The following is a 262,640-nucleotide window of genomic DNA, read 5'->3' as shown; positions in this document are numbered from 1 at the left end:
GCAGACCTACAAGCTTCAACATTACGAGCAACCGTGTTCAATTTGTTGCGTTTGTCTGTAGTATCCAGCTAAGACTCTACACCCTCATGTGAAGTGCAGTCTAGTCCTGTCTGCTTATCATAACATCTCGCCCCGCTCAGTTTGGTAATGTAACCCGGTCGCTGGGAGCAAAGTGAAGCACTGTGCTGCATTTCCTTTGACTCCGCAGATGGGATTCCAAACCGGCAGGTTCAAGGCCACCCCCGGGCGATACACACAAAGCACATGTTCTAGCTGTGTGTCAGGCTCATGTCAGGGGGAGAGGCTTGGGTGTCAGCATCGACCATGCAATATTGTTCCAATTAAATCTATAAGAGAAAGGTCTCTATTGTGCCTGCCTTTTTTTTAACTGTCATTTCATTAGTGCAATTTATTTAATAACCTCATCTCCATGAACCAAAGAATGGGCAATTCTATATTCTGCGTATTCTCACTTACTAATTTATTCATACATTCTTGGGCAGTATTTTATGATCTGTATTATTCTTTTTGAGGGCAACATAGATATACTGTATACCCTACAGTAACCCAGGGAAGATCCAATTCTAAATTGTATATTGATGCCGTTGGGCGAAACCTCATCTGCATATTCTAACCTTTAGTATATTGTTTTCTTCTTGATCATATACTACAGTCACACAAAATAATTAAAAGTATGAATCGTATGAAAAAGTTTGAATCGTGAAAAGTAACGGTTTTGTACATTATGAGGTTTCCACCCAACACAGGCAATCAATATATGATTCATATCCTAGTGTGGTCTCGTGGATAGTCCATATTTGCAATATTCTATGTCAGTAATAATTATACATTTGTTATTCGACTGCTGATTTTGTGTGGAGACACATTGTCTAGTCAGAGCTTGGTCTGAGGGTCTTCCTTCACTAGAGGTTCTCAGCCAAGTATACCCTGTAGAGAATTCCATTGTTCTAACACTTTGAAGGTCGCTCAGGCGTGAACCCAAAAACAGTGGAGACAGCAATCTGCTATCTCTGTGCCATTATGTTGATTAAGTATATGTAAAATCTTAACTCCATGTTTCGTGCTGAAAAACCTAGGATAATGCAATGTGAAACTAGTCGGGCTGGCTGGCTGGCCACACGGTCGGGCAGTCTGCGCTCTCATGGGCCGGCATGGCCGCGGGGATCTCTCTTTGTCTTTGTTTTCAATAAATACAACTCCGATGGGACCGTCGGCTCATCTCTCTGCCTGCGTTTCTTCATCTGATCATCTGATGCTTTGATGCAAGGTTTTCACTACTCTAGTTTACAGTCTGCAGTTTGCTTTAGTTTAGAGAACAATATTCTTCTCTATTGTTTAGGTAGTTAGTTAGTGTGAAAATACACGACACTAGTACAGTATGGCCATTCACTATACCATTACAATTTAGGCATTTAGCAGACGCTCTTAATCCAGAGCGATTTACAATAAGCAAAAACTAAAAGCATGGCAATACATCACATACATAAAAAGTAGTTATCATGAAACATGCGTAATGAATAGTTATTGCAGAATAATTTGTTGTTTTCCCTTTAATACTTTATTACTCATTAATACTACTGCGTCCCAAAACGCAGTATGTAGTTATGGGATGCAATATACCAACAACCTCTGCATCCACGGGACGCACAACTGTACTCATGTACAGTAATAATAATCGCAGAAAAGAAATGTGCTAAAACAATAATCCACGGACACGGATCACGTAGGAATCGTTGTAGAACCACTAGTTTGTAAATGATAACAACACAGTGCGCCGCCATCTTGCTCAGAGACAAGCGCTGACCGCTGAGCGGAGCGCAGCCTCTATACTAGAGCTGTTAGAGAGAGAGCTGACCGATGAGCGGAGCGCAGCCTCTATACTAGAGCTGTTAGAGACAACGGAGCATCAGTGACTCATGCAGCGTCACTGCATGCGTCAGAAAGATTTAGGGGAACATGTTTGAGCATAACGAGCAGACCCGATTCAATGGGAAACTGCACATCATGTAACACACGCACCCGATGTTGTTGTATGTTCCTGTTGCGTGCGCTGTGGTGAATGAATGTGGTGAATCAATGAAGCACGACACTCAGAGACTTTATTCTTTTTTCAGTTTTCAAACCAGATCATGGATTGAACAATGGAGTCCCAAATGCACTATCTACAAACCACTTATTTTTGACAATGAGTCATTTTAATTGAGCTGTGCTGCAGTGCATTATAAATGCATCGTACTTAACACTTTGTGTGCCCACTCAAAACTTTCAAAAAAAATCACTTTCACCTAGAAACTCCATTCACACTTTTTATATCGTCGGCCGGACATAACGCGTGGAAGGAACACGTTATTCCGACCAGTTCCTTTCCCCTCCATCAGGCGGTAGTTTAGAGACCAGGATTACTGCATGTTTTTTGTGAAGGTACCTACCTACCCTAGGGGACACAGGGAGAACCTGCAAACTCCACACAGAAAGGCCCTTTCGCCAACCCCGCCTCGGGTATGGGCACTGATGACGCGGAGGAGAGAACACGCCCCCCACAGCGTCCCCAGCGGGAATCGAACCCAGGACCTTCCAGCTGTGAGGCGACAGCACTACCGACTGTGCCACCGTGAAGTCTTTCAATCGTGGAGCTCTATCTATAAAATGACGATGATGTACGACGCGTAAGAAAAGACAACTGTATGCAACAATAGATCCCGTGGCTGCTGTGACTAATTGAATCTCCTGCAAGGTGTGAAACATGATCGGCTCTGTGTGGTGCCTTTACTATTGATTAGTGGGAGTATGCGTAATGGACACAGCTGCATCGACGCAACGCAGCGATCGCATGCATCATAATCCACTGCACCTTTCAAAAAACAAATAGCTTCTGTTTATGCGAGTCAGAATGGTTTCTGAGCAGCATTTTTCTTTGTAATAATAGGAATGGATCCGTTGGAGAGAGGAGGGGGCAGTCAATAGGAAACCAAACCGAAAGAGATGTTTGCACCTGGCTAATGTGAATTCATCGCCGCACTTACACGTCGTTGGGTTTTTCATGGATCCAATGAAGCCTTTCACTTACTGCACATGATTGTCGCGTTCGCGTCGGGGACGCTTCTCTGTTTATTTAAATAAATGGTGTCAGTGCAGCCGTCTGTGACAAGAGAGCACAATTGGAGTGTTATTGTGATGAACAGGTTACTTCTCACACTGCCTTTGTTATTATTATAAATGCAAAGTCCAAGAAAAGGCAAAATGGCAAATGTCTTCATTTTGGTAGAGAGGGGTAGAATGAAGTCTGTTTGCAACGTGTCACCGAAGGGGCATGCCGTCTGGAGGAGCATCCATCCGTATCATATGAAGGGTTCAAATTTGTAAGAAAACTGAATTTTCTTTTCTTAACCACTTTCTTCTTTGCAAATCAAATAGCCAAAATAGCCTGCCGAGGTGACGTGACACAATGTGTCGCTTTTAGATCGACATTCGGTGTATACTACAGCTATTGGGCTACATTTTGGGCTGGGGCCCACTGGTGGCAAAAACACAACAATTGTATTGATAATATACTACAATTACATTAGTTCCATTGATCCAAACCAGAACAATTGATTGAATGATCATTAAAATAAACCACTCTGACCACTTAACAAGCATCCAAATTAATAGCTCTGCCGTGCTAAGAGGAGAGATGGGTGGGCCGCGAACGCTTTCATGATTTCGAAGTTGGCCCTGACTCAGACAGCTCAGTGGCCTTGTGGTTAGAGTGTCCGCCCTGAGACTGGGAGGTCGGGGTTCAATACCCGGCCGGGTCATACCAAAGACTCAAAAAATTATAGTGCCTCCCTGTTTGACACTCAGCACCAAGGGTTGTATTGGGGGGTAAGTCCCTGCGACATACTAGCGTCATGTCCAGGGGGTGTACTTGTACATCAAGCTGCCTCACGCTACAGAAACAGGAGATGGGCTCCTGCCCTGTGGGCCTCATGGCTCTGCAAGGCACCAACCACTCATATACAGATGTGCCGTTTGAGAACTTCAAATGTCCTGCCATTGGCAATTCAGTAGATTGTCAGTGAGAAAGGGGGGCACTTATTTTCAGTAGCAAAGCAGTAAAACCTGTAAAGGAAAACATGCATTTTCAGAAAACCTTCAGGAAAAGATCAGGAAAGCGTCAAGAGTTGGAATGGCACATCTTTCTGTATGGGGTTTAAGTCGTTAAAGGAATAGCCTGCTGACTGAGCTGTTCTTACATCAACTCTTCCTTCAGCCTTAAAGTGTAATTGCCACAACAATTCCAAAGACAAATACAGTTCGTGCAGGGATTTAATGGCAGAGCAAAATGACATCTCAGGGAACAGACATTATCATCCCCCGAGGACGAAGACGCTATTACAAACTGATTAGGTGGAGAGGAGAGCTGCACGTAAATCACTCTTGGAATCTTTTTTTAAAAACCATCAATTAGTGCTTCTGTCAAGTGAGCTTGGTTCTACCGGGATGACTAATACATGCAGCTCTCCCACCGCTCTCTTCCCTGCACGACCAGTCGGTACGGGGCTGTCACATTTGCATATGAAACTCTGAAAAAGAAAAGAGGACAAAAAAAATCCCCATTCCCCATTAAGTAGCCAGGCTGGAGCGCGCTGTGTGTGTGTGTGTGTGTGTGTGTCTGTCTGTGTGTGCGCGCGCGCGCGGTCTCCGTTACGGTTCAGCCTGCTGAAATCTGACGACATGAAAGCAACACGAGAGCCGCCTTCCTTTTCCGCCAGTAATTGGGTGACTAAGACGACATGAGCTAAGTAGTGCAGGCATCAGGAATGGTACTGGTGGCGACTTACGTGTGAGATTACCATTTTGTACTGCCTACACATCTCTTTCATTTTCTTTTGTATTGTACCACGCACTGCTGAGATCTTATTTTTAGGCTGGCGGTCCGATGCGTTTCCAGGATGGCTTTTTTCCCACAAGTAACCCCAATCAGCACCCCAGATGTGAAAAAGAGTCATCATTCGAGAGTCGTTACAGTCGACTGCTTCCAGTTTTTGGGGACGAAGGAAGTACACGTGGCCTACTGTTTTAGACTGATGATAGGGTATTGGTTTACCTATTTCTTTTTTTTTAATAATATTTGTTTTATTTGGAAAAAGCAGTACAGTATAGACAGCATTTCAATATATACACATAGGACACAAGTGCATTTCCCAAGATTTCGGTTTACCTATTTCTATAGGTATTTGATGTATTACCTCGTGTTCACCGCGCTTACTGTAAGTCACTCTGGACTAATGCCTACATTGTGAGATTTAACTTGTGACGGCTGAGCTGAGACAGAAATCCTGTTTTAGGCAGGGGAGATATTATGCTTTGAGGTTCATGCAACACCTCTAACCAGCATAGTGCATGGCTCTACCCGACCACTGCAGGACGTACATTTCTCAACAGAAGAGCTAGGGAGACCAAACACAACCGCCGCAGTTGTGTTGGTTATCGTATTAACATTCTCTGCCATGCCAGACTGATGAAAATGAGCAACGGACTGCAGCTTTAAATTACCTCAAGAGTATACAAATGGATTATAAATGGAACACTCTAGAATTTCACCTTGTGCCACAATGTCCTATTAACAATATATCCAATTAATTACCTTTACGCTTCGGGTGTTTGGACGTTGAGACTGGCCCTGGAGTTAATCGGGCAGGCGAAGGAAAGGGCAGCTGAGGGCAGACAGATTGCAGGGACTAGTGCCCTCTCCCTGATCCTGGCGTCGTCAGAACAGACCGTCGCGGTTCGGTTGCGGGCGCCGCATGCTGAGCAGCTCCGACCGACTGACCGCCACCCCTCTGACCCGCCGACGTCAGTCGCGGTGGTTCTGATTCAACCGGCTCATCGCGGCGGCAGCAGCAGCTGTAGCTCAACAGGCATATATAGGCAGGCATCCTCCCCGGGCCCCAATTAGACTCCCCGAGTCCCAGCCGGCCCAGATTCCAACCAGCCAGCCATCCATCCCCCCCCCTCCCCTCCCCCCTCCAGGGATCGCGGTGCTCTGACACTGATGTGGCTGTACAGCAGCTGAAGGGGAGGGCAGCAGGAGGGTTGCAACCTTTGAGGCAATGCCAATAAGCGCTTTAAAAATGTATGGCACTCCTTGTCAAAACTTCCCCCGTTTCAGCACACCATGGCAGCAGCCGAGCCGCGGCTTGTGGCATGCGGTTCGAAGCAACAAAAACCAGGGGTTGCATTTGTGTCTGGCCTCCCACCAAGTCTGTCTGTCTGTCTGTGTGTCTGTCTGTCTGCCTCTCGCGTGTCTTTCTCAGTCTGCCTGCAAAAAGCAAGGGCATGGGGTTCTATCTTTGTATACCTATCTATCCATGTGCAGTGTAATTTAATGCCATAATGTACTGCTGTGTGCTTCTCAAAGTGCGGCCCGGGGACCCACCGCGCTGCTCTAGAGGGTTGGAGAAGGTCCAAAGCTAAATAAGAAACGGCTTGATGTCAATATTACTTCACTGCTTGTAGATCTTCTATTTTCAAAATATTTGTATACATTTTGTACATTTGAAAAACTTGTGAAATGGGACATTCTGCATAATGAGTTTTACTTATTGGTACTTTAAATACGTTTTGATACCAATACCTTTGTGCTTTTACTTACTTTACTATTTTGAGTATTTCTACATTGCACTATTGATACTTTTGTGAAAAATGTGACGAAAAGGAAATTCCACCACTGAAAAGGATGACTATTCAGATGATAGTTTAGTTTCCACTCTCCACGCCTAAAGTACTAAAGGTCTGATCTCTTGCCCCCTCCAGCTTTTACGCCAGAACGTCTGGGGGAACTCAGATTAGGTCTGCTCTAACAAGGTGGCCAACGTGGGGTCCTTGCTATGGACACCGGATGTCATATTTACAATTTTTAACCATTTTAACCATTTTAACGATGCATAAAGTTGTAACCTTACTTGACAGTTGCCCATTTTAGGATGTTGTAGATTAGAAGACAGACAGACACTAGACAGCTAGTTGTAATGCAGTGGATGAGAGGTAGTGAAAGTCCCACTGTTACAGGCGACTGTACTGTTACAGCAGGTACTGTTGCCAGATCTGGAGATAAATAAGCAGACAGGTCTATGAAAACAAGCCCAAACTACAGTACATGAGCACTTTATATTGCATTGGATATTTGACAATAAACGATAATAAAAAGATACAAGCTCACAACACGTCACAAGGTTTGTGGAGAACATGTAGGATGCTGGGGTCCTTGACATGAAACCGTTTGAGAACCACTGGTGTTTTAAACAGCATTTAGGAAACAAGTAAACAATACATTTTTAACATATGGTACGCCAATATAAAATGAGAAAATTATTCTCACAGGAGAACACATCCTAACCTATGCCGCCCCCGTACACAAAATGCTGGGCGACGGCACGCTAAATACGAGGGAGAGGAAATCTGTGCTCTCGTCGTTCCACTAAAACACTCCTCAGTGTTGGCTTAAAAGGACCACTTCACCTATTGCCAACATCTATATACCGTATCTATAATAATAGAAGCTGTTGTCCTTGCATATATTTTTTTTAAATAACCAAATGCCTACAGATGATAACACTCATAAAGCAGTTCACAGCCTTCTTCTGAGACGCAGGCGGGGTAGACAAAAATAGTACCATAACATAATGTGCATTAGTGAGGACTAATTATTATGCAGATATGGTCCTTTAACCACTTAAACCCCTGCATTCATATTTAGTGGGGAACATTAGCCTAAACTAGTCCAATCTACAAGCTCACAGATTGGAGCTCGTAGATCGGCTTTTTAAGTTAGAGATTCGATGTAGACAGAAAGAAATCACACTCGTGTGAAGTGAGGGGGCGCCCACTGTATTTATATTGTCCATATGGTGTCTCTTACGTCATAATTGAGTGCCCTAAACAAACATTAAAGTACATAGACTTGGCTGACAAACGATTTATGTCATGTGTGTTCTAAACAAACTTAAAAATCTAATATTAAAAATCACACCCGTGTGAATGGCCCTTTAGGCTGCTCAACAGTGCCACTTTAGGTCACCCAGCGCTATTGCAGCTGTTGAGCCCTCATACTCAGACCATAGACTGTAGAAAAACATCAGACCCGTCTGAAGTGAGTGGTACTGTACTGTACCGTCAGTCTTACCCAATACCCAATCTTTCTGTTGTATGAACACAAGGCCGCTGTACTTTATACTTCATACTTTAAATGCTAGTATGAGCATGTACTGTATGACTGCCCCCCTGACATATATACAGGCATACACACTCGGTCACTCATTGGAGCGGTTTGGCACCGCTCAAAAATCACATATTCTTGGCTGCCAGTGATTCGTGTACAGGGCCACCTCAGGTCCAGTTCACCAAGTCTAGAGGGTTTAAAGTGGTTCTAAGACTGAGTGTAAAAATCCATGTTTTACACTTAAACTATAGCACTGATATAGCACAGCAGCATGTTGGTGTGCACATGCATATACTAGGGTGTTGGGGCCGAACAGCTGGTGTCCTTATCACTACATACAACACATACAGCCGTGTGCCGCACACTGCATCAATTAACATTGAAATTCCCTGTGAAGTGCCATGATGAAACCGGGACACGGTATTGTTTCCCAACCTCACAGAATTTTTAATTAGTAAGATTTTAATTTGTGAAGGGAGACCGAGAAGAACTGGAGGCTTTAGTTTAGTGGATCCGACGGCAAGAGGGATTCGTTCATTGTGTTTTTGCCACATACTCTCTTCTCCGTGCATTAAGCATGGTTTGGTGTGCGTGGCTTTTGAAGATTACGTCACATGGCAGTCAAGTTTATGGGATTTTTAATTTTTTTGTTTAGAACACAGTAACACTTGTGACATAAATTGTTTGCCATCCAATTAAGTCTAGATCACACTTATGCCATGTGAATCATTTGCCAGCCAAGTCTGTCAAGGACTTTAATGTTTGTTTAGGGCACTAAATGACAACATAAGACGTAATGTGGCCGATAAAAATACAGTGGGCGCCCTTCACTTCACATGATTGTGATTTTTGAGGGGTGCTAGCCCGTCTCATGTCTAGCTTTGAGGGTTTGTGTAAACACAAACACAAACATTGAATGCAATTGACAATGAATGGCCAGTTTTGACACACATTGAAGACAAAAGTGAGGACGCAAATTGTGATTGGCCGGAATGAGATGATGCTGATGATAAGAGCACCCCTCACTGCACACGGGTGTGATTTTTGAGGGGCGCTATAGCCCCTCCTACATCCAGCTTTTAGTTACCATTCAGAAACTTCGTCTTAAACAAATATTAAATTCCCATTGACATTGAATGGAGAATTTTACATCATAGTGTTTGAGCAAATAGTCTATTTTACGATCATGATGATGTAAGATCATGACAGGACTGATTCACACAGTGCTATTTTCCTCTGTTGAGGTGGAGTATCGCCACACATGTAACTATGACTCAGTCATTGATAATTAAATGCTACAAGAACTGTATTTGATATTAATATTCGTTATTTGACCACTTTTATTTTATTATATTCAATATTAGAGCTGTGATTGTTGGTCATGATTATTATTATTATATAATAATTATTATTATTTCCATTATTGTTACAGTGGAGAGTGAGGCAAAGACGACCGAATTATCGTGGGCCCAGCTGAAGAAAACTGCTCAAAACGGAGTCCGATGGCGGGGTGTGATTGCGACCCTATGCTCCACCTAGGAGCCTACAGGAATAAGTCAAGTAAGTCAAGTATTGCTACATGAGTGGATGTATGCACTATGCATGCACTTGGATATTTACATGAACCTAAATGCATTTAGATTTTGGAGTTTAGTCTTCATGGTGCATTCGGCTTGGCCGGGCGCTCCAACGAACACAATTGGCCGTTGATCACGGGTGGGAAGCCGAATGGGGAGGGCTTATTTTTGTTGCTGCATTGATGATCCCCACAAATGGCCAGGGTGCCTGTTCAGGGGGTGAGGGACGACTGGGGGGATAGTGTGTACCTCCACATGCATTACGCCCCCCCCCCCCCAGTGAGAAAAGAAGATGGTGGTTTGACAGCCCGGGTATCGGAGGAGACCCGAGGCTATCGTCACCCTCCCAATGACTTATTGTGGGGGTTAGCATGAGATGGAGTACTCGTGGAGAGGCTGGGGAATTGGGAATTGGCTTTACTAAATCGGGACTTGAAGGGGAGAAAATGTTTTTTCCCCTCTTTTGTCTGGGAGGGGCATGTGTTGCTCAACAACATAGTCTTTTCATTATTTGTCTGCCCTGAGATCTGAGATTTGCAATTGAAAATCGCAATACAAAGATTTTGGAAAATAAAAGAAAGATATACAAGGTTTCTACCCGACGCGCACCAACAACAGATCTGTCGTTTTGTGAGCTTGTAGATCAGCTATGTTTGGCGCAATGCACCAGAGTGCAACTAATTATAAATCAGGCTATACTGAGCCAGACAAGTCTTTTCAGAGGATAGAGAGGATAGTCATGCTAGCAGCTATCAACGTCTTCCAGACTTGACGGAAGCTATTCAGCCTGTTTGCAAAACTCTGTGGAGCAACTCCCCTGTGAGGGGGGGGTGGTGCTGGCGTTCATGCAGCCATCACCAGTAATTCCCACACGTTCATTTGCAATTTTTGGTATTTGTTTTGGGCACATTTAATTATGTTTGAGGAAAGTTAATTGTTTCTCGGGCATTAATGTCACCGCATGCCGCTGCTCAGAGAATCCCCAAGTTAGGAATTATGGGCGCCATCCTAAGACATTTCCAACGTTCCTCCAAGACGTGGAAGAAATAAATGGATGAGACAAACACGACACTTGGCAACATGCCTGCTCCGCTGAATTCTAATTTCCGTAGCGAAGGCTTATGCATTCATATTTTTGACAATCTATTATTCTGTAGGTTAACTACAGAATAGTGTCAACAATACAAAACAGCAAAACATGCCATTATTTTTGCACACCCAAAAAAAGAAGAAAGCGGAGGGGGAACAAACACACCTCAGGACTGACTTGTCAAGAGAAGTAATAATGTAGAGTGTAGCTGTTGAGTAACTGAACTCATTTGAGGAAGCCCAGATTTGTTCCTGGTAAACTGCTTGGATAAAGACAAGAAATGCTAATTTCCCAGTCTCAGTCACTTGTAAGGAAGTGGCCGCGCTGGAGCTGCAGGGGAGGATTTCTTGTCAGCGGTACCCCCCGGGGGGTGTGATATTTTTCCCTCAGTGATTTATTAAACGGGGCTGACTGTATATGAGGAGGGATGGTCGGAGGAAGGGCGCGGTATCATCGTCCCCGGGGACGTGTGTGCACACAGCAATGTGACAAATTAACATCAAAAAGTGCCTCTGGTTTACGGGGAGCAACTGAGGAAAACTTGCCTGGTACACTTGATTTATGTTGTTCCATCCCTCCCGGAAGACTCCCGCCAGCCCACCTACCCACCCGGGCCCAATCACGCCGCTCTCATGCGCGTATAATGGAGCAATTTAATTAAATCAAAAAAAGGAAATGACCCTATTACGGCGGCCCTAAATATGACCTGCAATAACATTCAATGATCTCCCTTGTAAAAACCACGCTAGAGCTTTCAGCGGCTGCATGCAGGAGCTTAGTGGACATTAAGGTGAAAGAAACATCAAATATAGTGGGATGCAGTCAATCTTCTGAAAATCATTTTCTTTTAATTGGGCAATAAAACGAGACATGGCTGTGGTTTCATCATGAAAGGAAACAAATAGCTTAAGATAAAAATTAAAAAGAAACTTGTCGGAGACAGAATCTGAACACAATCTGTAAAGTTTGCGGTTCAAACTTTAGGGTTTTGACAAAAAGGAACATTGAGCCACGTTCCGAAATAGCAGCATGTCACTTTCAGCGCGTCACCGTACATCTGCTAGGCCTATTTCTGTCACTCAAGCCCATGCAGGTCCCTACAGTGGTGCGTGCGTGCGTGCGTGCATAAAGTGGAAGAAGGAAAATTATACTTCCCTCCTAGCCTCCCCTCTTCTACTTAGAGAAAAGGAGGAGCCAGATGCAATGACCTTAAAGAATTTACAGAACACTGGTTAAGCTATCTATTTCATCTCAGTGCTCACGAATGCCAAACGCAGGTGAGCTTTTATCATATAAATCTCTAAGTGGGAATGGGTTTTCTGGAAGCACTTCAACATGTCCTCATTCCAGCGTGCTAAACCGTGTTTTAACCCCCCGGAAGATTATTGGGGGGCAGGGTGGAGGTGGCGGGTGAAGGGTGTACTTGAGAGGAAGATAAAAATGGAAAACTTTATTTTACTCCTACGCCTATATGTTAAATGATAAAATCATTGACCAAATATACGGTAATCAAAAACCTCAGTAGCACACGACTATTTTAGTACTTGCACTTATAAATTAGGGAAAGGGGTCACTGAAGCAAAAGAAAGGTATGAGAACCATTGCATTTTATAATATTACACACAGCATTTGTGCAGTTGTACACTTTCTATTGACAATAGGTTTGTATTGTAGACTGTGTTGTTATACCTCCCTGTCGAGTGCATAATGTAATAGAGAGATATTTGTTAGGGGCTGCCTTAGATACTGTAGATATTTCCCATAGTGCAGTAAATAATAAATGTGCCTTGAATGTAAGAGGAAACATATTGATTGCTGTGCCTAGAGTTATTGTATGTGGAAGGCTGGGAGTTTGGTGTTGAGGTGTATTGGCATTGTAAAAGTATTTGAAATGCCACTCAAGTTTAACTTAAGAGGAGCCAAGCGTCGTTGAGAAGGTCAGTGCTCCAGAGGTGAAACAAGTCCAGGGCAATCTTATAGCCTTGCTTACAGTGTGTGTTGTTATTTTTGAGTGGTGCAACCACTCCAAGGAACAGCAATGTCCGTGACGTTAACCCATGCACCTATGTGACTATGAGCACGAGTATGACAATTAGTACCAGTAGGGGCGCTGTTGTGCCCCTACTATCGCTCTCTCTGTGAGAGAGAGATAGTTCTGCACTTTGGCTGCTAATGAGAGAGAGGGGGGGGGGGAGAGGGGAGTTGCACCACTCAGTTCACATGGGTGTGATTTTTCCTTATCGTCTGCTGGGTCGTAACCACATATCCAAGACATGTCCAAGAAGATTGCTGTTTTTGTCTTTACAAAAAAAAGCTTAATGTTTTTTGAAATATGATATATAAAACATAAATATCAAATATAATATCAGACGGTCTACATTTCCTCAAAGCATCGCCTGCAGCAAATACAACCCTGTGCGAGTGTCTTGTCTTGTCTGTCTGTGTTTGTTTGTTTGTCTCTGGCTAATCTTGCAAACCGCTGGATGGATCAAATTGCTTGTACTGTACATGCTGCCAGTATGCCAACATAGTTGTACACCCATGCCACCCACACACACAGGCCTATTTGAAAGATTTGTTAACTTTCAATTTAATTTAAAAGGACATTTAGGAGTCCCACATCATACTGTATATTGTAGTCTACCATAATATGCCATGACAATATCATCAGTGGTGTGAAGGAACTATCCACAAGTACTGAACTTAAATAAGATTTTGAGGTATTTTTTTAAAACTTTCTTCAGTGTTTCCAATTTTCAATACATCTACTCCACTACATATCAGGCACATACTCGTACTCAGGTACTTTTTACTCGTATAGCAGTATCATCTGCATGCATAGCTTAGCTTTTCATTCAGAGTTTGTGTAGTTCTCCTAGATCTGTTAAGGTTGAAGTTGTTGAATGAATGAGAATCACGGAAGACTTTTGTAATGTAACATTTTAGTTTTATTTATGTTTTGCACTTATTCTTGGTATAATAGGGATAATGCACTGTGGGCATGTAAAATACATTCAAATCCCCATCAAGCGCTATTATCTTTTTTCCTCTTAACTAACGTGCTCACAGGGCATTATCTCTTCAATATTTATACTCCCCTTGTGAAATAAAATGACCAACAGCTGTCCAGCAAGTCTCACCGTTATGTGGCTTGAATAGAATATTTATACCGTGGGTTTATTTTATCCCTCTGCTACAAAGCCTGGCAGTATGTCAGACAGACCTCCTGACTCCTGCAACCATTCTTTCTGGCGGAGACCTGCAGTTAATGGTAAAGTGATTGTGTCAAATCAAACAGTTTGGGTGTGTGACAACCTTCAGGAAAAAATAAATCCAAACAATGTCACATAAATGTCCCCCAAAGATGATTTCTTAAAAAAAAAAAAAAAAAACTCATAGCCAAAATTGTACAGTGCTGTAACTTGAGTAAATGTACTCAAATGTACTACTTTCCACCACTGCGAATGAGAGAGGTATTTTGGTATTCAGGGTGGTCAGTGTCACTGGCAATCAATGGCCGGTGATTGTTTCGATGTCAAATCATAACAGAATAGTTCATAATTTAAGAAACTAAATGAACTGAATTTCAATTAAATGAACTTTCCGTCAGTTTCAATTAGACTAGGAGACTATCAAACTGCACGTACAACTTGTAGATCTATGTTTTATTTTAGCTAAAACAGTAGGAGACACGGACTGAACAAATGAACAGAGAACCTATTACACACACACACACACACACACACACACACACACACACACACACACACACACACACACACACACACACACACACACACACACACACACACACACACACACACAGTGCCATTTGATAGGCAGACAGACAGACACACACACAGAGACATGAACACATGGGATATGGACGTGTTAATGTCAAATGTAATACTGCAGAGATAAAAACTAAAATGGCACACATCAAAGAGATCTATATAGGACGAACACAGGAAAGGAATAAAGATGTGTAGCTGTATCTCAGACAGTAAGAGCCTAGGGGGGAACATAAAATATGTTATATGTATAAGGGCTGCACCGGTCTTCCTACCTATGTACACAGCTACTTATTTGATCTTCCAGGGTGGTTTCAAGGGCATAACAAGGTAAATAATACACAGATTCAATGTTTTTTCTTTTCTTTTTTTAAGATGAAAACACTCCTCCCCCCCCCTCCCCACACACACACGCACACACACAATTTGAAAGCGGTGAAAATATCATTTAGCGGAAAGGACATCAGGAAGTATCAATCCAACTTCTGTCAAGGTCCTGACAGCGTATTTATTTCCTAGATGAAAAGCCATGATTTGAGACGCAACACAGTGGGGAAAAAAAGTCCTGTTTTCATTTAACCTGTGAGGGTTTTGCAGTCTCTCGGAGTCAACAGCCCCCGTAAGGGATCATTTGGTAAACAGTGTGTACACTTAACCCGTTTAGGCCTGACGTCGAAATGAAAAAAAAAATGTCTTCTGAAATACCTATGTTTCTATATCAGTGGTGCTCAATATTTCATGTCAATCACTCTTTTCTACCCTACACAAAAACGACTTTATTGCAATTAGAAAAATCACACCTGTGTGAAGTGAGGGGCGCTCTTATCATCGTACATCATCTCATACCGGCCAATCACAATTTGCGTCCTCACCTCAATGTTGGTGTTTACACAAACACTCGTCATTGTCCATTCATTGTCAGAATGGCATTTTAACAGTTTGTGAAGGACAAAGTTTGTGCACATACACCAAAGGCTGGACCTCAAAAAAAGAGATCAAACAAATCAGTTTCAGATTATCCATACATTTACTCTTGGCATTGGCAATGTAAAATGCTTACAGCAAAATAGTAAAAATAAACAAACATAGTATGCAATATACTGTACATAATATATAAAGTAGCCATTACATTAGCAAATAAATATTGCATTGTGTGTAACATCCATTTTTCAACAGAAAAATGAACAGACAACATTAAAGTTTAAAGAAAGCATCAACAGACAACATGAGCGACATGATGAGATACAGGGCAACAGCTCCAACTCAGATGGAATGTTTCCATCAGAGAATTCCAATAATGTAATTTTAGAACATTACTTATTTCACTTTTCAACGGAAAAGTGAAATAAGTAATGTTCTAAAATTACATTATTGGACGATGTAGTTATTTGGTGCCAAGCTGGGCTCGAAAACCCTGTCTCCCATTCTGCAAACTGACGCACAACCTATACCGTGCCAATAGAGCCGAGCCCAATAAGGGCCTTTTCTCGGCCCCACCCCTCTCCAATTGTTTATATTGTGTTTAGTTTCCAAGATGGCCGCAGCACCAGGAGGTGCGGGTGGGGTTGACATAATGCCCTTACTGGGCTGTGTTCACACATTCAAGACACCTGTCTTGTGTCTGTCTTGTGTCTGTGTTTAATGGCCGCTCCAATGCATTTCCAATGGAAGCCCCATATGGTTTGACCAAACATTGGGAGAGGGGTGGGGCCGAGAAAGGCCCTTATAACTTTTAGAGCATACCCACAGTCATTATCTATAGATGTTAATGTTAATATAAATGTATTCTTATGTCAAAAGTCCCTAAATGTCAAATTTGAATTACTTCATGTGAACGCAAACTGTACTGTGTGATGACATAGACACTCTGAATATAAATGAATCTTCTCATAGCTCACACATATCCGTGTGCCATACTGCATGCGCCGTAGTAGCCATTTTCTTAATAATAATAATAATAAATAAATAAAGCTCCATCTAAAATAGCATGTCTGCTTATAGTAGACAGACAGACAGTGACCCATGGTCACATTAGTGCTTTCCCCTGGCTGCCTTCCAAAGATAGAACAGGCCCCACTTCAAAATTGATCACAGTGTTTTAATCTCGGCAAGATTAAGAGTCCTGAAGTTAATTACAGAACAAAAAGAAGGCAGGAAGGGGACCGCCCAGGCCCTTGAACCTGATTAAAGGGAATACAGATCTATAGTACTCCTGGAATCAAAACATGACTTTCCTCAGACAAAGCAGAAAGAGAAAACAAGCATTTAGTGTGTCAACACGTTAGATCAGTGATTCTCAGAGTGCGTTCTGGGGACATCCAGGAGTCCTTTGAAATTAGTTCATATTATTTCAAGGGACTATTTTTTTTAAATATTTTGAGAAATCTTGAAAGTTTTCGGAAAAAAAAAACGATGAATAATCTGAAAACATTTTTACAACACAAATCTCTTATGGCGTTCCTATATATATATATATATATATATATATATATATATATATATATATATATAGCACAAGAGCGTCATTCCATTAACTGACTTCTCCACTCGAACCTCCGTTGTCCGGGCTTCCCCGGAACGACACAAGAATAAATCCGATTCAGAGCCATGCGCGGTTCGCCGACAGGCAAAAAGAACCCTGTGAATAGACTTGTCTCCCGGTGACAGGATCAGTGCCTCGCCGCCTCCCTATGTGTGCATTCTTAATCAAATAAGCAGCTCTCTCTTTATTAACTCGGACAGGCTTACTTCAGATAAGCCCTGCCGTTTTTAAGCCACTCCGGAGTGGAAGCAAGCCCCCGGAGGTGATGAGAGCTGACTGCGGGACTCAGAGATGCAAGCTTTAAGGCTGACTGTGTTATTGTCTGGGACCAGCCCGCGACTCAGGAGAGAATCACTTCCTCTAATGGAAAACTATTGTCTGCCCGCTGAGGACACAGCGCTGTGGGGCATTCGCCCCCATTGGTCTGCGTGGACTTATGCGCGAGCGAGAATGAAACACTATCCGATGGAAAGCTATTTTCGAATTGTAATATCCACTGAAGTCAATTCTGATTACTGGGTACATACACTGAGATGGGGGTTGTGTTCTTGTCGTATGCTTGGGCGCGTATTCAGGATGCATGGTGATTCATACTGAAACTAGAAAAAGTGCCCTTCTGGGCACAGGTCTCCACCAGGAGGATAGGACTGTGTGAGATGTTTGGCAAAATGTTTATTTAAACATGGTTTTTAGTTTTAGTTTTTTGCAACAATTTTCTTCATTTTGTTCAGGAAATGCAGAGGCAGATCACTCATAGCACCTCTGAGGATAGAATTCTGGATTAGCAGGACAGCTGCAGCTTTTTGAACGAAACGGGCCACACTTTTGGAGGCAATCTTAGCCAATCAGTGTAGAATCTGAGAAATCCAACAGATTCGTCTTGATCACATGACTACAGAGATCATGAGATCAATTTGTGGCATGGCGTCCTCGGCCTAGTGGAAATGTGTGTGTATAACTTCACGGAAATTGCACACTGTGTTTGATTTGTGGCATTTTTTTTAAACGGATCCATCGTGTGAGCTTTGATCTTAGCCAATCAGGATGGAAGATGGGAAATGGTGCCGCTCCGTGTTGATCACATGACTATGGAGATAGTGTATACCGAATTGTGTGATGTATGGATAAAATGTGTACGAGTAATCTACAGAAATGTGCAAAACATACTCTCTCCCCATGCCTTCGGCCTGGTGGAGACAATAGCATTTTGTTTTATAAAAAGATAGCCTATAAGAAAGAAGAAAAAATAGATAGGATTGCTTTTGTTCAGCTCTTTTCAGTTCAGTTTTACCTTCAACTCTTGAACGCTGCTTTCTATACCCATCTCTGCAAACAATGAGGCACTTTGAGCATCATTTATTCATTCGAGTGCATAGGATATAGGTTAAGGAACAAAACAGAATGCAATTAGAAGACCGTCTTTGCTAGAAATGTGCTGCCTTGCCGGCAGCAAATGAGCATTACTAATTTACTCCTTCTTTCTGTGTAGTCTCTAGTTAATGTCTAATGTAAAAGGATGACACATTAACACGCCTTTTATTTTTACAGTGTGACACAATGAATAGGGTCAGCGGCAGTTCAGCATACTGTGATGTAAAGTGTAAATTGATATAAACGGTGTGTCTGTGACTCCGAAGGAAGTGTTCACGACAGTCTCCTGGAGGACGAGGGGACTCCATTTGCCTGGCGGGGGCTCCTCTCCCACTGGAGACGGAGCCAGTGTGACGCACACATTATCCTCCTCTCTTTTCTGATTCTCAACAGGACGCATGTTCCCGCTCGAATTCACCTCCGTTCAGAACCCCCACATTGAATGTCTTGTTCGCTCATGAAGAGTTCCAGTGTGAACTTGCTTTGCCTTTTACTTTACTTATTTGTTTGTAAAAGGCAAACCCCCCCCCCCCCCCCCCCATAGTTCACATTTCTGGCTTAAGTTTGACATTCTGACTCACTGGAAGCTTGGAAAGCAGCTTGAGTGTCTGTCTGGGTCCGTCCTGAAATCACACCAGACGAGGACAATAACAGAAAAGAAAGACAAACTGCAGAAAACGCAACAGTGACAGAAAGAAAGAGAGAAACTCTTCACTCGTTTTAAGGCGATTATTTCTGTCAGCACGGTTTTCTGTTCCATTTTGACAGATTTTTCTCTAGTTCAATTAAATGAACACCAATCGCATATAATAAACTTTTCCTCTTTCCGTTTTATCCTAATATTAGCGCAGCAGGGTATTCTCAAGTGACAAATATGCTTCTCACAATCCCTATTCTCAGATGGCTCATGATAAAGCTGCCCGTGAATTAAAGTGTTTCTATGTAGCCGGAGGAGGTCCGTTGTGGTTTGCATGGCAGGAGGCCGCGTCTGCTCTCTGCAGAGCACTCTAACGGACTAATTGCTCAGGCAGAAAGGGTGCTGTTCATTCTGCCAGGCATGGGACCGCCTGGGGACGGACTGTGGACTAAAACAGGAGAATCTACACACAGAATGTGTGTCCTGGAAGCTTACAGACTGGACTTTATACTAGAAGACTAATGCTTAACCACTTTCAACTTGGTGTCCCCATTTCGGCCATGTCCCCGCCCCACCCAAAATTGTAATTAAAAAAAAGAAAAACATACATGTTTTTTTTAATAGCAAGGAATTGCGGATCTACAGGCTCACATGGCATCACGTGGTGAGATTGCAGATCTGCTATTTTTTGCTTTTTTTAAAAAAGTTGCTATTTTCACAATTTCTTACTGGGGTTTAGTGGTTGAACATCCACCAAGGAAACACAGCCGAATTTAGCCTCAAACACTTTTCCCTAACCCATATACAATATTTAATGTATTAACAATAATAATAAACTGTATTTGTATAGCATACTTGTAATGATATCCTCCTATTGCGGTTATACTTACCCATAATACTCTTGGTAAGATTTAAGAAAGGCAAATCTCCCGGTACAGTGACGCGTGCAGGCTCCAACCTAGAATGCAATACAAAAAGAACAGCATGACTATACAAATGAGATTAATTCAGTTACAAGAAAACATTAATTGCATTGATAATACTGTATCTAAACAATGACACAATACAATTTTTATGGTGAAATATGTTTTTATCAATGTCTTAGTATGGAGTTATTTCATTATACAACTTTCTAATATATTACTGCTATTTATCATGTTTTTTTTACCCCTTTCTTCTGTATTTTTTCTTACATTTTTAAAGACATCTAATTATTCCCAGCTTTGCATCTAATTATGGAAAGACTTAAAAGCAACAGGAACATGTGTTACATTGGAGTTTTTTTTCTTTTTTTAGAGGGTTTATGTGCAGCTATGTTAGGGGTTAGAGGTTAATACGGGGTTAGTTTGATTACCTTGTGGGGCGGAGGTCTGTTTAAACTGCCATCCTCGCTGTGCCGAGGGTCAGCTGGGGGTCATTATGAGTCTCGTTAATGGACAAGGCAAAAGGCAGGCTCTTTAAAAATGACTGGGCGATGCATGGCTCACACGACCGGAGGAGATAGGCAGAAAGAGCAAGACAACAAAGAGAGAAAAGAAGTCCCCCCCCCCATATATACTGTACTCTTTAGAGGCTCATGGAGAACGGCGTTAATGCATGGATTTATACTCTGCCGTAAGACCGAGTCGAGTGCCGAGAATAGAGTCTACTGTGCATTAAGAATAGAGTCTACTGTGCATTAAGAATAGAGTCTACTGTGCATTAAGAATAGAGTCTACTGTGCATTAAGAATAGAGTCTACTGTGCATTAAGAATAGAGTCTACTGTGCATTAAGAATAGAGTCTACTGTGCATTAAGAATAGAGTCTACTGTGCATTAAGAATAGAGTCTACTGTGCATTAAGCGCTCTTGGCTATTTCCGACGCGCAACTCCTGTCGTACGACTAGGCATAAAACAGGGTTTCCAACCAGTGCTAAGTGCTGCTTCTTAGAGTGTCCAAATTAAAGCAACGTGAATTTGGGGATAATCTTTAAAATGGCCACTGTTTATTGGTTTTCATTTATTTATTTCCCCGTTTGATATAGCATCCTGAACGGACAGGAAAAGAGAATTAGAAGATAGAGAATCAAATGTGACGTCTTCCTTTTGTTGTTCATTAGCGACAAAATGGATCGTCAGTGAGAGAAATGTACCAAACTCTAACAAATATGTGCTCCGTCGCATGACAGGGTCGCGCTCCGAAGACTAATGATTTACAAGCACACATCGTATCGTGAATGGTGACACCTTCGTACGGCAATTCATGAATCCGGCTTTAGGCACAACTTTCAAATACAAGTTATATATTGTCATATAAGCCTAGAATAGTCACAAAGAACAGCACTGCTTAAGTTTTTGCTGTGTCATCCCGTTAACAGTACTGTACTTTGACATTTAGCTTTTATGCTGGAGCGAATATTTGATTTTGTTTTGCATCAGCGTTTGTCACCAGTCTGTTTTAGTTCACTCAACAATGGGCTTCAAAATTACCATCAGTCAAAATGATCATTATCAATCTTTATGTTAGTTTAGATTATGGTTACTTTTTTATGTATAATGCATTGTGAATTATTCTCTTGAAGACAAATTCTTTCTTTCAAAATGTTTATTGAGCATCAACCAAGAATAAAATATTAAAGGGCTTACATAAGCTCAGTTTAATGTAGTCAAACAAAGTTTCTAAACGGGAACACTTACCAATTCTACGGTATATGATTTAGGAAATAAAAAACTGAATATTAGGCCTACAAAGTTGGAGAGCATATTGATTTTTTACATTTTCATTTTAATTATAAATTTGAAGTGCTTCGTTTTAGAGCTTCTAAATAAAAGGGGAGGGGGTCACAAAAATCAAAAGTTCCCGGGACGTTTTGCAGCTATGGATATTTGGTTTACAGAAACTCTGTACACCTATTTAAGATGTATTAAAGGGAAGGTGTTGGGGGGGGGGACAGAAACACTACTACAGCCTTTAAGAATGAAACCGCTGACAATACCCACAAATCCACACCATGCTTTCATAAGCCCTTTAACACTGAAGAACCATTATCTTACAAAAGGAGAAAAAACAACAATACAATATGTTTGCAGTATGACTTTTCTCTTCTCATTAATTGTAAAGGTATAATTTACAAGGGACACAATTCACCACCCCCTCCCCTCCCCTCCGCTCCCCTTGGGAAAAGAATATCTACATTACCGCACTTTTGCTAGACCTAAACTACTACGTACATGTCTTTCTTGTTTTAAGTGATCACTTCCTGGTTTAACGTATAAAGGGCGGGAAATTAAGTTGCTCTGAAAGCCATGTAGAAACATTGTATCAACGTCTTAGAGGTTAAACCAAACAAACTAGGCAGATAGATACAATGTGACTCTTTACAATCGCATAGCTAAGAGAGGAACTTAATGTACTTTTTAATCTCCAGTAAAGCTCTGTTTTAGAGGACAGGATACAATTATGTATTAACATTTTTCATCCAGTGTAAGTTTTTTTTTCTTCTTTTTTTTTAATCAGGGGCGGACGTTTTGTTTTTGGAAACCAGGTTTCACCAATTCATTGTCATTTCTGTCCCCGCGGTTTTTTTCCCCTTCGTCGTTTATTAGCTGGTTTGTTTCATTTCAATTGTAAAAAGTGAGGGAGCGTCCATACAAAATCCATTACTTGGGTTGAAACAGCCATGAGGACTCTGATGCGGGGCAGCAACAAACAGTTCAATATCTGGTGTACGGCTGCTCTCTGTACACGCCCTTGGATGTCCGCGATACCGGTGCTTTCCTGCCATTGTGTGCCCACTCCTCCTGACCTGATTGAGAGCAAAATAACAGAAATATTGTTATTAGACAGACAGACAGACAGTAGTTCACCCTTTTTTGGGTGAACTACTCCTTTAACACAATCAGCACCGGGATTTCATTCAAAATAAGAGCTCGGGGTGCCGCGCAGATATTTCCGCTTTTACTCTGTAATATGTCAAGAGACATATTTTTGCTTGCTTACCTCGCTATCATAACGATAAAGTCGCTGAATAATCCCTTGTGTTCATATTTTGAACGAGAGGCTTGTTGAAGTCAGAAATGAAGAGCTTAGTATATCCATCTGGTCGAAACCACAGACGGCTCCTTAGATTAGGAGATACGAGACATTCTTTCTGACAGGGAAGTGAACGACAACGCGCATGCGCCAAGAGCAAGGAGTATGGTGCAGAAGGAGAGGCCAACTAAAAAAAATGAAAGAAAATCTGAATATTTTCTCTCAATCAATGAAAATGTCCTAGCAATCCGTCGGTTGGATTAGTTATGACGTTTCCACATGTCGTACGGACTAAATGGGTTAAAGATACAATAGGCAACCTTTATGTCCTACTCGGGAATCTGAACCAGAGTCTCCCACACCACGCGTATCAAGAGGGCTTTATTTGAGTATTGTAGGGAGACACCTCCAACGCAGATGTGCTACTGTACATGTATTGTGTATATGAGTGCTTTGTAGGTCTGCTATTTTGAAATTATCATGAAAATCAAGTGCAAATCTTTGTACATGAATATTCTTTCACAGCAAACATTCTAACTCAAATCTTTGCTTCTGAGGGGTTCCTGGAATAACATATTTTCAGATGGGGGGTCGGCGGCCAAATACGTATCATTTTTGGGGTCCTTGACATGAAATATTGAGCACCACTGATTTAGAAGATTTTTTTTTAAATGTCAACGTCGTCAGGCCTTAAATAAACGGGTCAATGAACACTGAGGATGTTATTGTGTGTACCCCCACTATACTGTATGTACGTCTGTATGGGCCCTTTGTAACCACGGAGTCATGACCTCCTCTGTGAACACGATGCATCACAACGTGACTGATAAGAGCTATCCCATGACAAAAGGCAAACAGAGAGCCCCGGACAGGAGCGGCAATAAAGGCTCGCCTTCTCAGGTGGACGGATGCACGGCAGATAATTGAATCTCGGGGATCAAGTACAGCTACTTGAAAAGAGACCCGTTTAGTGGCTCCCCGGTAAAAAAAAAAAAAAAAAAGGTCACAATTACCATTAACCCACCTCAGCCGTCGTTCAGCGCTCGCGGCTTGTCAATGTTCAAGTACCTCCTCTATCGATGGACGTCTTTTGTCCGATCTTTAGCCACTATAGCGGCCTCTTCTTCCCCAGAGCCGAGGGCTCAACAAAAGGCTTGTTTTATTTTTTCTTCTTCTTTTCTACAAGGCGGAGCTCTCTTGTTGGCAGCCCATAACCAATAGTCCTTAATTAAAGCTGTCAGCTCCTTTTCACCTGACAGTCACTTTGAGAGAAATGAACCACGGTTAACCTTGTGCGTTCCGAGAATAAGGGAAGGTACATCATTCTCTGTTTATCTGAGGTGGCGTGCCTTTGAATTGTCGAGAGGCGCCCTTTTGTTTTCTCGCCGTGGCGCATGCCGCATGGCGGGGCCCTGATTGTTCGGCGGGTCCTACTTGTGTGGTCAGCAGTGTCGGGGAAGTTACTTAGAAAGTTTATTAACCCATTCTGAACGGGAACCCATTTTGGTGTTTAGCATCATGTTATGCTTTAGCTATTGAAAAATAGCAGATCTACAAGCTCATAGCGCGCCACCGAGTGGCGCGCTACGAGCTTGTAGGTCTGCTATTTTTTTTAAATCGAAGAAAGACTGACATTTTTAGAATCTGATCTCAGGTCAGAATGGGTTCATCAGACCAGTGTGTGTCCAGTGGAAACCTCGTTATGAATCTGATCTCAGGTCAGAATGGGTTAAACGTCGTTTCGATCTTTTTTATTGACCAGGGTCCACCAAGGGTCTGTACTGAGGACGCCCTCCTTTTTAATCTTTGCAGGAAAAAATCCAATCGACAAGCTCAAGGCGTCCCAAACGTGACGCCTTGAGCGTGTAGATTTCTGACCTTGTAGAATGGGTATGTTTTGCAGGATGTTCACCTATTTTTGCTGAATGTTTACCTATTATGACATGAGCAGAATAGGTTGCATGTGGTTGGCCGTTTTGATCCTTGTATATATGCTTATCCTTCAGGGTTATGAAAGCTTTTTGTTTTTAAATACTATTGAGAAATATTTTGGATATTGGGGATAGACTGAAAATTATATCTAGTCAATTAGTTGTTAATTTGTGTGTACATATTGCACATGCATAGACGTCACTTCATGAAGAATATTCAAAAGGATTTAAACATTAATTAGGTTGCAAGACTTACTTTTTAATTACATTAAAAAAGCACGTTCTAATCATTTGCTCTTTCAAATTAGCCTACGTATACAGTTTTCTTCAAAAAAAATTCATGTTTCCATACATCCTTTAGGTAGTGTACTGTACATTAATTTCTCAACAACAATAGAGTGCAGTGTCATCACTTCTGCCGTCATTGATTTAACTTTTCTGTTAAACACACAATTGCCTAAAGAAGTCACTTGGGATACTGTACTATGCAAATTAACTGAAATAATGACTTGTTTTTCTTAGTTTTGTACAGTCAGTATTTAGTGATAGTTGATAGTCTCTGTCTGTCACAAGAGAATCCACTACACCTGTGGTACACCGTTTTGCAGCTTGTGGAAACAGTGCATGTGCTGATTGTAGAACAGCCCTGCCAATCGGGCTCAGCTCTGCATTGGCACTGTAGGTTGCGCATTGGTCTGGCGAGTGGGAGCCCCGGGTTCAATCCCTGCTTCCGCGTAATGCTACAATCTGGCGTAGTCGGCAGGACGTGGAGCGTGATATCCTTGCGTGAGGGACATGAGGGACATAGTGTGTGGCGGTCCGCGGTGTGAAGTGAGAAGAGTGAGGACGCGCTTCAAAGACTGGGGGGGGGGGGGGGGCTGTAGTCCCCAACCAAGACCCAGCCCGCAACAGCCCTGCTCAGCCCTATTGGCACGGTAGTTTGCGTGGTGCGAGTGGGAGCCCCGGGTTCAACCCCCGCTTCCGCGTAATGCTACACTCAGCAGTGGTGGAAGAAATATGTTTAATATAATCTAATGTAAAAGGCCTGTATTAAAAATCGTACCTAACCACTTGAACTCCAGCATCCACATAATGGTACAGTATATACTCATTATTTTACCAATTAAATTTGGGTAAGACCTAATATGGTTTACATAATCATAAAATAAAAACGGCACGCATTATACCAGATATGTCCAACTCACCATAGGATTCTTCGTAAGATTCCGCACTGCCGTATTCATAGTAGTCGTCCGAGCTGTGGAGGCAGAGACAGACAGACAGTCGGTGGTAAACATGACATGAGAGCAAAAAAACCCTGAAGACTATCCATCAAACTTAGTTGAAGGTATCGGCAGATAATTGGCATGTAAACAAAATAATTGAATAATCCTCCTATCAAATAACATCAAAGTCACGTATGGTAAATAATAAGCAGTCACAGGCACTGGTCACTAATGGCGTAACCAGTTGTCTTTCAAAACCGTGCTCCGAGCGGAACGTAAGCGTGGGAAGCAAAAAGATCAGACGGCGTACAACAATCACTCAAAAAGTTTGCGTCGCACATCTGGCGGCCATCACAAGCAATTTCCCTTTCCATATTTCCCCTCACAAACCTACAGTTCCATATCAACGGCCACGGAGATCCATAAGAGATGGCAACTTTAATGAAAAATAAAAAGGCACGTGAGTTTGCGTGCGCGCGCGTGTGTGTGTTGGGGGGGGGGGGGGTGTGGCATCTTGCAGAGTGGTTCATTTCTTGCTTTATTCTTCATTTATTTATCCTCCCGGTCCCCGGTGAGTTGCTGACAGAACAATCCTGCTCCCAGTATCATTCAGTAACGGTGCCATCATTCAGCAGAGGCAATTCATCATAAGGCTGCCACTGAGGCGACGTACGTCAGCCAGGCCGTCACCCAGCTGAGGCCTCGCTCCTTGCCTGTCAGTCTGGCCCCGCTGACAGGAGTGCCTCATCCGCTCCCTGGATTAGAGGGGGCTGAGGGCGCCATCCGAGGCTTCTATAGCCTGGGCATAGACCGTGGCAACAGCAGAGGACATCCCAGGGTGAACTCGGGGGCGAAGCGATCAACGAGTGGCCACATCTAAAGGCTACAGATAGATAGGGGAAAGAAATCATAACGAGGCAAACGTTGGATGGAGGACAGAGATAAGAATTCCACATGTATTGTAGGATCGCTATAGTAGGTAATAGATAAAAATTGCATGCTTTCCCGGTCAAATATATAGCCTATTTTAGAGCTAACATTTTTAGCTCAGATCTTCACTTCTGGGGGTCCCTGCTGGAAGTTGGAACAACATATTTTGAAACGGGGGCCGCGGGCCAAATGCATACATCGTTTTGCGGGTCCTTGACATGAAAAAGTTTGAGAACCACTGACATAGAAACATACGATTTTTCAGAAAACTATTGTCTTAATGGGTTAATTAAAGCCACGCGCCAAAACTACTACCGCACGGTCAAGCGTATACTACAGACACTTTCCTCTAACTTTTTGCTGTGCTGGCTGATTCAGCCGTACAGTATAGCGCCGGTGCAAACGATGCAACAGTGGCAGAAACAAACAAAAGCATTTCCCTCGTACTATAACGTTTCCCCTTCACAAAGCGAGGCCAGCTGTTGTTGTTCAGAGTGTGAGCTTTTCCAATCAGCGCTCTCTGCAAGCAGTGCCACCATGCATCTGCCATGCATGCATGTCACGACACCGTAATATCCTTGACATCGCTCGTCTGGGAGAGAGCCGGCCAGGACGAGGAGCGCAGAGAGAGAGAGAGAGAGAGAGAGAGAGAGAGAGAGAGATAGTCACAGACACGTACCACACGCTGGATGCATGCTTTGGCCTGTCATGTTGTGTACCCCATGACAAGACCTGACAGGTTGCTAAATAATTAGATTTCACACCATGCTAAAATGCCAAGGTACTGTATATATTCCACAATGTGCTACGGCTACATCGTTCCAAATAAACATCCACTTTTGAGTGGAATGTCACGAAATCAATTTGCCACAATTGACATTGGCCACGTAGGCGAATAAAGACGTGCAGACGTAATTCCTAATGAAAACAAATCTAAAAATCACTCTCAACACATCGTATAAAGCATCACTGAAACCACTGAGAGGCGACCAGTACCGAGCACTATTTTCGTCTCTTTTTCAAATATAGATCAGAGTAGCCAATTATTTTTCCCTGCCCTTTTCCCCCCACTGCTTTGCCACTGCTATAGTGTGTCCTTCTGGCTCACCTCGCCAGTGAGGAGCCCCCACCGGGAAGCCAATAAGCACCTCGGTCCTGCACCTCCTGTTCAATGTTCCCTGCTGATATCCATAGGAGTACAGTAGCCTATGTCCAGTTACAGAGACCCCCAACACGGCCACAGGCACTTTACCCCTGTGCCACGCGAGTGCCTCATATACAGTTTGAATCACTTAATCTCTATATACTTTTGTCAGATGATGAATAATGAAAATATAGCCGATCCACAAGCTCACAACATGCGGCACTGCTACACACTTTGAGCTGGTAGAGCTGCATTTTTGTTTTGCTTCTTTTGAAGAATTGTTTGGATAGGAGAGGGGTGGCCTGCATGCAGGCTGAAAGCGGTTAACCGTTTTCTTTTGGCTGTCCCAAAGCTGGGAAATCATTGGACTCAGAAAATGTCTCTTTGATTTATCCCTACATTCTACCCCTTTAACCTGTGACAACAACAGATCCCTGGTTGTTGTCCTGACATGTCTCCCGGCTGCCTAACGACTCCAAAAGCCACTAGGCACTTCTAATTTCTGGGGTGACATTTGATCAATATCTCCTTTCACTACCTCTCCCACAGCAGCCTCCACCATGTCTTTCCCCACTCGGTTACCCAGGCTTGATGGGCCCTGTGTTGGAAATTACTGGCATGCGTGGCCCAAAGTCAAGCAAAGTCAAAGGCATGTTTTTTTTACATCCTTTGGGCAGCCTGTAAAACGAGCAACGCACGTTAAAAAAATATATATATAAACAAAATCCTGATTCACTAAGCTGTTCATAAATAGCTCGTAAATACAGTGACTAAAGGGGTGCGTATACCCTACTGGTCTGAATATAAATGGAAATATCCTAAAAACTGTGTCGTAATATAATCGGGGACTAGACTATTTGACATCCAATGTTCTTTTCCACAAATGAGTCTTGAAAAATGGGGATAGTCTTATAACCAGAGTCGTCTTATATTCGGCACAATACGGTAATTGTTGCAGAGTAGGATTTTGTTTACAGCCTGGTGACCTAAAAGTCTAATATCTCCCAGTCCCCATCAGCTTGCAAAACAACAAAAACATTTAAAAAAAAACAACACTCCAAAACTGTACAGTATACTCAAATAAGTGTACTTATAGTTACTGTCCACCACTGTTAATATTATGTCAATAGAGACATTGCCCTGGGCTGTCTCTTTCTAAATAGATAGATAGCCTTTAAGTTGACATTTAAGACGGAAGGCGTCCGTCCAAACACGGCTCCGTGTCTCCCGGGCAGCCAAGACACGGAGAAAAGCCATCCGTCTTGGAAGCAGTGCACGGACGGACAGGGGGTAAAGGGGTCACAGCCAGGTCTCCCAGGTAAAAACACACGCGTCTATCGGGGGAATCCCATTCCGGGGGTTCAAACACCGCGTCTCTCCCACAGGTATACGGAGAATGTCGCCATCATCCTCCGTGAATGGCTCATCTTAAACACTGATGTTGCCATTCCCGGGCGCCACATAACAGATGGCGGTGTTAAATCTGAATGATGTAGTACACGTCCCTCGTGGACTTTGTTTTCCTCCGTCGTCATTACTCTTCCGTTTCCTCTGTGATAAATTTGAAAAGAGTCCGGTAGGGCATTAGCGGGGGCACAGAGGAGACCGAGGCTGGTTCGGGGACAGATTCTCTCTCTCTCTGTTCAGGGTAACAAGCTACGGGTATGTCGTCCACATGTGACATTCTCCACACCAATCAGGACAGAAAGGACGGCGTATCCTTGACCGACAATGCTGCCTTGATCCCCACCATCGCCGTGTAATCTTTCAAAGTGGGTCTACGTTTTGTTCTCGCCACAAGGCTTAACAATATTCGATTTAATTTAGCAGAAGAAGGGAAAAAAAGAACACAGAACAGTCTGATTGTACAGAATGGAACAAGACAGACAACAATAGGCCCGAATGGAAATAGTTGGAAGAAGAAAAGCAGCATTGCTGTATTTTTTTCCCCATTGCAAGATAAAGTTTGCGTGATTTTCAAAAGGAAACTGTATTTGCGGTGTAGACCAGTGATTTTCAAAAGGAAACTGTATTTGCGGTGTAGACCAGTGATTTTCAAAAGGAAACTGTATTTGCGGTGTAGACCAGTGATTTTCAAAAGGAAACTGTATTTGCGGTGTAGACCAGTGATTTTCAAAAGGAAACTGTATTTGCGGTGTAGACCAGTGATTGCTCAGCATGAGGGCTGAAGGTCCTGCTATTGTGTCACAAAGAGACCCACGTCAGTTCACAGCTTTACAATTCCAAATCCTTTATGGTGTGGCCGACCGTCCATGTGGCTTTAAACTTTACAAACCTACAGTAACAGGTGCATTGAAAACAAATATCACTGTCCCAAAATGAAGGATTTCCCTAAAGTATTTGCAACGGTTGGGCAATGCAGATTTTTTTACATTCAGTCAGTTATCAGGTTTTCTCTGCTCAGATGGTATACGCCTAGTGTGTGTGTGTGTGTGTGTGTGTGTGCGCGCACACGCAGGCACGCACTCACTCTCTACTTGTGAGGGCCAAACGTTCCCACAATTAGTAGAGTTTGAGAAATAGACATTTCTATTTCTATACTTGCTCTGTTCTTCTCTCCCCTGCGGTAACACAGTTCTGTTCTTGTACAGAGATTTACTCTTGCACCTGCGGGGATGTGTCTGCCCTTTTAAAAACACTGTCACACAGTGCTTGCCGCCCCTGGGGGATCTGGGCGACGAGGGCTCGGTGGCCCAATGGAGGTGGAAGGATATTGTGGCGCACGGCACCGGCAGGCCCAGCGGTCTCGCAGGTGTCAAATATGAAATATAAAGCTCTGATCACAACAGAGCTGCGAGTGCCGGGCCTCGGCGCGACCCAGAGCCACAGAGTAGGACAGAATTACGCAAACTCCGTTCACTTCATGGGGCTTCAGTCCAACGGCGGCTCTCCTGCATAGACTTCTATTGAGAACGGGGACAACTAATGGGGACAAGTCCTGGACCTGGAAGTAGGCAGAAATGCATTGGACGCTTAGAGAAGTTATTTTGTCAATCTAGCTGAGTTTGACTCAGACAAACACGACATCGGTTCTGGTATTCCACAGGGCTCTATTCATATATACTCTAGGATTGTACCCAGGCAACAGCCCAGCTTTAATGATCTTAAATCCCTTTATTTTAGATTGTTTTGTAGTAATAGTACAACATAAACATTACAGAGACTTTTTCTGTGCAATACTTTAAAACAGTTGTCATGTTGCACACATGCCTAAAATGTCTCTTATTTGAAAACAATGCATTTCCAACTCCAGCTCGTCTCAGTTCAGGCTGCATGACTCTGGCCCGACTCTGGCTCTGGCCCCGGGGTCCGGGGCCAGAGCCAGGAACGCACCAGTCATCGTTTCCCCATAGCAGGCTAGAGGGGTTCCCAAAATGTATACCAAAAGACAAATCTTTGTGTCTTGTTGGGATCCTATATTACAAAAATGCATTATGAATTAACAACTTTGGTCTCATTAAAAAAATTAGCAAAAGCATTATTTCTCCAGCTTGTACATGCCATTTTTGATCATTTGCAAATGTGAGAACTACTGATTTTGCGTATGGCATTTGTAGAATGGGTCTCGGGTCTTAATGTGTTAAGAAAGCTATCCGAGCTCCATCATAGACCCTCTCTCCAGTCTCCATGGCCAACTGGTCAACAGAAGGAGCACGTTCAGTGGGAGACTCATTATGCCAAAGGGTCATCCCTACCTGTGTCCATTAAACTTTACAAGGCTTGGGTGGAGGGGGGGGGGGGGGCATTTCATCGATTGGACTGACGTACGAGTATCGGCTTACAGATGTGCAACTTTGACATGTTTTTATTGTTGATTATGCTTTCATATTTATTGCCTCGGATGTGATTTGCTGATGAGAGCAGCCAGCTGTGCTCCTTAATTTAACTTCAGGGATTAATAAAGTATATTTCTATTCCGTTCTCAGCCCCGACGACGGAGACAAATTAAAGAGGCTCTCCACGTCGTCTCCTCCAGTCTCCTTGACCTTACGCCCGATTAATACACATCGGCATGCACCTTCACTGGTCCCCCCTGGGACCAGCAGGCTGAGCAGGGCCCTAGTATACACACAGCTTCTAACTAGACGATAAAGTTGCTTTTATTGTGTGAACGCTCAAAGCCAGGGAAGCCATGCAGGAGGGCTGTGATCACGAGCGTACTGATCTCTGCTCCACATGCCGTCACAGGGTACACACTGTACACACTGCACGAGTGTCTCAGAGTTCATTTAACACTCTCTCCGTCATGCTGAGGTGATCCTTAAAAAGGAGTCGTTCACCCAAGAATGACTTATTTTCTACCAATTACACACCCTGTGAAACCTTGAATTCATGGAGATTTTCTTTTTGTTTTTGCATTCCTGGGCCAATAATTGGCTGGTCAGTAGGAGACTGCGCACGCAGCTCATCATATTATTCATCTCTCAAGAACAGATTCATATTCATATTGGCTCATGAATGCGGCAAAAACAAATTTCCATGAATTCAAGGCCTCATGGGGTGTGTAATTGATAGAGAACCTTGCACAAATAATATCTCGAATTATACCACAGGTCGTTTCGAGGAAGCAATCCGATGGTTGAAACAGCCTTCTAGCCGTGGATCAAACGAGCACCACTCCACACCTAATCAAAACAAAGAATTCAGCTGCTCTGTTTTCCCAGAGCGCAGCAAACTCGGTGGCTAGGCTAGCTAGTTTCTTGGGACATTTGTGGTCGTAGCGACTACATCTGTCATTAAAAAAATATGTTTTTTCAGCGATTTTCTTAGTTTTAAGGGTAACTGTTGTATAATTGCAATATTACACTTGATGGTGTGGTTTAACGTGATTATTGCCACTTGTGGAACTCGACTACGTCTCGTTCCTGACCGCATCACTGTCGTGGCAATAATCACGTTAAACCACACCCTCTTGTGTAATATTGCTTAAATTAATTTTGGGATGCCTATGCGTAATTTTCACTCAACTGTCAGATTCAGTAATAGCATAATGCCTATGCGTAATTTTCACTCAACTGTCCGATTCAGTAATAGCATAATGCCTATGCGTAATTTTCACTCAACTGTCAGATTCAGTAATAGCATAAACGAATGTCTTTGACATGTATCGTAGTCTAGCTGTATGTGCAACATAATCAAACATTTTATTATTCTATTATGCAATGATTATTGTCAGCCAGAAACAATATCTCTATAGGCTACATCTCTCCATACGGTATGTCTAAAACATTACCAATTTATCATTAGTTCGTCGGTTTTATCTTCCATCTATACTGTTATGTGTATGCATTGTGTATCAATTGGGTGTGTGTGCGTGTGCGTGACTGAGAAACCTACAGGTACTTGTCAGGCCCCGATAGAATGGAATTATTAAAAAAAAGTGAGTGGTACTGTACTGTACTGTAATAGCCCTCCTCCCTGGCCTGTGTGTGTCTGTGTGTTAGGCTCTGCAACAGTGAAACTTGGTGGTGAACAAACGCTATAACGCTATTTTCGTGCTCGGACAGACGCAGGGACAGACCCACGTCAACTGTGCACGTGAATTGCGTTTGATTTAGAACCTGTCTTCCTTCCTTCACCCCCCTCATATGCGGAAAAAGTCGTTTTTTTGGATTTATTGGTGATGAAGCCCAGCTAAGCATGCAGCTCCACAACACTGTAGGGCAGGCGCATGATTACCAAACTTCCTCGCAGGAGGTCTAAAGTTAAATCCCATTATGCTATATTTATCCCACTCTAACCCGCCTCGCCAATAAAGTTAACTTAAGATACTGTATGCTGCATCATACAGCGGTGTTGTGCCCCGAATGTGGCATGCTTCTGATGTTCAGAACGGTTGGGCGATGCGCCGTGAGCTTGTGGATCGTCTGTTTTCGGCACACGAGTCGACACCGTTGTACCACAAAGTAAATCTGGCAGAACGTGCACACGCAGCACACATCAATGCCTGCCAGGCTGCCAAGTCTCAACAATATCATCACTGGTTGGCTTGTTATTGTGTTTTCAGAACGTCGTCGTTTAATGGTTGTGAGTGACTCAACACTCATCTCACGCTGATAGTAAGCAGCGTGCCATGTGGGTTGTGAAAGTGGCACCACCAGGGTCCTCCGTATGGAAGAACAACTATTAAAACAGCTACCTCTAATGTTCTCATTGTTAAAATAAAATGCTAGTATTTACATGACTTGTAACTTAAACAAAAACATAGTTTTCAACTGGGAAAGGAAACATCTCAAGCATGCAAGCAGAAAGTAAAAGAATCACACCCATGTGAAATGAGGGGCGCTCTTATTGTACATCATCATGAATGGCCATTTACTGCTTTTTATATAGAAATAATTATGCATAATTAAGTTCAGCCTTTTGGCCCGGCCCTCCAACATATTTTCCGTTTCTAATTCGGCCCCTTGGGAAAAATAATTGCCCACCCCTGACTTAGCCCCTCATCCAAACGAACTCATTTACAGGGCGACTTTGGAAACCAATCGTGTATTTCAAAATGAAAGAATAAATAAAATGTGGAACCACAAACGGCAGCTGAGTTTCTGCTACTTAGACTAACAGCATGACAAAATGTAAGTACAGTATGGTAAACGTTGTGCTTGTTATACACACTTGAAGCTCAGATATACTGGTCTGGGGGTTCCTTAGGCGTTGCAAGGCATTGTTAATAAAACGTGCGTGCGTGCGTGTGGCCTCCCTCTGTTCAGGGCTTATACAGTTCTCCAGCTGGGACCGGTGCCGCCATCACTCCCCTCAGGCTGAAGGCAAAGAGGCCAGACCTTTGTCCACCAGAAATGTGATGAATGGAAGGGCTGGGAATATGAACCCCAGCGTCTCTATTCTGGGCATGTCGTAATAGGTGAACATTTGTTGGAAAATAGCCTATCTACAAGCTCAAAATGCGATGCAAGGTGACCTGTGGTCAGCTTGTAGCCGGCTATTTTGGGCTAAGAAATTTGGTGTTGGGGAGGGGGCAAGTACAGACCCCCGGGGGAACCCCAGTCAACGATGCACTGTACATAGGGTTTAAGTGGTTAATTTATGCGGTTGGTGGGATAGGATAACCTTGCTCTGTTCAGTACAGCTACGTTAAAATCGCCCCCCCCCCCCCCTTTTTTCTATTTGCCCTAGTAATGTCTGTCAGTGAAATATGAATTCAGGAAATCTCAAGCCCTTTACCTGACAATCCCACTCAGCGTGCCATTTGTTATTCCCGTCCAAACTCTAATTAATGCCAAATATATCGTAGCGTTTACGGGACAAAACGGAAACACTGTGCCGCACACAAAGTGTGCTCACAGATGCCGGTAGGACAGAGTGCTATGCTGCTATTCATTATAATACGTGTTCACCGTGTCAGCTCGCGATACTGCAAACTCGTTAGACAAAACGCGGGCCGTATGGGGGAAACACACACAATAAAAAGAGGAAAAACAAAGCAGTGAAAACCAGAGCTGTCTCTGGAGGAGACACAGCGGTCTCCTGTGTTGGTGGCCCATTAGTTGGGCTTGTCTCTGTACAGATAATGTAGGAAAATCTCAGAGTTTTCAGAGGTCTCCGGCTTTTTTTGTGACGGAGACCATTTGTCTTCTGCCCCAAGCATCACACGACTATTCACATCAAGACGGCTTTTAAACAAACGGCCGCTATATATGCTGGAAGACCAGTCTGCCTTCAGACCCACAATGAGGATCTCTATTTCTAACAGACACTTCAATATGGAAGAATAAGAAGACAGAGTGGAAGCAGAGAAAGAGACACAGACAAGGGGGGAGAGAAAATCTGGTCCAAAAAGAGAGAGAATAAAACATGGACAGGGTCGGTCTGGGTGACACAAGCACAAAAGAAGCCATTGAACATCCCTCTGACAAAAACAAAAATAACAAGGGGCAGAATAATATGTTTTGTGTGTGTGTGTGTGTGTGTGTGTGTGTGTGTGTGTGTGTGTGTGTGTGTGTGTGTCGCCTATAAAAAAAAACATAAAACACCTTCAAAGCAATCTTTGGCACTCCAAGTATTAGTACAAGCACTCCTTCTTTTCTGTTTACTGTAGAGTGGCCCCATACCAATTATTTTCTTTACCCATTTTTCTTTACCCCCCCCCCTAAAGTGACGGCACTTGACAGGTGCAAAGAAATAATTCTGCAATTACAATCATTCCCTTGTTGACTACAGTACTCGAGTACATACAGTACTGTAGATACTGTGTAATAATAATGAAGTAATACTTAAGACTGAGGGGCTCATGAGGGTTTAAACATGAAAGTGTTCCTATTGCGTCCGTCCACCGTGCGATCCCGGCTAATTCATTTCAGATAATTAGCCAGCCTAATCGATTAGCTTCATTTTAAAACCGCTCTTTCAATCCAAAAAAGTGTGTTAGCTCTCCACTGTGTTTACCGCTGTCCGGTGTCAATGCAAAACAAACTGTCTAGGTAGCAGGTTGGTCCCATTTAACAGTGCCTCCAGCACGGCTAAATGCAGTGTATTGATTTTCTTATATCCAGGGAGCTATCACCCTCGCGGCGTCACATAAGGTCAAAAAGCCCCCTTGCTTCGTGCCGCTATAGGGCGTCGCCCCGTTTTCTCCATCTTGTAGCTGTGTGTAACATGATGTCCTTTACATCCCCGGCCCTCGCGCTTTAACCTTTTGTTGTGCTCCTCAACTCGCCTTAACCCGTTCGTAGCGCAGCACAGAGTGCCGCACTATACGAGCTTGTAGGTCTGCCATTTTTGAAAAATCATGAAAATGTATAGTGCAAAATGTATAGTGCAAATCTTTGAATATATAATCTTTCAGAGCGAACGTTTTTAACTCAAATCATTGCTTCTTGGGGGTCCCTGGAACAACATATTTTCAGATGGTGGTCGGTGGCCAATTACATATAGTTTCTGGGGGTCCTTGACATGAAAAATTGAGCACCAACGAAAATGACGTCAGGTCTAAATGGGTTAACTCGTGATACGGATGATGTACAGCAGGAGTCTTCAACGAGACACTAAGCACATATTGTATTCAAATTGTGTTGCAGTTTAAACTTTTTCATAGATTACATAGACAGCTTCATAGACTTCCTTGCCAGCACTGTCATAATTCATGTTTTTTTGCTTTGCTTTGATTTACAGTACAAGCTCACCAGTTGTGATTAATTGGCAACGCGTTGGGATTAATTGGCATAATGACATCCCATACCTTTACAGATTTAGATTATCAATACAAATATAGCCTATATTTTATAGATTTGAAAACGGCTGATCTAATAAGCTCACAATGTATGACATGAGATTGTAGATGTGCTACTAAAGAAGTTTGCCAAAAATATCTGAGTAAGTCTTCCACCACTGACATTACATATTTTTTAAGTTATTTTTATGACATTTCTGCTTTATTTCAGAGAGAGAGAGAGAGAGATAGGTTGGAAAGAGAGGGGATGCAGCAAAAAGCCTCTAGTCGGATTCAAACCGGTGGCCTCTATGGGTGAAAAAACTAGTTACAAAAATCGTGGGATATAAAAAATAAAATAAATAACATTCACGACCGGCACACTTTGCATAATACGCGTTGTGTCTGCAAAAGCACATGGTCTGGAAATCCTGTCGACAGCGGCAGGCATTACATTCTCATTCGTATTCACCTTACACACAGGCTGGCATTTCAAGACCTCAACACGGCATTTTATCTTTAATGAAAAGATAAAAATGAGAAGATGAAATGATCTTTTATTTGATCTTTTTTTTTTTTTTAGGGTTATCAAGTCACGACTGATTGTGGTTGGTCTGTGTGTGTACAGAAGCAGGTATAGCCCAACATCAACGGGAAGGTTTTTGGAGGAGGTACAGTACTTACTTCTGTCCTTGAGTACTGTAACTGGTGCATGTCGTAGGATTCATAGGAAGGTTTTTGGAGGAGGTACAGTACTTACTTCTGTCCTTGAGTACTGTAACTGGTGTCGTAGGATTCATAGGAAGGTTTTTGGAGGAGGTACAGTACTTACTTCTGTCCTTGAGTACTGTAACTGGTGTCGTAGGATTCATAGGAAGGTTTTTGGAGGAGGTACAGTACTTACTTCTGTCCTTGAGTACTGTAACTGGTGTCGTAGGATTCGTAGCCCTGGTCGTCATAGGTTGTTCCATATCCGTCTTCGTAGTCCTAAAAAAAAGAAGAAGGCAAATATTGTATTTTTACTCCACTACAATTATTTGAAAACTTTAGTTACTAGTAACTTTTTTGTAAATTTTGATTATTATCACAAAACATACATTACCCACTTCAGCCCTACTGTTTATATACATTTTGGCCATTTGAAAATAGCCAATCTACAAGTTCACAATGTGTCTCGATGCGACACATTGTTAGCTTGTAGATCAGATTTTCATACTTGGATACATACAAAATGGATTATGGGACATTCTGTAGTACTTTTCTACTTTTGGTACTTGAAGTACATTTTTATACATATACCTTTGTAATTTAGAATTACTACTTACAACAGAGTATTTCTACATCACAGTATTGCTTTTACTTAAGTAAAAAAACACAAAAGGAGAGGTATATGTGTGCACTAGCGTACACTGTACAGTACGTAGGCATTCTATTCCTGGCACCGGTGACTGACTGTCAGCAGCATGGCATGCAGCGCCCAGGCACACACACACACACACACACACACACACACACACACACACACACCGGCACCACAGTCACCGCGAAGCCGCCCTCGTCTCTGCCCTTCTCTTAGTGTCAAGTGAGTTGACGGCCAAAATGTCAAGACCCAGGCATCCTGGCTGCGTTTCATAGCCGGCTCAAAGGATGAGCCTTGAACATCTGTCTGCGCTCTGGCAGTCTGCAACCCCCCGCCACCCCACAGTCCTCCCATCCCAATCCCCGACACCACCACACCCCCGCCCGTCCCCCCCCCGACCCCGAGCGCCATCCGAGAGGCACATCAAACGGTAACAGAGCCGCACCCGGCCTAATTTGGGATAAATGAGACTTATGTTCCACAAAAGACATCGACCCCCAGTGACACGTCTCTTGTCCCCCCGTGCGCTTCTTCTTGCTAATTCCATCTGCCAAACGATTTGCACGCTCGGAATGGGAACGTGGCCCCATCCAGCAAGCACACCAGAAAAGTACTCATCATCGCGTCCCTGTATTCTTATTAAAGGCCCTAATGCCTGATTAGAAACATGCATTTGCCAAAATGACACTGTTTGAATTTTAGTCTTTTATCTTTAATCCGCCAGAACACAAATTGGGTATGAGGGAAGTTTGTTAAGTAACAGGTAACGCTATGGTACACTAACTATACTTGTTAAGTAACAGGTAACGCTATGGTACACTAACTATACTTGTTAACAGGAGCGCTATGGTACACTAACTATACTTGTTAAGTAACAGGAGCGCTATGGTACACTAACTATACTTGTTAACAGGAGCGCTATGGTACACTAACTATACTTGTTAAGTAACAGGAGCGCTATGGTACACTAACTATACTTGTTAACAGGAGCGCTATGGTACACTAACTATACTTGTTAAGTAACAGGAGCGCTATGATACACTAACTATACTTGTTAACAGGAGCGCTATGATACACTAACTATACTTGTTAACAGGAGCGCTATGGTACACTAACTATACTTGTTAAGTAACAGGAGCGCTATGATACACTAACTATACTTGTTAACAGGAGCGCTATGGTACACTAACTATACTTGTTAACAGGAGCGCTATGGTACACTAACTATACTTGTTAACAGGAGCGCTATGGTACACTAACTATACTTGTTAAGTAACAGGAGCGCTATGATACACTAACTATACTTGTTAACAGGAGCGCTATGATACACTAACTATACTTGTTAAGTAACAGGAGCGCTATGGTACACTAACTATACTTGTTAAGTAACAGGAGCGCTATGGTACACTAACTATACTTGTTAAGTAACAGGAGCGCTATGGTACACTAACTATACTTGTTAACAGGAGCGCTATGGTACACTAACTATACTTGTTAAGTAACAGGAGCGCTATGGTACACTAACTATACTTGTTAAGTAACAGGAGCGCTATGGTACACTAACTATACTTGTTAACAGGAGCGCTATGGTACACTAACTATACTTGTTAACAGGAGCGCTATGGTACACTAACTATACTTGTTAACAGGAGCGCTATGGTACACTAACTATACTTGTTAACAGGAGCGCTATGGTACACTAACTATACTTGTTAACAGGAGCGCTATGGTACACTAACTATACTTGTTAAGTAACAGGAGCGCTATGGTACACTAACTATACTTGTTAAGTAACAGGAGCGCTATGGTACACTAACTATACTTGTTAAGTAACAGGAGCGCTATGGTACACTAACTATACTTGTTAAGTAACAGGAGCGCTATGATACACTAACTATACTTGTTAACAGGAGCGCTATGGTACACTAACTATACTTGTTAAGTAACAGGAGCGCTATGGTACACTAACTATACTTGTTAACAGGAGCGCTATGGTACACTAACTATACTTGTTAAGTAACAGGAGCGCTATGGTACACTAACTATACTTGTTAAGTAACAGGAGCGCTATGGTACACTAACTATACTTGTTAAGTAACAGGAGCGCTATGGTACACTAACTATACTTGTTAACAGGAGCGCTATGGTACACTAACTATACTTGTTAACAGGAGCGCTATGGTACACTAACTATACTTGTTAACAGGAGCGCTATGGTACACTAACTATACTTGTTTGTTACTGAGTGGCTCCGTTGTAAAAGTATGTCTTTTGGGACTCCAGTCCGTTGTCATTTTGGTTCAAGCTCAAGCATTCGGTTATTTTTCTCACCAGTTTTTTTTTCTCCATTTTGGTGTTTCCTTTTTAAAACAGATTGTTAGTCAGAATGTGTGTTTCACTTGTGCCCACACCAGCAGGCAATTACAGACATGTTTTTTTTTGGCTCAGCTCAGCTTTTTTGGCTCTTGTGAATGCTGTCAAGTCTCTCTTGTTAACTCATTTCACTTGCAAACTATCTAGTTTGTTGTTTATGAATAAAGTTAAGAGGAAAAAACTAAAAAAGTGATATTATGTTTGTTTTGGAGGATAAAGACCTTCTGGGAAGAGGAAAATATTTTGGACTTGGCGGCTTGGCACACATCTGTTCATCTGTGCACATAATGTGTACATAAACTTTTTTTATGCAGTCCACTTTAGCTATTGAAAAATAGCAGATCTACAAGCTCGTGGCGCGCTACTAAAAATCGTGAAGATGTGGCACAAATCTTTGAATATATATTATTTCAGAAGACTTTTTATTAATTTAGACGTCAGGCCTAATGATAATCATTAGTATTTATCATCATACAGTATTTATGAAAATAGTAGATTTTGCTTATGGACCTGACTGACGGATGGTCCAGTTTTGCAGTATTTCATAGTAATCTGCGCAATAGTAATAATAATAATAATAATAATAATAATAATAATACAAGTATTGGTAAGTTTTCCTGCTCCATTCATGTTATATTTCATTCATGTATTTCTTGTGAAAGACAAATGCTCTCAAAGACTGAGGAGTGGATTCTTCTTTTCCAGACATTTAAATATGGCTCTGTGTATCAATGTCTTTTGCGAGATAAACAAGCCTGCTATGATGATAGCAATCTCACCAAGATGAAGGGTGAAGGTAATACAAATACAAAATATTCCTAGAATAACAATCGAGAGATGGAGCCACAGCTTTGTCACGGATCAACTTAGTGCCAGACAAACAACAAATAGTCACATAAGTAAGTGCAGAGAGAACAGCAGTGTAGTGCCTAAAATAAAAGAGTAGGATAACAAGTTTACAATGGTAGCATCTGTCTAAATAACATCTAGCAACACCTGATGCAATTAGTGTTTACGGAATCCCGCTCTCTGGACTGTTCCTCTCGTTCGGTGCTGTCCACTCCCATTGGTCAGCATGGTGATGTGTTAAGGACCACAATAAACTTTAACAGCGACATGTTATTTCTGTTTATTAGCCTAGACAACACGTTGTAATTGAGTTTGTAAAAGAGAACCCAGAGAGGGAGGAGAGACGTGCTCGTTTTGTGAATCTCGTCAGCGAGGCTAAAAATGACAATCGGGTTCTTTACTTTGTGTTACTCTCTGCTCTCAGAGAGTACTGCCTACTCTCAGAGAGTACTGCGGCTACTGCCTACTCTCAGAGAGTACTGCCTACTCTCAGAGAGTACTGCGGCTACTGCCTACTCTCAGAGAGTACTGCCTACTCAGAGAGTACTGCCTACTCTCAGGCAATACTCTCTACTCTCAGAGAGTACTGCCTACTCTCAGAGAGTACTGCGGCTACTGCCTACTCTAAGAGAGTACAATTTACAATTTACAATTTAGGCATTTAGCAGACGCTCTTAATCCAGAGCGACTTACATTAAGCAAGAACAAAAGCATGGGAATACATCACATAAAAACATTCATCATGAAACATGCGTAAGCTAAGAAAGTAACAGTGGAATATCTATATAATGAAACTTATACGTATAAACTATACATATATACTACTATGCTATACATATGTACTGCCTACTCTCAGAGAGTACTGCCTACTCTCAGGCAATACTCTCTACTCTCAGAGAGTACTGCCTACTCTCAGAGAGTACTGCGGCTACTGCCTACTCTAAGAGAGTACTGCCTACTCTCAGAGAGTACTGCCTACTCTCAGGCAATACTCTCTACTCTCAGAGAGTATACTGCCTACTCTCAGAGAGTACTGCATACTCTCAGAGAGTACTGCCTACTCTCAGAGTACTGCCTACTCTCAGAGTACTGCCTACTCTCAGAGAGTACTGCATACTCCCAGGCAATACGCTGTAGGCACACTTCTTCACAGTGTCGGGGTGGAAGGCAGCAGACGACAGCGCTAACGGCGTTCAAGTCATTCATACTGGTTATAGCGTTAGCTTGAAGGAAAAAAACTGCTGTAGAGAGCACAATAGAGACAAGGGTGCAGTGCTGTTAACGTATCCAATTCTAAAACCGGATTAGTGTGACAGTGAGGAGGGGAGGGAGGGAGGGGGGAGGGTGTTTAAAAAATGGAGACCGGGAGAGAGGAGGGCAGCCTCCCCCTCCCTAAGTGAGCCTTTCATTTGTATGCCAGTGGATATGGCTGAAAGGCGTGTTGTTAAAAGATAAGGACTGCCCTCTGAGGCCACTGAAGACTTACAGAGGGCCTGGCACGGCGTGTTAGAACAACAGTATCACAGCCGTGCCACGGCAGTTTACAATGCCGCTGTAACAGATAGGGGGGAGTCAAAGACTCGGTGTTCATTGAACTATGAGTGTGTACATAGATAGATAGAGTTTTTATTAAAGTGTCCTACATCATAATATGCCCAGCCTGCACGGGCTTACAAGACACTCACAAAATTGTACAATAATACATATACAAATGGAACCAAATGGACCAGCACAGATACACAAGGTGGTGCCAGAGCACCTGCCCTTTTGCCCTCTGAACAGCAATGTGCCCTTTTGAAAGTTATTTGTTTGTACAGTTTTGTTAATTTCATTTTTTTTGTACAGTACAGTATGTGACCCATGGTGACATCGACCAATTCTGGATTAAAAGCTTCTAATATATATTATTTATGCCCCAAGATCAAACGCTATTAAGGCCGGTTGCTTGTGTCCGGGTAGCTCAGTCGGTAGAGCTCTTGCCTTTGGACCACAAGGTCATGGGTTCGATCCCGGGCACCGGCAACTCAGCAAATGAGTAGCACGGCTTGGGTGCGGCAAGTCGTGTGGGAAGTATTGGGAGCTGATGGTAGGTGTGGCACTCCACCTCAGCAATCCATCTCCCAGGGGTCTATAGCGCATTGTAACGGGGACAGACTCCATCTCCCAGGGGTCTATAGCGCATTGTAACCGGGACAGACTCCATCTCCCAGGGGTCTATAGCGCATTGTAACGGGGACAGACTCCATCTCCCAGGGGTCTATAGCGCATTATAACGGGGACAGACTCCATCTCCCAGGGGTCTATAGCGCATTGTAACGGGGACAGACTCCATCTCCCAGGGGTCTATAGCGCATTGTAACGGGGACAGACTCCATCTCCCAGGGGTCTATAGCGCATTGTAACGGGGACAGACTCCATCTCCCAGGGGTCTATAGCGCATTGTAACGGGGACAGACACCCGCGTGTTACCGGCTGATACCGACAATATGCCACTCCCAAACTAACCATTTGCATTCTCTTCGAGTTAAATTAACATTGTGGACTTTGCCGTGTGACATGAGGAGAAAAGGCTGGAGGCAGCGGACTTGTTCGCAGCACATTACATGACGGTTATTTCAGAATCACTCAATTCGCAGGCATTGCACGTGTTGTTGCCCACGCACTGATTTTTAGGTCTTATTCCAAGTATTACATAAATGACTCCCAACACAGAGAGGAAAAATATATAAGAAAATTGAAGAAAAGCATCTATTAATTAATATGCCTCCTGTCTGTCACCAGGGAAATTATTCTTCGGCGCCCTGCTGCCTCTAGTCCACCACTCCGCAATTCATACATGATCACTATCTAAATACTTTGTGTACAACTTCAACGTGTCGCCATAATAATATGCCTACTGCTGTGACACAGCGTCGTCACACCCATGCCAGCTTCTCACAAGGTGACAATGATTACTATGATTAGGTCCCGTGTTGTTTTTTCACTTGCACTCCCACAGGCACTCATCAGGGCACAGTCAGCATGTGTCATCATGGTGTTATCATCAGCTGATGGCACTCGGCAACAATGGACATGTACCGTACATGCTCGTTTCTTGTACTCATTGGTTTATGTAGGTGGTTGAACAGTTCTCTCTCACTCCCCCTCGAGGGCTGCCCTGTAGAACAGGTGGAGGCGTTTACAGACGTTCTGTAAAACTGTCCTTGACACTTAAACCCTATACAGTAGTAAACTAATACTTGGTCTCTGTAGTTGGCCTGCTCTGGCCTGCAACTCAGGGTCACTTTGCCATCTCAGACTCTAAGAATCTACGCATCAAATGTATTTAAATAGGGCCATTAAATGGCCATATTTGTCTTTATTTTTTCAACGTGATCTCCTATAATTGGCTGCCAGCCCAGTATACGCGTCAGCAGTTTTGACGAGGCCTTTCCTCTACAGGAGTAAAATTACTGTAGATGTTACAAGTCCAATTTATATACTTTGTCATACGATGCTAGCCGATCTACAAGCTCACAAGGCGGTGCAATGCGACGCGTTGTGAGCTTGTGGATTCGCTATTTAAATATAAAGTATAAATTAACCACTTACACTCCAGCATCTGAATTCTGGAGAAAACGTGCAGAAAATAACTGATCTAGCTGAACGAAAAATAAATTGAATGTAGAGAGCAAACAGAAAAGGCTCCTGGGGACACCACTCAACAATGTATGGGGCTAAAGTGGTAAGCAATACTTCTATGAAACCTTTCCGCCAGATTCAGACTGGAGACAATAGGCTTGTTTATCTAGTTGCAACATTGTCTGATCCATTTTATTATTTTTAGGAGTCTAGTGGCTAGACTGACCAGACACACACACAGCTGTGTGTGTGTGTGTGTGTGTGTGTGTGTGTGTGTGTGTGTGTGTGTGTGTGTGTGTGTGTGTGTGCGTGTGAGGTGGTCATTGTCGGGAGGTTAAAAAATAAGGTTAAAAATAACCGAGGCGAAGTATTCCTTAAGTGTCCATTATCCAGAAAGAACAGACCGCCGAATTCAGCGATTGACCAATCAAGCATTTAACCAAGCCATGTAAGAACTGTCATTAAGTTACAAAATAGGCTGCAAAACCGATCCCGACGACCTTTCCTGCGTGTCACTCCCCATCTCCTGTAAGTCTACTGTCAATCTGGGAACCCATCAGCAAAAGAAGAAACAGCACCCTCTGCTGTTTGTTTCCCCTGGGGGGGGGGGGGGGGGGCGGGGCCCCAGTAGAAGTGTGTATAACAGGATGTTGGCCCGTTTGGCTGGGCCTCAGCCCTCCACTTCCTGTGGTGCGCCTGTGTTTTCATTCCCACTATCAACAGTGTATACACATTCCGGAATGGCCTTGCTGACAGATTCGGTAGCGCAGCACAACCACATAATCTGTTCTTGAGAGATTAGTCAAATTAAGGCAAAACTCCCCCCCCAAAAAAATATCATAAAAAATATATATATCAGCGTTGGCCCCTGGACTAAATATGCCCAAGGAGGAAGGCTATATACACACAGTTTCAAAACAACCTTTCAAACCGTGCAAGAATCATTATTGCTCACGGGACAAATCACACTTCAGAGGAGTCAATTCCAGCACCCTTGGCTGTCCTTGTCATGTTGTATAGGGGGGGAGGCGCAGGTCATTCATTCATGATGCCACCGCTGTCAACTAGAATGATATGACTCATTACGCTCAGACTGGATTACTGTATTGAGACGACTTGAAAGTCAACAATACTGACCCACTTGCATTACTCATGGCGCGCCCGCCCCCCATCCCAAGGGATTAGACCCTTTCATCTGGCATGAATTCAAACAGATGTGGTAGTTGCTTTTGGGTGGAAAAGTGAAACATCATATACGTCCAAAACTGTTGCAAAACGCATCACATTTGAGACACGTTTTGAGCTTGTAGGTCTGCCTGTTTTAGCTACTTTTTGGTGACACTGGAGTATGATGGAGTATGATGGCATTAAATTACAAAAAATGCTGTCCGCTGTCTGGCTGCAGGCTGTCTGGCTGGCAGACAGGCATACTGTATGGATATAAGAGGTATCTGCCCGGCTCACCAGAACCATTAACCAACCAATTTATTCTAAATGTTGCCTCCTGTTACTGTACTGTATGTGTGCAATGTGCAAAATACTACTTTCTTAGTCTCTGTTGAAGGAGCCTTCCTTAATAGTTTATGCATCGAGGGAGTCTTTTTCTGTCAGTTAACATTAACATATACAGCTTGGTTAAAATAAATGCTTTTCAAGTCCCAACCATTTGAGTGCATGTCTCTGTGGCTTGGTGAAATGGCATCAAATAAAATAAAACATAGGCTACAGACTACATTTCTGAATCACAGAATTACATTATGACTAATTCTCCTCCAATGGGATTAGCGGCAGGTATAAGACAGGATCCCAAAGCGACTAATGAATTACATGAAATGCGATTTGGCTGCAATCACGCTCCCCTCTCAGGTCTGACTAAAGGGCTCCCAAGACTGAAATAATGTCATTTCGCCGTGATTTTGTTTGGCAACAATTGGATTCAGGACAATTTGATACTGATATACAAAACAAACAATGGACTTTGATGGAGGCAGAGTATGTAAAGCTAACCAGATGAGAACGTATTATGACATGACGACATCGTCCGGGATGAAAATGGCAGTAATGGCCGCCCAACCGTGTGCCCAGGCAGGAGACCTAACTAATCCCAGCCTCCCAGGGCAGGCTACATGCTTCCAGCAAAGTAATGTGTTGGCTCACGGCCATGCCACACAGCAAGAGAAGACTTACCGGTAAGTCCAACAGGCACGGTGGAAAATGTTCAACCCAAATAAATATAATGTATACAAAACATACAAAAATATCATCGCTGACAGGTGGAAACCATTTATTCATTTATTTGGTCAATTGATGCCCTACTCTGCATCGTACAATAATGTGGAAATCTACAAGCTCACATCACAGTGCAACGTGTTGTGAGCTTGTAGATCTGATATTTTTGCTATACATTTATAAACTCCTGTTGCTGTCATTCAACAACTGTCCCACGGTCTATTTCTATACTACAATATCCTCCTTCCCTATTTCACAAATCGTTATTCTCTTATGGACAACCATTGATGGTGTCCATAAGTGTAACAAGCCTGCACTTGTCAGTATGGACGCTCTTATTATCTTACCCAGTCAGCATTTTTGTCCCGACACTTGTAATGGTACTTAGTATAGCAATGACCATTTAGGTGAACATCTCAATGTACTGTATGAGATGGGTTAGACATCGGTGCTCTGGGTCTCTTTGCCCTGCCGGGGTCCTAGAGGGCCTCCTGTTATGTTTCTATCCTCCTCTTTAAATTCACAAACACTTCAACCTAGCTCGATATTAATATCTTCTATAATAGTTGTTGCTGGGCTTTAAAAGTATTAACCCATTTAGGTCTGACGTCGAAATTAAAAAAAATGTCTTCGAAATCCTAACAGTTTTCTGAAAAACCTTATGTTTCTGTATCAGTGGTTCTCAAAAAAGGCACAATTTCACGAAATAGCAGACCTACAAGCTCATAGCGCGGCACAGAGTGCCGCGCTATGAGCTTGTAGATCTGCTATTTTTCAATAGCCAAAGTATAACATAATGCTTAAACACGAAAAGGGGTTCCCGACTTCCCGTAAAGAATGGGTTAACAAGAGCTTGTGACTAAATAATTGGAAAACAGGATATTTCTTACAAGGTTTCCACGTGACAGCGGCGTATATCCGCGTCATTTCGCTGATGAATACAAGACCCCATTTGTTAGCACTAAATGAAGAAAACAATTCGGGAGGGTAGGGGGTATGGGGGATGCATTCAGGACCACGGAGAGCAACTCATTCAGCCTCTAATTCGCCGCGATGTGGTTAGATTTATCATGTGGCAGATGTTTGCGGGGGGACTTTTTTTTTCTCCTTTCCCCTCCGACTCAGACACACAGGTGCAGATGCCTTGAGGGGCGGGGGATGGAGGGGGGGGGGGGGCACGCAGGTTTAACAACGGTGGCAATGATGGCAAACAGCTGGTCCAGGAGTCATTCGGTGTGACCTCCGACGCATTTGAATTGCGACCCCTGAATAAACCTGTCAGATGTTGTTAGGTATGGGCTGCCGGGGCAATTCTCCAGCAGCGGGGCCACCTCCCCTCACCCTCTCTCTGTTAAATATGCTACGTCGGTGCCAGTGTCCTGGGGGAACCGGCTTTGACAGTGTGCAGCGGGAGTCTCCTGGCAAGTGCACAAAGGGCCTGACTCCAAGCCTAATGTATTCATTTCTGGCAGCTGTTGATATTTTTACGCACGGTTCCCTTAAGAATGGGAAAGAAGGCACAAAAGCCCTCGCAACGCCAAAAGAAAGATGTAATACCGGCAGCCGACACTTGGGCACCCCTCTTCACGCCAAGGCCATGTGTTGAAAGGGGGGGGGGGGGGGGGGGGGGGAGGCTTTGCAGTGTGCACTTTACCGCATTACAGAAACACACGAGTGTGTGTGTTTATTTCTATTCCCCTCAAGCATACAGTAGTAGATTTCAAGAGATAGTTTATTTTGAGAAACAGACATTGTGAGGACGATGTTTTAGTTAAACTCAGGTTAGGGATATCATTTATACTCGTCATCATGTGTGCGTGTGTGTCTCTGTGTCTCTGTGTGCATGCATTGCATATACTTACGTATTCGCCGTACGCGTCCTGTACGACGGGCGGTGGCGGTCTGTATCCGGCCGGCGGGGGTGCGCCCCGGGCTCTCTGGGCGGGCACACCCCTCCCTCTGGTGGAGGGTACCCGGCTGGGCGGGGCGCCTCTGGGCGCCACGCCACGGGGCACAGCGGCGTGGAGGGGAGGGACTCCTCCTCGACTCCTGGAACCAAACGAGACAAACGGCCACGGGCTTTTAGATCAAAGACCCGTTTAGCATTTCATCGACTGTGCGGTTATATGCACTAGGAAACCAGTGTTTGCCAAACAACGAGTCGGCTCCCCATTTTTTTGATCACGGCGACTATTTTTATTGGTCACGACTCGTTTTTAGATGAAAGAACATTACAGTACAGGGCAGAACAGAGCTGTTATAGAGCAGTTTTATAGCATTTCATTGAGCAGTACAGTACAGTAAGTACTCTCAGAGTTTTACAATATATACATTGGGGGTCCCAGAGATAGAAATGTCATAAATAGGGTCCCCGTAGCCTAATTCAGGTCAAACCGGGGGCCCTTGAAATGAAAACGGTTGAAAATCACTGCTAGAGCCATACAAATCTTCCCTTATTTACAAGTAAAAGTACGGAATTGAAAATGTACAAAAGTATTGGCATCAAAATGTACTTCTCTTTGTTGTATTATATTTCAGCTATGAAAGCCATTTATATGTTAGAAGGGTATGGTACAATAAGCTTAGGCTTCAGCTAAGTTCAAAATGTGTAGCAAATCTATTGAAAATAGCCGATTTACAAGCTCACAATGCGTCACGTTGCAACGCATTGTGAGCTTGTAGATCGGCTATTTTCAAATGGCCAAAATGTATAGGGTTGAAGTGGTTAATGTATGTTTTCTAATCAAAATTAAAATCTCCAAAGTAACAGTATAACTAAAGTTTTCAAATAAATGTAGTGGAGTAAAAGTACAAAGTTTGTCTCTGAGATGTAGTAGAAGTAAAAGTACTGGAAATTGGAAAGTACAAATACCTCAAAATTGTACTTGGTTACTTTCCACCACTGGATATGTCAGAAAGATAATGTTTGAGTGGGTTTTTGTTTCCGTTGGGTTTTGGTTGTGTCACACTTAATAATCTGGACTCAGACTACAATGTAATCAAGATAATCAATAAGATTTTGGGAGTATGGGGTGGGGGTTGACACACCACGTACAATGGTGTAATACAATAATAGACTACATGTTCAGAGCAGAAACGTAGCCTACACTTTAATTGGGTGTGTGGGGGGAAGCTGGCCCCAAACATTTTGAGAAACACTGTGCTAGTGTAAGCGGTTTAAAGATCCAGTCTTAAGCCTGCCGATTTGCTCACAGACGCTCAGGGCTGCCCTGATAATTTTCAGACATGTTTGATATTATTCTGGATCACTGCTGTCTGAGTGGAATGACACAGGAGTGAGCCTGTTTTTGTCTTAACACTGAAAACAGACCATCTACTATTCACTGAAAACAGCCCATCTACAATTCACACTATATATGGACTGTTAGTCCGAACATGCATTAAGGTTGGCGAACATGCACTGCTCCCGTGCTTGCGGTTATGTTTAGGTTAGGGATAGTAATTTCGGAATAATTAACCTTCTGACTAATGACACGGCACCCTATATATACTGTGTGTGTGTGTGTGTGTGTGTGTGTGTGTGTGTGTGTGTGTGTGTGTGTGTGTGTGTGTGTGTGTGTGTGTGTGTGTGTGTGTGTGTGTGTGTGTGTGTGTGTGTGTGTGTGTGTGTGTGTGTGTGTGTGTGTGTGTGTGTGTACATTTATTTTGTGGAAAAAGAGACCCCTTGGTTCCCTCTCCCCTTTCTTGTGGTTACACGATGGAAACTACTTTACTTAAACTGTGACCATGAAGTTGATTCTATTCAAATATATTCTATGTTCTGACAAAAAATATTTTTACGCTCCAAAAGTAAAGGGTAGGGAGACCACCTACAACCACAGCAGATGTAAGTGATATTTTGTGAAATAATTGTATTATATTTGTAATTGTATTATGAGCCATTCTGATTGTGGACCGCAAGGCTGGCAGAGATAAGAGCACACACCTATTGGGTCCCTGAAGCTCTTTAGTAAACAAAATAAATACAGTTTCAGGTCAAGCTCACCATTAACTGCTTTACCCCGAAAGCAACAGCCAGACGAATTTTCCGGAAGTGCATTATTTGTCAACGGGACCCGGCAACTACTGGCGATAGAGGCGATAGCAGGCGAAGGTCGAAAAGTGGGCGGGGGAATGTTGGCCGAAATAATTCATCTTTTGGGCGACGTCGCCCGGCGATAGTGGGCGATAGCCAATGAAATTCAAGAGACACTCGCCGTTGGTCTCTAAGGTCTCCCGCTGTTAAAGCGTAGTGTTAGGATCTCGATAAGCTCACTGTGTTGCCTGATGTGATTGGCAATCACTGTAAGTGTTGAATTCTTGCTTTGGAAGAGTGAGAGGTGGCATTGTTCACACCTTATTGTATGAGTTATTCCAACACGGTTGAAAATAACCTTTTTTTTTAGGGTACCTTTAAATAAATACAGTAAGTAAGGAAAGGAGAAAAACTACACACTTCCTGGGGTAAGTTTAATTATCATCGGTGAATCGGTGATTGAGAAGTCGTGAAAACACAGCGTTCTGATCTGCGAACGTTGTCAAGTTGCCAGTGAATTCAAAACCGTTCCACCGATGATGACAGCTATAGACAGGTGGTCTCGTAGAACTTAATTTTTTTGCACCCAAATGAGTTTTCTTTTTCTTTTTTTAAAGGCAGCCAGCGCACTGATCTATCTCCAGCACTAACTTTATTCATGCACTGAAACCCCCCCAGAGGGACCTCTATCAGGTCACTGTTTCACTACTTTCCATTTCATCTTTAATGGAGCTGTAGATTACAGATCTGGGGCACGCCGTAAATCTTCTCTCTCGCATTTTCATGGCTAAAGGGGGACATCATCATAAAATAGACACTGATGTAAAAAATGTCCATTCATTGTCAATGGGATCCTAATATTTGTGTTGGGACAAAGTTTGTGCACACACACCAAAAGCTGGACATAAGGGGGGGGGGGGGGGCTATAGCGCCCCACAAAAATCACACTTGTGTGAAGTGAGGGGCGCTCACTGTATTTATATCGGCCACATGACATCTTACGTCGTCCCTCAGTGCCCTAAACAAACATTACCATCCATTATAGACTCTCGGTTAGAATATTAACCCAGAACTAACCCCCAGTTTTAAGCATTATGTTATGCTTTAGCTATTGAAAAATAGCAGATCTACAAGCTCATAGTGCCGCGCTACGAGCTTGTAGATGTGCTATTTTTTTTTAATCGTGAAAATGTGGCGCAAATCTTTGAATATAATCTTTCAGAGCGAACGTTTTAAACTCAAATCTTTGCTTCTGGGAGGTCCCTGGAACAACATATTTTCAGATGGGGGTCGGTGGCCAATTGCATATATTTTTGGGGGTCCTTGCCATGAAAATGTTTGAGAATGACTGACTTAGAAACATGGCTTTTTCAGAAGACTGTCAGAAGACATTTTGTAGAATCGTCATCAGGTCTAAATGGGTTAACGCTCCTAACGAGAGATCAGTTTTACGACGACGAAATAACTAAAGGAACATTTCACCTCCCGGTTTTGGGGGCACATGAAAGGGGTTTTCAGAGTAAAATCTCCCTTATCTGCTTGGCACTCTAGCGCCATTATTCTGAAAAGTTCCCCCGGCACCCAAAGTGCTCTAAACAAACATTGAAGAATCATATTTAATCATAGTTTTTCTATTGTGAATGTTCTAGTTATTATTCCTGTGCAGCACTTTGTGGCTCATGCCAATAGAAAGGTGCTATATAAATAAAGTTATTATAAAATAAAGTTATTATAGACTTGGCTGCCACATGCATGCTGCAATCTCCAAAAGCCATGCGGAAAAGGATGGCCTCTATAAACTCATAACTTGTCGCATCATCGCATGGCTGTAATTACAATGTAATTCAAACGGCAGCCATTTACATTCTGTCACCGAGCAATGCAACACGCTCTACTGTATATGACCTTGTTTATCTTTCTCTTTTTTTAATACGTTTGCCTATGATGACATGCAAAAGAACAGGGACGCCGGGTTGGAAGTAGCCTGGGGTCCACCTATGCTTTCTATGGCAGGATCCGCCGGGAGAATCTACCAGACTAAATAATAGAGAGAGAGGAGTTTGTGTCCGTGTGTGTGTGTGTGTGTGGGTGTGTGCGTCAATTTAACAAAGGTGCAGACGATCAGAAATCAGCAGAGAGTGATCGACGTTTGCGCTACTCTATGCCGTATTGAAGTGGAGTCGGCCCCAGAACTTAGAAATAAAAAAACGTCTGGGTTTCCGAGGCTAGGTTGGAAGTGGTTAAAAGTAACAGAACACTGGTTACAGCATGCAGAGTGTATAGCACATATATGTTGCTGTTCCAAGGTCCTGCGGGGCATTGTTTCTTATCAGCACTAATAAAGAGACCGTATTAGACATGGTAAATGCTAATTAAACTATAATTCCAACCACAGCCAATTAAATTCTGTCCCCGAGCAATACAAACACCTTCTGTGTGACCTTGTTTATCTTTACAATCCAATGAAAAGATTGTTTGTTTGCTTTTACAAACACAAAAAGGCAAACAGTGCGGCGGTCGATTTGTTTTCCTCCAGTCAAGTTTTTAAAGCCCGGCGTCGGTGCAGACAATTGCGAAGGCCTTGAGGATTTGTGCTTTTGTTCTCGCGGACTCTCTGAGGATTGTAGACTCAGTAGGACAGTCGATAAACGGCTGTAAAATGCAGATCAGTTGCATCTCAGGGCTTTTATGCAAATTGACATCGTTTGTGCTACCAGACATTGCATCAGTGTACAATCTCGCACATCATATGATACAGTTTTTGTTACAATGAAACAAAAAACGTTCAGTCTGATGGGCTCACCAACTGGTCTAATGGATTTCAGATACGTTAGTCCTAACTTAAAGCTATACTTTTTTTTGCTTAAACCTACTCGTTGACGGTATCAAGAAAGTTATTCGAAGCAGACGGCACACCATACTGGACAGCAGATGTGCCTCCATCTTTATAAATACCCATCGACGGCATAAACCGATACGTCTCGCGGCATTCTGCACTGCAGCGCGTTGTGAGGTTTTTGTACAGGTTAAAAACGACAGAAGGATACAAAATATGGAAGGTTGACCTTTAGTCGGTGATGTACGCAACACAGCTGCAGCTAATAAAGAATAATAATTTAGGTGTGCCACTGTGTTAAGGGTGCAAGCAGCTGTTGACTGTACGGTCTATGCTTGTGTAACGCCTGTGGATTTGTGTCTGCCGGGTCTCACATGTGGAAAGCCAACATCTTAACCACTAGGCCGGGGGAGATATTAGACTTTTAGGTCATCAGGCTGAGGCTGTGAATGTGAGCCAACACTTGCACATGGACACACCTCAATCTAACACACCTGCTATTTATATGTACTAAATAAGTAAATATCAGCCTGCCATGTTTTTTTCTGTAGTTTTTATCCTGTACAGTACAGGAACACAAATGACAGAACTCAGCCATGTGTCATTGCCCATAGACATTGGGCTACAGTATATGCACAGTACAGGATGCATTTACGTGGGCACCATGTGTTAGCGCCTGGTGCAACGCACCCTGAGTTAGTCATGCGTGTGTTTTAGGCATTTACATTAATCAAACCAATCAGAGTGTCAGCTGCCATCACCTTTTAAGAACGACCTGCGTCCGCCGTGAGGCGCAAGTCCTATATTTAAGTGGCAGAGATCAGAAGACGCACACAACGCTTCGTAACTCACTCCCAAATGTCCCAGCAATCTGATGAAGACTCACCTCAATATAATTCAGATAGCATGCCGTTTTTTATTTTGATAGTGTTTTGTTTAGCCCATTTTGGGCAGGAACCCCTTTAGGTGTTTTACAATTTACAATTTAGGCATTTAGCAGACGCTCTTAATCCAGAGCGACTTACATTAAGCAAGAACAAAAGCATGGGAATACATCACATAAAAGCATTTATCATGAAACATGCGTAAGCTAAGAAAGTAACAGTGGAATATCTATATAATGAAACTATACAGGCTGAGGCTGTTGTTATAATTTAGCTATTGAAAAATAGCAGATCTACAAGCTTGTAGCGCGCCACTCAGTGGCGCGCTACAAGGAGGAGGTCAGGTCTAAATGAGTTAGACTGCTGCTTTGTTCTTGGTTTTACCTGTGATCCTTGAGGCACTTTACCTGTTTACCGAGGCACTGCACTCGCCCTGCGCTTCTGTTTACCTTGCTTATTGGACGTCTCTCTGGAGTCTGGACAGACGAGCGTCTGCTATCTACACGCCAAAACTGTCAATTATTGTCGCATAACAACTTTGACTGAAGCGAGTCTTAGATATAGGAAGACGGAACGAACAGGCACGATTCCACAGCGTGTACACATGATACAAAGTCGGTGCGGTTTCGGAAGCAGCTCGTCTTACCTGGGAGCCCCAGGAGCAGGTGGTGTTCCTCTGCTGCGCGTCGGGGGCGCAGACTTGCCCCGCACCGCCGGCACCTTGGCGTCCTCCGAGCCGCCATTTAAGTACGTGAGCTCCTGCAGCTGGGCCTGTCTGATCTCATCATTGTAGTCCTGCGCGCGCACGCACAACGCACCACACACACGCACACGCACACACACACACAGTTACTATACTTGTGAGGACAGCTTGTAGAAGATTGTAATCTTAACCACTTGAAATCCAGCATCTATATGTAAATAATTAATAATCATTTCCTCCCGACACAGGCCAGGAAGGAGGGCTTGTACAGCACAGTACAGTACAGCACAGTACAGCACAGCACAGCACCACTCACTTCAGACGCGTCAGATTTTTCAATTTTGTTCCCAGTTTTGATTTACAGTAGTTATGAGCAGTCCTCCCCTCCTGGAGAGTTTGTAACCCCCTGCCCTGAAGAAGAGAATCAAGACAATATTGAAAAGTAAACCGTTTGGACGGCTGTTCTTGGGAGCTGGGAAGGTCGGAAGGTTTCCACACCTGTATACAACAGGCTCACAACATGTCGCGACGCAATGCTTGTGGATCGGCTACTTTTGGTTGCTCAACACAGTCCCGTATAACTCAACACCTGCACGTATAACTCCAACCCCAAGCCATAAACATGACCTCCAAGTACCTCGTCTTAACCCTAACCAGCATCTTGTCCTAAATGGGAACACCTTTCAAACCTCTGTCAGGACCAGGACAGTATCCTCACAATGTCTATATCTCTCACACACACACGCACGCACGCACGCACGCACGCGCACAGCGTGCGCTCGCTCGCTTTCAATTACACTGTATTAAATTACGTCCTTTATCTCCAGGGTTACAGCCCCGGGAATATCTAATTAATGTACTTTACCAGTGCCGGCGTGACCGCTACCCCCGAGGCTGTGAAACATTTCAGATACCCCGCTGATAAACCCCGCGGGCGGGACCCCGTTTGGCTTTATCGCCGCACAGTTGTTTCCATCGGCGGAATTAAAAAAGCCCGCAATTAATATGGAAATAGGTCTTTATTCACGCAGTGATTGATTTGATTGTCGTGTGGGGAACCGTATCGACATGTGACGTTAACTACAGCAGGTACTGTATTGGAGGGGGGGTGGGGGTGGGGAGGGGAAACATTACAGTTCATTTATAATGGATGGAGCGCGAGAGTGACTGGGTTTCCGCCGGGACTGGGAGTGCCACAGTGGCCCACTCTGAGGGACTACTATTACCTTCCGAGTGTGTTAAGCCATTCTTGTTGTACCCACCTCCACGACTAATTAAGAGTTCCCATGGGGCCGGCCCGACTAATTAGCATAGGTTTTTAGGCCCGACCCGGCCCTAAAGCGCCGGGTCGGGCCTGGCCGGGGTTGGGGCAGAATTTGAGAACTCTACACAGAGTAAAAGTGTGAAACGCCAGTCAGCACCATCTTCATAATAGATAAATACACAAACGGACAGGACAGAACTCTTATTTTTATTATTAAAAAGTGTCAGGCTTATGTGGACTCGCAGCGTGGCGCATTGTGTACTTAGGTTGTTTATTTTCGGTGAAGAGTTGCAACACAATTTTATAAATGATGTTATGGGGGTCCCTGCTTCATCTCTTTCTCAGCTAAGGGGTCCTTGGACTGAAAGACATTGAAGACGCCTGCTCTACACCAAATCTCCTATTCCAGGAATGTATAGTGACTTTAGTGTATAGACAAACTAAAAAGTGAGGGGGATGAGTCTGACACACTGCCAAAAAACAGATTGGCTGAGATCAAATAATATACGTTTAACCACGTGAACCCTATCGTCCCTTTTCTGGTGCAAATGTTAGGCGTAAATATAGCAGATCTACAAGTTTGTATAGAGCTGGCGGGTCAGGATGCAAGTGGTTAATGGCCTTTAATAAATATTGTGCACCGAAAATTATATTCAACATAATCACAGCAATCAGAAGCAAAATGGCAAAACGGCGGAACAACAAATACAGCATCTCACTCCGTCTCTCTCTCTCTCTCTCTCTCTCTCTCTCTCTCTCTCGCTGTTATCAGTCGCTACGCAGGTGTGCAGATAACAATGTTCGCACCCATATCCCCATGACCCAATTATGTGTAATCACCGTGATTGTGCAGTAACAAAACAAACAACCAAAAAACAACCAAGATATATGTGAGAGAGAGGGAGGGGGAGGGGGGAGGGAGAGATGCAGGCAGGCAGGCAGACACAGACAGACAGACAGACAGAGGGGGCATAGAGATGCAGAGAGAGAAACAGACGGGAGAGGTCTATATCATTTTAAAATAGAAATTTAGTATAGACGTTTTGATTTGTTCAGAAGTTATATATTTCTTCATCACTTAAGCCCTGTAAACTTCTAGACAGACAGACAGACAGACAGAACATACTGGTATGAGGAACTTCTTGATCTCCTCCAGAGCGTGACCCATCCTGGCGTAGGCCTCTGCCGGCGGCGCAAACACCTCGATGAGAACGTGCAGGTCTTCGTTGAGGTGATGATATTTGGCCTCTCCGCCCTTTCGTAGCTCCTCTTCCTGTCGGAACAACACACACACACACACACACACACACACACACACACACACACACAGAGAGAACCACTACATTTTATATCCCATACGTATCAACATACGTTTGTCAGAAAACTGTAACATTTTAGAAGGATGGGTAAGGCACTGGTTCTCAAACTGTAACATTTCCAAGAACCCTCATAACACTAGACTACTATAGAGTGTACAAATGCTTGACCACATTTGGAGCCATACATCATAGATGATGTCATAGATGTCTGCTGTCATAGATGATGTCACAGGCTGCAACATGTCGGAGATCCACATTGGAGGCACATGTACCGTTCCTTCCTACACGTTGACATGTTTGATGTCTGCTGCTAAGTGATGTCTCATCTGCACATGAGACTACGGCTATATATATTACAGCACAAGTGATAAAAACGTGGCGAGGATCTCCCGGTTTGGGGCCGTGGGCTGGACCCACGGGGTTGGAGCCTTGGGTGGACGGGTTAAAAATGGAAGCGAGCGGGGGGCCAGCGTGGTAATTGCCGATGTCAGCCGATGACACACATTACCCTGGAGGCCAGGGGGCCCGGCCTCAAAGGGACCCGACCCGCCCACGGCCTCCCGCGCTGGGAAAACGGGCTCCCCCGTTCGGTTTTTCCTCACTTGTTAATGGTTTCCTCACATTATCTTGTCACTATTGTAATACAGGAACCAGTGGAGAAACAGATCCTAAGGAGAAAGTGGGGATGGATTGGCCACACCCTGAGGAAACCGGCAGCTAGCACAACGCGCCAGGCACTGACTTGGAACCCCCAGGGGAAGCGGAAGAGAGGGCGGCCTAGGAACACCTGGAGGCGGGACACTGAGGCGGAGCTGAAGAGACAGGGAATCAGCTGGGGAGAGGCGGAAAGGAAAGCCCAAAACCGTGTTGGATGGAGAAGAGTCGTTGATGGCCTATGCTCCACTGGGAGCGACGGGCCTAAGTAAGTAAGTAAATTGTAATACTGCACCTCATCTGTTACTAGAACTCCTGCCATTTCAACTGTTAAAACACCAAAACGGGTTCCCGTCCAGAATGGGCTTATACATAATTGTCACCGTCGGTGTCATAATTATATGTCCAAAACAGTTTTCAGGAAATGGAACAAAAATATTCAGAAATAGTGACAATAAGAGCGCCCGCATGGCCAAGTGGTCCAGACTCCAGGCGCACGCCACATACTGTATATAGGCTCATGCATCGCGTGTTCGAGTCCCGTTCATGACGACCTTTGCTGCAGGTCTCTCCCCTTCTCTCTCTCTCCCTCTTTCCTGTCAGTCTTCACAAGAAACTATCAATGAAACCAAAAACGAATCTTTGTGACAATTGCAGATGTGCAAACTCTGAGCTATTTGCACTACTTTTGCTTGACACTCTTGTACAACGAAGTAGGGCATCAAGTGATAAAAACAAAACTTAAAAAGTCGAAATATGGAGCAACGATGAATATTTGACATACGTGACCTGTTTTCCTTGGTCCCCCCCCCCCCCCCCCCCTCCTTTACATTCTTCTTCCCTTTCTTCAAAACTAATGATAGGAACGCTGAGCTTGTAAAGAAAATGGTTTCACTCGCTTTTTTCTACCTGTGAACCTGTGATGTGACGATAAACAAGTCAATGTTTTTCCAAGTTGAAACTTTAGCAACAAAAGTCGAGAGATTGTCCTCAGCCTCCAGATGAGCAAAGCATTTAGAGTCTTTATCGAACGAGACGTCTAATGAATGAGTCTGATCAAGTTCCAAGGCCAACAAACTTTTCATGGATTTTCATCTTGGTTGATACTTAACCGACGTAAATACAGTACCACAGCTAAAAGGATCTATCTCAGTTTGTCTTTGTTGTTGTTGTCTGCAACTCCGTAACAAAATGAGGCTTGATAACTTTGGAGGCATAAGATGCAATCCGATAGTTACACGAAGACAAACGCAAAAGTCATTCCGGCTGTCATCAACTCTCTCTCTCTCTCCGTCTCTCTGCTAACAGAATGTTGCCCGCGGTCCTCATCAATTGTTGATGATGTGACACTTAACTGATCGCTGCGAGTCCCCTCACAGCTGCCTGTCCTCATAACAAATGTACTAAATGAAGCCAGCTGAAAACAACACATGGCTGTGAGCACTCGCATGTACTCCATCATGGTGTCACTCCTGCATCCTCGCGTTTCATCTCATCTGCACTGAAGACTATGTAACCGTTAAATTAGGCTCCGATGTGCGATGGAAATGTCACGTCTGCGAGCTCACAGCCTATGCGTTTTTTTCCGACGTGGGACACCGCCGTATGACAATGTATAAATCGACAGACAAAGGCAGTCTGGTGTAATTTTGCGTATTGAGTCATACTTGATAGGGCGCAATATTGATTGGAAATCTAATACTAGATTGCGATCAAGGGGCTTTTGAATTATTTCAGGACCTTGGTATTTGCACTCATGATGATCGATCTTTTCAAGTCGTCCTTAATGCTGAGATAAGAGAATAATAGCGTTTCTTTCCCCGAAATGGAGGGTATTGGTATTGTGACACTGCTACGGGGAATTGATTAATTAAAACCTCTGCATTATCGCTCATGTCTTTACAATTACGCACAATGGATTCGCGGAGGCTTGTTGAATTTGTATACTTACGGTAAGTGCTGAAAAGACTCCTGAGACATATAAGTGACTAAAGTTTTACGAGTGAAGTTTTGACCGAGGATTATTAAGACATTTCTGTCGTGTCCCATACAGTAATTCTGATTATATAAGGTTTAATAACCTTCAGTTTGGTGGGAGTTATCGTTAGAATTAATTTGATGAGTCATTATCTGCCAAAGGTTAGGGGTGGTTCATTTTTAATTGTACCATCAAAGCTGGCATGAGTAATGAGAGGTGAACTCAACTCGCCGCCGTTTCGCCGCATATGACACGTCTCATTAGTCCCGGGTGTTTACTTACTTAAAGAATATTAATATTTTAACCATTTTCAGTCTGGCGCATCCCTATTGTGTGCATGTCATTATACGTATAGGTGAACATTTACCCCCCAAAAAAGCTAGCTTGTATAACAGTTATTTTTCAGGATAGTTGGCACTATGGAAGGAAGAAATGCTTTTTGTGCAGTTTGAAAACACATGAAAGTATCATTTGCATTATTAAAGTGACAAAATAGCAGCAGGAATGTAAGTCGCTCTGGATCAAGAGCGTCTGCTAAATGCCTAAATTTTAAATTGAATGAGCTCACGGTTTCATGTGCGTGGTCACAGTGGCATGGTTAGAGGAACAAACTTAGAGTAATAATTATTACAATACAATATTGGGTATTCGGAGGTATTGAATAGGCATATAGGCTATAGGGCATACTGTAGGTTAAAACAATTACGCGAGTAGGAGAAAAAAAAAGCTCTGGCTTAACAGAAAACACCTCCAAAAAGAAACCTCAAACACAGTAGTGAGTGGTACAGCAGTTGTAGTTCCTCACCACAAGTTGCCAACAATAGACTGCAGCACTCCAACATAGGTCGGACCAGAGACTATGTAAACAGTTAGCGCGGTCTGTGCCAGTGCGAGACTTCTCACACACAGGGCAGACAGAAGCAGGCCAGCGTCCTGTTATTGATGGTTAGAAATAGCACAGCCCCCCTCCCGCAAAAAAAACCCAACTACCACAGCGTCAGACGAACAGGTTTTAGCCCAGTTTCAGTATTTCGAAAGGGGGGGGAGGGTGGGGGGGGGGGGGGGGGGAGAGAAAACTCCAGGCTTCTCCGGGGCATTCCGATGGCGGCGAAGCAAGTTACTTCCCCCCTCCCTCTCCGCTGCATGCAAGGCAGTGTCTCTGATGTCACCTAATTATAAATAACCTTCTTTTAAGAGTGCCTGTGGTATGTTAATGATATGGTAATTCCCCCATAAATCTGTGCTTTACGAGGAGAGGGCCTCCTTTGTGGATAGCACCATCACTGATTGAACCGCCAGTGTTGGGCTGTGTGTGTGTGTGTGTGTGTGTGTGCGCGCGCGCGCGCGCGCGCGTGCGCGCGTGCGTGCGTGCGTGCGTGCGTGCGTGCGTGCGTGCGTGCGTGCGTGCGTGCGTGTGTGTGTGCGTGTGTGCGTGTGTGCGTGTGTGTGTGTGTGTGTGTGTGCGCGCAGTGTTTCCATTGCAAATACGAGACACGCTCGTGAATGTCTGTCCTCTCTCCTCTCCCTCGTGTGATTCCCTCTCCGCTCCGTGTATCTCTTGATACACGTACAGTAGATGCATGTCACATTCATATCCCTATATAATCATTTTGGAATGATTTATTCCAGTATAGCCTAATCTGCATGTTCCCAATTCGTCATTCAAGCAAAGGCCTTTTAAAAAAAAACGTGCCATAATTTGCTGTAAAATGTTCCTATCAATCTTTCTTTTTTTCCTCTTTCTGTTCGTTTTACTTTCCATTGGTGAATATCTCAATACAGAAAAGGGAGCTGTGTGGGGCGATCGTGTGTCCTTGTGTTATTGTGTTTGTGTGTGCGTGTGTGTGTTTGTTATTGTGGTGCCAGCCATGCGACCATGTGTTCATCATACGTGGCTCAACCTCTCCCGGCACTGATAAGCTGCACCAACGACTCGCCGCGTCTCAGCCCAGCGGCTCGTTTAGCAGCGGGAGATTACAGCTGTCTCCGGTATTCTTCTGCCAACACATGCGCCAACGCGTGACGTTTCATTCGTTATTTTCATTAAACCGTTTTATCGTCGACTTTTCAGTTTTTTTAAATGTCAGCTGAGTACTTTGAAGGGCTTGCGCCAAGCACGTTAGCTCGGTATAAACAAAAGTTGGCGACATAACGTCCATACACACTCCTCGGAGATACCCTCTCCGGTTCCTTCTGTGGCTGGGGAACAAGGAAAAAGTCCATTTGTATTTGCTGCTATGATGCTGTTTTTGCAGTTCCCGACACTACAATACATGACTATAGTGTGGCTTGTAGGCAGGCCAACTTATCCGTTGGGCCAGTGGGGTTGGGCCACGCTATGGGGGGCCACCAAAAACTACTGGCCCCGGGGCCCTCATGGGGGTTATTCCGTCCCGAAGAAAAAACATAACAACATGCATGTTCCTTAATGCAATTCCAATAGTCTATAGCCCTAAACAACAATGTTGGATTTGGCCGCACCGTATGTGTGTCTCAAAGAATTGGCACCACCTTCTGCATGTACGTTAAGCCCGGTTTGTAGCTTCGTCGTGCGGCGGTGATGCACAAGCCCTCAAAGCTGTGGGCCGGTAGAACGGCTATATTTCGGCAGCATAAATGAAGTGTTTGCATTTCCCACTCGTCTCCTGAAAGGCCATTGAAAGCGGGAGTCAGTCAAAGTGCCCGGCAGAGCCCTGCAGTGTCTGCTGACAGGGCTTAGGCAGTAAAGAATACTCTCACTGCTAGCTCTGAGCTTTACCCTGTTCAGATGAAATATTTAAAGGACTAGGACAGGGCGCTGGATGTTGTGGTTCTATTACCTGCACCTGGATGACAGACAGGGGAGGACAACAAATCATTGATGCCACGGCCAATTGGGGGGGAAATGTTTTTTTTTTATCTGCCTTTCTGACACTGAAAGTGAGTCACCATTCAAACACACATGATGAATCTATTCATGAAATAGTTTCTTTATAACTTTGTGAGAAAAAGCTTCCTTCGACAAAATACACCATATTTTGTTCAGGCGTATGTGAATTGTGAAGCCCCATTATGTTTCCCGCAACAATGTCGGAACCAGTGCTGATATTTTGGGTAATTTATCAAGTAAGGATCCGGAAACTTGCAGAGAATATTATGTGTTTCTTGTTAAATATATATATACTGCTACAGCACAAAAACTAAATGATGTGTAGCTTCGCTTGTGAGCTTGTTCAGATCGAGACACACACTGGAGAGGTTTACACACACACGTCGTGCACGCAGAGAGGTTTATGTGCATGTGCACGTGGGCTGGGCGATTTGGCGGTTGATTTAAGCTCACCTTAAGCATTGTTCTTCCTCTTGCTGCGTCTGAGCCACTGATGGACGGTTGCACAGCTAGTATATGTGCTTGTTTGCTCCCACTATCACCCCACTTCCCAGCACCACCACTAAGCACCAGTAGGGGTTCTGTTTTCCCCTGGGTGAATTTATATACAATATATATAATTTATATATATGTACAGATCTCCCTGTGATTAAGTGGTTGTCCTCTAATGTGCTGAGTAATATATAACGTAGAATGAACACCAAGATCAAACGTTATGTGTCATAAAGACACTTATATTTAAATGTTATTAATACAATGTTTTCCAATCTATTCAGGAGTTATCTGACTGACTGACTGACACAGCAAACCTCGCTTTGGATTGGATAACAAATATTAATGTTCCTTATGTTGGTTATTTCAGCGTGAATAAGATCAGATCAGCGTTTCATAAATTGATAGAATAAAAAGCAGAGTCAAAGACAACTGTTTCTGTCGAGCATCATAGGAGTTAACCCATTTTGGGCGGGAATCCATTTTTGTGTTTTAAGCATTATGTTATACTTTAGCTATTGAAAAATAGCAGATCTACAAGCTCACGAGCTTGTAGCTCTGCTATTTTTGAAAAATCGTGAAAATGTAGTTCAAATCTTTGAATATATATTCTTTCAGAGCCAACGTTTTTTAACTCAAATCTTTGCTTCTCGGAGGGTCCATGGAACTACATGATGAGTTAATTATGGCGTTAACAGGGGAAAAGTGAGAAGCTCGGGTGCCTTGGCATCAACACGCTGTGACAGCGCCGGGGACATGCAGTCACATCCAGACGTTATACCAACGCAGAGAGAGGAGACGGAGTGGCTCTGAAAAGCGACAGCGTCTCAGCTCTCCTCCTCAGTTTTACACTCCTTCCCCTGTCAACACATTTAGATCACCCCCCCTCCCCCTCCCCCCGGCAGCAAATATTTGAGGAATTATGAGAGAGTTGTTCTGCAGGCGTCTATAACACTGAGCTCTTCGCGTGTGTGAGAGATGATTATGGGAGCGTATTACCATGCGTGGAAAACGTTGTACAGCTTTCATTGATTGTCCGACACCTCCATTACCCCCCCCCCCCCCCCACACACACACACACACACACACACACAGGCAGGATTACATATTAAATTTACATTTCCAGATTATCCTCGGCGACGTACAAATGATACATTGTGTGCCCTTGTCAGCGCCCCACTAAAGAATGATGGTGTTTTCATACAGGTGCGGCTGAATAATGGAGACACATCATGCTGCTGCTGTTGTACCTTGTTGATGCTTACATACAGGCCGCATATCTATATTCTATGCACTGGCTGGATTTGCCCATTCCATCCCCCCATTCTGGTCATTTATATTTATCCACCTTTTTCCTGCAACCCATAAGTCTTTGCGTTTGTGTGTGCACAAGTTGCTCTCTCTCTTGCTGTGTTGCCAGTTTTGTGCAAGAGAAACAAGTGGCCTGGTCTATGAAAACAACACTGCCTGAAGGAAGCAAAGCACACACACACAAGGAGCCCCAGTACCTTGGCAGGGAAAAAGGTGGATACTGGAAATGTTATGCCTGCTTCTGGTCAGGCTGAATTAAATGCATTTGGGAAATGTAGACTACAAATTTGGAGAGAATGTGTGACATGTCTCTCCGTCCCTCCTCCTCCTCCTCCTCTCCTCTCTCCTTCTCTCTTTCCAGACAAAGAAGGGCTCTGTTCCACAGCGGTCCAGCTAAAACCTGAGCCAACACACTAGCAACTAGAAAAACACAATGACATATAGATGGAAGTGCCAAGAGAGAAAAGAATCCACTCTTCTTTTTTTCCCATTAATATTTGAATTAGAAGTTATAGGCATCTCAACAAAGTGTCATTTCAATCACATCATACCTCATTCTTAGCCAGTACACATAGAATTACTTTCTGGTAACAATTCACATTGATTTGTCTTGCCCACTCCCTTAAAAAAATTTAACCTTCAGATAGTAAAAGAAAGAGAATATTTTCTCCCCGTTTGATATTAAGCCAATTCCCAGTCCCCCTGCTTCTCCGAGTGGTCTATCCCTGCTAATCCCCACAGTAGGTCATTGGGAGGGTGAAGATGCTCACGAGTCTCCTCCGATTATACCCGAGCCGTCAAGCCACCATGGCTTCTTTTCACCCGACAGTTCAGAGCTTCACTAGGGGGGGGGGGGGGGTATATAGGCGTAACGCATATGGAGGAACACGCTATCCTCCCCCCTAAACAGGCGCCCTGACCGTTTGCATGCACGGATCATCAATGCAGCGACAGAATTCAACTCTCTCCCCAATCGGCTTCCCACCCACGAACACGGCCAATTAGGGCCTTTCTCGGCCCCACCCCTCTCCCACTGTTTATATTGTGTTTAGTTTCCAAGATGGCCGCAGCACCAGGAGGGTGTGGGGCGAAGGTGAGCGGGCGGGCGGGGTCGACATATGCCCTCACTGAGCTGCATTCAAGACACTTGCCTTGTGTCATGACACCGGACTTGTGTCATCCATCAAACACAGCTTTGACGGATGTGTTCTGCCCCCCTCCCCCCCATCAAACAAAATGTTTGGTCAAACCATATGGGCTTCCATTGGAAATGCATTGGAGCGGCCATTAAAATTGAATGTGTGAACGCAGCCCAGTAAGTAGGGGCATATGTCAACCCCACCCGCTCACCTCCGCCCCACCCCCTCCTGGTGCTGCGGCCATCTTGGAAACTAAACACAACGGAGAGGGGTGGGGCCGAGAAAGGCCCTGCTCGTTGGAGCGCCTGGCCAAGCCCATTGCACCATGGAGTCTATGCTCCATGGTGGAGGGCATGGAGTTTATCCTGCACCATGGAGTCTATGCTCCATGGTGGAGGGCAGGGAGTTTATCCTGCACCATGGAGTCTATGCTCCATGGTGGAGGGCAGGGAGTTTATCCTGCACCATGGAGTCTATGCTCCATGGTGGAGGGCAGGGAGTTTATCCTGCACCATGGAGTCTATGCTCCATGGTGGAGGGCAGGGAGTTTATCCTGCACCATGGAGTCTATGCTCCATGGTGGAGTCTATGCTCCATGGTGGAGTCTATGCTCCATGGTGGAGTCTATGCTCCATGGTGGAGGGCAGGGAGTTTATCCTGCACCATGGAGTCTATGCTCCATGGTGGAGGGCATGGAGTTTATCCTGCACCATGGAGTCTATGCTCCATGGTGGAGGGCAGGGAGTTTATCCTGCACCATGGAGTCTATGCTCCATGGTGGTGGGCATGGAGTTTATCCTGCACCATGGAGTCTATGCTCCATGGTGGAGGGCAGGGAGTTTATCCTGCACCATGGAGTCTATGCTCCATGGTGGAGGGCAGGGAGTTTATCCTGCACCATGGAGTCTATGCTCCATGGTGGAGGGCAGGGAGTTTATCCTGCACCATGGAGTCTATGCTCCATGGTGGAGGGCAGGGAGTTTATCCTGCACCATGGAGTCTATGCTCCATGGTGGAGTCTATGCTCCATGGTGGAGTCTATGCTCCATGGTGGAGGGCAGGGAGTTTATCCTGCACCATGGAGTCTATGCTCCATGGTGGAGGGCATGGAGTTTATCCTGCACCATGGAGTCTATGCTCCATGGTGGAGGGCAGGGAGTTTATCCTGCACCATGGAGTCCATGCTCCAACAGCGCCCCCAAATCCACTCTTAAGACAACGTGCCGTAAATGGCTTTCCTGTGCTGCCGAGGGCATTTTCTTCTTCCCTCCCCAAACAAAGAAGGGAGCTCAGGCAGCCTATAACTACTGCATCCAGGAGAGAGAGAGAGAGAGAGAGAGAGAGAGAGAGAGAGCTGTCAGTCATAAATCCTCCAGTGGTTTTGTGGAGGCAGGTGAGGGCTGCCTAGGTCAGCACATCTCCCTGACAGATCTTTTCACCCTGCTGCTCGCAGAGAGACTCTGCCATCAAAAGGCTTATTGATCGCGGCGATCAAAATGAATGTACAATATGATGGTAAGGTATCATCGCTGCCACAAATCGCTCCCCCCCTCCCGACAAACACGCAGAAACAGCAGTACAACATGCACAAGCAGAGAGAATGCTGTCTGTCGTTTGACATCCAAATCAGCAGTCATTTTCCTTTTTTTTTTACCTTCCTTCATTTTACCGACACCAAGATGAAATACAGTAGATGCAGTGAACTTCAGTGTTTATGTTATTATTATTGTTAGGCATGCATAATTAATCTGTCATCATATCGGTATTGGCACCTTGTGTATAGACAATATTTTATTTTATAATAATTTATGTTTGAAGCTGAAAAAGCCTTTTGTGATGATGGTTGAAGCGTCTGGGGAAGCTCTCCATATGGTCAGCAAGTTGGAACAATGTTAAGAAAAGTACTACATGTACATTGTTTATACTAATATGTACATCAATAGGCCTAACATATTAGGTAAACAATGCTTGTTGTTTAGGTCTAACCTAAACCCTACTGGAAACATGTACTGCAATACCATATTGGTATCTGTCGATCGAACCATGCAAATAATCGATAATCGGCTTTGGGCCTTATAATTACAATACACGTTATATTTAGACTTAAATTCTCTTTTGGTTTTAAAATATGTCCACATTTGTGCCTATAACAAAGACAAAACATACTGTAATCTCTACTATGCATATTTTCTTTGATGAATGCAACTTGTGGGACAGAGGACATATGGTATATGCATTATCCAATCTTTTTCCCCCTGGATTTGTCTTTTCCGAATTGATCTATCAATAACAATACTTATTTTGAGGATTGTGATCATTTATTTCCAGATGGCTGTTAAACTACATATCTTATCAACCAGAAGCAAAAGTGTATGTCAGTTTACCTCTGAGAGACTAAAAATGGACCCACTCTGGGGATTTAGCTGTGTTGCAAACGGATGTCGAGACAATGTGGAAAATGGAAATGAGCAAAAAGACAGAAGCAGAGGGAAGGGTGGGTAAAGGGAGAGAATGGATCGCGGTGGTGTTACCTTTTCTTTGTCTCGCATGGATCCCTTTCCAAGAATTGACATCTTTGTTAGAGTGTCCTCCTGTAGCCTCTTTAACGAGTTCCCACGTGGCCCCAGAAGTTTGCCGACAAAGTTAAACTGCAACGCAAGAAACAAGTTGAGGATCAATGACAATCTGCCCGTTCAGGGATGAGCATTCCATACAGTATCCATCTGTCCATACAGTACATCACACTTCAACTTACAGTATCCATCTGTCCATACATCACACTTCAACCAGTGTGCTTTTCATTGAAAGCAAAAACAAAGAGCAAGCCTTTCCCCGTCTATATAGTTTGTCATGGCAGTGCGGCTTCTTGTAAGAAACACTTTTCAAAAAGTTTCCCCATTGAAGCCGTTGCCACAACCTTCATTAATTACTATATATATATATATATATATATATATATATATATATTTATTTTTTTTATCCCACGATTTTGTAACCCATTTTTCACCCCTGTGTCAATTATCTAATGTGATCCTGGACTCTACACACCCTCCGCCAACCTAGTCCCCATATATGGGGAACAAGGGGAGAGCAACGGACTTGAACTCATGCTTCCTTCATGCATGAGTGTCCAAGTTGCTCCTTTACACCTTGACAGAGGGGAGTTTCCCTGGTTGGACGTAGCGCGTGGAGGGAACACGTTATTCCAACCAGTTCCTTCCCCCTCCATCAGGCTGGCCGGGGGGAGGCAGTTTAGAGACCCGGATTACTGCATGTTTTTTGTTAACACCTTGAGGGCGTTTTAAAATAATTAAAAAGAAAGAGCGGATTTTTCCCGGACCTGGTGACAAGGCGTTATGATGATGAAACCGGAAATCAAGCCATACTCTGCATGGGCTGCTAAAGCTTCTGGGGAAATGAGCCCAATGCAAGTGGACGGGCCGTTTGTTTGGACTACAACATGCTGTGGAGGCTGTTGCCGTTTTGCATTGCATTTCTATTTTTCATGGTTCAAAGCTGCAAATACATCGCCGTATGCTCCAAAGGTAATAAGACAATCTAGGCAGCGTAGAATATTGGATTAAATAGCAGGGGAACGCGGGTTACGCAGTAGAACTGTTAAAACTGTGCAGACAGAGGTGGGGTTTTTTTGGGGTGGTGGGGGTGGAGCGTACACCCTGTCAATGTCATGCAATACCAACACAGGCCAGGCACAGTTACCCCTGCCCCTGTAACATGCTCGGGGAGCACCGCAGTCTCCCTTTAACAGTGACTTATAAAGCTGTCTGCCTCCACTATCTAGGTCATCAATTAACAAGCGGGAGGTAAGACCAAAAAAGAGAAAAAGAAATAGGAAGGAGGCGGAGGGCGGAGCATCACAGTTCTGTTCCAACACCTCACCTACTTCTCTGTTCTGTTCTGTTCCTTTGTTCAGAAAGCCAGTGCTCATTAGGAGCCTTTAGTGAAGTGTGTTCCGTGTAGGGTGAACTCTCCAGCACCGTTACACTGTGTTCTCTCCACTTCTGTGAGTTACATGATTCTTACCAAGAAAAGGGGGGGAGAGAACAGACCTGTGCCTGACTTATAGTAGTCCCGTGCAGGTGTCGCGCCACCCTGCTATAGCAGATCTATATGGTACACTCTCAAGACTTTAGAAACCGCCTTAAGCCCAACACACGCCGGGTGCGCAGTCAACGCGGCACAGGGCGGCAACGCCTGGAAAATAGAACAGTGGCGTATCGGGCGAGGCGTGAAACGTGTGTCGGACGCCGCCAGTGTGGGATAGGTTAATTGAAAATAACGGAGGCGGCTGTTTTGACGCGCGACGTTCGCAGACGTGTGCGAGGCTTTATTGAGACAAGATACTGCATAGCCTGAAAACTTGTCTAACATTCTTGGCTTTAATGTTGATTTTAGACATTTGACCTATAGGCCCATCATGTGTGTTATTCATCCACAATGGTGGAAGAAGTACTCACATTTTGCACTTCAGCAAAAGCAGCAATAACACTCATCAAGTCCACTATATTCAAAATGTACTAGAATAAATGGTGTGGCACGATCGGCTGTTTTTGTTGAAAAATCTAGTGTTTCATTTTTTGGGGGGAAAATCATATAAAAACGAATAGAATACGCGCATCGCTTAGTAGAGGTGCTGGGTTCGAAAGTGACAAAGAAGAAAGAACCCACGCACTCATCTGCTGCAAAATGTTACTTTATTGACGACGTTTCGAGCCAAGGCTCTTCATGGTCAAACTGGCATTTTGGGGGTCCTTGACATAAGAATAAGTTTTGGGCCAATAATGGATGCTAGGATTCAAGTGGTTAAGTCCACCACTGCTAATGGATGTGATCACAGGTTGTTGTTGTTGTTGTTTGTGCCTCAGCTGAAGTGATACTGAGATACGGGAAGGTTCTACCACGTCTCTCTCTCCATCACCCCCCCCCCCCCCCCCCTCCCCTCTCTCTGTGATCATGAAGCCAAGGAAACACAAGGACAAATAAGAACCGCAGCTAAATTTGAACAGCTCTTCTTCGTGTCATCGTCATCACCTCTCCCACGCCGGTGAGCCCGACAGAGGAGGAGGAGAAGGAGGAGTAGTACGATTGCGTCTTGGGGATGATTAAAAAGTCAGTGGACACAAAGTGTAGAGGAAGGAGATCTGTGATTAATCACGTTTAACCGAAGGGAGGGAGGGGGGCGGGGCCGGGATGGGATGGGAGGAGGAGGAGGGGGGGGGCACATCTGAGATCCTTTCATCATTCATCTGAATACATTATATACCGTATAGAGCTATATATACCCCCCCCCCCCCCCCCATCTCTTTCCTCGTTTCCTGTCTACCTACTGTAGCTATCGATAAAGGCATAAAACGCCCCAAAAATATCTTAAAAAAAACTAAATAATTGGACCATTAATGAAAACTGTTAAAATGTTGATGTCGGCGAAGCATAGTAATACATGCGTGCGTGCGCGAAGGTGTGTGCGCGCGTGTGCGTGTGTGTGTGTGTGTGTGTGTGTGTGTGTGTGTGTTGAGAGAAGTAGAGGCAGTGCAGATAGTGCTGAGGACAGCAGCAGCAGCATACAGCGACAGTGGAAGGATAAATGGCTCTTCCCCACCGCAGAGAAAAGCCACAGTCTGAACTGAGAGCCGACCAGAGGGAGCCCGTCCTTCCTTCACATCACACAACACCCCGGCCAACGCCTGCTCTGCTTTGTACCCAGAGAGCAATGCTATGTCTGAAGGAAGGGAGGTGAATGTATGCTCTATACATTGTGGTTCTAAAAGTGGTGCCCTGGGACCCTAACCTCCCAGGGGTCCTTGGAAGGTCCTTGGAAAGAATATGCCATGGTATGTTTTCCTTCAAAACCTTAAAGGAGAATTCCGTACTAAAAGGCTGTCTTACCTTTCTTTGTAGTTGTTACGTCCCCATCAAAGAGGTCCAGGTGTTATTTTGTGCAAAAGCTCCTTATTGGCTATTTCCCCTACCATAAGCCCTAAATGAATTGCATTGAATTGAATGGGATGTATGGGGTGTTGTGCTAATTCGCTTATTTCCATCGAAATAAGTAGTAAAGTGTGCCGCTTGGGTTATTATTTACATTATGAAGAGAGGATATATACAAAAAATATATAATTTTGAGCGATGGAAATAAGCGAATTAGCACAACACCCCATACATCCCATTCAATTCAATGCAATTCATTTAGGGCTTATGGTAGGGGAAATAGCCAATAAGGAGCTTTTGCACAAAATAACACCTGGACCTCTTTGATGGCTTTCTTACCTTTCTTTGTAGTTGTTACGTCCATAACAACTACAAAGAAAGGTATAAGAAAGCCTTTAAGTATGGAATTCTCCTTTAACGTCGAGAACCGTTGGTATAGAGAAATCCTGTTAATGTATCTGGCATATGAAATAAACGGATAAAATAAAATAAATCCCCATTTGTACTAAAATGTCGTGAACTGTCCTACTGACTAATGCTTTAGAGAGCTGCATGTACAGTATATGTACCATTATGGAGAGGTTTTAAGGTCAGCTTTAACCTCGTAAAAGCCGTTAGTTGGTGCACGCATTAAGAATGCATACCCGACTGAATTCATAAATGGTACATTTATGTGGCGCCTTTATCCCAATCGTTTCACAATGTGCATTCCATTAACGTGCACATTCATACACCGACGGCAGAGGAAGCCACGCAGCCTGCTCATAGAGAGCCGTTTCAGAGCCTAGCACAAAAACACTTGTCTTGGACATAAAGCCAGGGGGAACCTCTCTCTCTCTCTCTCGCTCTCATTAGCAGGCAACAGTGCAGCACTCTCTGTTTCTGGCACAACAGCACCCCCTACTGGTACTAATAGTCATACTCGTGCTCATTAACCAACACATAGGTGAACACATAGGTGAACGCGGAGATTACTGTTCCTTGGAGTGGCTGCACCACTAAAGAAATGTAATTTAAAAAAAAAGAATACCAAAAAAAAAAGGTCAGTTATTTGCACTAACGTAGAGTAGACAAATCCAATTCATTCATGTTCGGTATCAAAACTAATAAGTGAGGAATAATTCCCGTTTTGCCCCAGGAAACCACACAACGTGCCGGTATAGATGGTGCCTAGATGGTGTCATGTCCCCATTCGTTTGTTGAAATGAAAACCCAGTGTTTGTAGCGGCTTGGTGCTTCGACCTCAATGCTAAGTGGTGGAAGAAGTAATATTACAAAATGAATGTACTCTGTTAAGTCTGTACTAAAATAAGAGCATAAGTAGAGCAAAAGTAAAACATTTGCATTAGTACCGATCAGTACCAAAGTAAAAGTTAAAAACATTGTCACAATGTTTAAGAAATAATCAAGTTTAACCCATTTTGGGGCGGGAACCCCTTTTGGTGTTAGCATTATGTCATGCTTTAGCTATTGAAAAATAGCAGATCTACAAGCTCAAGCTTGTAGGTCTGCTATTTTTGAAAAATCGAAGAACGACTGACATAGAAACAGCTTTTTCAGAAAACTGTCATTTTCAAACAGACGTTTTTATAATCTGATCTCAGGTCAAAATGGGTTAATGTACATTTTATACCTCGAAACTCGAGCGCAGTACCCGAGTGCATGCATTTAGTTACTTTTACCACCACTGCTAAAGAGCCATTTGGAAAAATGCGAGTGCCACTTCAACAATGGCAAAAGTCAAGAGGTGACTATTGCAGTTCACGAGAAAACCCATTGAAGTCAAAGCGATCACTCCTGCCATTGCTACCTGTCAGACAGAACAAATTGAATTTGTCTTCCTTCAGTGGGCTTGTTGGAACTCTAAACAGCGTATTAGCGGCTCCACTTATCAAAGCTGTCAAAGTAAATCTGTTTAGCTGTGAACCTATGAGACACAGATAGGCCTCCAGGTGACATTTCATGCTCGGCGCTCGGTACCAACACATGTAATACTTCAGGGACAGACTAGCAAGTTTACTTTTGAAGCGCATTACCCTTTGGGAGCTCATGCACCCTGTGTAAAAGTTCAGCTGAGAGACCCAAAACAATAAATAATGCGAGTCTCCCCATGGCATCCAAATTTACAATCAATCTTAATTTTTGAGCAGTGCCTCCGCTTTATTACGCAGCACGGAAAGCTGCATCACTGTAACTCTTATCGACCGTTTCGGACTCGGTAAAGCGTTATTCATAGTCTAGATTTTCGGTGGTGAGGTGACCACCGAACTACAACATGACATCACTGAGCCGTGGTGACTTCCGTGGGCACTTCTCTCTGTTTTTACTCACCACCGCTCAATGTTATTTCAGCTCCGGTGGTCACCTCACCACCGGATCGGTGGTCACCTCACCACCGAAAATCCAGACTATGAATGAGCCTTAATGCTCGCCGGAACCGGGGCCGCCCCCCTGGGCACGTTCCTGGGGCTCTCGATGTTGCAGGGACCTTCCCCCCCCCCCCCCCCCCCCCCCCCCCGCGCGGAACCCCACACGGTACAGTTGCACCGCTCACTTCACAAAGGTGTCATTTTATAGTGGAAATAGTCATCTGACAGCTCACAGCAAAGACGCGATGCAACGTGTTGCGATACTGGATACTAGGGTGGGGGGGGAACTCACGGTGGCACTTTAGCATGCAGTGATGGGTCAAACACATCTCATAGGGGTTATCGGTTATATCAGCCCAAGGGGATTCTCAGATATTTTATCACTTCCCTCGCCCATCAAGTTTCAGTATGTGATCATGGCAATTCCACTCAAACTGAAATCCCACCATATGCATACAGTACGTGTGTGTGGGTGTGCGCGTGTGTGTGAGAGATATATATATAAACTACGTCTATTTCATTCGTGCAAGGCGGTTACATTTCTGCCTGGGTTCACGAGCATTTGGTTTTTAGCACGAAACCCTTTCATTTTGCCCATGTCCTCACAGACCCATTGGTCTCTGAATATCGCCGGGCTGCGTGTTTCTTTTCCCCTTGGAGGGCCGAGGTGAAAACTTGAGTGATGTCTGCCAAAAACACCTTCTCACTTTTACACACACGACTCTCCCCCACCACCCACCCACCCTCACCACCGTCCACCACCCACACCCACATCCACACCACCACTCTCCCAATGGGCTATCCCTGTCAGGCAGCCGAGTGTATAGCCTCACAGCTCCATTAACCTATTCTGGACGGGAACCACTTATAGTGTTTTATAAGAATTATGTTGTACTTTTAGCCGTGGAAAAATAGCAGATCTACAAGCTCATAGCGCCGCACTACGAGCAAATCTTTGAATCTTCTACGAGCAAATCTTTGAATATATTATTCTTTCAGAGCGAACGTTTTGAACTAAAAATCTTTGCTTCTGAGGAGGGGTTCCTGGAACAACATATTTTCAGATGGGGGGGGCCCCGCCGGGGCCAAATACAGATAATTCTGGGGGTCCCTGACATGAAAAAGGTTGAGCACCACTGACATAGAAACACATAGGATTTTCAGAAAACAGTCAGGATTTAGAAGACGTTTTTGTAGAATCTATATAGTGTCTAAATGGGTTAAACGCCTGCGACATCTGAATGGACTGAAGTGCTCTCATCACACGACCAACAACGCCATCACTCCAAAGTGGCACGCCACTTATGTCCATTTGACAAAGAGGTTGTCATGAGGCTCACCTCTCCGTCCAGAATGAGAGGATGACTTAATCCATTTAGACCAGACATCGAAATTTAAAAAAATGTCTTCTAAATCATTACAATTTTCAGTGGTGCTCAATATTTCATGTCAAGGACCCCAAAAATTCTATGTAATTGGCGGCCGACCCCCATCTGAAAATATGTTGTTCCAGGGACCCCCCCAGAAGCAAAGATTTTAGTTAAAATGTTCACTCTGTAATAATATATATATATTAAAAGATTTGAGGCACATTTTCACGATTTTTCAAAAAAATATGAGCTATTTTCCAATAGCTAAAGCATAATGCTTAAAACACCAAAAGGGGTTCCCGCCCAAAATGGGTTAAGTGAGCAGACTCTGTCAGCCAACAGCCATTGTATTATCCCCCCCGCATGTTTCTTCAATATATTGACCATGTCTAAAATAATAACTTTTCCTGGGCACTTCATGTATTGTCTTGGTGTTATGTTGTTTGGTGCTATAGGGCACAGCAGTGGCGGCGGAGACAGGATAAGAAAGATAGAAAAAAACATTCATTTTATTCCCCATAGAGATTTCTGAAAATATGTATATAAATTATTTGAAGCCTGGGACCAGGCCATCCAGGCGCGATAAATATTTGAAAGCCAGAAAAGGGGTATTTATGACATAATATAATTAGATATTCATATATCTTTTGACACAGAATCAAATGTTTTATGCGGTCATGATTCACCAGGAGCCTGGCTTAGACTAATTATATAAATATTTTCGGAAATCTCTATGGGGAAAAAGGAACGTGTGTGTGGAGAGATATACGCCCTATATAGTTATGCGTTTTCTGTGGAACAGACTGTGAAGCTGAATATCCCTGTGGGACAATAAAGACTATTATTGAGTTATTATTTTGTGGATTCATATATTGAGCGCAAACCATTGTAAACAAATGAAGGGTCATACTTTCAAAATGAATATAATTATTAATTCGTATTTGTAGCCAATGTATAGTATGTGTAAAAAGTGAAATCCACTCAAGTATATAAAAAAAACCCATTGCTCATTCAAACCAATTAATTACATTTTGTTATGCATCTTACATAATGCATAATAATTGTTATACATGGGAAATAACTGTACGCGTCTTTGACCAAGGTCAGCGTAATTGGTGGGGTAAAAAGAGCAGCCAATTACATCTGTGGCATTTCAAAAGCTTAAATCAGTGATTCAGCGTGGAATTATTATTCTGAATGTTAATTCCACGTGATCATTTCCAGTGGACAGTGGCTGATTCAGTTTATTAATTTAACCACATGACCCACGGGCGGCCCATAGGGGAGGCGGGGAATGCAGCCGCTTCCAGCGCCACCTCTTAGGGCCGCCATTTAAGCCCGTACTGATAGTGCCGCACCGATAGTGGTTTCTGCTATAAGTGGGGGGATATCGGTCGGGCAACTGGCAACCCACACATTCACATTGGGTGAGGTGACAAATGTTAGGGGGGGGGGGGGGTAGTCGCCACCGTCTAAAAATGAATCCTCTACGCTGCGCGTTGCCTAGGAGACAGGCTCAACAGCCGACCCTTCCGGCCCGGGTTCAACCGGAAGGAAAACAATAAATCAACATACATGGATTGGATTAGCCTCCATGAGTCCCAAATTAAGGCTCCTTTTTTCCCATCGTCCGTCAAAACAAGTTTTTTTTCAACTGAAAAGTTATCATGATCGCGTTTTACACAAAGTATTTTCCAGATGCTGGGTGGAATTAATTAAATTAGTCCGGCGGCTATTAGTCTGGCTTTTACATTTTAATTCTGCAGACAGTGCATACGTATATATTTATTTACCAACTCCAAGCGTCACTCAACAAAAAAATGGTAAGTTAGTAAAAAACCCTCGAGGATAGATGGGTATAGAAAGACCAGAACCGTGCCAGTGATGTCTTAGAACTAGACTATTATAACCGTAGATACCCGAACAAAATTGCGCGCTCTACAGATCTCGCTTGTAGCGCCACCTAGCGCCCAACCGGCCCTGACATGACCCTATATTCTTCATTGACTGCATGGGGTCCCTCAGGGCTCCATCTTAGTAACCCTTTTCCTCACACACCAAATCTCTAAATCTCAGAAATTGCTGATCTTGTTTGTAGATCATACCCAAAGTAGCCTAAGAAAAAAGTAGCAATACTGCAAAAGTAAAAGTCTGGTAATCTGCGTTAAAGTACAAAAGTATTGACTTTGAATATTATATTATACTTTTAAGTACCAAAAGTTAAAAAGAAAATACTCGTTATGCAGAATGTCCCAGTTATCATTATGTATTAAAATCTTTAGAAAATAGCAAACGCATTGTGGAATTGTAGAATAGGGTTGTGGTGGTCAAAAGGGAAAAGCCAATACACATAATTTATAGATAGATAATTTATTATTTATAGCATCATCTCGATAACCTTCTGTCTCCCATGCTTCTGAGCGTTATCTACTTTTAGGACACATCATACAAGATTACTTACTTTAGGAAACTGCTTGACTGGTATTAAGATTTTCTGTCCCAGTTTCATGTTCTTATTGATGACGACGTCGATGAACTTCTCGTCTTCCTTCCCTTCATCTTTCTGGATTTTCTCGATTTCTACAGAAACGGGAGGAAGAAAGAGGGGAACACATGAAGCGTGCAAAAGGGTCAGTGTCTGGAAGTGGCAGATGAAAGATTCTGTCTGATAAACTTGGGATGAAACGTGATGTTCTTTCTGAGGAAAAGAGAAGGAAACTGCATGCAGCAGCAGCCTACAAGTTTGTAAATTTCACCCCCTTATCTCAAGCCAGACAACTCCATGGCACAATATTCTAAAAGTCTATCATCTGTATGTCAAAGATATATTTTAAAATGATCTTTGAGATATATATTTTTTTAGAATTTTAGTAGAATTCACCTGTAAGACTGTTACCACATAAAAAAGACATCACAGCACAATACACCACATAGCCTACACGACATTTGGTCAACAACCTGCTTCAAACTAACTGGCTGCCTTTTATAGGCCCCCTAGCTGCAGGAACTTACCTGGATGATACCATGTATTGTGTTTAAACACCTGTAACCAAGCTGTTTGTTGTCATCTTCAATTAACCAAACTAAAAACCACATGATGTGAGAGGGTAGACCTAATCTAGCCAGCTAGCTTGCAGTGCAAATAATTAACAGCAGCTGTAAACGGTTGTCTTTGATTGTGTGTGTGTGTGTGTGTGTGTGTGTGTGTGTGTGTGTGTGTGTGTGTGTGTGTGTGTGCGTGTGTGCGCGTGCGTGCGTGCGTGCGTGCCAGCCAACTGAATGTTTTCTAAAAGGACAACCTTTTGCATTTTGACTATGTGCAATAACTAACTGCAAGCCAATGAAGAATGAACCAATCAGTAACATTGTCAGTATTTCAGTGGTGGAGTAAAAACAAGATGGTCGCATGGATTTGGAGAGTTTATAGAGTTATAGGTCAACTAATATAACAAAAAATAAACTACACGTACATGGTTGTATATCCAGACTGAGAATTCTTTCGCTTTTCATTTTGGGGAAATTGTCGCAGTCAGGCAGGCACCATTTATCTGGCTAGATGAGGCTCCATCAACATAATATTTTATGTCTGTGGCAATTCAGACTTTACTTGTATCGACTTGTATCAGGGTGGGGTGCTCGAGTTCCCTTTCATGTGTTTCACAGAGAAAACGTTTGCGAGAGGGAGAGAGAGGAGGGACACGGGCTGCCGTATACCTCCAGGCTACCGAAAATATTGGCCGTCACGCTCTTTCTCTTTGATGTATTTGGAGATGTAACCTTGAAGGTTTAATGAGTTGGATAACATCTGTGTGTGTTCCAGTGCCAGTTAAGTGGTTTTGCGGAGAGAGGGGCTAGCAATGGCATGGCTAGAAACGAGTGGGAGAACAAGACAAAAGACTCTGGGCTACAACCTGCCAGGGTAAACAACCAACAGAAAGGTGAAGAGGAGGGTAAATACACACAGAAATGGAGGAATGGAGTCTTGACTAGAATGATACGGAGGGAAAAATGAACAAAATATAAATAAAATTAAAACGAGAACAAAACAGATCTTTAGGAGCTATCACAGTGCTTAATGACTGCTGGTCAGTTTGGCTGCTCAGCGATCACAATCTGTCACAGTGCTTTCAGGCAAGGAGGGTCACCCAAAATAGCATAATACAACTCAAATATAATGCAAAGCGTACCATATTGTCGCCGTTGGGCAGTTAAACCTATATCTTCATATTTTTTGCTTCTATTAGACTTTGTTGTGTGTGTGTGTGTGTGTGTGAACATCAGTTTTCAGCTTCACCCAGCTGAGCGCTGCCCACAGAGGAGCACCGAGCAGTCGGGGGTTAAGTGTCTTGCTCAGGGACACTTGGACACATTGCTGAGTCCTGGAACCATAATGGGACCTCCGGAAACTATAAACCATTGAGCCATGACCGCCCCAAAGGTGATGTGTTGTGAACTTTTAATGCTCTTTTAATGCAGTGGTCCACTAGGTACCACTTGAAGAAGACCCGCAAGGTCAAAACATTGTTGTTTTTGCTGCTGTGAATACAGTTTCGGAGAATTAAAACTGAGTTGCGAGCCTCATTGCCGAGATACATACTTAATTCAAAAAACTGAGTTTCTCTAGAACAGTCTGCACAGACTTTTTGAGCATTCTTCAAATACTAATCTTTAAATACCCACAGAATATGTCTTTCTACAACTATGCAAACACCAACTATCTCAAAAGAAAGTCTCTACTTTCATCAGGGGGAAAAGTGTGTTTCTGCCATGTTATTTTGGCAGTTGAATATAGCTTGTTTTCACCCAAAACAAAAATGCATTTTGTGAAACTCGATCCATCCTATAACCTTTGCGACTTGCAGTTTTGTTTTGATCTCGTTTTTTCTGGTTGTCCTCTGATCCGGAAGCCCCAGATGAACTCACAGGTTGCGGAAGAGCGCCCTATATCCACTGAAACCACAGATTGACGTGTCTATAGCTTAAATAGCGGTGAAGCATCAATGAGTTAAACACTGAAAAGTACACGCCTGTGAATTAATAATAATAACTGCATTTGAATCCGTTCATTTCCGTTCTGCAACGATATGCAATATACAGTACACTACACTGACAGTGTGGAGACTCAGCTGTCAGATTGACAGCTGCAGTTCGGTTAGAATGAGAGTCCATTCAATTTGACTGAATGGAAGGCAAATATATTTGGTAGTCTAGTTGACATTCTAAAATAGCCATTACACTCCGTCTCATGCACGCACACGAATGCAGAGTGTTTGTTTACAAGGTCGCAGAGAGAGACGGGCAGCAAAGCTCACTGCTTATTTCTAACCTATAATGTTTTCAGATACAGTACATATTTTAGAGTGAAACGAGTTGACACTGTCTGGATGTCATCTTGAATGAGATTAAAAACAGAGTAGTTCTGTAATCAAAACCAGCTTTGTTTGGAGGACAACGCAGCAATGGGAATCAAATGGGAATGGGAATCATTCATTTGTATTCATGCAGGACTCGACACGTCATCAGTGTCACGCATCAAATTCAATTTGTATTTTATGGACTTTATGGACAACAAATGAGGGATTTGTTCTCGCAACAAACACAAATCGATCTGCGGCTTTGGGAAACACTAGGGTCTACGCGACATGTAGCCTGACAATAAAGACCACTTTTAACCTTGCTTGAACTGAGTGTTTGCAGTGGACTTATCCACAGCTAAGGAAATGCACTGTGCGGTTTCTTTATTCCATCAAAAGTTGTTTAATCAAATCACCAGCCAATATTTCACTCGTACTGGTTGCAGTGGTGGAATCTGAGAGAGGAATTGCCTTGATTTTTACCTGTCATTTACTCTTTTTGTTATCCTTCAGACATGTTCTCCATCAATTCAGTCATATTTTTTTGCAGCTACCTGAATGTTGAGGAAAGGAATTTTGTCAGCTTGTTGTGCCAGAATTGTGTTTCAAATTGCCACTCTTCGCCAGCTCTGTCTCTTGGCATTTGAGACACAGGCTGGTGCTCGTTGGAAGGTAAATGGAGGATGAATGCATTTTCAGTCCATTCCTCTTAGAATTCACTGTTGACTTTTAACTCATAAAGCGGCACTCCAAAATAAAAGATGCAAGACTGGCTCAGATGCAATTTATTGAGAAGAGAACACTTTCCATTATATATATAGGCCTATTGCTATATCTTACCCAGAGTCCAGGGATGGTTGTCGTTCGGTCAAGGTTATTATTTTGAATTTGTCTTTATTTTTTATTTTTATTTCATTTTGACTCAGGATCCATGCAGACCAGAACCCAGACATTGAGGATCACTGATGTAGGCTGATGAAGTCCTTCAGTTAGTCAAATACCGTAAGCACCAAAGTGTTTCTATGAATCAGTGCATTCCTCATATTAACAGTACTGTTGCAAGAAGTCCTTTTCTGTACTGGGATTAGTTTATGGGTCAAACTGCCTCCTGCATATTCAACAATGCCGCGCTAAAGTGAACACAGAGATCTTACTGATCTGATCTGATTTGTTTATACTGTAGGCATTGCCTCAATGTAGGTAATGTTGTGTACAGTATGTACAGTATATGGGTAATGTTGTGTTGGCACTCCTGTTAAAGCTGCACTGCAGGTAACTACCCCGGATTTGAACCCAGTTTCCTGAGCAAGGGTGTTCCCCGACCCGGGACTCTAGGGGCCCGGCCTTCCAGTTGTCAGATGATCACACTCACAGACCTTTATTTGGTCGCTGTCAAAGGGCAGCCCGTGCCCTATAGACAATTGTAGAGACATTTCTCCATTGCACACAACTTACATTTGATGATCATCATGCCAGTCGGCTTGGACGTGTCTGTTTGGGTGTAGCTGTTTGCAATATTATTTTAAAGTGTATTTGGTATATTATGTATATTATTGCTATCTAAAGTCTAAAATATGATGTATACTGCATGTGTTGTGTGGCTCACCCGTTATAAAAGGGAGGCTTCAGGTGATGGCATACGATATCGGCCAAAATGTCTCATCGGTACATTCCTATACCCTATATGATGCTTAAGTTGACTGGGGTCCCACAAAGCTCTATAATAGGTCTGATCCCTTTACCCTCATACCCAAACATAGCTGGTCTGTGTGTTGCATTGTGACGCTTTAATTGGGAGCGACAATGAGAGATGCTACTGTAGGTTTCATGTGAGTTAAGAGCATCATCTGAGCATGGTGTAACGTAAACAATGGCTAAATTAAACATGCAGGTTATCTCTGAGGACAGCTTGAATGTTGTAACAAAGGCCATTAACCTTTTACCCTCTTAAACTCTACATTCTCAGTAAGACAGACAACAGTACTTGCACCCTTATGGGTCCATTTGGTTCCATCGTCAATGTTGCAGATCTCAATGCTCAACGGTGTGTTCCGTTTGGAGACTCTGAGAGTTACAAATGGATACATTGGCATTGAAAAATGTAGGCCTACTATGTATCCTATTAACGTTGACTAATAGGAGGGCGGGCAGACCTCTAAAGTCACTCTGATACAAGCAATAACCCATAACCATATAAGGAGTCCCAATGCAGCTACGCCCAAATTTGGACTGTGTTGTTTAACCTCAATGTGTCGCTGTGGCATCTGTTGCATAAAAAAAGTCAGTCAGCTCAAAAAGGGACGCATGCAGACAGATGGGTACAATTCAATTCAATGTGTACTCAAGGCATAGCGGCCGAACCTCTGTCTATGGTCTATACGGTAATATGCACTTTGTGAAAAACAGTTTGACCTTTCAGGGGTCGCTCGATGTCAAAGGTGTGACGTGAATTGAACAATTTTTGAAAAGCTGGTTTTCTCAGAACCTTTGTGACCAAATCAATCAGGTTTATCTAGGGCAGCTTCTCAAAGTGGGGTCCGATTCTACCCTCTGCAACTCTGACGGCCAGGCTACTACCGACTATAGTAGCGCTGCCACTATAGTCTATAGTCACTATAGTCTGCGCGTAAATCTTTTTTTTAGAGGACAAAATCGGTACATACGGAACTCCCCGTGGGACAGACGAAATCCACCTAGCTGCTTCCGTTCCACTCCGCCCACAGTGCGATTCTGTTCCGTCCCACTCCCCAGTGTATAGCCCCTTGAGAATGGAAGAATTTCAGACAGACCGGCGCGGCCAGATACTATACAACTTCTGCTTCTCGCCGGGTAGAAAAGAGAACATTCTTTGGGATACAATAATGGTCCTCAAATTGATGTGTCATTACAGAACCTTTTCATAAAATGCCACATTCAAAACACTGTTGCAAAGCGATTACCTGGGCCTCGCTTTCTTCAACGCGTTTTACATCAAGCTCAATGTATTCCCATGTAAGTTCAGACTTTCCCTATTTGCATTACAATCAGCGCTAGCTACTGTACAATGCACTATTGCGGAGCGCGGCGCCGGGCACTTATGCTACAGGATGACAACGTACCGATTCATCTGTAATGAATCTGCCTTTTGTCGTGTCCAGTAATGAATGGTTGGGGCTGCAGGTGGGGTGTGGGGGACCAGGTTTAATATTGTTTCTGTCAGCACAAAACCTTGTATGTCCAAAATGGTTACTTATCAGGAAGGAAAAGAAAATAACCTGTATTCCAAAGGATCCAATATAGTTATTATTTAGCTACAGGCTCTTATTAATACACACTTTCACCTTCAACATGTTTCACAATGAACAAAAACAGCCTTTCTACAGGCTTATTTAAAAAAGAAAAAAAATTGAAATATGGTAGTGTATATACTAGGTTTCTTCCCGACAGTGACACACGTGCATCTCCTCCTCGACATGAAATTGTTAAACTTAATGGCCCTGCAGGCTTCCCCACCCCCCCCCCCAGCTCAACTCTCCAGCACTCTGCAGAAGTCATGCATAATCCCCGCAAAATCTACCCGGCTTATGAATTTTAAATGGAGGGGGCCTAAATCACGGTGGTCTCACTTTTGAAATGATTCCCGTTCCTAATAGAAAAACAGACAGCTGGGTTGGCACCCTGCCGCGTGTTGCCGTCACTCACGGCCATGTATCTCACAGGCTGTAAATAGAATTTTAATGTGCGGAGGGGCTCTCATGGATGACACTGTTTCATGCAAAAGGAACCATAAAAAACCTTAATGCAACACACCAGTGGTGTAAAGTAAAGTACTTTTTTTTTTCAAGTACTATTACATACATGATTTTGATGTACTTTTACTTTACTATATTTATATTTGAGAGCTCAAAATGTGGAACGCCTACCCACCACCAGCCATCAAACCTTGCAACAGGACCTAGATACGTCGCTAGCTTGCCACCAGAGAGTACCGTCAGCAAGATGATCGAGGACTTTTTCACAGTTAAGTCGAATATACGAGTAATTCCAGCACTGCTCACGGCGATGCATCTCACACGCTGCAAATACAATACATTTTTAATGCACAGAGCACTCACAGGCATGACACTGTTTCACGCAAAAGAACCCATAAAAAAAGAAAACCTGAAAATATGACAACACCTTTTATGAGTCGGACCAAATACAGCCATGTCTGCTTATTATAAGTGACTTTGGGCTTCTCTTTCTGTCGCTTGTAATAATGGTAGTTGCAGGTTGTGTTTTTATCGGGGGCTTGTTTCGAAAGTGTACCTTGCTTATTTGGGCTTGCTTCCTAAATGTTGTTTAAAACAGTGGTTCTCAAGCATTTTCATATCAAGGACCCCCAAATCAATATGCATTTGTCTGCAGACCCCTGTCTGAAAATATTTTGTACCAGGGACCCCTATACCCCCATACAAGATCTGTGTAGTTAATGTTTAATTTTTTTTTAAATATATTCCAAAGATTTTTTTTTTGTTGAAATAGCAGATCTAAGAACACATTGCAACGTGTTGTGAACATGTAGATTTTTGCTTGGGCCGTATAGTGTAGCCTGGCGGGGCGATCGAGGATTCACTGACTGTCTGGCCCTGCCAGGCTAGTATAGTTGCTTCTTTTGGGCTTGTTTTCGTAGACCTGGCCGCTTGTTTGCCTCAAAAAAATCTGGCAACACTGAATGCAGCCAGCCAGCACTGCCTGGATTTGGTTCCAAATGAAAATATGTAACATCATTGCTCCATGTTGGACATGTTTATGTTTCTTTTGCGTAATCATTTGAAAGTTTCATTGATAGCTGAGTGGTTTGAACAAAAGCACCATTCATTACACCCCAGGGGGAAACAATGGCTGTTTGGTGATATTTTTCAATAAAATCATGGAGCTCTATGTTCTGTTTCACAAAATGCCTGGCCTAAGAACCACAGCCAAACGTGAATAGAACGAGCCAGACCAGACTGGTGTGCTATATTCAGTATCCTCATGTCCTGTCAGTTGCAGGAGCCAGCTAGAGCTGGCTGTATAACAACAAACAAATAAATAAATAAGCCGGCCATATTGCATGTATAATTCCTGATTTCTGAGTCCATAACTAGTGGTCCATGGACAAAGTACTTGATACTTCTACGCCACTATATCTCAGAGTCAGAGGCAAACTACGGTTTATTCATATTGATTATTTACATGCAATTATCACTCAAGCTCTATTTTTGATGTTGTGAACTTGTAGCTGCTACATAGGAAATAACAATAATACTTTGGTACTGTGAGTATATTTTGATGCCGATACTTTTGTACCTTTTAGTCAAGTCATATTTTGAATACAGGCCTTTTACTTAACCCTGTAAGTAAGGGATATATTTCTACTTGCATTGATTTCAACCTTACTACTACTTTGTACTACTAGGACTTTGCAGAGGAAATTATGTTAAAAAAAATACAGTTTTATGAATAATTTTATGAATAATTATTAAAATAAGAATAATAAATTAAATTTAGTATTATTTTGTTTGTATTGCTAAAACAACCCTACAATGTTCTGTGGCCCCTCAGTGAATCCTCATCATCATTAGTGAGGACCGATTATATGAAGATATGTTGAAAATGGTCGTCCATTATAGTATTCCTTCCATCACAGGACAAAAATAGCGCAAAGAAAATGTGAATAATAAATATAAATACTCCTATGGGCTTCCTTAATGTAGCGTTGCAGAGCAGAGTATAAACCGAGGTGAAAGTAAAACAAAGACACACATTTCAATCCTAATGGCCCCTGACATTTTCATCTATATTTGAACGTGTAGGCATACAGCTCTCCTGAAGCTAGAAAACCAGGTAACCGTGACTGGAGATTAAACCTGCTGTTCAATCCACCATAAATTGGACAGATATTCATCCCAATTATTACATTTCTTATTAAATGTAATGGGGTTTTTAATGGGATTTAAACTACAGTCACATTTTCTTTTATTTTTAAGATATTTGCTGGTCTTTTTTTGCCTTTTATTAATAGTACTAATAGATAGTGGAGACCAGTAAACGAGGAGAGAGCGACGGGGAGTGACATGAAGCAAAGCTCGTCATTAGAGCGCCTGGACCGCTAGGCCAGCGGGAGCCCGTATACAAGCTCATTTTCAGGTGGTCTGAACCTGAACCTCTGACCTGGAGTCTGGGTTCAACCCATTTTGGGTGGGAACCTCTGTTGGTGTTTTAAGCATTATGTTATGCTTTATCTATTGAAAAATAGCAGTCCCTGGGACAACATATTTTCAGATGGGGGACCTTGACATGAAAATGTTTGAGAACCTTCAACCACTGACATGGAAACATGGGGTTTTTTCAGATAACTGTCAGCATTTAGAAGGCATTTGTAGAATCGCCATTAGTCCAAACTGGGTTAATTCTCAGACAGACTTGTTGATGTGACACACGGTGATGAGGCGTTTTACGCGGCCACTGCTTCCTGTCTGGTGGCGGGAAGCTGGCATATAGGACATCAATCTGACACCACTTCAAAACGCCATTAGTTTGAGATTGTCAGTCTGGCACTGATGTTTGTTTCTAATTTTACATCACACGTCCTGCCACTCTGAGTCAAATTACTCACTGGCACACTTAAGCAGCCCATAAAACCACTGATATTAGAAGCTTCTTATATGAGGCTAAAATACAGGAAATGACAGGAAACGAGTGGAAGCTTACTGGCATACAGGCTGTGGTAGAACGTAAGTGCATTTATTACAAGTACTGTACAGTATACTTGTTTTGTACAATTTCAAGGTACTCATACTTTACTTTTTACTCCACTACAAATGATATGACAGCTTCAGTTACTAGTTAAATTGCAGATTTGGACTATTAATACAAAACATACTTTAACCACTTAGTACCTGTTATATTTTGGCAAGCCGATCTATAAGCTGACACAACCTGTTGTATAGTACAATGTTTCTTGACATGAGGGTTAATTAGTTCATCGAAAAGAACTGCTGCATCATAGTAAGTGCCCCTGTCACGGGGCAGCCGTGCCCTATACACACATACACTGATGGAGAACATTGCACACACCTAAACGTCAGTTTCACCCATTTAACTAACTTTGCTGGCCGACTTGGAAAACTGTTGAAATGGACATGAGTGCATATTTTTATTGTTGTAACTCACAGTGAATTGTAAAAGAGAACAAGTATTGTATTGTAGGTATTGTCACAGCAAATTATGTTTGTTGTCATGTGGGTTTGATTGTGATTGTTTGGCACCTGGCTCTCCTGCAGTACTGGTGGTGATCCTCTTGACTGAGTGGAGGTACCAAGTGCTGAGCAGGAGGGGTGTCTGTCTGTCTGTGTTACAAGAGCTCTTGTGTTATGTTTTCTATTTATCTTGATGTTGGGTAATGTATCTGAAAGGTATTTGAATTGGTTTAGTTAAACTTAGTAATTGTGTAAGTTAACTCATGGGCCATAGTTTGCCTTATTTGAGATAAGTGGTTACCAATTAGTTCTGTGTCTTGGTATGGTCTCACCCAGTATAAAAGGGAGGCTGCAGGTTGCCGAGGTTCAGTAGTGGCTTGGGCAACAAGCAGGTAACATCCAGGGAGAGCTGCTAGTGTGCCCCTTTTTGGAAGGGTTAATAGAGTTTCTCAAGTTCTGGGTTTGGTTTCCTATTTGCTTTCAAGTAATTTTCTGTCTTTTGTAAGATTAGTCTTCAGTGTTTCTTTTGTTTGTCAGGCCTGTGTTTCCACTGTGAACAACCTGCATCGGGGAGAAATAAAACACCCTAAAAGTTATTGCTGGAATCTGTCACTTTTCGGAGCCTTGGCCACTCGGTCAACTTTACAGCCCCCCTTATACATACTGTGTTATAGAGCATGGAAGTCTGATGTCAATATCGGTAGAGGGCGCAAATCCACAGGTTCATGTACTTTTTATTTGCATTGTAATGCCCATAGGGGGATTTTAGATCGCCTCAAATAAAAACTGTGTTTGAAAAATAAACATCATCCAGGCCGCTTCACTCATATGGATATGAAGAATCAACTGACTGAGAGAAAACACTATTGTTACTGCTGCTGAATTAGTTACATTTTCGCTAGAAATAGACTGTATCATACTGACTGTCGCAAACGATACAGAGACACCTCCCTGACAATAACGCAGAGACAGCTTGTTCATTTTTGGACCACAATGCTTATAGTAGACTATATTAATTTGAATCACCCCATGTTATTCTCCATAGAGAAATTACTTCCGTGAATGAATCGAGGGGACGAGCGAGTGACGTCAGGACTTCGGCGCTCTATTGACTCTCATTCAGATGGGAGATATAACCCCAAACAGCCCATGTCCAAACACTATAAAGCTGCACTATTTCACTGAAAATAATGACCTTCAAGGCAATCCAACCCACATTCGTGAGAAGCGGAAATAGACTTTTCAAATGTCTTTTTTCCAAAGAGCAAGATTCTGGATAATGACCATTACATCTACCAGCACTTTCCCCGGTCTGAATGACGATATTGACTTCTCTCTCGCAGGTAATATTTCATTTTGGTATGCGATGACTCTTTCATTTTAATTCATATGTTGTGGGCATGCATGTGTGGTGTGGTTACTGAAAGTGGTTATAAGCAGCTCAATAATTCAACTGCTTCAGAATGTTAACCACTTGACAAAGCGCTAGATACTTTACTTTGTTGTAAGGTGCATACAAAATGAGCAGATCTACAATATCACATGTCATAATTCTGCACATGCGTATGATTACAAAAGTGTAAGTGTAGGAGTGACAGGAACAGATAAAATTAAATTAAATTAATTTCCAACACCGTCAACATTGACAGCAAACTACACACTATTGAAGAAGTCAAAAAATGAATGATTTGACTACAAATTAAAGCTTTATCTAGGGTGTAGAGCTGGTGTTAGACCAGCTCTACACCCTAGATAAAGCTTTAATACGCTTTTATACACTATAAAATGTTAGACTCTAGGCCTACACTGTACATTACTATGCTATCTCATGTATTTTATTTTATTTGATTTGATCTTGCTATACATGCATGTCACCTGAATTTCCCTCCGGGGATCATTAAACGTTATCTTATCTCATCTTATATGCTACGTTGATAAAGGCTGCAGCCTCTATATCTGTAGTGGTATTTTGTTGAAATTAATAATGCATGAGCTAAAGAGAAATCCTGTTTGCTGCGTGTGCACCTGATCTTCCAGTCCACTACTTAGTGGTTCTCCTGGGTCAGCAGAGTGTGGTGACTGTATGACGAGCTGACAGATAAAAGGTACCAAGTTTGTGCTTCAGTTGCTGTAACAGTCAACAACAAGAGAAAGTGCCTTGTACATGATGGTATCCTACTGTTTTAAAGGCTTCTTTTCTATCATTTATAGTAGTCAATTATTTTTTTCCCCCAGATTTGGATGTTATGCCAATTGATTCTTCACATTTCTCACAGGCACCACAGTCCTTGTAGAAATCGGAGTTGCCAATACAACGGCAAGGATCAACCTCTCCGTGGCCCTCGCCCTCCCCGTACACATGGCCCAGTTGAGTCGGATGCACCACTGTGAATTAATGGTGATGGACAGGTACTTCACCATCCACCCAAGTGCCTTTTTTTGTTTTGTTTGAAAGGCTTCTGAACATAGGGGGACACTCAAAGTCATGATTATCGAGCGCGAGTATGCTCAAGTAAAAGCTTATATGTCCCAAGATGGGCAATTTGTGCTGCGGAAAGTATAAACACACTCTGTATACTGTGTATGTAATAATAATCATTTGGTCCCCTGCACTCCTTCACGGGGCGTTTTTGTCACTGTTTATTTGCACAGACCTGACATTTGTCTCATCCAGGAGCAGTGAATGACATGCTATGGCGTTTGAGGGAGCAGCTATAGGGTTAAGCGTCTCGCTCAGGGAGTCACTTCAGCACATTGCAGAGGCCTCGAATCGAATCTGGGACCTTTGACTTCCCAGGCGGGCTCTCTAGCTACGGCATGCCCACTGTGTTTACGTAACGTTACAGTATGTCCTTCACATATCTCCACAACTGTTCATCCAATCGACTTCACACTTGGTGGGTGGGTGTTGTGCTGATGGGACCCATGGTAGTGCAGCAGCCAAGAATACCAAACAACTCGCCCCGGGCGTACATGCCGGCGGAACTTTATTCCTAAAGTAACCTAATCGAGGGGCGAGATGGTTTAGGGGCGACCGTACCTGATACCGCAGCCAGCAGGGGGTGTGAAGTTCATCAGATAGGTGGATCTCTATAGAACCAGCCCACTCAGAACTGCACACAGCTATGGGCACAGCACTAGTCCACTAAAGTAAAATGTCATATGTGCATATAGGCTACAATTAATGAACGTAATATGTGCTCAGGTAAATGTTATGTGTCTGACGTTTGGATCGGTTTTTAGCACAAGAGGAGGCAAGGAAGTCTTATCTGGCCGTGTCTATTAAAAAGCATATTATTGAAATATCAAGAGGAAATGGATTTCCATCTTCCTCCCTATCTGCATGCATTAAGAGGCAACCTGTGCTATGGATATTATTTTCTTTTCTTTTTTTAAGTGGGTGAATTATATCACGTATGTACATATATAGATGTATATCACGTACAATGTGCAGCCTATTAATTACAGTGGAATGGTGGTCGCTTCAATGAACAGCATGCAGTGGGCGCCAATGTCAACTAAATTGTCATTCCGTCGAGTGTTCCATATTTAAGGTACATGATTGGTTGCAGAGGAAATCTTGAAAAAACAAGAAGGTGGCCGAGTGCCAATATTTTATTACGACAGCAGGTAAGACAAAATTAATCAAACGTTTCGGCGGTTAAGCCTTCATCAGGGAATCATTGGCCACACATGTTTGCAAGTCCTGTGAGAAGGCATGACGGTGTCATCGGCACCCAATGTGCTCGTCTGCAGAGCCAGGGTTCAAATTATAGACATACTCATCCATTCCTACAGTATATAAAACATGGGAACGTGTGAAATGTGCTAAATGAAAACTTCAGAAATAGTGCCACTACAGTCAGTGAGATAAATGGACGTAGAGGACCTGATATATAGCCGAACCAAACCCAGAGACGGAAAACGAGAGCCTTCTTTATTAATCTGATAAGGTGTAGCTATAAGCCTACAGTACTGTCATGTCTGAAGCCCTGACAGACACCTTGGTATGTTGGATGAATGATAGCCAGGAGTCCCAGGACTAAATCTGAGTGGTAAAAGTTGGAATAAGAAACAAAAGTGCAGGTTTTCAAACTTTTTGTGCCCGAGGCACAACAAAGGCCAAGTCAAAATCTCAATGCACTCCTGTGTTCATCGTCTCTGTGAAAGCATAACCTCTATAACATGTGTTATCACTTTACTAATGACATGATAAAAGGTGTTACCACTTAAGCCCTATTACATATTATCACACACTTTATTGGGCAAAAAACATCGCTAACATAACGGCTCTACAAGCTGTGTGTTTGTAGAAGGGACAACTTTGATATTTTTGAACATTTGTGTGAATTTTATCATAATTATAATTTTAATGATCATTTAAATAAATAAAAAATCCACCTATATTGTCATGACAAGAATATAGGGACACCAGCTGGGTTTAAAGTGGTTAAAATATACTTTTTAAGGGTAGTACAGTATATAACTATTACTATAAAGTAATGCATGACTTTTTCCATGGTTGCATATTGCAATAATGTGTGGTTGACACAAAATCCCGAGGCACATCTGGAATCGTCTCGCGGCACACCAGTGGTTCCATAGCACACCGTATAGAGTACTGTCAGTGTCAGGGAGGCCCTGCCCCGCACTGCAAGTCTTCCACTGTGTTCTACACGGTGTGACCGCCCGCGTCCTGCACGCATTCACCACGAATCACAGCTCCGGGGCCGCTGTAACCCTCCAAAGAGCAAAATGCCAAAAAACCTTTGCCTTGGATCCCCCGTTCCTGAAATCTCAATTTCACCCTGGCTCCTCCGTTGCCTTGACAAGGTCAGGCTCGCGGCAGGAATTTGTCTCGCCCCCCTAATCTGGAGATTACATTCTCCGCGGCCTGGTGCCTGGCCCTCCCCTCGCTTCCCTCTCCCCTCGCTCCCCTCTACAACCCTGCCAGGCCCGCTCTCTGCTGCGAGGTAACGAGCCAAGACCCGCTTACAGTGTGGAGATAATGTCCACGGATTAAGACTGAGAGCCCCTCGAGTGGGGCCTCTTTCGTTTCAGCATCCGGTCTGTGAAGCTAGTCGTAAAGATACAGTGCATCCAGCTAGGCCAGGCTCTCAATTCCCTGGGATCGTCTCCCGTGTCAGGCTCTACTGTGTGCGCTGTCAGAACGCAAGGCATATACAGTAGTCGGTACAGTAGCATAGGATTTTAAAATGGTACGAGGATTTGTCATTGTGACAACACACGACGACAAGGCAACAGAAATAAATACATTCTCAAGGTCCCCCGAGGCTCCGTTTGAGACGCTCTTTAAGATCGTCTGTATGAAAAAATAACAACAAAAAACAATCTATCAAATGCAAGTTTGGTCGTGTCTGTAAAAACCCTTGAAGATCGCATCGGTACACATGAAGAAAAAACTTTGAAGATTGTGTCTGTATAAAAGATCTCTCAAAGACTGTGTGAAAATAAAACATTTGAATGCAACTGTATAATAACACTCTTGAAAATTGTGAGAGAGAAACCCTGATCGCATGAAAAAATCATGAGGATGAATTTTAAAAAAAAGAATATAAAAAACAAAACTCTTGATTGCATCTGCATGGAAAAAAAGAAAACCCTTTGCCAGGGGCGGTCCGTCAGGGGGAGCTGGACTCCTGCCTTCCAGCTGTCAGATGATTACGATCACACAGTCACAGACCTTTACTTGGTCGCACTTTGCAAGCCCTGCCTCTTGCTACGAGCATTCAAAGCATTATCTCAGGGTGCTAAAAAATACCTATCTACGTCCTATAAATAGTCTAACCAAGTAGTAAACAAGGACCCATGTGGATTAAACGCAAACATTTAGCCAAAGTTGCGGTTTGGGGTGTCCGATCGTGCGCTCTGCCGCCAGTGTCCGGTTCGCAGTACAAAAAATGTGCACAATGCACCGTCAGAGTAAACTCCACACAGAATATCTTTGTGTAGATTGGAGAACCCAAATATACAACTTTATTTGTATTACTCTCAGAGTTACAGACCCAAGGGTCATGTTGAGATACACGTGGCTTATACACAGTAGCCTTCTGGGATCCTATAAGTAATAAGGTCTTGTTATGGCTAGGGCAGATGAGGCTGTATTTGTGTTGAGTATCATAGAATAATATCAATTTCCATGCAGTGAATGTCCTTTAGACCCCAGGTCAGTTCTCGTGTGTGATTTTCGCTGTATTTTACTATTTATATTATTAAATGCTAGATGAAAAGGAGCCAAAATGGTGTCATTTTCACGCAGTGTGGTGGCTCAGTGGACTCAATTCATCACAAAGGCATGCAGTTGTTTTCTCTGGCAGTGTAACTCTCAAGGTTATATTAACTATAAGGATTTTGCTGTGTAGTATTACAATATTTATCTGGCAGAAACCATGTATAATATTAATCTCCATATATCTTTATTATTTAATTGTATAAATCAATGCTATTGCTCACCCTTTTTCATTTGCCTGTGGGGAAACCTCATCATAACTCCATTTTTGAGGTTTTAGATTTTTCTTTTCATAAATCAGAGCTATTGAACACCCTTTACGTCTGTGTGTTGTTTCGAAAATATTGAACCAATGGAAAGTAGACAAAACCTCTTAACTCCATTGGACCCTCAAACTGTCTGCTAAAACAACTAACTCCACCACGTCTCTCCTTCTCATGCAAGTAATTGACAATATCTAATGTCACGACAACACCAACTTTGATGAGACAGTATTGCATCGTTTAAAAAATATGGTGCTGAGCAGGTTTTATTCATTTCCTTAAAAATGTATATTTTTGCATTTTGGAGTTATGAGGTTTCCTCCACATATGTCATAGAGGACAGGTCACATGACATGACTTTCAAGACCCACATGAGAGCCGTGCCGTTTCCGAGAGCCACGTGATTTGATTCGGAAGGCTTTGCTGCTCTATAGAGCCAGATAGACATATATATATAATCTATTAGGTTGGTTATACACCAACATTGCTCTTGTGAAGCACATTTTGCTCTTGTTGGTGAAGTATTTATTTATTTTACTCACACTTTCCCTTTGTCAAATGAGGCGTAGAGCGTCACCACATGTCGTACAGCAGTCAGCCCGCGGCCTCACCACTGAACAATGCACTGTTAACAGTACCGTAGGCGTACATGATGGATGTTCATCTGCTATATCGTTTCCTTCAAGCACTACATTGTTCTTTTTGCACTCTTAAATGTGTAAGTATACTGTAAGTCACTCTGGATAACACTGCTAGATGGTTCAATTGTAAATTGCAAACTGCAGGTGTCTGTAGTTACTTTGTATATAGTTCGAGATTGGACAGGGAGGCCACTCAGGCCAGCCACATAATTATTAGCAATAATAAGTATAGCCTAATATACTAACAATATGCAAATGAAATTTATATAGCGTTTCAAACTTGTTAAGCTACAATGATCTTTAATGAATACAAATTAGTGTGCGTGCGTCACGTGCGTGCGTAGCAGTAACCTCTCTCTCACTCTCATCATTTTAAACGTATAGTATGTTAATACAATATAAAGGTGGCATCACTACTCTTCCATTGAGAAACTTGGACCCCTGGACTGGTGTCACATAATGTCACCGGTTGACAATGTCAATAAGGTTATTTGAAGCAGACAACGCACCAGAAAAGGAGCAGCAATTCTCCGGCAGCAGCAATCAGACGCGGCGCTGCTGGGGGAAAGGGTGTTGTCGGTCCGTTTCATGGCTGATGCCGCAACTGCAGAGACATGCGGTATAGGGTGTCAGCGTCGCTGGTTAAAACACACCCGTGGCTCCTGACATGCGCTGCCAGTTATAAATCAGCCGTGGCTTCCCTGTGAGATTAGGGTTATAGGGTTTGGGGTATAGGGTGTCGGACTGACGCCACCGAGAAACACTGCCGCGGCCGTTGTCGGCAAATTGGCGGAGACTGATGTCGCTGCCAGAAAATGCACTCGCTCTCCCTCGAGGTGGCCGCGTCTTTGTTGTATTTGTGACATTGCCACGATGATGTCTCTCCTGGGGGAGACAACGGACATAAAACCTATACGGATTGAAGCTTTGAGGAATATCTGAGGACTATTTATATTTGGGAGTGGGTGATTTGGTACCCTGCCAAGATCCCCATCAATACATAAGGGCCGCAACGTAACTTTATAGTGTAAACATGTTCATAGTTTTTATATTTTATCATGAATACTCTAACCACATGAACCCTATATAACATCCATATCATGGGCATGTTAGGCGAACATTCGTCAAAAAATAGGTGAACATGCTGTGAAAAGAGCAGATCTGGAAGCTCAAAATGCACCACTCGGGGACACGTTATGAGCTTGTAGATCTGTTATTTTTTTGGCAAAGAGACTTGTGTAGAGGGGAGGGGAAGGAGGGGGCCAACTAAGAACCCTGGGTTCAACTAAGTATACATGCAAAAAGTGTTTCAAAATGTTTAAATAAGTTTGAGGCTTTTCTCTGCCTTCCAAGGCAACAGACAGCTCGGGGGTTAGTTTCTTAGCTGTTGGCGCAGGCGTCGTATGAACCGCATTTGCATTTATATTTCCGTCCGGCAGTCCAGGGAGAGAGACGGTGCCCAGCGAGGTTCAGAAAATAGGCAGACAACATGAAAGGATGTGCCTGGATGTGCGTGGGCATCCTTTCTCACTCCGAGACCCTTCTCTAACTCTGTTGAATTATACAATGAAAGTCCTATGAAAAGTAAAAATTCGTTTTTTAGAATTGGCTGAAGATACTCCATGGCGAATTGAAATAGTTACATCCATTCAAGTACTTATAACCACTTTAAGCCCTGTACACTTCAGCGTACCACACAGAAAATAAGCGCTCTACAATGTGTCGCATCAATGTGTTGTGAGCTTGAAGATAGTTTTTTATATTTTGAATGTGGTTATCACCTTCCCATTCAAATGCTTGGGTATAATAAACAAACGAATTTGCTAGATTGTCTGTTGACAGCAGGAGAGTGCATTGTCGGCTTCTTTACAATAAATCAAAGACAAAGCATATTTTCTTTTGTTTTGCACTATAAATAACTACTATTTCAGCTGTGTTGTTTTGAGCCACTGTGCATTTCCAGTAGGCAAATTAATAATGCAATTCCCCTGATTTATTATAAAACTATTATGCCCGGTTATGTGGTCTTTTGTCTCATTTTATTATATATTAAATAGCTAGTCGTTTCTAGGTATAGGTGGGCAGCCAATTTACAGCTAATTAAGCAACTGTGCAGTATGCCAACCACCTCATAGTATACTGGTCATGAACGAACCAATCCAATGAACCGGTTCTTCTTGGTGAACCAAATGAACCCGTTCACTTCCGTGAACGATCCGCTCATGGCCGTGGCGTTCAGTTGCAGGAATGTTGCGAGGTGGGTATAGTTGCGAGGTGGGTATAGTTCACTAACTGTGCTAGCCTACTAGTAGAGATAAACAATCCCATCCCTCCCAGGGACAATCCCCATAGCATGAAGTGGCGGTCGACCTGGCTCGGCCAATATATTTCACTCAAGGTAGGACAAGTGTGTTCCGCTGTTGAGTATGGAACGTGAACTATTGAAAAACTGACTGGAGTGACTCTGCGGACTATGGGTTTGTGCAGGGGGAGATCCTATAGCTTCTGGACCTACCGAACGACATGAAATGAACAAGATGAATCTGAATGTGTCTTTTTACTGAACGACCTTGAATGATCCGGTTCACTGAAATTAAATGATAGTTCCCATCACTATACCACCTCAGCAAGAGGGGGTCCGAAATAAAACATTTGGGGGTCCCCAGATGATTTGCTTAATATTATTTTCTCACTTAAACAGTAAACAAACCAGTAAGTTTGTACAAGGTATCTGCACATTTCTAAAGTTGCGATTTAAGGACTTTCAAGAGCTTTTTAAAGGGCAGGAGGCAAGCACATAGGTTGGTGAACTAGTGTCGGTTTCCAGTGCTAGTTTGAATCCGCCTCAACTCATACAGTACTGTGACTCTGACGAGTGTACAAACATTACTACAACTTTTACTCTGGTGTTATAAAAAACACCTTGAACCTTGAATGTATAACCAAATAATGTGTACACTTGCAGAAATGGACACTATATACAGTAGATATATCTACCATGCGTGTTTTGTCAGTCAGTGACCCGATAGCAAGATTTGGGCCCAAAATGCCATTCCTCGGCCAGCCGGGCCATTTGCTCTCTCTCTCTCTCTCTCTCTCTCTCTCTCTCTCTCTCTCTCTCTCTCTCTCTCTCTCTCTCTCCATTTCCTGTCTCTCTCCCTCATCACTATCAAACAAAGCCTTACAAAATAAATACATACAGTAGGCTGTATGTTGTGTTATAGTATAGTACAGCATCTTTATTTTTTTAAGAAAAGCTGATTATTAAAAAACGAATCCCTCTGATACTCATAGCTGAGGAACTAGTTCGTTTGTAAGATGTCTTATGTAGGTTAATGATATTCCCCCCCATACATAATTTACAAGTATAAATATTCAGCTATTTCTTTCCCAAAACAATAGCAAATAGCAAACAAAGAACCGCTCTGAAGTATCAGAGGCCTGACCTTGTATTGAAATTACTTCATGTATTTATCATTTTGGGATTAAAAGATACCGTTAACAGAGATACTGTGCGCCAGAGAAAGATTCTGTGGGACTACTAGATGCGTGCTTCTCAAATTCAGGTCTGATGGCTCCCTGCGGTCCTTGGGGGGGGTTCCAGGGGGTCCACAACTAAACCACTCAATAGTATCAAAATAATCAACCCCTTTAATCCTATATTGTCCACATGGAATAATAATAAGAATAAGAATAATGAATACATTTCAACAACACAAATTGTCCCTGGCACACCATCTTTTCAGTTCCGCAGCCAAATACATATTCATTCGGGGGTCTTTGACATGAAAATGCTGGGAACCGACAGGGCTAGAAGACTCCTCCTCCATGCATCTCTCTCTCAATCCCATGACAAATGACAGTATCGCTAGTTTGATGTCTCCATCAACATCTGCTTAGCCCTCCCTCTCACACACCCACGACCCACGTTCACACATTCCCTCAGCACCTTGACTGCACCTCAGACAACCTGCACTTTGAAGGTTGTCTGATTCAAATTCTGTTTAATATACAGTTGGACAAGTGCCACGCCGACAAAAGAGACCCCCGTGCTGCTCTATGTTCTATCTACATCTCAAATGAAGGAGTGGTTTCCGTGTGTATCTCTACAAATCCATTGTACTGTACGTTATCCGCAGTTAAAGGCATAATATGTAACTTAACCCTGTGTTCTACATAACAAAACTATGCTATAACATATGGTGTTTTCACTGTTCATTTTGGTACCCCAAAAGCGCCTCGGTCTACCATAACAAACAGTGAAAACACCAAAATACAGCGAAATGGGTTTGTGTTTTTGTTTTGTTTATTCTCAAAAGACATGGCCACCTCAGGAACCAAATGGACCCACACAAAAGGGACCATTTTGTTGCTTAGACTTCAGACCTGACAAACACTGACGATGGGCGCACTTTACGGAGATGACCAATAAGCCCACACAACGCATTGCATCAAATCTCGCTCATTTGAGAGAAATTGAGACACGGAACACTTTGACACCACTGAGAGATTCCCAAATGGGCCCTGATCCCCGAAAAGGTTGAGAACCACTTGCTGTATCCAAATGAAGAGGCTGCGAAAGCAAAACAACCGCTAGATTCAAGCGTTTTCTTTTAGCTTTCGCAGCCTGTTTCATTCGGTGAAGATGAATCATGTGAACCGTGAGCCTTATTAATTAGCAATAAATCACTGGCCTGGACGCTGCCCTCCCACCTCCACACCTCCACAATAATAAACCCTGTGAGTGGCCCCTGTATGGAAGCACTATTTTGGCCCGCCGCAATTAACATAAGCTGATGTTTATCGGCCCAACATCCCTTCGCCTAATGAAGTTTCCCATAAAACTGTCGTTAGGTTCCGAGAGGGCGGGGGTGATGTGCTGGATGGGGCGGGGGTGTTGGAAGTCGTGGCTGTCAGGTGGAAACCTAATATGTCCGAAGCGGTTTGTTTTCAGGAAATGGGGGGGGGGAAAGGGAAACTGTGCCAATGAATTGTTAATGCTTTTCATTGGTTCAACAGTTTTTAAACCAACATACACGCTTAAACACTTTAAAAGCAATCTTCATGAATAGGGAAAATAGCAGCTCTACAAACTCACAACACAGCGGCTATGTCGCTATGCGGCCACACGACGAAGTAGGGTATTAACCGCACTATTTTGGGCTAATGCTAAAGTAGTTTATTTATGGAATAAAGTTGCTATATTGGAGATACGAGGTTTCATCCCTGGACAGCGAGGGAGTGAAAAGTGTGTGCGACTGCCGGCTAAATGTGCATCATTATCTGCAGCTCATCTCAGACTGCATTATCAAAATACACTGAATCATCATAACTCATAATGACCACGACGGCCTTTCATTCTCCATTCACATTACTCATCGGATGTCAATTAAAACGGTCGGCCACGTAGAAATGCCTCTTGAAAGGGTTTTCTTTTTGTTACTGATGTTGGGAAGCTAACATTGATCCTAGGCCTACTCAGTGGTGGAAGATGGCCTTTTTTTTACGTAATTACTTAAACCGTTGAGAATTTGTAAACTGAGACGCTTTTTTTGCGTCGACACCATGGGCTCCATTTTCGTCACCGCTAAACCCCTTATCCCTAAACTTCTTTGCCTTTTTTTTTTTTTACTATTTTGAAAAACATTTTTGAATAGTTCAACTGGCCAATCTACATTGACACGTTGTGAGCTTGTAGACTGGCCATTTTAACTATTCAAAAATGTTTTGCAGAATAGTAAAAAAAAGGCAAAGAATTTTAGGGATAAGGGGTTTAGTGGTGACGAAAGATGGAGCCCCATGTCTCTTAGCCGATCTACAAGTTCTATATGAGCTTGTAGATGCACAATTTGTGGCTAATGTTCTCAATATGGATGCTGGGGTTCAAGTGGAAATACTTTGTTAAATGTAAAAGTCCTGCATTCAAAGCTTTTACTTGAGTAAGTACAGTACTGTATTTGCATCAACTTAATGTAAAGCATCAAAATTATTTTTCAGAAATAGATTTGCCGCTATGTCGCGGTTACATTATTAACGCTTCTGATGAAAGTGGAATTATCGGTCGGCAGATTAGTAAAGGTCTTTACTTCCGGTCATTTTGGACTGAATTTCAGGATTTTCTAAATAGGCAACAAAGTCTTATGCACACCTGTATGCTCTGAGGCGGGTGGGTAGGCAGGACTCAATGTATTCAGAAAAATGCACATAAAGTGCACAAAGACCCACACACCATCTGCACTTGCAATACGAACTTTATTTAAAGGCATATAGGCATAAATAAAGTTCGTAGTGCAAGTGCAGGTGGTGTGCAGGTCTTTGTGCACTTTATGGGCAAATACTCCAAACATATACTCAAGTATAGCACTCAAGTAAAATGTACGTAAGTTGCTGTCCACCACTGCTGAATTCAACAGGCTGGCTGTTGGCCTCAATCAACCTCATTTCCTGACGGCCCCGCAGGCGCCGCCGATCCATCGGAGCTGCAGAGATCTCTTCCAAACGGCAGCTGGATATCAAACAATTTGAGGCTCAAACAGGGATCGATATTCTAATTGAAATCAGGCACTTGATGCTGTCCAGTGGGATGCATTAATTTATTCTCTACGAACGGAGACATACTGTAAGCGTTTGGCATCAATTGCCTGGCCCGGAGAATGAAACGCTTGGATCAGCTTCAGCAAAAAATAACACAGGCCTCGGTTGTTCTTATACCGCCACAGATTATCTGGAAATGTTGTTTCGTGGGATTTAGAGGCCAACCCCACACTGAGTAGCTATACATGATCACACAGCAGAGATTACTTTCTGACTATCATTCTGATCTATCCAGCTAGCTATCCCGCCGTATTCCTGGCCACCTATTTATCATATATATCGTCTCTGTCGGGTGAAAACCTTCCATGTCCAAAACTGTTGCTTTTTATCATTGCCTTATAAAACATTTTAACATAGTGAACATAGCCAGTGTACAAGCTCACAACATGCCACATTAGTGGCATGTTGTGAGTTTGTAGACCTGCTATTTTCACCAGTTTTGTGTGACACTCTTGTATGATGATAGTAATGGTATTTATAGTGACGAAATAAATTAAAAGATAAGAGGTTTCTGTCCGACAGCAACGGTATTCAAATGGCTTATCTGTCAGTGCATTACGGTAATGTCAGCTGTATGTCTGATAATTTTCTTTCCTGACAAAGCAGGAACGAAATTGCTTACGGGTGGGGAAAAAAAGAAAGAAAGAAAACACCCAGGACTCATAAACGATGTCACAATAGGCGAGGTAAAGGAAACCTCAGTAACATAGTGCGGTATAAATGCTTTCCTAATACACGGAACCAGCACAATGCAGTTAACCACATGAATGCTATAGTGTCCCTATATATATTCTGGGGGAGAAAATAGCCGTTCTATAGTGTCTAGTCTAGAAGCTCACAACCGCATAGTGCGAGCTGCGTGACGCCTTGTGAGCTGGCTCTTTTCAGGCAAAGAGTTATATAAATATATATAAGGTTTGTTTTGCTACCATTAATCCATTATTACGTGTGTGTGTGTCCCCTTCTATTTTGCAATTCAGAGAAAACGTACAATGTGAAAATGATTCATAGTGCAGCTGCCTGTAGCATGATATTATGACCTCACACTCGACACCTAGAGAATATAGCCTATGCTGTGTAATAATCATGTCTAGGAAGGTGAACAGTAATGGGCCCCTGGTTAACTGCATTTTAGTGGAAAGTCAAAGCACTTCTTTTATGGGTTAATCTCTGTAATATCTCATTATGTAATAGCTCAATGTTCTAGCCACATTCTCCGGCATGTTAACTCGTGTACTAATTAAACACTTTTGCGATAATAATCAGTGCTATAGTGTTTAAGCAACAGGGGTCTCCCTGTCTCTCCAGTTCTTTAATAAACAGAAAATTAAATATCAGATGGGTTGGCCAATTTCAGGAAAGAGCCCATTTTTTCAGCTTAAAATGTATAGTGTTCCTGCAGTTCCAATTTTGTCAGCTCATTTCCTAGTGTGATCACTTCCAATGTCATCGTGTCTCCTTGTCACAGTGTCACATAAATGTGTGAAGAAATGTATTCCCTGTCCTGGTCTGAGTATTGAAAGAAAATTAAACATAACATACTATTATATTGGTTATAATATGGTTGAATATTTAACTTCGAAGTGTAGTGTGCGGAAAATATGTTTTACTTTGTTTTGTGTAGTTAAAACCATGGTCATTCATTTTCTGTTGACAAGGTTTGATCATAGGGGGAGCTGTGGGGGAAAAAAGGATGTTAGCAATAGTTTCAGGAAGTGAGGTACCAGGAACATCTATAAAAGTACAGGAAGTGAGGCGGCCAGGTGTTCCATTTTAGGTATCAAAAAGAGTGTTTGGTGGTGGTTTGTCAAAGAGACTCTTTTAAGGCCAATACTAAACCATAATCAGAAATTGATAAACCACAGAGTAGTGGGACCGGAAAAGGTTGAGATCTGAAGAAGAAAAGTTTGTTCAAGGGACATTTCTGAGCCGAGGGTTAGCTCTGAATCAATTCAGAGCTTTTGGACAAAGGGGAACCTATACTGTGGCCTCCTGACTTGAAAGTTGAGTGAGGAATATATTTTCTCCCTTTTTATTTGATGACTTATTGCATTATTTCTTAATGGTTTTTATTTTTGGTTCGATTACTTTTTGGGATTACTTTGTTGATACTTGACTCACTGGAGACTACTTCTGTGGTGGAGGTGAATGGCAATGATGCCACAACAAGGGTTTCCAGTACGGAATGGCAGAGTTACAGAGACTTCAACAGGTCGATTGGCACAATAACAGCAGCAGTACAGGTATGTGAACTCACTTTACTATAATACAGTCTTTAGGTCAGTACATGATTTGTCAGGCAGAGACAGAGGAGGATTCACTCCGACTGGAAACCGGAACATATCTACAGTAAACAGGCCTGCTGAACATTAATGTACCCTGCAGAACTCTCTGTGGCTGAGAGCCAATAGCGAACAGATTAAGTCTAAAAACAATAGGCTGTGGCTGTGGCCAATATTGTAGCAGGGCATAGGTTGGCAGTTGTTCCCGCATTACAGTACTTTGAAATCTTGATTGTTCAATTGAATTGAATTATTATTTTGGGTTTAAAGGGTTGTAAACACATTCCCTCTTCTCTCTCATCAAACGGGCAGCTGATGCTTTCATTGATTAGAGAGCACTAACGAGCACAGAACAAGTTTGACACTTTTATGGCCCAATCAATCAACTCAGTGCACTAACTCGGTTAAGCTTTTCTTGCACACCCCAGGGTCCCTGAGTACTTATTCCACTCTCCATGGGAGACATATATGTACATACCTTCCGTGTTTCAAAGATGCATAAATCGGCTATAGAAGACAACGGAAACGTGGGAGAAAACGCATTAAGCGCCGATGCCGTTTGAAGTTTTGGCTGCTCTGAAATTCTCTCTTCCTCACTTCCTTGACTTCCTTTTTGACTTCCATTGTACCGCCTCCCGCACCGAGACTGGCTAGCTGCGTGTCCTAGTTAGGCTACTGCCTCTGATTGGCCAACCGCGTACATGCAAGGTGTTTATAATGCTATTGTGTTTTTTTATTGCAGTTTTGTGTTTCCTTTTGGTCTGCAATACAGTTGATTTTAGTTACATAAAGAAGTGTTTCTTTTAGTTCTTTACTATAACTCAGACAAACAATTTTATAGTTCTTGTTATATCCTTTATCTCTCCTTTATCCTTCTCCTGGTTGGATATAAGATAAGTGTTATCCCAACCTAAAAATACATGTTAATGCATGGAGAGAAGCATGCAACTACCACAATACTATCACAATATAGAGCTATTTGCCCTAGAATGGCTCTTGTTGTTTCATACAGTATGTACAGTATTTCACTGCAGAGCCATAGAACGGTCCTGCTTAATTTCTGGTCGGACGTAAAATGGGCGGCCTAAATGTGATAAATGCTCCGTTCGTGCTCACCCATTAAATAACAAAGACGTGGAGTGAAATATGGTCCTCTAGTTTCATATCCATGTGAAAGTTCTGGCACAAAACGTGTATTTAGTCAATTATCTCTACTTTTTCACGATATGCACACGGACGTCTTTCTCTCCGGGCAAAGGGGCCTGGAATGACAGCTGGACTTCATTTATCAAAACTTCCTTCTGATCATCACAAACGTCATCACCAATTGACCAGGGAAGCACAAATGTTTGGGTCACACAATTGGCAGGTGCCTTGCGATTGGTGCTGGGTAATTAATCACACCACCTGCCAATTGTGTGACCCAAACTTTTGTGTTTCCCTGGTCAATTGGTGATGACGTCTGCGGGAAGTATTCATAAAATCAGTCCAGCGATCATTCCGGGCCCGGAGAGAAAGATGGCCGTGTGCATCTCTTGAAAAAGTGGAGATAATTGACTAAATACACTTTTCACATGGATATAAAACTAGAGGACCATATTTCACTCCACGTCTTTGAAATTATTTAATGGGTGACTACAAACGGAGCATTTATCACATTTATGCCGCCAATAATTAAATCCAACCAGGAACAGTAGGAAGGGATCTATGCCTCTGATACATGAAAGTTTACGAAGTGAATTAAATGATCACAGGCGTTCTAGGTCTAATTAATCACTTGCTTTACCTTTAGGTCCTATAATATACTTTGTCGACAAATAATGAAAATAGACTGCATCTACTAGCTCACAATGCATTGTATTGGCATATTATTGATTTTCACCCACAGCATGGCCAAAATAGGACGCCAGCCAGGTTGAAAGTGGTACATCAGTCTCTTCCATCGGGACATGGAGATCTAGGTTGTAGTATACAGACATGGCAACTACCCTCAGACCAGCACGGCTAGTTCTGTGTCAATGAGGTTCTGCTCCGGGGATCGGGTAGCCGCCAGTGGTGCCACAGGGGAGACGGTACTGTATAAACAGTGCTAGAAGAAGAACTCCCATTGTTAAGCAATACCACAGAAACTAAACATACTTTGGTACAAGTAAAAGCATTGCATTCTCACTTAAAGTCAAAATACTCAAAAGAAGGTCATTTCATATCATGCAATTGGACTATATTGATCATCAGCCGACCTTTGGCTATTGGAAAAGAATGCATAATGCAATAATGCATGCATTGACACGAATTGCGAACTCATAGGTGGGCTACAAGCTAGAAAGCCTGCGGTTTCTATTAGCTATGATATGGATTCGCCATTGATGATGTGCCACTGGTGGTAGGTGGGTTTCTTTAATTGTCCGCAGCCCTGCTCTGAGACAGTGAGACAGAGTAGTGAGTACTAATTATGTTGAAAATGGGTGAACTAAATGTAACCAAGAGGCGAAAAATGTTGATCAAGCTACAGGTCAGACTTTATTGTGAATAAAGCAACCAGACATGAAGTAAAAGGCTGTGTGGCTGCCCTGGGAGGGGAGCAGAGCGTTGATGACTTTTATGAAGGCAGCTCTATAATGAGTCTCCCATGGTTTGGAGAGGTTGTGACTTGGAGCATCGCTGCTTCACGCGTCGACTAGACGAGATGGTTCTCAAAGCGAGGCCCAGGGAACCCCCAGGTGTCCTTGAGAAGCTTCCAGGGGGTCCTCAGCTAAATTAGCAGCAGCTGGTTACATTAAATCAGTTCAACCACTTGAAAATGCAACCCGTCGCAATGTGACGAGTTGTGAGCTTGAAGATGGGCTATTTTCAAAATAACTAATCTTGAACAAAATGTGAAAATGGTGGAATGTCTTTTAAACATTTTAACAACACAGATCTTGGGGGTCAACGACGCAACGTATTTGTAGATGGGGGTATAATACTTTTGGGTTTGATCAACATATCTTTGAAACATTTTAACAAGGGAGGTCCCTGGAACAAAATATTTCAGGATGGGGGTCCGATTCATATTTATTTGGGGGTCCTTGGCATGAACAATTAAGTCTGTGAACCATGAACTGTTGTAACTATTTAATTCACTACTTTACACTTTAAATTAGTCCGGGAACGAATTAAATAGTTATGTGGATATTTTTGCACATTTCCTTATACGGAAGCATCCATTAAATGACTGTTGAAAGTTTAATTAAAAAAGGAGATTAAAAATGTTCACCACGATCAAATATTAATACAGCGCGTGCGTGCGTGTGTGCGTGTGTGTGTGTGTGTGTGTGTGTGTGTGTGTGTGTGTGTGTGAGTGTGTGAGAGTGTGAGTTCATATTTCTTGATAATGAGTTGACGTGTACGGGGGATTCGCCTCCTGTGCCCTCGGTGCTCAGCACTGACCTCAGTGGAAGAAATAAACGTACACAACCCATTTAGGCTTGACGTCAAATTAAAAAAAAGTCTTCTATATCCTGACAGTTTTCTGAAAAACCCATGTTTCTATGTCAGTGGTTCTCAAACATATTCAGACCTACAAGTTGTAGATCTGCTATTGTTCAACAGCTAAAGTACTTGTAGATCTGCTATTGTTCAACAGCTAAATTACTTGTAGATCTGTTATTGTTCAACAGCTAAAGTACACCATCATGCTTAAAACATCAAAAGTGGTTCCCGTCCAAAATGGGTTAAGGTCAGTCAAACTCATTTTCCACCTATAGTTTTTACTCAACATGGGAAAACTGACTATATTTAATTTAATCTCTACTCTCAATATGTTTTAATAAAACAAGATCAAACAATCAATTTGGACAGGTATAATGTTCTGACAACCATTTAGGCTTTTTACAGAGGCGATAGATTCCCGTAATTGACAGTATACGGTATACCCAAACCTTAAATAAAATAAACAATTCTGACACTTTGAAAAGCCGGAAAATATATATTTGAAATGTGAATGTGAAATAATTTCTTCCAATTTACAATTTAGGCATTTAGCAGACGCTCTTAATCCAGCGACTTACATCAACAATCAACAATAATCATCAACAGTCATACGTAAGCTAAGAACCTAACAGTGGAATATCTATATAATGAAACAATGCGTGTACACTAAAGAGTTGTGTCCCATTAGAGTATATCGTTCGCTGTCAGGCAGAAACCTTGTATCTCCATATTTCGTTTCATGTTAATATTACTACAGCGTCACACTAAAGTAGCCGATCTACAATCGGACAATATGTTGCCTCGCAATGATCCTACTGTATGTTGGCTTAAAATTCTCCCAGTTTCTGAAAAGTAGAACAGTTTTTCCACCCGACAGCCACGATATAACGTTACCGTAAATGATAGCCTTGAATGGGCATGAAATTGATACACAAGACTCTGGTTTCCAGCCATTGCACACTGAAATCATTGTTCACTTTTACTTGCACTGCACCTCTCACTTTTAGCCCATTTAGGCCTGAAATATTTTCACAATTGTTCTAAAATAGCAGACCTACAAGCTCGTAGCGCTGCTATTTTTCAATAGCTAAATTATAACATAATGTTTAAAACACCAAAAGGGGTTCCCACCCAAAATGAGTTAAGGAAGGTGAGACAGAGATGGAGGCGGGCGAGGGTCATGATACTAAATTTAGCGACATGACCACAGGTGATATATCGCCATGTGGCAGACAATGTACAGAACTCAGCCCTAGTACTTACTTTACTTATACAGTCAAATACTCCTGGTCAAATATTTTTCTTTTAAAAACGGATGGATGTAAAAAAATGTATTCAAAAAGCACACGTTACAAATTGCATTTGCTTTCAATGTATTATCCTATAGTCAAATTTAGATTTTCCAGAAATGTTCAATGATATCAATTTTAATAATATTGAAAATGGTAGATCTACATGTTCGCAGTGCATCACAATGGGGCAGGTTGTGGGCTTGTACTTTGTAGGTCGGCTATTGTCACTATATTTGAAATGCAGTAGGCCTAGGTCTTAAGAATTCAATTCATTCAAGTATTTTTCCCCTTCCTAGAAATGTAGTGTCTGAAATATTTGTCACTAAAATGTAATGGAGGGAAAGTCACAAGTACCTAGCCAACTCAGGCAGCTTTGTTCAGTGCTGTGACATGTTGTGAGCTTGTAGAGCTGCTATTTTCTCTATTTTTTGAGTGGTGCAGCCACTAGTACAAGGAACAGCAATGTCCGTCCCTGTGTCCCTATGTGTATGTTTAGTGTACCAACAGAGACAGAGAGAGGGAGAGGGGGAGGGAGGGAGAGTGTTGTCTGCTAATTCTCCCACACGGTAACTCTGTCATTTCTCGACCGTTTCTGTGGGTCTAGAAGTTCTGGGGACCCAATTCAATTCAATTCAAAGGGCTTTATTGGCATGAGAAAACATACGTTTACATTGCCAAAGCAGAAAGAACAATACACCAATACAGCAATACAATCAAAACAAAAATTATGTACTTTGAAGGTCAGAATCTTCAATAGATCAACTTCTGTGTACCAAGATAACTCGATGCAGGTATAGTGCAGGAATATACACAATGATTAGTCTTTAGGGTGGTTGTGTTCCATTTGATATCCTTCTCCTATCACAGCAACTCACAAATCTTGCTGCTGTCTTTGCACATTGTTGTACTTCGCCCAGCAGATATGGGAGTTTTTTGTCATTGGTCATGTTTTCAAAATCTCTGTGTGTGGTTGTAATCTGTGGGAAGTATGTGTCTCTGATGTCTTGGTACAATGGACAGATGGTTAGGAAGTGTAGCTCGGTTTCCACTTTGTTTAGTGTGCAGTGGGTGCATAGTCTGTCTTCTCTCGGGATACAGGTCTGCCTATGACGGCCTTTCTCGATCGCGAGACTGTGCTCACTGAGTCTGTACCTAGTTAAGACCCCCGCACGGAGTTGCACCACTCAGTTTACACGGGTGTGATTTTAAATAAATAAGATGCACGAGTAATTTGGGAGGTGACATTTCAGTGCGTTAGATATTTGTGATGATTTCTGCGTTCATCAGCTCCGCCGTGAGCAAAAGACAAACGGACTAGGCCTACAATTAATTATAAAATCCAAGAAAGCTTTTAGTGTGTCGTAGTAGATAGCGCCCGGATAGTGTGCCTTGTCCTCAGAGACCGAGTGACATAGTGTGAGTGTGAGTGTGCATGTGCGTGCGTGCGGTGGCTCACAGTAGGCAGCTGAACAGGCATCAGCCAGGCGGCCAGCAGGGCTGATGGATTACACTGGATCTCTGGTGGGTAAACGGACACCGTCACCCCCTCCCCTCTGAACAACGTCTCGGCCTGTATCGTCATTGAAACGTCTCCAAAGATGGAGGTGAACATGCAGGGCCTGAGCCACTTAATCTGAGAGGCTACCGTTTCTGCCCGCAACGTTCGTTCCGCGGATTTGAGAGACCCTCACGGAGAAGATCTTCTCTCTAAACAAATCTGATATCATTTTCTCCGTGAAATGACTTGTGTCGACCAATACCAATATCGTCTCCGAGAGCCCCGAAGACGGAAAAGAAAAACAAGACAATCCAGCCGGCCATCGATTCAGTCAACACTAATTGCCGGGAAGGAGGACCATATTGCTTTCATACATATCTCCTGTCTCATTGTCATTTGCTGCGCGGGGCCAGGGCTGCAGTGACATCGTGGCCAGGGGTTAGCATGCGGTTGCACAGGTTGTGTCGCCAGGGACTGTGGCTGCCACAGGTCCTATATATATGAGCACAGTATCTTAATTCATTAAGACCGAAGGAGGCCGATTCTACAAATGTCTTCTAACTCGGTTTTCAGAAAAACGTACAGTATGCTGCTACCATATATCAGTGGTGCTCAAACGCTTTCATGTCAAGGACCCCCACAATGATATGTATTTGGCTGCGGACCCTCATTAAATGAGGGTCCGCAGCCAAATACATATGGCTGGGCGTTCCTGGAACAAAATATGTTGAAATTCTCAACATATTTTGTTCCAGGAACGCCCAGAAGCAAAGACTTTAAAAATATACATTTATATTCAAAGATTTGCAACACATTTCCATGCACACAATTTAGAAAAATCACAAAATTTTGATATACGTATCAATTTGACACATTATCCAATCTATGTCGTCGAAGAATTTGTAAATAATATAATGACAAAAACGTTTAACACCACAAATCTTCTGTAAAGGTGGTCCCTGGCCTAATACACATCATTGCCGGGGGGTCTTTGACACGAACATGTTTTAGAAGCAGAGAGTTTAAAGGTCAGACAGCAGAGCGGCACAGTCTGAGTAAATAAATGATGAGAAAGGAGAATGTGTGAGTGCACGCATGCGGCATGAGCACTGATGAGGCACCGTCCTCTTTCACTTTTACTCTCATATTACTTAAGTTGAGGAGCTGTCGTCATGTTTCACTGCAACAAACTAGCAAAGTACTCTGTAAAGGTCCTTGACATTTTCTCAGCGACATGGGGTGAGAAAAGTCCCTGAGCTATTACCCAAATTCACAGCTTCCATTAGCAGGCCCATGGTGGGGTTCGATCTCATTTTACGGCAATTACCATGATTGACTAACGGAACTGTTAATCGACAATAAATACTGTACACTAGTAACAAATAATCTGTTGGTTACTGCAATGGTTGCAGCCTTAAAGAACAAAATGAATATATTTTAATAATAATAATTGGATTGTATACATGCACGTTTTAAAGAATAAAATAAAATAAAATATATATATATAATGCCTTGGATTGTACACATGCATGTTTTAAAGGTAAGAGACAAAACAAAGGCTTTTGCATTGTAATTATGATGAAAACGGCATCTTACAGTCTTTGACGCCCTAATAATGATGAAACCACAGTTCTTCTGAAATAATGAGGAAATGAATACAATACATTTTGGGAAATGAATGTCTGGATTGGAGTCACCCAGTGGATTCCATTACTGATTAGAATAAGTATCTGCTCAGTGATGCAGACCATAATAAGAAAGTACCCATCTCAATCATCATGCACCTGCTGGGATTGGAAAGTCTTCACTGTTTTCCACTCTTGGGTCACTTTAACCCATTATGACTGGGAAATCATTTTAGATTTGAGCTAAATAGCACATTGGTGCAATATATTATATATAACAATATATTAGTCTAACTCATGTTGATTAGGTGATGTAATGGTGCTGTAAAACAAACGGTGCAAACACAAACATTAAATGCCATTAACAATAAAGAGACAATATGACGTAAATGACACATTATGACGTACATTTTCCCTTCATTGTCCATGCGTTTACAAACCAAACATTGAACTAAAGACAAACATTAAGCCTGTGTAAGCGCTGTAGTCTGTAGGCATAATGCAAATCAAGCTTGACATCCTTAAAATAAACCAGTAAGACGCCTGAGGGCGAGAAGCGACCTCGCCCTTTAAGGTTGCGTGCACTGGCCATATATGGAGCGTGTCTTGAGTGTACAGGGTGTAATGAGGTCAGATCAACATATGGAATGTCAGAACAGGTGAGCTTCATATATGGACATAGGGGTGGCAGCGGGGGCAGTGTCTTGAGTGTACAGGGTTTGATGAGGGCCCAGGTAGGGCCGGGCCTTAATTTTCGGGCCTGTTGAGAACTCTAGTTTTCGCTGGCTGCCAGGTGCGGCTGCAAAAATAACTTTGGGGCGGGCCCGCCTAGAGTTTAAAGGGTATCAGTCAAAAGGGAGACAATCGAAGAGTAAGAATGGATGGGGAAGGATCAACATATGGAATGTCAGAACAGACATACTGTATATCCGTATATTAATATTGATGACATCAGGGATCTCCATGATGATGAGGGGGTAGAGTGGCTGGAGAGTAATATGTTTACTTTACTTATTACTACTTAGAAAAAGTAATACTATTACATTACTTATTACTTGGAATCAAGAGTAATATAGTGACATATTACTTTATATTACTTTTCACCCGGCCCCTTCCACCGCAAAAGAACACAATCTGTTTAGCCAGCTCCTTTTACAACTGAATCCAATTAATTGGAATAAGAAGTATCCAATCAGCCAAACTGAATAATTGCAGGATATAAAACAAAAATTGTCAACAGTCTTTTTTCCTGCTGCATATTCCACATGTGGAATTCAACATCAACAATCTGAACTGCACACACATGGCTGCAGCGTCTCAAAACAGACAGTATATATTGTATACATAAATAACAAACAATAAAATAAAGCAACAGTCCTTTTTGAGGCAGCCAAGTCTCTCAAGACAGATTGTTGATATTATATAATATTACATAATTACTCCCCCCCCCCCCCCACCCGTAAAAAAAGGAATGTACAACAACACAATCTGTTAAGTCAGCTTCTTTTAGAACTGAATAAAATTGTTTTGAATACTATTAACTATTAGAAGAAGAGTCTCCAATCAGCCAAAAAGGCTATAAAATAATAAAGCACAATCTCTCTCTACCTTTTTTAAATGAAATGTTTTCAAACGGCAGCCAACAAAAACAAAAAAGTTATATGTAATATGTGGTCTTTTTTAGTAAATAGTAATAATATTATTGTTTTGGCAGAGTCATAACTTACTTTACTCTGGGAAAAGTAACAATATTACAGTAATATAGTAACTCGTTACTGCCCAACACTGGTAACCGCAAGGTTACGAACCCGGGCTCCCCCAGAGTTAGTGTCGAAGTGTCCTTGAGCAAGACACTGAACCCCTAATAGCTGGTGCTTTGCATTGGTTTCAGCCGCCATCGGTGTATGAATGTGTGTGTGAATGGGTGAATGTAATGCACAATCTATGTAAAGCGCCTTGAAGGATGAAGGCGCTATATAAATGCACCATTTACAATGATTATGACGGATATAATGGGGACATTCCCGTATATGGTCTTAATATCCCTGATATATGGGGACATTCCCGTGTATGTGCTTATTTGCTTAAAGGACCACTTCACCACTTTTCAACTTCTCTTCCTATAATTGGTCCTAACTAATGTCCACAGTCTGTGTCTCATAGGAAGCCTGTGGGCAGTTCAGAAACCCGTCCACCAGTGACATCATCGATGGTGAATACAAGCTAATAGAAACGGCAGGCTTTCTTTTCCTGGAAAGTTGCAATGCAAAAGTTGAAGCCATCGTTCTCACGATAATAAAAATCTAAATATATAAATATATTTAAAAAAAAATCTCCCCTAATGATGATGTCACTGGTGGACGGGTGTCCGAACTGCCCAAAGCCCTCCTACGAGACACAGACTGAGTAGGAAAAAATGGTGGTGTTTTAACATGAACATTAGTGAGGACCAATTATATGAAGAGATGTTGAAAAGTGGTGAAGTGGTCCTTTAATATTCCTGATGATGTCATAGTGATGTAACGAGACCTGGGCACAATATATGGGGGCTTGGCCCATTATGGGGATTTTGAGTAACGAAAAACGCCCAATTCCATAGTTAACTGCGTGTAAAAAAAAAGGTCAAGAATCACCGGACGAAGGAAAGATAGAAAAAAGAGAGGAGTTGAACAGAGCATCCCTGTATTCTGCTCCTGTCCGGAGTGATTAAATCAATTGCGAGTGCTTAGATTCACTCCAGACCTCTTGCGTTAGGAGCGATAGTGTCAGTCTGCTGATTTGTGCGCTCGCTGAGTCACCTGGCGTGCACCTTGCCAACATGCAGAGCACTTACCGGATCCCCGGGAAGCACATCAAAACCTGGGATTTTATGAAAGAGGATCCTTGCAGAGGGCCGCGGCGGGGAGTCAGGCTCGGTGACAAGATCAACGAGACGAAAACGGAGAACGGAGGAAAAAAGACCAAAAAGGAAGCAGCTTATATTGTGCTCGGCCAAATCTCAGAGTCAGAGGGAATCCTTGTCCTGTTGCCACTTATCCCTTAGATGGACCCGATAGCCCGGCGGTCTACAGTTACCCATGAGCCTCGAGTCATGCCCAAGTCTGCAATTTATCATTCTAAATGAAGCTTAAAGGGGATGTAAGTGATATGGCTTCGTTTGAATGAAAGTTTTTGTGTTTTAAAAAGTGAAAGATTTATGTTTCAATAGTAATCGCTGCTATAGAGTGGTTTGTTCAGTAACAGGGGTCTCCCCAAGATTCTCTCCGGCAATTTAGTAAACGGAAGACATTTTCAGGTCAGGAATAGGATATCAATTGTATCCGAGTGAGAACGCCACAAAGACCATTTATCAGCTTAACTTTTACAGTGCTCCAAATTTGTCTGCTCATTCTTTGAGTGGTGCAACCACTCCCTTACGGAGCTACTGTATGTGTGACGGTGGCTGCAGGGTGGGTCTGAGCGCAACCTAACGCACACACAAACACACACGCACATATTAACTGTATATATGATTATTTTGGGTGTGTACAGTAGAGGGACCCCCACACGGTAACTCTGTCATTTCTCAACCGTTTCGGACGTGGGGCGGCTTGCCGAATTCGGCCCAGCCCCGGGCAATTTCCTGTGGGCCTGGAACTTCCGGGAACCCCCACACGGAGTTGCACCACTAACTTCACACGGGTGTGATTTTTAAGTGCTGGAGAGACGAAGAGACCCCTGTCACTTAACAAATTGTAACAGGGGTCCATAGCAATGAATAGAGCTATACTTATAAGAAAATAATATCACTTATACACCACCCTTAACAAGGAGATGTGTCCCTCCATCTTTATTGAAGATCTTGCATTACTGGGGGTATTTCTTTGGAGTGTTTGATCTTTTTTCTTTTATCCGCCCTTTCATTCATCCCGCCTCACAGGAGGCGATACGTATGATCAAGTAGCGAGCAAACCGTCGGAAAGTAAAAACTTTAGTGTTAGCGGACGAGCCCACAGGCAGAGTGAAATGAAAGGGGTTCACGGAGTTGTTCTACCAGTCTCATAATCATACACACACACACACACACACACACACACACACACACACACACACAACACTGACACTTGTGTGACCTCACGGAGACAACAATGCCGTGGTTGAGAACATTCAATATGGAAACTGAACTTGAGGTTTTTGTCCTTTTATAGTGTAATGCAGTAGTGCCCTTGAGAATTGCTTTGAATGACATGCACAGTGCGTGCGTGTGTGCTTGTGTGCGTGCGTGCTTGCGTGTATGATCCATATCTACAAAGCTCTGTATGTCTGGCTGTTCTTCACACGTCTCAAGAATCGTTCATCTGAGAATCGACTCCTCACTTGGCAGGTGCACTGCTGAGCACCATATAGGAAGCACAGTGTTAAGTGTGAAGTCTGTCGGATGAGCAGCTCTCCAGAACGCTGCATGCCGCCATCTTCGACAATGCCATAAGCATCAATACTGTGCTCCTCAACAATGATTGCCCCGCTTCGAACTGTCCGGCATGCATTCGGGTAGGCATATGTTGCGAATTGGCACATGTTCTAATGCCCCCCTCCCCCCCCCCCCCCACAAAAAAAAGAGAACGGCCATGCTACGAATGTCCATGTCCCAAACGATCACGGTGCTTGTAAATACTATACAGAAAACAAAGGAATCAAAGCGTGGTAGTGCCATGGACAAAGGTAATTTAGCAAGATGAAATATCTCTAGCTATATACAAACAAATTAATTTACAGTATGGAGACTGTGAAAGCAAACTCCATTAGCGCAGCCATCAAAAACAGCACAACCCTTGACTGAACACGACGACTAGACGCTCATAGTTATATACTGTAGCACTATTTTATTGTCTTCGTGCATTTTTACATTTGTGTGCAATTTGTATAAACAGCACTGATGTCTCCCAGCAGAAGATTAGTTTCTCCCTAATGTTTGATGTGACAGTGACTATTACAGGCTATACTGCATTGCCTTAATACAGCTTTTTACATGATTTTAGTGACCGCATCCTCACTTTATGTATATAAAATGAGGTTTATTTGATGGGAGTTAGATGCACCTTTTATCAGTTGATTGGTTGCTATAGTTAACAATCAGTACAGCCTCATTTAAGCCATTTGAATGAATGTTAATGCGTCTTTATGTGACTTTCAAAGCTAGGCCATTAAGCTCTCAGTGAGCGTCCCATTGAGCCTCCACCCCATTTCAGTCCTCCAGCCATCCACATGCAATGCATTCTGGGATAGCAGCTTAGCAGCAGTTGATGTTTTCATAATCACCAAATGACACATTTTGATTATTATATTATATTCTAGCATTAATATGTATAGTGCAGCTCTTAATGTTTAAAAGTGTCAAACGGGTGTTTGGTAAAGAATGTTGTATACTCGGGGGGGGGGGGGGGGGAGCAAGTAGTTGTGTCATTTGTAATCAAATGTGATTTTGTTGTACCACATTCAACGTTATTCATACAAATGTGTATTTTGAGAAAGTGTGACAATCTGTGCCCAAAGCATTAAAGGCTGTCAAGAATGACTCAACTATAGGAACTGACTAACGGTCAATTTACATTGAATATCACGCTTCAAAATAAGTCTCTCTGCGAGTGACACAGTCTGTACTACAAAGTATATAGGCTTGACTGGGTAGTTTAACCCATTGCCTGGGCTACTGCTTGTTGTGTGGCGAACGTAGCAGATTTACACGCTCACAATGCAAATTAGTTTAGGTATAATTACTGCATGTATGTGCTCAGCCAACAACGGTTCACAGCTAAATGCAGTGTGCGTGGCCTTTAGCGTCTATATTGTACTTACCACTATCACCTTTTGGTACAGTATATGTCTGCCAAAGCTGTGTTTCACACCTAGACCAGGAAACATCAATTACCCAAGTATCATGCAGTCCAAACAATTAGGCTACAAGAGCAGAAGGACAGTGGTGTGTGTGTGTGTGTGTGTGTGTGTGTGTGTGTGTGTGTGTGTGTGTGTGTGTGGATGTACCTGTATATAGATTTAACCAGTTAAGCACTATACTTATAGTTGACAAGTTGTACAAATTGTGTTTGTAGATCAGCTATTTTAGATTTAAATTTATTTCAGATTTATATTATAATTCTACGCCTACAATCACAAGCCTTTAAAAAAATAGGGATGCCAGGTTGAGAGTGGTTAAATAAAGGTTGATCTTCTTTGCCTATAAACAGACATGCCCAAAACAGAGACACTGGGATGAAAGCGGTTAAAAGAAAAAGATATCATCACTATACCCAGCCTCATCCTCAACTGTAGTTTCTGTAGTGAAAGAGCCCTGATTTGAACAATGCCGTGTGTGTGGATGATTATGAGACTGGTAGAACTGCATACTGTTGGCATCTGGGCCAGTCCTACTGGCAGTTTGGCTATGCATATAGCACTGACATGGACCCCTAACTAAGGCAGTGCAGAGCAGAGTCAGGGAAGATGAAAATATGCCGAGCTTCATTTAGTGCCGTGTGTGTGTGTGTGTGTGTGTGTGTGTGTGTGTGTGTGGTGGGGCAGGTAAAGCTAATGGACTCTACTCCGACGCACAGCGGGGCTGTCGACTCAGCAACGCCTCCGGCTGTCTTCCTCAGGACAACCCACTCCCATCCCCCTGTTTTTTATGACAATTTCTCTCTGAGAGCATGGCACGGATGGCATGGCGGCCCGGCCAGGCACACACACCGAACACGCGCGCGCGCGCCGAGGTGGTTCAGAAACTTCACCCCGCTCCCCTCCACCCACCCCACTTCGATGCCCGGTTTGTCTGCACGGGATGCAGACTTCTTATTGTGCAGTAAACCGGTGGTTCTCAACCCTTTTTTGTATTTAATGTATCATTTCAAGGACCCCCAAGTTTGATATGCATTAGGGCCACGGACTCCCATTTAATGTGATGTTTTTAATCAGTGCAGGGACCCTAATCGACACTGTTTATTTAACTCTCCGAGTTAATGACCCATAAGGGTCCATTTGGTTCCTTATCAATCAATACTTTATCCCCCGGGTCCCCTGTGCAGCTCCGTAATTATTTTAAACGGTAAATGGTGCATGTATATATATAGTATCACCTCTGTCCAAAGCGTTTTACAGTCTACATTACATTCACCCATTCTCACATCTTTTTACTGACTGCGGAGGAAACCAATGCCGGGTACCATCGGGAGCAGTTAGGAGTTCAGTGTCTTGCTCAAGGACACTTTGACACTAACCCAGGGGGAGCCAGAGTGTGAACCAAGAACCTTCCGTTTCCCAAGCGGCCTGAGCCACTACCAACCCTATTTTATCAGCTGGAGGTTAGCCCAAAGAGACAATGTAGAAGAAGTATTCAGATCATATAGGTTTCACTCTCTACTCTACTATCTCTGACCTACAGACGGATGTAGTAATTTTGTACTAAATCTAATCTAACATCTTCTTATAATGGGGATATTTTCAAATGGGGGGGGGGCTGTGGCCTAACGCATATTAATTCCTTGACATGGAAATGTTTGAGAAACACTGCTGTATACTGTATGCTCTCTGCCCGTAGATGTTCTACATCTGCATGTGTGCAAATTGGTTTACGTGAATGCTGGCAATGGCATATGCAATTATGCATGCATGGCATGCATAGCCCAGACAGCATGTATGCATAATATGCAATGCATGCTGCTGTCTGGGTAGTCCACGATGCACCTATTTGTAACCCACAAGCAGATCTATCAGGGGATGTCAGAGCTATATATAACAGACAGGAAATTGAAGTGTCACATGAAACACGGAAAGCATATTCTTTTGCTGCATTTTATCATCCACTGGTTATACTTTTGACAATGTAACCAGAGAGCGTAAATAGGTTGGCAATAAAACAAAACAAAAAAAACAAGGGAAAAAAAACAAGAAGGGTTCTAATAACGACGTTGCTTCCCTGTAAATCTCTGATATCATGTTGTCATTTGCCGGATGACTTTGGCGATTTATGAATTCACAAAGTGCGGAACACAACGGCGTACATCATAAGAAATGTGCCGCTCTTTAGCGTAGTGGTTTGAAAGGTTAGCCGTGGACAGATACAGACACAGAGACACGCACGGGTGCACGTATATGCAGAAGAGAGCTCTTCTGGGGCTCTTCCCTTACTGTTAAAACAAATAATGTATGGGGTGGGCTCGTGGCAGGGGCAGACGAGTTGTGGACAAGATGATTTGGTTGCCATTCATTCACTGCATGTGCAACCTTAACACCGAGTGTATAAGCGATCGGCCCTGAAGACACGACTCTGACAGCACCACTACTGTTCTTCATTAACAGAATGTATTGCGGGTCCGGCGTTCCATTTCAATGCGTGTTCAGCACAAGCCTGACAATGCCCATTTGACAGCATCATCAGTGTCGGAGGGAGCGGAGCGCGTGGGCATGGATGAATCCTGCAGAAAATCGTTTGCTGTCGGGTGTGAACCTGGCAAAACCCTTCCTTTTTTTCTTATTTAAAAAACTTTTAAAAGAGTGAAAATTGCCAGACTACATGTTGACTGCGACGTGTCTTGAACTTGTAGATCGGGTATTCACTCTTTTGTGTGATACTTGTACGACGAAAGTAGGGCATTAATCTGCGAAAACATGCATAACATAAAAGGTTGAGGCCTGGGCCATGGCTCAGCGGTCCAGGCACATTGGCTGGTAATCCAGTCTGGCCGCGGGTTCGACTCCCGATCCCGACGGCCTTTACTGCATGTCCATTGTGGTATTGTCGCTTTTACGCAAGTAAAAAACGAATTTGAGTGCTTCTTTCATCTTCGACAGAAACGTGCTTTTCAAGAGGACGTCGGCTCACAGTGCTATAAACACAGTTTAGGCATGTTAGCTTCATGTCATGTAGAGCGGCATGTGCAACGGCTCAGTGCGTCGCCGCCCGCTGAACATCATTAGCATATAGCAGAGCTCAAGACGTGAAGAGACAGAAGGCAGCTGTCCACTAGTCTATTGTCAAGTCGTTGAGCCCGTTTCCTGCCTCCAAGAAAGCCCTGTCAGGGAAGTAATTTCGTATTTTAATGAACGTGTCATGTGTGCACGCACGCGCGTGTGTGTGGCTCTATAGGCCTACTAGTGTATTTTCAGATTTCTGTTATTGTGATCGGTTAAAGATACAAACTCACAACCCTCTGCAAAACGATGCAACGTGTTATGAGCATTTAGATCTATTTTTTTAGGGCTTAAGAGCTTAAATGTAAGAACAATTGGCTCACGGACAATAACGGACGATTGACTGCATGATACAAGTTGGTGAGGTTCTAGGTGTGAGACACAAGCTTTGGCAGAAATACTGCGACAAAGCTGATAATGTATAGTGTAATATTAGACGCTAAAGGCCAGGCCACACACTCCGCATGTACAGCGTAGGTGTACACGGTGTTGTTGGTTGAGCACATCATTATATCAAAACCATTCATTGCAATTTCTTAAAAGCTAAAAAGGCAATAACCAAACAAGTGTATATTGGAGAATCATAATAGGCTTGTGTACCTTAAGCTAAGGGTGCACGATTATGGCCAATATGATAATGGTGTTTAATGTTTGCTTAAATATTGTTAATTACTATTGTTAATCGTGATTTTATGAGGATTATGGATTTATGGTGGGAAAATGAAGCTCATATGTTCATATCATGTCTTTGTTTGTCATTGTGCTTATCAGTGTCATGTGGTCAAATGCTATGTAATGTCCTCTGTGATTGAATTGTGCCTCTGTGAGCCTGATGGATGTACAATGTTCTACTTCAGTGGTTCTCATCAACCTTTTCTGGATCAGGGATCAGGGCCCACTGGAACATTTCAAAAGCTCAATCCGTTGAGATGCTGCTGTTGTTGTTGATGTTGATGTTGTTGTGCCATGCATTGGATGATGACGCTAATCTGTATTTGGTTAAATAATGAATGCTTCTGTGGAAAATGCTAATAAACAAAGTTAATAATAATGATACTAATAATAATAATAATAATATATTTAAAATAAATCTCAACAGCCTGGCGTCACTATTTCGGGCGAATGTTTTTCACTTTTCTTTTCTCCCTTCTCCCCAAGACAGTGAAAATAGCATATCAACAACCTCACAATGTGTCACATTGCTGTACGACAAAGTATATACAGTAAAGCTTATGTGGTTAAGAAAAAGTGCTTGGAGTATAGAGTACCGAAGTCTAACGTCATTTATGCATCGGTCCTGAGTCACGTTTTCTTTCGCCCTAATCAGAATTCCCATAGACTGTTTTAAAATAAACAAATGGGCACGGTGGGAAAATGCTAACATTACCGCCACAGAATTCATTACATTTTCGACAGAAATACACCGTATTAAATATAAGTGACTGACAAACAAGTTAACGATATAAGAGCCACCTCCCTGACAATATCGCCAGGTTAATTTGTTTATGTTTGGATCACAATTCTCATATGAGACGATTCCAAAAGATGACCCAATGTTATTCTCCATAGAGGAATTACTTCTGTGAACCCAGGGTATAGGAGTAAGTCATTGAGTCCAATTGATCCAAAATGCCGCAGCTCGCCTGGTTTTTCACTAGCCAAAGTTCTCACATGTCACTCCCCTTCTCCGCTCCCTCCATTGGCTCCCGGGCCCTGCCCGCACAGTACAAAACTCGATGCTGGCATATCAAAGCAACCAAAGTTATGGCACCGCCATATCTTGCAAGTATGATCGCACGCTATACAAACCCTCTCGAGCGCTCAGATCAGCCGGCGCAGGGAAGCTGGAAGTACCTTCGCTAAAAACGCCGGGACAACGCTCCACACGTCCCAAACTCTTCTCCTTTCTGGCTCCAAAACTATGGAATGCACTTCCCATCACAATCAGAACTGCAGATCCACTCCCAATCTTCCACCGTAGTCTGAAAACGCACCTCTTCAGACTCCATCTTAGCCCACAGCACTTGCCGTACTTGCCCTGGCCTCGACCTCCTACAGGCGTATGCACAGGCACAACTTATGTAACTTAAATAGCCCTCTATAGTGTTAGTGTATACACATAGTTTCCTTAGACTTAGATAGATATTCCACTGTTAGGTTCTTAAGCTTATAGGATTCATGATGACTTTTTTATGTTTTGATGTATTACCATGTTTTTTGTTCTCGCTATTTGTAAGTCTCTCTGGATTAAGAGCATCTGCTAAATGCCTAAATTGTAAGTGGCCATTGAAATGTGTAATAGCTTTGTGTTACAGCATGTTGTTCAATGTTTACCTTGTGGAACTACAATTATTTAAATTATAGGCCTACAATAACATTAAATATATCCATTTATTTAAAGGACCATAACGGGCGGTCACCTTTTTTCCCCTCCTCTTTTCATCCTTTATTTAACCAGGGTAAGTCACATTGAGATTTCCATCTCTTTTTCAATTGGGCCCTGGGACATTTTTACAGCATGGCACACGCACACACACACACACACACACACACACGCGCACGCACACGCGCGCGCACACCTGGGAGCTGGCCAGTACAACCACAGAACTACACTCCCGGCCTATGAGCAGCTCCACTGGAGCAGTTGGGGTTTAGGTGCCTTGCTCAAGGGCACTTCCAACTGTGGGTGTGGGGTGAGTGTTGCACAGTGTTGCCCACATTCCCACCCAGGTGTTTCCTGCCGGTCTGAGGCATCGAGCAGGCAACCTTTCGGCCGGGGAAGCCCAAATTAAAACATGTTCCAGCCGGTTACTTTTTACTGCCTATTAATTTGAGTTGCTGGCTGCTGGACTATACTGACTCTGATTGTACTGTCGAGGTAGCCTGGGGTCCACCTATGCTTTCTATGGCATTAGGCAGAATCTAGATGCAGCTGCGCGACATGAGACTAATTAATTAGAGCGACAGAGAGAGAGAGAGAGAGAGAGAGAGAGGATTCCTGTGTGTGTCAATTTAACAAAGGTGCAGACGATCAGAAATCAGCAGAGAGTGATCGACGTTTGCGCTACTGTATGCCGAATCGAATTTTTTCCTCCCTGGAAATAAAAACGTCTGGGTTTCCGAGGCTACTGTCGATGTGACACACTGCAAGGAGCTATGCATCCCCTATACATACAGTATTTGAGCTATTTGCCAAGCCCAAATTATTTTCTGCTTGGTCCATGGTGTCTCGGTAAAATAGGAATCAGCCTGTAAAAAAAAATAATAATAATCGGATGCAACATCCTAGATTAATCGCATTAAACAAATGTTACGTATTACAATAATTACGTTAATGACAGACACTTACATAACATCCCTGTCATTTACCGTATGATCTCTTCATTGAGCCAGGGTATATAAACAGTCAAGGGAATACAGTCGGGCACAGTCCGTGGTGTTAATTTCACTCAGAGGAGTGAAATGAACACTGGGGGTTTTAGATAACGTTAGCCAATATATTGTTTTACCATTACAGCACTCTTAATTCATGACTAGTTGACTACACATCTATTCTAAACTCTTGAACAATATTTTTGTGGTTTAGTGTCAAGTTTGTGTGCCTGGTCCACTGTCCACTCCGGTCCTTTATAGTGTGAGTGCTCGATTCTACAAAATGTCTTCTAAATCTTCAGTTTTCTGTCAGTGGTGCTCAACCTTTTTCTTGTCAAGGACCCCAAGAATGATCTGTATTTGGCCGCAGATCCACATCTGAAAATATGTTGTTCCAGGGAGCTCCCAGAAGCAAAGATTTGAGTTAAAAATGTTCGCTCTGAAAGAATATATATTCAAAGATTTGCGCCACATTTTTACGATTTTTCAAAAATAGCAGACCTACAAGCTCATAGCGGGGCACTCGGTGGCTCGCTATGAGCTTGTAGATCTGCTATTTTCCAATAGCTAAAGTATGACATAATACTATAAACAATGGGGTTCCCGCCCCCAAAACTGGTTAACAGAATAATTGCAAACTAAATAGAGTATTGTTGGTGAAAGTTGGTGTTTGACTCTGATGAAATAAAAAGGACCAGTGAGTGACACATTAACCCATTAAAACCAGGAAAGCATCTGTCTAACCACTTTAACCATTATTTTATACTTTGGCTATTCAAAAAAAGGTAATATGCACACAGCGCGTGAGTTCGGGCCACACTATGATGTAGATCTGCTATTTTTTTATTTTGTTTTAACTGTGCAAATCTTTTGAATCAAATATTTGTTTATCTCAAAGAAATGTTTCTGGTGTCCCTGGAACACAAAGATAGACACTGATATTTAGCCTGGAATCCAGACGGATTCAGCGTTTATTTTCTTCTCAGTCTGGTAGGGGGGGGGAGCAGTGGTATCCAATGTAAAACTCGAATCACTTGTCTAGGTTAGGGGTTCTCAACCTGGGGGTTGCGACCGCTCTGGGGGTCCCCAAATTATTTTAGGGGGTCCCCAAATTATTGTTGGTTTTTTTGCTACTGAATGGCTGGAAAATGGAAATCTAGAGTTACATAGTGGTGGGAGCAAACAGTGCATGACAACAACCATGAACCATATGCAGAAGGAATATATATATACACTGTATATACTGTGTATATGTATACTACGTACTACATATGTATGTACTCTATAGTTACTGTAATGTACTGTGTTCAGTAGTGCAACTTCTTTCCTTTTTTTTACTCATGAACACCTACTCAGTATCTTAGAATAACCTGCTTCCTCTGGCCTTAGCTCCTGTACCAAGCAACGTCCCTGCAGACACTCTCTCACTGCCTGCTCAGAGCAGGAGGGCGGAAAAAAACTAGACATGCACATCTCATTAATTATGTCTCAGTTGAAGTATCAGTCCAGCGCTCGCAGCCATTTGACGAAGGCAAGGGTAATGAAAACCCCATGCATTGAAGCTAAAGGAGGCTAGGGGAGGGGGGGGGGGGAGTAGGACGAAGGAGCAACAGGGCTAAATGTTTCACCGGGTGCCAGCAGCGCTGCCGGGGTTGAAGTAATTTGAGGCCGACGAAAGAGCTAAAGTTAGGGCTAGGGCCAGTTGGGCCGCGGCAGGGCGGGGTGGATTATAGGCCGGTTGGCGGAGGGTTAAGGCCCAGGTGAAATAACACTTTGGTACACTCGGTGTCACGGCGGCCAGCTCCTATAGGACGCTCCTGACCCTGGACCGTTTAAAGCGCTCCTGTCTGCACATCTGTCAGGTGTTATTGGCCACATCGTGTCCCCTATCGCTCGTCCCAGGCTCTCCGTCAAGTGTTGCACTCGCGGCTGAAACTGAGCATTTTTTGCAGTTGCAATTTGCACTTAAGGAAAGAAAGGAGAAAAATATACGCACAATACTTTATTTTGTATTGGTTTTCTTTTTCACGTAACACATACGCAAGCATGAATTAGACTTGTGAGATTATATAGGGCATTGTATCGGACAGCAACCGATATTAAACAGATATTATACAAATAGTTACCCAATATCTCCTGTACTTAAGTCTAGCCATGTTGACGATATAGCCGCAACATACTTATATTGCAAATGTATGTTTCCTAAATTCAGTGCTTTGGGGAGGTCTTTTGGTCAATTAGATGGATTGAATAACGAGAATGATGTTCATGGCCGTGTCACTGAAGCAGCCGATTTAACCCTGTGGGAGGCACGATGGATAGATAGATCCCAGGCCCATTACAGTGTGCACGCATCCCGAGAAGTCAATGTCTGATGCTATAGCAGAGACAACAATGTATTTTGCCTTTGTGCAAATTGAAGAAACATAACCATAAATTTGTGAGCAGCGGATCGATATAGCAACGCGGTGTGTAAGGCATGGCCGAGCCCTGAGAAAAGGTATCCGGGGGAACGCGTTCAATAATCCCGATCAACGATGGACAGGTTGCGTGCTATTAATCTTCCGTTAACTGCCAACAGGCCGGCGGGCAATTGTGGAACGGGATTTAGATGCCTATAGTGACAGATTCAAACATTAAAGGTTACATTGATGACCAGAGTTTGGCAATCAGACAGATTTCTCCCTGTATTATCGGTATACACGTCCATGGCCATCTATCAGTCGTAGCCCATTAGACTGGTCAGATTACAAAGGGCAGCAACAGAGTAGCCCTTTCATTTCACCGTCCTCATGGATCTATCTATCTATCAGCGGACCGCCAGGCTAAAAGTAGTTACACTGTATTATGGAAGCATTTAATTATCATCACCGTGTACGTTGAAGACCATTGCTTTTTAGGGAATGGACAAAAGGACCTGTGTTCTGATTGATCCAATGCAGTTACTTTGTTTGTTACTTTGCAGTTATGCAGTTATTTACAAGCTCTTCTTAATACTTTTGATTCGTTCAAAATGTATAAAGCCCACGGACCGACTCCCTTAATCGATTTTGCTTTCACCTTGGAAACGTTTCGAAGGTAGCGAAAACAGCAGCTTAACAAGCTCACAGCTGCAAGAGTTTGTACACTGGCTATAAATTCATGCACCTTTTGCATGGCACAGAAGTACTAACCTGACGCTGCCAGATGAGGGCGGTATTGCGGAAACATATTCCCCAACACAACACTCATCTGGGATCTCTGACCGAGTTGAGCCCTGAGTCAGATCTGCTTCGTACCGAACCAATCAGCGTGAGCTAAAGGCGGGATGCGGATGTGACGGTATATAGACACGTCGATATGATTGGTTGTGTTTGCACGCCCACACGGTGATAGACAGACGCTCCCATCCAATCATCTACCATGTATCTTGAAAAAAAGGAACAGCCCCGTCATCGAATTTGCTTCCGCGATCCCAGATCCAAATAAGCTGTGAAACAAATTTGTGTAGCAAGCTTTTTGGATCTGGCAGCGTCAGGTTACAGAAGTACGGCATTCATTTACGGGGGAGAAAAGCATAAAGAAAATTAAACATGGAGATATGAGGTCTCTACCCAACAACAGCAATGTTATACTGTATTATGGAAGCATTTCATTACATGTTGCTTACATGACGTACGGCACCATTGATCCTCGGAGTTCAATTTCCTGCACTCCCTCGACGGAAATGTTGTGGGCTCCATTTATATAGTCTGCGTTGTCTGAATTTATCCATAACGGAGCAGTCAGTCTAAAGTAAAACAATGCTCGGGCTAAAAACGGAACATGCATTTTGCATGTGTGTGGTTTTTTTTCTTTCTTCTTTCCTTGTAACGACAGGGATAGGGGGGGGCTGGCGACTAGCACTGAACAGTAATGTTCCCGTTATAAACGGCGCTTCCTCGTGGGACCACGCTTAAATATGGGCCTACTCAATCATGACGAGAGAGAAGCCACGTTGGAAATGAAATGGGTCATATGATACTTTAAATAAATATGATAATGAGGCAGACACTATGCGAGGCGCTCGGGGGGGTTATTTGTGTTGCGTTGTGAAGGGAGCGGTCGGCTTCCCAAAACCATCTGGGGTAGATGGGGCCTGAATAACACCGGGGTGCATGCGGGAGTGATTCCGGGTTTTTATACCCACAGAGGAGTTAGATGTGACGTGACTTGTTAAGTTGCGGTCACTGTGCTGCATGTGTGAACGCAAGGGATGAAGCCTAATTGTCTGTGTTGCCGGTGCCGCCCGCCGCAAATAGCGGCTTCTGCAAGCTTCATGCATATGAATATAACCCAATGAATAGTCAAGCAGAAATCGAACGGGAGAAACGTGGTGCAATGTACACAATATTATTTACTTTAGCACGACGGACTTCCAAGTCCGTGCTTTGGAATCTGGCTGCCTGATGATGATAACATATTTCAACAGGCTGCGACTCGTTCTCGTGATGAGAGGAGGAGGAGGATGGCTCCGTGCACGTTGGGGGCTCATCCCTCACCGCGGGTTGCGCAATTAGCTCTCACCGGGCGACCTCAGTAGCACAGCTGGGAATTAAATGTACTCCTGGAAATCACTGCAGATCTGCTGTACACACTGTACAGCACAGACAGACTTAACTACTGTGTACTCTTCAGCTCCAAGGGCATAATATGTGGGGGGGGGGGGGGGGGGAATGTGAACTAATTGGGCAATATCGGGAGAGGTAGAAGTGGATGAATAGTTTGCTTTTGCTCTGTAAACGCGCCAATCAGCAAGTTTCGATACCTAGCATTGGCCAGGTTATCGCGTGCATTTCTCTTTCTCTCTCTCTCTCTCGCTCTCTCTCTCTCTCTCTCTCTCTCTCTTGCTGATCAAGCTCTGGTATAACGACACACACAACGTTGGCAAATAATGCCGACATTACGTTAGGGACCTCTGAGTGAGAGCCATATATACTCATGAGCATTTCTCAGACACACAGGCCCACGGAAAGACAGACAAATTAAACTTCATATAGAAGATAATATTATTATGTTATTCCATTATAATTGTGTTATGAAATGATATTTGTCTATAGAATATGAAAGGTAATTTAATTTGAGGATAGCTCCCGCCAACCACTAATTTTCACAGTGAGTTAATGAGTCGAATTTGGCCAAATTGCTTTGGAAATTTAATGAGACGCAATTCTGGGCTTATGAAATAGTTTTTCCTAGTGTAGGCTATACTGTAGATCACACACTATGTAAAGGAGAACTGAATGACATGGTATATGGCTACTTTGTTCTGATCCATTAATCAATTCATTTGGGCTAATTGGCTTTCCGTCATGAAAAAAGGTATGGTGCATTTGCTTTTGTTTGTTTTTGCTTGTAGCCTGAGGCGCGCGCTTTGCTCAGGCAGAGCCAAATGCTCTGAAACCCAAGAGTGTCAATTTAAGCTCGAGAGTGTAAAAAAGGACCCAGCAAGCAAAAGGTCGGGAAATTGAATTAACACTCAGGATTTCACAGTGCATTGTGTGGGACTCGGAGTGATACTGTTCCCCTCTGTCAGATTTCATCCACCCATGTGCTCGGTTTGATCCCAACATGCTGGATATATGCAGGCTATCTGGCAACACAGGACCTCTATGGGGCCACAAGACCCCGCAGAACAGCTCTGATTCCTGGGGCTGGAAACATGATCCACTGCTCTATGTGTCTCCCTGGCTCCGGGGTTCTTATCAGCTCCACCAGCATGAGAAGCTGTCAATACAACAACCACACTGAAAGAAAACCATCCCTCCCTCCCTCCCCTCACTCACTCCCACCCCCGTCCTCAACCCCATGTCTTCAACCCAGCACCAGCCCCTCTGGTCAGACAGCAATTAAAACCCTGGCCCACTGGTGGAATCATGGACGAATCTGAACCGCCGATCTATACGCTTGATCCCGATCCTTTCACCTCGTGTTGATTCCATTGACACGTCCGCAACGGGAGGCGTCGGGCTGTGTGGACTGCACTGCTGAATGTAATTATAATCATTTTTTGGCAGGAGACACGTTGTGTATATGACGGCTCGCGAGTGCGATATGATACGCGCGGGCCGATAATAGAGCTTGCGTTGCTGGCTATTGTGTTCTCACGCACGCACGCACACACACACACACACACACACACACACACACACACACACACACACACACTCGCAGGCCTGCAGGCCTGCTTGCAAAGGCTTTGTCTAACAATGACATCTCCTAAAGATGCTCTGAAACATGGCGAGGGGAAGAGAGAGAGACGGAGAATGGGAGCAGGAGAAAGGAGTGAAATTTAACAAGCAGAAAGAGTGTCGGGTCAAATTGTAACAAGCTTCTTGTAGGCCAAACACAGGTCAAACTTTAACAAGCAGAGCAGGCCAAGTAGCGAGGTTGAGGTGCAACTACAAGCAATCAGTTTTGGTGCCAAGGAGATGCAGGCTAGCGGGCGAGAGTGATTTTTATTACCGAGGAGACCAGAAAAGCGTCCCTGTTACGAGGAGATTAAATCCATACTTGACCCCGGGTTTTATGGTTTGCCTATGAGACTTAATGCATTTTGGGCGGGAACCCCTTTTGGTGTTTTAAACATTAGATTATAATTTGGCTATTGAAAAATAGCAGATCTACAAGCTCATAGCGTGCCACCGAGTGGCGTGCTACGAGCTTGTATAGGTCTGCTATTTTATTTTTATTGTGAAACTGTGGCGCAAATCTTTGAATATATATTATTTCAGGGCGAACATTTTTAACTCAAATCTTTGCTTCTGGGGGGGGTCCCTCGTGGAACTACATATTTTCAGATCGGTGGCCAAATAAATTCATATAATACTGGAGGTCCTTGACATGAAATATTGAGCACCACTGATATAGAAACATGAGGTTTTTCAGGATTTTTTTCTTTTTAAGATTTTTTTATTTATTTCGCCGTCAGACCTAAATGGGTTAATGAGCATTTATACCCGATCGCCACTACAATGAAATGTAAACGGGTGGAAATATTGTGCATGCTGCATCTGCTAGTTATTTATGGAAATAGGGGGAAATTAGATCATTCTTGTGCCTCGATCAATAAGCCTAGGGTAAATTTACTTGAAAGCTCTCATTCTAAATATATATATATATAAAAAAACGCTTATTAGGTATCAGTCATTATGTACCATGGGGCTACATCTTTTCCGTTTTTTTTTAAATTTACAAGTTTGATCATGTGGACAATTCTTCTTCCTTAAGGAAAAAAATAAGGAAGGCGAGGGAGGCGTCCCCAAAATCTGAATACAATTAGGCTTTCATATCTCTTAACCTATTTAGACCTGACCTAAAAAAATGTCTTCTAAATCCTCTGTTTTCTGAAATACCTATGTTCCTATATCAGTGGTGCTCAATATTTCATGTCAAGGACCACAGAAATTATATGTAATTGGCCTCATCTGAAAACATGTTGTTCCAGGGACCTCCCCAGAAGCAAAGATTTGAGTTAAAAACGTTCACTCTGAAAGAATATATATTCAAAGATTTGTGCCACATTTTCACGATTCTTCAAAAAAATAGCAGAACTACAAGTTCATATAGAGTGCCGCGCTATATGAACTTGTAGATCTGCTATTTTTCAACAGCTAAAGCATAACACAATGCTCGAAACACCAAAAGGTGTTCCCGCCCAAAGTGGGTTAAAATAGAGACGAGAGACGCAGTGAAGGAAGCAGCCCAACAGGACTCGAGGAAGAGGTCTCTTGGTACGGATGGTAACCAAGCATCCGGCGTCTCCTTTCTCCGCACTACACAGTCTCTTGCTCCAAAAACCCAGAAAATGCACTTAATTTCCATTTAGTGATGTATCCCTCCCTCCACCTTCACTTCATTAAAGTGCATATATACAGTACTGAACCACCACAGCCTGAGTTCACCTCTTCTTCTCATGTTGCCATAAGGTGAGCAAGACTCCCAAGTCCCCTAGTTATATACCCTGCATTGAAGGTATAGCCGATTGTACAAGCTCACAATGCGTCGCATTGCTGTATATTTTCAGCACTGGACAATGTTGTAGAACTAGGCATATTGCATGCCCCCGGGTCTTAAAGGGACACTTCACCCTTTTTAGGAAAGTGTTCTAAAGCTTCTAAACGTCATTAACATATATTTTTTTGCAAAAAGGGTGAAGTGTCCCTTTAACCGGCCTTGCATGTGTCTTAACCGGCCTTGCATGTGTCTTAACCGGTCACGCATGTGTCTTAACCGGCCACGCATGTGTCTTAACCGGCCACACATGACGGACTGTTGCACGTCGGAGCAACGTATGCGCCCCATTTAGGTATGGTGCAGCTGAATTGGGTAACATTTTGTCCCTTGCTAGTATTTCAAACTACTAGTACTGATAAAACAGCAGAATTCTATGCATTGCTCTGCATGGAATGTGGGACAAACGTGCATGTCTTCTAGTTCTACTATGTTTTCTGTATCGTGTCCCTTTTATAAATGGCTATAGCTCTTCACAGTTTCTCATAGTATAAAATTAAAATAATACAAAGGAGGAAAAACACATACATTTCCAAAAGAAAAGTTGGCCTGAAATAACAGATTATCCAAAGTGTTCTAAAACCAGTATTTTTTTTTTTATTGGATGCTAGGCGTAGGAGTGTTCTTCTCCAGCACTCGTTTAGCGTGGAACAGCTGTTGCTCAGGAGTGCACAGCCACTGACGGTTGCTTTTGAGAAGATGCTTGTATAAAAATATACATTGAATAAGTCATATGGCCTGAATATGTTTAACGTCCAAGCATGTTTCATGCTGCTTGTGGCACAATGGTTATATTCAGGGAGAAAAGGAAAGTAATATATGAATGCGGTATATGGAAAGTAATATAACGCATTGGCCTGCAGTGTGCCTTTGAAATGTGCTATTGCTGGTGTGCTTCCAAAACTATATTTAGGATCTTATTGTGAGCTTTTTGATATTGGCTGCTTGGGATTAGACTCTGAGAAGTAATAAGGAGTATATAATGCACATTAATTCTCTGAGCCACATCCCAGTATATCGGAGGGACAACGACATGCTAATACTGGATGAATTCCGCCAGCAGCATGCAGCAACAACCAATAGAAACAAGCAACATTGGATATAACCTCCGCTTGTCCAATGAGACACAATCGGAAGCCTGCAAACTCAATCCTGCAGTTATGTCTTCTGTAGTATTTACCGGGAAGATCCAGGTGACTTACACCATCTGTTTATAACCCATTTAGACCCGAGGACATAATGTCGTCTAAATCCTAATTGGCCTCCAACCCCCATCTCAAAATATGTTGTTCCAGGGACCCCCCCCCCCCCCCAGAAGCAAATATTTGAGTTAAAAATGTTCGCTCTGAAAGAATATATATTCAAAGATTAACACCACATTTTCACGATTTGTCAAAAATAGCAGACCTACGAGCTCGTAGCGCGGCATTTTTTTCAATAGCTAAAGTATAACGTAATGCTAAAAAAACACCAAATGGGGTTTTCCCGGCCAAAGTGGGATAAAGCAACAGGCGCAGGCAGAGACTCCTGCCAGTGAAAAGGCACAAGGTCCCTGGGCTTATCTCGGTCGAGGTGTGCTGCCGCTGCTCGGCTCCAGCGAGGTGGAACGATAAACATAATTAAATTGAGCTGGATTACACAAAACGGGCCGGATCAGTTGGGGAAGGCGGAGAAGCTAATCCAGTGCAACCTCATGGTGCCCCAACCGCACAAAAGCACATAAATAAAAGGAGAGGTGAAGGAGAGAGAGGGGGGTCGTCAAGGTTTGGGCACTGAAAAGGACCTCTCCAAATCAAAGCAGCCAAACTACTCCAAGGTATTAAAAAAAAGACAACATCGGCCCGTCAATTCACCCTTTGTCAGTCTTTCCGATTGGTCCCTGACTGACTAACCAGCAGGCTCTTCTGCCTTAATTGTTCCGCTCTGGTTCCGCCTATAGTTTATGTTGAATTTGCTAAGACATAATTTTTGGAAAAGACTAAAAACAAACATGATATGCCCAGTCACCATGCTGCACCTGCTGTGATGGTCCTTTTTACTGACGCAAAGTTTAAAATAAGAATTTAATGCACAGAATATCAATACGAAGCAATTGAAAAACCTGTTAATTCAATGGTATGAGAGAGAGGATTTTTGTCCAACCACGAAACGGCAACCAATGGGTGCGAAGAGGGGCACAACCACGGGCGGGACTTGACAAAGGGTGAATTATGCAGACCCAATCAACTCTTTCAACCTGGTGACCATATATGGTGTCCCTAATTTGGGAAAATGTAGAAGTTTCAAATATAGTAGATATAGCTTTATAGCATGTGTTGTGATGCGTTAGGAGCTTGTAGATCGGCTACATTTTTGAAGTTTGTCTATTTTTCTAATGTTTTTTTGTTTTCCTATAAGTTTAAAAAAAGAACCTCTCAAATAGAATATTTCTTAATTGAATCGAATAGAATAGAAACGTCAAAACATGGCCAAAACAAAAATACAAAATAAATCTAGCGTCGGTTCGCGCGGTTCGACTCTGTAAAGATACATGCTATAATAATTCAATTTGCCGTCATGGTGGCACACAAAGCAATTACTTGGAATGGAATGAGAGAGCGCTGATATGAAATAACAACAAGGGGCTTTGATTATTCCGTATACGGAGCAAAGGCGTAACGCAGATCCAAACATTGTGCACTGGAGCACAGCACTGGGTTAGAACATGCCTCCGACTCTCTAGTGACTCTGTCTAGGCGGAGAAAACACAACAGGAAATAAGACGCACTCAACAACTGTCTGACAGTTGTTGTTGTTGTTTTCATGGGGGGAGGGCGCTACAGTGAGGAGAATTGAGAAATGAAAGTAAGCACTGAATTTTGGTTTGCGAAGCTCTCGTCTTCTGAGCGAGTTGGGAAATCAGACGGTTCTCGTTCGCCGCGGCAATAACGACAGAAGGTCACTGCGGACGGTGGTGGAGAGTAACCAAGTACATTTACTCAAGTCCTATGTGCTTGGGTGTTTTTTTTTTCTTTTTTACTTGTATTTATTTTACTCGACTACAAGTTATTATTATTACAAAACATACATTAAACAATTAAGCTATTTGAAAATAGCTGATCTACAAGCTCACAACACCCCGCAATGTGGCACATTTATAAACGATTTGTAAATTAAATACACTTGTGAAACGGGACATTCTGCGTATTGAGTATTTTTGGTAGGTCTACTTTAAAAATACTTTGAATGACTCATTTGGAATATCAGACTTTAAACTTTTTCTCTGCTATCTACGATTATAATCGTATCCCTATAGGCTAAGGTACTAAAGGTGCTAACTACGTACAACCGTATGCTCCATATATGACAGCGGCGACCGTCAATTTACCTTTTAGCATTGCTATGGAGAGCCTCCGTCCTCATCAGCTATGGGGTTTTTAAATCCAGCTCCATTGAGCCTCCATTATAACAGGATTTTCAAAGCCTCACAACAACTGAATAACCCGGAAATTAACTAAGGATCGTAGAGTGAGAGTGGACGGACGGGTGGCACAGGTTAGGTGTGCTTGTGCTGCCACCTAGCGGGCAATAATGGAGTTAATTGCAACAAGAGTATTCCACATTGCGGTAATGATACTTTTACTAAAGTAAAAAAAAAAGACATTGAGTACTAGTCCTTCCATCAGTGAAGATCCATCAGTACCTCCCAGCTATTCACCTGAGAGCGCACGCCTGCGGAGTCCGAAAATGTGTTTTAGCAATAGAAAATGAGATTCAGGAAGATTGATATAACACTGAATGGAAGCATGGGGTCAACCACATATAGCTTTTATTTCTCACTCATATGTTTCTATTAAGACATGATTTCCTTTTTCTCATCACATCTATCATGGGTCGCTCGCCATTTCCTATATATTCCCTTTCATTCATGCCAGGCCTCAATTAGTTTTTTTTTTCACGCAAATAAAACACTTTTCTCAGCAGTAACTGACTTTCATGAAATCCTTTAGAAATACAGTAACATTTCAGCGGCCACTTTCTCTGCGCAGCCACAGCCCAGGTCATTTCTGAGTCCGTCCTGCAATTAAGGGTGCAGTATATGTGCTGACTTGGGGTGCAATTATTGATTAATTGAAACATTGATGTATCAACAAACCAATTAGCCAATTTGTTATATTTTTATACTTCATCAGAAAATAAGCAGATCTACAAGATTGTAGTTGCAGCTATATTAACTATCTTGTATTTTGGCCTATAATAAGCGATCCCAATATAGGGATTGATTATTAATCAATTGTTGTATTCTATTATCAATTAAATGATCAAATTGTCGTACACCTATAGTGCTGACTGCTTCGGCTGAAGACCTTGATGCACACACACCCACAACGACCTTAAATTATCTCCTTACCAGAGATCCCCCTGAATACCGGCCCTCAGAATCCCCCCTGCCCTCTCGAAAAACAAGAGCTGTTTTGCATTATTTAAGATAGGCATGCCTGAATGCTTTTGGATGAGAGCCCTCCGCTTTTGATAGTGGTCCGGGGGGACGGCTCAAGGCAGGCCTTCAGAAATGTATGTGTGCATTGCAGGTTGGAAGGAAATTGCACCTCTTTGTGGCGTTTGAAATATGAATACACCATTTATTCTGGAGCAGTGTGTTTTACATGGTAATTTGTCCACTTGTCTTTCAACAACACTATATCAAGCCAGCGATGCTCAAGGCCTGGTGCTGCGCCAGTTTGGACCTGGCGCCCCATTCAGCGTGAGAATGAGAATGACATGCTTGCGTGCTTTGAAGGTCTTTGCTTTACTTTGCACCCGGGACAAACTTTGGTTGAAGTGAGTGGTTTTTGTATAGGCTAATAATTCGACACGATATGAAAATGAACGTGAAATCAAATCTAGGCTACTCTATAATATCGAGTGGCAAGGGGATTAACCACTTGAACCCTAGCATCCCTATTCTTTGCCGAAAATAGCAGATTTCGGAGAAGATAGAGCGAAAACAGGAGGGGGGCCTGGATAGTATATAGAGCGCTTGATTATCCGTTCAATAAATGTATAGAGTTTATTAAGCGCAGGAAGCGTAGGAATTTCAACACCCCGCTTATATCAACACCCCGCTACATCCAAGTGAGACATTTACAGCATCGTCAACTCATTATTACTCCAATAACAAGGTGGAAACATTAGCGGTGGAATTGATGGAAGGCAGCGTTACTCATCACATCTGTAAATGACATGCCATTAGGTTTTTATAGCCGGGGCGTGCGTTGTGTTTCGTTGTGGCCTACATTTCACCTCGGCACCTAAATCCAGTGGGAGCTTCTGGAGAGAGGAGAGACTGAGCCCTGTGTACACCTCTCAGCACCGCAGCACCACTCGACACCCTCCGCACCATACGTCTCTGAATGCAAAGTGGCTGATGGCAGTTAACTCGCAAGTCGCGGCTGTCGCGCACAAACCTTGTATAGTACGAAACCTTTACTTAATCAGGGACTGGATCCCGTGTTCCAGTGGATCCGTTGTAGTTATAGTAGGCTATCTTATTAATACATTTCATTGATTTTTAAAATGTATATGAATTATGAAACCACAGACTATAGCCAATCTACAAGCTCATGAGCTTGTAGATCAGCTATTTTCTCATTTCTACGAATTAGTGCATTAAATTGACCATATGGTTGAAATATGGAGATACAAGGTTTTTCGGCCCCGACAACAACCAAGTGCAACTGTGTAGTTCTGCACATCTGGAGGTCAGATCACAGTGTTATATAGTCAGCCCGTGGCCTCCGACAAGTCCAGCTTCGGGTTTCTGCGCCATTATCTCGGCGTGTGGCCCACGCTTGTCGGCGGCGGCGGCGGTGTGCCACTGATCATTATCACGTGTATCAAGTGATGTTTTCCCAACAAAACAAGAATCTCTGCCTTTGATCCACACGCCAGGGTTTATTTCTTTTTGTTCACTTCTGGGCATTCTAAAGCCTTTTCGACGGCTGCACTCACTCAGGGTACAATTCTGGCACGTCTAAAAATATCCCCCCCAGCCCCCCCCCCCCCCCCCCCCCACCTTCGATTGAGGAGATGGAAACATATGAATTAATTATGCCGGTGTCCAACGTCTGAAATAACCATACTTTTTTACAACACGTATATACCTGCTCAGATCATGCCAAGGGAATGTACAGTATAATAGCAGATGATTTGCATCAAAGATCTTTCCCTTGCGCGCGTATACCCCATGAAGCAAGCCAGAGTCATTACTGTAATGCAAACATTGTGCCGGGGTTCCTGCCGTGGAACATCCAATTATAGACGGAGGGAGATGGAATATTATACATGTAGGGTTAACCCGTTTTTGGCCGGAACCCCTTTTGGTGTTTTTAAGCATTATGTTATACTTTAGCTGTTGAAGAATAGCAGATCTACAAGCCCATAGCGCGCCACCGAGTGGCGCGCTACGAGCTTGGAGGTCTGCTATTTTTGAAAAATCGTGAAAATGTAGTGTCAATCTTTGAATAATTATGTATATATTCTTTCAGAGCGAACGTTTTTAACTCAAATCTTTGCTTCTGGAAGGTCCCTGGAACAACATATATTTTTGGGGGTCCTTGACATGAAAATAGGTTTTTCAGAAAACTATCAGGATTTAGAAGGCATTTGTAGAATCATCTAAAGGTCTAAATGGTTTAACTGGGCCAGAGGTCTTTCTCGAAGCATGCGTGCTTGCCCTGGATCCAGAAAGAGAATATAAGACTCCATTTTCATTGCACTATATAACTTCTGAACTTTACCTCTTCGGTTCAAATGAACACAATAACCGTGGTGCTTCCAGTTAACAAGCAAAAAAAAAAACTGGTCTACTAACTCTACGAAGATGGTTTTCACGTGATGTTTGCAGTGTACGAATAGAATTATAATCGTAGGTATGAAGACACACGCTCATACTTAATACGTGCAAGAAGAGTTCTCACTTCTGTATCACACATGCAGACAGACATGTAATGGTGAGTGTTAATGCGTCCAGATTCATTACCGGTTCATAGGAGCAGTGATCAATGCCGATAGACTGCTGTCTCCAATGATGTTACCATAGCTCAGAGGCACATTATTAGTATGTAAATGAAAAGAATTACAGGATGCATAGTTTAATGTCTTAATAAGGCTGACGGCTCTATTCCTCCTGAGATGTGTCCACATGATCAGGTGTGTCTGTTCCACACGTGAAAGCGATTACTGTTTGGTGACCCTTGGGGTTAATATAATACTTTTCTGCACAACCACGTTGTTGCTTGACAAATGTATATTTTCAGTGAGAAAAGGTATGACACATATTTCGTTTCTGACGGGGTGACATGGTGGTGTGACGAATTCTAAAAGAGACCTCACAGGACAGCGGTGATATGCTTCTTGTGCATGTATTGTACATATCAAGGCTGCCTGTCTAGTCTCCCAAAGATTTGCTAATTTCTCCCCAAGGCAGATATGAGTATGCTAACTTTTTTTTTTAGCTCTATTTGTGTCCCCTTGCCAACTGCATAATCAAGTCCGGAGCTCATCAGCAAGATGGCAGAAGGAGTGCTCTATTAAACTGCATCCTCTGCCATCTGTTGTGTAAGAGAGAGAGATAACAGTATTTACAGTTTTGGAGTTGTGGCATACTGTTTTGGCCAGATTCTGTGCACCAGAGAGTGTTGCTTGGATCACAAAATGTCATGGATTTATGCTGCTGCATATGATAATGTCCAAATGCAATCTGCTCCACACCAAGGATATCACAAACTTCTGCATATTGGAACCATGTGCATTCCAGGGTTTTTCACGGTTTCTCTTTGCGTGTAGGCTTCTATTGAGCCATAGATTTCTAATCAATGTTCAGGTAAGAAGGTCATGCCGATATATCAGCCATTATTTGGCTTATTTGTCTGCAATTATGCAGCTGATGTCAATCAGGACAATATTTGTTAACCACTTTCAACCTGCCGTCCCTATTTTAGGAAGTCAAGTATAGGTGAAATGTTTTTGGAAATTATTATGAAGAAAAGGCAGATCTACAAGCTCACATACATTCATCACTCTGAAATTACTTTAAGTGATGGTCTGGATATTAGATTTCATTGCAACTTGTCTGTCTGAAAGTGAGTGAAGTAATGTGTTCTCAGACCACCCGAGATATGAATATTAGAAGCAGCTGATAAAGTAGTGCTGAGTGAGTCTTATCATCCTCACTCATTGAAATGATTTCACCTTAAATGAAAGAGCTGACTGAAAGATATTCGGCACTGATATTCAATTTCTATATCAGCCCAACTATCCTGAGGCATAAGTCCAATGGAAATGGGAGGAAATCCCACTTTATGTCACTATAAGCGACATTTAAAAGATTCTAAATGAGTGATGGGGGTTGACAGAGGAGTTCCCTCAACTTAACGCCATGCTGATGACCATGCTGAAGTTATTGAACATTGATTGCAACAGTACAGATTACACCAAACTCTTCACGCCAGTGCACATTTAATTAGGTTGTCTGAGTTCTTATAGGACAAACATCAGATGCCAAAACCTCTTAGGGAATAAAACAAAAGCAATAGGTATACTGTAACTTATCCTAAGATCAATTCTGTCCAGTTAACTCAACTTTCCTTTATATTGCTTTTAACCACCTGAGGTCCTAGCATCCCTATACATGCTAGGAAGCAGCCAGGGGAAACAAAAAGAGGACCATGCACAGAGCCGACTCATGTGCAGTTTACTGAGGCTAATAACAACCTGGTCCACTCAAACCGTCACAGCTAGTCCCTGCAGGGTGCACATGCTGCTAGGGCTGGGACTCCCTGAGCTATGGTCATAGGGGCTTAATTCTGTAAGTATTACACAAATCAAACTCTGCAGGGGCTTACATTAATGAAAGCATCTGAAAGTATACCTACATACGCCATCTCTTCAAATGTAATCATTATGAAAGTGAAATTATTTAGAAGGGAAACAAACGGCACCTTTAAAGGACACTATATTCAGTCAATTAACACAGCATTTTACACGTCTACATGACAGGCTACATGAGTGTATAGTGTCTGTGTCTGTTGTCCACATTAGGGATACACGCATCCTCACACCTCCTCACTGCCTGCTGAAGACCTGAAGTCATCAGTATAGGATAGACTATATAGACTACGTGGAAATATAGGCTGTAACAGAAAAACATGTTTTGGTTGTTTGGACTTCACTTGACAGTGACACCAAAGACGATAGCCACTATAATCTTCCTTATAGGCTACTGTAGCAAACTGATTCCACCACATGCACCAAGCTCATTTTACACGGTGCTTACGTCTGGCCACTGCAGCCAGCCGTGGCGAGCCAGCAAAGCCCACTGAAAAGTTCAAAACTGCACAGCGGAGGTGTGTCGTGTGGATTAAAACGAAATACACTGAACTGCTCTTAGATGAACAACGTAAGGTTACACTATTTGGATCGGACTGTTTAATTACCTTGATCCAGTAATCGTATAGAGTGGTGATAAGCCTTGTCCAGTGTGTCCTTTTCTGCCATCAGCTCCGGCAAGTAGTTTTCGCTCTCCATTTCGTCCTGGGCTTTGATCCACGTAGATTTGGTCGGTGTTTTTATTTATTTATATTATTTTACAATTAAAAAACTTGATTTGTCTCAAGTGCTGCAGCACCCAATTAACGCGATATATTTGTATTGCTTTATTATTATTTTTCTGTTGTATGTAAAAAGAAAATGTATGCAATCATGTCATTCGCGGTCGCTACAGTGGCATTTCTCAACGACCAGTATAGATTTGTCTGTGCGCGTCTTCGCCGTGCAGAAACGTATCCCATCGGAGTTGTGTTCTTCCAGTGTGCAGTCAGAGCCCTCCATGCATCACAGCCAAACTGAATATCTCTCCTCCTCTGTGTAAACAAGCCCTTTGAAGCTGCCTCGGTCGTATCCACTAGCAACGAAGGCTCACTCCGGCTCCTCTGACTATTGGCCGCTGCTCGCGATGCTCAGAAATGTTGAAAGGGGGGCGGGCGTTAACTAGAGCTGTCCACGGTGCTGAATCTGACATTCTGAATCCATGCGCTGGTATTCCCCCCCCCCCCCCCCACACACACACACACACATATACCCACCCCATTCACATTAACATCATTTCAAATCGACCTTCTTTCGTTCTGTATACTTCAGGTAAATGGTTGCAATAAGCAAGTGTTCCCCTGTTTCAAAAGGTCATCATTTAGCCTAAATAGATTCCTTAGGTTACAAAAGCTATAGGTTGTTGTTTTACATTATTATATGAATTATTCTTAAAGTTGGATGTGTTTTCAGTAGCCTATAGGTTCCATTAACTTCCAGGCTAGACTATAGAGGAAGGCTGTTGAAATGGGCACACATCATCGTGTGTGTGTGTGTGTGTGTGTGTGTGTGTGTGTGTGTGTGTGTGTGTGTGTGTGTGTGTGTGTGTGTGTGTGTGTGTGTGTGTGTGTGTGTGTGTGTGTGTGTGTGTGTGTGTGTGTGTGTGTGTGTGTGTGTGTGTGTGTGTGTGTGTGTGGGGAGAGAGAGGTTTCACCCTTTTTTGATTGATGCTGCCCAATTTACCATGCAGCATCAGCAAATACTTAGTATTGTCAATAGGAACATCTCGGGCATATAGGGACCATTTCAGTCAGTTAAGCAATTGATTGAGCATGAAGTCTTCAGGTTCCTTTAACTTTTCAGGACAACTCGTCAATAGTCCAGAGTCAATATTCACCTTTGTAGGTCGCGCTTCTTTTCCCCTTGGGAATGTCTATGAATTAATCCAATTAAAATAAATGCATCGTTTAAGAAAACAGATTCTGAGGCCATGTAACCTTGACCATGAATATGGTGCAATGTTTCCTTTGATTTCTAACTATGTGGAAAGCCAGTGCCTGCGTCAACATGAAATATAATTTTATTGTAATTATGTCTACTTTATCAGACATTATAAATCCTGCAACTGTATACATACTGAGTTGTGAAGAGCCTAATTTATTAAATTCATGGACCATTGCTTTGTATACTGGCTATAAAGCTATTTATTTGTCTGAGAATGTGGGAAAAGATAAGAATTCAGTTGATATTTGCGGAGATAGCCAGCCACCCACCTGTGTTCCCTCAGGTGGGTGGCTTTCTGTGGGCAGATCACTGCGGTTATATAATTGCCATGCCTCTTTTTTTCCACTCTATTTCAATAACTTGGAGAAAATGTGACCCACAGGCTACAGCCAAGATAGGTTTATGTATATTTATCGACGCTGTATCCTCCATGAACTTTGGAGTGTGCTATTTTTTGTGTGAATTGTGCTCTAAAATAACTGCTCCGGGCATAAAATGATAGGCCAGTTTCATATAGTATAAATGTAAATTATAAATGGATGGAGATGTGGAGTTATTGGCAAAAGGCTCTTGCAGTGTGACCCCAAAAACAAAAGGGAAGATGTGCTGCAACACAATCAAGTGAATGCAAGTGACTGGTATTCATGGTTTCTTAAAGTAAGACCATGCAAACACTGTTATATTTGCATTCGTTTGTTTGAGACTCGGCTCTCTTCCAAATACCTGTTCATGAGTGTTTCCCTGTAAAGAAACATGCGTTATGAAACAGCTTAGGCTACTATTTAATCTCCCTACCATTAAAAACCCATGCAGCTCAAATGCGATAATCTCCTGTTCAGAGGAGAGTCTTATTTATAGATATCTTTCCCATCTGTTGCTCCTCATCTTCACATACAAAGCCCTGCATTGTCCTCAAAGTTGAAATCAAGGTTGTTATTCTGCGCCTTATCGATGTACTTTCGTCGACGCTCAGGTTGCTTCCCAGGTCATTGCAATACATCACTTGCAATGGAAATAATCAAAAGCTTGTGAGCCACCCATTTTGTATAAGTCACGGTCCACCAGAGGGGCAGCAGTATATTGGCGTAAACAACAACCTTTTGAGAAATGCCCTGTCGGCTGGGCATGAAGAATGAAGAGCAGTTAGCTATTATTGTGACAAAGTGTCATTTTGGATCATCAGAGAGTTCCTGACTGCAATTTCTCCTAAGTGGCCTCACAGCCCTCTAACTGTACTGTTAATTACTGAGAATACGAGGGACTGTCTGGACCCCACGGTGTAGTATATACCCTCACTCAGTTACAAGTACACAGCCGGTAAAGTCTAGCATTGATTTAACTGCTAAAAGTCAACATTTACGCCTCTCTGGACAAGACGGAGGAAAGTCGTTGGCACTAAATATTGCATGGACCTTAATCCAAGTGATTTGATATATCTTGCTAAATTATTTAACAACAGACCCATGTCTTGTCAGTGATCAATCGAGTGACATTATATTTATATTTAAATATACCGTGGGATTTTTTCTTTGTCACATTAAGTAGCCTAGTTCATGTCAGTAGAAGAAAATGTGCCGTGATTCCTGATCAAATCTTGGGACCAAGGTGATCAACATTGATTACATTGTGTGCCACGGACTGTGTTCAAGTTTTAATTTTAAATCTAATTAAGAGCTCTGTAGGTGACTATAAAATACACATTTCCTTAACTATAAGGTGGCACCTAGGTCCTTCTAGAGTGACAACACTGCCTCCTTGTGACCATGTCAAATCCTTTGCTAAACAGCTGCATGTACACATAGGCTGTACATACACAAAAGTACCATGTCCTTTTCATTAAAGAAGAGCTTTTTATTTTATCTTGGCTTTTTTTTACTCTAATCATGACAGGACTAGAGACTAGAGAGACAGGACAGTGATGCTTCTCAATTGATCAATTGATGAATCGTTGGTTTGGTCTAATTTGAACAAGACCTTCTTAGTTTATATACTGTTTAATTTTGTTTACATAGTAAAAAAAAGAAAACCCATGAGATCATCTCATGTAAGCACTATTCTACAAGTCTATGGTATACCGATATGTGAGATCATATACCTGAAAAGATTGGTCCCTCTGTATGTATGTGGGAAACACAATTCTCCAGATTTGCTCAGTAAATCAACTCTTTGATTAGATGACAAATGCCTATGCTTATAGTCATCTAGGTAAGGACATCCTACTTGCAATGCAGGTCTCCAAGGAGGACTCAAACTGTGGACATTGCAATTAGGTGGCCAGTGAACTGACAGGCCGGCCAGCCTGAGGACATGCTTTTATGAAGGTGATTTACTATTATCATAATGATGGAGTCAGTCCCCACTTAATTTCTCACAATCTCGCTGGAAAATGTGTTGTTTGAAAAGAGAAGCACCCAGTGTAGTAAATTGTAAATAAGTAATGAGTGTGCACATTTTAGGAGAGAGCAGAGAAGAGATCAAATATAATGAAACCATATAGGTCCAGGTTTGTGTGATTCTTTTTTTATTGTGCACCAGGGAACGGGTTAGCAAACCTTTCCATGCCAACAACTCGCCGATGCTGTTGAAGACCCTATGCAGGTCCAAGATTTAATGAACTGACTGCAGGGAAAGTCACTTACCAGTGTTTGCACTTGATCAGTTCGGCCTTGTATGCAACACATATACACACATTTGACATAACACAAAAAACATAAATAAAAATACAGTTACATACATAGAGACATAAGGGCACAGAGCAATGTCCACAGCTCAGTCTAGTCCTGGCCAAAAACCTGATTAAGCCTCAAAGTCGACTGACGGACAAAAGACTTCTTCAGCCTGACCTTATTGTAGACCTGGAACACCATATCTCCTTCCTGAAGGCAGCAACCTATACTCTCCATACAAAACATGGCTAGTATTATTAGAGGCGATTGTCATCACAATGTGACAGCTTGTATAAGCTTGTAAATCTGCTATGTTTAGTTTGACAACACAAAGAGATGCTACACGTAGTAGGCCTACTGTACATCCTAATTGTGACGTCTCAAGAATACAATGTTCATAATTCAAGTCACACGTATAACTAAGAACCTGTCACTAAGGGTTCTTATTCAATGTTTATGAGAAAGCACAAGCTTTTCTCACCCTTTCCAGGATGCTCTTCCTCGCCCACTGCCTTTCAGAAGTAATTTCTGCATCCACCACCTTGAGAGAAGCTTTTATTTCCTCTTCCCATTCAAACGGCACAATGCCGCTTCAGCCACAAAAGCCACTTTATTGTAGACCCTAAATGGAGCACTCACATTCACTAAATAGCCATTCAACAGAATTACGTTGCCAGCGCCAATCTATTGGCTGCATTGATCACACATGCCATCTTGGCTGTGAAGTGCAGACTCTGGTCTCCTTCTCCTGGAAGTGTTGTGCAAAAGAAAGCTAATGAGAAGCTGTCAGCAGCACACAGGTAAACAAATCAATGGGACCCCAGCAGTGATCCCAAGGTCGACTTTGTTCGTTACACACACATGCGCACACACACACACACACACACACACACACACACACACACACACACACACGCACCCGCATACTTCTCACGTGCAACCATGACTAATTTCCAATTGAGGCATTTAGCAGATGCTTTTATTCAGAGCGACTTACGAAGTGCAAGATCAGAGTAAATTACATGAGCTCTAGTTAACAAATGACAGGGTGAATGGTGCAAAGAAACAATTAAGTGCTACAAAGTAATCTGTGTAAATAACATGCTATCTATTCTCAGCATTTGTGGTCAAGCGAAGAGTACATGTCTCTCTAAATAATGCATAGGATATTTGAAACAACACACAATACAACCTACAACCTATACAAGCAATGAAGAGTGCTAGGACGTGAGGTAGAGTCTCAAGAGCTGAGTTTTCGGACTGTGGCTGAATTTGGCGAGTGAGTCTGCAGTCCTGGCCAGAGGTCACGAGGGAGAAGAGTCCAGGATATTGATTGATTGATTGATTGATTTATTAACAGTTTGCAGAATTACAGTATATTTCAAGCACAAACTCAATACAAAGACTGTTAACTGTGAGTGGACGACCCAATTAAGCATTACAAGAGGGTCCACCATGTTCAATTCATCAAAACATTTAGAGACGTACAAATAGACACTTCCATATAGTCAAAGAACAGAACAGGAATTCATCATAAAGGGCAAAGGGGGGGGGGATCCAGTTTTTATGGGGGCCAGTTTCGAATTGCAGCCGTCCGTAGCTGCCCTTTGAGAGCGGTTTTGAAGGAGTCAAGGGATTCACACATCTTAATGACTGTAGGGTGTTCCACATTTTGGTGGCATAGTATGTGGATACTTGGAGCGTTGGCCAGGGCGTAGTAGGGAAGGGACTAGGGACAGGGAGGGACAGACGTCCTGTGTTAATTGACCTAAGTGTGCGGGAAAGGGTGGATGGATTACGTCCTAAAGGTAATTGAGGTGCCGTGCCTTGATTGCCCTTGACCCCTTCACAAACTGCTGAGTCATATGCCTATGAGAGCAAAAGGAGGACACACAGTGTTAAGGACTTGAACAAAGACTATGAATATAAATTATACATACTGTATAGCTCACTGGCTACTGTACTGAGTCATTGTTTTGCAGTTGTGTGAGCTTTCTCTTTGCCTATTTGCATTCCTAGTTCTACATGCTATTCTGATGCACAGGAGAACATTTATTGTACCGCATGTGCATTCATATACTGTCTGTAGATGTGTGTAGAGTATATTTGCAGTTATTCAGACATCTCGATTATTATCTGAGCATATACATGAAACCTAAAATGAGCACGCTATCAAGCAAATCCTTTCCTGTCTAGTGGGTGATTATGTCTTCAAATTTCAAATGAATGCAAATGAGAGTAGTGAGCCTGCAGCTTGCTGTTTTGACCTTTTAGTCAGTGACAGTTCAATAGAGTGGCCTAAAGCCTTTGATCACGTATACCCAGCACTGTCATGGCACATAGGGAGAGCACACACTGACTGACTGGCAGTGGGCGCAGAGAGTCACCACGGGCCAGCTAATAGACTTGCGTTTCAGGGAAATGGCAGAAGGTCAGCAGTAGTAATTATTCTTTGGCAAGCTCAGTCTTTAGCGGGTGACTTCTTTTCCTGTCATTAGCCACAGCAATTAAGCACAAGTGCAAAGATACCATCGTGTGCCACCACATAGCCCGTGGGTATTCTCCAAGTATCACTTTCCGTGGGTTAAGGCAGCATGCCCTTTTTTTAAATCATAGCCCTATACTTAGGATGAAACTCTGTCTCTCTGGGATGTCTGTGAATCCTATTTACTTTTATTTCCGTACAGTATTTGTACAGAAGCGACACGATAGGCTACTCGCTATGCTGTCTCTCATTAAACCAGATTATACTTTCAGCTGTTAAATTAGCTGTCATCGTGTTCTATCATCAGTGAAAGTAGATTTCAAAGAGAGCTATGGACATAGAGTATTTAGAAATAATACGTCTTCAAAAGGACATTTTTGAGAAGTGAATGTGATGAAAGTGGAAGACAGGAAGACAAAGTATTCCTTCAAGTATTTTGATACGAAATTGGAGATCCGGGCACAGAGTTAAAAGAGGGAGCACTTAATTGGTACTAGTCTGGTTCTCTTTGCATTCAATATCTTATTGTCACATGTGCATACTGTAGGCTACTGTACTGTAATCAAGAGAACACTCTGAATCTGTAATGTGTACAATGTACAGTATCTACGTACAATACATTGACTGCAGTAATGGCACTAAAGAGAAGTGTGTGTGTGTGTGTGTGTGTGTGTGTGTGTGTGTGTGTGTGTGTGTGTGTGTGTGTGTGTGTGTGTGTGTGTGTGTGTGTGTGTGTGTGTGTGTGTGTGTGTGTGTGTGTGTGTGTGTGTGTGTGTGTGTGTGTGTGTGTGTGTGTGTGTGTGTGTGTGTGTGTGTGTGTGTGTGTGTGTCTTAATTATTAGGTTCAGGAGCTAGATAAATAAGGAGGTATATCTTTCATGTGTGAAATAGGGCAATTTTTTTTATAAAATAAACCTACTGTGTTGCACCATGCAACGAGTCCACATATTAATGTTTACAAAGTTTGAGTGGTTTAAAGGGAATAAACGGAGAAGGAAAGATGCATAACACCTTGGATTCTGAATCAGAAGGTGTTGAAGTGTCCTTGAGCAAGGACCTGAATCACTTTACATCTCTTAATTGCGTGTGTGTGTGTGTGTGTGTGTGTGTGTGTGTGTGTGTGTGTGTGTGGGTGTGTGTGTGTGTGTGTGTGTGTGTGTGTGTGTGTGTGTGTGTGTGTGAGAGAGAATAGGTAAAGTGTAAAGTGCTTTGGAATAAAAGTGCTATATAAATGCACCATTTGCCATTTACAATTATGTTATAATTGGGATTTCAGCATGAGTAATATCGAGCACCTTCTCGTGTGCCCTGGATTGAACTACATATTGTAGCTGATATAGTGTAAATTCTGCCCCGTTGCCTCATAAACCCTGCAAAGCGAGCTGCCGTTGTACTCTGAGGCAGCTGACATGGCATTTGCTGATTCATGTTTTGTTTTGCACCCGTAGGAAACAATGTCTCGCTCCTCAGAAAGAAAAGAGATAATGAGAAGAAAAACAGTGTCAGGCGTGGAAGTCTGAGAGCTTCTAACAGGAGCAGAAACAGCAAACAGGGGTGTTGTTGTGGTGGCTAATCCTTTGCACAATGTTCCCTGCAAACACAGTCTGATTTGAATGAATTGTCAATTCCTTTTGGATGTCTTTGCATGGTTGAGCACTGTGTTCATAGTTTGTTTACTTAGACTTCTCACTGGCAACATTCGTTTTTCTCTTGGTATATACAGGTACACACACCAATATAGAAAATTGCCTTGAATTCTGTAGATATCATAGCAACATTTTTGGCTATTGATATGACTATATAAAAAGTTCCCTTCTTATAATTTAGCACGTTATCTTACCAATAGAAACTAGAAATTGTACATTTACTTACTAGTACCAGTAATTTTAGAGAAGTAGAATATAACAGCGAACAAATACAAACCTCATTTTGTTGAAAGAGAAAACTTTAGCTCAAATGATCTACTTGGTAGCCTAATGTATATACTTGAGTAAGAATCAATGAGCAAACTGAATAGCCTACCTTATGTTCCTATATAGCAACCATTTATGTCCAATTGTGGGAAGTGACACCTACATTTCACTCATATGCTGTTCAGCATATCAAGTGTTTGTGATATACTGTAGCGTTTAACCACTTTCAACCTGGCATCGCTATTTTGGGCTTGTAATATATATATATATATATAGGTAAAAACTAAAATGTGATTAAAAAAAGGGAACAAAATAAATCTGTCAACATTTTTACAAAATAATGAAAATAGATGGTCTTCAGGCCCACAACATGTTGTGAGATTGTAGATAGACTATTTTTGAAATAGGGCTTGAATAACATGTAGTACAATGATGCTGTTAGCAGGCATTTATGAATCGGAGTATGAAGTTTCCCCATTTCTTCTTCCTGCGCTGCGCACAATGTGAATGTTCATAATTTTAATAAGTGTCATATATTATGTGGCCCCGGGAGTGTACTGTCAAACACTATGCTGTTATGAATGAAAGGGAGATCAAACACTCTTCCTGTCCTAGAAAGGCAAAAGAAAGGAGAACAATTCACGGAATTACCACTGAAAATAACATAACCTCAAGCACCACGAACGGGACGGCATGCAGAGCAGAGATCGAGGTCTCTCTTCCTCCGTCTTTTCTCAAGGAACGGTCGTGTTTCATATCTACAGGCTATGGCAGATGGCATAAAATATAGCTTTGATCTGAAAGAGGCTGCCTAGAGTAGCAGTTTGACTAAAATAAGGAACATGCACTCCAATTACATCTGATGTAGGGTGACAACTAAAAATGTGATCCTGAAATTTTATTTCCGGCGTGTCCAATATGGCAGAAACTAAATAACATTCCTTATTAGATCGGTAGATTTACATTTTCCAATGTTCTAAATCCCCCAAATTGAGTAGCCTACATTTCCAAAATGAATCCCTTGACTGACTCTGCGACAGAGAAATAAAACCTAACTTTTTCGTCACATATATTGCTCACGTAAACAATAATAAAAGAAAAGAAAAAAAAGTGTCTCTGACACTGCTTTGAGAAAAGAGAAAAGATAATTGGCTCTTGCTCTTCTCCTATACCTGCGAGCAGCAGACTGTGGTTCTGTGGGGGATTAATGGCACTGGGAACACAGTACTGTATGTGTGTCAGCACAGGGGTGACTGCATCTGATTGTTAAGGGAGAAGTGCCATGCTGCGGAACAGAGAGTGCAGGCAAATAGAAAAGTGAGATGCTTAGAGCCCACGGTGGCCCTTTTCGGTTGGAAAGGTCGACAGAAGCGCCAGAGCCCCAGGTTTACGCAAGGCATGCTTGGTGATTTGGATCCAGGATAGTGTCAGTGACATTCCTTTAACCTGTCTAACAATGGATTTATTTATTTATCCTCATTGTATGTGAAGGGATTATTCTTCACTGAATTTATATCCTCTCGGTGGTTTTCCAAAAAAAATGTGTCAAGGATCCCCAAATGTTTGATGGCGACCCCCATCTGAACATATTGTCACCCCCATAAGAGAACATGTGTGTTGTTAAAATTGTTTGAAATTATTCCAAATATTTCACTATTTCAATTTTTTTTTCAAAATGGAAAATAGCCCGTGTACAAGCTCATCATGACGCATTTTGAGCTTGTGGGTCATCTATTTTCGAATAGCTGAAATGTACTGTATAGGCCGGTTGAAGTTGTTATATGGCTCCTCATTTTGCTGGGGACCGCTTGGATCCTGCTAAACAATGTGGTGCATTTCGTCCCCCTTCTTTGACCTCAGTGTCCTATCTCTGCACTCTACTATTAATAAAACCTAAATCTGCCAGAAAAAAAACGACTCTAAAGTAGAACTAAAACTAGGCCAATTTTGTTAGTTTGCTGTACTCTAATGTATAATATAAACCATCTAAATGGCTAGACTGAGCTTGGTGCACACACTAATGTAAGCAATGCAGATGCAGGCATTAAATGAATAACGCCTCTGCTAGATTTAGGTGTGCCGATGTAATCACGCCAAATGACAAGAGGTTGCTAGCTCACCGGCTCTAACACACTTATATTAGTTGATGCCGCTGTATTGTTTACATCACAGTGTCTCAAGGTCAGCCTAGCCCTTTAGATGATGTTTAACCTTTGGATGGCAGAAAAATGCCAAAATGTGCACAATTGTGGCCTAGGGTTTACTTCGCCATTTGTCTTCTGCAACTTGCTTACCAAAGCATTATATCTTTACACTACCGGTATATACCCCTTTTGTATTGCCGGTACTCTACTTCTTTATGTATATTTAATATGCAATACCTTTTAGAAAAAGTCCGATGCACACCTCAAAAGGTTGGTGAGTCGGTGACAGGTGAGTAAATAACCAAAATAGGAATCATTTAAATAAGATTACAGAAATCCAGTCTCCAGCCTAGCACACAGTCTTTCAGAGAGCTGAGCTGTCAGGAGGTTGAGTGGCTCTTATTAGGACTGGACATAACAGCTTCTATTCTCTGTTAGAAGTGTCTGTCAACAGCTTTGAAATGACTCCCTTTAATCACAACAAATATCATTTCACACAAGGAATTAAAATCCCCTTAAAGCGACAGAGAAGACAAAAGCACATCAAGTGGGGCCTTAGCGAGAGCATGCATGTTGGCAGCTGTGAAACTCTTAGGCTAGGGATCATGACTGCTTAGAGAAAATAATGTGACTGGTGACTGCACTGCTAAGGGAAAGGCAATGGTTTGGTGCAACACGGCTCAAAGGCCAGAGATGAAAGAAAGAATCAAACTATTCAGATCCTGTTACCCTGAAATTGCATGGAATTGAAATTGTGAGTTTGACTGCTTGTGTGCCAAATGGAGTATCCGCTTAAATGTTATTAATGTGTTCTTGCAACACGTAACATCCTTTGAACTGTGATTTTTTGAATCAGGTACTCTCAATGTTTTTGGCTTGTGATATTTCAGTGTGAGTCCAGATGTGAACAATGGGCTGGCAATGAGTCAACATCATGATCAGAGTCAACATCATGAGTGAGCATAGTATAGCCATTGTAAATCCTGGAATTTTGTCAACGATATCTATGGTTATGAACACAGTAGGTTACATACCACATTTATGCTCCTCCTCACACTGCATTTGTGGTTGACTGATGCAATAAACGCTGGTGCACTCACTGCCGCATGTTCCGTGTGCATTTGCTATGTCATTGACCCTTAACCTCCACCGAGGGCATCCGTCAAGGAGCCGCAGGACTTGCTGATGCAGTAACTTTTCTCTAGGGAGGTCCTTCTCGTTATTATCGTCCCTATGATACACGCTGCTATTTATTCTGGGGAAAGCGAAAGGTCAAAGGAGAGAATCACGTGTGGACAGGCCAGGAAGCAACCTAGTTGAGGGTAGGATTACCCCTTGCTACAAAGGCTTGGATTTCGTTCTTCTTTGGGGAAGCTTCAGAAATTCAACCCCCCCACCACTCCGTTGGACTACAAATTTGGGATTCAAAGGGACACAAATCGTGTGATCAGTTAACCACATACATAGTTGAAAATAGCTGATCTACATGCTCACAACCCGGCCGTCACGTTAATGCATTGTGAGCTTGTAGATTATCTATCTTTTGCTGAATGTTTCCCCCAGAATAGGGATAGGTTTCATGAGGTTCATTTCAATGTTACGTGAACTACAGCTGGCTCAAACTGTAGTCTACCTACTATCTAGAATTATGATATATGATTATGAATAAATATAAATATATATTTAATATAACTTATTTTTAATAATGTCAAAGTGTGCATGTCAAATGTAAAGCAGCTTGTCGAATATGCTGAAGAACCTATTTCTGACCGGCCTCTCATGCCGAGCGCTATTCGTATATCATTTCTCGTATACAAGTGTTCAGTGATAACTTCTGAGAATTAAACCCTGCCTAAATGATTGCAACTTCTCCAAGTGATGAATGTCTCAATATCCTGACTGACAATTAACTGTCACCGTCAGTCTGGGTCTTTCCTGTCACGAACCGGGGCCTGCGATATCCATTACCCCTGTCCTCTGCAACCTTTGAGGGCCGATGTCCCATGTTTCTGTGTGAAAGGACATGGCTCCAGCATCAGGCAGCACATCTCTCTCTGTCTCTGCTGTGCCTGCTGGGACCTCTTAGGTGACAGCGTCACTCGAGCTGCAGCGCTCCGAGTTGAGGTCGTGGGCTTTCTCCGGCCGGCTGGCTGCCTGCCTGCCTGCCTCTCTTCCTCTCTGCTCAATGGACATTGATCCTCCAGCAGCGACACCGTGTCCCAAGGAGGGGTAAGAGGATACACCTCATTGCCTCCAACAATCATTCTGCCCCTGTAGGGACAGGTCGTGGTAAATTAATAGTGTGCTTGCTGCGACTAGATATTGTTAATGTATTTGCTATTGATGGAGTGAGATAACATGAGTAGCTTCAGCCTTAGTTAACACAAAACATAAATCCTCCAAGGCCATTGAGTTAAAGCAGGATGGGAGTTACTTAAAGCAAGGATACCATCTCAACCAAAGTCTAGTACTGTCATATTAGTTCATGTAAATCCATTGCTTTGGACAATCATTTGGCGAAAATAGCCTATATCTACAAGCTGACCTGAGCTTGTAGATTGGCCTTTTTTGGCGAAGATATTTAGTATTGAGCAAAAAACAGGTTCGAAAAAGGGGTAAGCACACCGAAAAACAACATAATTGACTGAACCATAAGGCATTCAGGTTTTTCTTCCTGGTGTCATTCATGCAGGATGCTAAGGAAGGCAGATCAAGCTGAAAGGTTTGGCTGCAACAATTGGATTTCATGTTGTTTTAAGATTCTTCCTGGGTGTGGATCATGTTGAATTCAATTCTCTTTGCTATGGAGTGATCCCTATACGCCGGGTTGAACTAAAGGACGTTTTGTGTGTGAGTGAACAGACATCTAGGTTCTTAAACTTCATTCAAGAGAGGCCATCCATTCAAATAACATATTTGACTGGTGGTGCAGATCTTGGAATATAATCACTATAGTCTCCAAGCCTATATTCTCCTATTAACCACATGAACTGCATGGGACTTAGCTGTGATTTCCAGAGTAGAGCTGTACTTCTCCCAATAGAATAGCATTCAGCTTAAAGGTAGTACAAATTTTCTTTAGCTCCATCAAATCAAATCAAATCAAACTTTATTTATAGAGCACGTTTTAAAACAACCAAGGTTGACCAAAGTGCTGTACATCAGTGGCAAAACAGAGAACAGGCAAGAGAACACAGAATATAAATGAGAAAACACAATAAAAAATGACAAAAATATAAGCATGAAAGCATAAAATGGACTCAAGAGGGATTAAAAGCCAGGGAGAAAAGATGAGTCTTAAGGTGAGACTTAAAAACATTAATGGATGGGGCAGAACGAATGTGAAGGGGCAAGCTCTTCCAGAGCCTGGGAGCTGCAGCCGCGATAGAGCGTGCGCCCCTAGTGCTTTTGTTGATTATGCGGCCCTCTAGCAGTACCTGATCCGCGGAGGGCAGAGCTCTAGCCGGGGTGTAGGGTTTAATGAGATTGGAGAGGTATTCGGGGGCCAGCCCATTTAAACATTTAAAAGTAAATAAAATGACTTTAAAATCAATTCTAAAAGAAACCGGGAGACGGTGAAGAAAAACCATAAGAAGTTGAAATATGGAGATACAAGGTTTATGCCAGACACTGTGTAAGTGTTCACCTGTAGAAGCTCTGCATTAGAGGGTGTTCCACCTCACTGCACGCAGAAAATCACACTCTCTCATAATAGCTCAGGGCAATTTCAGACCACACAAAATGACAAGGGAATCAATTTTCTTGGTTACGTTTTAGATGGATTTTCTTTGACTGGTCCTTTCATAAGTAATAACTGGGACATGTTTTATGAATTATTAAGAAACCAGTCAGTGTTGGAGATGCTATGGGCTATATAGCTCTTGCACAAATTCTCATAACATTTTATTATAAGATATCAATTCTAGAGATTGAAACATTTGCATTTGTTCCCTGTTTTTGTGGTTGAAAATGTAATTCCCAACGTATTACGATACATTTGTCATAATAATATGGTTATATTAAAATTATTTGATTATGTTTGAATAAAGTAGCCTGGTAAGTATAAGCCCTTCATTGTTAGAAAGAAAGAAAGGGAAAAAAATAAATGCTCTTCTAGAATGAAGACAATGTGAATGCAATCAATGCATGGATCTATCCTGACCTCATGTGGACACTGAAGGGAAGAACATTTTCAACTATTGACTTGCATACCTGACCACATCTCTCATATAATTCTGCCTCTAACTAGCAACAAGCATACTGTACATCTTCACAGTAATTTAAACCAAACAGAAATCAAATCAAATTGTAAATATCGACTTACAAAGTGCTAAGTCAGAGTAAGTGCCATGAGTTGTTAGTCAATCAAAGAGTGTGATATACCACTTTCGTCGTTCCCATTCCGGGCTTTTAATTACAGATGAGTGATTGGGACAAAAAAACAATATCAACAATGAAGACATATAGATGTAAAACACAGCAACAACAAAATGAAGAGCAAAACAGAACATTTGTAAGTTAAAAACAGTTGAATGTAAAAATGTGTGACTGTGAGCTGGTATATCAGCGATTTTCAAATAGCTGAAGTATAAAATAGGCCAGGGCTTAATCACTCTATACTGTAGGTCTGCTCCTTTTTATCCCCCGACAACAAGTGGCTATGTGGTAGAAAAGAAGATACAGTATGAGTATATGAAAATATATTTTAATACTGCATTCAGTATACCATGGCATGGTCATATATTCGGAATATATCCATTTCATGTAGGCTACAGTTGCGTCAAATGATGATAGCCTATATCCCAATTTTATCTAAAAGCTGGACGTCTTCTAATTGAAAGAAAATGCAATACAAATACACCTATTCAGAGTAGGCTATATTATTATCCAGCACTTCATTCACTGATGCTAAGAGCATCAAGGGTGATCATTAAGGACATGGACATACAACTTAAACCTCCCATATGTCCCATCCTTTCTACAAGGTAAACAAGCATATCCTCCAAACCATGGGGACAGCATTCATAATATTTTGATGTTCCAAACATTAAGGTGAAAGGGAGGGACATGCAGTGACTGGGAGGAGACATGAGTGTCACAAGACTGAGGACCATCTCAGTCAACCGAGGAAATGCCTTTGTTTTTGCATGTGTTCAAAGTTAATTAAGTCATATTTACATTACTGATTCTCAACGTAGGTCAGGGGGTCCAAGAGTGGGTTCCAGAGGGGGTCCGCCACTAAATTATTGATATGGTTAGGAACTGTACCTCTGGTCTGTAACTCCAAGAGTTAAGAGTAATGGAACCAAATGGTCCCTTATGGGCCTGTAACTCTGAATTGGAACCAAATGAACACATTACAAACACTGAGGATTTTGCAGTATATGTATATCGGAGCATCATGCAGAGATAAATGTACCAAATTGGGGTCTGTGGTCTAATGCAGACTGTGTTTCACAAATAGGGGTATGTGTACCCCTAGGTGTATGCACTACAGGGCGCACATGAGAGAAAGTGGAAAATTGAAAGATATTACTAATTAATACTTTGTCAACTCATCTGTGAGACATAATTGGAGCTATAGCCTATAGGCTGAGCCATCGAGTCACAGCTTGGCTCACAAAGTATAAAGTAGACTTTACGTGTATGATAAAAATCTACAGTACACACTTCGTATGAAGAAGTATGTTGTGTTATGGAAAAACTAACAACTTTTAAGGAATAGACAGCACTCATATGCCATATTAAAAATGGGATTTAATAAATGGGCCACCATTTAAAATATATCTGCTTGGGAGGCACTAATTGCAACTTTTTAACTCAATTAATTTGTAATTAGAATGTAGACTATATATTATGTAAGCATATGAGGTTTTCTAAAATATTCAGTTAGCTTAGCCCTAGAGTGCTGGGAAAGGGGTTATGGAAGCTAAAATAAAGTTTGAGAACCACTGGCCTAATGCATTTATTATGGATATAATTAGTTAATGCATATGCAAATTGCAATAAACTAATGAATTCATTATTTCATCTGAGCATTATATTTCCCATAGCCTGTCGGGTCATGTTTATCTACCCCATAGCCTGTCGGGTCGGGGGCACACAGTGCGACAGGCGGGGCTTGGTTGCCATGGCAATGACGTCAATGTTGGTGTCGGGTAACCAAAGGTCAAAATAAAGACAAGTGAATGAAAACGGAAGGAAACTTAAACGAGCAGGCAGGAGGTCAAAACTTCTGGAGCGAAAGAAGAACCACGGAAACTATAAAACCTTCGCTCGCACACATCTTGCAACAGCGGCTCCAGCGTCGTGCGTCTGTCGCTGCGGGGAGAAGGAGCGCATTGCTCGGCAGGGTTGAAAGGAAAAGAAGCGTCAAACAAGCAGGAAGGGCAACAAGGATACACGAGAGCTAACCGTGAGCTAACCGAGAGAGCTAACGAGGCTAACTTATACTTCGTCGCGTGAGAGTGTCGCTCGACCAAAGTGACGCCGGGTGACAAACGACGCATTGTCGGACGACAAAAGTGTCGACGCGACCCCCGTCGACACTTTAGTTGCTCCAAAACGCCGTCCTCGTTTTTGTCCTGGGAGCGAGCGACACCGTCGCGCGGTGAACTATAATAATTAGCCCTTAAAAAGTCAGTGGGAGCTAGCTGGAGAGTGCTAGCAGGCAGTGTTGCCGTGTCCTCTTATAAGCGACGTTGGGTTAGTTTCTCTTAAGAGTTGCTTGTAAATATTTGTGGTTGCGGGTTTTTTGGTGTGTGTGGGGAGGGGGGGGGGTTGTTTCTGAAGTGTAATTGCTTATTTGTGCTTGCTTCCTATTCCCAATGTTTTATTATTTAACCAGATATTTCCACGTCATGAACACCCACATTAATATGCATTCGTACCTCCCTAACATAAGATTTTGTGCCAGGGACCCCTGTACCAGATTCGTGAATATTTCAAAAATATTACACTTTTATTTCAATGTTTAAAAAAAAAATAGCAGTCTACAAGCTCACTCATTGTGACTTGTGAGCTTGTAGATCGGCTAGCCCCTCTCGGAACCCCCTGGGTCAGCCCAATCCGAACCGAACCGGGCTGACCCGTAGGGTTCCTGGTCAAGCTAAGATTTTTCAATGCGATTGTTGGGACGCGGATATACACAGACTCATCGTTTAGTCCATCGGCGCGGAATTAGGACGCTTTTTATTGTGTTTGTTTACGGATGTGCGAACTATAAGTACCTTACATACCTCTGATAAAATCTCCTGTGTCGCGGAAGCCGTTAAGTATTTTTAATCCATGTTTGATTAAAAATGTCGCTTTGATTTCTTCTTGTTTATTTACCGCCTCCCGATGTGCGGTTGGCTTTGCGGGCTATGTCCCTGCCTTTGATCTGCTCCGTCATAGCTGTAGCACCACTAGCTAGCCAGATAGGCGGTACAATGAGGTGTCAATAAACAAGGTAGGAAGAAGCGACATTTTTAATCAATCATGGATTAAAAATACTTAACGGCTTCCGCGACACAGGAGATGTGTCGGTATGGTATGTAAGGTACTTATAGTTCGCACATTCGTAAGTCAATACATGAATAACCATGGTTAAAGCGCGCAGAAGTCCGTCTCATGGAGTGTTTACATTGTATTTGTTTGTGCGTAACTGGCGACAGCCCCACTTGAAGCAGGACCCAATGCAAGTAAAGTCTTAAAAGTGTCAGAAACTTTACTACATTCGGGTTCTGCTTGCGGGGCTATAGATCGGCTATGTTTGAAGTGCTCATGTGGCCTAGTAGTGGGCTCGTCGTTTTCCTAGACCTGGTTGCTTATTTCTTGCTAAATCTGGCAACACTGCTGGAAGAGTGCTAGCAGGGTCTGTGTGGCTAATGGAAGTTAGCTCAAACAAGACAACGTTTCCTGTTTACCCTCTCCACGCCAATACAAAGTTACTTTTATGCGTGTATTAGTTACAGTAGACACTTTAACGGCAAGTAACGTTAGTTACCCGATGCTATTTGGGGTAATAATTAGCTTGTTCAACACTGAAGCAAAAATAAGACAAAGTATAGCTGGCTGGCCTTGCAACAAACTGTGACGTTACTTTATCCCAGTAGTTTTACTATCTGGCTGGTGGTCAGCTGCATGGTCTAGCTGCAATTTGCAACTCTAGATTAAAAAAATTTATAATGGCATGCATCTATAGAGTTGCAATACCCTCCATTGACTCCCCACTCATCCAATTTGCTTTTGTGATCTGCTTAAAGGTATATTCAGTGATTTCACTTAATTCAAATATCACTTCTTTTTTTGTTTTGTTTTGTGATAATCCTCTCTACTATAGAGTGTGCTGACCATATAAGGAGTTCCTCCCTGTCCTCAGTTAACCCCTGGGGGTCAAAAAAACCATAGGTTAGGTGGCCCAGCCTTCATCCAATCAGGATAGAGAGGGGCCTTCCGCCAATCATGATTGAGCTGGGGCGGGCCTTGGTGTGTGTGCTGTTGGCCTGTCGCGTCGGCGTCATGCGTGTCTCCCCACTCACTGTAGTGTGTGTGTGTGTGTGTGTGCATGTGCAGTGTGCACATTTTTTTACCAGGGCGGACCGGGGAGTTTTCCAAATCACCCAAATCACTGAATGCTCCTTTAACGACGTTAAACTCACCAACATTGCAGCTGTAGGGAAAGCTTGCATTGTCCTCTTTCAATCGGCAAAGCGTTTGTTTCATAAAATCACACCCGTGTGAACTGACCCCCCCCCCCCCCCCCCCCTAACGTTTCAGTCATGTGTGAACAACCATATTGCAGGATGCAGCAGAAAATGACCTTGCATTTGTTTTCAGGGACTGCTCCCTGACTGCTCCAAACAACTGATTTTGTTTTGTGTGTATGGGGAAGGAGCCTCCATCCCTATCCATGTGTTAATTTAACTCGTGTGCAATGAAACCAAATTGACCCATAATGGACTAGTCCATTTGGTTCCATTCTCCAAAATCTTGGTACACTCTTGGAGAACTATAGCTCCGTTTGGAACCTCAATATCTATGCTGCTACGCTTTAGCTCCGAGATGAGGTTCTACTTCTGTCCCGTGATATCCCTGCACAGGTCGAAATGGGGTCTAGCTGAATGGAGCCCGTCCACAACCAGTGGATTAAACCCTTTCCCCAGTGTATTCTTTCCAAAAAGTAAATTTATCAGAACTGGGATACAGTTGATAAACTTAAAGGGATGGTTCAGATTTTTTATTATTTAAAGGGTTAGAGGGATGAGTTAATATAGTGGTCCAGAGATTAAAATATGGTGCATTTTGCATCCCAAAACGCACTTTATACTAGTTAAGGGACACAATAAAACAACGACCTCTGCATCCACGGGTTGCACTACTGTACTGTTTTTTTTATTCTAGTTTATTTTGCTAGATTTAGTTATAATAATCATTTCTTCTGTTTTCTACATTAATATAACCATATAAAATGAAATGGGAGTTAAATGCTGCAATTTGTAAAAATGGCAAAATATGGGACTCATCTAAAAGACCATGCCTGCATCCCGGGACTCATTACATTGAAAACCTATTCGGTTGCAACTGTATTAAATGATTGCCCAAATCCCATGGTGGGAGTTCTGCTCTGGTTTTGGTGAAATATTAAGTAGTTCCGGTCATGCATTAAAAGTAAATTAATTCACAAAACTAGCGTCATTTGTAGTGACATAATTCTACCCTATAGTGCAACTTTTGTTCATTTTTTACCCTTCTATCACACAGAACTATGTGTTTTGTGTCCATCACTTCGCCCAAAAAATAGTTCCATGTGATAGAGGGGTCGAAGTTGAACGAAAGTTGCGCTAATATTTTAGTAATGGGTCAACAATACAAATGGCACTAGTTTTGTGGATTAATTTACTTTTAATGTGTGGCCCCAGTGCCCCCCACAAAATGACCGGAACTACTTAATATTCACCAAAACCAGAGCAGAACTCCCACCACGGGACTCAGGCAATTAATACAGTTGCAACCTCAATATTAATGGCAAGTATTTCATACAACTTAAGTTAAATAATTCTGAACTATCCCTTTAAGGCTGGCACGTAACATTTTTAGTCTGGGGTGAAACAACTGCTTAAATAACTGCTTTAAATAATATTTAGTCCAGTCAACCCCAGTTTGCATGCGTAGTACTGCTTCCGTAAGATTGCATTGGGATTTGGGAAAACATGGTACTGGCTGACAAACCCCAGACTTAAAATGTTAAGTGCCGGCCTTAAATTTATCAAATGTATCTCGGTTCTGATATGTTTACTTTTTGGAAACGATAAGGGTTTATTCCTCTGTTTGTGGACGGGCTCGACTCAGCTAGACCCCATTTCGACCTGTACAGGGATATCACGGGACGGAACCTCATCTCGGAGCTAAAGCGTAGTTATTGAGGTTCTAAACGGAGCTAGGAGAACTACAGATTTCACTATGTACCCTCCCTTTTTTGTGTTTGCTTATACAAGAGGCCCATACCGGTCCATTTTGTTTCATTTGCGCACCCAAGTTAAATGAATCCTAAGGATTTTACTCACTGTACTTCTAATGTGTTAAAAAAAAATTAAACATATGTTTATTGATTTTCTTTACAGTACAAAGAAGTATTTTCAAAACAATTGACATATATTTCCCCCCCACATCCCCATGGCCTAATGTGTTAATTAGATTATGTAGGATTCTCGCTCTACACTCAGTTAAATGAACCGTAATGATTTCACTGTGTACTTTTGTACGTGTATCGTAGATTATGTAGAGATTAGCATTTTGCACCAGCAGTTAAACTTTGCTTCTGTCAATTGAGTCGTTTTCAATGCAGCAGCAACAACAACAACCAGGCAGTGTGGAAGCTGTAAACATCCCCGACTGGAAGCTGTCCATCAACAAAGCTTTCAGTCTGGTGTTTGCTGCTGCCGACTGCACCAAAGCTCCAAGGAAACAGGCTTAAACAGCCGTCTGAGATGGAGTAGAAGTATAAAGTACATGCAGTACACAATAAATTAAACTAAAGTAGTTGCTTTCAGTTTGCACCATCACTGCAAGCAAGTCAGAAGGAATGTATGTGTAGCTTAACCTTCAATGGCCTCTATCCTAATCCTCATCACAACAATTATTCAGACTAGTTGATGTAAACATCCTACACTCAGCTGTAATTACTTGCAGTAGAGGCTGAGAGAAGGTTGTTTACTTCAACTGGCTGAAAGTGACACGTTATCAGACATTCTGAGGAAAATATCAAGAGCAGCACATGAAATAACTGACATGTTGCTGTGGCTCATATTGATTCCATCTTGACACTTCCTGTTTGATGGGGGAACAAACCCTCCCGACGACGACCAGAGGTCCTCCTGCAGAGGACCAAAATGATGTCTCTCGGCTGTTGCAATGCTGACATGTTTTTTCTTTGATATAGTTTGTTGCATTTTCAGACTATGAGAAATATGAGAGTATTTTTTAACATATCAAAAGTGGGATTTTCTTATTGGCACACCAATGTATGAACGCTCATAACGCATTTCGGCTTTCATCAGAGCCTTCATCAGAGCATGTATTTCAGCCTCGTAGCCGAAACGTGTAAGCGTTCGTTTGTTGTGTGCCAATAAATAAATCACACCTGTGTGAACAAGGTGGTGCAACTCTGTGTGGTTCTCCCCGGGGGGTCCCCAAAACCTCCAGACCCGCAGGAATGCACCCAGGGTGCCGGCCCGGTTCCGGAGAGCCGCCCTGCGTCCAAAACGGAAGCGAAATGACAGTTACCGTGTAGGGGTCCCCAGGAGGTCCCTGTACTGTACTGATACACCTGAAATCCTCATATACAGTTAAATTGTATGTGTGTGTTAGGCTGCACAACATTGACACCAACCAAATGCAATATCCGTGCTCAGACACAGGCAGGCAGGCACACCCATAGCTACTTAAGGAAGTTGTTGCACCACTTGGAAATGTGTGTACTTTCTCCTCCATTGATTAGAAAATGTGCTACGTTTTTTTGGATTCTTTTCCAATTCCTACACTTTTGATGTGTATACTGGATTTTGGGTCTAACACTCCACTGAGAAACCCTATTGCTGATGTGCAACCTCTTTTTTTTCCTTAATATTTTTAGCATGTCATGAGGAATTTAAAATCAGGAAAATGAATAATGCTGTTGTCTTTCTCAATCAAATTGGTCTGTTCTGTTCCACTGTTTCCTCTATGATGTCCAGTATACGTTTAGCAAGTATTGTGCCATAAGTAATGTGTTCATATTTGTAACCAAATAAACGCTTCAAAACATCCCAATCTCTTTTTCTGACCGGACACCATTTAATTAAATTGTGTAGTCATATAACGTGTGAAAATCCAAGCGCTACTTTGGTAATGCCAAAGTTTGCCAGTAGATGTCAGCCATGTGCTTCAATTTCTTTGAAAGAGGCCCTTTCTTCCAAGTTAACAGCATGATGCATTGATTTGATTCGACAATCTACATAGGAACATTTAATTGGCTGTGCTATTTAAACTTTAATGTAGGGCCAAGTTATGTGAAAGTGAGAGGGTAAATCTTTTTTTTCTCAACATCTCTATATTTATCAATCAGGTACAATTGTACCTGATTGATAAATAGAGATGTTGAGAAAAAAAGATTTCTAAAAGTCAACATTAATGTTGACTTTTAGAAATTGATATATTTTATTTTTAGGCAATTTCCCTATATATATATATATATAGGTCATGGTCATGGTGGTGGTCAAAACCATCCAGGATCATGTTCACCAAGGCCAAAAGAGATGTAGGTACAGACTCCTTCTGACATTTAGGATGGAATGAACCATCAAAGTTTAACTTATTGGAAAACATCTCTCTCCACTTGTGCTGCTCTCACTAAATGCATGGCATCACGGTCGTGATCACAGGCCTTCTTGAGAGCATCTCCGATATCATCCTGAAATGTTAATAGTGTGTCCCTTCCTTGTGTACAAGCCGTTAAATCAGGTAACTGCAAACATCTGCCACTTCAGTATAGTTTTAATTATCAGATATCTGGCTTTGGAACGAAGTCTATATCTGAGTAAAACCATCTATATGCCTGACACTATCATGTGCTTGTGTTTTTATATTTGCTGTTTCTAGAATGTGGCAGATTTGTTTTTTCTTCTCTCCAGGAAATTGGGTCTTTGTTTATGATTAAATACAAACAAGAAGCGTCTCTGTGAGTACGTTTTTGGAAGGAAGTCAGCAGTCCCTGGAGGAGGCTACAACAGTTGTATCCTGAGTGGTCAGGATCAGTTCACCTTATATTACTGGGCCAATAGCCATGGTTCACATGACGCTGATTGATTGATGAATTATTAACAGTATGCAGAATGGGTCCATTTCAATGAAAGCACAACTCAATACAAAAACTGTTACTGTGAACGACAACATAAATATATATATTTTTTAAATCACACCCGTGTGAAGTGAGGTGCGCTAATATATTAAAGTCTAATCATGCTATGATTAGGTGATGTATCGGTGATGCAAAACAAACATTAAATTATCTTTATTGTTAATGGCATTTAATGTTTGTGCTAGCGCCCCTCAAAAAAACAGGAAATCATCATATAATGAGATAAAAAGGGAGAAAAAAAACTGGCCTACAGTAGGTGGAAAGGGAGGGGCTCAAACTTTATGGGGGCTGCAGTTTCGAATTGCAGCCATCCGTAGGTTCCCTTTGAGAGCGGTTTTGAAAGAATCAAGGGATTTGCATGTCTTAATGGCTGTTGGTAGGGTGTTCCACATTTTGGTGGCATAGGAGCGAAATTAATTTACTCCCTTGTTTGTGCTGAATCTGGGTTGAACATGGTTTGTTGAACTCCCTCTGGTGTTGTGGGTGTGGACTTCGTTGACTAGTTGAAGTATTTAGACAGGTACATGGGTATCTTGGTGGTGTAGAAAATCTTGTGGACCAGACCCATTGCAAGATTCTCTACTCTGTCGTCATTGTCAACCCTAAGCCATTCCAGCCTGTCAAAATGGGCAGGGGTGAGATGGGTTCGGGGAGCCAAGTAGTAACCTGACCAGTTTGTTTTGGGAAGTCTGGAGCCTTGTTTTAAGGGCCTTTGAGGTGCTGTGGTACCAAGAGGTGCATGCATATAAGTCGATCGTGTTCTTTGGTTGACCTTTTTGATTACATTGGTGGCCATATTCTATCACCGGAAGGATTTTCCTCCAGGATGGAGGTATAGTAATTTCATCTTTTCGTGTGATAATATTGTCACCCACTCGTACTTCAGGAGCGTCTTATCCAATCATGACAGTCCAGGACTACTGGGCCAACAAACTGACCCGCCCTTGATTGATTGAAAATTATATTTCACAATATAGGCCTCAGCCTATATACATACACACGAAAGTGAAAGTACAGGTCAATACAAAAACTACTACACTTGAGGATAGAACCAGAAGATACTTGTTTACATATGAGTATACCCCAATATGTAAAGTTTGTAAACTATAGCCTACTTATTTTCAATTCATCAAATTATGATCCATATCAGATTGTGGAATATGTGATTGTAATTGTAGTTTTTGACCAATGGATTTTCATTGATTGTGCCCCATGTTGTCTGATCACTCTGCTGCCATGCTATATGAGGTTTTGGAATTTGGAGTTGAAACTGTTGAAAACCTACTAGGTCTACTCTACTGTGAGAAGTGTGTGTGCACGTGTGTGCGTGCACTGCGCTCACGTCATTCATGGTCGTTTGAATTAGTTTATTTGGGAGTGGGAGAGTGTTACTGTTGGGGATGAAATGTCTTGTAGCTGCAGCAGCTCTCAGACACCTGACTTCATATTTTGAGGATATATTGAAGGGGAAAATAAGTAGGCTATTAATAAAAAATAAATTAAAAAATATATAGCCTATATATACGCGGCTATAATACCAACCATTGTGTTTCCATTTGGAAAAGAGATATTTCATTCCCTGATAAAAGAAATGTAGGCCGCCTAGGCTACTGAGGTCGGTCATGATAACGTCATCATTGTGTAACGAGAGAGAGAGAGAGAGAGAGAGTCGAGAGAGATCTTTCGCATCGTCACCGCTCTGCTGCTTGTCTTGAAACAAAGACGTCGTTTGTCTTCGGATCTCATAATCTCATTCAAGACAAGAAAAGACAATATTTCCTGTTTCAACAACAAACAAAAAAGGTGAGTTTGGGTTCATTCTCTAGTTATTATTCGGGCTTCAACTGTTTTAATTGTCGACAGGAATCAGGATGATGAATCATGATGCAGATGCACTAGTCTGCGACCCGCACCTGCTTGTCTCACAATGAAGGAAAATAAACGTGCACATTGCACAGCACACTTAATGATTAAATAGGTTTTATTTCTCATTAAGTAGGCTACTGCCTGCCCTACTGTGACATCCTAGAAATAGACAAGGCCAACGCCTCTATCTGTAGCTGTACGAGCTGTAGCCTACAATACAACCGCTCATTTAATAATACTACAAATGTTAATTTGCATAACCTACACAGCTGTCAGCTACAGATAATTGTGAAAAGAAAAAAAATGCATGGCACATTTTAAATTAAATACTCTCATCGTACGAGGATGTTGCTCGTCAAAACTCCTATATGCATTTATATTCTTGATATAGTTTGTAAATGGGTTATTTTTTCTTGGAAGAGATAACGTGGGAATAGCCTAGCCTAAAAATGAGCTAGGCGATGCGGAGAGACCGAGAGAGATATATGACCCAGTTACTATAAGTAGCCTGTCCACTGCTGGTCAGTTGACTGTCATAAAAATAACACGATGACCAACGGTTACGTGTGAGACAACTGACCCGGTCGGTGTGATGTTCTGCTCTCCTTTCTGCTGTTTGGGCGTTTACCTCCGTGTAACACCATAAATGGTGACCACCAAGAGAGATATTACCTTTTCTATTGTTCTCGTTTTATTTAATCATTTTCCCATGGGAATAAACTAATTGCATTCCATAGTCCGACTTTTCACTGATTTCATAGCTAAATTGAAAATGTAAAACTAAAAAATATTGATTGTTTTTTAACTGGCTGTAACTAGTCACATAATTCTATAGGTAACCAACTTCAGTGGAACACCATACCGGCATAAATGCCTGTCATGTGGTATGCATGGCAGCTGTTTTAAATGTAGAATGTTAAGTAGAAAAATGTGATATTTTGATTACTTTATTCGCCACCATACCAAGAAGAAACAAGTTAACAACATCCTTACAATGCTCCTGACATAAAAATCAAGACAAACATACAAATTATAAATACCCCTTTACTCCAGAAATCAATCAATGAAATACATTAGGCTAAAGAATGGAGATAATTACACTAACATTCAGAACAGCCTCATTGCAATGATCTATTCTATTCCATATACATTTTATTTCTGAAGTAAATCAATCTGCCAGAAAGGTGTGAATAGTAATACTAAATGGATGAAGTTGGAAACAATTAGGGTAAAAGACTTGACTGTCCAATTATAAATATAATGTTAGACTGTGGTCCATCAATCAAGAACCACAGTCAGACTCAGAACTCTACTGATATTGTTGACTCCATGGCCTTTTTCCTCTAGCAACACCCTTAGGACTTTTCCACTTAAACAAACACAATATATCTCACAATCTAATAGGCTGATTGTCGTCATGGAAATTGCTGAGCTCATGCTTCCTCCTTGGAAGATGACAAGTATTGACCACATTAGCACACCCCAGTGCTATTTCTAGGCCAAAATAAAAATGTCTAAATGTAGGACCTTTACATTTATTCCTGTTTATTTACATTTCAGACATAAAACAAAATGCTGGAGAAGTCTGATCAGTATGATTCCTTCCTGTACTGGAGGCAGCCCCTCCCTGCCTTGGACCTGTCGGAACTGGAGGACTTGGGAAAGAAGGACAGCAAGTTAATCATGAAGGGCAGCCAGGGAAAGGATAAGAAGATGCCGATCTTCTTATCTCAAACCAGGAACCTCTATGTTGAAGAAGTAAGCGGACAAAAGGATGTTGGTATTTTCAGTATAACTGTTATTTGGTGATAGATGCGATGTTTGACCCCTAGGGCCTGTTGTAATTTCTATATGGACCCTCGGTCGGTCTGGCTCTGAACAGGCTGGTAGTGTGTGTAGGCTGGGTGGTGTGTGATAATCCAGTTGAAGTACTTCTGCTGGTACGGCGACGGGCCCGGGAGAACCAATGATGAGACACAGAGGCAGTATCACACCATAGATTCACAAAGTTTATTAGACAGACAGGGAATGTATTTATAGTGCTGGATCATAGAAACTAGACAGTAAGATATGAAGATGCACGACATAGGAACGTGGCATGATGATGCGCAAGGTTGACCTCACGATGTACAAGGCTAGCCTTACTGTCTGCATACCAGGCGGACCTTATGGGTGCCACTTAACAGGATGCCTCACATATCAAGACAGTACAATGCAGACAGAGAAACATCTCACTATCAAGCACAATGCAAGCTGCACTGTAACTTATGAAGTACACTGTATCTCAAGTTCAGTACACAAGTTCAGTAACTTCGTAACTTCAGCACACAGACTAACAAATCCAGTTTTGACCATGCCTACTCAGAAGATGTGATTGCATCTTTTCATGGGTCATTCCCCAATCTTACCGTTTAATTTAGTGTCTTTGAGAATTGAAGGCTGCCATAATGAACATACCTTAACCCATTTTGGGTGGGAACCCAAAAAACCCTTTTGGTGTTTTAAGCATGATGTTATGCTTTAGCTATTGAAAAATAGCAGATCTACAAGCTCATAGTGTGGCACTCTTGTAGGTCTGCTATTTTTGAAAAGCCGTTAAAATGTGGCGCAAATTTGGAATATATATATTTTTTCAGAACGAATGGTTTTAATTCAAATCTTTGCTTCTGGGGGGTTCCTGGAACAACATATTTTCAGATGGGGGTCGGAGGCCAATTGCATATCTTTTTTTGGGTCCTTAACCTGAAATATTGAGCACCACTGATACAGAAACATAGACAGAATTAGACATTAAATGGGTTAATTTTCAAACCTCCTGAGTTGTGTGTGTAGATATATGAACTATATTCTGATGTGTCTCCCCTTCAGGCTGAACTGTCTCCAGAGTATTCGTCCTTTAACTATTGGAAGGCTCCCATTGTCAACATTGAGTCTCTGCTGGAAGATCTTCTGCTGTAGAACTCAACCATCACCACTCCTTTCTGGCTGGAGACCTTGTTTGGATCAAATGACAACGGCCTTCTGTTGAGGATCTGCGCTAGATCTGTGGTTATGACCCGTTTCCCAAAATATTCTTGGCACTTAGGCACTTCTTTGTTGCATTGTTTACAAATGGAGCTGTTCTGAACCCAAGCCCCATAAAACATTGTGAAAGATATCATTTTTGGTCTACCGGAATTAAACGTATAATTATTTATAATGAAGGAAAAGTAACATATGTGACACTAAAAGACTTCAGGACAGGTTTGACATTCTGGAAAATAGTTAATTACCCCTTTGAATGGACTTTTCAATTACAATAGTAGTAGTGTATGTCATACACTACACTAGTATATGCCTCCCTGCCCATATTGGTCCATTTGTTTTAGATAGTTAACCTAGATCAATTATACTACAGCCACAATCCAAGTGTGTGCCTAAAGCCTTTAGGGTAACACATGTGTCTAAAGGGGAGACGTGCCAATCAGCCATGTTGTCTTGCATGTTGTGTACAGCTCCGGTTTTCTGCTGTGTAGTTCATTTGACATGCATTGGTTAAGACTCAAGTGGTTGTCTCACTGAGAGAAACCTGCGAAATGCGGTGTCAACCATACGTTTCTTTCCTGTTTCTTACAATGTTGAACTCCAGCGAACATAAACGGAAGCTTCTCGTGCGTATGTATGACCATGTTGCTTGCCTAAAATAGCACACATTTTCAGCTTGTTTATTGGATATTTTATGTGCCAACACTGGACGAGTATAAATTAATCATAACTAATGGAAGCTAACATTCAATATTTTAATCAAAGCTCAGATTCAAACACTACAGGGATGTGATTGGTTGAGCATACAACCATCCAGGTTTAACTTTTTTCTTTTTTTACAAACAAATCTCATCTTTCAACATTGACTGATGCACAGGATGTGACTATAATGCAACTGGTCACTGAAGTTGTGTACCAGCATTTACAATATAATGTTCACATATACTTGTTGGTTTGTATGTAAAGGTTAGGTAACCCTTGGATGAGTTAAAAACGAGTTACAAATAATCTTTGACAGTATGATCACTGTCTCTGAGCTCCAAACTGCCTTGGTGAATGTTAGTTTTGTAGCAAATACTTTCACCCATCTTGTCGTGGTCAGATGTGTGATTTATTCAACGCCATTGACAGGATTTAAAGTTCATTATGAACAGCTCAAAGAGAGACAAATCTTTTTATTCTTTACTTTGTCTTCCTAGTTTTTCAGTCTTGCACATGTGTGGTTTGGCGATAAGATCTTTATTGCATGTTGGGAGCATTTAAACCTTGATTTGAAGCTTTACATTATCAGAGAACTACCGGTATGCTAAACGACAAATACACTTGTCCATTAACCTCTTTTCCCCTCATTCCTTAGTTGCCTTGTTTTCCCCCTCATTCCTTTAGTTGCCTTGTTTTACGTGTACTGAGCCACCTTTCCTCAGGCACATTCCAAGAGTATATTTATTTATTTAACATGCTGCTGTATTAATTTAATCATGAGCAGGCCTCAAAACTGCTGCAATGGCTTAAACCACAACATGTATATTTCACCTGTGTGACAATTTCCCCTTTTGGTCACTTCTGTTTTTCATGAATTGAGTTTGTCTGGAGATATTTTTGAATGTTAAAGGCCTGATTAATTGCGGCGACTTCTATCCAACTTTGGCTTGTGTGGTTCCCATAAAGTGCAGCATTTCTGACTGTTACATTTTGTGCTGTCATAGTGTCATTACAGGATAGCTAGGAGAGGACATGATGGGAATAATGTTAACACTGAACTTTAATAGAAACGCAGCAAAACAAACTGGATATGTTGTTCAGTGTTGACACTGGAGGTATGTTAACGTTTTAAACTGTGATTGCGTGATATTGCACACAGTGGGAGAGAATGAATCATGCATAGGTTATCAACTCATGTCATCATGACCTGTCTGGAATAAAATTAAATCCTAAATACTTGGTTTGGCTCATGTTTATTGAAGTGAATGTATGTGATGTTTAGAGTCCAACTATTTTTTTATTTTTTTTGCAGTCAATGTTTCCAAATTTAACCATTTTAAATGTTACAAACTCAATGCGTATACAAATTGTGGGCACAATTTAGCTGGAATTACTTCTTAACTTGGCTTGGTTGAATGCTTGATTCTGATTGGTCAATCGCTGAATTCAGTGGTCTGTTATTTCAGGATGATGACCGCTCCGCTCTATAACAGACCGATGCCTAACCAAAGCCCCGGAGCACCTGCTGCTCCCCGCTTGATTTACTGGCGTTTTCAACATGACAGCCGTGTAAACACACACAATGTCATTTACAGCTAAACATTGCTCTCAAAAATGTTTTTGAAAACATTTGAGCGATAAATAGACTAAGGCACTAAGCAGTACCCGAAAATGGATTCTATTTGAACAACTCACTTCCTTGTTTTCCCGACAGTGCTGCAGCTGGGCAGACTCAGTCAGCAGAATACTTTAATTACTACTTCCGCAAGCAAGGAAATTCCTCGTTTTGTTGTTTGGGTCAATTTATTAATCTATGTATGAAGTACATAGATTTAATAAGCGGGATGTCTGCCTAGGTGGTCATTGTCAGGATATAATTCACTTCTGTGAATTAGGCAGACATTACATGAAGCACATTTGAGTAAATAAATCACAAGCAATTCAACTCAATGTAACTTTATTTCCAACTTCAACTGTGGTAAGCTCAATTTGAAAAGTCTTAACCAATGGCCTGAAAAGATCAACGTAATGCCCTTAGCCCTTCCAAAAGTACAATTGTTATCACTACTACTACTACTGTATGTTACAATGAGAGTTTTAAATGGAGTAAATTAAACTAAAATGTCCTGAATAGGCCTGGACGGTTAGCTCAACCGTCTGGGCACCTAAGCTGCCAAGCCAGCCGGACGGCGAGCCGGACGGCCTTTGTCGCGTGTCATTCCCCATTTATCTCTCCCCTTTCCTGTCAAACTACTGTAATTATCAATAAAGGCAAAAAGGCCCCAAAAATATCTTTAAAAAAAAATAATTTCAATTTACTAAAGTGTAACACTAGATTGTATAGGATCCTACACATCCTTTTAACGTACAGTGACCAGACAGCTTTGACCACTAGAGAATGCCCAGTGGAACGCTACTTTGAGAATGACACAGCCTATAGAATATAGAGCCATTTAACAACACATCATTGTATCAGTCATGACTCATGATAACAAATCATGATCTCTGGTCAGTTGTTTTGTTCATCCTTACAGCAGCTTATAAGTTGTGGTCAGGATCATGAATGATAAAATCATTAATAGAGACGGGCTGGTCTCAGGTCAGCCTTTTGTTTTTAGTTACTTGAACTGCAGTGGTAACTGCATCTAATCTGAAGTCAGTCTGCTTGTGTTCAACTTCAGACAGCCACTCAGCCTGTCTCACTGGTCCCAGGTCAGCCGCTGAGTGAGCGAGCGAGCGCATCGCCGTAGTCGTGTCCTCGCGCTGTGCTGTGCCCGCCCACGGGGAGGTTAAAACAGATTTGGTTTCCACCTCCGGTGTCGCACTGCTGGCTGCCATCTTTGTACCTGGAAAATAATAAACAAAACGAAAACATTCGTGACATTTTTAACATTATCACCTCATTAAACCCACGGTTTGACGCGTTAAAAAAGGGGAACGTGGACTCACCGCCTCGTGGTTGGAGAACAACGGCCGGAGGAGGTAAGAAACTCCCGTGTGGGGGTCTAGCTGGAAGCTAACCGCATGCTAACATGATAGTTAGCCGGTTTGGTATGTTGTTGCGATGTAGTTTCTCGCCAAAAATAACAGATTGACAAGCTCACGATGGGTCGCGATGCAACCCGCCGTCTCCTTGTAGAGCTGTTCCTTTTTGGCGAGCGACACTGGGGCTTTTTACCCCGACGAGCCTGCATTCTCTCCGGGGCGGCGTGGTGGCGCCGACCCCGTGCATTCGACAAAAAAATACGCACTTTCACCCGAAAACAGTGTCGACCTGACGCTTGTTCAAGCCAATTCTACTGGGGAACGTGTTATTTTGGTCGAGCAAAGTTCCACAAAATGACTTTTAGCTGTTTGTTAGCACGTTAGCATTAGCATCGAACCCAAGAGAGAGAAGTGCAACAAACCCCCAGAAGCCCCGCGTCTCTTGCGGCCCACGTCTCTCGCTCCGGGATAACGTGTGCTTTTATGGGTTAAATGGTCAAATTAAAACACCCGACATTAAACAAATATATGTTAATTAAACCTAAACGTCCACCAAAGACAATTTGTCGTTGTGTGTGAAGACAAGAAAGCCTCATTAACCGGATGTGGAAGTAGTAGCGTAAAATAGGACATTTCTTGTTCTGACTTCCCCCGGAAAACCCAACAACTTAATATCAAACAGTTTCCTGTTTGATTCCTGTAAATGCTTCGGAGAAGTTTGACTTCAGAACATTTTATTTTGTGTGTTTTTATTTTATTTGATATAATTATTATAGGTTGAACGCGCCACATGGCGGGGTCTGTCCTCGACGAGGCCAGTAGTAAAATGGCTTCTCGTCTTCCATGAAAATATGTCTGTTGGTGTCGCAATCACAACAATAAATAATATAAATGTAATATAAAGCAAAGATTCTCAATGAGGGCTGTCAGTGGTGGAAATTTAATTGTGGACATTTACACAAATTTCCACGTTTTTAAGTAGTTTTTATGTACACTATGAGTATTTACTTTAGCTGATACTTCTCCAATACACCTCAGAGACAAATGTACTTTTTACTCCACTACTATTATTTACCAGTTACTTTGCAAATCACACCCGTGTGAAGTGAGGGGCGCTAATATATTAAAGTCTAACTCATAACTCATGCTATGATTAGGTCATGTAATGGTGATGTAAAACAAACTTTGTGTTAGGGACAAGATGACATAAATTTTCCATCCATTGTCAATAGAGCACCGAAGTCTGACGTCAATATCGGTAGAGAGGGTGCAAATTCACAGGTTCATGTACTTTTTATTTGCATTATAATGGATTTTAGATCGCCTCATATAAGAACTGTGTTCGAAAAATAAACATGTCACCCTGGCCGTTTCACTCGTATGGATATGAAGAATCAACTGACTGAATTAGTTACATTTTCGCTAGAAACAGACTATATATGAGTGACTGACTGTTGCAAACGATACAGAGACACTTCCCTGACAATAACGCCGAGACAACTTGTTTATTTTTGGACCACAACACTTATATGAAACGATTTTAAGATGAGCCCATGTTATTCTCCATAGAGAAATTACTTCCACGAACCAGGGGAATCGAAGGGATGAGCGAGTTACGTCAGGACTTCGGTGCTCTATGGCGTTTTTAAAACAAACCTGTATATAGGGCACGGTTGGTAGTGCTGTCACCTCACAGCTAGAAGGTCCTGGGTTCGATTCCTGCTCAGGATGCTGTGGGCGCTGGCGGTGTGTTTCCTCCTCCGCGTCATCAGTGCCCATACCCGAGGCGGGGTTGGCAAAATGGCCTTTCTGTGTGGAGTTTGCATGTTCTCCCCGTGTCCCCTAGGGTAGGTACCCTCAAAAAAACCTTTTGTGAGGTAATCCTGGTCTCTAAACTGCCTCCCCCTGGCCAGCCGGGGCGCCTGATGGAGGGGAAAGGAACTAGTTTGAATAACATGTTCCTTCCATGCGCTACGTCCAACCAGGGACGTAGCGCACAAAATCGTGGGATAAAAATGATTAAAAAAAAACTGTATATAGGAGCCCCTCGAAAAGAACGTATGTAGGTATAAATGAATTAGTTGTACAAAATATAGCTCAGTTTGGAACCTCACTATACGCTTTTAGATCAGAGAAGAGGTTCTGTGGCAGGATATCCCTGCATCGGTAGAACGGGGGTTGGGCTGTCCAAAAAGCGTGGCGAAAACCCTTTTTGCAGTATTGTTTCCAAAAAAGTAAAGGTATTTCTGTCTAGCTACAGATGATAAACTTAGGACAGGACAGGCACGTAACATCTTTAGACAGGGGTGAAACAAGCGCTTACAAAGCTTATAATGCAATCTTCCGGAAGCAGTACTGCACATGCGCCATGCGGACACTAGGGGTTGACTGGACTAAATATGCAATTCAAGCCAGATTACTGGTATAACATCTTAGTTATATTGATGTAAACATATGCTGTGACAGTATAAACTATGTTAGTCATGGTCATGTGATGTGTCTTTTCTTAGATGTCGTTGGTGGATTTGGGGAAGCGTCTTCTAGAAGCAGCTCGTAGAGGACAAGACGATGAGGTCCGAAACCTCATGGCCAATGGAGCACCATTCACAACTGACTGGGTACGATATATTTGACTATGAAAGCTTGCAAAACCTGTCCGTCAGTCGGGACACGCCCCTCCATACATGGTTGTCAGAACATCACGCCTCGCGACACTCCATATATGATGACATGGAGAAGACTGGCTCATCACCTAGATCTGCATATACGGAGCCAGCCAGCAACTCTACATCTGACCTCAAACCCTTAAGCCCTAACCACACCAAAGGGTCACCATGCAACTCCTAACGGTTGCAAGGAGTTGACGCTAAAACCGTCTTGACCCTTTGGTGTGGTTTGGGCCATTGAATGCCATGCGTTGAATCACTAGGGTAAACTTCGGTCAACGTGCAACAAGACATATCACACCGCAGGGACAACGCTAAAACCGTCTTGACCCTTCGGTGTGGTTAGGGCTTAAGATCTCCATATATGGAGCTGACCTGTTCTGACATTCCATATGTTGACCTTCCCCACCCGTCCTTCCTCTTCGACGTCTCCCTTTTAACTGATACCTGTCCATTCAAACTATAGACAGGCCCACCTCAAAGTTATTATTAGTGCAGCTGCGCCCGGCAGAGTTCTCAACCGGCCCGAAAATTAAGGCACTCAAGACACTGCCCCCGCTGCCACCTTTAGATCTCCATATATGGAGCTGACCTGTTCCGACATTCCATATGTTGATCTGACCTCAGCAAATCCTTTACAATCAAGAGACACTCCATATATGGCCAGTACAGAATTCATCCCATATATTGATCTGACCCCCCCACCATGCCAAAGTGCCAGCGCTCACCCAGTAGTCGGCCATCACCCAGGTGCCATGCACGCAAGGTTGCATCTTACCCTCACAGCGTCTTACTGGTTATTACTATTATTTTTATTACAGTATTATTATTCATGTCACCACTGACTGGGTACGATCAGGTTTTGTGTGTTAATTTAATGTTATTTGTTGAAGCTTTATGCCCTTGTTTTCGTATGAAATATTTGATAGAAATTCTCATCTCTCTAGTTGGGAACCTCTCCCCTCCACCTTGCGGCCCAGCATGGTCATTACTCTACAGCTGATGTACTGCTAAGAGCAGGCGTCAGCAGGGACGCCCGGACCAAGGTAGACCGGACCCCTCTGCATATGGCTGCTTCAGCGGGACACAGCGTCATCGTAGAGCTGCTGGTCAGGGTAGGTCAATGGGTTGTGTGTGTGATGTCATATTGACCTCGTGAGGATCGGATGAAATGACAATCCTACATTAATTAATGAGCTGAAGGCAGCCAACTTAGCCAAGAGATCCATCCCTTGGTCCTCATCTCTCTCTCTTTAAATTGATATATATATTTAATTGTATTCATATGAGATCTAACCAACAGTCTATTATTGTGTAGTCAAATGTCTGTCTCTCTGTGTGTGTCTATGTCCATGCAGAGTGGTGCTGACATCAATGCTAAAGACATGTTGAAGATGACCGCTCTCCACTGGGCAGCTCAGCATGGTCACCAGAAAGTTGTAGAGATGCTGTTGAAGCACGGAGCCGACGTTCATGCTCTCAGCAAGTTTGATAAGACACCGTTTGATATCGCAATGGACACGCAACATTCTGAACTGATGTTAATGCTTCAGGTAACAACAAGAACACTACAATAGAATGACAAACAGTAAGCCATGTCATCACACAACAAAATGAGTCCTTGCTCTTATGCAACTGCTGTACACAAGACCATAACCATAAATATAAACAAACATTGAGACTGTTGTCAGTCTGCTCAAACGTTACTCTTTTACCTGCTTTTTACTAACACTAACTTTACAAAGATGCCCAGAACATCGGGATGAACCTGTGTAGTTTATGGCTGCTCCAACAGTAGTGGCAACATTCAACGGAATGTCAAAAAATACACTGCGGTGGCTGAGACCAGAGCCATAGAGTAATGTTTGAGACGAAGCAGTGAACGGTCCTGAAAGATACATAACGTCAGTCTTACCCAATACCCAATCTTTATGTTGTATGAACACAAGGCTGCTGTACTTTATACCTCATACTTTAAATGCTTAGAAGCCCTGTGTCTACTGTATATGTTTCTGCCATGTTGACATTGCAAAATGTTTGTGTCTAGGAGGGCATGCAGAATCAGGTGAACGTGAACATAGGCAACCATTCTCAACCTCAGTTCATCATCCAGGGAATCAACTGTAATCAACTACAATTGTCTGACCTCCTAAACAAGACAGGTACACACACACACACACACACACACACACACACACACACACACACACACACACAGTGTGTCTACAGTATGTACTCTGTGTGTGCATGTATGTACAGTATATATTTACTGTGTTTCTACACACAGGTGAGTCAGAGGATGCAATAGCAGTCAACTCTTTGGATTCCAACAACATCCAGCACAACATCCAGGTCAACGAGCAAGGTCAGAGGGTCATCACCATCGTAACGGATCAGCACGGAAACCTGCAGACCACCGGGGGAGTTGGACAACCGTTCTTTGTTACCATGCAACACGGACAACAGAGTATGTGACACACACACACACACACACACACACACACTGTAAAAAAGAAAAATATATGTGGTATATTAGTAGTGGTATAATCAAGTTTATTGTATTTTTCAGTGCTGGCAGTTCCAACCAACCAGGTGACAGAGGAGGTGGTGGAGGATGAGCCTCAGCCTCCGCCACCCAGGAAGAGGAAGTTGGAGACCAATCACAATGACTCAGACAACACGGTATGTGGTGTCATAATGAATGTATTATTATAGTCTCCCTGGAGCCAGACTGTTGATGAACTCACAAGTTACAACACAGAGACAGCCTGCAATGGAAGCTCTGAAAAGGAGTAGGGAGTAAAGTGGATGTAGTATTACTATAACTACTACAAATGAAATGATGAATCAAATCTTGGTCCTGGAAATTAAGAAATTTGACATACACGCATCAAATTCAAAATAAATCAGCCAATGAAGACAAGTTGACAAAATCAACCCATTCTTATACTTTAGCTATTGAAGCTATTGCAAAAAGCAGATCTACAAGTGTAGGTCTGCTATTTTTGAAAAGTTGTGAAAATGTGGCTCAAATGTTTAAATATATTCTGTCAGAGCGACTGTTTTTAACTCTAATCTTTGCTTCTGGGAGGTTCCTGGAATAACATTTTCAGATGGGGGTCGGCGGCCAATTACATATAATTCTGGGGGACCTTGACATGAAATTAACCACTGACATAGAAACATGAGGTTTTTCAAGAAAACAGTCAGGATTTAGAAGACATTTGTAGAATCTGATCTCAGGTCTAAATGGGTTTAACGCTCCTTTCCTCTCAGGACTCCCTCCAGCGTCAGCTGCAGGAGGCCAACCGTAAGGCTCAAGAGTATCGTCAGCAGTTCCTCAGGAAGGAGCAGGAGGCGGAGCAGTACCGCATCAAACTGGAGGCCATAACGCACCCCAACGCCACTCACACCAACGGAACCGCCACACTCTCCAACGGCGAGATGGAGGAGGTGGTGGTGGGAGGAGAGGACGGGGAGGAGGAGGAGGAGGTGGTGGGGGAGGAGATGGTCGAGGAGACGGAAGGGGAGATGGTGGTCTTACAGGAAGGAGGGATCATCATGGAGGGAATGGAGGGTCAAGTGACTCTAGTGGAGACAGAGACCACGGACGTCAGCTCCTAACGGTGTTGTGTGGGGAGAAGAGTGTCAGTGTTTCCACACTTGGGCAGACAGGCGTGGCCGTTTTCCACTGTCTGCCGGCGTCTCTTAGACGGGTTTTAGACAGCTGGTGGATGGAAAAGAAGCTCCACCCACGCGGCTGAATGCTGCGATGGCCAGATTCCCGGAAACGCTTGCCCCAGCGGCATTCTGCCGTGTGGGTGGAGCTTCATTTCCATCCACCAGTTCTCTAAAAACCCGGAAGAGACGCCGGCAGACAGAGTAAAACGTCCGCGCCTGTCTGCCCAGGTCTGGCAACAGCTAGTGTGGGTAAGAGGAGAGAAGAATGGAGGATGAGACGACACATAGATGTCATAACTAAGAAAGATAAAGAGAGGAATGGGTGAAGAGCGAGAGAGAGAAAGGTGCAGAGATGGTTGTGAAGAGGAACGTAGGAATGCGGGGGGGGTGGAAGACCAGTGAGTCAACCTTTTTCCATTTCAACGACCCCCTAGTTTGATATGCATTAGCCCACAGACCCCCATTTGATAGAATTTGTATGTCTCTGTTGATTTGATTGTACAACTTGAATCTTACGGGTCCTTGGTTGGTTCCATTTGTAGTTTTGTACACTCTGAGATGCAGACCGCCCCCCCGGTAGTAGACCCCCCCCCCCCCCCCCCCCCGACCTGACATTGAGGAACAGTGGGCTAGATGACAATGAATGAAGAGATTGAAGGAGAGAGGGATTAGGTTGGTTTTGTATGAAGGAGAAAGGAGTAGAGCTTTAAAGAGTTAGTTGAGGTTGTTTTTTACTCAAATGGCAGTTTGGACGGAATAAACATCCCGCCTGGTTCGACCGAAACCAGAGTCCCCGTCTACGAGCCTCGGCCGGGACGTTTGTGACAAGTGAAAGGGTGATGAAAAGACTCTGGGAAGAGAAAACAACAGAGCGGAATGTGAATCTGAAAATGAGGGATTGGTCGTCCTCCCATTTTCATACCATTTACCACCACCACTTCCTGTTGGGTTTGTCTTTACTGAATTTACTTTTAACAGATTTAAACGGACAACCTGACGGCTTCTTCCTCTGCTGCCGTTAGTGTCTTTCATATATACAGTATATACATTTTGCTTCCGGTTTTCCCATTTAGCTTTCTTAAAGCTGCAATCCCAAACTGTCCATACCATAACCAGGATTTGATCTGATCCCCTGTGTGAGCGCCAACATGTCTACTGCTGAGCTGCATGTAATACAGAAAGCCTGTTTTGACTTTAAAGGATACTTCCATAGTTCCAGGCTATGGGGTGTTGTGTTAATTCGCTTATTTCTATCGCTCAAAAATCTTTTTTTTGTATATATCCTCTCTTCATAATGTAAATAGTATCCCAAGTGGCACACTTTACTACTTATTTCGATGGAAATAAGCGAACTGGCACAAACCCAACCCCCATTGAGGGCTTATGGTAGGGGAAATGCACTTTTGCACAAAATAACACCTGGACCTCTTTGGTGGGGACGTAGCAACTACAAATAAAGGTAAGAAAGCCTTCTAGCATGGAATTCTCCTTTAAATTGTTCTTGAGCTTCATGCAATTTCACTTGTCAACCAGTAGGTGTACTACCTAAATGTCTCGATAGAAAAGCTGGTGGACCAAATTGAACCAACACAGTTTTTGGTTATATGGTATTAACTACTTGAACCCTGGCGTCCCTATTCTGGGACGCTAAGTCAACAATGGCAGAGATATCATAAAGATTATACATACATAATACAAGTAAGGTGTAGTAAAAGGTTAAATGAAGTAAAAGAAAATCAATTAAAAGCAACGTTCACATCTTCCAAAAATTCTCATAAAATCCTTGTCTCCCTCTACAGGGCTAGTGACTCACAGAAATATAACGATGAGAAACCTTTCTTGTAAAGACCTTTAGCCATTCCCTTCTCCAAGGCCTAGAACTCAGCCATGGTAACATATTCTACCATACAGATTTATAAAAAGATTATACTTAATGCACTAAATCAATAATTTATTTTAGTTACGGATTGCAGCTTTGAGCGAGTAACGCAGTCTGTGGAGTGCCAACGCCAAAAGTTTGTTCTTAAGTTAATATGTTTATTAATATTAATGTTTCATGGAACTCTCCTGTGAAGTCATTGTTGGAACGTTGCGTATGCAAACGCCATAACATGATCAACTCTACAGGAGTGACGAATGTTCAACACGACATCACCTGGTCGCATGGCCTCATCCATCCATCCATCCTTCAGTTGGATCAGGGAGCTGTGAGTTGAGTCTGATTGTTATTTTTTATAAACTCGGCATCAAAGCAAACCTTTTTATGTACATATAAAGTTGTATTTTTCTAATTGTATCTTGAATGCTTCTTGGGGAAGGGGGCGTGGTGGGTGCCTGTGTTGATATGAAATATAAATTCTTGTTTTGTTTTTTGGTAATTAATGTCTCTCTTGTCTTTTGTAATGGACTTCTCAAGATATGGATTTATTTAGTAATATTTGTACACCAACTTTTATAATGGTTATTGTCTTGTACTAATGACATCTGTGAGCTGACCAATACAACCATAGTCTTTTACTGATGTACTGTGAACTGACCAGTGCAACCAGTCTTCTACTGATGTATCGGGAGCTGACCAGTGCAACCAGTCTTCTACTGTTGTACTGAGAACTGACCAGTACAACCACAGTCCTACTGGTCACTGTGGTCAGTGGGAGCAGACCAGTACAACTACAGACTTGGTTGAAATCCTATACCCTTGTCGAACAGGGGTAGGGTTTGACTTTACAGTCCAGTTCCGAATTGCAGCTGCATGCATGTGTAGAGATTGGTACTACAACCATTAGTCTACTAATAAACCACACACTACTATTACTACATAAATAATGAACTACACACTACCACTAGAATCAGCTCTTCGACCCCTTTTCCACCCCTTTATCACCAACGTTTCAGGGTGATAACAATCTAATGTAGGTAGGCCTATGGTTTTGCACACTCAAATCATAATTAAAGTTCCAATTTTGGAGCTCTGGCTCATGGACTAAGAACCAAAAAGAACTGAACCGGTTCCCATTGGGAACCAACCAAAAGTTAGTGAAATGAATACTGCTAAGATTACATTGCAGTGTTCCTCATTCCCCAGTAGATGGAGCTATAAGTCTTTACTGGACCCAGGTTGGATGTAATACTTGGATTTAGTTCACATTTGCACCAATACCTGCAAGGACTATCTGCCATGTGCCATAAAGCAATACGAGTATTAAAACAAATAGGTTTATTATACAACTAGAGCCTAGAATACCCTGGTACTATAGTGAAAAACGTTGCAATGTTTTAGGGAGTTATATTAGGCTCACATCCCTGCTCCATCTTTTAGTTTTATTACTCCCATGTTTAGTTTATTACTCTACTAGTCTACTGTATGTTTAGATTAGATTATTTTTAGTAACTGACTTGAGCCTGATTTATTCTTTGTCATACTGTGGTGTGGTGTCTGTCATGGCAAAAATAGCTGATATACCAGCCCACAACTTGTTGTGGATGCAACACGTGAACCTGTCGATCTGCCAATCTTTGGTGCACAACACATTGTCGTGCGATGGAGCATTCGGCAGAATAAACCATTCTCAAAACAAACAAAATAAAAAAACAACTCTAGTCACAATCACTTCATTTATCCGAGTAGAGATGCATTATAGTAATACAGTAGGCTACTGAATAATATATTGTAGATGACCGATGCCCCTCGTCTCCACTTCCCAGTCACTTTCCTTTACTGGACTTCACAGGTTTCTTACTGGCAGGTACACAGATGTAGGAGTAGTGCAGGTATTTACGTACTCCGGGACATGGGTTGGTGAACACATGATTGGATGCTCGCACGGAACATTTATGCTTCCCATCGCACCTATAACACATTAGAGAGAAAGATAAAGGTAGGTAGGTAGGTAGACAAGTGTATAGATTAGTGGTTCTCAAACATTTACATTTCACAGACCCCCATGACTAACTGTATACAAATGGAGCAATGTCGGGTTCAATTTGGTTCCATTTTAGATAGAAAATGTGGAATTACTGTTTGAGATACAGTACTGTATACAAAAGTAAACTACAGTACAGACATTATTTATAGATAGGCCTATGAAAAAGAGCTATAATGTCTTCATCTTTGTTCTTGTATAGTTTTACCTTCTACTCATCTCTTTGAAGGCGTTAGGAGTCCGACAGGCTTTTGTATGCCTGAAACGTCTAGGAGCTTTGTATCTACACCACCTACGGTTCATCCTGCCATAGTTGGCTCTCAGCATCTTGATCACCCTGTCGCCTGGAGGACAAAAATCACACCCGTGTGAAGTGAGGGGCGCTAATATATTAAAGTGTAACTCATGTTGATTAGGTGATGTACTGGTACAACAAACGGTGCAAACATTGAAAGCCATTAACAATACAGAGACAATATGATCTAATGCAGCACATTATGACGTACATTTTCCCTTCATTGTCAATGGTGTTTAAAAAACAAACTTGAACTAAAGACAAGTGCCCCTCAAAAACATTGAGGGGCACTCATGCAACACTCATGCACATAATTAATTGAAATTTGAAGCACTCACCACAGTAAAGGACAGCCTTGCCTTTCTGACAGACATGCTTTAAAGCTGCAATAAGAAACACATCTGTTAGTTGTCTGTCTGTTTATAGTTTTTCTCAGTCCCTCAGCTGGTAGCCTGATAAATGTGATCATCAGACTGAAGCTTCGTGAAGCTTGAGAAGCAGGTGGTGTCTATGGTCTGGAAATCTCTCTCTCTCTCCAGTACCCTGCAACACATGCAAAAGAGGTACACACACACACACACACACGCACAGTCGCACACACACACACACACACACACACACACACACACTACCTCCAAATGTGCAGGTGTAGGTCGTTCTCATGTAGTGACATTTCCTGTAACAAGCAGTGTCACAGGACTCCGTGTTGAAAATGCAGGTTCTGCGTCCTGTGCAACTGAACACAAGTTATCAATAAATACATCATATTGATAAACTGGGTATACATACAATAACCTTCACCAGTGTGACTGACAAGTCTGCCTCAAAGGATGTTCCATTATAAAAGACATGTATTGAGTTAAACATTTTGAAATTAGTCAGAGCCAAGCTGTCACAACGTGTGTGTGTGTGTGTGTGTGTGTGTGTGTGTGTGTGTGTGTGTGTGTGTGTGTGTGTGTGTGTGTGTGTGTGTGTGTGTGTGTGTGTGTGTGTGTGTGTGTGTGTGTGTGTGTGTGTGTGTGTGTGTGTGTGTGTGTGTGTGTGTGTGTGTGTGTGTGTGTGTACCTCTTTTGCATGTGTTGCAGGGTACTGGTCATGTTACAGAGAGGAGGCAGGGTCTGTAGAGGAGGTATGCCATCAACACAGGCATCTGTCTCTCTGTGTCCTGCTTCTACTGACTGCACCCTGATGAGAGCCTTCTCTACACAGACAGACAGACGGACGGACGGACGGACGGACAGACAGACAGACAGACACATCGAGACAGGTTCATGTGATATTAAAGGTGCATGCGTGCACATGTGCATACAATATGTGTGTCTGTACGAGTGAGTGTGTGTTGTCTTTTACCACAGTCCAAGATCTGCCTCAATGCTCCAGTCTGACAAGTCACCGCTATGTCTGCAGGGAAACACAAGTTGAAGGACAAAGAGTCTTAGTAGGCCTACTGTATAAGTTGAGATGCCAGTATACTGTAGCTTCTATGCACCTTGACATATGTATATATATATGACATGTACAAGTCTGTGGAACTCTACTGGAGGGATTCTAACCATTCTACCAAAACATATTCACTCTTTGCCTATAGGTGGCTTGTGTAGGATAGAAGTGTTTCATCATTGGATAAAGGTGATCATTCAGGTTCATGTATTGCTTTGCAGTGACCCTTCCCTCTAGGACAAGTGGACCCAAAACATGCCAGAGATGCCAGAAGCATGACTCCACATCTGACCTTCTTGACATTTTTCCACATCTCTGGAGATCAGTGCCTATATGTTTTATGTAATAATGAGGCAATCCTACTAGAACATCCCCCTGTGCGTGCGTGAGTGCGTGTTGTTTACTTGCTGTGGCTGGGAGCCAGTAGAGTACAAACACCACTGTAACAGAAATGCCAACAAACGTGAACAATACTTCATCAATATTTGTACACATCTGTCAAAAGGATAAAACACACAAAACAATCCAGACAGCATATTTCCATTGTGGTCCTTTGAGTGCAAATGTGTGTGTAAAGTGTGTTGGGGGGGAGTAGAGACATATACTGAAAAATCTATAATGAATCATCCTTTCCAACATACTAGACCAGTGGTTCCCAAAAACATTTATGTCTTCACACGGTTTGTTTTATGTTTTTATATGGAATCTCTTAAAAATGTATGAAATTCTGTTGAGGAAAAAAAAAATATCTGTAATGTTTGAATTACTTTTAATTACTGAAAATGTTAGGGGTTTTTTTGTAAAAAAAATTAGCAGTAAACTGAAATGGGATATTTACTCGTGACCCATAGAAATGGGTCCGTAACCCAAACATGAGACGCGGCCTAGTGTACAGTGTACTAGAAGTAGACAACTTAAAACAACATGAATACTGTAAATGGAACCACTTACAAGTCAACTAATTGGTTATAATTTGGTCCTGATGCTATTCAGGACTTAAAGTTAACGATGGAGCGAGAAGCTCCAAAGGCTTGCAGTTGTCCACAAACAATGAGATGATTTATTTATCTCTAATAGATACTTTAATATGAGACCATCTCATTTTTTAAACAATGTGATCGTAGTTTACTCACAGATAACAGAGTTGAGTTGAAGTAATGACATCGTGCTAGTCCTCTTCTGTGCTTCTAAACTGACGTACACTTAACTTCTTCAGGAAGTCACTGAGGAGAACATGTCTCACACACACACGCACGCACGCACGCACGCATACACACACACACACACACACACACACACACACACACACACACACACACACACACACACACACACACACACACACACACACATACTATGTACGCTATACATTAATTAAACTGGTTGTACCAGAAGATGAAAAAATGGGTTTTGAGGTGTGTGTTTGCAAACACACTTTTACATATGCACACACATGACACATAGATGCATGACACTATGCTCATGGCCTCCAGCTGTCAGTAAACTGTACATTGACCTCAGGACACTGTACCTTTCCACCGTTTGGAACCGGTTCAGTTCTTTTTGGTTCTCAGTCCATGAGCCAGAGCTCCAACATTGGTGGGAAAAACTAGACCTATATTAAATTGTTTATAGGATCAATACAAGTAAATTATACATGATAACCCTTCTACAGTAGGCTAGTAGCTTTTTAATACAATAAATCATTGTCTTCGTGTAAGTACTCAATTGGGGAGGTTTCATGGTGAAAACAAACTAACCCAACCGGTGGTCAAAAGCACATCAAATAAAATATTCCTTGTCTGAAACACTGTGTTGCTCCTCGATCACTGGCTGCACTATTAAAATTGCTCTGACTTTTCACACAGGCATTGCCCATAACATTATAAGGAGGTCTTAACTAAGGGGCGACTGTGGCTCAAGAGGTAGAGCAGGTCGTCCAATGATCCATGGGTCGGCGGTTCGAATCCCGGCTCCTCCTGTCTACATGTCGAAGTGTCCTTGGGCAAGACACTGAACCCCGAATTGCTCCCGATGTGCTGGTTGGTACCTTGCATGGCTTCCACCGCAATCGGTGTGTGAATGGGTGAATGTAATGCACAATCTATGTAAAGCGCCTTGGATAAAGGCGCTATATAAATGCACCATTTAACTAAGCCCTTTTTTGAATTTATCAAATATTTAATTAATAATTCATTTATTAGTGAATTCAAATTAGAAATTTCCCAAAACTCACATATTTGTCTTGAATGTGAGTTTTCGGAGAGGAACAGGCACTAGTGTCAGATCAGTTACACAACTTTTGGGAAATCGAATCCCTTAGAATCCACATGAAAGAAATGCATTCTGAGAAGGAAGACATGGCAGTGTATCCCAAGCGTGCATATCCACGGCCGTGCATGCCTATTCCCACTATAGGCTGAGGAAGAAATGCAACTTGACAGTTTTCAAATCAGCCTCATGGTGGCGCTACAACAGGCCAAGTTGCGTCTCACACACACACACACACAGTCTTCGCATTCTCCCATGTAAGTCGATGGGAATTTTTTTATTCACTAATAAATAAAATACGAATTAATAATTTGTTAAATTGAAAAAAGGGCTTAAGACCTTATGTTATGGGCAATGCCTGTGTGAAAAGTCAGAATGATTGGTGCACCGTCCGTGCAGCCAGTGAGGAGCAACGACAGTGTTTCAGACATACATTCAGACATTACTAGAATTATTACCGGTAGTTAGAAATGGAGTGTACACTAGCCTCGTGTGCACCCCCCCCCCCCCCCCTTAGCAGGCTTCAAGCGCGCTCTTTAAAATCCTCCCGTAGCCACGCCCCTTCCCCCTCCACGCACAGGCTCAGCACACCTGCTGCAGACACAGAGAGAGAGAAACAGAAACACGAGTTCCTTATGTTTGGAGTTTGGTAGTAAAAGAGTGAAATATATAAACAACTTATAGTGTAACTTTACACCTCATGGAAGTTGAGTGGAGTAGTGTGGGTTGTTTAAAAGTGAAAACCGCTCAGTCACAAGTTCACAACACGCAAAAGTGTGTTGATAGTTTGAAAGAGAAGTCAATTCATCTTCATCATAACAAACTGCTTGGTCGATTTGTTTTTATTCTGCAGGTGAGTTACGTGTGTGTGTGTGAGAGAGAAATGAACAAGAACAAACAGGTGCTTTAAGTGCTGTGTCTGTGTGCACTGCATGCAAGCATTGCAGGGCTTACTTACATTTATAAATAAAGTTTGGTGTGTCACAGCACCAAATACTTGTATGAAACATTATTCTTAACTGTTTAACAATGACTCAATTTATTTCAAGGCATACCCACTACCCAGGTCCAGGGCAGGCATGTCCAAAGTCCCCACAGCTTAATTCCTTCCTAAAATATATTATTTATCGTAAACATACACCTATGTATACTAGGCTGTGTATGTTGAGACAGGATATAATAGGATATATGTAGGCCTACTGTTACTGTACTACAGGCTGGATACTGTTTGTTGTAACTTATAACCTGAGGGATGCAGTATATGTATTGTGTTAGCCGCAATTTGCAACTCTAGATGATTTTTATAATGGGATGAATCTAGAGTTAATTGCAATACCCTCCATTGATGATATTCAGACTGCGGCCATCTTGCCAGCAAGGTGCTAATTAACTACCGGTAGGTGCAACTTCCCATTGCCAGCCCATTCATCCAAACAGAAAAGTCCTATCTGATCCAATGAGCACTCCCAAACTCTGACAAAAATATGATGCACAGAATTTCTTGACAGGAACTTAGGAAGCTAGCTCATATGTCTATGGTGGATTTTTATGAAACAAAAACTTTACAGATTGAAAGAGGATAATTCAAGCTTTCTGTACAGCTGCAATGTTGCTGATAGTTTGACGTTGTTCAATACAATTAGAATAGATATGACTTTTCTTTTTGGATGAATGGGCTGTCAATGGGAAGTTGCACTAAGGCCCAATCCCAATCCACTCCCTTGCTGACTCAATGAGCTGCACGTTCATGTGAAGTCTGCAAGGGCTTGAGGGATGTCCCATTTGAAATCGGTAAATCAGTGAGGGCTCAGCCCCGCCCCCTTATGTGCCCTTTGCCAAAGTCAGCATTTATGTATCGCATGTATCGCGGTTAGAATGTCAACAAACACAATAGTGCTTTCTCACTGTTCTCAAAGGAAGACGGAATGGAAGGATAGGCTATATATTTAATAATAATAATAAGGGAAACATGATGAGAAATGACTAATGAGCAAAGTAAAATAATATGGAAATGCAATTTATAATGAATATTATTATATATGAATATTACAACCCATATCACACAGGAAAGTGTATTTAAGAAACTAATAATAAAACGATAATAAAACGTGCTGTCCCTCCCATTACTTTCACAACAATGTGGAGCCCTTGCAGCCTCTCACCCTCAAGCACTTACAGCTGACGTCACTAAAGTCAATGAGGGTTCAGGGCTCAGGGCTTGAGGGAGGCAATTGGGATTGGGCCATAGTTAGCACTTTGCTGGCAAGATGGCCGCGGTCTGAATATCTTCAATTGACTGACTCCCCACTCATCCAAATTGCTTTTGCGATCTGCATGTATTAAACAACGTTAAACTCACCAACATTGCAGCTGTAGGGAAAGCTTGAATTGTCCTCTTTCAATCTGCAAAGCGTTTGTTTCATACAAATCCACAGTAGACATGTTAGTAGCTACTTTCTGTCAATAAATTCTGTGCTTTGCAGATTGAAAGAGGATAATTCAAGCTTTCCCTACAGCTGCAATGTTGGTGAGTTTAACGTTGTTTAATACAAGCAGATCGCAAAAGCAATTTGGATGAGCGGGGACACCAGGGAGTCAATGGAGGGTATTGCAACTCTAGATTCATCCCATCATAAAAAATAAATCTAGAGTTGCAAATTGCGGCTAAGGCTGTGTATGTTGTCTGCTGTTGCTAATGAGTTTGTGACAGGGTACACTAGTGTACACTACTAGTATGTGGCTCTTGGTCAGCTCACTTTATTTCCTTCTACCTGTATACTCAAAGCTTATGGTGTCTCTCTCAACCTGCTCCACAGGTCCACAAGCCAGGGTGATGACCCCAGACCCCCAAGCACCGCTTCTCAGCCCTGAGTCTGTTCTCCTGGAAATAAAAACGTTTGGGTTTCAGAGGCTAGTTCTCTTTTGACATGCTGAGCCTGCCCTAAATCCCTGACCCCTGCACTACACCAGGATTCTATGTGCAGCACTAAACATCCAAGGCTGAGTGAGAAGATGGCAGCCAGGAGAATGAGGCCGGTCGGTGCCATTTATACTAGGAGGAAAGTACTGGCCATGCAGCTAGCCAGATGTATGGAGGATGGAGATGACTGGAGACGCCGCTGGAGGGCTCATCATGACATGAACTTTCTATTCATGTGTTACAAAGTTTGACCCTGGCATCAAAACTGATGAAGTCAAGTAGAAGACTGCTCAAGGTAGGAACATTTACATTTTTTGCTTCTTTGCTGCTGCTGCTGCTTGTGTTGTATGCGGTGTGTAGTGTGATTCAAGCTGGTGTACTATCATTTTTGGACCCAATTACTGGGTGGCAAAGAAACATTCAGGTTGGCAAAGAAACAACAGGTTCAGTAACTGTTTCTGGCTCTGGTGTGATGCTGATGTGAATCTACAGTTTGTATGTTGTGTTGTATCTGCCATCGAAGGTAGGGTATGTGTGAATGTGGGTCTTGATCACTTCAATAATCCTATGAGTGAATTTGCTATTTATTTTTGGTTCGAACTAGAGGTTTTGGGCTTTGACATAACCGCCATCAATTCGAAAATGTTAATTTTCAATTGAAGACTGATAAACAGTATAGGTTATGTGTGTTGTGTTGTGGTTGTTGAGGTTTGTTGTGAATTGTTGTGATAGGGGGGGTGTATTGGTTCATGGTGGCAAAGAATGTGTCTATGGAAGCCTTTTTCTTTCTCTCTCTCTCTCTCTCTCTCTCTCTCTCTCTCTCTCCCCCCCCCCCCCCCCCTTGCTGGTAAATTGGCTTTTTGTATAATAAAGCCAGTTATCCTATCATTAGCAGAAAGAGGGTATTGAGGCAGTATTCTTGTCTGTCTTGGATTATGGGGACATAATCTATAGACATGCAGCAGCATCCACTCTTAAATCCCTAGACTTTGTTCACTCATCGATTCGATTTATTACGGGTGATAGGTACTCACCACCGTATCTTATATAACAAGGTTGGATGGTCCTCCCTGACAGAGACGACAACCACATTGGCACCTGTTCTTGTATAAAGCCATGCTTGGAGATTGTCCTAAATACATCTCATCATTTCTGAAATGGGACTCTGAACCCTACCACACCAGATCAATTAATTTCCCCAAATTCAAGGTACCAAAAGTTAACTCTGAACTTGGTAGATCTGCTTTTGGCTTCTGTGGCCCTAATACATGGAATGACATGCAAACTACATTAAAATTGACCACATTGGTACCCTTGAGTCATTTTAAAACCTTGGTGAGCATACAGATCCCCACAATATGTAACTGATTTTAGATCGTTTTGAAATTTGTCTTAACTTCTATTTGTAACCTATGTAATTCATTTTACACTGTCATTTGTGATGATTTGTTTGGCTGAGCACGGAATGTGAAGAATGATGATGTATGCCGATAAGAGCGCCCCTCACTACACATGAGTGTGATTGTATTTATTCCATTTAAAAGAATGATGCATGGCTATTGGCTATCAGAAAGATTTATTCAATCAGCCGTTTGACAGCTGATTACAGCTGGGGCTTCTAACCGGCATGAACTAAAGCAATGCTTTGTTTTCAGCAGTTGACTGTTTGCCTTCTCGCACTACATGTGTGCCACTCGCCCTGTGCTATATATAGCTGCTTCTATTTTGATTGCTGTGAAAAGAATTGAACTTCCCTTACACACACACAGTGGACCGACTTTGTGCCGGGTTATCTAGCTAGCTCTCTTGCTCGTGTTCAGGCATTTTGGAAATATAGTTCTTACATTCTGTCAAAGTCACTATAGTTGAATAGCTTCCGTGGGCGCCGTGGTGCAGTTGAAGACGTAACAATGGCATTGTGCTCTAACGAGGCTGCGGAATGGGACAGCTGTGACTCTATAGAGAGCAGAGGACATTTCCCGTGTGCTGCTGCTGCCCCGGGAGTTCTTTCAACAGCAGATAAACTGACGGTGGTCGTGGGAGGCACATATTTTTCGGAAGAAAGGAGTTTTTTAATACAGAGTTGTGACTATTTCCGAGCTCTGTATCGCTCTGGAATGAAAGAGTGTTGGCAAGACGAAATCCATCTCAAATGTCTCTGCCCTCGAGGTTTCCTGATCGCCCTGGCAGTTGTGAGAGGTGAGAGACCCATGCTCGATGCTGACGAACTCGTGGAGGCCATTGAATGTGCTGCGTTTTTGCAGGTGTCGCAACTTGGCAAACATCTTGTCGACCTTGTTGACTCCGATAACTGTTTACTCATGTATCACACTGCTGCAACGTTTGGCCTGATGGAACTCTACCACGCAGCTGCTCTGTACATCAGAAACATGTACTGTGACCTCAAGGCTGAGGTCAACATACATTTACCCAAAGAGCTCGTCTCTTACGTAGAATCTTTACGTCCTAGCAGTTTCGTTGCAGTTGGTGCTCATGCCACCTGTGGCATCGACGAAACCGTCCATGTTGGTTCCAGGACTGTGTGGTATCTGGATGAGAATGGGAATGAATGGAAGACGTTGACAGACTTGCCGCCAGAAGCAAGTACAGCGATGGCCGGAGTGACCGTTCTAGACAACAAACTCTACATCGTGGGAGGGGTCCAGAGAATCAGCAAACAAGCTACAGACTCGTGCTTTTGCTACAGTGTTGAAAACGATGAATGGAGCGCGATTCCCAGCTTAAGACAGCTACGCTCCAACCTTTCTCTGGTGGGACATCGCGGCTACCTTTATGCGATTGGCGGAGAGTGCGACCGAAAGGTCATGTCGTCTGTGGAGGCGTATGAAGTCGGAACCGGAAGGTGGACCTTTGCGGCGCACTTGCCACGACCCGCTGCAGGAGCGGCATGCGCCAAAGCCATGGGCCGGATATTTGTGTGTCTGTGGAAGCCAAGGGACACCACTGATATCTACGAGTACCACCCAGGGCAGGACAGATGGTCGCTGGTCACCACTCTGATCAGGCCGCAGAGCTATGGCCACTGCATGGTGGGACACAGGGACGACCTTTATGTCATGCGGAACGGGCCGTCGGACGACTTTCTGAGATGCATGGTGGACTGCTACAATCTGACCACAGGCCAATGGACAGCCCTGCCGGGACACTATGCCAACAGCAAGGGCGCCCTGTTCACGTCGCTGGTGAGAGGCGACTCTGTGCTCACACTGAACAGGACTGAGACTCTGGAGTATGTGGTCGAGGGGAAGACGTGGAAGCCCAGGCGTCAGCGGAAAGGCTTCCCCAAAAGTGGCTCCGTGTGGACGTTTCTGCTCACACTGCCAAAAGACCATGTCCAACAGCCAGTGGTGGACAGTATCTAAGTAGGGCAGGCTACTGTTCAAGTATTAGTCTTTTTTTTGCTTTTTCGCAAGCTGATGCCTTTCACTCTGCTACATGTCAAATAGAAATATTTTGACTCTGGGGACCGAAACATACAAAACTATATTATGAATTAGCCACTTAAGCCCCATTTCAAATATAGTGAAAATTGCTGATTTGTATGCTATTGTCAATATTTCTGAAAATGTCTGACAATGACATTTTTTGTCCAATGGCTTTCTACATAGGGCTGCAACTATTGATTATTTTCTTTATCACTTGAGTTTCTATCAGTTTTTGATTAATCGAACAATTGAGAAGTGTCCTTTTTATATATCAACGAATCAACACAATACCATTGTCATAATTTTTTATAATCAACTAAATAGATTAGCATGATTGCCAAGTTATTCTTCGTCACACAATGGTGTCGCAGAAAACTAGCCTGATCAAGCTGTTTTGAGCTTGTATAAATCTGCTATTATCATTAGTTTATATACTCTTATAGTAAGCCTAGCATTTTGGGTGGAGAGGAAATCCATAGCTCTGTTCTTTAAAAAAAAAATCACCGGTGGGGATATATCCACATTATTTCTTTTCTGATATGTTTGATATATTTATGTTTGATTATATCACAATTTAACAATATTAAATTTAATTAAACTCTGACTTTAACCCTGGTGTCCCTGTTTTGGACACATTTCCAAAATCTTTCAAATCTACAAGCTCAGAACTATAAAGGATAAAACTACTTCACAAGATCAATGTTGGTGAAAATTAAAAGGAGATTCCACTGAAAAAATACATTCAGAGATTGCTGTAATTTTACTCTATGCTGCCTGGAGAATGCCACTTCTCAAGCCTAGGACAGTTGAGGCAATTTCCTTCATATTTCACTTGATTAATAAAATCACACTTGTGTGAAGTGAGAGGCACTTTTATCATCATACATCACATTCCGTGCTCAGCCAATCAAATCACCACAAATGTCATTCTGGCCAATCACTTTTGGCGTCTTCACTTTTCTGCCCTCACTTTTATCTTTAATACATACTTTGCTCAGCCAATCAAATCATCACTATGGGGTGATCAGCCAATCACAAGCCAATGTTTGTGTTCAGTTCACACAGACCTAGAAAGCTGAGCATAGGAGGGGCTAGCGCCCCTCAAAAAGAACATGTGAAACACACAAAACTTATATCGGTTCAAAGGTCAAGATCATGGCTGTATAAGGTGGCAAATCACACACCCAATGAAGAGTTTTCTTTTTAAACTTTGGCGCATTCCTAAGGCAATAACTTGATGACCGGCCGAAAGATGCTAATGTCTAAAATCACCATGAATTCAAGGCTTCATGGGTCGTGCATAAGTAGCCATAACAGAGTGAGATTGTTAAAGATACTAGCCCTTACCCGTTGTGAGATATTTGCCCTCTAATTTTAACAATATGTACACTCTTTTAGAAGAAAAAAAAGTCTTCCTAGTATAATCTGTATGATCATCAGCACCTGATGATCATGTTTTTTTAGGGGGGGGGATCACGGCACTCTATCTTTAATTAAATGTCAATGAATCATTCACTGATATTATAGCTACTAATGACACGCATATAAGCTCTATTGCACATTATGCTGACTTATTTGATTAGTATTGGTCTATACTGACTTTATATTGACCAAACCCGTGTTGGCCTATCTTTGTGTGACGTTTGTGTCGCTGTAACAATATAAGCGATAGCGCACACACTCGGTGAACGTTTCCTTGTTGATCTGTGGTCGTTCTGGTCGTTGAAATGTTTCGCTGGACAGTGCATCTGAAAGGAGGACTAGAGAAGAGCCGTAATGCTGCTGTGGCAGTCGGGCACAAGGTGTATGCCTTTGGAGGGTTAAGTTGTGGGGAGACCTACGTGGATCAGATTGACGTGCACATCTTCAACACGGTGCCTTTGATCTGGATGAAGTTGCCACCAGTGACAGGATATCACCACGAGGTTCCCTCCCAGCGCACAGGACACACAGCTGTGCTGATAGACAATATTATCTACATCTGGGGGGGGTTTACTTACTCTGGCGAGGACTGTGGAAAGCTTTATGGATTCGATGTTGAAACCCACATGTGGTTCAAGCCCCAAATCTCTGGGGCTGTTCCAGGCGCGAGCCAGGGCCACTCGGCAGGTGTCTTAGATAAGGCCATGTATATATTTGGAGGATACAACATGGAGACCGGATACATTAATGATATCTTCAGGTTGGACTCCACCACAATGATCTGGACATTAATTAATACCTTAGGCACTCCCGCACCTGCTTCATTATGTCACTCTGCCACCATCATCCGGACAAAGATGTTTGTATTTGGAGGCAGAGGCCGGGGCGAATTAGACTACTACAACCACTTCAGTGTGTTTGACAGAGAGACCAACTGCTGGGATAGCACGCCTTCTGCACAGTCTTTTCCAGAAAGACGTGCATGTCATTCAGCCTTTGCCTACAATGGAGAGCTCTATATATTTGGTGGCCACAACTGTTTTCTAGACCAGACCTTCAATGATCTGTGGAAATTCAATCCAGATACGTCGTCCTGGATGAAGGTTGAGCCCAAGGGGAGAGTCCCGTGTTCATGGATGTCTAGGATGTGCTGTTGCCGGGTGGGAGATCGTATCATCCTCTTTGGGGGCTTCAGATACACATCCATTCCAGCTGATGCTGAACATGATGAAGCCGAAGATGACGCTAAGGTGTCTGACCTGTACATCTTAGACTTAAATCCTACTCTGAAGACATTGTGCAAGCTAGCGGTTATTCAAAACGGTCTGGAGCTGTCGGGACTCCCACATGACATCAGGTGGGAGTTGGCATCCATGACTACCCTTTCCAGAAACAGGAAAAGAGAGCAACGACATGCACATCCCAACGACATGCACACACCCCCCCAAGTTTTGGCGGGTGCTGAGAAACAATGAAAAAACAAGAAACAATGACAACGGCAGAGAACAAGTTCCAGGTAATGGAACAGAAGAATGGGAAACAGATCCCCTAGCTTAAGAAGGCTCCCTTCATTCAGATGGGAAAGAAAGCAGAGCACAAGAATGTGCTCAGTGATAACCACCAGGAACTAAGCAGCATCATACGAGAACTCTGCTACCTACTGAACTTCACCAGGATCTCTAGAATAGAAATGTTAACGCCATTTGATCTCCACGAGGAATGAAGAGATGCTTTGTGACTGATGGTTATAGAAGAGGACATGAAATATTTGTATAGGACAAGAGGGAAAATGACTGCAAAGGTGGAAACCTTTTGTGCTTTTTTTTCTTGATTTTTTTCTGTTGGTTATCATAGTTTGTATAACTGGAGTTCTCTCTTTTTTCCCTCTACACCACATTTCTTGGCCCAAATAGACAATCTATTACTACTTGCAAACTGGTTAAAGCAATTAGCAACAGATCACGATTGCCAATTACTTGCTAAAAGATTTTTGTTGTCACACAGGAGGTCAAGTTATTTTTTCGTGAGGCACGAATACACAAAGTCAGTGTAAAGATGCTAATTAACATCGGGCGATGCAAATTAATACATTCATAAATTTAGCCTCTTCAAAAAGCTCAGCAGAAACATAGACATGCACTCCACAGCTGGGGTGGATGCCGTAACTGAAATACTGACATGACCCTAAGCAAGGATTCAGGAAATGTAATTTGCCCATATTATTTCATTCTCAGCCTTATAAATAAACCTATATGAAAAGCATCACTTCTTAACCTTCCAAAACATCGATACAAAAGGTTTTTCAATCCCAACCCAATCTATGTTTTTCAATCGTTTATAAAGACATAAATTCCCTTGCAGGGGCAGAAGACCAAACTATTCAAGCGTTATAGAAATTTTCAAATTAGGAAGGGGCCTATGTAAGCGACTGCGGCAACCACACTTTGCAATTTTTCTAAATTGCGACTTTTATAGTTATTTTTTAGTGTAGGCAGAAAGAATAACAGATTAAAAAATACTGATGCCGCCGATGGTTGCTATCTTTTACCCTGTTCTGACTATGTCTGGAAATGTGCTATATAAATAAAAATCATAATCCTTCAATTGAGTTCAGTCGCCGTTCAGAAGTCTCCGTAAGCCATAGTGAAGAATTTGTGAATTGTTTTCATTGCTCACATACAGTTTTTTAAATTTGCACGATTTCAGATAGTGGTTCAAGTTATCTACAAACTGAAAATGGTGAAAGTTAGGTCACTTTTGCAAAGACATTCTGCAGTCCTTGCAGTGCTACTCCAAAATCTTCCTGCAGGTGGCAGCAAAACAAAACAAATAGGTTGTCTACTCTAAGCATTAGTCTGCCCAACTGTTAAAATGCAAGTTGGTTCAGGTTGAGCTGCTAAGCCGTGCTACATGATTTCCATTTAATGAGAAGTGTCAATCCATTTTTAGAAACAATGGCATCTCTTAAAGACTGGCTAAATGACCACACAGCATGCTCTCATAGGTAGTCTACGCTAATTAGGCCACTTTAAATGAAATTAAACATACATAACAGTAATAAATATAATGATTGAAGCCTACATTGATTACAAATGAATTGTGGACATTCTGAAAGAGTGTTTATTTTAGATCCTATGTAAACTTTACTCAAAGTACAAGACTCAAAGTGATGGATGTCTACTAAGGAAACTAATTGTGTCCTATAATACAGTGGTTCCCAAAGTGGGGTCCAGGGACCCCCAGGGGTCCTTGAGAGAGTTCCAGTCGGTCCCCAGCTAAATGATAATCAGGCACCAAATGGACCATTATGGGTCTGTAACTCAGAGTGTACAAATTGAACCAAATGTACCCTAATGAGTCCATTTGGTTCCATTTGAACACTCTCTGAGTAAATTATATTTTACAATATAAATTGGGGTCCCAGAGATAGAAATGCCATTAAATGAGGGTCGTTGAAATTAAAATGGTTGAGAATCACTGCTAGAGCCGTAAAAATGTTCTCTTATGGGGGTCCCTGCAGGCATATCTTTTCAAAGGGGGTCCGCTGTCTAATTTCTGTCAATTTGGGGCGTCCTTGATGTTTGGGAACCACTGCTATAATAGTTTACTTTGAGAAAGACCTGTAGTCCGTAGCACCCGCCTTTATTTTCGTTTGCAAAGTAGCACCTCAACACAGAAGCAGAGAATGAATGCAGATTTAGAACCAGCAAAGCAGCAAAGAGAAAGGTCTTTATATTTTTATTTCGTTTGCTGTTCCGTATATGTGGCTCATAAAACTGAACACTGCTTTTCTCATAGGTTTTAGTTCTGACTTTGCGTTCACAAAGCATACCTTACCTGTCCCACATGACCTGAGGAGGTATGCATGGTTCGGGAGGTATACAGCACATGGTCAGAAATGTATTTTAGTTCTAAATCTAAACCATTCAATGGTTTGTTGTTTTATTGCTGTGTTGTTGTGGGATTTGTGTTTGCTGTGTGAGCATTATTTTTTCATATAGGACTGTATGTTGTAATCATTGAGCGAAACTGAGTCATTTATATGGTCAGTGCCGGTTTGGACTGGAGATGTTACAAAGAGACGTTACAAATTTAAAAAATCACACTCGTGATTTGATCAGCCAATCAAATCATCACATAACTTGGTACAAACGCAAAGCTGTGCATAGGAGGAGCCCTCAAAAAGAGTTCTCTATATTCCCTTTCGGTGAGTGGAATGAGCACTCTTTGTGAAGGTGACTAAAGGACTTTATGGGGCGACACGACAGTGGGTCAGGGGTAGTAGAGAGTGGCCGGCCTGGATGGCAGTTTATATAATTCTTACGTGTCTCATGAAATGAGTTAGTTAACGTGATTTACTGTTAACCATTGTATGCTGGCTCGGCAGGAAAATCATGAAGCTCCGGCACAATAATTTGAGCAACCCTTACAGTGAATCAAAACATTTACAGCACCGTCATCTCATTGCACGTTCTGCCTTATTGCAGGGATGTCTCAATATGCAGCTCACTGGAACTCGCAGTCAGTTGTGTAAAGTAACCAAGTACTGTATTTTTTTATACATTTTTAATGTATTTTTGAGGGGCGCACAGCGTTAATGTTTGTGTTGTCTGTAGAAGCATAACAAATTCCATTGACAATGAATGGAGAATTTACGTCATGTGTCTGAGCAAATCGGCATATGTATGTCGTGGGATAAGGGACCACCATTCTTGATGATGATGTACGGTGATTAGAGCCCCTCACTTCACATTTTACTTTACAATTATGCATTAACCACTTCAGCCCTATATACATTTCGGCCATTTGAAAATAGCCGACCTACAAGCTCACAGTGTGTCCTGATGCGACGCACTGTGAGCTTGTAGATCTGCTATTTTCAAAAGATTTGTATACATTTGAAAACATTCTGCATAATGTGTACTCGGTGTACTGGTACTAGGAACATTTTGATGCCAATGCTTGTGTACGTTTACTCAAGTAGACTTTTACTTGTAAGAGGGTATTTCTACATTGCAGTTTTGATACTTTTACTTAAGCCACTGCTCGCAGTCATACAATTTTGATGTTAATCCATAAAAATAAAAAAAGGCTTCTAAATCCTAAAACAAATCTGAAAAACCTATGTTTCTATGTCAGTGGTGCTCAACCTTTTTCATGTCAAGGACCCCCAGAATCAACTCTATTGGGCCACGGACCCCCATCTCAAAATATGTAGTTCCAGGGACCCCCCAGAAGCAAAGATGTGAGTTATAAACGCTTGTTATGAAAGAATACATATTCAAAGATTTGCACCACATTTTCAAGATTTTTCAAAAATAGCAGATTGAGCTTGTAGATCTGCTATTTTTCAATAGCTAAAGTATTACATAATGCTTGAAACACCAAAGGGGTTCCTGCAGAAAACAATCTGACCCGTCTGAAGTGAGTGGTGCTGTACTGTACTGTAATAGCCCTCCTCCCTGGCCTGTGTGTGCCTGTGTGTTAGGCTCTGCAACAGTGACACTTGGTGGTGAACAAACACTATAATGCTATTCTCGTGCTTGGACAGACAGACCCAGAGACAGACAGACCCAGGGACACACATAGCTGTCTATACTAGCGGTTGCACCACTCACACAGGTTGAGTGACATGATCCAGGCCGTGCAAGAGAGCGGTTAGGCTTTTCCTCTGATCCATCAGTCATGGTGAGAGAATCGCTTAAGTCCAGACGGGGAGCGCTGCTCAATTAGTTCTGGCTCTGGCTCTGTCTACCTGATCTATGGGCTGCATTTAGAAAGGAACGCCGCCCGGTCCCAGTCTCCAGGAATCCTTTCTGCCTCGTCAGTCATCAGTATAAATAACTAACTGCCTATTGTTTTTATGGTAGTGATCGTGTTTGAAAGGTCAGGGAATTATCCACATGGCGGCCTCTCGTAGAGCAATTTGCCCGTGATTCATCTCTGAGTGTCTGAATACACTGTCACGGGCAATAACGTTCAGAAAGGGGGTGGGGGCATGCAAGGATGACTGGTGGGACGACTAGGTACGGATTTGCTGTGCTGGTATAGGCAAATACAATCTGAACTCACAATAATTTGTATGTCAAGCCATGTCAAACCACTGCTATTGGAAAGCTAATATATTACAGGATTTAATTATATGTCTCTTGCAGTTCCATTTCTCACATTTATATGAGATGTTCTGCTGTCAAAAGGCTGCAAACACACGTCTGTCTCCTGCAGGCTTCTTCTCAGCTCAGTGGCAGGCTATCTGAAGGGATTGAACTCGTGTTCAAATAAAGTACCCCACTTGGTGGGGCACAGTGTCAGGCACAGTTGCATGCAGGTTCTGCTATTATTCCATAAATAATTGCAATTAAAGGGCAATTGCAGTGCTGCAGTGCTGAGCAATAACTAGATGCTAATGAAAGTTCCAGGCTTATGGCAGGACTGGGAGATTGCTTTTTAAAATGAAGCTTAACATTTTCCGTCTCAGCGTAATTACCCTCAAATCCCAATGAACTCATTCATGGTGATGATTGCCCCGTGGTTGCCTTTGCACCCTCTTCCTTCTCAAAGCTGCTCACTGTTTGAGGAACCTCAATTGCAACCTTGGTGTTGTTTTGATTTCAGCAGCAATTAAAGGATGATTTGCTTGTTGATGAAATCTGGGCCTGCCTTAATTAAGTATTTAATCTACAATGGGACAAAAAACCTTCAATTATGCCGTGGAATGTTTTGACTATTAAACCATGTAATGGGCCAACCTCATTGTTTTTTTTGTTTTTCAGATGTCCACTCCATGAGATGGCATATGACAAAAAATCTTATATTTTATTTATGTCATTCAATATTGTGTGTAGACAATACATTTTTAAACCTTTCTCAGAGTTCTCTTATTGCTAATAAGATTACACATTTTAAACCATAAGTTGTATTTACTTTGGATTTAGAAGGAAGGATCTATGGAGTTGAGACACATCTGCTTCAGCAGCTTTCGTGACTTTTCTTTAAATTATATATATTAAACAAAGATGATAATATTCTTACACCTATGTTATCAATACACACACACGCACGCACGCACGCATGCTGGCGCCACAGCCAGAACCAATTAACCTACAGAGTGCACACTACACAACTGTTCTGTGTGTCTGTTGTCTTAAATATGATACCTTTAATGGTCTAAGGTCTTGTTACAAAAGCTAACTTGTCTGAATTTGAAGAACCCATGTGCCAAGACCTGTGTGTAATATGTTCACCTTCACTAGGCGAAGGTGAAATATACACACACATTCTTGACATTGTTGCAGCTGTGAGCTCCATAGGGTTCCTATGGAAGAAGTGTGAGCCCTTCCCAGAATGAATGATGGAGCAGTTGTTTGTGTGTTTTAGCACTATACAGACTGCTACGACACTGCAATGTATTATTATTACATTATGTATATTCTCTTTATTTTCTTTCATCACAGGCAATTGCTTTAGCTGAAGATACAACAATATATCAAATGTGGTTTATACTATTGTTTGTGCGCGAGTGACCCATTATTTCACACAGAATCAGTGCATCCACAGTGAGTACACACACCTGCATCCCCCTGAGAACTGGTAATGGATTTTTCTTTATGGCATATTGGAGCTGCACTGTAGAATTCCTTGGATCAATTTTTTCCCCTATAGTGCACTTTTTCCTGCCCTCCCCCCACTCCCACCCGTCTCCCAGCAGGTGGAAGTGAGATAGGGAAGGTAGCTTATAGGAGAAGAAAACTGGGACAGCTTGTGCCCTTCAATATATAGTCACTGTGAATTTCAAAGTTGTCAACTTTCAACAGAATCTCAACGGTTTATATTATTATGTTGCACGCTGTACGTTTCCTTTTATTGCTTTCTGTAGTGTTGAGCCTGAGTGGGAATTAATGTAAGAAGAGTCGAGACTTGGCAGGGCATGCAGCATATTAACAGTTATGGAGTTTAGCTCCTTGTCTTTAAAATCTGAGAGATGTTAGAAGCAGTTTCTCTCTTCACCTGTTTTCTTTGTCATAGTATAGAAGGCTACAGGAATTAATTTTCTACAATCTACAATTGCAATGATTTATTTGGTCATTTCGCAAACGATCTACCCAGAGTGACTTACAATTATATTGTAGGACAGATTCAAAGTTAAAGAACAACTTTGGGTTTTTTCAAGGTTCATGTTTTAGGTTGTTATTAGAGAAAGTAAAAGAGTGTTAAAAAAAAATCATTTGCTGCTTTCTTACATTTTAGCGATTTTTGCCGTTTTCAACAGGGGGGTGGGGGCTTTCGAAACATTTTACTGCAATTTCTTTATTATTATTGTCGCCGCCAGCTTGTACCCGTGACGTCAGAAAAACGACCCTTTGTAAGGCTTTGCGGTTGTGTTCTGAGCATCTTCTGTATCGGACAGTGACGCAGCCAGATACTCTCTATGGTGCACAGTATCCAGTCCAAATGATATGTCCGTAACGACCTACTGTATTGGATATATTCCAGTTGTGAGATTGTGCTGAAAATCTAAATTATACTAGAAATGCATGTTTTGGCTTGATGATTGATGACAATGCATAGCTTAAGATACAGGAAGGGAAAACGACGTTATGGCCTAGGGTTATGGACTATGGCATAAATTTGGAGATATATTTCTAATTAAAAACTTTATGGGAGACTGGCTGTGTGGACTAAGTGTTACAAAGCTCTGACATATTTTTTTTTAGCTTTGCAATTTAAAGTGCAGCTTGCTAGTTAAACACTGGATGGTTTTAATTAAAAGGCAATCCAGAACTTATCACACAATTATGTTTCAGGAAATGTTTTTCTTGCAAACTAAGGGAATGAACAGGGTAAAATCAAAAAAGACTAAAATAAAGATTAGGAACACTATTTCTTCTTTATTCTAAAGAACTAATCAAGCAAAGGTCAAGTAGGCTAATTTGGTATTCGCAGGTAGAAAAGTCTGCCAGTGATGTCTATCGCTTGGCCGATTCAATTGTACAAGCTCAATTGTTCAAGCTTACATCCAGTCAAACATAATATTCAAACATTGTAGGCCAATTGTGGGCCAATTTCTCACAGAGGGGCGACACCTTTATTACTGCCACTAAGCTAATAACTTCTCTAAGCTGCCAGACATTTTAGATATTAAGTCATTACAGGACATGGTGGACATCATCACAGACGTTCTTTGACATTCAAAGCAACTTTTAGGACTGATGGCGTTCTTGACTGTATGAGAAACCTTTGTGGTGTCTGAGCCATATTCTACTTCATTTACACGCCTCGTTTGATTCCAGAGAACATTTCTCCAGCTTACAGTGCAGCCTCCCTCACCTCAAATTGATGAAATATTCCCTTACTTACTACTTTATCCTATCCAGCACCAGAAACCATTTTGTCTACTACTGGTGTATGAATGAAATGGGCTGTATTCAAACAAACAAAAACCTATAGAATTATCTCAGTCACCCAGTTTTATTTCTCCTATGTAGCAACTAAGTAACATCAGTTTGCCTAACGGGCAGTAGGCTATTGATCGCATCCACACGGGGATAGCCTATGCATGCCACAAACCCACATGTCTCACAAAAGTCAATGTAACCTCCAATGCCCCATTCAACAGGACATGACAAAGGCCTGTCTATGCTAGTCCCCACACAGCAGTTGTACAAAAGGTTTGTTGGGTATTCTGAACTCTTTGTATTTTATAAGAAAGTTACTCACAACAGGTGATGGGAGTGTCATCTTGACAGGTTATGACAGACTTTGTGGATTATAAATCTGTGCAAGTTGGTATAATAAAATAATAAAAGGAGACTTTTTGCAGGAAGAAAACAGCCTCCATGGTTGAGTGGGGAACATAGAACCTTTTATAGAACCTTTTCTTAGTTATGTGGGGAACATAGAACCTTTTTTGAGTGTGGAACATAGAACCTCTTTTTGGTTGAGCGGGGAACATAGAACCTTTTTGGGGGGGGGGCGGGGGTGAGTGGGGAACATAGAACCTTGGGAACATAGAACCTTGGGAACATAGGGATGACCCCGGTGACATAGTATAGTATAGAATTCCATACTAGAAGGCTTTCTTACCTTTATTTGTAGTTATGTCCCCACCAGAGAGGTCCAGGTCCAGCCAATAATGCCCAAAAGCGCATTATTGGCTGTTTCCCCTACCATAAGCCCTCAATGAATTGCATTGAATTGAATGGGGCTATGGGGTGTTGTTCTAATTAGCTTATTTCCATCGCTCAAAAATATTTTTTTGTTGTTATATGCATCTCACCAAATACAGTAGCCTATGATCTTTATCCACTTAAGCCCTATACTGTACTATTGTATGACACATAGCTAAAATAGACAATCCACAATCTCACAAAGCATCACACTGCTTGTAGGGCTGCAATTTATGAAAATGTTCTGAGAACTCATTTTGAGCACTTATCATGGCATGCCCAAAATATGAATGTCAGGTTGAAAGTGGTTTAATATCGTGCAGAAACTGGAAATGGCTTCAGAGAAGCCATACTCGATCTGTGCCAATGAAGCTCTGATCGGAGAATGCATGTCATGACTCGCTGCGTCCCGTAATCATTCAAGACCACACCAGTTGGCCACGGAGTTATTGAGATTCTGCAGTTGTTTTCACCTCATGCACCAGCCAAGTCCCCTCTGATATATGATTAATGATTCACTCACTTGCTTTGTCAGAATGGGGCCATGTCTACATTGTGTAACTCAGTCACTTACAGTGCACTGTAGTGCAAATCCCAATAACATGTCATGGAGCACAGTGTCAATGTAATGAGATCCGAACATGTAGTATAACACTGTGGAGGAGACGGGGAAGGTCATGTGATCAGATGCTTTTGGGGGGGGCTGGGTGTGTGGGATGCCGGTGATGTTGTGTTGTGCAGCACTGTGCATTGATTTCTGCCTATTACTGACTCCTCCAATACAGTCTGACTTCCAGTCTGACTTGCCCACGGCTTCAACCACTCTTGTTCAATGAAAATGTGTATACGGCTCAATTTGCTCATAACATTTGGCATATATAAACCACTGCAGTGCACAGTAAAGTACCCGTTGTCGTAGTGGGGTGGGCAACTTTGACGATGGAGAGGGCCACTATATTTCCACACTCACTCCCTAGGGCCATATATTACTGTCATAGCAAAAATAGCCGATGTACAAGCTTGCGACGCGTTTTGAGCTTGTACATCGGCTATTTTTGCTATATTCTAATTGAAATTTTGAATGTTTGCTATTTTTGAATTGGAATCCTGAAAATTAACATTTTTATGTCATTTCAAATGCCTTTAATTATACTTGTGTTGAAGCAATGAGCTACTAATTTAGACGGAAGTAATAAAAGCGGGTCATGTTTGCATGTTGTGGAATAGTAACAGCTGAAATATTATATCAGTATTCTGACAATAACCTGAGGGCCACATTAAGTGAAGGTGGGGGCCGCATGTGGCCCCCGGGCCGCCAGTTGCCCACCCGCTAGCACACTAGACTAGACCATCAAACCCTCCAAAGTGATGTTGAACTTTAGTTGAATTTCGGCTTGTACAGCTGTTGTATCTGGGTTTTTTTTTATTGATTGATTGAAATATTTATTATCAGTTTGCAGAATTACAGTGCATTTCAAGCACAACTCAATACAAAGACTGTTAATAACTGAGTGGACGACCCAATAAAGCATTACACTTACTGGGCAGGATATCGTCGGAATGAGTCAACTTTGTCCCTGTTGATTCTATGTATATATCACATATATAACTCTGTGAGTGGGAGATTGGAAGCATAGGGATATAAGTTTGTATCTCTCCGTTCACTCACACTGAATCGCAAAACCTTCCGCAGAAAAAAACAAACTTGGACCCAAGCTGTTCCTTAGCAACACAATTCCACTGACAAGGTTCTACAAAAGTTCAGCATAGCTTTAACCCTGATTGCTCTGCTGTATCCATGGAGTTACACAACACTCTTCCCAATGCCAATGGAACAACAAATAGCAATGAATGAATGTTCACTCTCCTTCATACCTTCCGCTAATGCAGCGTGCGCGGAAGGTATGCATCGTGCGCCTTGACCATCTTTGTCCATCCTTCCTTTGTCAAGTGAATATGTCCCGAATAGCAGACCAGGATCAAAGGTCATTTCATATTGAAATTAAATGGTCTTGCTTTGTCCTTGTTCCACCTTCAGAACGTCAAGGTAACTGGCCGTGAGTCTTCAAAATAACTTGTCCCACTTCAACTTTTATCTATTTGTCTGAGGTGTCTGCTGCTGTGATGAATGCCACCCTGTTCTCGTGTGTGTGTGTGTGTGTGTGTGGGGGGGGGGGGGGGGGGGTATTAAGCTGGGTAAACATCTTCCACCTCAAGCCGGATAGACAAATGTGGAAATGATGGATAAGAAAAGAGATTAAAAATAAACAAACCTTGACAGAGAAGAATATCAATTTGAGGAGGGGAATGAAGAATGCCCGTTTTCTTCATGAAAATATTTCAAGGCTTCAGCTTCTATCAAACAAGAAAGCCTTGGAAATAATTTCCTGCTGAACTACTTTTGATTATGAGGGTTCTTCAATATCAGTGCTTGCCAGACAGAATTAATCATGAAGACAACAAAGGATGTAATTCTACAAATGGTCGATCGACAACGCTATACAGCCGAGCCTGCTGAGAGGAAAGATAATGCACAGCCTCAAACGGCAACGGAATAAAAGAAACATGGTGTTGATTGCTTTGATCACGGTGTCAGCTATACATTATGCACACAACACACATTCATTACTCGTCTGTTCCCGTTACTGTAACTTATTGTACAGCGAGGGTTTCAACCACAGAAATCCTTCCGATACCCACGTTTTTCTCATCCCATTGAATGGGTCTTTTATCGCCATTACCATCCCATAGCTATGGTCCCTACCCTACTTGCCTAGGAGGCTCTGGTAGGCCGTTAACAACCACTCCTTTGGGTGAATCAATGTTGACGCATGTGCTGTCACGTCACGTGTCCTGTCCAACTCCCAGGAAAAGTCACACTGTGATTCTCCAGTAGCTACTTTGATTGGTGAACGCTTGTAAACCCCAAAACATGATTTACGACTCTGTTCCTAGTAGCGGGACAGCACGAGTCGGCAATAGCGGACTTCGCCACGCCGCTGAGGAAGGCGTGCAATGGAATTGGGTTTCGTGCTGTATTTAAATGTGACGGTAGCCTGCTCCCCAGCCAGTGTGATTTCTGGTCAAGAGGGGCCTCCAAGTCCAACCCCCACATTGAATCACCATAATGCCCTACCCCAGAGCCTCCTGGTAGGCCATTTGGGACCTACTGGGACCATAGCAGGTAAACGGGTGAGAAAACACCCTGGAATATTTTCACATTGCCTGCCAGAACCTGGTAGACAGAAACTCATCTGCCTGGCTCATCTCAGTTCAGCGTCAAAAACGTCTCTCAATTATCAATTTCAACTATTTTCCACAGCTGACATCTATGTTGGCTTTCCATCTTGTCTGGAAAAGTAATCTCAGATCTCTCTCTCTCTATCTCTCTCTCTCCCACTCCTTTTTGGCAAAAAAAAGAAACGAAGACACCTGTTGAATCCTTAAACAGGACTGCAGCCATAGAGGCCAAGGATTAATTTCTTTCTCCTGCGGTGCAGCAAATTGTATTTTTCCTTCCTGCCCAAGGACATACTGTATATTGCTCACAATTAATAAACATGAAGAAAGCACAGTTTTCCTTCTGCCAGGCATCTGGAGACTTTTTGAAAAATGAAAATCATCCGTTATTTTGTTCATTATCCTTTCTAAATGGGAACAGATACTTCTAAAACATAAGACGCATTGATGCAACGAATGTCAAGTGTGTTTTGAACAAATTGTTAAAAACAAGTGGCAAGTTAGCTCATGGGGCTGAAAACACTACTGCATCCCAGTTAAATAGATGGACTAGTGGCAGGAGAATTAATTGGTTGGCGTGAACAGTGTTCTTACAACTGATTGTTTCTAAGACCAAGGAGATGTTTGCAGGAGACATATCTGACATTATCTGGCCTTTACCACTGTTAAATGGAAAACTGTGCATGTAGGCCTACTACAGTTTCATTTTCACTATGATCTTTGGGTTCGGCAATCTCAGTGTGAAAACCATATACTAGTTGAACAAATTGTGAATGTGTGCTGTACAATTGGTGTGTATCTAAATGATCTTTGCTGTACCAAGTAAGAGTGCTACACAGAAGGCTCAGGTCATCATGGTGATATTGGACACAGTGAGTTGAATTTGCTCCCCTCAGGGTGGAGGTTTTACCACCTTGGTGTCACCATCAGATTAGTCTCTCAAGACACTCACATCAAATTCAAAGGAAAAGAGAGCGCTGTTTTTCCATAATTCTTTGACCATGGGTTCTCACATTCCCATCAGAGATACCCATTTTACCCTGGGTAGTTCAAATCTGCCAACTCGTCGGTCGGTCCAGTCCATATACAGTCTGCGTGGTCCAACCATTAAGTCAATTATCCGATGGCATCTTGTTCCATAGATCTCAATATCTCTTTAATTTCACAGAGAGATGTTAGGTCCATCATTTTGCATGTTGTTCCCAGTCTTAACCGTATAGATCATTTTGCATGTCGTTCCCAGTTTTAGCCGCAGTGAACTGAACAGAGAAAGGTCTTGGGACCTCAGATTGAGTGACATTCACTGATGTGACAAGGCAGGCAAAGTGAGTGACAAATAAACCCTCTTCTATCTTGAATCCTTTTGCCAGCATTCTTGTGAGAGCAACAAAGGGTTGTGCAGTTGTCTGTTGGTTTGTATCATTTATGTTGTTCTGTAAAAGTGGTGGTATTAGGGCTTGTTTGTTTGTGTGTGCCTCGACGGAGCGGGCAGTAGAGTTTCTGCTATCTGCGTGATGGTTGTGGTGGGCTGGTCTGGGCCAAATTCGCCTGAAAATGACTATAGCGTCCCCAAGATACTGTATTGTCATAAACAAATGTCAGCCAAAGACTCACTTCATCATCCTAAAGATATGTCCACCCAACTATAGCATAAGTTATAATATTGTGATGATGATGATAGACGACTATGTCTAATGTCTATGGATCTAAGGCACATTTTATCACCATAATCAAATAGCAGTATAAAATGTAGCAATTACCAGCTTCTTTTTTTTTGCATTAAAGGAAAAGCAATACTTTTTCTAAAAGAAACACCTGATTTCAATCTCGGAGTTGAGATCAATAAGAGGCTAATAGGGAATTCACTCAATTATTAAAAAAAGGAAACAACCTCAATAATTGTACCCTGGGTAGTTAAAATCTGCAGATGACTTGACAGCAGGTTGTTCCTGTTTCTGCAAAACGTCATTAACTTAGTTTTAGCATTCAAGGCAAGCTTGAGCTCACACTCTTTTTTTTGTATCCCTCTGTTACACACATGCTCTTAATCCATACATCAAACTGGACATGCTGCCAATTCTAGTGGAACTTGGCTATACTGTAGCTCATCTGTGGTTTGTGTTGGTGTTGCACGTTAGTTTAAAAATACTGGCACCAGCCTCTGCATGTCGTTATCACACAAAGACATTTAAAACACAGCTGGTACACCCCATCTGTGAAAACCACTTCAGGATAAAAAATAAAATAAAAAATAAAGTGTGTATCCACTGCTGGGAAGTATCGGCCTTTTGAGTTGATTGTCTTTTATGTTGTCTTACAGTAACTAAGGTGGTTTCATACAATTTACAATTCAGGCTCTTCAATTTACATGATCAGAGTACAGTAAATGGCATGAACCCCATAGTCAACGAAATGGCAGGGTAAATGGTTCTGTAGAGTCAGTGCAATTAGGATTAGCAGGTAAACATCAAAAACCTATCTAAATGACATAAAGATATAAATATCACGTGTATGAACAAGTAACGCTGCTTAGTATAACTCACATCTACCAAAAATAGGCAAAAGTGATGAGGAAACGAGGGGGGTGAGCGCAAAGGTGATTTTTCAGACTACTGTGGAAAATGGAGAGCGAGTCTACTGTCCTGTTTGAGGGAGAGGGGGCGACGTTATGTTGTAAACCTGCACTGGGGTCTGGGTGTTGATGAATCTGTGATGTGATGCAACATTGGAGTGGAGAACATTAGAGCATGTGTATAAGCCAGCAGTTCCCAAACATGTTTTGCCATGCACCCCCTGTTACCCGAGTCCAGACCTAGCTGACGCACCCCTCACATGGAAATAAAATTGCACAAGCTATAGAGACATATATTCCCTATATATCCACATACTGTATATCCACATAGCCTGAATATGGAATATTAGCCTTTTGATGTCGCCAACCCCCTAGAAGGCACTCGCGCACCACAATTGGTGCACGCACCACAGTTTGGGAACCTCTGGTCTAAGCCAAGGTTACATATAAGCCTGAATCTGAGACAATGAGTTACAGAAGAGTAAGGTACAGTACAGTCCGAAAGGAATACAAAATAAATAAAATAATTGGATGTCCCACTTCATGGCTGTGAAAACCAGGGCGATGCATCATGCAAATGACTTCATTACTCCCGGGAGTACTGGAATTCGCACAATCTGTTGACTGGTGAACCATCAGAGATGTTAATAATTGGAAAGAGTGAAGCAACAGTGTTGGGCTGCAGTTATTCTGTGTTAAGCCAAGAATACGAGATATATTGTTCTCTATCTGTTTTTTTTTACAAGTAAGGAAGCAACAGATTTCAATGCAGTATAACATGCACAATTATTCACAACAAATTGATAAAAAGAGTTCAGATTTGTTTTGAAATATAAAAACCTCCACCCTCAAGTTCTCTTTCAATGTCATGTCTAAACGCTCCATTTTCTTCTCTGCCAGTTGTGGACAGAGAGTGCCTCAAGGTCTGCCAAGGTCAGGGGATGGAGATGTACTTGCTTAAAAAAAAAAAAGCTTTTCCACAGTCTGAACACCATGGAATTGCTGCACACTGCATTCATGCCAGCCATATTGAATTTGTCACACAATGAACATTCAGCAAAGGTCATTCTTGCTCGTGGACATGTTATGGATCTGGACCTTATGAGTGACAACAAATGGGCTCAGTAATGCATTGGATCGACTCACGGCATGGCAATGCAGCATGAGATATGTCTTCTTTGTCTTCCACAATTTGATTTCCCATCAATTGATGCGATATTGACAAGTGCAGTGACCTTTTTAACATGCCACTTACAGCAACCGTGGTCAGGTACGTTAAAGCAAGCATTAACCACAGCTATTCTATCCCATTCCTCAAAAAAAAGCAAGCCATGCAGCATCATTTTAAAATGTAGGGCAAACATGGCAATCTTGGAAATGCAGATTATAAATTCATTATTGTGATGTACTGTAGAGGCGGGTTTCGTAGTTTAGATGCATAATTAATAAGTGGCATTGAGGCATCGCAGAGGAATTTCAGCTAATGAGAAACAAAAATATATAATGCATATAAGTCCAAGGCACTCTTCTTGGAATTAACAAGCTGGCCTTTAATGTAAGACTAGTTCATGCAGAACCTATTAAAGCCAACATGGTCTTCATGAGCTTGTTCTGTATGTAAAGTAAACAGTATTGAATTCAAAATGTGGCTGGGAAGAGATGAGATGAGAGAATAGCACATTGATATTACAGGGAACAGGTTGTTAATGTTCTATGCAGTGGTGTGTGAAGACAGCAGAACATCTCCATTTATTTGGAAACAACCGTTTGTCTCATATAATTCTCTTTGACCGTCCGCAACAAAGTATTATATTGATGCGACTGAAAACAAACAGTTCTACAAATTCTGGTAGAGGAAATATCCCACCTGTTACTATGTAACAGCTTACAGCAACAACTGAAGTATACAGCATTTCTTTGCAAGACAATAAAGTATAAATTGTAAATACCTAAAAGAAAGGGAGAAATAATAAAATGTGCAACATGTATTGTTGCTCTACCACATATTTATGACATAATAAATCAAACCATGGGTGAAGTTAAAAGTAAGTAGAGATGTAAGTTTCACAGATGTAAAATGTAAGTAACTAGTTTATAGACTTATTTATGCAATGCCACTGTAATCAAATGATCACATTAAAGCTGCAATCCATAACCTCTTTTTGTGAATTACAAGAGTATTTTAATACAACACCGGTTGTAAAGTGCTGTTGGCATGATGCTCAAAAGTGCAATTTATCCTCTGCCCAAGTGGTCCCGCGTGCGACACAGCTTTGAGGCTAGTATTCATGTAATGCCACTGTAATAAAAATGATCACATTATGGCTAACATTTTATGTAATGCCACTGTAATCAAATTATCCCTTCGAGGCATAACCGTGTCCCCGCATCACAGCACATAGCCATATACAGTAGATAAGCCCTTGTATATGTATTCTCCTTTGGTGGTAGTAGCCTCATACATTAAGTTGTGTAGACTAGCCCTTGTCCCCTGGAGAACAGTGAGAGAAACAGGGTTTCCAGATTTAGCAAGAATAATAAGAAACCAGACCCATGTAACAAGCCCAAACGAAGCAACTGGGCCACTTTAAACGTATCTGCATCAGCTATTTGAAAATATCCACAAGCTCACAACGGGTCGAATCCCAAGAATCCAAAAATCATTGAAGGGAGGAAAGAAAACAGTTTACACAAATCTGGTATGGGGGGGTCTCTGGCACATTTCTTGCAGACTGTGGACAAAATACAAATACAGTACATATTCATTTGGGGGACCTTGATAAGAAAAAGTCTGAGAACCACTCGTTTAAATAGGAAGCAAGGCCAAATAAGCAACTACAGTATGCACTTTAGAAACGATCCCAAAAAACTGCAACCCACAGATACTTTACAGAAAAACTAAAGTCGCTTATAATAATCATACATGGCAACATTGGTGTCCACTGTGGGACGACTTCTGTGAGGTCACTGCGGTGAGATTTCTCCTTCTCTTCAGCCCTTCTTCATGTCCTCCCGTCTCCTCTGACTGCAGATGTGGGGATTTAAGGGATGAACAGAGTAGAAATAATCCAATTAGCCCTAATGGGCATGATCATGATCAAAGTATCTCAGGAGGAATGGCCTTGGAATCACTGAAAGCCTGTTTTAACTAGCAGCACAGTGTAGCCTCTTTAGGGCCATTCCAAGGTGAGTTACACAGTAATGCTGCAAACTGAGCTGGGGTTTTGTTTTACAGTGAACATGACAAGAAAGCGGCTTGATATTAGCAAGAGACTATGGCTAGAGACTTGACACATATTCAAGTGAAGCAAATCACTTTAATTTATTCAGTGTATTTTGTATTTTAAGCAGTGTTTTATGAAGACTTGCCTGTATCGTCTAATATGTTGTTGGAAAAACAGGATGCACAAAATGCATGTTGAATGTGCATTAAACTGTTCATCCAGACTGCAATCCCTCTCCCCTTCAATTTGCAACGCCGCCCCCATCCATCAACCCCCCCCCGTGCTGGCTTTGCCAAATCACTGGGAACCAGAGTGTCTTCCCACTGGTGGCGTTTCAGATCTCATTAGTCAGAAGGCAATCACGTTGACACACTGGTCCAAACATATTATGGACAACAACCATCCCGACTGCCCAATCCCCCTACTAATGCTGTTAGCACCATGAGACACCAAGAGGGATGCCAGTCGGCAGCATTGCTCATGTAAATCCCACCTTCCAAGAGCGGAACTAAGTCTTTAGAGCAGGTATACAGTCAAATCCTTTTTAAGAGTGTAGGATTTGTATAGTGCAGCTGTAAAACACTACTATCTTAGATTTGCAAACAGCTGGTTAATATGAAAAATAATGCTTTTGTTAGTTCAGTTCAGAATGAAGATGCGGATGTCACGAGACGTGACTGACTGACGGCCATATATGGTGGCGTGACGGACGGACGGACTGAGAGGTTTGGCAGGTTTTCATAGTAATCTGCGACCTATGGTTGCAATAACTCAGCATCATCATTTTTCGACCGCGGTCGAGATCATGGATTCCACAATGCTACGCCAGACTTCCCGGTCCTTCATTGCCACCCCCAGTTCCTGCCCACTGAAGTATGTGTCCCTAGGCACTGACATCAGGGATGCAATAACTAATACTCTAAATTATTCCAGGGCATTCTTTCAAAGGTTAAAGCTTTAATAAAAAAAAAACACTAGTTAATAGCTAAACAGGTAAAAAATAAAAATAAAAACATGCCAACATCCTTCTGCCCCCAAGTGGCCTTCGCCAGGGCTTTTGCTCTGATGAAGGCCACTTGAGGCCGAAACATGTTCAGCGGCAGCGCCTTGGACTTTGATTAGACCCTCTTTGAATCTGTCTCCGTAATCTTGCGCATCTCTGTATCTCTGTGAACCGTCTCTTTCCCAGCCAGTCTCAGATGCCCTCTCCTGTACTGAGTTGAGTGTGCACAAGAGACAGAGAGAGAGATGTATACATAAATTATAACATTCTTGCAGCATAAATCGTTTTTTTTTCCAGGGTTTTTTTGTTTGCTTTGCTTTTACTGCCTTTATTGATAGGTTGAAAGTAGACTGAGAGGAAATGGGGAGAGAGATGGGGGGTGGATGGAGATTGTTATTGCCTGCATTAACAATCAGACTCGCAACCAGACCAATAAATCGGTAATGCCTGTGGATGACTAAGAAAGGAAAGAGGCCGCACAGCTCGTAGTCATGATGCTAGAAACTTTATTAAACCAATGTTTTGGGCAAGCAGGATGCCTTCTTCAGGGTATGTGGAATAACATGAGATAACAGTAAATAGTTTCCATTTTGTCTTTTTCAAGTATGCAATTTGAAAAAGGGTTTCGACGAAGGGTCGAAACGTTGTATATACTTGCTGTTTTGTCGCATTTCTTATTTTTATTTTTGAGCATTCAAAAGTGAGAACTTTGCGAGCCTGCTTTGTTCTTGTAAAAGCATGCATGCAGAGATGTATTTGCTGGACATAATTATAACGATGAGGATGAATAGAAATAGAGATGTAAAATGTATTGGGCTGCTGTAAGACATTTATTTTGACAGACATGAAATGAGGTCTTTCATAGTGTGCTGGACATCTGCAACCACGTATCAACACACCTGTAATTGGATTTATTAATTATCCTGCAACCGCATCTGCTCTCTGATTGGCAATACTGCCTCTCCTGGTTTCAAACTGCATGATATCACCAGCAGACAGACAGCCTCTTCTAACCATGTAGGACATGCATACATCAGTGCTCTCTCTCTGTCTCTCTCTCTCTCTCTCTCTCTGTCTCTCTACTCTCTCGCACAAACGCATGCGCACACGATGCACACGACTCACACACACTCACTCACTCACTCACTGGATCGATCAATCTCAGACATACTGGCAACACACATTAATAAAGAGAATACACATAATAATTAATGATTTAACTAATACTGGACATGCAGTTAAATCAATTCATTACACATTTGTATGTGCCTCGTCTCGAGGTCGGTATACTATCTGTGCACTGGTTGTGGTGGGCCAGTCTGGGCCAAATTCCGCGAAAATGTCAGGGCCGAATTTTGTCTCGGTCCAGCCCTGCTAAAATTTAATATTATGCTTTCCTGCTTTTAATGGGTTGACATTCATTCACAGGCTAAAAAGTAAAACCTGCTCTCTTTCTCGAGGGGAAACCTGTCTATGTCACCTGTAGTTTTGGAAAGGGTTGCTCGATTCAGTGGTTCTGGTTCTCCATGTGTCCTGGGACCCCAGGAGTCCTTGAGGGGCTCCAGGGGGATCCCAGCAAAATGAAGAACAATTGAACCACTTTAACACTATATTTGAAATGTTTTGTGACGTTTTTTTAATTATTATTATTACACAAATCTTGCCTTTACATGAAATATTTTCAAATGGGGCTCTGTGGCCAGATACATGTGGGTCCTTAAAACATTTTTGAGAACCACTGTGCTGTAGTATGCACAATGCTGGTCAGCCACTGCATTGTAAATTATCGGAGCCATTGAGACAGTGATAACACATTTTAATTCAAAACAATACTTGATGTACGAGGCAGCAATGAGCTAGCTCCTTTGAATGTTAACGGAGTTACACAGAGGGCTTTTCAGATTCATCTCAAGGTCTCAGCGTGAGACATACTGATTCGCAATGTGGGCCTCCCAAGTGTACATGTCAAACACACTTTGAAGTTCCTAGGAATCTGGAAAAAAGAAAAAGAGAAAACACACACACACACACACACACACACACACACACACACACACACACACACACACACACACACACACACACACACACACACACATTGGTGCACTTTAACCAAGTGCCAAGCTCGATTATTTTCAGAAGAAAGAAAGACAGAGTGAAGAAAAACTAGACATTTACAGCTTTGTGACACTGCCACATAGATTTGTGAAGAATTCTTTCCTGTCTATGAGTATTGAAAGAAAATGAAACATAACATACTGGGTGGTATTAGGAATATATTGGTTATAATATGGTTGAATATTTAACCTCGGAATGTAGTGTACGAAAATATGTTTTGTTTTGTGTAGTTAAACCATGGTTATTCATTTTCTGTTTTGGTTTGATCATAGGGGGAGCTGTGGGGGAAAGCAGGCCACGTACTGGTGGAACATCTGTGCTAGTCGAAGTATCCGCAATTTGCAACACTAGATTATTTTATAATGGAATGAATCTAGAGTTGCAATAGCCTCCATTGATAGCCCATTGATCTAAATCGAATTTCTGATCTGCTTGTATTAATCAAAATTAAACGCAAGCTTTAATTATCTTCTTTCAATGTGCAAAGTGTTTGTTTCATAAAAATAGACTTTCATATGAGCTACTTTCTGTTAGTGTCTAAAAGGAAGCACTCGTTTTTGAGTGGTGCAACCACTCCTACAACCAGCAATGTCCGTGTACCTGTTTGTGTACCTGGCTGTATGTTTGTGTACCTGTATAAGTGAGCACGAGTATGTGACCTATTAATACCAGTAGGGGGCGCCAAAAACAGAGAGAGGGGTAGTGCTGTGTCTCTAATGAGAGAGAAAGAGAGGGGGGGGGGGAATTGCACCACTCAGTTCACACGTGTGTGATTTTTTTATTAATGGGTCGTGCTGCTGCCTCCTGCTTTGTGTGCAAATTCGAAACAGGTGGTACCCAGGGCTGTTCATTGACTTTGACAAGCGCTTCCAAACTCCAACAGAAAAATAATCACCTGTGCCAAATTTCTTGACAGAAAGTAGCTCATAACATGTCTACGGTTGATTTTATGAAACTTTGCGGATTGAAAGAGGATAATTCATAGCTTGCCCCACAGCTGCAATGTTGGTGAGTTTAACGTTCAAATTTCAATTTGATCAATGGGCTGTTAATGGAGGGTAGATTTAACCCAATATAAAAAAAGATCACATTCATCATACCTCAACATTTTGTGCTCAGGCAATCAGCTGAGCACATTCCGACAGACACACAAAGCTGTGCATAGGAGCTAAACTAAGCTATGGTGACTAAAACTAAGACTAAATATATTGACACTTTCGTCAACAAATAAAAACTAGACTAAAATGTTAGGAAGGGACTAGTGGACAAGAGATCCAGTATAAGTCATTTTACACTTGTTTTGCATGCTGAAAATAGCAGATCTACAAGCTCACAACGCGTTGCGTTGTTTCAGTCCAAAGACGATGACTAAACTAAAATATAAATTTGCTGCCAAAAACAACACTGCTGGAGGCTATCCAAAAGATAGACAGCTTGTAGCCAAGCTGTAAAAACAACAAAGGAAAAAGTAATGGGCTACATTTTGTGTTTTTCGCCCATTTAATTAGAACAGCTCTCCGAGTTACCACAAATGTATTTATAATCTAGAAATCTTCAGCCTATTAAAAGAAACAATCTGCTCATATTAAAACACAATAACGCTGCTATCAATCGCTGGGCGCTATGAGGATTTAATGGATTAAATAACCCCGGGCGTTCGGGGTGTTTAAGCTTGCGTCGATTTTTTACCTTGAAACCTATAGCATTCTATTGGGAGGAGGACATGTGACATATAGAGTATCATTTTCCAATAATGTTTTTGTCTCCTCCAGCTTAAGTAAAAATACTTTCCCCCCCCATGGTGAGATAGATGTATGAAGGTGTCAACATCTGGTTTCATCCCAGCTTTTTCCTATCGGGTCTTGTAATTCTTGGCTCTGTTCCCACGTGACCTGATGGGCTGACGCTAAATTGTAAATCAACTGTGAGGCGATGGTGGTGTTTATATTGATATGTCGCGTTTCATTTCAAACAAAATTGACAACCGCAAATTGTGCCTGTAACTCGGTCTGACAGCAATTTCACATCATCAACAAAATGGAGGCCTTCATCTGGAACGTCTAGTACTCGCTGTTCAAAAGCCAGGTTGCCCTTGAACCAGTATCCACAGGAAGGTGCAATGAAAGATCCCCCCCATGCATTAGATGGGGCTTTAAAAGGCCACTCTGCCATCATATTGCTGCACGTTCTTTTTTGCTTGTGATTTTCCATTAAGGAGACACCCCACCACTGAACACATCATTCTCATGTCTTCCTCAGCGACGACGCTTCTCACCTAGATGTGTGATAGTGTTAGGAAACAGCTTTTTTCCATTGACTTTGAGCTGTTAGTAACACTCATCGTCCTTCTCTCAAGCCTCTGCATTCTCTTTCATGCTCGCGTGCGCACACACACACACACACACACACACACACACACACACACACACACACAAATGTACTCATGCACAGTTGCACACACGTACAGTAGTAAGGATTGCGCCTGCAAGCCTAATATAATTGGAGAAAGATTTGAAATGTGGGCATCTCCCAGTGGAAAGATATGTTTTTTCTCCTGGCAGCGGTGAATTGATAATCAGCTCTTTAAAACACTTCTGGGGTCCTTGCTGTCTTCTGAATCAGCAGAGGCAACATTCAGGGCCACAGCAGTTTGTTCTCTATCTCTAATCGCCTCTAATCCTAATTGCCAGCGGGAGCAAAGCCACAAAACAAAATGTAATGTGATTAACAACTTTATATTTCCATTTGAACGTACTTTTTAGGCTGTAGAAAAAGAAAAAAAAAGAAAAAAACATTGTCAGCGTGTCTTATAGGACTAATTATTGAGATGACGCTAATAATATGAACTTGTCTTCTTGGGTCACTGATGTTGCACTGCACAAGGCTCATTCCCCCATAATTGTCTCTGCTGGCGAATGTTTGTCATTTGAGTTCTCTCTTGAGGAACCAGAAGCATGCAGGCTCATTTAATGTTATGGTATTAGTGGAAACAGCACCCTGTTGGAGAATGCGCTATATCGCTTAATCAAAATGGTTAACCATAACCAGTGGAGTCTGGGGTTGTTTTGTATTATGTTTATACGATACATACAGGTTTAATGTCCCGCTCACAACTGTCAAAAAACAAGGATAAAAATACCGGTATGTGTTAAAGATGTACAGTGTCATGGGAGAGCTGCCAAAAACAACTGTGCAGGCGCACTGACTGTGCAGAGGGAGGCACATCAATTATTACACTAGATATAGAAAAGTGAACACAAGCACTTTGGTCAACTTTATGTGCTTTATGAATACATTTGACATGACTTGACTTGACAATGAGTCCAGAGAATGAGAGACGACACTATGAAGTGATTGATGAAATGATGGTGACAGAACATCCCTGGAGTAAATACTCCCAACAAACTGTTAATCCTTTTTCTTTGTATGACATTTCATACTGTAGCTATCCAAAGTGACCTTGGCTCTATGCGTGACAGAGAGGCTATTGCCAGAGGGCTGTATGCTGGGAGACATTACTATGTTGAATACACATACTGCTGCAACCATGCGTGCGTAATATTGAGGGATCAGTATCCATAATTATCTCATTGCCTTTTTACAGCTTGCTTGTGCTGCAATCATTGTGTGATCTGCATTCCTATCCAGATATCAGCTTGTCAAAAAATATTGAAAGGTAGAAGGCAACTTCTTTCCGTTTCTGTGTGAAAACACGTGATATTTATACCGGTATTTGAAATATGATCAATGGCACACATGGGAAAAGGGGCACACAACAGGCATTTTCTACAATACCGTAGAAAAACTATAATATTATTCTGTGTTGAATTACTTCGTTTTAAAGCATCCAGGCACACATCAACCTCAAAGGAGGCATGTCAATTGAGTGCATCACGTTGTTCAAAATGTTATGCTCAGTTTTTATTTAGTTGGATATGGTCTGTTTCCAAAATACATTTTATGAAACGGCTACACTACACATTTACATAAAACTAGTCATTTTAATATTTGACATTTCCCTTAAAGCTGGAAACCATTTGAGACATTTTTTGGATATTCATTTATTGTGACAGTGATCGACTTTCACAAGAACTACATTTAGATATTGTACAGCATCGAGGGGGGAAAGTATGAGCCTCCTAGCAGCGAATTCCAAGTGTGAAAACTGCAATGTTCCAGACAGGGCTTTAACGAGACGAGAATTGGAATCCCCCCCCCCCCCTTTTTTAAAGGCACTATAACAAAAAATGGCAGTAGATGATGACTGCCAATTAATTTCCCATTTTTAATGTTATTCCTGTTTGCCTATGGCATTTTGTCCAGTGTTAGTGACCACTCCATTACTGTATCAATACATCGTGAACAAGAGCTAATCATTTTTCCCTTTATGAACTGACGGTGTCACTCTACATTATTGCAGGGCAGCAGTGACTCATTGTATTATACTTCTCTGGCGATTGAGGCCTTTATAACTGACTTGATGTTGGATAGGAAATTGTGGAGGGCAGCGATCCAGGAATCCCGGGGTGGTGTTGGCTAGACCTCACTCTCGCAGCATCATCATAACTGACAACCATCCCTCATGTACTAAAAAACAAATAATTACTCTTTATTCAGTCATTCATTCACTGTTGTTGATACAGCGAATATATACTGATTATATTTATTGTTGATGGACTGTACTGTATACTGTGTACTTAAAATCACTGTTGATAAATAGACTGTATACCCATTACCTGCTGTTGAAGGCTGGCTGACAGTGACACTGTATCAGTTTCATATTCATTGGTGATAGCCTGTACATAATTAGTGTGCTGCGAGAGTGAGGTCTAGCCAACACCAACTCGGGATTCCTGGATCGCTGCCCTCCACAATTTCCTATCCAACATCAGGTTCTTGAGCTCTGCAGTGTTGTCAGCCAAGATGTCGCGCCGCAGCACGTCTACATTAGGTGGTACGCTTCTTTCCCCTCCTGGCTTTGCCCTGGGTTGGCTCCCATAGGGTCAATTTACTTGCCTCAAGTTCTGGTCGTCTAACGCAGTACTATACTATACTAGACTAGACTAGACTAGACGTATTAATAGAATACACTTTAACTTAGTCAGGCCCAGTTCAGCCATGCACCCTTTTGTGAGTGGGCCAAGCACGTAGTTGAGCCATTTGTTTTGTTGCAGTTCTGGCTTAACATTTACAGGTAGTTTATTTTCTTTTTTCCCCCAAACTTGGCAATATGGTAGAGGGCTATGCCAAACGGCCAAAGGGTGGCACTGTCTAACTCTATAGCACTCAACTGAAAATGTCAATCTTTTAACAGGGATAGCTCATGAACAGTTTGACATAAAGCTATGAAACTTCATTACAGGCCCGTGCCTTATTTCAAGAGACAGCTTTGCCATTTTGACCTTTGACCTCTTACGCCATTTTGAATTATATGAAAAACTGTAAAATGCGGACTTCTCTAGGGACCATTATCTAAAATCCCAGTTGAAGAGAAGTTTGTACGATAAAAGATGAAGCCTCCATAAGCCAAAGAATATTGCACTTTTAACTACATAAATGCAGAGTCACATTTTTACCGAACTTTGCAGTATGTATAGAGGTAGAGGGTCATGTCAAGTGTTGAAACACATCTTACTCCAATTGGCCAAAGTGGGGCGCTATAGCAATCAATTGAAAATGCGAACTTTGAACAGGCATTACATAAGTCATGCTTGCTATACAGCTTATTACACTTGATTACACTTGCTTACACAACTGCCTTTACTCCTGAGGAACACACCTGTCACTTCGACCTGCAGTAAACTCTGAGTAGTTTTGAGTAGTTTGAAAAACACTAGATAGAATGAAGCTTCTCTTTTGATCACATACAGTCATACACATTTGTAATCATGCCTTTGGATATACGCTAACCTTTGTGTCAACAAATCTTATCCAATTATTATTATCCACCAGTCAAAATTGCCGGGAGACGGAGATTGTGTGTGTGTGTGTGTGTGTGTGTGTGTGTGTGTGTGTGTGTGTGTGTGTGTGTGTGTGTGTGTGTGTGTGTGTGTGTGTGTGTGTGTGTGTGTGTGTGTGTGTGTGTGTGTGTGTGTGTGTGTGTGTGTGTGTGTGTGTGTGTGTGTGTGTGTGTGTGTGTGTGTGTGTGTGTGTGTGTGTGCGTGCGTGCGTGCGTGCGTGTGTGTGTGTCTATTTGTGCGCAGCTAATCTCGGAAACCGCTGGACCGATAAGGCCATTTAATTTTTTGGCTATAATTCTGTAGGTCGTACATTCACATTTTTTTACACTGATTTCTATTACATTCTGCCCAACATGCTGACAAATCACATTATCTATGGAGTCATGATTTTGTCATTCTATTTCAAAGTCTGTGGGTTGGGCCAATAAAAGAAAAAGAATGAAGGCAAAAATCATTCATCTTTAAATTACCCCCAAATTTGCATCATACATTGACGGGCCTCTAGTAGCAAAGCCAAAAGTTTAATTTCACTTTAGACCCATAACAGTGATGTGCAAAAATGCTACAAATGTCACTGCTTGGCTCTTGGGAGTCAACTGACAAAGAACATAACTGTGGTTTTTTGACTCCATATTGTGGGAGGGGCCTATTGTTGGAACACTGACGTCATAAAATGCTTTTTCTATAGCTTCAGCTTCCTTGGGTCCTGAAGCTGCAATCCATGACTGTCATGATGTCTCTCCAGTCTCCACCTGTCTGTTTCGCTCTCTGTCTGCATGTCTCTCTCTCTGCCTGCTTTCTGTTTTTGAGTGGTGCAACCACTCCCTTAATTACGGAGCTTGTGTGTGGCTGGGTGGCTGGGTGCCTGGGTCTGAGCACGAAAACAGCATGGCTGTTTTTCACCACCTGTACACAACCTAACACACACGCACACGCACACATATTACAGTACAGTAGAGGGACCACTGGTCTAGGCCTACTGTATTTCTCACCTGTGGTCGCAATGGCCATGTCCAGTAATCAGCTTGTTGCTAATTGTTGTGTTTCTAAATGGACCGATCGGTCTGGCTCTGAACAGGCAGGTAGTGTGTGTAGGCTGGGTGGTGTGTGATGATCCAATTGAAGTACTGCTGTTGGTACGGCGACGGGCCCGTAATGAGACAAATTAGGCAGTATCACACTATTGGTTCACAAAGTGTATTAGACAGACGGGGAATATTTATAGTGCTGGTTAGAAACGAGACGGTAAGATATGAAGATGCGCGACATAGGAATGTGGCATGATGATGTGCAAGGTTGACCTCACGATGTACAAGGCTATAGCCTTACTGTCGGCATACCAGGCGGACCTTATGGGTGCCACTTAATAGGATGCCTCACATATCAAGACGGTACAATGCAGACAGAGCTGCACTGTAACTTATGAAGTACACTGTATCTCAAGTTCAGTACACAGACTTATACTTAGCTGTACATGGCATGAATCATAACAACACTTGATGGAAATGAAGCTTGCGCACGGCTGCAACTTGCAGCGCAGGCGAAAAACCGTAAACGCTTTGCCCACGCTGCAAGTTGCAGCCGCTCGTGAGTGTCATTTCATTTAAACCAGCTGTTTAAAAACCCGGAAGAGACACCTGCTCTAAGCTGCATCTTCGTGAATCGTGACGCTACTGTCTGTCAGTACCTACTGTCTATTTGTTTATCAAATACTACTTTCTACCAGTGTCTATAGTACCACCTGTCTAGTTTCCATCTGCCTTTGTCATGACTAGGAAACCCAGCCTGGTCGAGATGCACTTGCAACCTTGCAGAGAAACCTTTTTAGTGCTGCAGATAACCAAAACAATCGTTCAGTTTGTGATAAAAGCATGACATTTGGTACACTTATAGCCAAAGGCATTCCCAGAAGATTTAGAAATGGAGCCATCATGATAAAATATATATATAAAAAATAAAAATAAAACGCACATGGCAGCCATTTTCCAAAATGTCAGCCGTCACTTGTCTGATATGGGTGATCTCTGTGTCAAACTGCATGATACAGAATTATAATTTGGAACTTTGTAATTGGCCAGAAGCTTCCTTCTACCTTACTACTGGATATGAACATTTTCATTCAAAATTCCTTTTCAGACTGGTTAGATATGGATGATCTCTCCGTCGAATTACATTTTTCTTGTTGCAGAATTTGAATTAAGAACTTTTGAATCTCTAAGAAGTTTCCTTCTATTTCACGAGACTCGTATTTAGTGAGGCCAAACCTAGGGTCTATCACACAGTTCACACGCGCCTGTGCTGGTTTGGTCATAGAGTAAGACCAGATAAAGTGCCCCTCGGGGCACAGGTCTCCAACAGGGCAGGTCAGGTTGTGGCCTCCTGGTGGCGCTATAATAGGCCAATGTGAAAATGGTGCCATTTCTTCTTGGCAATTGGATGATTTGAGACATTTATCTTTTGATAAATTGCTGCCATGGGCGACATGTTGAAAATTCACGATGGCTCCATTTCTAATTATTTTGAAAGGCTGTAGCCTAAGTGTATACCAATTATGTCATGCTTTTTTCACAAACTGAACGATTCCTCTTCCTTATAGTTTATGTTGGAGATAACCTTCTGCACTATTTCAGCCAAGGGCTTAACAGTGCATGGGCTCCAAACACTTAGCCTACATGCTGTAACTTTAAATTAATAATTTGTATAATGTTTTTTGATAAATGTGTCTAGCAGCATAGATAGCAATTGCTCATGTCATGTTAAACGTTGAATATGTCTACTTATTTATTTAGTGTAGGCTATGTCTAAATTCAAGCATGCATGCATATTAACTTCGGCATAGGCTATAGCTTTACTGTATAGGCACTGTGACACTCCCCATGCGCATGAAGTCATAAAGCCTACAGAACAGTGAAAAGGGGCATTTAAATGTTGTCTCTACAATCCACATTGGTCAGTGATGTGGACAAGACATTTAAATGAACGTTTAATTGCTTTGGGGGCGAGTAGGCTATTAAGCGATCCTCAGCAGCAACTCGCTGTTGGTGGGTCCTCGGGACTTCTCAGAAGCGCATCAGCGCTTCAAGATTCAACATCTCTCTCAGACTCTCTGGCCATTGTGACACTGTCGATCTCAACGGTGGTACAAGCTCACAGGATGATGCCAATTTGAACCGCTTTGCATGTTCGCTCCCCCATGTGGCTACTAAACCGGACGGATAACGGGACCCACCTCAACCTTGCAGTTCCCGACAGCTGTCTGACTTGAAAAGTGAGTACCGGCGGAGCGCAAAGCCTTTCTCCGATTCCAGCGTAATTTCTATAGCCTATCCTTTTAACCGGAATAATTACGCCATAGAACTCCTTTGGACAACGTTACAGATAGCCTGGCCTGCCGTGACGATATACGTAAACTTGCCACTGTAATTTAAGACAAGTTATAGTATGCAAAATGGACTATGACCAAGCGAAAGGTGAAAACATTTTCAGGTAGCCTAAATTCAACTGCATGCGTGCCTTTTGTAATAGACATTGTACATTTTAATTGAATTTAAAAAAGGTTTGATATATATATAGTTTTCTATGGCATCATTTCAAATGGACCTAGTTCTTTATGTAATGTGTTATTAGTATGGCTCACCACCCAACAATCATGTTCGAAAACACTAATTTTCTTTATTTTTCTTTCCTTTTCTTTTCCCCCTTTCTCTCTCGTTTTTAACTGGTTTTGGGTTAAACACACAGCTCTGTTGTGACATAATAGCTCTACATGGCTCAGATAGGCTGTGCATTGGCAGCATGACCCCAGACATGTAAGCAACTGTTGAATAGATGGACAGATGTATACAGCACGATCTCTCTCTCTCTCTCTCTCTCTCTCTCTCTCTCAATGTATGGTGCATATGTTAAATTGGCCAGTGAGCTGGGGCTGTCTAACCTTATCCTTGAGGACATCATAGGTTAGCCTACTTACTGTATTTTAATCATAATACAACAAAAAGGAAAAGGAAGATCTTATTTTTAAAAATGAACAATATAGTCTCACTGGCCCCTTGGGTGTCTATTGAGAAGAGGCATAAGGTTCAGATGTGAGCTTCGCAGTTGTCCCCTTGTGCTTTCCACATGAGAAATCACCGCAATTTCCGAAGGATAGCATCTGGGGCATCGGGGTCAATTTTCCATTTAAACCATTTCTCACCATTATAAATAATAAGCAAATGGAGCACATTATCTCAGCAAATTATACTCCAATGCCTCCAATCAGTCTGGATGGCATGACCTTGGGGAATGTCTACAGTATTTAGCGAGAAGACTGGCAGAGATGGAGGGATGGAGATGGGGTGAACTGGGTGGCAGCCACCATCAGGGGGAAAACAATTAGATTATAAACATGGAGTGTTTCATTGAATGTCACAAAATCCAATTTGTTGTCTGTTGCTGCTTAGAGTAGCTAGGCTACTACAACACAGAGGACCTATTTCCAGATAGAGAGCATCAATCTGCCTATAATTAATTTGCCATGGCTTTCTGTCAAATGGATTACTGAAGCACATATTGTATATTGTAATGTCAAAGGTCTACAATGTATTTGTATTTGTTTCTACAGTATTTAAAGGCAAGTGCAATGTGTGTTGTGTGTTAACAGTAGAACATGGATGATTAAATGAACCACTAAACTCCTGACAACTCTCAGCTCAACTGTCAGCCAGATGATTAAACTAGCATTGTACCAGAGCAGATGTGCTGCTGTTTGTTTGCACATCAAAGAAAGGATAGCACACAGAGATGTATCACTAGCCAGTCAATTTAAGGGCAAGGCTCTCAACATCCAATAACTCCAAGTCCAACGTGCTTCAACTATACACATCTAAGAGATATTGCCTTGTTTCTTCTGTCAGTTCAAAGCCTCTGTGGAGTAAAGGCTTAGACTGGCAAGACGTTACTGAAATAAGTTGCCGTTCAGCTTACAGTGGAATCCAATCACCGTGACTAACCGCGGGTCCAGTCGGACCCTCTCAATCCACGCCCGTACAACCAGGTCTGACACAAAACAATAACAGTGGAAAAAGTGACCCCCGTCCCCGTAGCATTCAAGTGGTGGTCTCTCTCAGCCCGCTGTACCAAGACACTTGTAATTTGAGTCTCTGTACAGACCACGTTGATCGGTTCCAGACTGTACTTTTTTTCCTTCACAGTATCCTCCTTGGAATTCTCCCTAGGTTTTTTGATTTGCCCTCTGTTTCCACTTAATGTCTTGGCTTTTTTCCAAGAACCACCTCAGCACCACTTTTTTTTCCTCCTTCCACATGCCTGGTATGCACAGCCTTTGACTTTCTGGAACCATGTCAAGAATAGCAGCCATTTGTGTATGTTACACTAAACAGTGTTGTGCACTGGCTGTGCATTGCCCCTGCTTAATAGGTTAAAGCGAATGATTGCCAAATGACAATTCAAACATTTGATTGCCTCAACGATGCAGAGAAACCTAGCCTGCTTTCCTAAGTGTTCCCCAGTCCAATCAGTCGTGTAGAGACAAGACATCAATCCTAAATTAGATGTATTCTTTTTCTTCTTGTATTTACTAGTGCTGTTTAATTAATTGGTCTGTTTGGTCTTAGTCGACCAAGACTTTGTTCGTTTATTTATGCTTTTATCCATTCTGAATTCATGATTTCTTGAAAAAGGATTTGCACATCTCTTGTACAGTATACTCTATATATAACCCCTTACTCTACAAGTACAGTATAGGTCAATAGCCAGTAGCTATTCATAATTAACATTAGAATGTTGTTCCGTTCTCAACATCATCAACCTGAAAATGTTTGTTTCTGCATGATTGTGGGCAGCAAACAAAAGTTTACAGATTTGTCGATTGAGTCAATATTTTGTCGATTTTATCAATTACAGTAGTTGACAAATTTCGGACTATTGTTAACAAATTATTTCTTTAGTGCTCCTTCGATGACAATATCAATAACTGGCAGGTGCCTTTTTAACCAATTTTTGGCGAGAACGCCTTGTGGTATGTTATACTTTAGCTATTGAAAAATAGCAGATCTACAAGCTCATAGCGCGGCACCGAGTGCTGCACTATGAACTTGTAGGTCTGCTATTTTTTAATAATCGTGAAAATGTTCCTCAAATCTTTGAATTTATATTATTACAGTGAACAAATCTCAATCTTTGCTTCTGGGGAGGTCCCTGGAACAACATATTTTCAGATCGGGGGGCAGAGGCATATTACATAAAAATGTTGGGGTCCTTGACATGAAATATTGAGCACCACTGATACAGAAACATAAGGTTTTTCAGAAAACTGTCAGGATTTAGAAGACTTATTTTTCTTTTTTCGACGTCAGGCCTAAATGGGATTTACTGGCAGGTGGAGGGGGGGGGGGGGGGGTGGAGATTCTGCAGTTGCTGTGGTTGAAAGTGGTGAGGACGCATTATGTAAAAACTGTAGAATGCAGCAGATGTTTCATTCCTCATGCTGGCGTGTGTAGTTTGACATGTTGTAGATCTCAATATCAGGAGTTATTTTCGAAAGCTGTTTTGATCAAAGACGATGACAGATGGGATGTCCTTGATTTCCTTTGTCTTTCTATAGATGCCACATTATCATGAATGAGGGTCCCCTGTGTGGCAGTGAGAAACATATGTCATAGGTTATTCAAAGTGTTTCATGGACTCTTTTATTTTCCTTATAGTCGTGGTGACAGGATCTCAGAGTCCACGACCTTGCCGGGGAACATTACATGCCTTCATTCTTTCTCAGCTGAGTGATTCATCTTACTCGCTGCTGTAAAGACCTTGCTCCAGTGTTTTGCCCACAAAACTCTTCAACCCCTGAGGGACAAGACGGCATGTTTTCTTTTATATACTGCATGTGTTATCGATATATCATTTTTGGAAATCAAAATGAGGAAAAGCAAATCATAATTTGAAGTGTTTTATCTTATGAAAAGGGTGATTGTTATTCGCCTGAGGCCCGTTGTTAATTAGAAGCTATCTCCGTGAGCTCTCATATGGTCAGTCTTCTAATTGGCAGTCAAAGCTGTGTACCACCTGGCCTAGCCTTTTAACACTCCAGGTGGATTGTAGCAGAACTGTCAGCCTCGATGCTAAGTGGATGCAGCCTGTGACGGGAGAGAGAAAAGGAAGAAAGGACGGGCAGGCAGACAGACAGACAGACGAAACAAAAGGAAGATAGAATGAGAGAAACACCCTGAACCATGAAGACATGCAGCATCTCAACATTGTGGGAAATGGAAGCCTTGGTAAAAGGTTACTTCATGCTCTGTCGCTAAGCCAGCTGTTTGAAGGAAAGAGAGAAGAGAAGGTCTTTAAGATCAGTGTAATTGTATTCGATACACACATCATCAAACCTAACACGTCATTGTTTCAGATTTCTAATGCTCACACTGCATACCTTCTTTGTGATTTATTTTTATTTTAATTTGCTGTCGTTTTCTAATCCAGTTATTCTAACTGTTATTACCCTGGAATATGTTCTCTTTTCTTTTATCTTACAACCCAGGAAACTGGCTTGAGGTGACAATTTTATTGAAGAAGAGTGGGAGAAAAGAAAAACTTTTATTAAAACTATTATTTCCGGTGTTGTTGACTATTAAGGGGAGGATAAAAACATCTGCACACTGTTTTATAGCTCTAAAGAACATACTGTTATTACTTGCGCAACATTTCGACCCTTTTAGTTTTTCATCAGGCAAACAACGGACTATTAACAACACATCCTTAATAGCCTACTCCTACTGTATGTATAGACTTCAGAATCAAAGCTATAAAACCAATATGCAGTCAGCAGGCACTAGAGCAGAGGTGGGCAACTTTGACGATGGAGAGGGCCAATATATTTCCACACTCACTCCAGAGGGGCCACCGTGCATATTACTGTTGTAGCAAAAATAGCCGTAAATTTGTAAATAAGATCCGAGCCAGAATGTGTGCCAATATCCATGTAGATTGAACACCAGACCTATGGCCTATTGTTACAGTGTGAACAAGATCCTTCTCCCATCATCTGGACCGGCTCCAGGATTTGTTGACCTCACTGACTGAGAGAGCCCTGTTCCTGTTTCTAGCTCAGAGGGACTAAACTGTACGAGATCATAGAAATATCATACATTTTGTTTGAAGGCAGATTTTCCTTTTAAGAACATTAGAGATTTTTGTTGTTGTTTGTTAGTTTTAATTCCAAGGTGTAGCCATTTTGTAACACTAATATACTGCTGATGCAGACCTTTATTATGCAGCATTGTACTCGCCAAGACAACGGGACCTTTGTCTAATCACACAAAAAAATTCAATAGGATGCTTGTTTAGCTGCACCAGCATCTAAAAAATTCAAACGTTTTCACAATCGCTTCTTCCCTCTGTTCTCCAATAACAATAGAATTTGGAAATAGCGTTCCTGGCTCCCAGCAGGCCTACAGTGTGACTGGTTGTGGTGGTTGAGACAAAGATGCTTTGGGATTTCTGCAAAGCCATGCTGGAAGTGCCTGAGGCAGATCGTATAATGTTCCACAGCAGAACAGAACAGAACAGGGGCTTATCTGGATCTTAGTACATTTTCCGCTGTTGTCATTCTGTTTGTTTGTCAGTAAAAGTGTTGCGTTTTGGGCCAAGAGTGGTTACACGACAAGTGTTTCCTGCATCTCAGGCCACATATTAAGCATGCATTTATTCCTGCACATTTAGGAAAATAGTACAAAGAGAGGACGTCATGGCATATTATTTACTTTGCATTCAGACCTGTGGCCGATTCTAAAGGCCTTCTAAATCAGTCGCTCTCAAACGTTTTTTCACGCCAAGGACCCCCAAGCTGATATAATTGGCCGCAGACCCCCATCTGCAAATGTTTTGTGCCAGGGACCCGCAGAAGAGAACATTAATTTTGTGTTAATAAATTATAAATATATATAATAACAGAAGCTAATGGCTATTGAGAAAAACCACCAGTGCGGGAGGGGCCCCAGCTGGCAACCGTGCATAGCAACCGGAGCGGTTCAAAAAATGAAATACAGCGAGGTAATGTCATAGCGATATATCAAACGCCTTAAGACGAGCCTGCTCGTCATCTGTACCCAGCGTCAGGTAGGTATACTGTAGATCAGGTATAAGACGAGCCTGCTCGTCATCTGTACCCAGCGTCAGGTAGTTATAGGACAGGTATACTCGTCATCCGGATCCGACGTGTTAAAGCAAACATCTTTTAACTCAAATCTTTTCTTCAGCTGACAAATGATGACAAATAATATGTTGGAATAATAGACAATCAAATATTTACATGCATTAATGAACTGAGGAACAAGAATAAGCTCAGAAGGTAAAATGACAATGATAGCAATAAAACAGAATAATCCTGAACAGAGCTAATTAATGTACATGGACTACTAATATTGTTAATGCCAGAGATATCATTATTGTTACTCCACTACTGTTCATCAATATTAATCCAATCCAAGTCCATCAGTAGATCAGTACAGTAGAACAACAATCACACTCATCCAACCACACATTGCATCCTAATTTACTCCGGCTCATTCTAAAACAATAAACTATCTGGGCACATGCATTATTTACGACAAGACAATCGTATATTTCATTATATCATATATCATATAATCATTTGATATCATATATCAAGTGTGGAAATTAAATTAAGTAGCCTTGGGAATCAGTGGTTTCTGTAGCGTGAGGCCCTTGACATAACGTGTGTCACAGCTACTTACAGCCCCATGTCCAACAATGGATGCAGAGTGCCAAACGGGGAGGTATTGGGTACTAGTCTGGCATGGCCAGAATAACATCACTGCGTAGGGATCTGTGTGGAATCTGTGTGGATAACCTGCATTTCCAAGGTGCGGATAGAAAACGGCCCCAGGTGATGGTCCCGCCCCATATTTGCACACTGGGTCCTGATTCGTGCGTCACTACTTTCGGAGGGTGTGAAATCCAATCACAGCCCCAGCCGAGTCGGCAGCATGACCTCGCAATATCACTCTAATCACAAGGCCGTGTGTGTGTGTGTGTGTGTGTGGCTGGCTCCTCTAAAAGGCAACATCTTGACCTTGCAGCAAAGAAGCTTTGAAAGACACAGACCCTAATGACCCCAGACTTCACTCGGGTGGGATGGTCAGCTGTGGGTCTTCAGGTGCTGGAAGAGGCCGAACCTTGATCTCTGTTGCAGTGGGTGCATATATATGAATGGTAGTCGTGGGGGTGGTGGTCAGTGTGAGGAGCTGTGGTGGATCTCCGTTTACGCTGTTGCCTCTTTGCTTTCCGCGGCATGGTGGAGGTCTTTCTCTGCCTGTGCTGTTCCGTCATGCACCGTCCTGCGCCACAGATCTCTCTGCAGGAGGGCAGCCTCCTCACAGGTCTTAAGGCTTGACCTTGACCTTGCCGCAAAGAAGCTTTCAAAGACACAGACCCTAATGACCCCAGACTTCACTATTGTCGCGTCCAAAGACGTGTAGACGGAGCTCAGAACACCTCCCAGGCCCAGGCAAGCGCACAGAACCGCTACGCTAAATTAGCAATACGGTATCCGTCTTAGAGGGATATAGTAATCAGCTTAACCACTTCAGTCCTAAATACTTAGTCGACCGCGGGGTCCTCCAGAGGTCGCATTACGACACGTTGTGGGCTTGTAGATCTGCTATATTTTCACTGACTGTTTGCAGGCGTTCCCCGAATAGGGATGCAACTCAACTCAGGAATACCTGAGTTGAGTTGAGTTGAGTTGGAGCTGAATAAATGATCAGTGATCATTTATTCAGTGACAACCTTTGTCACTGAATATAATGGGCCCGTCACAATTATTACTTAATCGTTTAATCACAATTATTTGAGATGAGCACAATTATTGTTTTGCATAATGGTCATAATCGTTTCCATTTTATAAAAATAAAATAAAAGCTGAAATAGCAGATCTACAAGCATAGGCTAGGCTTGTAGTTCAGCTATTGTAGATCTATTGTGGTGCTATATTTTTTTAAGTATAAAATGATTTAATGTCATTCATTTCTTTGTCTATTTAAGTTATTTGTCATATCTGCCCTGTGCAACTTTTGATTAGGAAGCCTAAAAGGCTGTACCGGTGATATGTAACATACGGTATGCCCCAATGTTTAATGGCAAAACTATTTATTGTATTTATTTGTGTGACAATTAATTGATCATCAATGTTGTACCGTGACAGGCCTATGAGTATACATACAGTACATCTTGCATGTTGTATCACTGGGGCAATATTGAATGTGAAAATGTGTTTTATAGAGGGTATGTAGTATAGTCTTTATTGGCAGAGAATTTTGCCGTGAGAGTTGAGACTTACTGGAATATGGTCTCATGGTGGTTTTAGTAGCTAGTAGTACACACACACACACACACACACACACACACACTTAAGTAAGATATTATTTTTTCTTCATAAAGCTGAAAGTGAACATCCATGCAGTACTAGTTCTGTCTAGTTCTAGTATTCCCATGTACATAAACTCCCAACGCAAAGCCTTAAAGCTCTTTTAGGTGCCCTTTGGAACTGCATTAGTGTAAGATGGAGTGCTGAGGCAGGCAGAAAGGTACAAAGATTCTTCAAAATGACTGGGAGCCCTTAAAGGTCTGATCAGGGATTAAGTTGACGATATAAATGAGGGTTATTTTCCACATACTGCACATTCTGAAAGAGGTATAGGTTTGGTTTGGAACTCTTTTTAACCCATTGTAATCAGATTTACGAAAGTGTTTTTTACGAAAATAAATCTATTACAGCCCTAACATACAGCAAATAAAAAAATCTACAGCTGTGGTTCTCAAAGTGGGTCCTGGGACCCCCAGGGCAGGGCTCTGTAGGTCCCGGGCAAACAAGTTGTTGACAATATGGAAAACGTGCAGCGTTTCGACACATTACTCACAAATGATTGCTTTTTTAAATCTTCCAGATTTTATGGCTTGTTCTTGGTTCAGTTATTTTATAGCCAGAAAACATCAATTCTTCCAAAGGGCTCATTTTCAAGCGCAACAAAAAATTGTCACCAGGTATGAATTGAGTTGCGTTCTCTGCATTTGTCAGGCCACGGACCCCTTAGCTGAGAGAGATATGATATCTGAAGCATAAAATCGTGTTGCAGATTAATTAATTCATATTTTATTTTATAGATAGCTTCATAGACTTGTTTGAAAGCACTGTCATCAGTGATGTGTAAATTCATCTTTTTTGTTTGTTTACACATAATCTCTCAAAGAACAGATTCCGAGCTGCTTTACAAATCTGTTGGCAGGGGCATTCAGAACGTGTGAACATTAGGGATTAGTGGAATGAAAACATACAGTAGGCTAAGCACCCCACCGTAAGAGGAGGGCTGAGGGCGGACCAAACCAAACGGGCCAACATCCTCTTATCCACAATATTCCATAGAGCGTCGCAGTTCCGCCCCCTCGAGAGACCCGGAAAATAATTCCCCGTTCATTTTCCTCAAATTTATTTAAAGTTGTCATGACAAATCATGACAACAAACCAAAAAAAATGGGCCGAACAAATAATTGGATAGAAGAAATAATTGGATAGAAGAAAAAACAAAAAAAATATTTGTTTGGTCCAAAATATTGTTTGTTGTCATGATTTGTCACAACTGAGGGATTCAGATTTTACGGGGGCCAGTTTCGGGGGGTGTGTTTTCAGACCCTTTAGTTTAAACACTCAATACTTAGTAAACGTAACCTTTTGCGCTGTACGTAGTCTGCTCTTTCCCCTTCTATACCAAGCCCCCTTGCCCGGTGTCGAGTCGGTTGGACCCACGGTTGTCCAGAACCGACGGACATAATATCTGGGTGGGGCATGCATTTCCAACTTGCATCGTTCCAAGTAGGCCAGTGCCCAACGGGCACCGCTGTAGAGGCTCCAACGGGCACCACTCTAGTAGTAATACTAATAATAATAATAAAAACGAGTTCCTATCGCAATTATTTTGCGGACCCCGCCCCCCCCTGTAGCAACTCTGAGGGCCCCCTAGGAGGTCCTGGACTCTTTGTTGAAGACCCATATGCTCCGTAGCCATAATTAGTCTCTAGCCTCATTACAGCTGTGAAGGTCAATTTAAAAACTCATTGGAAGTGGTGGGTTGCCTGATGCAAACATTGCCGGGTAAAGTCCAGCTCACTGAGGTCTGTCTCCAGTGAAGATATTCCAAGACACATGGCTCCTTCGAGCATCACACATGCAGTCATGCACACAAGTGCCTCAGGCCAAAATGCAAAGTAGGGAAAATATCCATATAATGTTCAAGTCCTGTGCTTTAAAATACATTATTAATTGTGTTAAAGTGACTTTCATTGTATAAAGAATGTTACTCACCTGTGGAATTTTAATCGTCCCGTCTCGTAATAATGTATGAATAATAAATTACTGAATTATAGAGACAGGCACAAATGGTTATGAGGATATTAACACTATTAAGTGTGCCTGCAACAACAAATAGGCCTACTGTAATAAAGAAAGACCAAACATAGCTACATTTTGGATCTCTATCAAGAACATTTTATAATGTGTTTGATTCACCAAACTATCGCTATTAAAACATGTACTTTGGTAAATTGATGCACAGGAAGAATATTTTATAGAAAAATTATCTGAATGGAAGCATGCAGCAGTTAGCTGGGTACATACAGTACTGTTACTGTATAGTGTACTACTGTATACTGTAATACCATCCTTTCTTTTTTAAACATAGACACGGTTCTATAGAAGAATTGCACAGACAAATGATGTATTACCTTGATTGATTGAATAGTTTATTATTAGACAGAAACGTAAAACAGCAACAGAGTACAGACAAACACTTGGTCTAAACGCATAGCACCGAAAGACAAGTCATTGCGGTGTTTCCATTCGGTGTTCATTTCATGCATTTGTGGCTGAAAGCAGTTATCCTGAGTTCATAAGTTAAGCGCAAGATGTGATCAGACTTTAAATAAGTGAGAGCTATAGAGTAGATGTAGCGCAGCAGTCGGTGTATAGCATGGCCAGACAGACAGTGCTGGAGGGCATATTGCTTGTAGATAGTAATGCATTTTTAAAGATGGACGTTGGGGCTATTTCATATTTTAGTGAACATGGCTTGCACAATTTACTAGGTTTTGATCAGTATGCTATACAGACTGTACTTTATACAGTTATACAGAAACGTAGAGTAATTAATAGACAGTCCACATACCGGTGTCTGATCAAAGAAGACAAGGTCTTTTCTCTGATCAAAGTTCAGAGTCGTGCATGTGCCCTGGAAAATCGGAAATGAGTTAAAAAGCAATTTACCTTACTTTTTTTTTTTTTACTTTTTTTTTTCTTCAGGGGAAGTTATTTCAGGGGAAATTATATTTTCAGATATAAAGTAGCACGTGCATGTTTATTTTATACCCCGATTAATTCGATCAGCAAAGGGTATATGTACACGGTCATCGTCGTGGAGGTATAAAGCATTTCAAAGTCAGACATTTATTTGGGGCACACTGTAGCTCAAGGTTTTGCAACCATGCAGCCCCAATACAAGAACATCAACCGATTTAAGCAATCTGCTCCCATCTGTCTGATCTTGATCCCTTAATCTTAATCGATGGAAGGATGTTCCCAAAAGGCACGCTGGAGAAATCAAAGGGCTGGAGGATCCATCCAGTATCCTCCTTGAATTTCACTCGTGTGATCTCGGGCTCCTCTGTCATCATGCTTTTATTTTAATTTTAGTAAGTAAGTAATATACACTATATGTATGAATTCACAAAAGCTGTTCTGTGTGTCTGTCCTGGGCATAACTCGGGCACCTGATCGACTTCAAACATGGTTCCGTACCGTGGGTCTGTGGACAGTCTCGCGTAGCCAGACAACTATTCCACAATCTCCGAATGCTATATTAGAGTCTGGACCTATAGCCCCCATAAGCCGAGTAACGGAAGCTGCCATTTCCGTTCACGGAAATATATTTTAAAATATCTTTAGAGCTTATTTTTTTATTTCCTTTTCTGCTAAGCAACAAGCTGTATATGCTTAGATGTTTTCTATTTATATTAGGATAAAATGTGCGCGACTGTAAAGACGAAACAGAAGTGGCGAGGAGGCTCCACTTCCGCTTTATAGTTTACTCATCATGACAGCTCTCCCGAGGTTAATAGGCGGTTATGTTCCTGGCTTGCGCAGAAGTATAGGCTTCTTTAAAAATATATATATATAATTTTTATCCCACGATTTTGTAACCCACTTTTCACCCCTGTGTCAATTATCTAATGTGATCCTGGGCTCTACACTGCACCCTCCGCCAACCTAGTCCCCATATGTGGGGGACATGGGGAGAGCAACGGACTTGAACTCATGCTTCCTTCATGCCTGAGTGTCCAAGTTGCTCCTTTACACTTGACAGGGGGGGGCTTTCCCTGGTTGGACGTAGCGCGTGGAAGGAACACGTTTGATTGATTGATTGATTGATTTATTTACATTTTCAATTCAAAGTTATTCCAACCAGTTCCTTTCCCCTCCATCAGGCGCCCCGGCTGGCCAGGGGGAGGCAGTATAGAGACCTGTTCCTTTCTCCTCCATCAGGCGCCCCGGCTGGCCAGGGGGAGGCAGTATAGAGACTAGGGCTGCAACTAACGATTAATTTCATAATCGGTTCATCGGCCGATTATTTAAACGATGAATCGATTAATCGGATTATGGCACCTTTTTGCAATTACTTAAAAAAATTTGCTTCAAGTTATTTTAGGCATGTTGTAACTAGCAATAAAGATAATAAAAATGAATACTCCTTCAAAATTAATATGTTACCCCTATAGCTGACTGTCTTTCTTTCCATTTCTATCTCTATCTGGGACCCCAATTTTTATATTTTAATTTCTATTATAATTTTTTAGAGTCCATTTGGTTCCATTTTTGTACTCTCTGTTACAGACCCTTTAGGGTCCACTTGGTTTAATTCCTAACTATCTATAATGTAGCTGCAGAACTCCCACTATGAGAACCACTGTCCTACACAGTCTGTGGACAAGCACGCACACAACACACACACACACACACACACACACACACACACACACACACACACACACACACACACACACACAAACACACACAGTACACACAGTGTGCACACAAGTTACAAGTAGCATGCTAGCTGATAGGGGAAACCGTTCTTATTTAGCAGCCATATTGGCATGTTCTCTAGGGTCTAGGCTCTAGTATCACATATTGCCAAAGTTAAACAGCACTGGATGCTTTTGCCCTGTGCCCACTTCAATGCGCTGCTGTGATTACACAGGTGGAACAAATTTGACGATCGTTAGCAAGCTACCGGCCGGTACACTGCTAGTGCTCGTGTAGCCAGCCTGCAAGCTCACAGATTCAGACATTGGGGAGCATTTTTTCTCATAAGACAAACAAATATGGACAGTGGCCGTGCTCACAAATGCCATGTTTTGGGGCATTTGATGAGTTTGCAGATCAGCTGTTTTGAGCGCGTCGCATCCACTTGGCTGACGCTCTCCCTCTCTGTGTGTGTGTGTGTGTGTGTGTGTGTGGGGGGGGGGAGACTGAAGTTGTGAGAGAGAGGGGTAGAATAGATGCGGAGCGCTCTTGTCACGTTCAAGACAATCTTGTGTTGTGTTTATACGACCCGTTGCATATTGTTCGTTCAGCCTAGTGCCCTTACTGAACGGTAAAAAGAAAGCAGCTTTATGTTACATTTTAATGTTGGAAAACACCCGTGATAATAATCGCTAAGATAATTCGTTGGCAACGAATTCAATTATCGATTTTTATCGATTTAATCGATTCGTTGTTGCAGCCTTAATAGAGACCTGTTCCTTTCTCCTCCATCAGGCGCCCCGGCTGGCCAGGGGGAGGCAGTATAGAGACCAGTTCCTTTCCCCTCCATCAGGCGCCCCGGCTGGCCAGGGGGAGGCAGTATAGAGACCAGTTCCTTTCCCCTCCATCAGGCGCCCCGGCTGGCTAGGGGGAGGCAGTATAGAGACCAGTTCCTTTCCCCTCCATCAGGCGCCCCGGCTGGCCAGGGGGAGGCAGTTTAGAGACCAGGATCACTGCATGTTTTTGTGAGAGTACCACTGATGACGTGGAGGAGGAAACACGCCGCCAGCACCCACAGCGCCCCGAGCGGGAATCGAACCCAGGATCTTCTAGCTGTGAGGCGAGGGCACTACCTAACTGTGCCACCGTGCCCCTAGGCTTCTTTACTTTTAAAAGCAAAGATATAAAGTTCCCCCACTGATAAAAAATGATGACAAGTCAGGCAAAGGGTCCTCTTCAAGCTGTCACCGAGGCAGCAGTGTGGGCCTTTGTGGTCGTATGTGTCCCAGTGCCCCGAGAAGGAGCATGCCCCACAATGACAGAGGTGGAAATATATTCTAACACTAAATCTTTTGATAGGAGCTTCTCAGAATCTCTCTGGACCCTCTTGCAATTCCCCCACCGGTTTATCACAGCGGCGGATGACATCAAAACCCTTCTTGCACTGCACATGACACGACCATGTAGATATAAGACCGCAGGATCGAGTCAGTTTTCATGCTTTTTTTTTTTTTTTTTACATTTCCTTTCAACAATATCCCGCTGATGTCCTGCTGCGGGGGTAAATTCCGAGTGGTGGAAGTCAATCGTCCCACACGGAGACGTGGTGGATTCGCTCACAGCCCACAGAGTCGTGTGCCAGACGTTTTGTGAGGAGAAATAAAGCGACCCAGCAGGGTGAAAACCTCATGCAGGGTGCTGTCGTCTTGTTGCCTCGGCCTGTTTACCCGCGCCGCCTCAGATATCGCAGCTTCAGATCCATGGCATGCACCCCGACAGTGGTGCAAAGTAATAACATTCACTCAAAAGTACTGTACATGAGTACAATTTCCAGGTACTTTTACTTAGTATTTCAAATTGTCAGTACTTTTACTTCTACTCCACTACATCTCAAGAGATAAATATTGTAAAAAAGAAATTCCACCACAATTATTTGAAAACTTTAGTTACCTTAGTAGATTTGGATTATTATTAAAAAAACATTAATTAACCACTTCAGCCCTATATACACACTTCGGCTCTACAAGGAACACACGTTTTGATACTTATCTGTGAATTATTACAATCCATATTTGTAATTGATTTGTAAAGTGTATTAACTTTATTTTTTTACTGGGTCTAGACTGTTGTTGACCGAGGTCAGAGGTTTATTCTTGGTCCCTTCCTTTTGTCCCTCTAACTATACCAGGGGTAGACAACCTGCGGCTCTAGAGCCACATGTGGCTCCTATAGGCCCTCTCCCATAGCTCCCAGTTGCTACGGCAAAGAAGTATGAAAAGGAATAAGAGGTTTACTTTTTCTTTTCTTTTTACATTTAATAACAATTTATTATTGAATTTGTAGTAGGCATAAAGTTATTTTGCGGCTCCAGATAGAATTGTAATACATCTTTGGGCCTTCTGATAATAAAGGTTGCCTACCCCTGAACTATACCATCACTTTGCCCAAAACAGATCCCTAAACAGGCATTATGATTGATGCATTCATTTTTGCATTAATGTTTGTCTACAATGGGTTCATGTGGTTAATGGTGAGGCTGCTTTATCTACATTTGGTTTTTATACACTTTCTAGGGTTAGGGTTAGGTCTAGTAGTGTGTTATCCCTTTTTGGGGAGCATACCAGTCCTAGTTGTCTGGGTGCACTGCAGCATTGATGAGCAATCAGCTGTTAGTAGATGAAGCCAGGTGCAATCATGAGTGACAAGTGAGTTCAGTTACATTTAAACCCAGGTGCTGTTGTCCTATAAGAGCAGGGCTGTACTTCCTATGAACACAATATTGGTGTACTGGAGGTGTGGCGCGGTTGATTAGTGCTTCTCCACTAGTTCAGAGCCTTTTTGAGCGGTGCCTCCGCTCCATTACGCAGCTATGTGTGTCCCTATGTATGTATATGTATGTCCGTCCCAGCACGGATGAGCACGGAATGAGCACGGAAAGTTGCTAATTTCTCGACCGTTTCGGACGCGGGAAGGCTCGCCGGATTCGGGGCCGGCCAACTGGCCATGTTCCTGGGGGTCCGGATGTTCCGGGGATCCCCATGCGGTAACTCTGTCATTTCTCGTCGGTTTCGGACGCAGGAAAGCTCGCCGGAACCGGGCCAGCCCCCTGGGCGCATTCCCGGGGGTCTGGATGTTGCCCCCGGGGACCCCCACACACTACAGTTGCACCGGTCACGTCACACAGGTGTGATTTTTTTTTTGACTACCGGGAGTTGTCTGAGCTGTACACGCTTCATCTCTTACCAACACTTACAAAAGCTGCCGAGTAACGGCGTGAATTAACATAGGAATGACTCTTGTTGGATGCATATCAATGGTGACCTGCTACTACTGTAGGTATTCTGTAAGTAGCGTTCTGAAGCAGTCCAAAGAGAACGTTTGGATAACGGTGGCTGATGGGATTCATGAACTACATTGGGTGAAATGGAAAGATAATCGATAGTTGTTGTACCGGTGTGGTAAGAAACCCTAGAGCGGCTTATGCCAGAACCTCACCGTTTACATTAGACACAATTAAAATGTATAAAACAAAACAAACAAACAAGAAAACAAAAAAGAAATAAAAACGGATAATAAAGTTAAAGAAAATGGGACAAAACAAATATAAAAGTACATACTGAGCAGAAAAGGGAAAAAAATCATCTCATACACTGACCTAAAAAATAATCCTCTATCCACTGTATACGTGCTTTTGATATTTGAAAGATTGGCAGACTGGAAATCAGACCTTGCAGTTAACTGACCACAAGAGACGGCATTAAAGAGAATATTGAGCTTCAAACTGAATTCATACACAGTGTGACATTCCTATCATCTTGGTGTGGTTGAGTCTCACATTATTTCATGCTCAAGGCTCTGTCAAATAGTGAACGGTTCACCCTGGAGATGCTTTGCCCACTGTGTGAATTAGACGCTGAGTGTGTTTGTAAAGTGTTGGCTAATGATAACAGCTCATTGGGGTGAGAGAGATCAATCCACAGAGTGGCTTCTCGGTTCTTTTTCACTGGAGTAGCTCTGTTATTTTTCTCATTTCTTTGTCACTGGAGTAGCTCCATGTTGTTTTTCTCAGTTGTTTGTCAGTGGAGTAGCTCCATATTAAGTCTTTCCTGACATCTCAGATCATAAGTTTAGTTCTCTGGTTTCAGGCTGATGGATAGAGCCGTTCCAGCTCACAGAGACTGAACGTGCTCCAGAAAAAGGAACAGGGAAAGCAAGACTAAATTCAGTATACACTAATACAGTATATATTCAATTCTCTGTCTGACTTATTGACATTTTGATAGGACCAATAGACAAATTACATTCTATCCTGCTATGTCATTGCACAAAGATTATTTTAAATTCAAGTGATGATGAATCATTTGTCATCCCAGAGCTGCCAAGTCGCCTGATTTCTAAATGAAGACATTATTAAAAAATATCCAAATGTCCTTGTAATGCTGTGCCTTGACAGTGTGCAACACTTTGTTACACTTTAACAATGTACCAATGCCTCAGTGGCATCATTGTAAATGACGCAGATGCTTTCCCGTTTTTAACGGGTTAAAGATCAAATGAATACTCCCCAGGTAGTTCTGCACAGCACCTCAAATTCACGTTTAACCTGAATCCCCTTGTTCTACTGTGACTGAGCGGTGTGATGATCTGCCATGTCTCTCGTTCTCAAAGTGGCTAAATGTAAAATGTGTTGAAGTGTGTTTTACAGGCTGGGGGACAATGCAGTTTCCAGCAACAAAGGAGATGAATAACCTCACACTCGGCTGCATATAAATTATTTGGTCAAGCTCGCCAGCATTTCGGAGCGAGGTCTGGACAGTGGGCACACAGCACGTTGTGAAGGGTTAATCTATGTCAGATTGCCACATCCTCCTCACTATAGAATTATAGGATTTAGACCTGAGATCGATTCTACACATGCCTGTCTAAATTGTGTCAAAAAACCCCAATATATAATGATTTATTAATTTTTTGTGCCAGAAACCCCAGAAGAGAAGAGACATTTTGTTTTATTCAAATCCTTAAAAACAAAAACAAAGAAGTTAAAAAAAATAGCCAATGCCCAAGAAACGGTGTGCAGGTGCCAGAGATAAGGGACAAACGAAAGAATAAATAATCACATAATCAAAAATTAAATAATGTAACTTCATGTCTTGCCACAGGTAGTACCTGCTGCTTAAAACGTAACCTGACGTTCCTGGCACAGATTGGGTAATGTCAGATTGTCACATCCTCCTATATACAATAGAATGATAGGATTATGAATTAAAAACCCGAGAAGATGCCCTTTAAAAGTCTTTCAACCCAACTCCAAAGAGATATAAAGGTTGGAATTTGGACGCAGTATATATGCACTTTAATCTTCCAGGGAGCTGATGATTCCCACATCTCCTCCCAGTGTTCATGATTAATGGGATAGACCTGTCTTTTCTGGGGAGAGAGAGAACTTGCTTGACAAAAAAGCATCATCAACAGTGTGCGCTATACATTTGTATTCTTCACCGGTCCACCACGTCTTGCTATCGAGGCAGGAGCAGAGGCGTGTTTGGCGGCTTGCAAAATGGCCTCATCAGACAACAGAGATTTCTCATTCAACACCCCTGCATCAGAACCAATTTTCTGTGCAAACTGCCCTCCGTGTTTACTCCTTTGCCGTGGTTTGTTTCACTGTAATCAAAATATTGATGGGGTTTGGTTTTCCCACTATGAATTCTGGTTCGTACCAGTTGATATGAAACGAGGCCAATTTGTCGCTGATATGTAGTAGTATGCATTTAATTTCATGATTATAACTTTTCCGATAAACGGTATATCTGTAATGTGTGTAATGTGTGTAAATTACCGATTTTAATGGGGCCATATTTGATCTTGTTGCACCTTTCCCGAGAGCCCTTGCAACACTACGCACACAATTTATGTGTGTCATACGATAGATCTTTAATGCTATTAAGTGCTCCCCGTAAGTGCAGCAAGTTCTATATCTATCCCTTAAAACCATTTACAGATTGCTGAAGCGATCAGGAGCAGTCATCTTTCATATAGCAGCTCCATAACATGAGATCAATACGTTTATCTTACATTTATTGCTTGCACAGGCAGAGCGCGCAAGTACTGCGATCGGCTGGGTATGTTGGTGTTGTCCGTGTATGGCCTACTTGTGTGCAAGGCGCACGTTGGCACCTCGACAGAGTGCATTTCTAGTTTTCTTTTTTTGTATTTTTTACCCATTTTGGTGTAAGCATTATGTTATACTTTAGCTATTGAAAAATAGATCTACAAGCTCATAGCGTGGCACCGAGTGCCACGCTATAGGTCTGCTAAAAATCGTGAAAATGTGTGTGTGGGGGCTTTTATGCCTTTTATTAACATGACGGTAGACTGACAGGAAATGGGGAGAGAGATGAGGAGTGACCCGCAGCAAAGGTCATCGGGAGTGGGATTCGAACCGGCGCGACACACTGTCGGACTATGGTCAGCCTAGGGTGCTTGCTGCGTGGTCGTCCGGGGCCTTATTTTTAATCTTACGTACGTTTGTTTATCTGACAATTGTTGATCAACAATGCTACATAATGACAAACTGAAAGGTCATAGGCTAATAATAAAATAATTAACATCAATGTGCAATCATTCTGGAGCCTGGGTGAATGAATAGCCAACTGGACTTCAGCCAGAAGTGATAAATCCTAAACTATTCATTGTAAATGAACACATTTAATAACCTTTTGTCGTACTGCATATTAAACACAGTAAGAGTACTGTATTATGCAAGCATAATTAATTGCAAATATATCTATAATACAAATGTCACAGGGCAGGGATAATGCACAGCCACTCATCAAACTGCACAACCGCTTCCAAAAATCAATCATTGCTGGTCAGCTTGAACGTGACTGTTCGGGGAGTGTTGTGTGTTTCATATTTATGTATACCGGTATCTGAATGAATTCATGGACATTGCCAATGGTTTTAAACCTGTTTTAAAAGTTGGAACAACGTACTGTAAGTTGATTATTGGTCACCTGTCTCTCCTATGCAGTGCTGGCAATCCTTGGTTGGGAGGTGCCTGTACTGTAGGGCAGGGTAGACTAGGAGAGGGTGGTTTGTTCCTGTTTTAGCGTTTCTAATTGTAACTTTGAGTGAAATGGCACCTGATATATAAAATGCGAATGAAGATATTCAATGGAAATGGTTTGAAAATAATTGTTATTGTAGATAATGTAGTTTGCCTGGTTTAGGTTAATTGATACAAATTACTAGGTGTTCTTGGTATCATGACCCACCTGCAGCTGCAGAGATTCAGTTTAGTTTGGGGAGGCTAGAGAACAGCCAGAGGGAGAGAGCTGCTGGGGCCCTTCATGGAGTCAGGGAATAATATCAGAAAAATCTGGGAATACATTTCTTACCGAGAATTTTCTTCACCAATGTGTTTGTAAAGGTGTCTAACATATCCCACATTGCTTTCTATTCAACCACCCTAGGGGAATTTCTGACAGCTGCTGAAAGTTGGGGTAACAGCAACAACCAATGGCAACATGTTCTAAATTTCATTATGTTTTAAAGGAGCACTCAGTGATTTTGGGAAAAAAAACCCTGTCCGCCCCGGTAACACATGCACACACTCTACAGTGGGGCGACACGCAACAGACCAACAGCACACGCACAAAGGCCCGCCCGCTCGATCCTGATTGGAGGAAGGCCCCCTCTATTCTGATTGGATGAAGGCTTTCTCAACCACCACCAAAGCCATAGGGTTTTATGACACCTGTGGTTCACTGGGGATAGGGAGGAACTAATTATATGGGCAGCACTCTATATTAGGGAGGATTATCACAAAAAAGGGGGAAAAAGTGATTTAAGTGAAATCACTGAATATACAGTTGCATGTGGCGAGGTCAGCACATTTGGGCACATTTGGGTGGGCAAGTGGCTATGGCCGAATTTAGCCCAAGTGTTTTTCGTGCAAAACTAATGCTTGGAATGGATTCAGAATCATGAAACCCCCCTAGTTTGACACGTCACATGCTACTTAAACCATAATGAAATTTAGAACATTTTGCCTTATACAGTATTGGTTGTTGATGGTACCCCAACTTTCAGCAGCTGTCAAAAAATTCCCCTTGGGTGGTTGAATAGAAACCAATATGGGATACAGTATGTTAGTATAGACACCTTTACAAACACATTGGTGAAGAAAATTCTTGGTAAGAAAGTTATTCCCAGATTTTATTAACATCCTATTATGGAAGGGTATAGTCTGTAAAGTGTAAATAGTTACCTAGGGTGCTGTCATTTTAGTTTTTTGCCTATACTTGCGATCCTATTTTGAGACGTCTGTTTTTTTTGGGCCAGGGACTTCAATTTATATTATTGCACAAGATGGTTGGTGTTGGAGATATTTGGTGAAAAAGAAAAATGCATTGTGAGGTTGTTTTCTTTTTGGAGCCTTGGCCGTTTGGTCAACCTTTACAACAATACTACTGCTGAAGCCAAGAAAAGGCATTATCTTATGTGGAGTAGTTGTTAGTGGTAGGCTATTGTCTTCCTTGGCCTACTCGTGCAGACGTGTGCGCACACACACACACACACACACACACACACACACATTCAACACAAATGTGTTGCATGTAAGACACACAGCAGGCCTGACAGAGATAACGAAGTACTAAACAGGTAAACATAAAAGCATAAAGCAATGGGTAAAATGAAATCCAACACATAGCAACGCCATAAATAAAATACTAGCGCCCTTGGGGAAATTAGCAGCAACATTAATGGCTCCACTATATTAAGGTGCTTTAAAAACATGTCCTATTACTGGCTGCACAATTATTTAACCTGCTGAGTGGCCAGCAGTGCTATCATTGTATTATAGGTGGTCAGCTTCAGGATATGTGCTATTCTGGAACCTTATTGCCTGGACCTTAATGCTTCTTAGTCTTTTGTGAGAAGGAAAGAAATTAAAAGGGTTGTCAGCCGGGTGAGAGGGTTCCTTTAGAACTTTATAGGCCTTCTTTTGTGGCCATATAGATTTCCACTAGGGGAGGGAGATCACATCCAATCATTCTGGATGCAGTAAGCACCACTTTGTCCAACGTTTGTCTCCTCAGCTGAAATGTTGTCAAACGTACCACACAGTCATTGTGTAGAAGCTCCATGAAACGGCACCATACGATCCCTGGATAGAGCACATCTATTGTCTTTAGAAAGAGCAAAACCTCTCAGGTGATTTGTTGAGAATTATAAGGCCCCATTTGACCATTTCAAGGTAGAGCAGATTGTCACACAACCGCTGGCGCTGAACTGCCGTTTGTCCAGCACCACCTGGACTTTATATTTGAAAAGCCAGCTGTCAACAAACACCCAGAGCAGAGGACTACCTGTATAGTGTTAGTCTCATCAGTGAATTAAAAAACAAATCCATAACATACTGTGAGCAGAGCTTACAACTTTCAGCATTTCCAGTGTGCAGACGCTATTTTTTGAAAAATAGATTGCAGCCACAATGAACCTGCATCGACAGACCTGTTTACTCCATATGCAAATTGACAACACTGCAGAGATGGTCACATGCCCGGCCTTCAAAGATTTTCATGATAACAGATGTCAAAGCAACAGGTCTGTAGGCATTCAGACTTCTACTGTGTGTGTGTGTGTGTGTGTGTGTGTGTGTGTGTGTGTGTGTGTGTGTGTGTGTGTGTGTGTGAGTGAAACACTTGAAAATGAACAGTCAGAAGGTTCCTGTGCATGGCTCAGTAATGTGATTATCATGCACACATAAACCCAGAAATGCGTGCATGACTGCTATTTATCTGCCAAGTTGTCTCATGTGGACATTTGCACACGCTGTATAGCATGGAGAGAGAGCGTGTGTGTGTGTGTGTGTGTGTGTGTGTGTGTGTGTGTGTGTGTGTGCATGTGCGTGCGCATGTGAACGCATCCGCCTTTGGAGCCCAATAATGTTTTCCGTGTGCCAGGGGAGGGAGAGATAGGCACCATGCCCATTTCAGTGCTCCATGGCACGGCACAGCTAGTGCGACACGGCACAGCAAAGCCTGGCCTGACATCCATCCGACACTTGAGAGTTTGTGTTGGAGAAATTAACAGATAGCCCCCCCCCCCCCCCCCCCCCCCAGGTGGAACGGTCTCAGCTGCCCTCATCATGGAACAGCGCACAAAGGATATCCCCTATAGCAGCCATGCTTTACACATAACCCTCTGGGTGCCTTTTATTGGGGTAGGGGGGATTATTTTTGAACGACTGTGGCTCAGGAGGTAGAGCAGGTCGTCCAATGATCCGTGGTCGCCGGTTCGAATCCCGGCTCCTCCTGTCTACATGTATACAAGTGTCCTTGGGCAAGACACTGAACCTCAAATTGCTCCCGATGTGCTGGTTGGTACCTTGCATGGCTTCCGCCGCAATCGTGTCTGAATGTGTGTGTGAATGTAATGCACTATGTAAAGCACCTTGGATAAAGGTGCTTTACATAGTTTTAACCACTTTAAAAGCTACAATTCTTTACCTGGGATCTACAAAATCTACAAAAGCGCCTCCTCCCCCAGACTCGCAAAGCCTGCATACCCCCCAGGGCCCCCACTCCTGACACAATGGAGATACGGTCCGGCACATTACACATTGCCCACTGGCACTTGTCCCATTCTCAAACAATAGACACAATGGACTGAATAGTGCCCAGGGGGGAGTGAGTGTGCACTTGATTGCTACACTTGACTTCTGAACACTGCTGAATTTGAACCAAATGGAGGAACAAAAACGAATGAATCTGAACAACGGAATAAGAGATAACATCGATCCATGCAGTGTCGACGCATGACCTTCTTTAGATGTGTTAAACTGATTACAGTAACGCCAATGAACGAAGACACTATCTACAGTACAGCACCTGCGCGCCGCAGAGAGATATAGCTGATCAGTGATCCTAACATCAATTATTTCTAATATCGTCTCGAGGACCTACAAATCCAGCTGCCACGCCATAAAACACCTTCCACGCACAGGCACAATCACATGGTGACAAAAAACATGCCGGCACCCTCTGATGATGAGCAAAGAACCAGTTAAAAGCATGCCAGTTGGCCTGGGCCAATTTAGCAGTCCAGGCACCTTGGCCGGTAATCCAGCATGACAGTGTGTCGCGGGTTCGAGTCCCGATCCCGACGAACTTTGCTGTGTGTCTTCCCCTCCATCTCTCTCCCCGTTTCCCGTCTACTGTTCAACTATCAATAAAGGCAAAAAGCCTTTATTGATAAACATGTCATCAAAAATATTGGCATGTTCATAATGCATATTTCAGGGTAGCAGATGATACCAGATCGGGGTGTGAAGCTGTTTTAACTGCACAGAAAAATAGCAGATCTACAAGCTCATAGCGCGGCACCGAGTGCCACGCTATACAAGCTTGTAGCTCTGCTATTTTTTTTTATCGTGAAAATGTGGCGCAAATCTTTGAATATATATTCTTTCAAAGCGAACGTTTTTAACTCAAATCTTTGCTTCTGGGGGAGGGTCCCTAGAACAACATATTTTCAGATGAGGGTCGGCGGCCAAGTACAGTACTTGACATGAAATAGACAAACATGGGTTTTTCAGAAAACTGTCAGGATCTAGAAGGGCATTTGTAGAATCGTTCCCAGGTCTAAATTTAAGGTTAAAAACGCAGAATGTACTATATAGCACAGCAGCAGGTTTCACAAGGCCGCGGGTCTGATTTTGTATAATAAAATAATGTACACAGCACATATCAAGCAGGTGCATTTTTGACTGATCCTACCACAGCGCTCTGCTGTATGTATATTTAAGCTGCTTGTCTAGCTTTTTTAAATTCATACGTCTAATAAAGACTTCTGTAATGTTTTCTGAAAGCTGCATTTTTATTCCTCCATAATGTTTTTTTATATCTCTACTGAAGCATGGCTTAAAACAGTCCAGATAATCATTTGGCTCCTTCTATAGACTCCTGTCAGTCAGTCAGTCAGCCAGCATCTATCTATCTATCGCCTGCTGGGGGATTTGTTTTCTAACCTGCCAGCTAGGATGCAGCAGCACTCTCATCCACATTATCTGTTATTATCAAAATGTGCACTTCTACATCCAAAACAACTATGGGTTGCTTTTAACATAATTGTTCTCATCACTGATGGTTTCATGATGAATTTCACTGTCGACAACACATGCACTTTGTAACGAGAGCACAGATGTTCCAAATATATTATATATATATATAAACACACTTACTCACTCACACACATGCACACGCACACACTCTCCACAGGTTCTCTCGCTCACAAACACCCCCAGTGCCAGAAGTGAGAGAACCTGTAGTGCCGTGAAGAAGTCAAATTGAATGTGTTTTCAATGCCCTTCGCTGAGACAGAAAATGCACCAATAAATAGATCCCTCCTAAGGCGCACTCTATCACTCAACTGCACTTATGCACCCATCAGCAATTTATTATTATGTATATAAACAGTTTACATTTTTACATTTTGATGACATTGCATGTTAAAGTCAGGTTTCTGCTTAATGCTTTTCCATGACAAAGTTCTTCATGGTTAACAAAATGTTATGGGATTGTCTCTTGGATCACAGTAATACCACTGTGAATTAACGAAGTGGCATTCACCTGTCGGTTGTTTAACGGTTCATAGACAGTTAAGGTGCAAGCGTGCAACTGCAACATATCTCTGCAAAGCTATATTGTCACATTCAAAAGAATACCAAAAGGTATAGGCTTTCATAACTGCAGAATCTTGAGCTCTGCAATGACTCAGAAGAAGCAGGGCTAAGCCGGGCAGGGGGAAAAAAAGAAAAATCCATAGAAGTCATGCTATAGAGGAAGAGGTTACTTGTAATGCCGACTTCACAGAATACTGAAGATTAGAGTGAAATGCACAGGCACAGCCAGACACTTTTCTCCAGCGCAGCCAACCTATCTTCTCCTCCTCCTGTTGCAGCATCAGCCAAATCGAATAATCGACTGCTCTGCCGATTAATAATCGATTAATTTTAACCCCCCCCCCCCAATATCAGATAAAACTTAAAATCTTTGATATTATGCACATGCCATGGTCACATGCGTTGATGGTTACAGTTTTATAATCAGTTTAAATGAGTAAACCTTTGTGGAGATCTTCTCAGTTCTCATTGTATGCTAGTTACTGCCATTCAGGATGGAAAATGAAATCCATTTGGATTTGGGGAGAAGTGGTTTCATAAAGGGCTGGTATGAATGAAGTACTTGATATAAACAGAAAACGTTCAGTTCACTACTACTCTACAACTGCCTTCATTTCATCTGATTGTCTGTCTGGCAGGCACTTAACAAGCGATCGTTAACTGTGTCTGTTAGAGAGAGGGGCAGAGAAGAGTGGCTTTGCTCAACTTGATTTATACTTATATTCTCCACTCTGATGAAGGTACATGTTCGATATATCATGCAGCCTTACTTATTAGCCTATAGTCTGCATAGTGAACTTGTGTCTCATGCGGTGGGAACTTTGATCTGTCCAGAGTTGCTCTATAACCTCCAGTAGAACAAGGTCAGGGAACAATTGCTGACTGTGACTGTCCACGTGTTTGTCAAACGTGGGGAGCCAGCCATCTGTTTCTGGACACACTCTGTTCAAATTCCATACCACTGTGTAATAGAAGAAAATTTAAAACCATAATTTTATCTGCAATGTTTTTCCTCTTTTGCTCCATGTAACCTTGCCGTTGACATCTCTAGATAGACAATATCTTAAAAGGTTAGAGCCCATTGGCGAAATGTTGACATGTGTAGAGGTTTCCAACGCGTAGCAACCATCTTCTTTGCCACTGTTTTGTTAACCCAGCAAAGAGAGAAGGTGTAATGTTAAGATAATTACTAACTTGTGTGCAGTGGTCATATTTGAAAATATGTAGTTCCAGCCTCCAGGGACCCCCCCCCCCCCCCCCAGAAGCAAATATTTGAGTTAATAACGTTCGCTCTGAAAGAATATATATTAAAAGATTTGAGACACATTTTCAAGATTTTTCAAAAATAGCAGACCTAGAAGCTCACTCTGTGCCGCGCTATGAGCTTACAGATCTGCTATTTTCCAATAGCTAAAGTATAACCTAATGCTTGAAACACCAAAAGGGGTTCCCGCCCAGGGAAGTACCACACCGCTGTCATGTAGTCTAACTAATGCACAGCAATTCGTATGTAAATATTAAAAATGAAAATCCATTAATGGTTTTTGTTTTAGATTTTATGTACAGTATAATTATATTTTCTTCATAGACATTAAAACATGAATGAACTCACACGAATAATAATCTACACTTTACATAGATTGTGCATTACATTCACACGCACATTCATACACCGATGGCGGCGGAAACCATGCAAGGCGGGGTTCAAAGTCTTGCTCAAGGACACTTCGACACTAACTCTGGGGGAGCCCCGGGTTCGAACTGGCAACCTTGCGGTTACCATCCAGCCACTCCACCCCTGAGCCACCGCCGATTACTCGCATGATTAATAACAAGTCATGGACACTTGAATCTGCAGACTTTTGTCTAGACTTTAAATGAATCTGCACTTTAGCACGTGTTAAAACGTAACTTGGTGAAATGCAATTTAGTGTGTTTGATCTTCAGGGAAGTATAACCTCAAGGACGTTTCAAGTCTCTGCGGGTTCATTTTAATATTGTACTGAAATGAATGGAATCCTGTGGGGCTCCGTCCCTCGTAAATAAAACAAACCACTGGCGTGTAAAACGGAACAGCGGTGAAGTATGACACGAGTCATAGTCAATGGTCTTAAACATACCAGACAGTCTCCAGGGTGTAATCTGAACGAACTGATCCATTTCTAATCATGAAAGACTTACAGCCTGCATGGTCTCTCTTGGTAATGGTGGTTTCCATGTACAGAGAATGCTCACTTAGAATGTCTTAAGTGAGTTACGGTAGTCCATATTCTGTGGCTAACTTATTATTTAGCTGATCTACAAGCTCTGCCGTTTAAAGGAACAAATGGAGGCAACCTAGGGGGAGTCCGTTCAATAGGGTTTAATGTAACTTTGCTCTTTTACTCCAGATTTGAACCCAGTTTCCTGAGCAAGTGCTGACATGTTTACCATTGAGCTAATAGAACCTGCCTGCTTGTTGCTCACGGGATGAATTGAATCTTAGTCAAAAATGTCAAATGTTTGTCAAATCCTGGGTCTAGGTGAGACATGACCTTTGGCTTTGACACAATCTAAAATAGAAGAGGAGGGAGACAATATACAACCACTCCAAAAGTATTTATTAACATACTCTACCACACAGATTGGATAAAAGTTACATTTTACCCATTAAAGAAACGTTATATAGTGCTGCTTTAAATGTTTAAGGGCAAAGAACAAAAGAAGCCCCCCCCCCCCCCCTCGCCCCAGTTATTTTCCAATATATTTCTCACTCCGTCTTTGGATATATATAGTGCTTTATTGTGTTATTGCTGTTGGATGTAGCTAAATAAAGAAATATGTGTTGATTCCTCAGCACAGCTGCATATCAAAATGAATTTCAGGCCGGATGGTGGAGCTGGCCTTTTCATGATGAAAGTGAAACCCCCAGAGGGTTTACCCGTCAGCAGCAAAAAAGCCACATACTTTTGAAAGATTACCGAAAAAGAATCTCCATAGTTAGACTACATACTGTACACAAACTCTACTTGTTTTGACATTTGTTAGCATCAAATATAACAAGGAACAGTTGGGGACTCAAATCTGAATGGCCTACAGTCAGTTGTGTAATGTTCTTTTTCTTATTTTGGTGAAAAGTGTGTGTGTGTGGTGCGTGTGAGAGAGCACACTTATGTGTGCACAGCTGGACCCGTAGAACACGTGTATTTTATTTGTATTCCAGTCCTAGCTTCATCACTGATAGCTGTATAATGAAATGGGACACCACTGTTTCTCAACCAGGGGGTCAGCAGACTCAGCAGCACCCAAAGCATTCTATATTTGGCTTTGTGGTCAACTTCCAAATTTGGGCCCGGTGTTACCTGTTAAGAATCACTGGTCAAGACAGAAAGAACCAATAATTATATCCCTGCAAATCATTGTTCTGCTGCTTACGGTGCTTGTGGACGCTGGTATCCAACCATACAAGACAAGCAGGGTTTCTCTACACACAGCATTACTTTAGGAGGTATAGAGCCGGCCATCTTGGAATCTGAAGGTTTCAGCTTCGATTCTCGGCTCCTGTCGAAATTGTCCTTCGACCCTGAACCCCAAGACACTGAACCCCTAACTGCTCCCGATGAGCACATGGATTCCTTCTTGTGTGAATTGAATGTGAAGTATGTTTTAATGTGCTTTGGAGAAAAACACTGTATTAATGCAGTCCATTTACCATATCAACCTGCACGATCTCCAAAACGAGATATTCAACTTGATGTTCAGAGATGGACATTACTTTGGCATTACTCATGCCTTCATTAATAATTTCTCTCAATGAACACTGTCTGGGTGGGACTTATTAGCTAGTGCAAGTTTCCTTCTCGTTTCCGCCGGTTATGTAACACCAGTTATACTGTTGACAAGTAACATCTAGCGCCATGCACCATACTACACATAATCCATGTTACCGTTTGCTTTTTTCCCATTAAAACCAGGAATGAATTTGTGTCATGTATTTAGATTTAAGCGCTGGCTATTCAAAAATAGCAGATCTACAAGCTGCGAGCTTGTAGGCTACATCTGCTATTTTTGAACATTTTTGAAAAATCTTGAAAGTGTGAGAACTATATCTAGAAGGCATTTGTAGAATCGGCCTCAGGTCTTAATGGGTTGAATTTGTTAAAAGGCAAAAAGGAAATCCAAAAAGAGAGAATGTTTACTTGATGTTATTTGACCCAGTGCATATTTCAATATGTTGTAACTTATAATTATAACTATAATACTATACATAGCAAATTAGTCCTGAGAAATATAACACCCGAATACATCTTCAACAATTTCTTTGCCCGATCAGTTACACGCAATATAGCTGATATATCTCACCAGTTTGAAATTATCTTATTATTTCCGTCTCCAAACTCTCAGAAATAAGAGCGTGGGCAGCCAATATCATGGATAGTGTAACTTATCTCGGAGTGTACTCCAGGAGGAATGGAATTGACTCAACTGAGATGAACGGACATCTGAAGTCATTTCCTGGCCTGGTTTCTCAGCTACGTGACTTGGATTTGTTTGGGGTAACAGTCGTATGCACTGTGACTGCACACATTAAGCATGGATGGATGTCAGCTTCACTGATTCCACTTTGACGTGGGGTTAAACTGCTACGTCACCTGGAACAAGGTCATTTTGCAACCACATCAACAGCTCATTTGTAACAAAGCTCTGTGGACACCTCTCCGATATTATGAAAGACAGATAAAAAATAAAACAATTGTCGAGCTATCAAAATAAGTGATTTAGGGATAAACCTGCGCATAGTTGGAGCTGAGGTGGGCTCGGGATTTTCTTTTTTCCCCGCCTCTACATTCTAATTCACCTAATAGAAAGTCATGGCTGAAAACACAGTGAACTAGTTTGCTATGGTTGAACACCCTGCCTTGATAATACATACTTCTTTACAGGCTGTAGGCTAAAGCTAGCTCATGTCAGCATGTTGGCACATATTTGCTCTCCATAACTGTAGATTGCACAGAGATCCCACACGATATTAGACCTTCTTGTTACTATTTACAAATATATTACAGGTTCTGCATCTCTAATAAAAACAAGCTTTCAAATGGTCTGCTGAGTGAAAACATGGTACTTTTTTTTTTACATTAAAAGTATTTACTGTACATAACATAGACCTCACCTACAGTATGTGTGCAGAACCTTTTATCCCATTTGAATTGTCCTATGGTCCTCTGGTACCGTGGCCATCAGTGAACGTAATAAAGGACAGCTGAATAATTCATTAAAAGCTCCCTTCTCAGGTTCTATGAAAACGGAGGCAAGTTCAAAAAGCAGGCTCATTATCAAGTGGTCAGAGCTTTGATACCTGCAGGCTGTGAATGCCAGCATCCCTCCCTGTAGGTCCAAAATAAATGTCTTTGACCTTTCAGAGTCGGAGCCTATACCTGTTCCACACGCACCTGACACAACTTTCAGAAACATTGCAACATTTGTCAATAAATCATGTTTGACATGACTGACACTCCACTGTTTCCCCTGAAGCATTGAGATGTTGTTAATCAATATGATTTTCATAGCATCGGTAAAAACCTTCTATCTATAACAACGTTCGTACGTAAGATATGTTTCAGTAGTGATAACTTGCACCAAATGTCACCAGTGCCATCAGGTCAAACCTCTATAGGCTGAAACCTATAGAGGGTATGCGCACCTCGGCTACATTGAAAATGAGGGCTTGCCCTCAACTGTATTTCCGAGTATAAATAAAGGTGATGTAGCAAAGTTAGTTTAACGTCGTTTTCTGTTTGGATGTGCAGTCAAGGCCAGAAAGTCGTTTTTTGCCACTTGCATAACTTCCGGGTATGATGAATGATGATGTCACATGCACCTCTATTAAAGTTTCACAGGATGTCGTTATCCTCAGTTGTCACAGCATGTGCTCACAAAAATGGTCTGTTTGCTTTTTTAGGTCAACGGTTGTTCAAAGGATATGGAAGCCATGTCGGTCTCCAACCCCGCAGAGTCAACATCACAACAGCAGCTGTAGTTAACCAGGATCCACCACAAGCTGACGGAACCATGCTGAGCTGATCGGCCCCAGTGGAATTACCTGCCTCTGGCTTAGATGACGACCGTATACATCTACAGAGAAGACTCCCACGGTCTGTGGATATTAAGTAGTCCCTGAAGTAAAAGGTTGTGTGCTCATCTCGTCGTGACAAGGATGTGTATCAGTGGAGGATGATGCAACTCTTTAAGTCAGTGTAGCATTTGACCTACTTCTACCCGAGATTAATGGTTTGTTTAGATTTTCCTCTCTCTCTGTCTGTCTCTCTCGCTCTGTCTTTCTCTGTCTCTCTCTCTCTGTCTCAAAACTTTGGATTCTTAAGACACCAATGAGCTTATTTTGGTCCGTTGAGCTCCTAAAGTCCCCAACAAACTGACTGACATCATTCCACACACCATGCCTCTACCGAAACGGAAGAGAATCAGGACGTTCATGCTGCTGTTCTGCATCGTGACGTTTGCGACGTTCCTGTTCAGTTACACCTTCCGGGACCCCTCGCTCTACTTCTTCAAGTCCGCTTTTCGCCTGCCGGACAATTTGTTCTCCAAAGGCGCGTGTGCCTGTCGGCGGTGCATGGCGGAGCCGGAGGATGATCCCTGGTTCTCGGAGCGCTTCAACCTGTCCATTCACCCCCTCATGACCAGCGGAAACAGCTTACTGTCCGATGACACCTTCAAATGGTGGCAGGTGAGATTAACGAGGGCTGTCACCGTTGTTGATACAATAACCTGGGGAACGTCCCTGGTGTAAAGTAACTTAAGTACATTTACTCAAGTACTGTACTTAAGTACAATTTTGAGATATTTTTACTTTCTTCATTATTTCCCATTTTCAATGCTTCTACTCCACTACATCTGCACTGAGCTTTGCACAGTCACGTGGATAAGAGGAATTTTCTTTTTAGTCGTTTTTTGTTATGGGCCTTCCTTCTTGAACTCACTCTTTGCTATCTCTATAATAATAATAATAATGTCTGTATTTACAAATGAAAGCAGCCAATTTAATCAGCTGCAATCCATGCCACCTGTTACAATAGAAACACTGGCCAGGTGCCAGTGTTTCTATTCTAAAAAAATGAAAATAAATCATTAAAAAAATATATACAGTATATATAAAAAAATATATATATATTTTTTTAATAATGTAAAATTACGTCTTGGCACAGGGTTGTTTTACTGCTTAAAACGTAACCTGATGTTCCTGGCACAGATTGTGTTCATAGTTGTGATGCATTGACTGTGCAGAAGATTTGCTCTCACCCACACAGTTACACACACATTCACTGCAGCGATTGTTTAAAAAAAGAAAAGAAAACCTCATTTCAATTCAAGAACAGCTTGTGTAAATTGGAATTGATTCTTTGCTCTGCTATCAAGC

At 42.3% G+C, this 262,640-nt stretch overlaps 5 protein-coding genes across 5 annotated transcripts in view; 4 read left to right on the top strand and 1 right to left on the bottom strand.

Annotated features, from left to right (window-relative positions):
- Positions 1 to 22,484: 22,484 nt before the first annotated feature.
- khdrbs3 (KH domain containing, RNA binding, signal transduction associated 3) lies at positions 22,485 to 143,670 on the bottom strand. The gene is made up of 9 exons (XM_080787408.1): positions 143,564 to 143,670; positions 79,731 to 79,849; positions 70,113 to 70,229; positions 58,946 to 59,092; positions 56,499 to 56,647; positions 49,959 to 50,145; positions 38,569 to 38,651; positions 26,383 to 26,435; positions 22,485 to 23,019 (listed from the first exon to the last, which is right to left on the bottom strand). The coding sequence occupies exons 1-9, from the start codon at positions 143,652 to 143,654 to the stop codon at positions 22,928 to 22,930; spliced, it is 1,038 nt and encodes a 345-aa protein (XP_080643534.1). The 5' UTR covers positions 143,655 to 143,670; the 3' UTR covers positions 22,485 to 22,927.
- A 25,512-nt stretch (positions 143,671 to 169,182) lies between these two features.
- Positions 169,183 to 174,357, top strand: mllt11 (MLLT11 transcription factor 7 cofactor). The gene is made up of 3 exons (XM_080786768.1): positions 169,183 to 169,327; positions 170,951 to 171,148; positions 172,259 to 174,357. The coding sequence occupies exons 2-3, from the start codon at positions 170,963 to 170,965 to the stop codon at positions 172,346 to 172,348; spliced, it is 276 nt and encodes a 91-aa protein (XP_080642894.1). The 5' UTR covers positions 169,183 to 169,327; positions 170,951 to 170,962; the 3' UTR covers positions 172,349 to 174,357.
- A 1,599-nt stretch (positions 174,358 to 175,956) lies between these two features.
- LOC308332226 (GA-binding protein subunit beta-1-like) lies at positions 175,957 to 184,826 on the top strand. Its single transcript, XM_080787985.1, has 8 exons — positions 175,957 to 176,098; positions 178,612 to 178,719; positions 179,715 to 179,882; positions 180,126 to 180,320; positions 180,815 to 180,929; positions 181,055 to 181,234; positions 181,337 to 181,449; positions 182,044 to 184,826. The coding sequence occupies exons 2-8, from the start codon at positions 178,612 to 178,614 to the stop codon at positions 182,389 to 182,391; spliced, it is 1,227 nt and encodes a 408-aa protein (XP_080644111.1). The 5' UTR covers positions 175,957 to 176,098; the 3' UTR covers positions 182,392 to 184,826.
- A 10,274-nt stretch (positions 184,827 to 195,100) lies between these two features.
- LOC308332442 (kelch repeat and BTB domain-containing protein 13-like) lies at positions 195,101 to 197,336 on the top strand. Its single transcript, XM_080788346.1, has one exon. It carries the CDS (start codon positions 195,208 to 195,210, stop codon positions 196,678 to 196,680), a length of 1,473 nt encoding a protein of 490 aa, XP_080644472.1. The 5' UTR covers positions 195,101 to 195,207; the 3' UTR covers positions 196,681 to 197,336.
- Positions 197,337 to 261,659: 64,323 nt separating this feature from the next.
- Positions 261,660 to 262,640, top strand: part of LOC308332445 (CMP-N-acetylneuraminate-beta-galactosamide-alpha-2,3-sialyltransferase 1-like) — a gene marked incomplete at its 5' end in the record, with an annotated part of 10,933 nt that continues 9,952 nt past the window's right edge. Inside the window, one exon of the mRNA XM_080788349.1 lies at positions 261,660 to 261,950. Coding sequence (XP_080644475.1) covers positions 261,660 to 261,950 — 291 coding nt within the window. The remainder of the gene's footprint in view (positions 261,951 to 262,640) is intronic.

Source organism: Protomyctophum bolini, assembly GCF_963924005.1.
Source record: "Protomyctophum bolini genome assembly, chromosome: 17".
Lineage (NCBI taxonomy): Eukaryota > Metazoa > Chordata > Actinopteri > Myctophiformes > Myctophidae > Protomyctophum > Protomyctophum bolini.
Note: the sequence above shows the minus strand (reverse complement) of the source record. Positions and strands in the feature narration are given on the sequence as shown.

Excerpts from the sequence above, each read along its gene's own strand:
- LOC308332226 (XM_080787985.1), top strand. The coding sequence starts at position 178,612 with ATGTCGTTGGTGGATTTGGGGAAGCGTCTTCTAGAAGCAGCTCGTAGA. Across the intron at positions 178,720-179,714 it reads CACCATTCACAACTGACTGG|TTGGGAACCTCTCCCCTCCA; the intron begins GTACGATATATT and ends TCATCTCTCTAG. Across the intron at positions 181,450-182,043 it reads ACAATGACTCAGACAACACG|GACTCCCTCCAGCGTCAGCT; the intron begins GTATGTGGTGTC and ends CTTTCCTCTCAG.
- mllt11 (XM_080786768.1), top strand. The coding sequence starts at position 170,963 with ATGCTGGAGAAGTCTGATCAGTATGATTCCTTCCTGTACTGGAGGCAG. Across the intron at positions 171,149-172,258 it reads GGAACCTCTATGTTGAAGAA|GCTGAACTGTCTCCAGAGTA; the intron begins GTAAGCGGACAA and ends TCTCCCCTTCAG.
- khdrbs3 (XM_080787408.1), bottom strand. The coding sequence starts at position 143,654 with ATGGAGAGCGAAAACTACTTGCCGGAGCTGATGGCAGAAAAGGACACA. Across the intron at positions 79,850-143,563 it reads TATACGATTACTGGATCAAG|AAATCGAGAAAATCCAGAAA; the intron begins GTAATTAAACAG and ends CCGTTTCTGTAG. Across the intron at positions 26,436-38,568 it reads TACAGTACTCAAGGACAGAA|CTCGGACGACTACTATGAAT; the intron begins GTAAGTACTGTA and ends CTGCCTCCACAG.
- LOC308332442 (XM_080788346.1), top strand. The coding sequence starts at position 195,208 with ATGGCATTGTGCTCTAACGAGGCTGCGGAATGGGACAGCTGTGACTCT.